This window comes from Mustelus asterias, chromosome 2 (genome assembly GCF_964213995.1).
Source record: "Mustelus asterias chromosome 2, sMusAst1.hap1.1, whole genome shotgun sequence".
Classification (NCBI taxonomy): Eukaryota; Metazoa; Chordata; class Chondrichthyes; order Carcharhiniformes; family Triakidae; genus Mustelus; species Mustelus asterias.
This window is the reverse complement of record NC_135802.1, coordinates 152,870,426-153,129,532: the sequence shown is the minus strand read 5'-3', so window position 1 is coordinate 153,129,532 and position 259,107 is coordinate 152,870,426. Positions and strand designations below refer to the sequence as shown.

At 45.7% G+C, this 259,107-nt stretch overlaps 5 protein-coding genes and 1 long non-coding RNA gene across 12 annotated transcripts; 3 read left to right on the top strand and 3 right to left on the bottom strand.

Annotated features, from left to right (window-relative positions):
• The first annotated feature begins 8,155 nt into the window (after positions 1-8,155).
• Positions 8,156-57,905, top strand: slc6a18 (solute carrier family 6 member 18). Its single transcript, XM_078200736.1, has 12 exons — positions 8,156-8,382; positions 16,841-16,981; positions 21,157-21,294; positions 32,297-32,481; positions 33,445-33,555; positions 34,343-34,455; positions 36,091-36,219; positions 38,957-39,113; positions 46,065-46,269; positions 50,355-50,514; positions 56,116-56,278; positions 57,720-57,905. Exons 1-12 carry the CDS (start codon positions 8,211-8,213, stop codon positions 57,903-57,905), a joined length of 1,860 nt encoding a protein of 619 aa, XP_078056862.1. The 5' UTR covers positions 8,156-8,210.
• Positions 57,906-64,832: 6,927 nt separating this feature from the next.
• On the bottom strand, positions 64,833-113,945 carry tert (telomerase reverse transcriptase). The gene is made up of 18 exons (XM_078200734.1): positions 113,718-113,945; positions 105,152-106,060; positions 102,961-104,347; positions 102,226-102,421; positions 98,855-99,044; positions 97,831-98,019; positions 95,732-95,893; positions 93,690-93,785; positions 92,590-92,675; positions 90,541-90,654; positions 90,310-90,381; positions 88,291-88,479; positions 83,876-84,002; positions 80,079-80,140; positions 71,907-72,031; positions 71,111-71,248; positions 66,677-66,790; positions 64,833-65,342 (listed from the first exon to the last, which is right to left on the bottom strand). Exons 1-17 carry the CDS (start codon positions 113,934-113,936, stop codon positions 66,687-66,689), a joined length of 4,365 nt encoding a protein of 1,454 aa, XP_078056860.1. The 5' UTR covers positions 113,937-113,945; the 3' UTR covers positions 64,833-65,342; positions 66,677-66,686.
• A 4,000-nt stretch (positions 113,946-117,945) lies between these two features.
• Positions 117,946-150,747, bottom strand: clptm1l (CLPTM1 like). 3 transcript variants are annotated; one of them, XM_078198631.1, is made up of 18 exons: positions 150,667-150,747; positions 147,951-148,160; positions 143,098-143,198; positions 140,566-140,755; positions 138,866-139,005; positions 135,097-135,175; positions 133,866-133,983; positions 132,353-132,447; positions 130,652-130,736; positions 128,506-128,609; positions 128,279-128,344; positions 126,218-126,268; positions 125,802-125,884; positions 125,663-125,697; positions 125,495-125,550; positions 122,979-123,023; positions 120,255-120,370; positions 117,946-119,124 (listed from the first exon to the last, which is right to left on the bottom strand). In XM_078198631.1, exons 2-18 carry the CDS (start codon positions 148,119-148,121, stop codon positions 119,037-119,039), a joined length of 1,623 nt encoding a protein of 540 aa, XP_078054757.1. In that variant the 5' UTR covers positions 148,122-148,160; positions 150,667-150,747; the 3' UTR covers positions 117,946-119,036. The 3 variants fall into 3 exon arrangements, with proteins under 3 accessions (XP_078054757.1, XP_078054766.1, XP_078054775.1); XM_078198640.1 differs by having other exon boundaries at positions 150,671-150,734; XM_078198649.1 differs by lacking the exons at positions 147,951-148,160; positions 150,667-150,747 and adding an exon at positions 144,075-144,183.
• Positions 150,748-165,487: 14,740 nt separating this feature from the next.
• On the bottom strand, positions 165,488-205,195 carry LOC144479687 (MARVEL domain-containing protein 3-like). 3 transcript variants are annotated; one of them, XM_078198717.1, is made up of 4 exons: positions 205,042-205,195; positions 197,643-197,907; positions 195,150-195,325; positions 165,488-168,069 (listed from the first exon to the last, which is right to left on the bottom strand). In XM_078198717.1, the coding sequence occupies exons 2-4, from the start codon at positions 197,867-197,869 to the stop codon at positions 167,378-167,380; spliced, it is 1,095 nt and encodes a 364-aa protein (XP_078054843.1). In that variant the 5' UTR covers positions 197,870-197,907; positions 205,042-205,195; the 3' UTR covers positions 165,488-167,377. The 3 variants fall into 3 exon arrangements, with proteins under 3 accessions (XP_078054843.1, XP_078054851.1, XP_078054859.1); XM_078198725.1 differs by lacking the exon at positions 205,042-205,195 and adding an exon at positions 204,016-204,150; XM_078198733.1 differs by lacking the exon at positions 165,488-168,069 and adding an exon at positions 180,524-181,304.
• LOC144479753 (uncharacterized) lies at positions 178,731-258,620 on the top strand. Its single transcript, XR_013495560.1, has 2 exons — positions 178,731-178,777; positions 258,000-258,620. It is a non-coding gene; the product is annotated as an uncharacterized LOC144479753 (long non-coding RNA).
• LOC144479675 (leukocyte elastase inhibitor-like) lies at positions 217,085-258,620 on the top strand. 3 transcript variants are annotated; one of them, XM_078198695.1, is made up of 7 exons: positions 217,085-217,220; positions 224,061-224,239; positions 240,183-240,320; positions 242,522-242,633; positions 243,636-243,778; positions 253,306-253,470; positions 256,426-258,620. In XM_078198695.1, the coding sequence occupies exons 1-7, from the start codon at positions 217,187-217,189 to the stop codon at positions 256,828-256,830; spliced, it is 1,176 nt and encodes a 391-aa protein (XP_078054821.1). In that variant the 5' UTR covers positions 217,085-217,186; the 3' UTR covers positions 256,831-258,620. The 3 variants fall into 3 exon arrangements, with proteins under 3 accessions (XP_078054821.1, XP_078054814.1, XP_078054829.1); XM_078198688.1 differs by having other exon boundaries at positions 217,191-217,338; XM_078198703.1 differs by lacking the exon at positions 217,085-217,220 and adding an exon at positions 223,034-223,143.
• Positions 258,621-259,107: the final 487 nt, after the last annotated feature.

Here is a 259,107-nt window from a genome sequence, read left to right as displayed (position 1 = left end):
CCTAGGTTGGATTGTGGTTGGTACAGACTTGATGGGCCAAATGGCCTCCTTCTGCACTATGGTGATTCTATGATTAAATGTATTCCCCTCATTCCGGCCATTAGTCGGCCAACACATGCATCCTTGTGATGTCTTCTTACACCAATTGTAAAGCAAATAAATACCCAATTGGATGACGTGTGCCTCTCGGTCAAATGGCCTTTTCCCACTATTTTCAACATTTTTATATCTGGTAAAGAGAAATGTTCAAAGGAATTGTTTCTTGAAAAGTATTTTCTTTAAAGGCGCTATGATGGGGCGGCACACTGGCACAGTGGTTAGCACTGCTGCCTCACAGTGCCAGGGACCTGGGTTCGATTCCCGGCTTGGGTCACTGTCTGTGTGGAGTTTGCACGTTCTCCCCGTGTCTGCATGGGGTTTCCTCCGGGTGCTCCAGCTTCCTCCAACAGTCCGAAAGATGTGTTGGCAGGTGCATTGGCCATGCTAAATTCTACTTCAGTGTACCCGAATAGGCGCAGTGTGGCGACTAGGGGATTTTCACAGTAACCTCATTGCAGTGTTAATGTAAGCCTACTTGTGATGCTAGTAAAATTAAATAATTTTTCTCCAGGGTCGCATGCGGCAGTGTTCTGAAGATTGATCTTCAACTGCTACCTCACAGCTTCAAGGACCCGGGTTCGATTCCGGCCTTGGGTGACTGTGTGGAGTTTGCACATTCTCCCCATGTTTGTGTGGGTTTCCTCCAGGTGTTCCGGTTTCATAAGAACATAAGAACATGTGGGTTTCCTCCCAAAGGGTGTAGGTTAGGGGGATTATCCATGGCAAATGTGCTGGGTTACATGGAAAGGTAAGGATGGGGATGTTCCTGTGTAAGATGGTCTTTCGGAGAGTCGGTGCAGACTGAATGGGCCTAATGGCCTCCTTCTGCACTGTAGGGATTCTGTGGGATCTTTACTTCGATCGAGATTAAGGGAGGGAAAATTTGAGTGGTTTCTAATGAGCTTATGATCATCTCTGGCAGATTGTCCTCACTGAAATCTGCTTTTTAATATCCAAACAATAATGATGAACACCTAATCAAATGTTATAGCAGCATTGGTGCAATGTAAAATAATCAGAAATTCAATCTGAGGCTTTTGTCCTTAAATTCAATCTGTTCAGATGCCTCATGATGAGGTAATGATACAACAAATGAATCATTAGTTCTGGACTTAAGCCCTGAACCCTGACCATGATATTAGGTCTATGCATAAAGGTGGCTGAAGAATATGCAAAGATTAATTTGGAAGTCAAACAATTCTAGTTTGCATTAATTGTCCTCCACCAGAATCTTTGGAAGAGACCCGCTCCAGGGTAATTGTTTTGTGCTGGAAATGTGCCACCAATTGGATAATGATACGTAAATATTTTTTTCTGTGACTTGCTACTCTTTAGAATTTTGATTGTTGCCGGAATCACGAAGCGAACTTGCTCCAAAACATTAGTGAGACTGGCGCTGGGTGTTAAATTATCAACAGGCACTCTGGGTCAATGCTTACTGAAAGCTTATGAACTTTACAACAAGGGACTCAGTTATTCTCCCAAATTCAGTCGCCAGCATTCATTTAAATCAACAAAAATAAAAGTCAGGCCCCGGGGGCGTGTTTCTCTGGGGAAACCCATGGCGGGCGGTTGGCAGGACCAGAAGATCCCGCCGGTTAAACAACGGGAAAATTCCAGTCAATCAATCTTCTTTTGATTCTTCCCTCCAATGCGTTATTGGTCGATATATTGCTATGTGTAGTATTGCTCATAGAGATTCTCACTGAGGCTGTGGCATAGTGGTATTGTCACTGGACTAGTAATCCAGAGACCCAGGATAATTTTCTGGGGACCCGGGCTCGAATCCCACCACAGCATGGAGAAATTTGAATTCCATGAAAAAATAGTTCAAAATTCAAAGTCTAATGATGACTATTGAAACCATTGTTGTGAAAAACTGAACAGTGACAAAAAACATTGGAAAACCTCAGTCGGTCTGACAGCATCTGTGGAGAGAGTGAATAGGGCCAATGTTTTGAGTCTGGGTGACCCTTCGTCAGAGTGGGTTGTGAAAACCCATCTTGTTCACTGAAGCCATCCTTACCTGGTCTGGCCTACATGTGACCCCAGCCCCACAGCAATGTGGTTATCTCTTAAGTGCCCTCTGAAATGACTGAGCAAGCCACTCAGTTCAAGGGATTAGGGATGGTCCAGCCACCAATGTCCCTATCCCATGAACGAATAAAAGAAATAGTGACAATTGGTGTCAACACCCCTGGACTAAAGAGGAAAGAATCAGCCAATGGGTTTTCCAATTGCCCTAACGAATGGAGTCATGTAAGCGGGCATAAGGTAAAGGTGAATCCAGTCATAGCAGCAATCCTACCCTCTTGAATAAAAGTCTGTCTAATAACATTTGCTGTTCAGCTATGCAGGGCCAACATCTATGGGTGTACATTGTAACAAGACTCACTGATCGGGAATGTTACCATCCCACCCGCCACAGGAAATGGAGTGGGCGAGGGGCAGACCATGCAAAAGTCTGATTAACCTTGGGCAGGATTTTACGGTTTCAGAATGAGTGAGGCCATAAAACCCCGCTCACTAGCTGTAGGAAAAACCCAATATTGTGACAATATTGTGTTGCTTTATAGCCCTTTTTTTTTCAGGGAGAAAAAGACCCTGGGACCTGCTGGTAAAAGCCACATTTTAAGAAAGCAATGTGTGTGCAAGCATTTGAAGGAATCCACATGCAAGGGGAACAACTTAAAGTTTATTTATTAGTTACAAGTAGGCTTGCGTTCACACTGCAATGAAACCTTTACTGTTACTTTACTTTATTTTACTGTGAAAATCCCCTTGTTGCCACTGTGGTGAACCATCGTTGGTTCACCACTGGGGTTGTTATTGTGTTACTGTTGGGCTAGGGTGTTGTTGTTATGGGGGTTGTTCTATGTTGTTGGGATAGGGTGTTTACCTGTCCTAAGTGTTATCATGGCACACTCCAGTGGGGTCCCGCCTCCGGTGGCAGGGTATAAGACCCCCTGCTCCGGCAGGACCCCTTCAGTCTGAACGGGTGAATTTGTGTTAGTAGTTTCATTGTTAATGTATTAAAGCCTTCAGTACTAAAGCCTTGTTTCCGGGTGCTCATTGAGGTGCATCAATTTAATACATTAACTGAGAATATGGAGCAGATCCTAAAACCGGATCGTCTGACACTGGACCCACGTGCGGTCGGTGCAGCTAACACGTTCGAACATTGGTGGAAGTGCTTCGAGGACTACCTGGCAGCCTCGGTAGCTATCACTACGGACAGTGATAGACTCCAGGTCCTCCACGCAAGGTTAAGCGACACGATTTACCTAGCCATTCGTGCAGCTTCCACTTACCAGGGTGCCGTCGAGCTCCTAAAGAATAGGTACATTACGCCACCCAACGAGATTCACGCTCGTTATCTCCTCGCTACACGACGTCGGCAGTCGGGCGAGACCATAGAAGACTACGCCAATGAACTCCTGCAGCTTGCCAGGGCTTGTGACTGTAAGGACGTCTCCGCCGAGCAGTACATGCACGACCTCGCCCGAGACGCGTTCGTAGCAGGGGTAGGGTCCTCGTATATCAGACTTAAATTACTAGAAAAGGGGAAACTCAACTTGACCCAGGCAATGGGGATGGCCGTGAGGTTGGAGGCGGCGTCGAAGAGCTTGGCGCTGTACCCCGAGGACCACGTGCAGTCAACGTGGTTGGAGCAAGCTCTGCTCCCTCCTCGCCCCGCGAACCCGCGCTCCCAGATCGATTCGACGACGGCGGCAGCTCCAGGGCGCCAGCGATGCTATTTTTGCGGTGGGGCTAAGCATCCACGGCAGCAGTGTCCGGCAAGAACGGCAATCTGCAGCCAGTGCGGTAAAAAAGGCCACTACAGCAAAGTCTGCAGGTCCAAACCTAAAAACGGCAGTGCAGCTTGTAACCCTCCAGAACGGAGACCATCTCCTTCGGCGCTGCAGTACCCACGAGGTCCGACCACGTGCGACCTCAGGACGGCGCCATCGTGGCAAACAGAGGAGGAGGAAGACCACCAGGAGTCGCTGCGCTTGGCGCCCTCGCCCATGTGCGATTCATGGGGGCGGCCATCATGGTCCACGACGACTAGGAGCGACCAGCAGGGGTCCTCAGCATCCACATCGGCAGCATGCAGTGACGCCCAGGGGCCAACGGTGGCGTCGATCTCTCTGGATCAGACCAGGCATTTCAGACTGGAACATTCTATGATGGAGGTAAAGGTTAGTGGCAGAACTGTAAATTGTCTGTTTGACAGTGGGAGCACCGAAAGTTTCATACACCCTGAAACTTCTAAAAGGTGTGGACTCCGGGTTCTCCCTGCCAAGCAGACCATTTCCATGGCATCACAGTCCCGGTCTGTACCGATCCAAGGACGATGTATGGTAACTCTTGAGGTACAGGGCACAGTCTACGAGCAATACAGGCTCCTTGTGTTACCTCACCTTTGCGCGCCAATTCTCCTCGGACTAAATTTTATGGTCCACATGAAGAGTGTGATCCTACAGTACGGTGGGCCACTCCCTTCACTGGCCGTAGGGAACCAGCCGCAGCCTCCAAATTGCCCAAAACGCCCCGCGTGCAATCTATCCACCCTGAAGATCACGACACCATCCCTTTTTAAAAATCTGGTACCTGGCTGCAAGCCCATCGCTACTAAAAGTAGGCGTTACAGCGCTGAGGACCGGATCTTTATTAGATCTGAGGTTCAGCGGCTCCTCAAGGAAGGGATCATACAGGCCAGTGCTAGTCCGTGGAGAGCGCAGGTCGTGGTAGTCAAAAGCGGGAACAAACCTCGGATGGTCATCGACTATAGTCAGACCATTAATAGATACACGCAGCTGGATGCGTATCCTCTCCCGCGCATTTCTGATATGGTCAATCAGATTGCGCAGTACCGAGTGTTTTCTACCATAGACCTTAAGTCCGCCTACCATCAACTCCCCATCCGCCCAGAGGACCGACAATATACGGCCTTTGAGGCGGATGGTCGTCTATACCAATTCCTCAGGGTTCCATTTGGTGTCACCAATGGGGTCTCGGTCTTCCAGCGTGCTATGGACCGAATGGTGGACCAGAACGGGTTGCGGGCTACCTTCCCGTACCTGGATAACGTCACCATCTGCGGCCATGACCAGCAGGACCATGACACGAATCTCCAACACTTTCTGCGCACTGCATCTCGCCTGAATCTGACCTATAACAGGGAGAAGTGCGTATTCCGTACGCGTAAGTTAGCCATCCTCGGATACGTGGTGGAAAACGGGGTCATTGGCCCTGATCCAGACCGTATGCGACCACTCACTGAACTTCCCTTGCCCGCTAGCACGAAAGCACTCAGGAGATGCCTCGGGTTCTTTTCGTACTATGCACAGTGGGTCCCCAACTATGCGGACAAAGCTCGTCCGCTCATTAAGTCCACGACCTTCCCACTTACGCCGGAGGCCCAATTGGCCTTCAAGGTTTTGAAAAGCGACATTTCGAAAGCCACGATGCACGCGGTGGATGAATCCATCCCCTTCCAGGTGGAGAGTGATGCATCTGATTTCGCCCTAGCCGCCACACTAAACCAGGCAGGCAGGCCCGTCGCGTTTTTTTCCCGCACCCTTCAAGGCCCCGAAATTCGGCACTCAGCGGTGGAGAAGGAGGCTCAGGCCATTGTGGAGGCAGTCAGACACTGGCGCCATTACCTGGCAGGTAAGCGGTTCACCCTGATCACGGATCAACGATCCGTGGCGTTTATGTTTAGTAACACGCAGAGGGGCAAGATCAAGAACGATAAGATCTTGCGGTGGAGAATTGAGCTCTCCACCTATAATTACGATATTATGTATCGTCCAGGGAAGCTCAATGAGCCCTCGGATGCCCTCTCGCGCGGAACATGCGCCATCATGCAGGAGGACCGCTTGAAGGCTCTCCACAATGATCTGTGTCATCCTGGAGTCACCAGACTCTACCACTTCATAAAAGCCCGCAACCTACCCTACTCGGTGGAGGAGGTCAGGTCAGTTACTAGAAGTTGTCGGATTTGCGCAGAATGCAAACCACACTTTTATCGACCAGACCGGGCACATTTGGTCAAGGCTACTCGCCCTTTTGAGAGGCTGAGTGTAGATTTTAAGGGCCCCCTTCCCTCAACGGATCGGAATGTCTATTTTCTTAACATAATAGACGAATTTTCCCGGTTTCCGTTTGTTTTCCCCTGTGCGGACACGTCGACTGCCACCGTCATCAAGGCATTCAGTGAGCTTTTTACCCTGTTCGGGTACCCCTGCTATATTCATAGCGACAGGGGCTCGTCGTTCATGAGCAACGACTTGAGGCAATTCCTGCTCTCATTCGGGATTGCCTCTAGTAGAACCACGAGCTACAACCCTAGGGGTAACGGACAGGTGGAAAGGGAGAATGCTACAGTCTGGAAGGCTGTCCTACTGGCACTGAAATCCAAGGGCCTTCCAGTCTCCCGGTGGCAGGAGGTCCTTCCAAATGCGCTCCATTCTATCCGCTCCCTCCTGTGTACGGCAACCAATGCTACTCCCCACGAGAGGATGTTCTCATTCCCTCGGAAGTCGTCCTCGGGGACCTCATTGCCAGCCTGGTTGACGTACCCAGGACCCGTCCTTCTGCGGCGCCATGTGAGGGCTCGCAAGTCCGACCCCTTGGTCGAACCGGTCCAACTCCTCCACGCCAACCCTCAGTATGCCTATGTGGCATATCCTGACGGGCGAGAGGACACTGTCTCCATTAGAGACCTGGCGCCCGCAGGGGACGTAGCAACTCTTGTCGCTCCTATTCCCCCAGTCACAGATCCACTACTCCTCATTACTTCCCCAGACGTGGCGCGGTCAGCACCGGGACCAGTGCATAACACTTTTACTCCCATGTACAGCTTGCCTGAGACTCGGAGATCGGCGCCACCATCATCACCACCACCACCACCACCAAACGTTCCAGGATCCCCTGCACCATCGCCTCATCAGGGCCGGCCGGCCCGGGAGTCTTTGAGGGGACAGCCAGATGTTGCTTTGAGAGAGCCACCGCAAGCACCTGCTCCGGTTTCGCAACCGGTGTTGAGAAGATCGCAGCGTCGGTGTGGTCCTCCAGACCGTCTGGACTTGTGAATCCTGTTATTTTTTTTTGTCATTGTCTGTTTTCATCCACCCCGCCACCTTTGGTTCCTAAAAGAGGGGTGAATGTGGTGAACCATCGTTGGTTCACCACTGGGGTTGTTATTGTGTTACTGTTGGGCTAGGGTGTTGTTGTTATGGGGGTTGTTCTATGTTGTTGGGATAGGGTGTTTACCTGTCCTAAGTGTTATCATGGCACACTCCAGTGGGGTCCCGCCTCCGGTGGCAGGGTATAAGACCCCCTGCTCCGGCAGGACCCCTTCAGTCTGAACGGGTGAATTTGTGTTAGTAGTTTCATTGTTAATGTATTAAAGCCTTCAGTACTAAAGCCTTGTTTCCGGGTGCTCATTGAGGTGCATCAGCCACACTCCGGCACCTGTTGGGGTACACTGAGGGAGAATTTAACATGGCCAATTCACCTAACCCACACATCTTTGGACTGTGGGAGGAACCTGGAGGAAACCCACCAGGAGAACGTGCAAACTCCACACAGACAGTGACCCAAGCCGGGAATCGAACCTGGGTGCTGGGAGGTAGCAGTGCTCGCCGCTGTGCGACCCCGCCACTTGAGGGATTTGATTGGTGTCCACCTTTATTCAATATTCCCCAGGTCATATTTGTTTTACTATCAAACTTAGGCTTGCTTTAAATTTCTGTCACCTTGTTATTAATTAACAAATGTCACTTGGGCTTGACAGCCCGAATCGGCAGCAAGGCACGTTGATAGTGGCAGACTATTTTATTTCATTCAGCACCTATCCTCGCGATTCTCCAATTGTCAGTGCAGGACATCCGAGCAAATGGCGTTGCCCCTCTGTGAGATCTGGCTCCACCCAGCTTCCCTCCGGCTGAATATAACTTGTGGATTTTTCTCGGTGCCAGAATACCCAGTATGGTTTAAGAGATACATCACACATTAAAAAAAAAAGTGAAACAGGAAATCACAGGAAAGCTACAGAGCAGGATAACCGAGTGTTTCCGGCTGTATGATCTCAGTTGGATGAGATGGCAGTGGAAAGTGGGAACACTGGTGTTATGGATGAAACCAATGATGTTCTGAAGGAGGAGCGGCCAAAGTGGGACAATAAGATTCAGTATGTCCTAAGCTGTGTAGGATTTGCTGTGGGACTGGGGAATGTATGGAGGTTCCCTTACCTCTGTCAGACTTATGGAGGTGGTGAGTATGCAAGCCCAAAGATAGAAGAGAGACTTAGATATCAACAGCGGTGGGTAATTTCTCTCTGAATTTCTCTGTATTTTGGAATTTCTTAAGTTTGGATGCCACTTTGTACTTAAAGGATGAACACAGAGGACCACATTCCTTTGTTCACTGTTTTAGCAGAGGCAAACAATTTAAAATAAGTAGTTTAACACCTGGATGGAAAGGAATGTCAGTAAAATACAGTTAGTATCTGTCTACCAATACCGTAGTCACACACCAAATTTTTGTTGGCATTTACGCCAGCGGGATCTTACGTCCTACCGATGGCGCACCCCTGCCGTGGGTTTCCCAGCAGCAAGGGGTGCGTTCTCTCTCTGCAGAGAGATTTGGACAGGCTGAGTGAGTGGGCGAGGATCTGGCAGATGGAGTATAACGTTAACAAATGCGAGGTTATTCACTTTGGAAGAAATAATAGCAAATTGGATTACATGCTACTGTGCAAAGGGACCTGGGGGTCCTTGTGCATGAGACGCAAAAACCCAGTCTGTAGGTGCAACAGGTGATCAAGAAGGCAAATGGGATGTTGGCCTATATCGCAAGGGGGATAGAATATAAAAGCAGAGATGTCTTGCTGCATCTGTACAGGGCATTGGTGAGGCCGCAGCTGGAATACTGTGTACAGTATTGGTCCCCTTATTTGCGGAAGGATATATTGGCTTTGGAGGGAGTGCAGAGAAGGTTCACCAGGTTGATACCAGAGATGAGGGGTGTTGATTATGAGGAGAGACTGAGCAGATTGGGTTTGTATTCGTTGGAATTTAGAAGGCTGAGGGGGGATCTTATAGAGACCTATAAGATAATGAAGGGGCTGGATAGGGTAGAGATGGAGAGATTCTTTCCACTTAGAAAGGAAACTAGAACTAGAGGGCACAGCCTCAAAATAAAGGGGGGTCAGTTTAGGACAGAGTTGAGGAGGATCTTCTTCTCTCAGAGGGTGGTGAATCTCTGGAATTCTCTGCCCACTGAAGTGGTGGAGGCTACCTCATTGAATATGTTTAAATCACGGATAGATGGATTCCTGATCGGTAAGGGAATTAGGGGTAATAGGGATCAGGCGGGTAAGTGGAACTGATCCACTTCAGATCAGCCATGATCTTATTGAATGGCAGGGCAGGCTCGAGTGGCTAGATGGCTTACTCCTGCTCCTATTTCTTATGTTCTTATGTTCTTATGAAACCCCATTGACAACGGTGGGATCATAAGATCCCAACACCAGCGAGCGACGGGCCACCTCCTGCTGCTGTGAAACACACCGCAGAGGAGGAGGAAAATCCCATCCATAGAGTCATAAAGTCACAAAGATTTGCAGCACAGAAAAAGTAACTTCGGCCCATCATGTCTGTGTTGGCCATCGAGCACCTACAGTGATTCTAGGTTTAAGGACCATTAGTCATTTCTGTGTCACATTTCAAAATCAATGAAACACAAGGATAATTGAACTTCTTATTCCATCCAACAGCAACACCTATCATTATTTTGACAATAGCACATGATCTGATGATTTTAGACTATGGTTTTCAGCTTCCGTAATTAGCTTTCACTTTGCTCAGAACGTCACAAGACTCGTCAATGAGATTTGGCATGAATTCCTTTTGCAAGCATTGTTGCTACTGACAAGTTTGCCACCTGGTAGAATAACATCAGAAACTGCTGGAAAAGCTCAGCTTCTTTGGAGAGAGAAACAGGGTTAATTTCCAGTCCGATATGATTCATCTTCAGAAGTGAAGAAGCTCCGACATTAGCTGATTGATGTTCTTGTTACTAATGACCCCAGAGGATTTGTTGTTGCTTTGCCAACAAGTTGCTGTTCAATAAGCTTGAGACACGGTGACTGGTTATGTGATGGAATGGGGTGACTGAGTGAGCTGAGTGAATTGGTTTTAATCGCCTGTGTATTCCACTTCATCCCTTTCCACACTATCGCTCTCAGTACACGATCGACAATTTTACCATCATAAGGATTCAGAAGAAGAGTTATGTTTAAAGGTTGTGTTCTAAAGCAAAGTGTATTCTCACACATTATTGTTAGAGTCTCAAGATGGTTGTAATACTAATGAGCTGGCTTTTGATGACATTTCCTTACACAGTATAAAAATTACTCAATTGATTCACTTGTCTTGGTAAATGATAAATACCGCAGACTAACCCTGAATATTTGATCATGGTTGTTCGTCATTAACTTTCCTCTTAGGTTGTGAACATGGGGAGACAAAAGGTGGAGAGGCACAGGAAAAACCAGCCAGGGTTTGCTGCCATTACTAGGACAGGTTTAAAGATAAAAGTTTATTTATTAGTGTCACAAGTTAGGCTTACATTAACACTGCAATGGAGTTACGGTGAAAATCCCCTAGTCGCCATACTCCGGCGCCTGTTTGGGAACACTGAGGGAGAATTTAGCATGGCCAATGCACCTAACCAGCACGTCTTTCAGACTGTGGGAGGAAACCAGAGCACCCGGAGGAAACCCACACAAACATGGGGAGAACATGCAGGCTCCACACAGACAGTGACCCAAACTGGGAAACAAACCCAGGTCCCTGGCACTGTGAGGCAGCAGTGCTAACCGCTATGCCACCGTGCCAGTTTTGCAAAACCAAGGTTACGAAGGATAGTTACTGAGGTAATTCTGACCCTGCGTGAAAATATAAGTTTGGTAATAGCAAGTCAGTAACACTTATCACATCTCTCTCTGATGCTATTTCAAATAAGGTCAATATTGAGGTTACACCACGTAGAGTCAGATATTGCACAGAGGTTGAGCAGTAAATCCTGCCCTGTTTTGAATTTTATTGGGTGTCCCACATCGCCAGGTAGTTGTGCGTCATGGCAGAAGCTGCTGGAAATGAATTTTAAAAAGCCAAACACCAATTCTGATTCTGTCACTTGCTCTGTGGCAAACAACCCATATGAGAGGAGAATAGGACTTTCCCCTGCCAGGATCAGGCCCTACCAAATAAACCTGTTGGACTTTAACCTGGTGTTGTGAGACTTCTTACTGTGCTTACCCCAGTCCAACGCCGGCATCTCCACATCAGGATCAGGCCCTGGCATGGACATTGAGCTTGTTTCATTACATAGCACTGGACAAGGAGCCCAAGTGGAACAGGCAAGGAATTCCAATGGCTAACACTATCCTGCCAATTTATTTAGTTATAGGTTTAGTTATTTATTAGTAGGCTTACATTAACACCGCAATGAAGTTACTGTGAAAATCCCCTAGTTGCCACACTCCGGTGCCTGTTTGGGTACACTGAGGGAGAATTTCGCATGGCCAAGGTACCTAACCAGCACACCTTTTTTGGACTACGGGAGGATACCGGAGCACCCGGAGGAAACCCATTCTGACTTGGGGAGAATATGCAGACTCCGCACAGACAGTGACCCAAGCCGGGAATTGAACCCGGGTCCCTGGCGCTGTGAGGCAGCAGTGTTAACCACTGTGCCACCTGTCCTATACCTCCTAGCCGCGTTCCTATGGAAAGGGCATGAGAAGCTCCACTTACTTCTCTGTGTTACTCATACATGTCAGTGTTCCCTAACTCTTCATCCTCCTTTCTCAGCATTGTCTTTTTTTGAACCCTTCCAGGCTAGCTCTTGGCTCAACCACAACACCAAGATTATCCTGATAATATTCATCAATGGCATCATTCTGTGACTATGTTCATTCACCTCGTCCTCGTCGACCTCACTGCCATCATTGACACGGTCAGGGGAACATGACTAAGGTTTATAGGATGAGGGGGGGTTTGGACAGGGTGAGTAGGAAGGAGCTGTTCCCCTAAGTTGAGTGGTCAATCACGAGGGGGCACAGTTTTAGTGCCAGGGCAGGAGATTCTGAGGGGATTTGAGAAAAGGAAAATCACCCAGAGGGTGGTAAGAATCGGGAATGCACTGCCAGGGAAGGTAGTGGAGGCTGGAAACTTTACAACCTTTGAAAGATATTTAAATGAGCACTTGAAATATCATAACATTCAAGGATATGGGACAAGTGCTGGAAAATGGAATTGGCACAACTTGAGTGGTAGTTATTGTCAGTGCAGATTCGATGGGCCGAAGGGCCTTTTCTGCACTGTATGACTCTATGGCCGGAACTTTACCCACACACCTGCCCCGGAATCGGAGAGAGGGGGGGGGTGGCGGGGACTCACAGAACAGAATTCTCCATTGGCCCAAGCGAGGTTGTAAAATCCCGGCCGATGACTCTATTTGTCCACCTGCACCACTCTTTTTGAGTCACTGTCCATGCATTATACTCTCATGGTTCCCATTCCCTCAGGGATTTCTGGCTTAGGTTGGAGAATCCAAGGATGCAGAAGTCACCCAGCAGGAAAATGTGAATATGTTCCTCTGCCTCCTGTGAGTGCAGTTGTTTGTGGGCAGCTTAAATTAGGTTTCCAAATTGAATTTGATGGACAATCGCTAGTAATTTCTGCCAGAGATTCGATTGCCGTAACATCTTCGGAAAGCAGGTAGAATCTCCAGTCTTTGAAGAAATTCGACTCAGATAACGTCCTTCTCACTTTCTACTTTAATCAGTTATTCACTTTCAGTTAACTCTGGGGTCAAGGTGGATAAAGACAACATGGAGAGAAACATTCATTGTGTGAAGCTTGGGGATGATCATTAACAAATCTGAATGAATGATTCACTGGAGTAACAGCTCAGTCTTTGTATGTCTCTGCCAGAAAGTTGGCAACTCCATAGAGGGTACCTCCTTCTTCCTTCCTTCAAGAGTGTTCTGCCCATAGGCAGGTCTGTGGCCTGAATTGTTTTTTTGGCAGTTTTTGGGCATTGGTGGGCTGCCATTGCTTCCACTCTCCAAACCAGCAGGCAGCTCCAAGGGTATCGAATGTTGCTTGGCAATTTTTAAATATTCATTCATGGGACATGGGCATCGCTGGCTGGCCAGCATTTATTGCCCATCCCTACTTGCCCTTGGTGGTGAGCTGCCTTTTCAATACGTTGATACAACTGAGTGGCTTGCTCGGCCATTTCAGAGGGCAGTTGAGAGTCAACCATATTGCTGTGGCTCTGGAGTCACATATAGGCCAGGCCAGGTAAGGACGGCAGATTTCCTTCCCTAAAGGACACTAGTGAACCAGATGGGATTTTCTGACAATCGACAATGGTTTCATGGTCATCAGTAGATTCTTAACTCCAGATCTTTTTTTAATTATTGAATTCAAATTCCAGCATCTGTCGTGGCAGGATTTGAACCCCGGTCCCCAGAACTTCAGCTGGATTAATCGTCTAGCGATAATACCACTAGGCCACTTCCTCCCCCATATTAATTAGAACCACACAATAGCCAAGTGAGTGACCCAGCCCTCCTCCCCCCTCCCCCGTGAGGATACTGTTGCACCGAGATATTGAACAACAGCCCCCTCTGCCTGTCCCAGTAGTCATTGCAATGTTATCCTTAGAGCAGGGGGGTAGTGGCCTGCCCACGTTTCCTCATCCACGTGACCTCAATCAAAGCATTTACTGCACTCTGTGCAAAATGCCTACTGACCTGACACCTCCATTGGCCAAATAGGGAGTTCTGCCATTGGTGGAGTGATGAAGGGGAGCCATGAACTCCTCTTCACATCCACAATACAATGGAAGATCTTTAAAAGACATGACTGACTTAATAGATTGTAAGATGTTTAATGTAGTCACAAGTAAGGCTACATTAACACTGCAATGAAAGTACTGTGAAAATCCTCTAGTCACCACACTCTGGCACCTGTTCAGGTCAGTACACCTAACCAGCACGTCTTTCAGAATGTGGGAGGAAACTGGAGCACCCGGAAGAAACCCACACTGACACAGGGAGAATGTTCAAACTCCACACAGACAGTGACCCAAGCCAGGAATTGAACCCGGGTCCCTGGCGCTGTGAGGCAGCAGTGTTAACCACTGTGCCACCGTGCCACCCATACAAAGTTGTTGATTCTGATTCATTTCCAGCACATTTACTGTCTTGAAATGGAGGGAGAGGGGGAACACATCTTCCTTTTGTGCCCAACAGTGTAAAATATTAATTCAGTTCTACTCAGTGAGGCTAATTTTTAACCCACTTCGTTTTTTCTCTTTCACCGATGAAAAGAAACAAGGCATTTAGTGCCCTGCCTGACTTCACCAGCATTGCATCCATTACCTACCGCGTTTAGCCTGCTGTACTTTGCAGGCCAGTGCATGATGGGATTGCAGAGTCCATGTTGTTGTTAGTTTGGCTGCTGAAGTAAATAAACTGGAGCTGCAATGATAAATCACTTCATAGAAACATCGGGGCATAGGAATTAGAAGCAGAAGTAGCAAATTCAGCCCTTTGAGCCTGCTCCGCCATTCGATCAGATCATGGCGATCTCTCCCTGGTCTCAAATCCACCTCCCCACCTATTCCCCATATCCCCTCATCCCTTTTTTTATTAGAAATATATCTATCTCCTTCTTGAAACCATTCAACAATTCAGATTTCACCGCGCTATGGGGCAGCAAGTTCCACAGATTCACCACCCTCTGCGAGAACTAGTTCTTCCTCATCTCAGTTTTAAATGTACTGCCTCTCGACCTATACCTGTGACCTCTTGTTCGAGATTGCCCCATAAGAGGAAACATTTGGTCTACATTTACTTTATCAATCCCTTTAAAATTTTATACACCCCGATCAGATCCCATCCCATCCTTCTAAACTCCAGCGAGTATAAGTCCAAACTGTTTAATCTCTCCTCATACGTCAACCCTTTCATCCCCGGAATCAACCTGGTGAACCTTCTCTGAACTGTCTCCAATGCCGCAACACCCTTCCTCAAATAAGGAGACCAAAACTGGACACAATGTGGTCTCACCAACACCCTGTACAATTGCTGCAATACTTCTCCACCTTTATACTCCAGTCCCCTTGCAATAAATGCCAACATCCCATTTGCTTTTTTTATTACATGCTGCACCTGCATACTGACTTTCTACGATTCTTGAACACAGACACCCAGATATCTCTGCCAGGCACATTTTGAATCAGCTCTACATTTAGGTAATAATTTGCCTTTCTATTTCTTCTGCCAAAATGGATAAATCACACACTTATCCACATTAAATTCCATCTGATAATTTTTGGCCCAGTCTCCGAGCCTGTCTATGCCCGTCTGTAAAATCTTTATATCCTCTTTCCCACCTATTTTAGTATCACCCACAAATTTTACTATGTTGCATTTTTTCCATACCTACATGTTAATTGTTAATCTTTGGAAAATACCAGTGTTAAAACACAACAGGAGCCTGGCTTCTGGATCTGTGTCGGAGGTACCTATTAAGATGGATAATACGGACCCCATTAGGGTCCACTGCTACATTCCTCAAGTTGACCTTTGACATTCTACACCTTTGTCTGCCATTCACAAAGTTCAATTTCTTAATGGACGCTATTAGCACCATTCTCAGCCTTTATTATCACCATTTACATTCCCATTGTCCTATTGTCTATGGGCATTCCTATTAATCACAGCCCCCTCCAACTGCCCCCAACCCCCCTCACTCTCACAGTATAAATCCTGTCTAATTTTCCTTGTCTTCAGCTCTGATGAAGTGTCATCCAGGCTCGAAATGTTGGCTCTATTCTCTGTCCACAGATGCTGTCAGAACCTGCTGAGATTTTCCAGCGCTTTCTGTTTTTGATCTGGTTCTGAAAATGACAACCCTCACAGCATTCTATTTTAATACCCCTGACTGAATCTGTTTTGTGTAAATACCCCTCCAGCTGGGAGCCAGAGTGGATCCTAACAAATGGTCTGGGGAGTTCATCCACAATGAAGGCAGGCTAAGAAAATGCCCATCATTACTTACAGTCTCTTGGTAAACAGCGTCAACGCTGAGTTCATTAGCTTTATCATCACTTATTGTTTTTGAGCCTGACAGGCAGCACGGTGGCTCAGTGGTTAGCACTGCTGCCTCACAGCTCCAGGGACCCGGGTTCAATTCCCGGCCTCGGGTCACTGTCTGTGTGGAGTTTGCACTTTTTCCCCGTGTCTGCGTGGGTTTCCTCCGGGTGCTCCGGTTTCCTCCCGCAGTCCAAAGATGTGCGGGTTAGATTGATTGGCCATGCTAAATTGAACCTAATGTCAGGGGGATTAGCAGGATAAATGTGTGGGGTTGCGGGAATAGGGCTTGGGTGGGATAGTGGTCGGTACAGACTCAATGGGCTGAATGGCCTCCTTCTGTATTGTAGAGATTGTATGATTCTTTTTAACTTGTGGAAACACACTTTGCTTTCAAACACAGTTAAAAACTATTCTTCCCTCCAAATCCTTCCTGTGGCAAAAGTGGTCAATAAGAAATCTCAAAAAAGAAACAATGTCTGAAGGATTGCAGAGAGAAATGAAAGGTAAATTGAAAAGCTGACTGAAGTTCCTCCGTACTGTTTGTGATTACAGGAGCCTTTTTAATTCCGTACTTCATTGCGCTGATCTTTGAGGGTATCCCACTACTCCACCTGGAACTAGCCATTGGACAGCGTCTCCGGAGAGGTAGTGTTGGTGTCTGGAATTCCATTTCTCCCTACCTAGGAGGAGTCGGTAAGATCCTGCTTTTAACATTTAAAGAGAAACTAAGTATTGCTTTTATTTGATAAATGCCCCCAAAAAGGTTGCACTTGTAATTCCAAGATATTCAAATCTGATGAGTTCGCTGACTTAATAGTTGGTGCTGCAAATTTGAAGATGGCCCTTTGATTTCATAGAATCAACAATGCGGAAGGAGGCCATTTGGCCCATCGAGCCTGCACTAACAACAATCCCACCCAGGTCCCATCCCCATAACCCCACATATTTACCCTCCTAATTCCCCTGACACTAAGGGGCAATTTAGCATGGCCAATAAACCTAATCCGCACATCTTTGAGGAAACCGGAGCACCCGGAGGAAACCCACGCAGACATGGGGAGAATATGGGAACTCCATAAAGAAGGAATAATTTGAAGGAGTCCATTTTATACAAAGTTGTTTGTTGTGCTAGGGACCAGATCAGAAACTCCAAGATATATTACGAAGTTAGCCTAGGCCCGGTGGCACTGTGGTTAGCACTGCTGCCTCATAGCACCAGGGACCCGGGTTCAATTCCCGACTTGGGTCACTGTCTGTGCAGAGTTTGCACGTTCTCCCCATGTCTGTGTGGGTTTCCTCCGGGTGCTCTGGTTTCCTCCCACAGTCCAAAGATATGCAGATTAGGTTGATTGGCCGTGCTAAATTCTCCCTCAGTGTAGCCGAACAGGTGCCGGAGAGTGGTGACTAGGGGATTTTCATAGTAACTTCATTGCAGTGTTAATGTAAGCCTACTAGTGACACTAATAAATAAATTTAAACCCCAACTTTTCTGATTTTGCCATTAGTGTGAGATTAAAGTGTTTTGCTCCAGATATGATTCAATTGACCCACTAGGAAGCTTTTATCAAAACAAACTTTATTTAATAACACAATTAAAGTAGAACAAAAAGAATAAAGCATAACTTTTACTGATTGAAATACTTAAGCTTGACAAGGTCTAGTTCTTAACAACTAGCTATCTCTATAGTTCCAATTTAAGCAATATCCCTACAGACACAAACTGCTCTTCAAGATCAGTTCGCACAAAAAACAGACATGCTCACATGGGTGCTGAGTTTCCAGTCTTTTAACCCGTCTGGGCAGATATACAGAAAGACACCTGTCTTCTGACTCCCATACAACAGCCTCCAGAGAAAGATGTATCTTCAAACAGCAGAACTCCAGAGAAAAAGACCTATTTTCTTGCAGGTCCAAGACTACAATCTCTAGAGAGAGACAGAGAGCTACTTCTCATTCGAGATCCCAAGCAGCAACTGGGCTTGTTTCTCTCTATGAACCTAGGCCCACACAGTCATATGATTCTTCCATCAATCAACCTAATGAAACCCCACTCTGAAAAATCCCAGGGAAAAACACAAAAATAACAGAAACACATTAGCCCAGATAACAGACACTCTAGCAATTAAGATCAATTATGCTTCTGCAGTATCAAAAGGGTCAACCAGTTACAGACAAAGTGGCACTGGGTAAATAGGACTAACTTCTAAAAAAAATCCTGCACAAGAAACATGACACAAATACATTTCTTAAGGACCCATTCGTCACAGTTGACACCAATTGAAGTTGTATACCAATTAATGCAGGGGAGGCAATGGCCTGGTGGCATTATCACTAGAGTATTAATCCAGAAACTCAAGTAATGTTCTGGGGGCCTGTGTTTGAATCCCACCACGGCAGATGGTGAAATTTGAATTCACTTTTTAAAAACAATCTGGAGTTAAGAATCTACTGATGACCATGAAACCATTGTTGATTGTCGGAAAAACCCATCTGGTTCACTAATATCCATTGGAGAAGGAAATCAGCCGTCCTTACCTGGTCTGGCCTACAAGTGACTCCAGAGCCACAGCAATGTGGTTGACTGTCAACTGCCCTCTAAGCAACCAGGGATGGGCAATAAATGCTGGCCAGCCAGCGACGCCCATGTCCCACGAATGAATAAAAGAAAATCAGGGGGAGACGGCAGCATAGTGGCAATGTCATTAGAATAGCAATCCAGAGGCCTGGCTTCCATTGGTCGCTTGGATTCAAATCCCACAATGGCAATTGATGGAATTTAGATTAAATTCATAAAATCAGGAATTGAAAACTGGCCTCAATTATGATGATCATCAAATTGTCATTAAAAAATCCAATTGGTTCACTTGTGCCCTTTTGGGGAAGGAAATCTGCCATCCTTCCCGGGCCTGGCCTACTTTTAACTACCTAGTAAACCACTTAGTTCAAGAACAATGGGCACCAAATTCTGGCCTGGCCAGTGATGCCCACAAGATCACAAGGGAATAAAAAAAGATGTTGAGTGGGATTTTCCAGCGATCCACGCTCGGGGTCCGGCAGGATTTTCCAATCATGCCAATGTCTGCGGCATTTTGCATGGCCCGCGATCACGCCACCAGGTAACCCACCGCGGGGTGGGTCACCTTCAGTGGGAATGGGAAATCAGCATGGCTCAAAGGGCCATAAAATCCCGTCCATAGTTTAAAATATTAGCAAACATACACAATGGAGAACACTGCTGCCTCACAGCGTCAGGGACCCAGGTTCAATTCTGGTCTTGGGTCACTGTCTGTGCAGAGTCTGCACGTTCTCCCCGTGTCTGCATGGGTTTCCTCCAGGTGCTCCTATTCCCTCCCACAGTCTGAAAGACATGCAGGTTAGGTGAATTGGTACTAATATATAAATAAATACATAAAAATAATAAGTAGACATTAACTGACCACTAGTTGATACATTCTCTTAACAAAGCAGCCATGAGATTGAGGTGGAAGCCCAAATGGGGCGGGATTTTCCGATCTTGCCCTCCCCGAAACCACAATTTCCCACCTGAGGTCAACAGTTGGTCTTATTTTTCCGTCCTGCCTGTGACGATTCTCATGGCGGACAGGACCAGAGAATTTACCCCCATGTTTCTAAATTGCAGCCTATCTCACAATGTTAAGAGCAATAAATGCTCCTGGAAGTTTATGCTTGTACTTTAAGAGTCCGATTTTACCATTTTCATTCTGAGTGCTGAATCTGGGCACAATTCAGATCCGACTTGGAAACGTGTTCTCAGGCGACCCCATACGCACTTAGCCTGAAAAAAAGTCTCTAGCCTGAATCGTGCTGTGGGCGGGGCTTATCACACCCGAAACGCTGCTGCTCCGATCGGAACTTTGAACTGCGCATGCGCAGTGAAAAAAAATTTGTAAAACGCTCCCCTTGCACATCGCTTATGGGCCGCAAAAACTGGGAAAAGTGGCCCAGGAGCGAGAAACAGGAATGATGGCCCCCACAAACATCGCCCCACCCCCACAACATAATTGTCCCCCTTATTCACCCACCCCCCCGTTACCCAGACCAATCGCGACCCCCTGCCCCCCTTCCCCCGCACCGCTTGCCTGCAGAGTGGCAGTGGTCGCCCCCTTCCCCCGCACCGATCACCCGCAGAATGGCAGCGGTCCCCCTCTGCCCCTACGCCCTCCACCAGAGATACATCTGGCCTCCCTCCCCCCCCACCAGAGAATGATCGGGCCTCTCTCCTCCCCCCTCCCCCTCCCCCCACTACCAGGGATACATCTGACCCGCCTCCCTCTTCCCTCCCCCTCCACCAGAGAACAATCGGGTCTCCCTCCTCCCTCCACGTCCTCACTAACCAGAGAATGATCTGGCCCGCCTCCTTCTCCACCCACCCCCTCCCCCTCCCCCCCTCACCCTCCCCACCCCTCCACCACTGATCTGGGCTAGAGAGCCATTGGAAGTTCTGAACTTACCTCTTCAGAAGCTGGAGCACCCGAAACAGACCTTTGCCGAGCATGTCTGTTTTGTGCCGAATCTGGACGCGCGAATGCAATGGTAAAGGGGGAAATGCTGATAAAATTGGGCGGGCAGCCCATTAATTCAATTTAAATATATGCAAATGCATTTAAATTGACGTTGTGGCCGTTTTGGATCGCAGCCATTTTTGGGCCTTGGTAAAGTGGGTATCTGTGCGGATGTAAGCACAGATCACTCTAATCGCCTCACGCCCAAATGTACCAAGTTTTCGCGCCCGCATTGGGCCCTAAGTCTCCAATTCCAATGTTATGGTCGCTGCAGCTCAGTGCAAATCATTTCAGAAACGCGTGCAATTCTTTTGACCATTTTTCTGTGAATTTCATATGTTGCAGGTATTGCCTCCATGCTGGTTTCATTCGTGGTGGGGCTGTATTATAACATCATCCTGGCCTGGATTCTCTGGTACTTATTTCATTCATTCGAGGAACCATTGCCATGGAAAAACTGCCCTTTAAACAACAATAAAACAGGTTAAAATGGAGAAACATTTAATCAATTATCTAGTGATGTGGCATGTCGATATTTTGTAGCTATTCAGGGGAAAGACGTCTTTGACATTGATTTGATTTGATTTATTATTGTCACATGTATTGGGATACAGTGAAAAGTCTTGTTTTTTGTGCACTATACAAAACATACCGTTCATAGAGTACATAGGAAAGGAGAGGGTACAGAATACAATGTTACAGTCATAGCTAGGGTATGAGAAAGATCAACTTAATATAAGGTAGGTCCATTCAAAAGTCTGACGGCAGCAGGAAAGAAGCTGTTCTCGAGTTGGTTGGTACGTGTTTTCAGACTTATGTCTGTAAAGACTTGTTTATTTATTAGCGTCACAAGTAGGCTTACATTAACACTGCAATGAAGTTACTGTGAAAATCCCCCAGTCGCCACACTCTGGCGCCTGTTTGGGTACACTGAGGGAGAATTTAGCATGGCCAATGCACCTAACCAGCACCTAACCAGCCCACCAATGCCTCTACTTTCTCAGAAGACTAAGGAAATTTGGTATCTCAGCCACGACTCTCACCAACCTTTACAGATGCACCATAGAAAGCATTACTTCTGGTTGTATCACAGCTTGGTATGGCTCCTGCTCTGCCCAAGACCACAAGGAACTACAAAAGGTCGTGAATGTAGCCCAATCCATCACGTAAACCAGCCTCCCATCCATTGACTCTGTCTACACTTCCCGCTGTCTTGGCAAAGCAACCAGCATAATTAAGGACCCCACGCACCCCGGACATTCTCTCTTCTACCTTCTTCCGTCGGGAAAAAGATACAAAAGTCTGAGGTCACGTATCAACCGACTCAAGAACAGTTTCTTCCCTGCTGCTGTCAGACTTTTGAATGGACCTACCCTGCATTAAGTTGATCTTTCTCTACACCTTAGCTATGACTGTAACACTACATTCTGCACTCTCCCATTTCCTTCTCTATGTACGGTATGCTTTGTCTGTATGGCGCGCAAGAAACAATACTTTTCACAGTATGTTAATACATGTGACAATAATAAATCAAATCAAATCTTTCAGACCAAACAGAGCATTATTAGAATGTTTAGAAGAGTTGGAGTCCAATTTTAAGAGTATTTTAATTGGAGTTCAATTTTAAGAGCTTTTTTTGCCTGCTAATGGAGCTTTGTGTTTGATTTCATTGTCAACATTGTTCATTACTGGATCAAGAACACACAGGGGCTTTTAATGTCGTGTCCAACTTCAAGGATTAAATTATCAAGCTGGGTTGAATAAACGTGCTTTTTATTCCCCTGGATTCAGGAAGAATTTAATCAAATTCGTTCAAACGATGAAGGGATTTGATAGTCAAGATGGTTCTTCTCATAGGTCTAATAAATCCAAAACAAGGGGCGCAATCTTAAAATCAGGGCTGAGCCACTCAAGAGTGGAGTAAGAAGCATGTTTTCACACAAAATGTTGAGGGATCTGGAACTCCCTCCCAGTAAAATTGTTCCAAATGCTGTGTCAATTGAAATCGTCAAGCTTAGAGTGATTTGAATTTTGTTTAGGGAGAGTATCAAGGGGTGTGGTTTAATGTGGAATTCATGCGCTTGGGATACAGATCAGCCATTAATCTGATGGGATAATGTAGCAAATCCGTGGGGCTGAATGGCCTACCTCTATTTTTTTGTTCCGTCAGGGGCTGCAGGTTGTGAGTCTGCCGGCTCAGTGTGAAGACTGAACCATTTTCAAATGTGGGCCTCATTTGGCATGTAGTCCAGGAATTATGGGAGTGAGAGCGGGTGGAAGGGAGACCCGCTACCTCCTCAGTGGAACCAGGCCACAATTGAAGCCTCAACTGACGTCTTATTTCATTTATAATCAGGTTGCTCTTGATCTCTGGAACCAGCAGCTGGTGGAAAGACTTTTAGCTGTCCACAGCAAGGACAAGGAGGTCTTGTGGCGCAGTGCGTCGCGTCCCTGTCTCTGAGCCAGAAGTTCCGGGTTCGAGTCCCATCCCAGGACTTGATGGCCAAGGAAGGTGCATTCATAACGCGGCCAAACAGGTTGAGTGTCAACCTGCAAAATCCTTCCAAACACAATGGGAGGCACTAAGATTGAGAGAGATTCTTGGCCAGCCAGACGAAGGAAAGAACGTTGGAGCACCTACCCTCATTATCCATAGCTCCATACCACAAACTACGTGTAGAAGTGTACGTTGCCACAGCAACTTGGAATCCCTGAGTGGGTGTCCATGGAATGTTTGCAGGGTAAGCAGACCAAGGACAACAGGCTTGTCCTTGACTTTAGCACGGGGGAGGGGCATCCCCGGCCTAAATGTAACCCTGTACATTCTTCCATTTTAGATAATAGTCCAATTGTCCCGTGAATCGCCTCAGGGGGTCGGAGAGGAATTTCCCAGATTTTTTTTTCCCCATATTGGCCCTGGGGTTTTCACTCTGGGTTTTCGCCTCTCCCTGGAGATCACATGGTCTGGAATGGGGGGGTGGAGGTGAGTTAATAGGTTGTGATGAACAAAGCATCGTAGCTGTGAGGGACAGCTCGGTGGATAGGATATTAGGATGTAGATAGGCTGGAAAATTGGGCGGGGATCCTGGATTCAGGATTCAATCCTGGACCGGGGAGCGGCGCGGGCTTGGAGGGCCGAAGGGCCTGTTCCTGTGCTGTATTGTTCTTTGTTCTTTGTTCTTTGAATGCCTCAATTGAATAAACAGTGCCAAAATGTATGGCTTTATTAAATCACCTCCGACCTGCAGAATCTCCCAGTGTCATTTTCCTGACAAGTTCCTCTGGCAAAGTAATGACAGGGCATTGAATATATCCTTGAGACTGAAAATGAGATGTAGTCCATCGTAGAATCATAGAATCCCTACAGTGCAGAAGAGGCCATTTGGCCCATCGCGTCTGCACTGACTCTCTCTGACAGAGTATCTTACTCAGGCCTTCTCCCCACACATCTCCTATGGCTAATCCATCTAACCTACATAACACTAAGGGGCAATTTACTGTGGCCAATCCACTTAACTCGCACACCTTTGGCTGTGGGAGGAAACCGGAGCACCCGGAGGACACCCACACAGACATGGGGAGAACGTGCGAACTCCACTCAGACAGTGACCCGAGCCAGGATTTGAACCTGGGTCCCTGGAGCTGTGAGGCAGCAGTGCTAACCACTGTGCCACCGTGCCGCCTTATGTCTATCCATGTCTCCTTTTTAATACTTCGGAGGGTGGGTCGGAGCTTTAGATGCTCTCAGGGCTGACTTGAATATCAATTATGGAGCTAAGTGAGTGGGAATCCACTTGATTCTGTTGGATTGAAGCCTTTCTCTCAGGATATTACTACCACCTGCACTCCTGGCAGAAGCAGGACTTCTAATAAGAGTCCCTCCAATAAATCAATGGTGATTTATGATATCTTGTTTGGTGCTGACGTATTGATGTTTCAATGCTGTGCAAAGAACATTTACAAAGAATTGGGTGTGACGAACCAAAGTTACTTCACAAATAACCTCCTCAACCATCAAAGAGAAGCCTTTCCTGGCAAGAGTTCAAACTGAAATTAAAATCAGATCCCAAAGGTTAATGGAGAATGGCCTTAACCCCTGCTGTGCCTAAGCCTCCGCAGGAAGTGATTGTTTACAGCAGTGCCAGTCATCACACAGCTAACATTTTCATTGTGAAGTGACAGCTTGGCATAATTACCTGTCACTTTGTTCCCTGAAAGTTCAAATGTTCCCTAGCTATCCATCTGAGGCGTGGAGCAGAATGATTTAGAATCATAGAATCTACAGCACGGAGACAGATCCTTCGGCCCAAACTGGTCCATGCCAACCAAAAGGAGTGGCACGGTGGCACAGCGGTTAGAACTACTGCCTCACAGCGCCAGGAACCCGAGTTCAGTTCCCGGCTTGGGTCACTGTCTGTGTGGAGTTTGCACATTCTCCCCGTGTCTGTGTGGGTTTCTTCCGGGTGCTCCGGTTTCTTCCCACAGTCCAAAGATGTGCTGGTTAGGTGCATTGGCCATGATAAATTGCCCCTGAGTGTCAGGGGGACTAGCTAGGGTAAATGCATGGGGTTATGGGCCTAGGGCCTGGGTGGCGTTGTGGTCGGTGCAGACTCGATGGGCCAAATGGCCTCCTTCTGCATTGTAGGATTCTATGATTCTATGAAAAATCCCATCTAAGCTGACCCCATTTGCCTGCATTTGACCCATATCTTTCTAAACCTTTCCTATCCATGTATCTATCCAAATGACTTTTAAATGTTGTCAATGTCCCTGCCTCAATCACTTCCCCTGGCAGCTCATTCCACAGACGTACCACCCTCTGTGTAAAAACGTTGCTCCTCAGGTTCCCATTTATTCTTTCCCCTCTTAACTTAAACCTAGAAAATGGATTGGTTGTGCTAAGTTGTCCCTTAGTGTCTCATTTATGGAAAAGATCCAGGCTGGGATTTTCTGATCCCGCTTGTCGTTGGGAGCTTGGATCCCGCTGAAAGTCAATGGACCTCTGGCTGACTGCTGTAGCCTCCACAGCCTGTCCAGAACATTCCGGCTCTATAACATATCATCATGGCCCCTTATGCCCAAATTGTTTGGAAACCAATGCTGAACTTGGCCACTACAGCAACAATTCTGAGAGCTTTCTCTTTCTTTCATGGGTTGTGGGCATCGCTGACTGGGCCAGCATTTGTTGCCCCATCTCTAGATGCCCTTGAAATGAGTGGCTTGCTTGGCCATTTCAGAGGGTAGTTAAGAGACAACCACATTGCTGTGGCTCTGGAGTCACATGTGGACCAGACCAGGTAAGGATGGCAGATTTCCTTCCCTAAAGGGCATTAGCCAGGAATTGAACCCCGGTCCCTGGTGCTGTGAGGCAGCAGTGCTAACCACTGTGCCACTGTGCCACCCCTTTTGGCTGGCATGGACCAGTTTGGGACGAAGGGCCTGTCTCCGTGCCGTAGATTCTATGATTCTATGGGTAATTCAGATGGGTATTTCCGACAATTAATGAAAGTTAATTATTGAGAATAGCTTTTCCATTCCAGATTTACTAATCAAATTTAAATCCCACCAGCTACCATGGAGGGATTTGCACCCATGTCCTCCTGTGCTTCTAGATTACTAGTCCAGCGACGTTCCCACTACTCTACTGCTTCCCCCAGAAGCAACAGAATCAAGGCAGTCTTATATCTCAACTTATATTAACTAAGAGGTTTACTGCAGAACACAAGTGTTTTGTGTCACCCATAATTCTCCCGTTCCTGCTTTGGCCAGCTCTTCAAAGCTACATTCTGAATCATAGAATCCCTAAGGTCCAGAAGGAAGACATTCAGCCCATTGAGGCTGCAATGTCTCTCTGCCAGTGTTTCTTACCCAGGCCCTTTCCCAACCCTATCCCCGTAACCCCACACACTTACCATGGCTAATCCATCCAACCCACACATATTGGGACACTAAGGGGCAATTTAGCGTGGCCAATCCATCTAACCTGCACATCTCAGAGGGTGGAACGGTGGCACAGTGGTTAGCACTGCTGCCTCACAGCTCCAAGGAGCAGGGTTCGATTCCCGGCTTGGGTCACTGTCTGCGCGGAGTCTGCATGTTCTCCCCGTGTCTGCGTGGGTTTCCTCCGGGTGCTCCAGTTTCCTCCCACAGTGCGAAAGACGTGCTGGTTAGGTGCATTGGCCATGCTAAATTCTCCCTTAGTGTACCCGAACAGGCGCTGGAGTGTGGCGACTAGGGGATTTTCACAGTAACTTTATTGCAGTGTTAATGTAAGCCTAACCTGTAGCACTAATAAATAAACTTTAAATTTGGACTGTGGGAGGAAATTGGAACCCTCTGAAGAAACCCACACAGACATGGGTAGAACTTGGAAACTCCACACAGACAGTCACCCAAGCCAGGAATCGAACCCTGGTCCTTGGCTCTGTGAGGCAACAGTGCTAACCACTGTGCCACCATTCCACCCATCAAGATGTGCAGGTTAGGTGGATTGGCCATGCTAAATTGCCCCTTAGAGTGCCAAGATGTGTGGGTTAAATGGATTAGCACAGTAAGAAGTCTCACAACACCAGGTTAAAGTCCAACAGGTTTATTTGGTCGCACAAGCTTTCGGAACACTGCCCTTTCATCAGGTTAAATGGTAAGTGTGTGGGGTTATGGGGATAGGGTTGGGGAGAGAGCCTGGTTAGGATACACTGTCAGAGAGACAGTGCAGACTCAATGGGCCTAATGGCCTCCTTCTGCACTGTACGGATTCTATGATTCAGAATGTAGCTTTGGAGAGCTGGCCAAAGCAGGAGCGGAAGAATTGTGAGCGACATGATCTTCTGCTGGTGTTGGCCTGATGGCTACGTGGCTACCCGGTCACTGCTGCCGGTTACATGGCTGGCTATAGCTTGGCAGCTTGACTAACCTGAATGTGCGGATGCCTGCCAGAAGTTCCCTTCCAGATTGTTGGAATTTATCACATTCTGTTTTACTGATAACAGAATGCTGAGTAGACCCATTCTGATAATCTAAAACATTGGATAAACACAATCAAGTGGAAGTTCCTTATCTTAGCTCAGCTCCATAAATTCCACTTTAGTACTGGGACTTTATTCAGCTACAGCAGCACAGCTTGGCTGGTGATATTATGGGATGGTTTTGTGGTATATCCATTCAACAGGCAGAATCTTCCAGCCATTCATGCCAGTGGGTTTCTCTGGTCGCGCCGCAGTGAGTGGAGATTTGGCTGAGTGCCAAATTCTCCGTCCTTGCTTGCAGAGGCAGCGGGGTGTGAACGGCCGGTAAGAAGGCACCCATCATGGTAATCGGAATTTCTCCAGACTAAACACATTCTAATGTATATTCTGGGGCTCTCTCTCTGCATCATATCATGTTGCTGTTGCCCCCCAGTTTTACCTGGCCTTCTTTCGCTTGTCTCCAGCACCGAGGACAAGATTTTAACTCACACGAAACCCAATCACTCACACACAGTTAGAATGGGGCCTTGATGGGGTAAATTGCATTGACTCAAAGTGTATAGGCCAGAACTTTCCAGCTGTTCACGCTGGCGGGGTCTTCCGGTCCTGTAGATGGCGCACCCTGCAATGGATTTCCCAGTGGTGTGGGGTGGATTCAATGGGAAATCCCATTGACTGCGGCAGGACCAGAAGAACCCACCACAGCCGAATGGCATGCTGCCTCCTGCCAAGAGTAACGTGCTGTGGGGAAGCCAGAAAATAGTGGGACATGGGCATCGTTGGCTGGCCAGCATTTATTGCCCAAGCCCAGTTGCCCTCAACTGAATGGCTTGCTAGGCCATTTCTGAAGGCTGAAATGTCTGAGAGTCTACCACATTGCTGTGGCTCTGGGGTCACATGTAGGCCAGACCAGGTAAGGACGGCAGATTTCCTTCCCTGAAGGACATTAGTGAACCAGATGGGCTTTTCCAACAATAGTTTCATGGTCATCAATAGATTCTTAATTCCAGATATTTTTTACTGAATTCAAATTCCACCATCTGCCGTGGCAGGATTTGAACACAGGTCCCCAGAACATTAACTGAGTTTCTGGATTAATAGTCCAGTGATAATACCACTAGGCCATCGCCTCCCCACATGTTAGTGCTGCCGGTGTTGTTCCTATGAAGACATAGAACTGAACTCCACACAGCAAACCTCTTGGTATATCGCATGAACTAAAAGTTTACCTAAATATAGGTAAATGTAGCATATTTGGTTTATTATGTAAGATGTCCATGTGATGATTCTAGGGAGATATTAACCCATACCCGCTCCGTAGATTCTGGCTGGGCGTATTTTCCAAGATTGACAATGTCCATTCCCACCATTCCTCTTTTAACCTGCTCTCTTCTGAGTAGGTGGTAAGACCACCCACCTCAAACAGATTGGGGCCCTCCTTCAGATATGTAGGTAGGTGACTGATAACGACATGGGACACCGACAGCAATGGTGGTGGTATTATTGTGGTCATCCCGTCAGATGCAGATAGTGATAAGCATCAGCCGAGATCAGAAAAGGTCAAAAGATGTTCATTGTTTCATTGAGAGACAGGTTGCTGAAGCTTTTCACCTTGAACTCATCATGACAAGATTACCAAACTTCAGACAATCACTATGATTTATATTACAGGAATATACAACTCCTGGTGAGTATAAGATGAAAAGCTTTGGGTAGATGTCTCCCTTCTCGACCATATTCTAATTCTGTGCTATCTCGTGACCGTCAATCTTTAAAAAAAATTATCTTTCCTTCTTACAATACCGGAAGTTGCAGGAATGTTCCACACAAGGCGAGTTGAGCTTCTCCTGGCCCCAGGATCAACCCTCCCTCTTCCTGATCGTGAAATCCTCCGGATTCCCTGACCTGGAATAGGGGGTTTCAGAGGGTTCACGAGGGGGTTGCCGGATATTATTCCCAAAACTGCCCCATCGACAACTGCCATTTCCCGTCGATTTTGAGAGTTCAACTGGCAAGTGAGGCTGGAGGTGGTTGGGGACGGGGGATGGGGTGTGCGGGTTGGGGGAGTTAAAATCTGCCAGGTTTCATACTGACAAGATGAGAGAATTTCGGGGATCGCTGTGTCCTACCTGCTTGATGCCAACTCCCAGTTAGAATCTTAGAATCCTAGCCTGAAGCAAGGACACACAGAACTGAACATGTTTAAACAGGAGGAAGAAGGGGCCTGTCCAGGGCAACTGACAATAAATGACCAATGTAACGTAGACTTAAGCAGATTATTCAATTCAATCTGCGTTGGCAAACGTGGAGGTTGTAAAAGTCTGGCAAACCTTTAGAAATCTTAGAAATCTTAGAAACCCTACAGCACAGAGAAAGGCCATTCGGCCCATCGAGTCTGCACCGACCACAATCCCACCCAGACCCTACCCCCATATCCCTACATATTTACCCACTAATCCCTCTAACCTACGCATCCCAGGACACTAAGGGCAATTTTAGCATGGCCAATCAACCTAATCCGCACATCTTTGGACTGTGGGAGGAAACCGGAGCACCCGGAGGAAACCCACGCAGACACGAGGAGAATGTGCAAACTCCACACAGACAGTGACCCAAGCCGGGAATCGAACCCAGGTCCCTGGAGCTGTGAAGCAGCAGTGCTAACCACTGTGCTACCGTGCCGCCCTGAAGCTCTGGGTAACTACAGATTTTTCCCAGTATATGGATAATTTCCAAACACTACACCTATTTCCTTCTTGGAAGAATATATCTCCTGTAAACCAGGTGGGCTTTTCTGACAATCGACAATGGTTTCATGGTCATCAGTAGATTCTTAATTCCAGATTTTTTTATTGAATTCAAATTCTACCATCTGCTGTGGTGAGATTTGAACTCCAGCCCCCAGAGCATTAGCTGAGTTTCTGGATTAAAACTTGGTGATATAAGGGAAATCGATGATGTTTTGCACAGAATAACCCCATGCAGTTGGAACCAAGAAAATGTTAAGGTTGAACGGTGTGGCTTATGGGTTGAAATAATCAACGTGGGATTTGTTCATCACTTGATAGTTTGAGTGAGTCCGGCAGAGATTTCCACTGAAGGTCTGCTTTGACTAATCTCTTCACTCATGGGTTTAAGTGGGTTGGATAGAGGACACAATGGCAATGGAGCACGTCAGTGAGGGGAACGGGCTTCAGAGCGTGAGCATTCTTTCATTGTTTCATCCTTATCCCCTTATATGATTGAAATTTATGTTTATCTAACTTCATAAATTCATTTGAAGAGTGGGGCTTGAGTTCCAGGGTTATTCACAGAGGTGATTCTCTTGATTGCTGGTAGCCATTACGTCCAGTGTTTTTCTTTCTGGGATTTGGGCATCGCTGGCTAGGTCAGCATTTATTTCCCCGAGCCTAGTTGCCCTTGGAAGGTGGTGATGAGCTGCCATCTTGAATCGCTGCAGTCCATCACCGGGATTTACCTGCTGGGACCAATCTCGGACAGAATGTAAAATCTGGCGAGGCAGCCGAAAGACCATTGACTTTTGGCAGGAGTTTCTGGTCTCACCGGATAATCCCGGCCCACGTGTGTAGGTACGCCCACAGTACTGTTATAGGAGGGAGAGGGGGAGGGGTGGATTCCAGGATTGTGATCCAGCAACAGTGAAGGAACAGTGATATAATTCCAAGTCGAGATGGGATGCGACTTATGGGGGAACTTGCAGGTGGTTGTGTTCCCATGAGGCAGAGGTTGCAGGTTTGGGAAGTGCTGGTGAAAGTGCCTTGGTGAGTGCATCTTATAGATGGTACACACTGCTGCCACTGCATGCTGGTAGATGGGGGGTGGGGTGAATGTTTATGGTGGTGGATGAAGTGCCCAGCAATTGGATTGCTTTGTCCTGGATGGTGTTGAGCTTCTTGAGTGTTATTGGAGCTGCGCTCATCCAGGCAGGTCGAGAGCATTCCATTACACTCCTGACTTTTGCCTTGTTGATAGTGGACAGGCTTTGGGGGGGGGGGGGGCGGGTCAGAAGGTGAGTTACCTGCTACAGAATTCCCAGCCTCACCTGTAGTTGCAGCTACAATAGATTGACGTAAATTCCATATCACCCTTAACCTTATTCACCGAGCACTGTTTTTGACACAAAAAACACAGAAAACGCTAGAAAATTTCAGCAGATATGACAGCAGGGAGAGGACGGAACTAAGACTTGAGTCTGGATGACCCTCGCCAGAGCATCCACAGTAATTAGCTTTCATCTTAAAATGTTTTTGACACCTTGGGCAGAATTTTCCAGCTGCCCTCGCCCCCAAAGGCAGAAAATCCCACCCGAGGTCAGTGGTCCATGTCCTCCCTGCTATAATTCCCATGATGAGTGGGAACATAAAATTCCACCCCTCGGGGAATTTCACAGTAACTTCATTGCAGTGTTGATGTAAGCCTTACTTGTGACTAATAATTAAACTTTAAAACTTTTGGCTTTGGGCAATTCTATACAACTTATTTCATTTTTTTTTTTGCAGGGTTTATTAAAGAGTGTGAGCAGAGCACTCCAGTGGATTACTTCTGGTACAGAGAAACCTTAAATATCAGTCCTGAGATTACTGTATTTGAAGACGGCCAGCAATGGTGGCTGGTCATGTGCCTTGCTGCAGCTTGGCTAATTGTATACTGCGGTGTTTTAAGAGGAATCGAAAGCTTGGGAAAAGTGAGTTTTAACACCAAAATCATCCTGCATTCTAGCTTTAATAGTGATCAAAGAATATTTAGTTGGGTATTTCCTATTTAAATCTTAGCGGTAACTGAGCCAGAATCTTCCTCACTTTAGATATCGTCAGGGGTCGGGATCGTTTCTGGGTCTCGCCCACTCTCTGACTGGAGGCAGTCAATGAATAGGCTGCAGTCTATCCACTGTCCAATTAGCAATGGCTTCTGGGCTGAGGGCCCCTTTGATCAACGGCCCATTAGCGTGAGGTTGGGGACAGGGCCAGGGTAACCTCCCCCACTCCAAGTTTCTACTGGCATGGGAGAGTTGGGCACCCGAGGTGTGCCCAAAGTGGTACGTGCACCTGACTGCCCCATGCTGGTCAGGTGGTCACCCACTGACCCCTAAAATGGGCGTGGTTTCTGTCCACCATTTTGGCCTTAACTTCCAGACGCAATAACTGAGCATCTTTGGGTGGCACGGTGGCTAGCACTGCTGCCTCAAAGCACCAGGGACCAGGGTTCAATTCCGTCCTCGGGTCACTGTCTGTGTAGAGTCTGCCCGTTCTCCCCGTGTCTGTGTGGGTTTCCTCCGGGTGCTCCGGTTTCCTCCCACACTCCAAAGATGTGTGGGTTAGGTTGATTGGCCATGCTAAATTGCCCCTTCGTGTCAGGGGATTAGCGGGGTAAATATGTGGGGTTATGGGGATAGGGCCTGGGTGGGATTGTGGTCAGTGCAGACTCGATGGGCCAAACGGCCTCCTTCTACATTGTGGAGATTCTATGATCTTTGGGGCTCAACTAATGGAAACACAAAGCGCTGAGAAAACTCTGCAGGTCTGGCTGCATCTGCGGAGATAAAAACAGAGTTAACATTTCGAGCCCAATATGACTCTCCTTCGTAACCTCAGGGCTCGGATGTTGAGAAAACTTTATCAACTGTTTAAAATATAATTCTATACTGCAGGCTATCTATTTCACTGCGACTTTCCCTTACCTGGTACTACTCATCTTCCTTGTACGAGGACTAACGCTGCCCGGGGCCATTCATGGCTTGACCTACCTGTTTACTCCAGATGTAAGTATTTCTTTGTTCAGACATAGCATCGGGACTGCCCCGGCTTTATCTGTCATCAATTACTTCCTATCTCAATGAGGCCACAAAGCTAACCATGCGGAAAGGGATGACGTTGCGAAACTCCTCATGTGGTCAGCTGTGGGCACCAATGTGTTTGCTGATACGTTACAGCTTTGATGTGATTGGCTGCAATGCAGGGGTAATTTGCCTTGTTCATCATATTTTAAATACATATTTCACTTTTCTGGCTCTGAAGGCGAATCTCTCTGTTCCTGCACCTGCATTTCGAGTATATTACTTCTCATTCATCTTTTGGCAGCGCGGTGGTGCAGTGGTTAGCACTGCTGCCTCACAGCGCCAGGGACCCGGGTTCAATTCCGGCCTTGGGTCTGTGTGGAGTTTGTACGTTCTCCCCGTGTCTGCGTGGGTTTCCTCCAGGTGCTCCGGTTTCCGCCCACACTCCAAAGTTGTGCCGGTTAGGTGGTTTGGCCATACTAAATTGTCCCTTAGTATCAGGGGGATTGGCAGGGTAAATATGTGAGGTTATGGGGATAGTGCCTGGGTGAGATTGTTGTCAGTGCAGGCTCGATGGGCTGAATGGCCTCCTCTGCTCTGTAGGGATTTGATGATTATTTTCAAGTCAGGGTGATGTGTGAGTTGGAGGGGAACTTGTAGATGGTGGAGTTCCCATTCATCTGCTGCCCTGCAGATAATACCTGATATTAATAACTGATTATTATTTCTAGTAAGTACATTTGTGCCCTCATGTTATTCCTTTTAATTCCAGCTGAGTGTTTTGCGCCAGCCAAGAGTGTGGTTAGATGCTGCAACCCAGATCTTTTTCTCAATGTCTTTGGGCTTTGGAGGACTTATTGCGTACTCCAGCTACAACTCACTAAAGTAAGCATTATTGTAAGCATGTTACTCTCTGTAATAAACCTTTTCAAGTAAGGGAACTCCCAGGCCTGAGAGAGATGAAGAAGGTAGAGGAATGTACAAAGACTTCCTGGAGTTAACTTGGAGATCACATTACATCACATTAGCTTACCATGTACACACTAAACTACTTTACCTGCCACTTTTAAAGAATCATCAACCTCTCTGTCAAAATAGCATCAATTAAAATAGTGGGTGAAGTAATATCATACAAATGTGTTAACTATCCACATACTAATATCTCACAATGTACAAATTTGAAAAGCTTTCAATAAATTGCCACATGGGGCATTGTGTGTGAGAATTAGTGAGGAAGACAAAATGGCTGACGCACCATAAACAAAGGGTTATTTTAAATGAGATACGTTCCCCAGTGGGGTACATCCCATCACAGGAGCCATGGCCTAGCGGGGCCTTTCAGGTCCTCAACCTTCATAATATTCACCTAAGGAGAAACTAGGATTAATTAAAGGGGCAGATGACACCAAACTGTCTGGATCTTGGAAGATAGAATTAAATGGCAATAGAGTTGATGTTCTTCTCCTTCTGGTCCCATACCCGATGAGGGTGTTGGCGACCATTTGCTTCCATTGGATTGGTCAATGATTCTGATTAGCAAAAGGTCTGCAGTATGGCTGACCAGGAAACAGATGTGCTGGTTAGGTGCATTGACCCAAACAGGCGCTGGACTGTGGCGACCAGGGGATTTTCACAGTAACTTCATTGCAGTGTTAATGTAAGCCTTTCTTGTGACTAATAAATAAATTTTACTTTATAATGGCTGGGGATTTTCAGCCCTTCCCACCAGCGGGTCTGCCAGTCCTGCCGTAGATGAGCCCCCGTGATGGGTTCCCTGACAGCGAGGCTGGAGAGCAACATAAATGGCTATTGACTTCGGCAGGACTGGAAGATCCCGCTGCCAGCCAATGGCAAGCTACCTCCACCGGCGGCCAATGGCGAACCACCTCCACAGCTGGCCAATGGCGAGCCACCACTGCCAATGGCCAGCCACCACTGCCAATGGCCAATGGTGAGCTACCTCTGCCGCTGGCCAATGGTGAGCCACCACTGCCAATGGCCAATGGTAAGCCACCACTGCCAATGGCCAATGGTGAGCTACCTCTGCCGCTGGCCAATGGTAAGCCATCACTGCCAATGGCCAATGGTGAGCCAACTTTGCCTCTGGCCAATGGCGAGCTGCCAATGGCCAATGGCAAGCCACCACTACTGCCAATGGCCAATGGTGAGCCACCTCCGCCCCGGCCAATGGCGAGACACCTCCACCCCAGCCAATGGTGAGACACCTCCGCCCCAGCCAATGGCGAGCCACCTCCGCCCCGACCAATGTTGCTGTCAAAGACATCTTTGATAGCACTTCCTAAACCTGCGACCGCCACTGTTCAGAAGAGCATGGAGAGCAGGAGCAGAGGAATGCCAGCACCTGCAAGATCAGGTATTTAAATGGATAGAAAGGTCTCTGAATGCTGACATTCAGATTCCTAGGTCAGGCACGCACTTGAGCAAGGTAGAAAAGGAGAGAAAGCAGCTTACGGAAAAATGAGTTGTCATTTTGAATAAAAGACCTTGTTTGCTTTTCAGGAATGACTGCGAGGCGGATGCCGTGACTGTGGCTATTATCAACAGCATCACCTCTGTCTTTGCCTCTATTCCCATCTTCTCCATTCTTGGGTTTAAGGCAACTACTGCTTACTGGGATTGCTTAGACAAGTAAGTAGACTTCCACAACCTACTGTGTATGCTCACTAATTATCATCTATACCAGATCAATCAAAAATGTATTACTTCAGAACCTTGTATATTTACACCGAAAACATTTTCTCCCATGGCGGCATGGTGGCACAGTGGTTAGCACTGCTGCCTCACAGCGCTTCGATTCTGGCCTCGGGTCACTGTCTGTGTGGAGTTTGCACGTTCTCCCCATGTCTCCGTGGGTTTCCTCCGGATTCCTCCCACAGTCCAAAGCTGTATAGGTTAGGTGAATTGGCCATGCTAAATTGCCCCTTAGTGTCCCAAGATGTGTAGGTTGAGCTGATTAGCAGGGTAAATACATAGGGTTACGGGAATAGTTTTTATTTAGTTTACTTGTTAGTCACAAGTAGGCTTGTAAATTACTGTGAAAATCCCCTATTCACCACACTTCAGCGCCTGTTCGGCTACACTGAGAGAGAATTTAGCATAGCCAATGCATCTAATCAGCACGTCATTCGGACTGTGGGAGGAAACTGGAGCATCCGGAGGAAACACGCGCAGACACGGGGGAGAACGTGCAGATTCCACAGTGACCCAAGCTGGGAATTGAACCCGGGTCCTTGCCGCTGTGAGGCAGCGGTGCTAACCACTGTGCCACCGTGCTGCCCAGATAGGGTTTGGGTGGGATGCTGCTCCAGAGAGTCAGTGCAGACATGTTTGGCCAAATAGCCTCTTCTGCACTGTAGGGGTTCTATGATTCTATTCCACAATTCAAACAGCTCTTTCTGCAGTGTGGGGATTCAATGGTTCTGTGGTCCATGTTCATATTGATGGAATATACACCTGAAGTGCCTTAATCTAAATGGTTATGGACCAAGAGCTGGAAAGTAGACTGTGCCGCTCTATTTTGGCCATGGACAAACACCACAAGCTGAATGATGTTCACTTGTGTGTTAAAGTTCTATCTATCTATGTCAATAAATGTATTTTCTTTTGCTCTGCACTTAGCCCAGAAAAATGCTGGATGTCACAGCAAGATTTCCAGCACCCTCTAGGATCTTAGTTAATGACCTCTCGGCCTCTTAAACTCTCAGGGGTTGAATTTCTTTGGGCGTTTTTCAGATCACTAGCTGCACCTTTAGTGGAAGGTCAACAGAAAAGATGGAGTCATGGTGCAATTTTGGGGCAAAGACGGTGTGAGGGTATTAGAGCGGGACATTAAGTTATTACAGGAGAAGCCCTGGCCATTATAAGAAATGTGTTCAGACAGGAAAGGGTGGGTGTACATTGCAGGGAAGAGATGGTGGAAGAGTCAGTGCGGCCAGTGAGAGTGAGACAGATATGACACTGAGATCAGTTCACACAGAGTGTCTTTGACACTTGATGAAGACATTGTGAGCAAACTTCAAACCAAACTAAGGGGAATCGAAAATAAACAAGTGGAAGAGGTTTGCATTGAGCTGGGAGACAGCAACATAGAATCATAGAATCCCTACAGTGCAGAAGGAGGCCATTCAACCCATCGAGTCTGCACCGACCACAATCCCGACCACATCCCTGTAATCCCACATATTTATCCTTCTAATCCCCCTGACACTAAGAGTCAATTTAGTATGGCCAATGCACCTAATAGGCACATCTTTGGACTGTGGGAGGAAATTGGAGCAACCGGAGGAAACCCCTGCAGACATGGGGAGAATGTACAAACTCCACACAGGCAGTGATCCAAGGCCGGAATCAAACCCGGGTCCCTGGCGCTGTGTGGCAGCAGTGCTAACCACTGTGCCACTGTGCCACCCCAAATGCTGAAGGAGTTTAGAGGAATATAGGCGATGTTAAGGGAGGGATTTTGAGGGGAAGGGTTGCAACACTAACCTTGGCAGGTATTTGACAGAGGGGATGACAGAGGTCAGTGAGGTGGGTAGCAACTATTGTGTAATTGGATTTGTTGGTGGTGGATGGTGAGGGTTGGGGATGGAGGGGGCGTGCTAGAGTGGTGGGCGGAGGTGTATCAAGAATCTAGGTGATGGATCCTATGGAAGGAATGGGTTTGGAATGGATGGTGGCAATGCTGTGGAATAAGAGGTTCAGGAGGCAATGAAGTGGCGAGGACTGAAGGGCCATGTGGGATTGGGGACAAAGAGGCAACTAGAGATGGTTACAAACTCTCCACTGAAAAATCCATGAGTTCATCATTGACAAGTATTAGAGTCATAAAGGTTTACAGCATGGAAACAGGCCCTTCGGCCCAACTTGTCCATGCTGACCTTTTTTTTTAATGACTAAGCTAGTCCCAATTGCCCACATTTGGCCCATATCTCTCTAAACCCATTTTACCCATGTAACTGTCTAAATGCTTTTTAAAAGACAAAATTGTACCCGTCTCTATTACTACCTCTGGCAGCTCGTTCCAGACACTCGCCACCCTTTGAGTGAAAAAATTGCCCCTCTGGGGCCTTTTGTATCTCTCCCCTCTCACCTTAAACCTGTGCCCTGTAGTTTTGGACTCCCCAACCTTTAGGAAAATACACTATTCCTCTCTAAAATCGTAGCTACGTTAAGCCTTGCTGCTGACTGCCACGTTTTAAATACAAAGGTATCCCTTTGAACAAAGCAATGATGCAACTGGCTTGATTTTATTTCACCTTATTATTGATTCCTTCTGAATGGACAAAATAAAAGGTTTGCCAAATGATTTTTTTCATGAAGCCAGTGGCTGCCTAACCATTGTACTTCCGATAAATTCCCTCAACAGGAATATACTGCTCATTGCAAATGAATTCGAAATTCAGGATGGAAATGTCACAAGAGAGGATTACTCTCGTTGGGTAGATGATCTAAACGCTACATACCATGACCGAATCTCTGCGCTGAGTTTGAAGAATTGCGTCCTTAAGGACTTTCTTGACCAGGTATTGCTATTAATTTCCTACTGGTGACAAGCTTACCTATTTTTAAATTTGTTCCATAAGGTCAGAATCACTTGGACCAGAGGGTGGAGGATGCAGAGGAGAACAGAGGATCAGTATACCTTTCTATCATTTCAGAATGGGAGGTCTGTTCATATCATAGAATCCTAGAATGGTAGAAAGAAGGCATTTGATCCATCAACAGTGCGCTGGCATGTGGTAGTCCAACTCTCCTGCTCTTTCCCTATTCCACTGCAAACTTTCCCACTTATTTATTTGTCCATGGTGGCACAGTGGTTAGCACTGCTGCCTCACAGCGCCAGGGACCCGGGTTCGATTCCCAGCTTGGGTCACTGTCTCCCCGTGTCTGCGTGGGTTTCCTCCAGGTGCTCTGGTTTCCTCCCACAGTCCAACGTTGTGCGGGTTAGGTGGCTTGGCCATGCTAAATTGCCCCTTAGTGTTAGGAGGACTAGCTAGGGTAAATACATGGTGTTATGGGGTTAGTGTCCGGGAGGGATTGTGGTCCGTGCAGACTCAATGGGCCAAATGGCCTCCTTCTGCACTGTAGGGATTCTATGATTCTTCTATGATTCTATGAAACCGGAGCACCCGGAGGAAACCCACGCAGGCATGGGGAGAATGTGCAAACTCCACACAGACATTGTCCCAAGCTGGGAATCGAACCCGGGGCCCTGGCGCTGTGAGGCAGCAGTGCTAACCACTGTGCCACCATGCCATCCCATTCACACCATGCTCCCCTGTAGCGAGGTCAGAGAATTTGGCGGCCAGCCAAATCTCCATTCACTGCAGCGGGATGGGAAACTCCTGCCAGCGTGAATGGTGATAAGACTCCGGCTGCTGCGTTTTTCCAGCATTTTCTGTTTTTATTTAATATAACTCTCTTTATTTCGTACTCCATGTCTGTATTAATAAGTAGTTTAACAACACCAGGTTAAAGTCCAACAGGTTTATTTGGTAGCAAAAGCCACACAAGCTTTCGGAGCTCTAAGCCCCTTCTTCAGGTGAGTGGGAATTCTGTTCACAAACAGAGCTTATAAAGACACAGACTCAATTTACATGAATAATGGTTGGAATGCGAATACTTACAACTAATCAAGTCTTTAAGAAACAAAACAATGTGAGTGGAGAGAGTTTTCACTGGCTGTCTTGTTTGGAGACAATACATATCTTTTTAGCCTGTCTTGATGCTCTCTCCACTCACATTGTTTTGTTTCTTAAAGACTTGATTAGTTGTAAGTATTCGCATTCCAACCATTATTCATGTAAATTGAGTCTGTGTCTTTATAAGCTCTGTTTGTGAACAGAATTCCCACTCACCTGAAGAAGGGGCTTAGAGCTCCGAAAGCTTGTGTGGCTTTTGCTACCAAATAAACCTGTTGGACTTTAACCTGGTGTTGTTAAACTTCTTACTGTGTTTACCCCAGTCCAACGCCGGCATCTCCACATCATGTATTAATAAGGCCACGGGTCCATTTGCCCCTTTTTTTACAGTCTCTGCAACTTTCCCTGACACCTTCACAGAGCTGTGCACATATAGCCGAAGTTTCTCAGTCCCTTGAACCCCTTTATAATTGAACCATTTCTTTTATATTGTCTCTCTTCACTCTTTCCAAAATCAGTCAGGCAACTTACTGGGCACTCCCATTTAACCAGTAAGGGATTCAAGGGTTATGTGGATAAGGGGGGAAAGTGGAGTTGAGGATTATCATATCAGATCCATCATGATCTCATTGAATGTTGGAGCAGAATTGATGGGCCAAATGGCCGATTTCTGCTTTTCTGTCTTATTGTCTTAAATGGGATGCTTCTTTACAATAAACTGAATCTGCCTTGTGTCTGTCCATGTCACCAGTCTTTTCCTGAAGCCTGTTACTGTCACTCTCACTGTTTATGAGTTTTGTGTCATCTGCAAACTTTTAAATTATGCTCTGTAGACCCAGGTCCAGATCAATAATAGTTATCACAAAGAGCAGTGATCCTAATCCCAAACCCTGTGGAACAGTACTGCATAATCCTATACTGTCAGCAAAACAGCCACTCATCACTATTGGCTACTTCCTGTTCCTTAGCTAATTTCATGCAGCAATTCCCCCTTTAATCCCCGTGGCTTCCATTTTGCTAACAAGTCTATTGTGTGGTACTTTATAAAACAATTTTTGAAAGTCCACATACATAGCATCAACTGTGCCTCCCCCATCAACCCTCCTGGCAAATACTTTGCTCTGACTCAGATGGGATGGCATTTTGCTCACACCTTGCAGGTTATAATGAATCCATGTGAAACAGAGTGACTTCATCCCAATCCCAACCCACACCGATAAATGGTCAGGGGCTTCTCTGGCAGGTCATGTGAGATGGCAGTGATGCACCAACACTGATCTTTGGAGATAAGCTACATTGTTGGGCTGGAGTACAAAAGAAAATCGAGAAAATGCTCCTTTTGCAATAACGGGCAGCACGGTGGCACAGTGGTTAGCACTGCTGCCTCACAGCATCAGGGACCCGGGTTCGATTCCCGATTTTGGGTCACTGTCTGTGTGGAGTTTGCACGTTCTCCGCGTGTCTGCGTGGGTTTCCTCCGGGTGCTCTGGTTTCCTGCCACTGTCCGAAAGATATGCTGGTTAGGTGCATTGGCCATGCTAAATTCTCCCTCAGTGTGGCAACTCAGGGATTTTCACAGTAACTTCATTGCAGTGTGTTGTCCAAACCTGTGTGTTTTAATTTCTGTAGTGAATAAAAACACAAAATCGACTTTAAATACTTAAACACAATTTCCTTTAGTCTGTAGCGACTTAAACAACAATAAATGCTTGCAGTGCATCAACCAAATACTCACTATCCATTACTTTACTTAACTTAAGGTTGATTTCCACTTGCAAATAAAACCTGGCCAGGATTCTGTTGCTACATGGAATCAATCCTTTGTTTTCTTCTTCCAGATGTTGTCTCTCCTTGTAAGCTTGGCCCTCGGGTTCTTCACACTGCCTGTCTGAACAAGTTCTTTGTGTTGGCAGAGTTAAACACTAACAGTTCCTTGATAATCAGCCAAGGAATTGCTCAGGAACTCCAAGTGCATCGTTCGGTTAGGTCCATCAAACAGAGTCAGAGTAGTTTATTGGTCACTCCAGACCCCATAATATCAATTCCCCTTAAGTGCATATTGTTGACATTCCAATGCCCAGATAAGGAACACTGGTTCCAAAAGTGTGTATAGAACTCCTCTGTGCCAAGGACAGGCTATTACATCTGACATTCGTGTCCATTGACGAGCTCTAAACCACTGGCCACAAGAAATCCCAGCATAGTGAAAAAAACAACTTTAACCAAAAATCAGGTTTGTTTGATTGAAGATTTTCAGCATATTAAAAGGTAAACCTCTGCAGACCATTCAGCCACAAGTATTAATGCAAGCCTGCTTGTGACACTAAAAAACAAACTTTAAAATTTAACAGCTCCGCTGTGAAGACTTAACTGAAATAACTTCCTAAATTAGATATTTTACCTCAGTAAAAGGAACATTATGCTGATATTAGAAATAGACAGAGCAAGACAGAGTAGATAGGGAGAGACTACTCCCACTCGTAAAGGGTTTGCAAATGAGTGGGCACAGATATCACACATTTGGACAGTTTGCACAATATTTATCGAGCTAATATTTATCCTTCAGTCATTATCACAAAATCAGATTATCCGGTCATTATCACATTGCTGTTTGTGGGAGTTTGCTGTGTGCAAATTGGCTGCTGTGTTTCCTACATTACAAGAGTGGTCACACCTCAGAAAGTCTCTGAGGTGTCCCGCCATTGTAAAAAGTGCTTTTTAAATGTAAGTCTTTCTTTTCTTTTTAAAAAAGGAATTATGAATAATAAGGAGCAAGAAGTCAGATTGTAATTTAGTCAAAGGTTCAGGTAACACCATAAAACACAAGAGCAAAGATCGAGCAATATAAATTATCAGAACCTGCCAATTAGGTTCCAACCTTATTTGCTTTATATCTCTAGGACTTTTACCCTGTATATTTTACCTCAGTAAAATGAACATTATGCTGATATTAGAAAGAGACACACAGCAAAACAGAGTAGATAGGGAGAGACTACTCCCACTTGTAAAGGGTTTGCAAATGACAAGGCACAGATTTAAAGTGACTTGCAAAAGAATCCAATGTGATGTGATGTGAGAAAAAGCTTTTTCACACAGCGAGTGGTTGGGGCCTGGAATGCACTGCCTGGAGGTGTGGTGGAGACAAGTTCAATTGGGACATTCAAGGAGGGCATTACTTGAACAGAAACAATGTGCAGGGGTTTACGACACTAAGGCAGGGGAATGACACTAAGTCATGATGCTTGTTTGGAGAGCCGGTACAGACATGATAGGCCAAATGGCCTCCTTCTGTGTTATAACAGTTCTGTGAATCTGCTGTTACGATGCCAATCTTTCCAAGATATAAGTGTGTTCAAAGTAGGAGTTGGAGATTCACCAAGACAGTCTGTGAGGTCGAGAAAGCAGAGGCAAAAGATTTGCAACAGATGTCCCCTCTAATCCTTCTACCAATCTACGCCCCCGGTAATGGGGCGGCACGGTTGCACAGTGGTTAGCACTGCTGCCTCACAGAGCCAGGGATCCGGGTTCAATCCCAACCTCGGGTGACTGTCTGTGTGGAGTTTGCACATTCTCCCTGTGTCTGCGTGGGATTCCTCCGGGTGCTCCGGTTTCCTCCCACAGTCCAAAGATGTGCAGGTTAGGTTGATTCGCCATGCTTAAATTGTCCCTTAGTGTCAGGGAGATTAGCAGGGTAAATATGTGGGGTTACGGGAATAGGGCCTGGATGGGATTGTGGTCGGTGCAGACTCGATGGGCCAAATGGCCTCCTCCTGCGCTGTAGGGATTCTACGATTCTAGATACTCTATGTAAGTCCCTTATAATTTTGTAATCTTCAATTCGGTCACCCCTCAGCTTCCTCTGTTCTAAGGAAAACAATTCTAGCCCATCAAATCTCTCCTTATAGCTGCAATTTGCAAGCACTGGCAACATTCTTGTAAATCTTCTCTGCACTCCCTCCAGAGCAATTATGTCCTTTGTGTAATGTGGTGACCAGAACCGTACACAATACTCCAGCTATGGCCTAAAAAGCATTTTATACAGTCTTACACTGATTTATACAGTCCTATCATTACATCCCTGCTTTTGTACTCAATACCTTGCCAATAAAGGAAAACATTCCATGTGCTTTCTTGACCACCTTGTCCACCTGTTGGGACATCCTGGGGTCACGAAAGGTGCAGACATCCCCTCCTGGAATTGAGAATCTGACACCCTTCCCCATGGAGAGCTGGCTCCCCCCCAGGACGAGGGATCAGACCCTCTCTCCAAGATCTGCAACCCTTTACCCACCCCTACTCTCCTTATCTCGCCTTCCTTATCAGCTGTTGTAGCCATGGCAAACACCAGAACACAGGGAGCCCAGCTTATCCGTCACTGTGGCTGTGGACAGGGAACCTATTGAAAGAAAAGTTGGGTGTGGTGGAGTCAAAACTCCACAGTCCAAACCTCCTCCTCCCCATTATGTAATAAGAATTAAGAAGACCTCTGTGAGAATACAGTGCAACACTGAGCTCCATGCAGTCAGAGTGATGTGGCGGCACGGTAGCACAGTGGTTAGCACTGCTGCTTCACAGCTCCAGGGTCCCGGGTTCGATTCCCGGCTCGGGTCACTGTCTGTGTGGAGTTTGCACATTCTCCTCGTGTCTGCGTGGGTTTCCTCCAGGTGCTCCGGTTTCCTCCCACAGTCCAAAGATGTGCGGGTTAGGTTGATTGGCCAGGTTAAAAATTTCCCCTTAGAGTCCTGAGATGCGTAGGTTAGAGGGATTAGCAGGTAAATATGTGGGGGTAGGGCCTGGGTGGGATTGTGGTCGGTGCAGACTCGATGGGCCGAATGGCCTCCTTCTGCACTGTAGGGTTTCTATGATGGATACAACCCAGACTTAGGAGGATGCTGTCTGCTCACAGGAAATACAAAAATAAACAAAACCTTTGGTTTTTGTCCATTGTAATGAAAGCAGATTCTGGCAATCCTTTCAAAGGTGGAACACTCCATGTCTTAGGGCCAGGAGGAAGCAGTGTAGTGGTCATGTCACTGGGCTGACAGTCCGCAAGTTCAGGCTAACGCTCTGGGGACATGGGTTCGAATGGCAGTTGGTGGAAATCAAAGTCAACAAATAAATCTGAAATATAAAACTAGTTTCAGTAATCATAGAATCCCTACAGTGCAGAAGGAGGCCATTCGACCCATCGAGTCTGCACCAACTCTCCGAAAGAGCATCTTACCCAGGCCCATAAGCCCATGTAATTACCCCGCTAATTCCCCTAACATACACGTCTTGGAATACTAAAGGGCAAATTAGCATTGTCAATCCACCTAACCTGCACATATTTGGATTGTGAGAGGGAACCGGAGCACCTGGATGAAACCCACGCAGACACGGGGAGAATGTGCAAACTCCACACAGACAGTGACCCAAGCCAGAAATTGAACCTGGGTCGCTGGTGCTGTGAGGCAGCAGTGCCAACCACTGTGCCATCGTGTCATGATCATCGATCATCAATTTATAACAACCATCGATTGTTGTAAAAACCCATCTGGTTCACTGATGTCCTTTAGGGAAGGAAATCTGCCATCCTTACCTGGTCTGGCCTACATGTGACTCCAGAGCCACAGAAATGTGGTTGACTCTCAACTACCCTCTGAAATGGCCGAGCGAGCCACTCATTTCAAGGGCAATTAGGGATGGGCAACAGGTGCTGGCATTGCCAGCGATACCCATGAAATAATTACCAAAAAAAACCAACCAAAGTTTATGTTAATGTTTCTCTTGATTTGCTGGTTTAGAAAACAAAATGTTTGAGGACATCCTTTTTCTTCTTTTCTTGTTCAGAGCACATCGGGCACTGGCCTGGCCTTCATAGCTTTTACTGAATCTATTGTCCGAATGCCTGTTTCTCAACTCTGGGCCATCCTCTTCTTCATCATGCTCTTCAATCTGGGCCTGTCATCCATGTTTGGCAACATCGAGGGAATTCTCACTCCTGTGTTGGACCTAAAGCTGTTTCCAAAATGTGTTCCCAAAGAAATTATTACAGGTAAATGGTCAATCTCATTGCACCATTTGTCAAATCTTAGAAACTAGAATCCCTACCATGCAGAAGGAGGCCATTCAGCCCATCAAATCTGCACTGACTCTCTGATGCAGCATCTTACCCAGCCCCTATCCCCATATCTGCATGTATTTACCCTGCTGACCTCCCTAACCTACACATCTTTGGACTCTTAAGGGGCAACTTTGCATGGCTAATCCACCTAACCTGCATATCGTTGGACTGTGGGAGGAAACCCATGCAGAACGGGGGAGAACGTGCAAACTCCACACAGACAATCACCCAAGGCTGGAATTGTACCTGGGTCCCTGGTGCTGTGAGGCAGCAGTCCTAACCAACGGGAAAGTTTTACAACAAGAAAGTTTGGTTCTGCATTGGATAAAGTCATCCTAATAAGCCCAATTCTGCAAGATATTCTCGATTTTAGCATTACTCCAATGGTCTTGTAAAGCCTATAGTCTAAAATATACGTCACTTTCAAGAAGTGATCAAACTGTAAATCTTTTCCCAATAATAGCAGAGTTAAGATTCTTTCCACTGCATTGCTGGGAAGAAGCACTTCCTACGGGAAAGTGATCTGGTGGGAAATTTCTAAAATAAAAATGGACACTTGGACTTAAGGTAAATAAAAATAATAAAACTGAGGTAGGTTTGCGGGGGAGGGGGGAGTTAGAAAGGTTGCTGACGGATGGGTATCTCAAAGTGTTAATGGGGACTCCTAAGGAGCTGATTAAGAGAGATTTTCCCAGTGTAGTTCCTTTTTCCCAACAGTTTCACGCTGTTGATCAGAAAAGCATTGAGGAAATTCCTACAGTCCATAACAATTCACAGCAGGTTTCCTCTCTCAAAATACATCTCAGTCTGCCTGCTCGTACATTGGAGGAGGGCCATCAGAGGCAATAAGCCTGTCCAATACTCATCATGGCTCCAACATCAGGACCAGACACTTCCCGGCATTCCTCAATCTCCTGGGAGATGGAGAAAATGGGCCAATAAGAGAAAATGTACCTGGTTAATTTCTCTTGGACTCTCTGTTGTTAGAGTATCAGATCAGACACCCCAAGGTATATTATGAAGCCAGATTAGACCCCAACTATTTGCTATTTTTGGCATTAATGTGAGGTTAAGATATTTCAATCCAGGTACAAACTGGAAGCTTTCATCAAAACAAACTTTATTTAAATGCACAGTTTAATGATAACAAATGAATTAGCTTAACCTTTAACAATTTAACAATACTTAAACAAGACAAGATACAATTCTTAACTACTAACCTATCTCTATTAGTTCCAATCCAGCAACTCTTATAGACTTAAACCTCTCTTTAAAATTAGTAGCAAAACACAGGCATAATTGCTTTTACTTGGGTTACTTAGGCTTGGAGCTTTCAGAAAGCCTTTGGAGGGAGGGAGGGAGAGAGGGAGAGAGAGAAAGAGGGAGAGAGAGAGAGAGAGAGATAATGCATTCTTCTGGTAGCCCCAGGCAGCAACTGCTTGGTTTTAAAATGAAAATGAAACTGTTTTGTTACTGAAAGCTTATCTCCTCCCATTAATCACATGATTCTGTCTCTGTCAATCAAACTAATCAAAACCTCACATGACTCTGCGTACCTAGTCTAAAATCCCAGGAGAACCTAAATAAACAAAACTCTACAAAGTAGTGCACCCCTAGCTAAAATCAGTTATTAACCTACATTCTTAGCATCTGTTGAATGCTTAGCAGACAATTCAATTCTTGTAACAAAACAATTTCTCTTAAAGCAACCCCACCATAAACATAAATTATATCAAAATAGCATAGTATCAACACACTATGACCATCTAATCAAACTGGAGATCACGTGGACAATCTTACCTGTAAAACCACATTTCTTCTTTCTGATGCAATTAATAACCCAGTCAAGTACTGATCCTTCTTTAAGACACTTTTTTTTAGACCTTCCAAAGGCTCATTATCCTCCTGAAAAGAAGAAGCATTTATGATCCAGTCTATTCTGACTTCAGTCCTCCCCTATCTGTTAAACTGGAATAATCTATCAATAAGTATGAACTCCAGCCCTTTCTATATAATATAGAGCTCTTTCAGGTCGCCTTTACATAACGTTCTTTAAGCTAAGAATAATGGGGAGGTGGTGGTGTAGTACTATTGCCACCAGACCAGAATCCAGAGACCCAGGGTATTGTTCTGGGGACCCGGGTTCAAATCCCACCACGGCAGATGGTGAAATTTGAATTCAGTAAAAAAAGTCTGGAATTAAAAGTCTAATGATGATCATGAAACCATTGTCAATTGTTGGGAAAACCCATCTGATTCACTAATGCCCTTTAGGGAAGGAAATCTGCTGTCCTTACGCGGTCTGGCCTACATGTGACTCCAGATGCACAGCAATGGGGTTGACTCTCAAATGCCCTCTGGAATGGAGGGCAAATAGGGATGGGCAATAAATGCTGGCCCAGCCAGCGACACCCATACCCCATAAAATAAACAAATACATAACAATTCTCATAGTTCTCCTTTGAACCTTTTCCAAGTCTTTTAGCGGACGCAGAGACCAAAATAATGTGCAATCTAACCAATGACAGAATGGTTTTCTTTGATTTATTGAACGGTTTTATGAATACATCCCTGCTAGCTTTAACTGCAGCGTCCCTATATTGCTCATGAAATTTAGGGTATTTCTAAAGGCCTCTGCCCAGTGATTATAAAGTGGATCTCTTAGTGTCCCATCAAACATTTCCCCAGTGATGGAGAGGAGACCAAAGGGCCTGTTGTTCCCCAACTTTGATTTGACCTCTTTGCTGAATAAAGGAACAAGGTGGACATGCTTCCAGTCAATGGGAGTTATCCCAGGCTCTTGTGAAGATACAGGCAGAGGATTCACAAAGCATTCAGCAGCTCTGCGTCAACATCAGTGTGAATCTATCCCCCCAGTATCTTCCTGAGACCCTGTACCATCCTTCACACTCTTCTGACTTACCACAGAGCTGAAATGTTTTTACGATCACCACGCGCACCGTCTGCTATTCCAGAAGTCTTGTGCTTAACCTTATGCTTGACTTTTCCCCCCTCAATTGCTCCCAATTATCACTTGCGGTAAAATAAGTCAGAGCCAACTCACTCAAAATGCCACACTCCACATTAGAATTCACAAATTCCACCCATCTCTTGTGCTGAAAGCTGGAAGGGGAGGTGGTCCTGTTCAGCGCAATCTCACACATCAGAGCATGTGACTGAGAAGCACTTGCTGGAACTGGGAGATGTAGATTGCCTTCATAAACATCCATGTCCAAAGATGTGTGGGTTAGGTGGATTGGCAATGCTAAATTGGCCCTTAGTGACAGGGGGATTAGCAGAGCAAATACGTGGGGTTACAGGGATAGGGCCTGGCTGGGTTGCAGTTGGTACAGGCTCAATGGGCTGAATGGCCTCCTTCTGGACTGTAGTATGATTCTACGTGGTCTCTTTCTCTCTGTCCCTTTTCCTGACCTATCCCCTTTCTCCGCAGCTCTGGAGATTTAACTTCAGGCCACTGTTAGTGAGGTAAAACGCTTTGACTTTCATTGCACAAACTCCCTGTGGAGGTGTGACAAGGTGGTAGAACCTAACGTTAATGAGGCCTGAGGCCCAGTTTCAGGCCAATCCTAGGCCTTCAGCTCAACGTGAGAAGCAACTTCCTTCCCTTTATATTTTATCAATAAAATTACAATCCTTTTCACCATATGGTCAGTGCACCATTTTCACAATCCAAAATTCCACACCCAACGTTACCCTTACCCAGCTTCAGGGACCTGACGAGGCTGCCCTGCTCTACAGAGCGAAAACAGTTCAAATTCAACCACGATAACGGCGAATTTCCGCAGAATTTCCTTTTCCCAATCCGCCACGGTAAGAAATTTGTCCTGTTTTGCCTGGGTTTCCACTGAGGTTAGCAGCATCGAGAAACACTGACAGAAATTCAGCTGATACGGTTCCGTGTGGTTTCGGTTGCTCTCATACTCTCAGTGCATTAATAAGAAAACTGTTTTGCCAAAGTATGTTCTAATCAACTTTTCTTTTTATTCCTTCTTTAGCCATAATATGTCTGGTGTCCTTTTCGATAGCACTTATTTTCACTACTTCGTCTGGGAGCTACTGGCTGACAATTTTTGACAATTATGGAACTGCCTTACCTCTTCTGATCATTGCATTCTTCGAGTTGATTGGGGTTATTTATGTGTATGGGATCAATAAGTAAGCAGCAAACTCTAGAATAGCTATTTTTAAAAATTATTGTTTGTTGCCCATCCCTAGTTTTTGATTTTATTTATTATTGTCACAAGTATTGGGATACAGTGAAAAGTATTGTTTCTTGCGCATTATACAGACAAAGCATACCGTTCATCGAGTACGGAGGGGGAAGGAAAGGCGAGAGTGCAGAATATAGAGTTACAGTCATAACTAGGGTGTAGCGAAAGATCAACTTATTATAAGGTAGGTCCATCCAAAATTCTGATGGCAGCAGGGAAGAAGCTGTTCTTGAGTTGGTTGGTACGTGATCACAGTCTTTTGTATCTTTTTCCCAATGGAAGAAGGTGGAAGACAGTATGTGTGGGGCACTTGGGGTCCTTGGTTATGCTGGCTGCCTTTCCGAGGCAGTGGGAAGTGTAGACGGAATCACTGGATGCATGATCATAGAATCAAAGAATCCCTGCAGTACAGAAAGAGGCCATTCGGCCCATCGAGCCTGCACCGACCACGATCCCACTTTATCCCCGTAACCCCACACAATTATCCCGCTAATCGCCCTGAAACTAGGGTCAATTTAGCATGGCCAATCAACCTAACCCGCGCATCTTTGGACTGTGGGAGGAAACCGGAGCACCCGGGGGAAACCCACGCAGACACAGGGAGAACGTACAAACTCCACACTGACATTGGCCCAAGCTGGGAATCGAACCCGGGTCCCTGATGCTGTGAGGCAGTAGTGCTAACCACTGTGCCACCATGCCGCCCCTGGGCTATGTTCACAACCCTTTGTAGTTTCCTGTGGCCTTGAGAAGATGGTGGTGAGCTGCCTTCTTGGACCACTGCGGTCCATGTGCTGTGGGTACACACACATTGCTGGTAGGGAGGGGGTTCCAGGATTTTAACCCAGTGACAGTGAAGGAAAGATGATTATAGTCCCAAGTCAGAATGGTGTGCAGTAGAGAGGGAAGCTTGCAGGTGCTGGTGGGCCCATCAATCCACTAATTGTCCTTTTCAGTGGTCGGAGTTGTGGGTTTGGAAAGTGCTGTCAAAGGACAGTTCCATTGGATGGTGCCCCTGAACCAAGATCTTTCTCCTTTGATTAGAAATGTCCATTCCATTCTGTTCCTCGGAAACTTCCTTTGCCAAAATATATCATAGAATCCCTACAGTGCAGAAGGAGGCCATTTGGCCCATCGAATCTGCACCAACCACAATCCCATCCAGTCCCTATCCCCATAGGGATCCCCATAACCTCATGCATTTACCCTCATCCTGACACTAAGGGCAATTTTTAGCATGACCAATCCAGCTAACCCACACATCTTTGGACTGCTGGAGGAAACCGGAGCACCCGGAGGAAACCTACATGGGGAAAACGCGCAGACATGGGAAGAACGTGGGCGGCACGGTAGCACAGTGGTTAGCACTGCTGCTTCACAGCTTCAGGGACCTGGGTTCGATTCCCGGCTTGAGTCACTGTCTGTGTGGAGTTTGCACATTCTTCTCGTGTCTGCGTGGGTTTCCGCCGGGTGCTCCGCTTTCCTCCCACAGTCCAAAGATGTGTGGGTTAGGTTGATTGGCCATGCTAAAATTGCCCTTAGTGTCCTGGGATGCGTAGGTTAGAGGGATTAGTGGGTAAATATGTAGGGATATGGGAGTAGGGCCTGGGTGGGATTGTGGTCGGTGCAGACTCGATGGGCTGAATGGCCTCTTTCTGTGCTGTAGGATTTCTAAGATTTCTAAGAACGTGCAAACTCCACACAGACAGTGACCCAAGCCAGGAATCGAACCCGGGTCGCTGCCGCTCTGAGGCAGCAGTGCTAACCACTGTGCTACCGAGCCACCCCATTTCACCATTAGTTGCTTAAACCTTATTCATTCCAGATTGCCTTTGATCTATCAGTGAGCAGGTAATTAGGAATGTCCCACTGTGTAACCTACCCTACATTAACACTTTTCCCTAACAGAAATAGCAATATCTGAACTCACCTTCTCAAAGCCATGCATACTGGAGATCTAAAATAAAGACTGAAAACGCCCAACTAAAAAGAGGACAAGTTAACATCTCATGTTGTAGATCCTTATCAAGCCTTGAATTAGAGGTGAAAGACTTACACAGGAATAACAGGGGCTGATGAATGTCTGCAGCAAGTAAAGGCCTTTCATTTCCTTTTATGGTTGCCCTATCCAATCTTGGAATCATAGAATGGTACAGCACTGAGTAAATTGTCCCAGATGACCTTTGAGGGGGAGAGCTGACAAGTGGAGATTTAACTTGAGGGTCACTATACTTTAGGCAAGGTTGAGAAGGCAGAACTGTCATGAATTACTTCAGCCTGTATAGGAATTGAACCCATGCTCTCTCTGCATCACCAACCAACTGTCCAGCCAAATGAGCTAAACTGACCCCCAAAGACGTCTGTTCAGCCCATCAAAAGTCTGTGCTGGCTTTTTCAAAGAACAAACCAGTTAGCCCCACTTCTTGTTCTCTTATGGAATCATAGGCCAAAACTTTACCGTCCCGCCCGCCACGGGAATTGTAGTGGGCGGGGCTGCACCATGCAGAGGACTGTTGACCTCAGGTGGGATTTTCTGGCTTTGGGGCGAGCACGGCCGGAAGATCTCACCCATAGAATCCCAACAGTGCAGAAGGAGGCCATTTGGCCCATCGGCTCTGCACCGACTCTCTGACGGAGTATCTTACCCAGGCCCTCTCCCCCACCCTATCCCTGTAACCCTACACATTCACTATGGGTAATCCCTCTAACCTACAAATCCCTGGACACTAAGGGGCAATTTAGCATGGCCAATCCCCCAAAATTGCACATCTTTGGACTGCACCTTGTACCCCTGCTGTGTTTTCTGCTTCAAGTGTTTACCAGCTCCATTTTGAGAGTTACTATTGGGTCTTATCCACCACTCTTTCAGACAGTGTATTACAAAAACCTAATCACTCGTACTTAAAACAATTTTCCTTTATGCCGTCTGCTGTTCTTTGATCATAAATCTGTCCTTTCTGGTTATTTATCCTTCAGTCTTTAGAAAGAGTTTCTCTTTATTTAGTCTGCCTAAACGCTTGACAGATGTGCTTACAATCATGAAATCTCTTCATGGTCCTCTTGGCTCCAAGGAAAACAACACCAGTTTCTCTAGCCTATCCATGTAACTGTCACTGCTCATTGCTGGAACCATTCCAGTAAATACCTTTTCCAAAGCCTTCACGACCTTCCTAAAGTAAGGTGCCCAGAATTGTACATGGCGCTACGTCTGGGGCTGAATGAGTGTTTAATAAAGCATAACCCCCTGACGTGTGTATTCTCTGCCTCTATATAGAAAGCCCAAGATCCCATAGGTTTCATTAACTGCTTTGTTAACCTGTTTTATCATCTTCAGCAATATGTCCACAAATACCCTCACGGTCTCTCTGTTCTTCACAGAACAGAATCATAGAATCCCTACAGTACAGCCATTCGGCCCATCGAGTCTGTATCGACCACAATCTCACCCAGGCCCTATTCCTTTAACCCCACACATTTGCCCTGCTAATCCCCCTGACATTAGGGTCAATTTAGCATGGCCAATCAACCTAACCCGCACATCTTTGGACTGTGGGAGGAAACCGGAACACCTGGAGGAAACCCACGCAGACACGGGGAGAATGTGCATACTCCACACAGGCAGTGACCCGAGGCCGGAATTGAACCTTGGGTCCCTGGCACTATGAGGCAGCAGTGTTAACCACTGTACCACCGCACCTTCTTTAATATCATCCCATTCAGAGTATATTGTCTCCCTCATGCATCCTAATGGTACAGATATGGGCGGCACGGTAGCACAGTGGTTAGCACTGCTGCTTCACAGCTCCAGGGACCTGGGTTCGATTCCCGGCTTGGGTCACTGTCTGTGTGGAGTTTGCACATTCTCCTCGTGCCTGCGTGGGTCTCCTCCGGGTGCTCCGGTTTCCTCCCACAGTCCAAAGATGTGCGGGTTAGGTTGATTGGCCATGCTAAAATTGCTCCTTAGTGTCCTGAGATGCATAGGTTATAGGGATTAGTGGGTAAATATGTAGGGATATGGGAGTAGGGTCTGGGTGGGATTGTGGTAGGTGCAGACTCGATGGGCCGAATGGCCTCTTTCTGCACTGTAGCGTTTCTATGATATCCTCACGTTTTGCTGCACTTAATTACATCAGCCACATGTCCACCCATTCTACCGGCCAGTCTATGTTCTCTTGCAGTCTATTTCTGTCTTCCTCAGTGCCCGCTACACTTTCAAATGGCGTCTCATCTCCAGACTGCACATGGGCACCCTCTGCTCCCAAGACCAACTCATTAATGGGTGCTAGAAACTGCCACAGTCCTAGAACTGAACCTCAGCGGATTGGACTATATAGTCCCGCCCAGTCGCTAAACAGGAATTCACCCTGTTGCCAAATCCTTAGCCAATATTTTTTGATGCTGCTATTGTCCATTTTCTTGCTTTGACCTCAGTTTTGCTAACAAGCTAAATAATTGATATTCAATGCCTTTCCAAAATCCATTGACACATCAACTGTGCCGCCTCCATCAACTCACCCATCCTGTTCCCTCATCAAAAAACACAATCACGTTAGTCAAACACAAATTTCCCCACGACTAATCCACAGTGACTCTCCTTCATTAATCAATGTTTGCTCTCTCGGCTATTCATTTTCACCAGTATTATCATCTTCAACAGCTTCCCGACCCCTGACGTGAAACTAACTGGGCCTGAAGTTACTAGCTTTATCCTTCCCTTTTATGAACTTTTTCTGAACAAGGCGGCAATGTTTACAATCACCCCAGAAGGATTGAAAGACTATAGCCAGCAGTCCCAGCCCTTTGGCCCTTATCTCCCTCAGAAACTGAGGATGCACCCCCCAAAATTAAGGGGCAACAGAGCGGGATCTACCCAGGGTCTCCAGGCATATTTATTTAATTGTGGATAAACTGCTGGTCCTTTAGTGTAAGAGTCACGGAATCAGACAGCACAAAAACAGGCCCTTCGGCCCACCATGTCTGTGCTGTCCATCAAATACCCAATCTATACTAATCCCATTTACCAGCACTTGGTCCTCAGCCCAGTCTACCTCGTCGATTTAAGTTCTCGTCCAGATGCTTCTTAAATGTTGCGAGAATACCTGCCACCACCACCACCCTCTCAGGCAGCGCCTTCCGTATTTCCACCACCCTCTGGGTGAGAACGTTTTGCACTAAGTTTGTTTTCTCCCTTTTTTCTCCCCAAAGCAAATGAAGAAATCAGGGTGGGATGTTCCGGCCGCGCTCGCCCCGAAACAGGAAAATCCCGCCTGAGGTCACTAGTCCTTCCCATGGTCCGCCCCTCGCTGGCTCCGATTCCCGTGGGAAAATTTGCCCCATTGGCAAATTTAGATTTTTTCTGACTATGTAGGGAATCGTGGTTACAGACAAGCATCCTACCTCGTGCTGACTTTCATCCGATGTATAACAATGCTTTAATGAGAAGATGATTGAATGGGCCTATTTAATTTGATGTGTTTTAATAATTGAGCTTTAATTTGAACTTGGACTAAACGTGTCCAGAAAATTAAATTCTTCTTCCTCTCAGATTCTGCGATGACTTGGAATTCATGACTGGTCGACGTCCCAACTTTTACTGGCGCGTGACCTGGAGATTTATCAGCCCTTTGCTGCTGTTTACAGTCTTTGTGGCATTTGTTGCGATTGAAGTTCAGCATCACTCATCGTATGAGACCTGGAATCCCAACTACGTAAGTGGCTATGATATTGAAACACCTCCGGCACTATCTCAGTTTTCCTGCGAATGAGTTCATATGGAGGTTACGATTAAACAAACATCTTCCAGGAAGCAAACCGATGATGGCGCAATGGCAATTGGCTTCATCAGAAGAACTAGGAGCAGGAGTAGGCCATCTGGCCCCTCGAGCCTGCTCCGCCATTCAATAAGATCATGGCTGATCTTTTCGTGGACTCAGCTCCACTTACCCGCCCCCTCACCCCTTAATTCCTTTACTGTTCAAAAATGTAGCTGCCCTTGCCTTAAAAACATTCAATGAGGTAGCCTCAACTGCTTCACTGGGCAGGGAATTCGACAGATTCACAACCCTTTGGGTGAAAAAGTTCCTCCTCAACTCAGTCCTAAATCTGCTCCCCCTTATTTTGAAGCCATACCCCCCTAGTTCCAGTTTCACCTGCCAGTGGAAACAATCTCCCTGCTTCTATGGACATCATGAACAGAAAACCTGTGTAATTCGTGTTGGGGTAATACTTGGCTCAGGAAGAAGTCCAGCTTTGGTTCAGTAGGCTAATATAGGGAAGATATGGCTATGGTGAACTTGGGTTCTATTCCCCTGATCTGGGTAGGCTTAGATTGTGGTGTTTAGAATAATGGAGGTGATCGGCTCTGCAGAAAGTTAATAATTCTTCCTTTCTTCAGGGGATTGCAGAAGCTAGGGAACATAATGTTAGAATTTAAACTAAGCCAGTGAAAAAAAACAAACCCTGAAGAAAAAACATCTTCACACAAAGAATAGAAACAGAAATGGAAAAGTTGCGGGGAAAAGGTGGGGAGTGGGGCTAGGTGATCTGCGCTTGCACAGAGGCCTGAATGGCCTCCTTCTGTGAGAGGGTGGCACTGTGGTTAGCACTGTTGCCTCACAGCGCCAGGGACCCGGGTTCGATTCGTGGGCTTGGGTCAGTGTGTGTGTGGAGTTTGCATGTTCTCCCCGTGTCTGGATGGGTTTCCTCCGGGTGCTCCGGTTTCTCCAACTGTGCTGGTTAGGTGCATTGGCCATGCTAAATTCTCCCTCGGTGCACCCGAACAAGCGCTGGAATGTGGCGACGAGGGGATTTTCACAGTAACTTCATTGCAGTGTTAATGTAAGCCTACTTAGGACACTAATAAATAAATATAAGACTCAGTCAATCTATAATAGTGAGAACTCACAATCTTCGTCACAGATGCAAACTACTGAGGATGGAATTTACTCTTCCCGCCCACTACGGGAATCGAAGCGGGGGGGAGGGGGGGGGGGGGGGTGGGGGGGGGGGGTGCGGAGCGGACCATGCAAAAGTCTGTTGACTTTGGGCGGAATTTTCCGGCTTTGGGGCGAGCGCAGCTGGAAAATCCCGCCCGTAACTACTTTAAATACACAACAGAAATGTTTCTAATGATTTGTTTTAAACCAACAGGTAGCGTTCCCTAAGAAAGAAGAGAGGGAATATACAAGTTGGATGGTATTTATCTGCGTGTTCCTGGCCACACTATCCTCTATATTTATTCCACTTACTGCACTTTATCACCTCATCAGATCTAAACTCAGGAAACGCAGCCAAAGTGCAGAGAACACCTTCAACAACCTCGCTTTTCACCTATAAAGAATTCCGTGCAGTAGAAACTCCAATTTGCATTTATCCTCCATTGTATTATTGTGAAGCTACTTTTTAGAAAATCATTCATAAACATCACTCTCTCGGTAGTTAGCTATTATTCAATTAACTTATACTGAACATCTGTGTAGTGGAGATGGGTCTGTTCCGATCTGGGTGCCGCATTCACCACTCCAATCCCACCAGTTGCCACTTTGTTCAGGGTCACAAGTAGCTCAGGCCTCAGTTAGGTTGTGATAACAATAGCACCTCTCCCATTTTCACTGGAATAAGTGGAGGCAGCGCCTAGAGTTGAACCTGTTTCTACAGCATCAACCCCACATTGCGAGAGCATTTTGAATTCAACATAGGGGCAGAAGTAGGCCATTCGGTCCATCGAGTCTGCTCTGCCGTTAATGAGATCATGACTGGTCTGATCTAATAAACCGGCTTTCAAAATGCTGGGGATCATCACCACACTGATCCAGGCAAGTGGAACCACCCTTGCCACTTTGGGACCAATGGGAAGTAACATCCAGCAGGTTGAGTGGATCATGGTAGAATCATTGAATCCTCCAGTGCAGAAAGAGGCCATTCGACCCATCGAGTCTGCACCGATCACAATCCCACCCAGGCCCTATCCCCATAACCTCATGCATTTACCCTGTTAGTCCCCCTGACACTAAGGGGCAATTTAGCACGGCCAATCCACCTAACCCGTACATCTTTCGACTGTTGGAGGAAACCGGAGCACCCGGAGGAAACCCACGCAGACACGAGGAGAATGTGCAAACTCCACACAGACAGTGACCCAAACCTGGAATTGAACTCGGGTCTCTGGTGCTGTGAGGCAGCAGTGCTAACCACTGTGCCACCGTGCTGCCCAGTTTCCTACCTGGTAGTTTCATAGAAATCATAGATCATAGAAACCCTACAGTACAGAAAGAGGCCATTCGGCCCATCGAGTCTGCACCGACCACAATCCCACCCAGTCCCTACCCCCATATCCCTACATATTTTACCCACTAATCCCTCTAATCTACGCATCCCAGGACACTAAGGGGCAATTTTAACATGGCCAATCAACCTAACCCGCACATCTTTGGACTGTGGGAGGAAACCGGAGCACCCGGAGGAAACCCACGCAGACACGAGGAGAATGTGCAGACTCCACACAGACAGTGACCCAAGCCGGGAATCGAACCCAGGTCCCTGGAGCTGTGAAGCAGCAGTGCTAACCACTGTGCTACCGTGCCGCCCACCTGGTGGGTTCGATTAAAATTACCCTCAATGTGTCCATCCACTGGACACAATCATCATTAGATGTTGTTTCCTTGGCTTAAACCTATCATTCTGAATGGTACAAAGGAACGCAAGGCGGCCATTTGGCCCCTCGAGCCTATTCTGCTGCTATTCTATGAGATTGTGGTTGATCTGTCATCCGACTCCATTTGCCCATCTTGGCCTCACATCCCTTAATATCTTTGCTCAACAAAAGTCAATCAATCTCAGTGGGACGGCACGGTGGCACAGTGGTTAGCACTGCTGCCTCACAGCACCAGGGACCATGGTTCAACTCTGGCCTCGGCTCATTGTCTGCGTGGAATTTGCATATTCTCCCTGTGTCTGTGTGTGTTTCCTCCGGGTGCTCCGGTTTCCTCCCACAGTCTAAAGATGTGCAGGTTAGGTTGATTGGCCGTGCTAAATTGACCCTAGTGTCAGAGGGATTAGGAGGGTAAATATGTGGGATTATGGGGATAGGACCTGGGTGGAATTGTAGTCAGTGCAGGTTCGATGGGCCAAATGGGGGCAGCACGGTGGCACAGTGGTTAGCACTGCTGCCTCACAGCGCCACGGATCCAGGTTCAATTCCCAGCTTGGGTCACTGTCTGTGTGGAGTTTGCACATTCTCCCTGTGTTTGCGTAGGTTCCCTCCGGGTGCTCCAGTTTCCTTCCACAGTCTGAAAGGCATGCTGGTCAGGCGCACTGACCCAAACAGGCGCCGGAGTGTGGTGACTGGGGGAATTTCACAGTAACTTCATTGCAATGTTAATGTAAGCCTTACTTGTGGCTAATAAATCAACTTTACTTTAAGGATGGCCTCCTTCTGCGCTGTAGGGATTCTATGATTCAGTTCTAAGTTCAATAATTCCTCTGGCATTTATAGCCAGTTGGGGAAAGACCGTTCCAAACTCCTACCACCCTTTTGTACGTGGAACTGTTCTTTAACTTCATTCCTGAAAGGTTTGGCTCAAATTTTTAGACAATGGCCGGAATTCTGCCGGCACGCCTGCCCCGGGATCGCAGAACGGAATTCTCCGCTGGCCTCAGTCGGAATTTTATGAGCCTCGCGCGAGCGAGATCGTAAAATCCTGGCCAATGTCCCCCAGTCTTAGACTCCCAAATCAGCAGGAATAGTTTTGCACTATCTACCGTAGCTGCTCCCATCAATATCTTGAAAAGTTAGCTCAAAGTCATCCCTTGATGGTCTAAATTCCAGCAAATATACCCGTGTATAATCAATCCCTTCTTGTGATCTACCCCTTGACTTTCAGATGCGCGAGTGATCATTTCAAATGTTTCAACTTCTTCTTTTTAGCAATAGCATTTTGTATTGTAAATAAGAATTAACTCATCGAAATATATCTTATTGGCTGAGGCACTCAAAAGGGATCATAACGATTAATTTACAATTTGTGTTCATCTTCATTTCATTGCATTGTTTTTAAAAAATATATTTTTTAAAGAAAGCAGTATCCAGATTCCTCTGATTTTGATGTTAAAGAATAAATTGTACTCTTCTGGCTAAAATGGGAAATGTTGGAATATTTCCACATTTTGCGATATGGAAATGATAACATTGTTATTTACACTAATGATAAAGCTGAAGTAAGTATTGACAGTTTTCCGATTAATTATTTGCAAAGAATTCCTGTTGCCACTCTCAGTAACACCGTTAATTTTTAGGAGTCTGAGTATTAACTATGAATGAATGTGGGAGGTATTTGCTGGCTGGAGCCCAAGTGGAAACATTCCTGAAATCGAGTTTCCATCTATGTTAAAAAAAAGGACACAAATGGGGTGACACGGTGGCACAGTGGTTAGCACTGCTGCCTCACAGCGCCAGGGGCCTGGGTTCAATTCTGGCCTAGGGTGACTGTGTGGAGTCTGCACATTCTCCCCGTGTCTGCGTGGGTTTCCTCCGGGTGCTCCGGTTCCTCCCACAGTCTGAAAGATGTGCTGGTCAGGTGCATTTTCTATGCTAAATTCTCCCTAAATAGGTGGCGGAGTGTGATGACTAGGGAATTTTCACACTAACTTCATTGCAGCGCTAATATAAACCTACTTGTGACGCTAATAAATAAACTTTAACTTTAAATTCCTCAGTGCCTGTCTTGAACATGAAGGCGATGACATGTACCCACATTGAGAGACCCAGGTGGACCTTAGATTAGAATAAAATCATTAAAGGGCAGGAGGCCATTCAGCCCATTGAGACTCACCGACTCTCTCTGACAGAGTAACGTACCCAGGCCCTCTTCCCCCATCCTATCCCCGTAACCTCAAACATTTACCATGGCTAATCCACCTAACCCGCACATCTTTGGAGTATGGGAGGAAACCGGAGCACCTGGAGGAAACCCACGCAGACACCCAAGGCCAGAATTGAACTATAAAGTTTAGTTCATTAAAATTTATTAGTGTCACAAGTAGGCTTACATTAACACTGCAATGAAATTACTGTGAAAACCCGGGTCGCTGGCGCTGAGAGGCAGCAGTGCCACCATTGAGCCTCATTAATATTAATCAGGTTCCTGTCACACCTCTACGGGGAGCTCACCCACCTGAAGAGACGGAAAAATCCTTTTTGGTTGCTGTCACTCAGTGACCACTTACAAAGAGAGAGGTCAAAACAAGATAGGCGGCCATTCTGCTCTATTTGCAGAATGCTCTCACTCTGTGGCACCAAATTTCTTTGGGAGGGCACGGCGACACAGTGGTTAGCACTGCTGCCTCACAGTGCCAGGGACCCGGGTTCAATTCTGGTCTCGGGTCACTGTCTGTGCGGGGTCCCCACGTTGTCCCCGAGGGTTTCCTCCCACACTCCAAGGATGTGCAAATTAGTTGGATTGATCAATGCATGGGGTTACGGGATTAGGGTGGGGGATTAGGCCCAGGTAGGGTGCTCTTTTGGAGGGTCAGTGCAGATCCGATGGGCCATCTATGGGGACTCTATGATAAGCTGCTGTTCGCAACACAGCTGCTGTTTCATCCCACAGTCTAAAGATGTGCAGGTTAGGTTGATTGGCCATGCTAAATTGCCCCTCAGAGGAATTAGCAGGGCAAATATGTGGGGTTACGGGAATAGGGCCTGGGTGGGATTGTGGTCGGTGCAGACTCGATGGGCCGAATGGCTGCACTGTAGGGATTCTATTCTTTTTTAAAAAAAACAGGCAAAGACAATTTTAGGCACTTACCAGAGAGAAGGAGCCTGTAAAATGTTGCAATGGGTGCTGGGTCCAAAGAATTTCCAATGCCCTTCCCAAAATACCACACAGGTGCGTCCACTTTTATACAGCTGTGGTGATAATGCTGTCTTTCAAATTGTATTTCCCAGCCATGACCCTGGCCTAACCATGTCCTGTTGGTAGGTGCAGTGGGTTAGGTCCCACTCAGTGTAATGTTCCTCCATTACTCCTCCAAGCCAAGGACAGGGAAGCTCCCTCCTCAGGCCCCACACTCCCTGATGTGAGCATCAATAGTCCCGTCCCTGGCGAAGGCCCCTGTAGAAACTACTCGAGTAGGTCAGGGACTGAGGGAGGTCACACTCCAACCAGACCCGTGACCGAAGTGCCGTGAATTCTGGGGCACAAGTTATTCACCTCACATCAGTTTGATTACAGAGTCAGCTCCAAGCAGAGCGAGCCACGCCCTGCGACAGATTTCACAACTGCAAGAGGGCAATGCAATGAAGGCCAGCTGGCAGGAAACTGAGGGCCTGAAAGACACTCAACGTAGGCTAATCCGGTAACACAAATGTGGAGGCCTCGAGGCCAAGTTATTGAAAAAAGCTCATTAAACTCCTGCTTAGGGCAAGGAGAAGGCACCAGCCCCAGGACAGAGCTACAGGATCCGCGCAATGAAGCATTAAGAGGCCCGTGACATTCTATTATTTGGAAAGAAAAATTAGCCCACCTCTCTACCTATCTCTCGCTGAACTTCACAAAACCTTCTACTCATTGGTACCCTCTCATAGAAACTAGAAGCAGTAGGAGGCTATTCAGCCCATTCGAGCCTGCTCTGCCATTCATTTTGATCATGGCTGATCATCAATTTCAATATCCTGATCCCCCTTCCCCCCATATCCCTTGATCCCTTTAGCCCCAAGAGCTATGTCTGACTTCAAGGAGAAATTAGATAACATTTTGGCCTCAACTTCTTTCTGTGGTAGTGAATTCCACATTCACCACCCTCTGGGTGAAGAAATTTCTCCTCACCTCAGTCCTAAAAGGTTTACCTCTTATCCTCAAACTATGACCCATAGTTCTGGACTCCCCACTAATTATGTTCCCAATGAGATGTGTTGGAGGTTAAGCCTAATCTTCAGAGATGCTGCGAAGCTCTTTGGGACGTCCTGTGGTCACGAAGGGCGCTAGACAAATGCAAAGTCTTTTCATTAAGAAATTGCTGCAAGTGCTTGGAGTGCTGCATGATCTTGATGTGAGGACCAAATACAGTTAAAGATTACCTTTATTTACAATGCCATTCTGGGACAGCAAACACGACACTCACACCCATATATAGTAAGAAGTCTCACAACACCAGGGTAAAGTCCAACAGGTTTATTTGGAATCAAGAGCTTTCGGAGTGCTGCTCCTACATTATTGCTCACCTGATAAAGGATTAGCCCTCCAAAAGCTCGTGATTTCAAATAAATCTGTTGGGCTTTAACCTGGTGCTGAGAGACTTCTTACTGTGCCCACCCCAGTCCAACGCCGACATCTACACATCATGGTTACCCATTTACAGAACAGTCCAAAGGTGTCAGAAATTCCCATCACCACATTCTGCAGAATAGAAGCATTGACTGACTTTCTCTCATACTTGAAGCATAATCAAAACCTTCAAAACAGATCATCAACCCATTACAGTTCACACCTGTGACTGTTTTACTCTCACCCTCCAGTATCGCCAGCTGTTATTGCTGTTCAGTAATAAACGCCAAGGCAATGGGTGACTTCAAAATAGTGACACACTTGGAAAGTCGCCCAGAAAACCCCTTATTGAGGTAACTTGCATTATCACGAACAGTAACTACTCTCCCAAAAGACTGGCCAATATCCCGGGTGAATTTCAAAGTTTAGGTTGACTATTAGTGTCACAAGTAGGCTTACATTAACACTGTAATGAAGTTACTGTGAAAATCCCCTAGTCGCCACACTCCGGCGCCTGTTCGGGTACACTGAGGGAGAATTTAGCGTGGCCAATGCACCTAACCAGCACGTCTTTCAGACTGTGGGAGGAAACCGGAGCACTCAGAGGAAACCCATGCAGACACGGGGAGAAGGTGCAGACTCTGCACAGATAGTGGCCCAAACCAGGAATCGAACCCAAGTCCTTGGCGCTGTGAAGCAGCAGTGCTAACCACTGTGCCACCGTGCCGCCCATTTGTACATAGGTGCTCTCACTCGCCTGCTGAACTTAGGGGGAGGGTTTGGGATACCATCAGTAAATGATAAATATAGGTTACACCAGTTTACTGGGGTCTTTGTAACTTGTCCATTCCATGGTGGCCAACTCCCACCCCCACCCCCATGTAAATCCACCCCACATACTTTCGAAACAAAAGAATACATGGAAACTACCGTATAACTGATAGATAAAGCCTGGTGTAGGTGAGGCTAGTTCTCTGTACATGGCATCGATAAACCAGGCAACTAGCACTTTACCAAGCATCATAAATATGTGGTGGAAGATTCACCGTAATGCTGATTGATGTTCCAAAGGGCACTGCCTTAGTATTTATGCTTCTTCTGCAATGACACAAGATGTGAGGAAACGCACAAGATATATTTCCTCCCTCACCCACCCAAAGTAGCATTATTGAAATCCACCCATTCGCCCACCTCAACCGGAGATAAGTGGCAGCCGATCTTAATGCTTGTAAGTGTCAGCGTGGCACGGACTAACCTGGGAAATCACACTGCAAGATTCTTTTTATGATCAACTTAAATCATTGATTTTGTTCTACAAACATTACCCGTTATCGGGGGCAACAAGCTCAATAATGGCAACGAACACAATGCAAGTTTTGGAATTCTGTAGATGGCAGGGAAGTCTCTCCTGGTGATCCCAGTTAATATACTGCGAAAGGTATTGCCAAGATATGGATAATATCGGCTCAGTCTCTTGGTTAAACTCTTCTCGGTGTCAGTTCTGTATTTCCTATTACCAAAAATAAAAAACAGGGGTGTGAATTATTCAAATAACGTGTAGAATTGTTACTCCCTTCTTCAAAAAATAAAGAGAATAAACCCCAATAACTACAGCCCAATCAGGCTAACGTCAACTCTTAGATTAAAATTAACTGACACATGGAATTGAAAATGACAGCTGGCTCAGATTCGTTGAAGGCAAATTGTGTTTGATTAACCCAGTTGAGTTCTTTGACAAAGTAACGGACAGGATTGATGAAGGTAGTGCAGTTAATATGGATTTCTGAAGGTGTTTGATAAAATACTGCTGACAGTCAAGTGGTGGTATGGAACCCGAGTGTTGGTAGAGGTGTTGCCATTGAGAATGCACCAGTTGATTGTGATTGACAGTTAACTGCCAAGCATGGTTTGAAATTTTAAGCCAGGCAGCGTGATTCTGATTGGTCAAGGCATTGCCTTGAGGAATGAACCAACAAATGTTTGTAAATTATTTTGTTTAGCTGAAACAATGTGTGTATGCGTTCTTTCTGCCTGCAAAAAACAGGATCTTGTGTTAATACATAAATAATCCTCAGCATGCTGAAAATTATGCTGATAAGCAATTTAAGATTGTCAGTCAGGCTCGCATTGTGGCACATTTGCATGTACTGGAAGCCCCATGGTGGCACGGTGGTTCACACTGCTGCCACACAACACCAAGGCCCTGGGTTCAATTCCAGCCTTGGGTGATTGCCTGTGTGTAGTTTGCACGTTTGCGTGGGTTTTCTCTGGATGCTCCAGTTTCCTCCCACTCTCCAAAGATTTGTAGGTTAGGTGGATTGGCCATGCTAAGTTGCTCCTTAGTGTCAGTGGGACTAGCAAGGGTAAATGCATGGGGTTGTAAGGACAGGGCTTGGGTGGGATTGTGGTCAGTGCAGACTCGATGGGCCGAATGGCCTCCTTTTACACTGTAGGGATTATACGATCTATGAAATAGTCACAGCAGCAAATCTTCCAAGATGGCGCTGGAGGGTGGCGACTTCTTGCAAGCTGTGCCCAGCATACCCTCGAATTCTATCCTTTATTCTCGCTCTATGATTTTAAAACTTTACTCTAACTCTGTAACAACGATTTCAAACTTTTGAATGGACCTACCATACATTAAGTTGATCTTTCTCTACGCCCTAGCTATGACTGTAACACTACATTCTGCACCCTTTCCTTTCCATCTCTATGAACGGTATGCTTTGTCTGTATAGAACGCAAGAAACAATACTTTTCACTGTATATTAATACATGTGACAATAATAAATCAAAATTATACAATTCAGACCACAAACAAATGGACATTTTGGCTTCACTTACCAGTTTCATTTCAATCCAGGATGACAGTAAAATCTCGATGAAGCGCAGGTTCTGTTATAGATTGCAACAGCCGGACTGTGGAGCCTGGTAGAATCCTCTGCAATTTGGCCCTGCCTTAAATGAAAGCAGGACGATTAGGACGTAATGCCTCTCCTATCAAACCGCGTCACTTTGTAACGTTGTGCGTTCATCCCTCAGTCAACATCACAAAAAATACAATGTTCAATCATTATTACATTGTGGGAGCTTGCTGTGCGCCAACTGCCCTACATGACAACATTGACTACCCCTCAAAAGTACTCTGTTGGCCATGAAGCACGTTGACACATCCAGGGGTCATAAAAAGCGCAAAATAAATGCAACTCTTCCTTTTCCTTAAAATGTAAAAACCCAAAGAATTGCCGACTCTTAGACTTCCCAGCTTCCGGTGATTTTATAAACTTTTAAAAGCCAGGTTTAGGGGTTCCGTATTCACCACTTTCTAATTCAGTTTGTCCTCTTTCCTAACCTTTCCATCTTGTTTGTGTTCCAAACTACAGGTCCCCTTCTATTTCCCCAAGTTCTTATGAGTCACACTAAGTTTTACCCACCTTTCTTTGGTATGCAAGGTGCCAAAACATTAATAAAATCAGTTAAAAGGCAATTCAGAAAAACGCAGTAAAGTGCGATTGAATTTAAAATAAGCAGAACAGAACCTCACACAAGGAAAGAACAGATGTGCTGACAGATGTGTTTCACATTTTATAAGCATGCCAGGTTTGGCCACACACAAGTATCTCTAGTGCTTATTAGTTTTATTATAGAGCCTCTCGCAATTGCTCTCAGTATCTATTCAATCAGTTTTAAACAAGAAAGTCGACAGTAGATAATGGATTTCCGCTGTTGGGCAGATATTTTGAAAATAATACTGAACACGTGTGCACACGGACGGACACACACACACGGACGGACACACACCACACACGGACGGACACATACCACACACGGACGGACACACACCACACACTGACGGACACACACCACACACTGACGGACACACACCACACACTGACGGACACACACGGACGGACGGACACACACGGATGGACGGACACACACACACGGACGGACGGACACACACGGACGGACGGACACACACGGACGGACGGACACACACGGACGGACACACACACGGACGGACACACACACGGACGGACACACACACGGACAGACACACACACGGACGGACACACACACGGACGGACAGACACACACACGGACGGACAGACAGACACACGGACGGACACACACACGGACGGACGGACACACACACGGACGGACGGACACACACACGGACGGACGGAAACACACACGGACGGACGGAAACACACGGACGGACACACACAGACGGACACACACACACACAGACGGACACACACACACACAGACGGACACACACAGACGGACACACACAGACGGACACACACACACACAGACGGACACACACACACACAGACGGACACACACACACACAGACGGACACACACACACACAGACGGACACACACAGACGGACACACACAGACGGACACACACACACACAGACGGACACACACACACACAGACGGACACACACACACACAGACGGACACACACACACACACAGACGGACACACACACACACACAGACGGACACACACACACACACACAGACGGGGACACACACACACAGACGGACACACACACACACACACAAACGGACACACACACAGACGGACACACACACACACAGACGGACACACACACACACAGACGGACACACACACACACAGACGGACACACACACACACAGACGGACACACACACACACAGACGGACACACACACAGACGGACACACACACACACACACAAACGGACACGGACACACACACAGACGGACACACACACACACAGACGGACACACACACAGACGGACACACACACACACAGACGGACACACACACACACAGACGGACACACACACAGACGGACACACACACACACACACAGACGGACACACACACACAGACGGACACACACACACACACAGACGGACGCACACACACACACACAGACGGACACACACACACACAGACGGACACACACACACACACACAAACGGACACGGACACACACACAGACGGACACACACACACACAGACGGACACACACACACACAGACGGACACACACACACAGACGGACACACACACACAGACGGACACACACACACACAGACGGACACACACACACACAGACGGACACACACACACACAGACGGACACACACACAGACGGACACACACACAGACGGACACACACACACAGACGGACACACACACACAGACGGACACACACACACAGACGGACACACACACACAGACGGACACACACACACACAGACGGACACACACACACACAGACGGACACACACACACACAGACGGACACACACACACAGACGGACACACACACACACAGACGGACACACACACACACAGACGGACACACACACACACAGACGGACACACACACAGACGGACACACACACAGACGGACACACACACAGACGGACACACACACAGACGGACGGATGGACACACACACACAGACGGACACACACAGACGGACACACACACACAGACGGACACACACACAGAGACGGACACACACACACAGACGGACACACACACACAGACGGACACACACACACAGACGGACACACACACACAGACGGACACACACACACAGACGGACACACACACACAGACGGACACACACACACAGACGGACACACACACACACAGACGGACACACACGCACAGACGGACACACACGCACAGACGGACACACACGCACAGACGGACACACACGCACAGACGGACACACACGCACAGACGGACACACACACACACACAGGCGGACACACACACACAGGCGGACACACACACACACAGGCGGACGCGCACACACACAGGCGGACGCACACACACACAGGCGGACACACACAGGCGGACACACACACACACAGGCGGACACACACACACAGGCGGACACACACACACAGGCGGACACACACACACACACAGGCGGACACACACACACACAGGCGGACACACACACACAGACGGACACACACACACACAGACGGACACACACACACACAGACGGACACACACACACACAGACGGACACACACACACACAGACGGACACACACACACACAGACGGGGACACACACACACAGACGGGGACACACACACACAGACGGGGACACACTCACACAGACGGGGACACACACACACAGACGGGGACACACACACACAGACGGGGACACACACACACAGACGGGGACACACACACACAGACGGGGACACACACACACAGACGGGGACACACACACACAGACGGGGACACACACACACAGACGGGGACACACACACACAGACGGGGACACACACACACAGACGGGGACACACACACAGACGGGGACACACACACAGACGGGGACACACACACAGACGGACACACACACAGACGGACACACACAGACGGACACACACACAGACGGACACACACACAGACGGACACACACACAGACGGACACACACACAGACGGACACACACACAGACGGACACACACACAGACGGACACACACACAGACGGACACACACACACAGACGGACACACACACACAGACGGACACACACACACAGACGGACACACACACACAGACGGACACACACACACAGACGGACACACACACACAGACGGACACACACACAGACGGACACACACACAGACGGACACACACACAGACGGACACACACACAGACGGACACACACACAGACGGACACACACACAGACGGACACACACACAGGCGGACACACACACAGGCGGACACACACACACAGACGGACACACACACACAGACGGACACACACACACAGACGGACACACACACACAGACGGACACACACACACAGACGGACACACACACACAGACGGACACACACACACAGACGGACACACACACACAGACGGACACACACACACAGACGGACACACACACACAGGCGGACACACACCCACAGACGGACACACACGGATGGACGGACACACACACACGGACGGACGGACACACACGGATGGACGGACACACACGGACGGACGGACAGACACGGACGGACGGACACACACGGACGGACGGACACACACGGACGGACACACACGGACGGACGGACACACACGGACGGACGGACACACACGGACGGACGGACACACATGGACGGACGGACACACAGACACAGACAGACACACACACACAGACATACACACACACACACACACACACACACACACACACACACAAGTGCCCTCAGGGGTCCGTGTGATGTTTCATCAATAGATACTTACAGGTTCGTAGAGGTGCCAGCAGACACTTGTAAATAGCCCTGTGATTGGACAGTTTGACAGTGAAAGCACAGCAGCACAGCCAATGGGCAGCTTCATAAGGAAAAGGACCAGAAGCATCTTTGGATCCTAGAGAAATCCCTAAAAAAAAAGAACTGATGCCATGTAAATTCTAATAAATTAAAAACAATTTTTCAGGACTTTTCCAATGAAATGTAAAATAAATAATAGGATCACAGAAAATGCTTCATTATTGTTGTGGCACGTGAGGCTGGCAGTGAAAGATTACTTCATAAAGTGTCACAATTGATATTCTGACCTATATTTAAGATCTATAAATTTAATAAAACCAGCTAAAAATGAAAACAAACATTGCTTATTCTCGAATCGGCAACTTTCTTTCAAGTCAGGCAAAGCATTCATTCTTTGTGCTGCTGAATGTCATTTCTAAGACAAGACGAGATGAAAATCGCAAAGTGGATCGGCCTCCATGACTGTTACAATTCCTTGTGACAATCCTTCTGCTCCTAAGAACAAAATGGTGATTCAACAAAAGGGTCAGTGCCATGAGCTATGTTTTCATACAATTCTTTGAGCCAAACTATCCCCGATGTGATAAAAATACATCCCATCCCACCCACAAGTGTGCATCTAAGATCAAGACATCTTTACATGGCACAGCCCTCCACACAGCAACATATATTCTTCCCACATTAGGTGGGAGGCCAAGGGTTCTGTGGTAACCTGATTAGCCAAACCCGTCCCACCTACACCCATCGACCGAAGATAAAAGCCTTACCTCGGTTTTTGGCTTTGAGGATGGAGTAGCAACAAGCAACCATGTCAGAGACCACCTCAAGGAAGAATGAAGGGTTGTCCTTTACTCCTCGGCCAAATGGGAGTCGTAGAACGCATGCATGGAATCTAAAAGCAAAATTATCAATGATGGTGACATGCTTCCTATTCTCAATTCGCACTAATGAAAGAAAAAGACTTGGATTTATTCAGCATGCCACTAAGAGGCCTGTTCCTGTGCTGTAATTTTCTTTGTTCTTTGGGGTTTTAGTTCAGTCAGGCAGCATGGTCGGTGCAGGCTTGGAGGGCCGAAGGGCCTGTCCCTGTGCTGTAAAATTCTTTGTATCTCAAAGATGCTGACACGCAATGAATTACTTTGAACAGTAACATCTACCTTAGATGCCAATGTGACAGTGGAAAATTACAAACTGTATTCGATTAGTCGCAGCTTGATTGTTTTGCAAAACCAGTTAAAGAAAGACTTGGGTTTTCACAGAACTTTAGTGTGCTCAGGACGTTACAAAGCACTTCATAAACCATTAATTACTTTTTGCAGCAATAGTTCAGAAAATGATTTTCTCTCCCATTTAGATAACAGGAGATGAACGTCAAGAAATCGCTTCACAAAACGCTGGAGATTGACCACCAACCAATAACCTCTTCCCAATAAAAGGGAATTGTCTGTGAGTGAAAGGTTGTCAATTATTCTTTGAGCAACAGAAGAGTCACTATTGATCCCACCAATTCACAGGGTACATGTCAACATCCAGAAGGTTAATGGGTTTAATTGCAAAGAACCATGTAAAACCATAGGATAAGATTGTAAAGAGGAGCTACGACTGCATTGGCTGAGGTCGGGGGGGGGGGGGGGGGGGGGGGGGGGGGGTTAAGGGGGCGGACGGACATTGCATCAGGTACAAACAGGGATGGCATGATAGCACAGTGGTTAGCACTGCTGCTTCACAGCGCCAGGGACCCGGATTCGATTCCCAGCTTGGGTCACTGTCTGTGTGGAGTTTGCACGTTCTCCCCATGTCTGCATGGAATTCCTCCGGGTGCTCCGGTTTCCTCCCACATTCTAAAAGACGTGCTGGCTAGGTGCATTAACCCGAACAGGTGCCGGACTGTGGCGACTAGAAGAATTTCACAGTAACTTCATTGCAGTGTTAATGTAAGCCTTACTTGTGACTAACAAATTAGGCAGACATCATGATCGGCGCAGGCTTGGAGAGCCGAAGAACCTATTCCTGTGTTACACTGTTCTTTGAACAGCCTTGGAACAGCTTACACTGAAAATTCAGATTAAAACCTTCTGCATCAACCTCCAGAGCAAGTATATGCTCCAGCGCTGGGACCTGGGTACTAAATGGAGATGTTCTCATTCAGAGGAAACATCCCCCTCAAGTGGACATAAAAGCTCCCATGGCACTATTCAAAGAGTGGGGATGCGGAGGGAGTGTGTACAGGGAGGGGGGGGGGGGGTGGGGGTTGGGGGGGGGGGGGGCGGTCCTCGTCAACATTAATCCCTCAATCAACATTTATTTCATTGTAATCGTAGGGTCCTGGATGCTGAGAATTGGCAGCCATTTTTTATAACATTTCAGTCCATCACCATCTTCCTGGAAAGGCCTGAGGTCCTGAAAGGTGCAACAAGTGTGAGCGCTGATGGCGGCGCTATTAGCGAACACATTTACCGCGCTATACACAGCACACAAGAAAGAAAACAGGCAAGTGTTATTAACGGTCTCTCCCAACTGTTAACATAAAGAATTTCACCACTAAGATGGTTTGAGTTTGAGGTCTGAACTGCTTTAAGATCCCACTCTGCCCAAAATCAGCCCAGCTGTTTAAATGTGAGAGCGCAAAGTACTTACTGACCTGTCCAAAATCAGCAGTATGTTTAATTTGTTGTGTCTTTGGAATTGACGCCGATGGCAATGGAAACGACTAGCATCGTGTGCCCAATATCTGCAGCTGCTCATGGTACGTGTCAATGGTGTATGTGGCACACTGTGCATAAATGAAGCAACATTCGTGCCAACGAGACAGAATCTAACCATCTGCGCTTGACAGCATTACCTAATACTGAATTCCCCCTCCCTCATCAACATCCTGGGAATGGGGTTTAACCATTGACCAGGAACTGAGCTGGACCAGTCAGACAAATACTGTGGCTGTAAGAGATCAGAGCCGGGAATCCTGTGGTGAGAAACTCACCTCCTGTCTCCCCAAAGCCTGACCACCGTCTGGAAGGTGCAAGTCAGGAGTGTGATGGGATTCTCTCCATTCACCTGGGTGAGTGCAGCTCCAACAACACTCAAACGTTTCAGATCAATGCAGCCTGTCCGCTCGACACCTTATCCGCCACCTTAAACATTCACTTCTTCCATCTTCGATAGAGTGGCAGCAGTTTGTACTATCTACAAGATGTACTGTAAAAACTCACCAAGCCTTCTTTGAAAAAACCTTCCCAACTCATGACCACCCAGAAGGGTGAAGAAGGAAACAAGCTCTTCTCCAAGCCACACACCATCCTGACCCTTGGACCACACTGTTGCTGGGTTATAAACCTGGAGCTCCCTTGCTAACAGCACTATGGGTGTACCTACACCACACTGACTGCGGCTGTTCAAGGTGGCGGCTCACAACTACCTTCTCGAAGCCAGTTAGGAATGGGCAACAAACACTGGCCTAGCCAGTGACACTCACATCCCAGGAGATATTTTTTAAAAGTTACTTCTTCCTGGAAGTTAAAAGCATCAGAAAGAATTCTTAGAGCAGTGTGCAAAGTTTGGAACTAATGCTCATGTTTGTATCATGGCCTTTATGGACTTTCTACCCGGTGCATTATAATTCATATTTAGGCATTTCAGAATTGCGCAATGAGATACAAGATTGAACTGGAATATGATTTGAATGTCCAACAATGGTTTTACAATCCTCTCAGAAGAAATACAATTAGGTTTGTCTTTGATACAGCTTTTCAAAGTGGAATAGGTTCTTTGGCACGGGAGCATAACAAGAACAGTATATTTGCTTTGCTATCATTTTGATTTTGATTTGATTTATTATTGTCACATGTATTAACGTACAGTGAAAAGCATTGTTTCTTGCGCGCTATACAGACAAAGCATACCGTTCATAGAGAAGGAAAGGAGAGAGTGCAGAATGTAGTGTTACAGTCATAGTGAGGGTGTAGAGAAAGATCAACTTAATGCAAGGTAAGTCCATTCAAAAGTCTGACAGCAGCAGAGAAGAAGCTGTTCTCGAGTCGGTTGGCACGTGACCTCAGACTTTTGTTTCCCGATGGGAAGAGAGAATGTCCGGGGTGCCTGGGGTCCTTAATTTTGCTGGCTGTTTTTCCGAGGCAGCGAGAAGTGTTACCATACAGACATACAGGCTGGATTCTCCGACATCGCCCGCGGCTGGGATTCTCCAGTCCCGCTGCAGTGAACAGAGATTCAGCTGAGCACCAAACTCTCCTTTCTCGCTGGCAGCGGCGGCAGGGCGAACGCGATCGGAGAATCCCGGCCATAGACAGAGGCTCAGTTCCAGCAAATCCTACAAGCGGCCTAGCCGGTGACACCGTAGCTTGGCCATTAGCGGGTAAGAAAGCATTTATACTTCCTGAAACGGGCAAGGGCGCAAAGAAACATTGTTAACTGCTACTCTGTTAAGCTGCATTTTTAACCAAACTCCTGCCCCGCCAACTCGCAGGTAGTCTAACCAACATGCAGAGTTTTGTGAAATCTCAGTCTGGAAAATGTTGTAAGTCAATCTCTGTACAACAGAACGCCACTGAAGACTAGAAGATTAAGGAAAAACTCGAGTGATGATTACCGAGTTAAATGAGGCTGCTTGAGCAATGTACTGTTCCTGGCATAGCTCTAAACATTAACAAAGTTCAAGTGAATTGTTAACCTTTTTTTAAAAAAGGGTTATAAAATGCCAATCAATAACACACTTATTAGAGTAGATCGAAATGTTAACTAACTTCTTCAAACACCAGGATCAAGGTCCACTTCATTCCCATTGATTCAAGCCAAACATTTTGAAGGGGGACAAATGGTTAAGTATATTTTTGTCTGTCACACAAAGGGACGTACATACTTCAGCTGAGGCCTAACCAGGAATAACAGGGTGACATGGCAGTTAGCACTGCTACATCACAGCGCCAGGGACCTGGAAGTTAACCAAGACATTAGAATTCCTTGTACTCTTAGCGGGATTCCTGTTGGATTTCATTCACCCAACAAGGAGGACCAGGTCCCAGTTTAACGCGCTCTGAATGTTTACATTCCACGCAACGTAGCACTTTCTCAATGCTGCAATGTGGAATTCTTTACATGTAACCAATCTGGAAACTCTTCACACATCCCACTTAATCCCAGAGCAACGGGATCAAATCGAGTCAGATGTGCTGGATTCCGGTGTCTAGAACATTGGGTTTGAGTATCGCTATCATCAGGACTCATTCGACAAAAAGGATATTGAAATACGCGACATTCAGGAACTAAAACATGTAGCCTCCACTGCCTAACACAACTACCCAAGGTTGCAAATCAAGAAGACAGTGTTCCAACAGCTCAAGGCAGATGTCCTAAGAGGAAGTCTGAGAGATCCAATGGTATGCTGACCACTTATTGAAGCAAAGCGTTGTTGAAGTCACCGGGGTCACCTATAGACCAAGACCAAATGGACAAAATCTCCTCGCTCTCAGGATGGTGTCCGTCTTCTTGAGGATGACAATATCATCAAACAACACTTAAAAGGACATTTCCAGCAACTCATAGAATCCCTACAGTGCAGAAGACGGCCATTCGGCCCATTGAGTCTGCACCAACCACAATCCCACCCAGGCCCTATTCCTGTAACCCTACGTATTTATCCTGCTAGTCTCCCTGATACTAAATGGCAATCTAGCATTGCCAATCAACCTGAGCCACACATCTTTAGATTGTGGGAGGAAACCCGAGCAACCGGAAGAAGCCCACGCAGACATGAGGAGAACGTACAAACTCCACACAGACAGTGACCCAAGCCGGGAATCGAACCCAGGTCCTTGGCATTGTGAGGCAGCAGTGCTAACCACTGTGCCACCGTGCCGCCCCTCAGCCAATATTCTCCAGGCCATACCCCCTCACAATGCTAGAATCCATGGGTGAAGCAACATCGACGGGTGAGCTGTAACAAGCAATCAAACGGATGAGAAACAATAAAGTCAGCTGAGTTTACAAAGCTGGGAGCTTTTCCTCAGATCAAGACTCCATGCACTCATCCCACAGATCTGGAAGGAAGTGCACTCCCTCTACCAATGGCCTAGACCATGGTGTACAGAGCAGGTGATCCGGAACTTGGAAGCATTGTGAATGGCAGGGAGGGCAGTGAAGAACTTCAAAGGGATATGGACAAGTTGGTGGAATGGAGGGGGACAGTTGACAGATGAAGTTCAATGCAGAGAAATACAAAGTGATTCATTTTGATCGGAAGCCCATGGAGAGACAATATAAAACAAAGAGTACAACTGTAAAGGGAATGCAGAGGTATTATCCACCTAAAACGTTAACTCTGTTTCTCCCTCCACAGATGCCACCTGACCAGCTGAGTATTCCCAGCATTCTCTGCTTTTAGTCAGGTTTGCAGCATCTTCAGTATTTTGCTTTTGTATTTCTGAAGACATTGACCTTTCAAACTGGAGAATTTACAGTGCAAAAGTTCACATGCAATCCTTTCATTCCACTTCTTACCCGAGGTAAAGGTCTTTATTGTCCAGTGAGACTGTGATGAATAGGATACTCAGCGAGGGCTGGCTTCCTGCACCCTAGCGTAAACTTCCCGGAGGGGGGGGTGAGCCTGCCTCCCACTTAGCCACTTCACCTCGTTAATTAATATAATGGCTCATTAATGAGTTTGAGGCTAGGACAATGTCCATCTCCAAGAGGGAGCCTCAGAGAGCTGCTGGCCAATCAGAGACAACTGTGCACCAACAGCACCAAATGGAAGCAGTGGTCACTGCTGGTACTGCAGGGTCAGTCAAGCAACTGGCAGGACCCAGACACTCAGGTAAGTCGGAGGCCTCGCTGCGGCCAGGCTGATAACCCTACTCAAGAAGTGGGAAGCTAGTTGGACAGGGCGGGAAAGGGAAGGGAAGGGAAGGGAAGGGGGGGGGGGGGGGGGCACGTGCTTTGGGAGGACAGCAAGAGGCAAAACTGTGGGTGGGGAACTTTTAATGGCACAGAGAGCGTGGCATGGGTGCACACCCCCACCCACTTTCACTGACCAACAACCAACTGGGTTAAATCTGCTGGGCTATACATTGGACGCCCATTATCATAGAATCCCTACAATACAGAAGGAGGCCATTTGGCCCAGAGTCTGTACCAACCACAATCCCACCCAGGCCCTATCCATGTAACCACACATATTTACCCTGATAATCCCCCTGACACTAGGGTCAATTTAGCATGACCAATTAACTTAACCCGCACATCTTTGGTCTGTGGCAGGAAACTGGAGCACCAGAAATCATAGAAATCACAGAAACCCTACAGTGCAGAAAGAGGCCATTTGGCTCATCGAGTCTGCACCGACCATAATCCCACCCAGGCCCTACCCCCATATCCCTACATATTTTACCCACTAATCCACGCATCTCAGGACACTAAGGGACAATTTTTAGCATGGTCAATCAGCCTAACCCACATATCTTTGGACTGTGGGAGGAAAACGGAGCACCTGGAGGATACCCACGCAGACACGGGGAGAATGTGCAAACTCCACACAGACAGTGACCCAAGCCGGGAATCGAACCCAGATCCCTGGAGCTGTGAAGCAGCAGTGCTAACCACTGTGCTACCGTGCCGCCCTCTACACAGACAGTGACCCGAGGCCGGAATTGAACCCAGGTCCCTGGCACTGTGAGGCAGCAGTGCTAACCACTGTGACACCATGTCACAGTGCTGATGGGACAAAACCCTTAACCGGCATTAGTTCCACAATTAAAAGCCACTTGACACCTCTCTGTCACCCGTAAAATTGTGGCGAGGTGGATGGACCGACGGGCATGGCACCAATTAGGGCACAGTGCCCTAATTTACAGGTTCACCCATTCTGTTGCTCCACCTGTGACTAGTCTGTTATATTCAGCCCTGTATGACACATTTTCAGCTTGATGTTTATAACCAGGCCTCCACGCCAACATTATCTGTTAGCCAGGTTCAGAAAACTAACCAATCAGGATTATTCACCAGATCAACCTTACCATCTGTCAAAAAGCAACTCCTTTCACTTCACCAAATGGTGTGTTTAAAAATAATTCCCTGCGTGACCTTAACAAAGTGCCATTGACAGGAATGCTGACAATTTTCACACAGCAGCTTGTTGGTATAAAGCAGGAACGGACCGTATAGTTTAGAACGAGTTAGAAGGATGAGGGGGGGACTTTATTGAAACTTACAGGATACTGTGAGGCCTAGATAGAGTGGACATGGAGAGGATGTTTCCATTCGTAGGAAAAACTAGAACCAGAGGGCACAACCTCAGGCTAAAGGGACGATCCTTTAAAACAGAGATGAGGAGGAATTTCTTCAGCCAGAGAGTGGTGAATCTGTGGAACTCTTTGCCGCAGAAGGCTGTGGAGGCCGGGTCATTGAGTGTCTTTAAGACAGAGATAGATAGGTTCTTGATTAATAAGGGGATCAGGGGTTATGGGGAAAGGCAGGAGAATGGGGATGAGAACAAAATCAGCCATGATTGAATGGCGGTGCAGACTAGAAGGGCCGAGTGGCCTAATTCTGTTCCTATGTCTTATGGTCTTATGGTACAGGGCGTCTGAAACGGGAAAGCGAAGAGGCTGCGGAGAGAAGGGGCAGAGTTCTCCTGTCCCGCCCACCATGGGAATCGTGGCGTGCGGGACACGGACCATGCAAATTCCCGTTGACCTCAGGTGGGATTTTCCAGTCTTGGGGCGAGCGCAGCTGGAAAATCCTGCCCAAGGACTGGATGAGCATGCCTGAAATTTGGGACCACACAAAAACACGACACACAGTAAACAAACCCCAGATTAGAATAAACTCAGGTGGTCTCCTGTCTATTTATAATCTAACATTCCAAATCAAATGTACTGTCCTAGAGAGAGTGAAAATAACTAACAGATAGACAGTTGTTTGGATGGTACCTGTAGGCCTGGAGGAGGAATATCTTGTAGACGTTGATGGTAACCGTCCTGAGAGTATTAACCTGCAGAAATTAGAACCATGCTGTGAGATAGATCGAACTGATCATCAAATTCATACTCACCTACACACAACATACATACAGACATACAATGCACACAATGCATGCACACACGCACAGACAATGCACGCACGTGCACACACAGACAATGCGCACGTGCACACACAGACAATGCGCACGTGCACACACAGACAATGCGCACGTGCACACACAGACAATGCGTGAACTTGAAGGGGAAATAGTCATTGAGGTGGATGATCAGCCATGATCACATTGAATCGTGAAGCTAGCTCGATGGGCTGAATGGCCTCCTTCTGCTCCCACGTCCCTATATTTGTTTGCTTTTCCATGAAACTCGATCAATTAAAGGTTCCACTTTGGGCATTTTTGGCACTGCAACTTCACAGATAAGTCTGTGTGACAGTGGAGATAACAGGAACTGTTACTTGTTGTTGTGCCATCACGTTTGGACAAGTGAGTGTTTCAGCATTTAACTTGGACAAACAAGATAAGCAAACAGAGGGACTGGTGTCAAACAGTCCACCACGATCATCACTTCCAATCATAAACTCTTATTATTCATCTCTTGACCATTATTAACTCTTAGAACAATGTGAGGAAAAACCTTTTGACCCAGAAGGTGGTGACGGTCTGGATTGCGCTGCCTGGGAGGGTGGTGGAGGTGGGTTGCCTCACATTCTTTAAAAAGTATCTAGATGAGCACTTGGTACGTCATAACATTCAAGGCTAACATTCAAGTGTCGGTAAATGGGATTAGGTCAATATGTTTCTCATGTGTCAGTGCAGACTCGATGGGCCGAAGGGCCTCTCCTGCACTCTATGATTCAATATAATTGATTCACATATACTACCACATGAGGCTGAATCATTTTGTAAAAACAGCAAGCACTTAGTCAAAAGAAGTGATCGTCCAACAAGCAAGAGTCTGACTGAATCTATTAGATTGAACAATTCTGACTCAGAGATTGCAAGGCCATCTAATTAGCCAGTGAACAGTCACCCCTGAAGCCAGTGGCATGAACTACGTACAATTTTGATGTGATTGTCACAGGAAGACCAAACCTACCAGGAAGCCTCTGCACTCGTGGTGGGCAGTGCCCAACCTGTTTGGAGTCATCATGGATGGCATCAAGGCAATGCGTTTGCATAGGAAAGCAGTCAGCTGTACGCTCCTACAACGGAGTCCTCAGTTAGAGCTCTGTTAGAAGACCAGTCATCCGCCACTGAGTCTCTGACCTCCAAGGCTTCCAAAGTTTATATGAAGTTCTGGATTGGGGCTACCACACCATCATACCCCGCTCCTCCCCTGCAGATCAGTGAGAGTGGTGAGGGGCAGACCCACATGAGTAGCAATGGGGGAAATATGACTCTCAGGAGAACAGCATGGTTGCTGCCCCTAACAGCCCTTCGACCAACACCCGTCCTGGTGCCAGGAGGCCAGTTGGCGAGACTACGTTAGCAGTAGCCATTGTGTACAGTCAGGCTCCCTCCCTCTGGTGACCTAGTTTAGGCAATAGTTGTGATTGTGGATATATTGTAGAAATGGTGAATACCACACTGCAGCAATCGGATCCCGAAACAGATGGAGGATCCCAATTTCCTTAAATAAACCTGAACATCCGACTGCACCGGGTGCAAAACGGTGTCGGACACACTTCCCGGGATGAATAGGCAGCAAAGCTGCCACCCAACTTTCAGAGCTGAACATCCATAGGGTGGGACACTCTGGTCTCGTCTGTGGCGGGACCCGTCGTGAATGCGAACGGAAAAATGTGGTGCTCCAGCTAAAACTCCAGCGGCACTGGAAAATCCCAGCCACGAACAAGGACACAAGATTTTGGCCAATGTCTCATGTTCAAAATTGACCACTGTCTAAATCGCACAGCACTCCACTGAAGTTATTGGATGGCAAGAAGTTTAATTTTGTAGAAACTTGATGTCTGTGTCAATATGCGCGATCTTCTTGGAGATCCTCTGTGTTTACCCCAGTCCAACGCCGGCATCTCCACATCGTTACTGGATGGAGCAGGGACTGAATGAATTTAATATAAAATTCACCGAGTCATCATGGATTGACACAGTGCAGAAGGAGGCCATTCAGCCCATCGTACCTGTGCTGGGTCTTGGAAAGAGATTTCCAATTTGTCTTCCTGTTCTGCTCTTTTCCCATAGTCCTGCAAATGTCTCCCCTTTGTCGTGGCTCAGTTGGTCGGCCTCTTGCCTCTGAGCCATGAGATTCTGGGCTCAAGTCCCACTCCAGGGCTTGAGCACAAAAATCAGAGAGACGTAGAGGTTTACAGCATGGAAACAGGCCCTTCGGCCCAACATGACCATGTCACCCTCTTTCTATTAACCACTAAGCTAGTCCCCATTGCCCGTGTTTGGCCCATATCCCCCTATACCCATCTTACCCATGTAACTGTCTAAATGCTTTTTAAAAGGCAAAATTGTGCCCGCTTCTACTACTACCGCTGGCAACTCGTTCCAGCCACTCACCATCCTCCGAGTGAAATAATTGCCACTTTGGGCCCTTTTGTTTCCCTCCCCGCTCATCTTAAACCTATGCTCTCTAGTTTTAGATTCCCCTACCTTTGGGAAAAGATGTTGACTATCTACAAGACCGATCCCCCAGTGCAGCAACTGAGGGAGTGCTGCACAGTTGGAGGTGCTGTTTTCTGGATGAAGCGTTAAACCCAAGGCCCCATTTGCTTGTTTGGATGGATGCTAAAGATCCCATGGTGCTATGTGAAGAAGAGGGTTAACCCTGTTGCCCTGTCCAACCTTTACCCCTTCATCAATACTGCACAAAATCCCCGCAGATTATTTGGTCATTAAAACACTGCTGTTCAGGGGAGCATGCTGGGTGCAAATTGGCTGCTGCGCTTACACTCTGCTAAATACTTCACTGGCTGAAAGCACTTTGAGGTGTCTGGTAGTCAGGAAAACACTATATAAATGCAAGCCTTGCCTGATGTGTTTACCTCATTCCTGTTGGATATTTAGTGTTGAACCTGCTTCCAGCACCCTCTCTATCAGTGCGATGCCGCACCATAAAATTTTCTTTTCCTCATGTCATCTCTGGCTGTTTTACCAATGAACACGGACGTAGGGAAGATGTTTCCATTAGTGAAAGAGACCAGGATCCAAGGACACAGCCTCGGAGTAAAGGGACGAACCTTTAGAACCGAGATGAGGAGGAATTTCCTCAGCCAGAGGGTGGTGAATCTGTGGAGTGCATCGCTACAGAAGGCTATGGAGGACAGGTCATTGAGTGTATTTAAGACACAGTAAGAAGTCTCACAACACCAGGTTAAAGTCCAACAGGTTTATTTGGAATCACGAGCTTCAGGTGAGTGATGAAGGAGTGGCGCTACAAAACCTCGTGATTCCAAATAAACCTGTTGGATTTTAACCTGGTCTTGTGAGACTTCTTACTGTGCCCACCCCAGTCCAACGCCGGCATCTCCACATAGTATTTAAGACAAAGATAGATAGGTTCTTGATTGGTAAGGGGATCAAAGGTTACGGGGAAAGGGCAGGAGAATGGAGTTAAGAAACTTCTCAGCCATGATTGAATGGCAGAGCAGACTCGATGGGCCAAATGGCCTAACTCTGCTCCTATATCTTACAGTCTTATATATCCTCTGTCGAACATTGCTCACGGAGATGAGGGGTAAGAAGTTAGCAAATATCTTTCTGGCGCATGTCACAGCTCACCTCCAGATCCAAGAAGATGTGGTGGCATTTCAGCTTTAAGACGGCCAGTAACTTCCTCCTCAGATTCTCTCCAGCTTCTGAACAGCAATTGAAAGTCAGGCTCGATCTGATGGAGGTGTTTGCGTAGCTAAATTTTAAAGAGATGGGGAGTTAGAAACACAGAAAAACTACAGCACAAAACAGGCCCTTCAGCCCCACAAGTTGTGCCGAACATATCCCTACCTTTTAGGCCTACCTATAACCCCCCATCCTATTAAGTCCCATGTACTCATCCAGCAGTCTCTTAAAAGACCCTATTGAGTTTGCCTCCACCACCACTGACGGCAGCCGATTCCACTCGCCCACCACCCTCTGTGTGAAAAACTTCCCCCTAACATCTCGCCTGTACCTAACCCCCAGCACCTTAAACCTGTGTCCTCTCGTGGCAGCCATTTCCACCCTGGGAAAAAGCCTCTGAGAGTCCACCCGATCTATGCCTCTCAACATCTTATATGATGTTATATGATGATATAGGGGCGGCACGGTAGCACAGTGGTTAGCACTGCTGCTTCACAGTTCCAGGGACCTGGGTTCGATTCCTGGCTTGGGTCACTGTCTTGTGTGGAGTTTGCACATTCTCCCCGTGTCTGCGTGGGTTTCCTCCGGGTGCTCTGGTTTCCTCCCACAGTCCAAAGATGTGCAGGTTAGGTTGATTGGCCATGCTAAAAAATTGCCCCTTAGTGTCCTAGGATGCATAGATTAGAGGGATTAGTGGGTAAAAAATGAAGGGATATGGGGGTAGGGCCTGGGTGGGATTGTGGTCGGTGCAGACTCGATGGGCTGAATAGCCTCTTTCTGTACTGTAGGGTTTCTATGATACCTCTATTAGGTCTCGTGTCATCCTACGTCTCTCCAAGGAGAAAAGACCGAGCTCCCTCAGCCTATCCTCATAAGGCATGCCACTCAGTCCAGGCAACATCCCCTTGTAAATCTCCTCTGCACCCTTTCAATCTTTTCCACATCCTTCCTGTAATGAGGCGACCAGAACTGAGCACAGTACTCCAAGTGGGGTCTGACGAGGGTCTTATATAGCTGCATCATTATCCCCGGACTCCTAAACTCAATCCCTCGATTGATAAAGGCCAGCACACCATACGCCTTCTTAACCACCTCCTCCACCTGCGGGGCCGATTTTAGAGTCCTATGGACCCGGACCCCAAGGTCCTTCTGATCCTCTACAGTACTAAGAGTCTTTCCTTTTATATTGTACTCCTTCATCCCATTTGACCTGCCAAAATGGACCACTATGCATTTATCTGGGTTGAAGTCCATCTGCCACTTCTCCGCCCAGTCCTGCATCCTATCTATGTCCCTCTGTAACTTCTGACACCCCTCCAGACTATCCACAACCCCACCAACCTTCGTGTCGTCGGCAAACTTAACAACCCATCCCTCCACTTCCTCATCCAGGTCATTAATGAAAATGACAAACAGCAAGAGTCCCAGAACAGATCTCTGGGGCAACCACTGGTGACCGACCTCCATTTAGAAAAAGACCCATCTATACCCACTCTCTGCCTCCTTTGGGCAAGCCAGTTCTCGATCCACAGGGCAGCAGCCCCTTGGATCGCATGCCCTCTCACTTTTTCTAGAAGCCTTGCATGGGGGACCCAATGGGGGTTACTCAAATAGAATACCGGGCACAAAGTTTCAGAGCCTACTACTGATTTGAAATTCTTGGAATCTCCCCACTATCTGGTGATCAAGTTATTATTGTTGCGAGCTTAGAAGCTTTAATAGCAAATGTGGATTTTTAAAATAATAGCAAAATACTGCGACGCTGGAAATCTGAAATCAAAATAGAAAATGCTGGACAAACTCAGAGGGTCCAGCAGAAGTGTTCTGCAGAAGGGTCACTTAGACTCGAGACTCTGCCAGACCTGCTGAGTTTATCCAGTATTTTCATGGATCATAGAATCCCAACAGTGCAGAAGGAGGCCATTCAGCCCATCAGGTCTGCATTGACTCACCAACACAGGCCCTTTCCTGTGTGACCCCACGTATTTACACCACTAATCCCCAACCACACATTTCGGGACACTAATGGGCAATTTAGCACGTCCAATCAATCGAACCTGCACACCTTGGGACACCAAGATGTAATTTAGGATGTCCAACTAACCTGCACATCTTTGGACTGTGGGACCTGGAGTTGTGATTCAGACATCATCCTCACTAACTATAAAAAGTTAGGAAATAATCTGACAGTCGAAGGACATTTCAGGGAAGGTGAGATGGGCTTGTTCATTAGTACACGCACTGAGGGGGGAGTTCAATCGGATAGTTTTAATAGAGTTTTTAACCCAGTTTGTGCGGAAATATATCATGACCAACAGTGATAAACACGGTGAGCGGCACAGTGGTTAGCACTGCGGCCTCACAGCATCAGCGACCCGGTTTCAATTCCCGGCTTGGGTCACTGTCTGTGCGGAGTCTGAACATTTGCCCGTGTCTGCGTGGGTTTCCTCCGGGTGCTCCGGTTTCCTCCCACAGTCCGAAAGACGTATTGTTAGATGCATTGGCCATGCTAAATTCTCCCTCAGTGTACCCGAACAGGCGCCGGAGTGTGGCCACTAGGGGAGTTTCACAGTAACTTCATTGCAGTGTTAATGTAAGCCTACTTGTGACTAATTAATAAATAAACTTACTTAAGATGACAACTTTGATAATGATATTGCACGATCTGTTTTGGTGTTCTGTTATGCCACAATATGAATCAACGTGCACTGTCGTGAAGTGAACTGGTGCAGTATTTTTTGTCTGAAGTATGTGACTGTCGTAATTCAGCCAGATGCCACTTTCTCGTCACCAAAGACCCTTCATTGTACCAGAGAGAAAGGCCGCACCCACAGCTCGACAGTCTACACTGGGAGTTACCACGCTGGCCCGGGGTAAGCAGCTGGTTTAGAAACCCCCGCAGCCCGCTTCTCATTGGGTGAGACTAGGCTCGCTAAATAAGGAAGCTCATATTCCACGAAGCCCATGGAGAGATCTATCGATGACAGAGCCACAGAGATTTACAGCACGGAAACAGGCCCTTCAGCCCAACTCGTCCATACCGACCAGGTTTCCTAAACTGAACTAGTCCCATTTTGCCTGCATTTGGCCCATATCCCTCTAAACCTTTCCCATCCATGTACCTGTCCAAATGTACTTTAAATATTGTAATTGTACCCGCCTCTACCACCTCCTTGTGGGGATGATCCCCCATGTCCTTCGCATGCATCATAACACCGACAAATTGGGAATGCTGACTATACTTCACCTTTACGATACTGGTATGTGTTCTGAAATACAAACTAGACTACAACAGTTATTGACACTACAGACTGGGACATTTTGAAAGATAGCCACATGGCTAACTAGTGATTGCTTGGAAGTATCTGATTTTCATTGGGACTTCTTAATTGAGGATATATGGTACATACAGCTTCCAATTACATAATCACTTGTATGTTAGAGATTGGTATATATACAATGTCTTCCATACATTCTAACACAATAGCCCTCCACCGTAACAGCAGAAAGATCACATCCATTTGAATATGTCAATTGACTTTGCCATTCATTCAAACCCTGCAATTATATATTAAAATTTAACTTGTGAAACCAGTTTGAATGAGAGTACCATTCAATAAAAGACTTTTGATGGGAACAACCTGTAGACAAGAAACAAGTGCCTCAGTTCCTCAACTTTTTTTTCTTATTTGTTCATGGGATGTGGGCATCGCTGCCAAGGCCTGCATCTGTTGCCCATCCCTAATTGCCCTTGAACTGAATGTCTTGTTCGGCCATTTCAGAGAGCAGTTAAGAGTCAACCACATTGCTGTGGATCTGGAGTCACATGTTGGCCAGGACCAGGTAAGGACGGCAGATTTCCTTCCCTAAAAGGGCATTAGTGAACCAGATGGGTTTTTATGACAATGGTTTCATGGCCATCATTAGACATTTAATTCCAGATTTTTATTGAATTCAAATTTCAACATCTACTGTGGTGGGATTCGAACCTGGGTCCCCAGAGTATTACCCTGGGTCTCTGGATGAGTTATCCAGTGATAATAGCACCAGGCCACTGCCTCCAGGTGATGAGGGGAAGAAATTGCTGCTCAGTATCTGACTACCTCACTCTCCCTCTAAATGGAGTTCCTTCATTTCCTACCCCAGTTAAGACATCAGATAACCTTCTCTCAACTTCACTTTTAATAACTGCTGACAAGGAAGAACTCCAACAGTCTAAGATCACTGCCCTGCCTCCCATATACCCAACTTTCTGAGCCACTGATCAATCCTTGCCCCAAATGGATGGCCAAGATTGTCAACTTGCTGCTTGAGGAGCTGTGCCAACATGAGCAGGCCCGATACAGTACGGCTCCTACCTGGAATAGTCGCAGTAGACCTCCAGCGTCTGTGTATCGAATAGAAGGCCACACCAAGGGAAGAGAGAATGTTCCGGCAATGACTTGGCCTGACTGCCACCCGGGAGGTTCTCGTCGAGAGCAAAGTTGACCACCGTTTTGAGGGGGCTTATGAAGCAGCCGTACTCCGGGATTCCTGCAGCCAGAATTCTTGATCATTAAGAAACAGAAATAGTTGTTCAGAGTGACCCCTTCAGAACATTAACGCACAGCAATGGAGAACAGCAGCATCATCCCTCCACTGAGGGTCAGCTGTGGCTCACTGGCAGCACTCTTGTCTCTGAGTCACAAGGTTCCAGGTTCAAATCCTACCCCAGGATTTGAGCACAGAAATCAAGGCTGATACTCCAGTGCAGTACCGAGGGAGTGCTGCACAGTCAGAGATCTCACTGCTCAGATGAGACATGAAGCCAAGGCCTAGTCTATCCCCTCAGATTGATATAAATGATCTCCCGGAACTATTTCAAAGATGAGGAAGGGAGTTATCCCCTTGGCGACATTTATCCCTCAATCCAACAATCACAAGATCACGTTATCTAGTCATTATGACATTGCCGTATGTGGGAGCTTGCTGTGCGCTAATTGGCTGCATTGTTTCTTAACTCAGAGCACTGATTCAACATCAAAACTACTTGATTGGCTGTAAAGCACCTGCACTTGAAGACCTTCAATGGTCGTGAAAGGCGCTATATAAATGCGGGTCTTTCGTTTTCCTACTTTATATCTGCGAAACCTAATTGCAGGATAAGGTTCTCTGGCGCTATACAACACTGCGTGCCAATGTGAACAGCTATCCACAATGCATTCCCTGATGGGGGTAGCACAGTGGTTAGCACTGCTGCCTCACAGCACCAGGGACCCGGGTTCAATTCCAGCCTTGAGGATAAAGTGGAAAACAAGAGAAGGAAAGATTTTGGATTTCCATTGCATTTTCCATGGCTTCAGGTCGCCTGGAAGTGCTTTACACTTTTGGAAGTGCAGTCACTGTTAGAATGTCGGAAACACAGCTGCCACCCTGGACACAGCAAGATCCCACAAACACAAATGTGATAAATCATAGAATCCCTACATTGCAGAAGGAGACCATTTGGCCCATCGAGCCTGCGCCGACCACAGTCCCACTCAGGCCCTATCCCTGTAACCCCACATGGACAGCACAGTGGCTAGCACTGTTGCCTCACCGCGCTCGGGACTCGAGTTTGATTCCAGCCTTGGGTCACTGTCTGTGCGGAGTCTGCATGTTTTCCCCGTGTCTGCGTGGGTTTCCTCCGGGTGCTCCGGTTTCCTCCCACAGTCTGAAAGACGTGCTGGTTAGGTGCATTGGCCATGCTAAATTCTCCCTCAGTGTTCCCGAACAGGCGCCGGAGTGTGGCGACTAGGGGATTTTCACAGTAACTTCATTGCAGTGTTAATGCAAGTCTACTTGTGACACTAATAAATTTTAAAACTTAAACCTTCCCAACAACAAGAGAGATAAAGACCCCCACGAGGATAATCTGACACTGAGCCCAGCGGAGAGGTACAAGGTCAAGTTACCAAGAGCTTGGTCGGAGGAGTAGGTTTTATAGAGCGACTTAAAATGAGCCGAGAGGTGGGGGAGACGGGGAGATTTAGAGAGGGAATTCCTGATCTTAGGAACTGAAAGCATGGCTGCTGATAGCAGAGGGGTGGAAATCAGGGAAGGTCATGAGGTCAGGATTGGAGGGGATCTCAGAGGGCAGAGGTCACAGAGATAGGGGCAGGACCATGGGACGATTCAAAAACAAAGATTAAATTTGTTCTAGTTAGAGATGTCGGAAATAAATGGGAGGAAATGATGTCCCAACGCAACGTGTCCTCTGTTGAACAGAGAACGCTGAGTGACATTTATGTGGGATAGTCGTCAGTGCAGGCTCGATGGGCTGAATGGCCTCCTGCAGGAATTCGATGATTTCAGCTCGCGGGTCGATGGGTCGTTACGTCTTGCTCCGTCTGACGTACCCGAGAAACCTCTTCGCATGCGCCAGGTGTGGAGTAACCAGCAAAAAGTCATCAACCAATCGCAGCATCAACCTGAGGAAAAACAAGGATACCCACCAATCATTGGGATATGGAGGAAAAATTGCAAACTAAGACCAACATATAGAACCATAAAAAAAAGATTCAACATTCTTAGTAATGCAGTTCAATATTCTGGAATTAACGTCTAAATATAAAGGTGCTATCACTTACCCATCCTCCTGAATTCCACCAAAGAACCTGTTCTCCATGTCACCATAACACAAACTGCACAGCAATGTTGAGAGGAGGGAGCCTTGTGGTATTCCACAACACTGGACATAGTACCTAAAAAAACAGGGAGAATTGGCTACATTATTTTCCCTATATATACACATTATAATTTTATACAAATAGGATCTCCGGATATTAAGAGGGCGGGTGCGCAATTAGCCAGGGTGGTGTGGGTGGTCAGATTCCCAGTGCATTGTGTACATGTCCATTGGGAGATCATGCGCAAGGGCGCCCTCTAGCAGTCGGCAGCTAGCTTCCCGGAGTGGATAGACTCTGTCCACTCCCCCCTACTGGCGCGAATCACACTTTGCCTCTTTTCTTTCTCTAAGTGGCATAAGATTGGTACTCCCCCTCCCCCCCCCCCCCCGAAAAAATGGGCACGATTCTCTCCCGTTTTCACGCTCGTTCGGCACTTAGAATTTTTTTGGTAAGATTGCCCCCCAGCCCCCACACCACAAAGACTCTAAATTTAACTCAAATACCCTGCAGTATTTGGAAACACATCTCAGAAATGTGAATGAGGCACAACAGGCAACACATCCGCTGTGCGTTGGAAAAGCCCAAGCACAGCTTCCAGACATTAAGCTCACAATGTTTATTAGCCAAAACAGATTAAGCATTAAGCTATCCTCAAAGTGCATTTACTAGTCCAAGATAATTGTGAGTAACTAGGGGGTCGCTTACCACAGTTGGCCAGATGGCTAGTGTAAAGCATAAAAGTTTATTTATTAGTCACAAGTAAGGCTTACAATGAAGTTACTGTGAAATTGCCACGGGCGCAGTTTTGATCCTTGTGCGAGCTGTGATCGTTGTTTGAGGCCTGCATCCTTACCTTGGCCAATGAGCCTTCTCGGCCTTTTGGCTAAGATCAAGTGTAGTATGGTCGGCAGCCCATGGTCGGCCGCACTTGGTCGAGGTCATTAGGTTACACTGAAGCTTCATATGTTTCATATGAAGCAATTTTTTAAAGCGGCATCTCGGCCTTTTGGCTAAGATGCAAATGAGCTCAAGTCTTGGAGGAGGAACCTCCCCCTTCTCCAATCAGCTTGGCTCATGTAGATCAGGCCCAGGACAGGGTGGTTTGGTCGCTCGCCCTGTCTTGTCAGCCTGGATCTGAAATGTCTCAACTTGTTGAGACTCTGAATTGGATTTGATTTGATTGAATTGGAAAAGTATAATAAATAAAAAAATGCTTGTGGAGCCTTTTGGCTAAGATTGGGTGTAGCATGGATAGGATGCTGCGCTTGGTTGAGGTCACTAGGTTACATTTAAGCTTCATTTGAAGCAATTTTTAAAAGCAGCATCTCAGCCTTTTGGCTAAGATGCAAATGAGACCAAGCCTTGGAGGAGGTGAGTCTGCACCTACTCCAATCAGCTTGGCTCATGTAGATCAGGCCCAAGAGTGGAGGCCCTGTCTTGTCAGCTTGGGTCGGAAATGTCTCAACTTGTTGAGACTCTGAATTGGGCTTGATTTGATTGAATTGGAAAAGTATTAAAAAAAGGCTCGTGGAGTGGAAAGATGCCCACACTCTCCCACGGAGAAAAGTGCCCACTAACCTCTCATGGAGAAAGGTGCCCATTAACCTCTCACGGAGAACGGTCTCACTCCCTCCCACAGAGAAAGGTGCCCACTCCCTCTCATGGAGAATGCTGCCTATGGTCCTCCCTGGACTATGGGTGATTACAGACTAAACAGGCTGAGGTTCCTTCAATCGATTTGAAACAATAATTTGACCCCGAATGCATTGGTAGATATGGCAATACTGTACACAGAGCGACTCTGCAATGCAGCCTCGAACAATGGCGCACCGGCTTTACAGGTCACACATTTAAGATTAGCCAACCTTCGTGCAGCATGACACAGATGCCCCCTGCTGGTGACTATAAAACATTCACTGAAAATGGATCCTGCTGCAGATTTATATTGCCCGTGATGGTAAAATAGGCTTGGCGGCTCTGGATGGAATACTGGAATAATGTACTGCTTACTTATCCCCAATCCTGATCGTGCTGTTCTCAATCATTTGCTTGAAGTAACCAAACACCTGTCCAGAAGTTTCATTCAATGTCAGACCCTGAAAAAAGTCACAATTGAAAAGGCTAATGTACCTCAGCACTGCATCGATACTATCATATTAGCCCATAACTCAAGAAACTTCAATAGGGGTGATCAGATATGAAGTTTCATTGGATTTGTGGAGTAACAGTGGTTAGCACTGCTGCCTTTCAGTGCCTGGGATCCGGGTACAATTCCAGCCTCAGGTGACTGTGGAGTTTGATGTGGAGATGCCAGCGTTGGACTGGGGTGGGCACAGTAAGAAGTCTCACAACACCAGATTAAAGCAACAGGTTTATTTGGAATCACGAGCTTTCGGAGCGCTGCTCCTTCATCATTACTCCCTGATCAAGGGGTAGCGCTCCGAAAGCTCGTGATTCCAAATAAACCTGCTGGACTTTAATCTGGTGTTGTGAGAGTTCTTACTGTGTGGAGTTTGCACATTCTCCCCGTGTCTGCATGGGTTTCTTCCAGGTGCTCTGGTTTCCTCCCACACTCCAAAGATGTGAGGTTAGGTGGATTGGCCATGATAAACTGTCCCTTAGTGTTCCAAGATATATAGGCTAGGGGGATTAGTGGGGTAATGGGCCATGGGCCAAGTGCTGGCAAGTGGGATTGGGTGGGCAGGTCAGGGCATTTCATGCATTGGTGCAGACTTGATGGGCCAAAGGGCCTCTTCTGCACTGTAGTATTCTGTGATTCTGTAAATACATGGGGTTACGGGGTAAGCCTGGGTAAGAGGCGGTGTAGACTTGATGGGCCGAATAGCCTCATTTTGCACTGTAGGGATTCTATGATTGTCAAAGTGAATAGATCGATAGAAATATAGAGTCACTGATTAATTATAGACAATGCCCTTGCATTGAAAAGAATTAGTTTGATTCGCTTAAGCACTCTCTTGAGCTCAACCAATAATCCAAATATTGGACCAACTGAATCAGGAGCAAAGACAGGAATATCACATCCATCTCTTCCTTCTGAGGCAGGGAAAATAATGTGAAGGATGGGACATAACCATAACAGACTCACTCACCTGCTCAACCAGTACGGTGTTTTGCAGGGAGGTTTCCCGCTGGAGATGTGACACAAATTCCTTCATGTTTGGCATGAGATCCATCATCGTGGAAACCTGAGTACGTGACAGAAGGAAAAATAAAACAGCTCGGTTACTGTCGGCGGGATCGAATGAACTGAGTCTCCGAGACCCAATAGAACTTCAGCAAGATGGTTTATCCAAGCTTGTTCAATATGAGGAAGAGCACTCAGGGCGATAAGTCAAGACTGCTCTTGAGCGACTCCTCTCCCTGTGGGTTCTTACAGCTTTCCTGTATCTTTTCGTGTTACAACCTTTACATTCGGGATTCCGATTAAGTCATCATCTAGTTACTCTAAATTCTGCTTTTGTCACATTGTGCCATCTCAATTGTCCTGTTTGCTTTCATCTTTATCCGATCTCTTGTTCGCACCCTGTGTTGATGACATCTACCTCGCTGTAATATCGAATCACGACAAGAACCTCCTAACATGTAAATTCAACTGTGTGTATCGATGACTACATTTACCCCGATGCTTGGTTAGTTCCCCGGAGGCACGATGGATCCTATGCTTTATCTCCAGACACTGTGGGGTCTAGAGACTTGGTTGAGATATTTAAAATGGGATTCAGGGTGAATTAACCCTTCTGTGAGAGTGAGAATACAAATGCATTGGAAATCGCTTCTGAAAACAGGACAGAACCAATGACTAAAGATACGCAAAAAGTTGAGAAATTATGATTTTGTTATTAGAGCTGAGGTGATCTGAATATTAACAAAAATGTAAATAAGAGACAAAAACAAAAATCAAGCGGTGGGGGGGCGGGGGAAGAGTTGTTAGGAAAAAAATCTTTACACAGTGGAACTCTGTCATAAACTTGTTGAAAAGGGTTCATCAATTATTTTCTGAGAGAATTAGACATCCACTTGGATATTCGTAATATTTTAATGGGTCTAAGATACAAACAGTGGTGGCACAGTGGTTAGCACTGCTGCCTCACAGCGCCAGGGATCCAGGTTCAATTCCGGCCTTGGGTCACTGTCTTGTGTGGAGTCTGCACATTCTCCCCATGTCTGTGTGGGTTTCCTCTGGGTGCTCCGGTTTCTTCCCACAGTCCAAAAATGTGCAGATTAGGTTGATTTGCCATGATATATTGCCCTTAGTGTCCCAAGGTGTGCTGGTTAGGGGGATTAGCAGGGTAAATATATGGGGTTACGGGAATAGGGCCTGGGTAAGATGGCGGCACGGTGGCACAGTGGTTAGCACTGCTGCCTCACAGCGCCAGGGACCCGGGTTCGATTCCCGGTTTGGGTCACTGTGTGTGGAGTTAGCACATTCTCCCCGTGTCTGCTTGGGTTTCATCTGGGTAAGATGCTCTGTCGGAGAATCAGTGCAGACTCGGTGGGCTGAATGGCCTCCTTCTGCACTGCAGGGATTCGATGACTCTGTAAATACATGGGCTTACGGGGATAGGGGCTGGGGAAGATGCTCTGTCAATACATTGGGTTACGGGGATAGGGCCTGTCGGAGAATTGGTGCAGACTCGATGGGCCGAATGGCCTCCTTCTGCACTAGGATTCTAGGATTCTCAGAACAGAAGTTTGTGATAAACTAAGTGATTCACTGGGCGAAAAGCATGAACATAGACTTGGTGGGCCAAATGGCCTGTTGTCGTGTGTAAGATTAGACATTCACCTTTCCTATTAGTATCCTCCCAAGAGTGTGGAAACCAGCCAGGCCAGCCTGACAAGCCACTAAGTAAAGTCTCCACCCGCTAGCAATTGCTAAGTCTTTCACTGCGAACTCTACAAGCACCCTGTAAAAAGTTTGCAAACAATGAGAAAGAAACTGATGCTTTTATGCTCAAAGTTTATACAGAGCCCGGTTTTAGGTACAGCACACTGAAGATGAAACAGAATTCAAACTTAGGCGATTTAACAATATTTCCTATTATTTTCAAGCCACGATTATCTGTCTTCGGACCACTGACCCTCCGCTAATGCTCTCACACACACGCACACACACACCACGAGTCTGTACCTGACTTTTGAATGACTTTCTGAGTTGTCCAACAGAATCCATCCAGACCTTGGTGTAACGGCGGATGCAGTAACTCTCTTGCATCGAGGGCTCCAGTATTCCCGAAATCACCCCCATTAACTTGGCATGAGGAATGGTGTCATAGGCACCAGTAACATCCGCCTGCAACAAGGACAGTTTCATGTTTAACTCTCCGATACATTTACTCCATCCCCACCAAAGTAAAGTTAAAGTTTATTTATTAGTGTCACAAGTAGGCTTACGTTAACACTGCAATGAAGCTACTGTGAAAATCCCCTAGTCGCCACACTCTGGTACTTGTTCGGATACACTGAGGGAGAATTTATCATGGCCAATGCACCCTAACCAGCACATCTTTGGAGTGTGGAAGGAAACTGGAGCACCCGGAGGAAACCCACGCAGACACAGGGAGAATGTGCAAACTCCACACAGATAGTGATCCAAACCAGGAATCGAGCCCAGGTCTGTGCTCTGTGAGGCAATAGTGCTAACCACTGTGCCACTGTGCCGCCCAAAGTGGGAAGAAGTGGGGAGACCACACACCGTATTTTACCAGCCCACCCCCCGCCTTCAGTTACACCAGCAAGGAGCTGCAAAATCCAACCCATTGTGAAGATAAAGACAAAGACAGGTATTTACTTTTCCTCCTTTCCTGTAACTGTCCATACATCTTCGAGCATGATTCACAGACACTCTCCCGTGTCTCTTCCAAGTACGAGACTAGATAATGAATTCTGGTAGTAGAAAGAATCGCTTGGGGGTCCAATTCATAAAATCAGAGAATCTCTACAGTGCAGAAAGAGGCCATTCGACCCATCGAGCCTGTACCAACCACAATCCCACCCAGGCTCTACCCCCGTAACCTCACGCAATTACCCTGCTAATCCCCCTGACACCAAGGGACAATTGCGCATTGCCAATCAACCTAACCCGCACATCTTTGGACTGTGGGCAGAAACCGGAGCAGCCGGAGGAAACCCACGCAGACATGGGGAGAACGTGCAGACTCCAATTCTGTACTCCTTCACCAGAATCAGCAGCCCTTATTGACTTGTCCCCTCTTTAGCCCATAAAGAAAGAGACCAGGGGCCGGATTCTCCAGTTTCGCCTGTGGCTGGGATTCTCCAGTCCCGCTGCAGTGAATGGAGATTGGGCTGAGTGCCAGATTCTCCGTTCTCGCTGACAACAGCGGTGGGACATGAACGGCTGGAGAACTCCTGTCTCATTTTAACTTGGCACAGATCAGGGATTGAACTCAGAACCTTTCTGATGTATGCGCACAGTTTGCTATGGGCAATGTGTGCCAATCTTCAGAGATATTCCCAGCTCCTTGTTTCCTGAGCAAGTTACCTGAAGTTCCAGGCACTATCAGGAATGTCCCACTAATAGATCAATTTTAACAGGGTGGTACAGCGGCACAGTGGTTAGTACTTCTGCCTCACAGTGCCAGGGACCCGGGTTCAATTCCGGCCTTGGGTGGAGTTTGCACGTTCTCCCAGTGTCTGTGTGAGTTGGATGCTCCGGTTTCCACCCATAGTTCAAAGATGTGCAGGTTAGGTGGATTGGCTATGCTAAATTCTCCTTAGTTTCCCAAGATAATTTGATTTGATTTATTATTGTCACATGTATTAACATACAGTGAGAAATATTGTTTCTTGCGTGCTATACAGACAAAACATACCGTTCATAGAGAAGAAAAGGAGAGAGTGCAGAATGTAGTGTTACAGTCATAGCTAGAGTGTAGAGAAAGATCAATTTAATGCAAGGTAAGTCCATTCAAAAGTCTGATGTGTAGGTGAGGGGGATTAGCCATGGAAAATGTGCGGGGTTATGGGGATAAGGTGGGGAGAGGGCTTGGGTAAGATATTCTTTCAGAGGGTCAATGCAGACTCGATGGGCCAAATGGCCTCCTTCAGCACTGCAGGGATGCTATGAGTTAGTGGCGATGATTTTTCATCGAGTATTTCAGGAACACACTACAGTGGATCAATACCAGCCAGGATGTCACGTCACTCTTGTGGCAATTTGTTCAAAAATTTAGAAATAATCTGGTGGAGCATCAGGACTTTAAAACACACCTTCACAAAGTAATACGGACGGCTCTCTCTCACTTTCCCAGCTTTCAAACTCTGTAACACAAACTCCCTCCATGCTTTGTAAATATCGTCAAGTCCAAATACTGAGGAGCCCATTAAGGCTGGTTTCTGTTGACACTCGTAGTTCAACACACCAAACAGGACCTTCATCTGGGAATCAGAGAGCTGTGCCTGTTGGAATATTTTATTTTTTAGAAAAACAGTTAAATGTCTAAAAGTACAAGTAATAACTACTCATGCTGCAGTATTCCATTCCTTCATTGTCGCTGGGTCAAAATTCTAGGATAATAGAATCCCTACAGTGCAGGAGGAGGCCATTTGGCCCATCGAGTCTGCACCAACCACAATCCCACCCAGGCCCTACCCCCATAACCCCATGCATTTACCCTAGCTAGTCCCCCGAACACAAAGGGGCAATTTAGCGTGGCCAGTCCACCTAATCCCCACATCTTTAGACTGTGGGAGGAAACCGGAGCACCCGGACGAAACCCACGCAGACACGGGGAGAACATGCAGATGCCACACAGACAGGAATCGAACCTGGGACCCTGGCACTGTGAGTCAGCAGGGCTAACCACTGTGCCACCCATAGAACTCCCTCTCTAAAGGCACATTTGCAGGGGCAATTAGGGATGGCGCAACAAATGCTGGTTTTGCCAGGGATGTTGGCCAAGGGGTAAATTACAACCAGTGCACTGGTGAGAATTCCCCCGCTCTTCCTCAAAATAGGATCTTTAGCGCCCAGCTTAGAGGGCAGACAAGGCCTCGAGTTAATGTCTCATCTGAAAGACAGCACCATCAACAATGCAGCACTCCCTCAGCACTGCAGTGAAGAGCCAGCTACGTTATGCATCTTTGGAGAGGGGGCTTGAACCCAAACCTGCTGACTCAAGATCACCAGCACTGAGCAAAGGTTCAGCACCTTCGAGACACATCTGTCTGGGATGAGGCATTCTGGACTCACCTGTTGTACAGCACACACACAAAGCCGAGAGTGGGCACGAACCTTTCTGAAGCTGATCCCTCGGGCAGAGGGTTTAGGTGCTGCTTTTCTCCGCATTTTCACGATGGGTCGCAAACCGTTTTTCTTTGGGATAAACCGCAGTTTGGAAGGGGGAGGGAGGTTTCTCTGCCTTTGTTTCTGCTCCACCTCCTGGTGTGAGATCAGTCGCAGCTGCACTTTCGCGAGATGCTTCCTGCGGCAGTTTGCAAATAAAAAACATCCTTTCGCATCTTTCATTTAGAGCGCAACATCATTAAAACAGTCCGCAGCTCATAAAGGAAAGAACGGACAAGAGATTCCAAACCTGAAACAGTGGCTTTGATTCTCTGCCTCACACCCACTCCCCCTCCCCCCTCCCCCTCACTCCCCGCTCCCCCTCACTCCCCCCTCCCCCTCCCTCCCCCCTCCCCCCACTCCCCCTCCCTCCCCCCTCCCCCCACTCCCCCTCCCTCCCCCCTCCCTCCCCCCCTCACTCCCCCCCCTCACTCCCCCCCCTCACTCCCCCCCTCCTCCTCACTCTCCCCCCTCCTCCTCACTCTCCCCCCTCCTCCTCACTCTCCCTCCTCCTCACTCCCTCCCCCTCACTCCCCCCTTGCACGCACTCCCTTCCCCACCTCGCACTCCAATGCTGTCTGACCTGCTGAGTATTCTGTGTTTAGATAGCGCCCTGACGAATTTATAAATAGAGTTTAAAGTTGCACTGGTTTATCCTCTTTGCAGGTATATGTCTGAAGAGTGTGAGGGATCTCACTGAAGTCTGGTGGGGCATCCGGGCTCTGATTTTTACAGCAAAACTAAACTAAGTTTATATACAATTAATAAACACAACTAAGCAAACCTCTAATTTTGTTTTGTGCATTTTGCCTCTCCCCAGTTCCCCACAGGCCTGCTACTGGTTTCAGGGAATCCCGTCATCCTTCTGCCCCTTCTGGGACAAGAAGAGTTTCAGTGACTATCCTCTCATCTTCCTTTGCCATCTCCCCTCTGATTTTTTTCAACAATCTAGGGTGCATCCCATCAGTGTCGAGTAACTCAAGTTTTTTTTTCCTCCTCAGAGTGAATGAATTTTCCAGTTTTTAAGAACATGTTTTCCACACCCTCCTCTGGTACACTCACTTTCACCATCATTTGTAAGTACTGATGCTCCGGTTTCCTCCCACAGTCTGAAAGACGTGCTGGTTAGGTGCATTGGCCATGCTAAATTCTCCCTCAGTGTACCCGAACAGGCACTGGAGTGTGGCGACTAGGGGATTTTCACAGTAACTTCATTGCAGAGTTAATGTAAGCTTACTTGTGACACTAATAAATAAACCTCAAATAAATCTTCTTCCTTCACAGGCTCTTCAGCTCTGAGCAATGTTATTGTTAATCATTCTTTCACTGACAATTCGCAGAGAAAGGTTACATCATTTTTCAGTCTCTTCCAGCTGATATTCCCTTTTCATTTTCATAGGGGTGTCAGGGTGGCACAGTGGTTAGCACTGCTGCCTCACAGTGCCAGGGTCCAGGGTTCAATACCCAGCTTGGGTCACTGTATATGCGGAGTCTGCACCTTCTCCCCGTGTCTGCGTGGGTTTCCTCCAGGTGCTCCGGTTTCCTCCCACAGTCTGAAAGACGTGCTGGTTAGGTGCATTGACCAGAACAGGCACCGGAGTGTGGCGACTAGGGGAATTTCATAGTAACTTCATTGCAGTGTTAATTACTTGTGACTAATAAATAAACTTTAACTTTTTACATTTCCATTTCCCCACTAACAGATAAATTTATTTTGTCGCGTTAAGAATCATTTTATTTTAACCCTTTTGAGTTTTAGTTTGTTTCAAACTCTCTTCATTAACAAACTAAGTTTTAATGCACCATCTTTTGCCTAAACGAAATATATCAAAACCCAAAAGATATTTGGCCTATTAGGACCGTCCTTCAATATACAAGGTACAATTTATTCAATCAAAGCCTTTAGTTAATTTATTAAGATTCTGAAGTGCTGATTAGCTGCAGAGAAATAATTACTTTCAGCAGATCTCCCTGTGTCTCATATTTTCATTAAACATTTGCCTGTAATGATTTTCTTTCTTATTTCTTAACATACCCATCTACAACGCCACCAAAAGCAATCATCCATCTACATGGATTCTGTCTTAGAATCATAGAATCCCTACAGGCCCATTGGGCCCATCGAGTCTGCACTGACTCTCCAAAAGAGCATTGTACCCAGGCCATATCCCCGTAACCCCCACATATTTATTCCACTCATCCATCTAACCCACACATCTTGGGACAACTAGAGTCAATTTAGCACAGTCAGTCCACCTAGTCTGCACATCTCTGGGAGGAAACTGGAGCGTCTGGAGGAAACCCACGCAGACACGGGGAGAACATGCAAACTCCACACAGATGGGCGGCACAGAGTCATAGAAATATAGAATCCCTACAGTGCAGAAGGAGGCCATTCGGCCCATCGAGTCTGCACTGACCACAAACTCCACACCCGAGGCCGGAATTGAACCTGGGTCCCTGACGCTGTGAGGCAGCAGTGCTGACCACCGTGCCACCGTGCCACCCGTTAATGTGACTTGCCAGACTAACTTTACACTTTGGCACTTCTGTCCTGTAGCCATACAACTTGAATCACATCTTCAGCTTGTCTATCACAGAAAGCCATTTGGATCAGATATACAGAGAAAACTTCAATCTAAATAAGTCTTATCCCTTAAATGGATGGGACTCTCTGCCAGTTGGTGAGGTTAAAATTAAGACATGGCATCTTTCTTTGCCAGCAAAAGTTTATTTATTTAGTTCAGAGACAACACTTCAACACATCAGTGTCCAAGCCATCCACATTTATAAGTGCACAAATACCCATTAGCTGTTGAATACTGAAGTTGCAATTAAACCTTAACAATGTGATTAACTGAACATTGACATCATCTTCACAGCTAACAGGGAATCCAAATCGAGAGAGGCTCTTAAATTCAGAGTCATGGAGTTATAGAATCCCTACAGTGCAGAAAGAGGCCATTCAGCCCATCGAGTCTACACTGACCACAATCCCATCCTGGCCCTATTCCTGTAACCCCACATATTTACCCTGCTAATCCCCTAACACTGAGGACAATTTAGCATGGCCAATGCACCTAACCTGCATATCTTTGGACTGTGGGAAGAAACCGGAGCACCCGGAGGAAACCCACGCAGCCACGGGGAGAACGTGCAAACTCCACACAGACAGTGACCCAAGGCTGGAATTGAACCTGGGTCCCTGATGCTGTGAGGCAGCAGTGCTAACCACTGTGCCACCGTGCCGCCCCCAACTGTGAGAGGGCTGAAAGCCAGATTAACTCAAGTTATCGCGATTCAATTCGTTTAACCCTTACCGAACACCAATCCTCTGCACTTCATTCCAGACACATTTTCTGTAGTAGAAAAGCATGTTTTTCATGAACGTCGTCTCCGTAATGTAGAAGAAGGACTTGAGCAGCTGCACCACAAATGTGTCCATTAACCAGAAGAGGAACTTGGACAGGATTGCTTCACGTAACTGATGCTCTGATGCAGGAACAAAGTGCTGGCCTGGGAGATAAAAACATTCCTTTGTATTTAAAAGGAACTTGCGATAAACAAATGCTATAGGAGCTGGACTTACAACCACAATCCCAAGCATAGTCAGTCTGCAAGTCTGGATCACACAAATATAGTTGAGTTAAATGAGGTTTTGTTCGGCAGCCGACAGTTCGGAGATCACAGAATCCCTACAGTGCAGAAGAGGCCATTCAGCCCATTGTGTCTGCTCCGACTCTCTTACCCAGGCCCATTCCTCTGCCCTATCCCCATAACCCCACATATTTACCCCTCTAATCCCCCTAACCTACACATCTTGGGTCACTAATTTAGCATGGCCAATCCACCTAACCTGCACATCGCTGGACTGTGGGAGGAAACCGGAGCACCCGGAGGGAACCCACGCAGACACGGGGAGAATGTGCAAACTCCACACAGACAGTGACCCAAGTCAGGAATTGAACCCGGGTCCCTGGCGCTGTGAGGCAGCAGTGCTAACCCACTGTGTCGGTTCATTCTAAAAGAAAGTTAATGGATTAATGATGGATTACCTTTGGTCAGCTGGAGCCAGGTACAATCGGTCACTCTCATCTTCCACATTAGCTCATTGCAAGAGAATCTGTCAAACTTCCCCAAGGAAATAAACTTCTTTGTGTCCTTCAGGAACCGGCACTTATTGTGGTGGGAGCCCCACAGCTCGGGCGGCACAACTTTGAGCAGGCACTCTCTCACAAAGCGGTGAACCTGCAGCGGGCTGCTGTACTGCTTAAGCAAATGCAGCAAGTCCTTGTCCGAGCTGGATGAACCTTTGAGACAGTCGGGGTCTCCGGGCTTTTCATTTGTTTTGTGATTCACCAGTGCAGCTTCAGGTAGGTGACTGGGCTGAGGACACAGGTCAGGACCTTCTGAAGGCCTCAAAGCATCTGTCTGCTCCTCCGAGTCTCTCTCCATGGGAGAAGGGTGTCCAGGAAGATCGGTTCTCATTGAGTTATGGTCCTTTAAGTTATCGCTCAATAATTGACCCTGTTCTGCAGTCAAAGGAACAGTTTCACCGACAGGATAATTCATTTTTAACCCTGTATTGGAACTGCCAAAAGACCTGCAGACCACCTGCACAACAGGCAAAGAATTGGATTCTGTATTTCCCACAACATTGGAAGCACCGAGGACCTTCCTTCCTTTCTGCGTGTCCACAAGGCAATTTCGACTCAACAACTGCACATATGGGCATCGTTTATGATTCCTCAGGAGTCGAGAGAAAATATTTCTCATTTGCCAGTAACGCTTTGGAAGCCGCTTCTTTCTCCAGCCATTCCCAGGCTGCATTTGCTTCTTCCCAGACGAAAGATTCTTCGTGAAGATGGTTTCTACCAGCCTTTGACCGCCTGTACTCAAGTCCTGCAAGCGATTTAGTATGAACGTGTCAGGCAAACGTTCCCTGGTGTTACTACAGTACATAATATTTCCTCTCTCGATATAAATTGGAGCCCATTTACCTTTATTCTTCACTGGCGCGGCATCTGCAGAGGTTTTCGGGAGTGTCCCAGCAAATATAGGGTGTGCGGACACGCCAACCATTCCCTGGCGCTGTCCACTTGCATCAGTGTTGGTTCCAATGGCACATTTCACCCCTTGTATATTGCTTGCTCTTCTAGCTGTGAATCTGCCACCTTGGTTACAGTTTCTGCTTCCTGCCTGCTCTATTTCCTGATATCTTTGCTGTTCTGCGGTCCCTACAACAGTGGAATTATCGCCACACTTCGCGGACCCAAACTCTGCCACTGGATTTTTAGCCCGTTCTGAATTTTCACCCACAAGTCCAGAGGAGCGAACATCTTTGCCTGGAGAAATCATTTCCTCGCCACGTATAAAGTGTCCACTCCGAGTGTTTTTATCTTCTCTCCCTTCAGTCAGTTCAGGCACTTTGGCATCAGAATCCTGGTTTGAACAATGAACAAAGAAAATTACAGCACAGGAACAGGCCCTTCGGCCCTCCAAGCCTGCACCGACCATGCTGCCCATCTTAACTAAAACCCCTTACGCTTCCGGGGACCATATCCCTCTATTCCCATCTCATTCATGTACTTGTCAAGACACCCCTTAAAAGTCACTACCATATCCGCTTCCACTACCTCCCCCGGCAACGAGTTCCAGGCACCCACCACTCTCTGTGTAAAAAATCTGCCTCGTACATCTCTTTTAAAACTTGCCCCTCGCACCTTAAACCTATGCCCCCTAGTAATTGACTCTTCCACCCTAGGAAAAAGCTTCTGACTATCCACTCTGTCCGTGCCTCTCAATCTTGTAGACTTCTATCAGGTCTCCCCTCAACCTCCATCGCTCCAGTGAGAACAAACCAAATTTCTCCAACCTCTCCTCATAGCTAATGCCCTCCATACCAGTGACATCCGGGTAAATCTTTTCTGTACCCTCTCCAAAGCCTCCACATCCTTCTGGTAGTGTGGCGACCAGAATTGGACACTATATTCCAAGTGCGGCCTAACTAAGGTTCTATAAAGCTGCAACATGACCTGCCAATTTTTAAACTCAATACCCCGGCCGATGAAGGCAAGCATGCCGTATGCCTTCTTGACTACCTTCTCCACCTGCATTGCCACTTTCAGTGACCTGTGTACCTGTACACCCAGATCCCTTTGCCTATCAATACTCCTAAGGGTTCTGCCATTTACTGTATATTTCCTATCTGTATTAGACCTTCCAAAATGCATTACCTCACCTTACCTTTGTGTTATCTGCATTGGCGCTTTGCTTCTCTGGGCTCACACGTGCACTGAATTTGAGATATTTTGGTTCCTGCTCTTCACTGATACTAACCTCTTTCCATTGGAAGGCTGCTTCATTCGCTTGATCAATAGCTATACCAAATTGCTCAGTTATCTCAGGATCGAATGAGCCTCCTTTCTCCACATGGAGTGTGTCCTGTTGTATGGAATGGGGGGCTTTGTCCTCCACCACGACTGGCAACTGGTTTCCCTTCGACCTCTTTGTGGGAGACTCCACCTTATCATCATCCAGACATCTCTTTAGTGCCTGTGTGCTGACCACATCCTTTGATGCCCATCTGCCAACATCAAGCTTGGCCCGCTTTGCCAATCTGGTCACTAGGCTTATTCCATGTTTCCGCCTGTTGGATTCAGCAACTTGTACTTCATTGGTAACCCCATCTGCTGGCAATCTCTCCTTCCGTTTCCTGTTCTTTGACCGGAACCCCTTACAAAACCTGTCCTTCTTGTGGACGCTCTTTAGTGAAATGTGGCACCAATACTTGGCTGGGCTGTGCCTGAGCCACGTGGATGGGGGACGAGCGCCACTTGTAATGAGGCTGTAGACGGGAACTCCACATAACTGAAAGCAGCAGCTTGGTGGAACCAGCATGAAGAGGGAGCAGTGTTCCAACAGATACATCATCACATCGTCCCCAATGCGACTGAGCAGGGTTTTCCACAGCACGCTGTTCTTGATGGTCACAGTCGTGGGGTTCGGCTGGTAACTGCATATGTCGGGGGCTGACCTGATGCGGATGAAACTCGTTTCGTTAACGCACGCATAACCGAAGCTCAGCACGTTCCGCTTGCCCTTGGCACAAATTCTCTGAATGACCCGCAGAACCACATCGCTCTGTGAGGATAGCTGAAAGGGAATGGAAAGTAAATCTGTGGACCAAACAAACACAGGAGTCGCTTCTCGGCCTTTTGGCTAAGCTGGGGGAGGCGATGGCCTAGTGGTATTATCGCTAGACTATTAATCCAGACACTCAGCTAATGTTCTGGGGACCGGGGTTCGAATCCCACCACGGAAGATGGTGGAATTTGAATTCAATAAAATACATCAAGAATTACTTCAGATGGGCAGCATGGTCGGTGCAGGTTTGGAGGGCCCAAGGCCTGTGCTGTAATTTGCTTTGTTCTACTGATGACCATGAAACCATTGTCGGGAAAACCCAACTGGTTCACTTTAGGGAAGAAAATCTGCCGTCCTCACCTGGTCTGGCCTACAGAGCCACAGCAATTTGGTTGACTGAACTGCCCTTTGAAATGGCCTAGCAAGCCACCCAGTTTCAAGGGAACTAGGGATGGGCAACAAATGCTGGCCAGGCAGCGGCGCCCATGTCCCGCGAATGAATAAAGGAAAGATCAAGCCCAAAATGGATGCAATGCCTTATCTTGTCAGCTTGGATTTTGTTTGTCTCTCTTGTGGGGGCCGTGAATTGGATTCAATTGGAAGGGGGGTGGGAAGGGGGGGGGGGAGAGGAGGGGGGGGGGGAGGAGGGGGGGGGGGGAGAGGAGGGGGGGGGGAGGAGGGGGGGGGGGGAGAGGAGGGGGGGGGGAGGAGGGGGGGGTGGGGAGGAGGGGGGGGGGAGGGGGGGGGAGGGGGAGGGGAGGGGGGAGGGGGGGGGAGGGGGGAGGGGGGAGGGGGGGGGAGGGGGGAGGGGGGAGGGGGGGGGAGGGGGGAGGGGGGAGGGGGGGGGAGGGGGGAGGGGGGGAGGGGGGAGGGGGGGGAGGGGGGAGGGGGGGGAGGGGGGAGGGGGGGAGGCGGGGAGGGGGGAGGGGGGGAGGGGGGGGAGGGGGGGGAGGGGGGGGAGGGGGGGAGGGGGGGGGAGGGGGGAGAGGGGGGGGAGGGGGGGAGGGGGGAGGGGGGGGAGGGGGGAGGGGGGGGAGGGGGGAGGGGGGAGGTGGGGGGAGGGGGGAGGGGGGGAGGGGGAGGGGGGGAGGGGGGGAGAGGGGAGGGGGGGAGGGGGAGGGGGGGAGGGGGGGAGGGGGGGAGGGGGGGAGGGGGGAGGGGGAGGGGGGGAGGGGGGGGAGGGGGGAGGGGGGGAGGGGGGAGGGGGGGAAGGTGGGGGAAGCGGGGGGGGGAAGGTGGGGGAAGCGGGGGGGGGAAGGTGGGGGAAGCGGGGTGGGGGAAGCGGGGGGGGAAGGTGGGGGGGGAAGCGGCGGGGGGGGAAGCGGCGGGGGGGGAAGCGGCGGGGGGGGAAGCGAGGGGGGGGAAGCGGAAGGGGGAAGCGGAAGGGGGGAAGCGGAGGGGGGGAAGCGGAGGGGGGGAAGCGGAGGGGGGGAAGCGGAGGGGGGGAAGCGGAGGGGGGGAAGCGGAGGGGGGGAAGCGGAGGGGGGGAAGCGGAGGGGGGGAAGCGGAGGGGGGGAAGCGGAGGGGGGGAAGCGGAGGGGGGGAAGCGGAGGGGGGGAAGCGGAGGGGGGGAAGCGGAGGGGGGGAAGCGGAGGGGGGGAAGCGGAGGGGGGGAAGCGGAGGGGGGGAAGCGGAGGGGGGGAAGCGGAGGGGGGGAAGCGGAGGGGGGGAAGCGGAGGGGGGGAAGCGGAGGGGGGGAAGCGGAGGGGGGGAAGCGGAGGGGGGGAAGCGGAGGGGGGGAAGCGGAGGGGGGGAAGCGGAGGGGGGGAAGCGGAGGGGGGGAAGCGGAGGGGGGGAAGCGGAGGGGGGGAAGCGGAGGGGGGGAAGCGGAGGGGGGGAAGCGGAGGGGGGGAAGCGGAGGGGGGGAAGCGGAGGGGGGGAAGCGGAGGGGGGGAAGCGGAGGGGGGGAAGCGGAGGGGGGGAAGCGGAGGGGGGGAAGCGGAGGGGGGGAAGCGGAAGGGGGGAAGAATCAGAAATGTAAGGGAAAGCCATTTCCCTGTAACTTCCTGAAATACCTGAGCAACCTGAATCTGGTGCAAAATATGTCAGGAAAATCCAATCCAGGAATATCATTCAGAGAAGAGTGTAACACTGCTGGGAGTGAGAGTGTTAACACTGTATAGAATCATAGAACCATAAAGTGCAGAAGAGGCCCTTCAGCCCATCGAGTCTGCACCAACACTTAGAAACACCTGAATTCCCACCTAATTCCATCAGCCAGCACTTGGCCCATAGCCCTGAATGTTATGATGTGCCAAGTGCTCATCCAGATGCTTTCTAAAAGGATGTGAGGCAACCCGCCCCCACCACCCTCCCAGGCAGCGCATTCCAGACCGTCACCACCCTCTGGGTAAAAAGGTTTTTCCTCACATCCCCCCTAAATCTCCTGCCTCTCACCTTGAAACTATGTCCCCTTGTGACTGATCCTTCAACTGAGAGCAGCTACTTCTTATCCACTCTGTCCATGTCCCTCATAATCTTGTACACCTTGATCAGATCATCTCTCAGTCTTCTCTGCTCCAATGAAAACAACACAAGCCTATCCAACCTCTCTTCGTAACTTAAATTTTCCATCTCAGGCAGCATCCTGGTGAATGTAAGTGAGTAAGTTGTTAGAAGGTATTCTGAGATCTACAGGCATTTAGAGATGCAAGGACTGATTAGGGACAGTCAGCATGGCTTTGTGAGTGGAAAATCATGTCTCACAATTTGATTGACTTTTTTGAAGGGGTAACCAAGAAGGTAGATGAGGGCAGTGCAGTTGATGTTGTCTACATGGACTTTAGCAAGGCCTTTGACAAGGTACCGCATGGTAGGTTGTTGCACAAGGTTAAATCTCACTGAATTCAGGGTGAGGTAGCTAAATGGATACAAAATTGGCTTGATGACTGAAGACAGATGGTGGTTGTAGAGGGCTGTTTTTCAAACTGGAGGCCTGTGAGCAGCGGTGTGCTTCAGGGATCGGTGTTGGGTACATTGTTATTTGTCATTTATATGAATGATTTGGATGAGAATATAGGAGGCATGGTTAGTAAGTTTGCAGATTGGTGGCATAGTGGACAGTGAAGAAGGTTATCTCGGATTGCAACGGGATCTTGATCAATTGGGCCAGTGGGCTGACGAATGGCAGATGGAGTTTAATTTAGATAAATGTGAGGTGATGCATTTTGGTAGATTGAACAGGGCAGGAGTTACTCAGTTAATAGTAGGGCATTGGGGACAAAGAGATCTGGGGTACATGTCCATAGCTCCTTGAAAGTAGAGTCACAGGTGGACAGAGTGGTGAAGAAGGCATTCAACATGCTTGGTTTGATTGGTCAGAACATTGAATACAGGAGTTGGAACGTCTTGTTGAAGTTGTACAGGACATTAGTAAGTCCACACTTGGAATACTGTGTACAGTTCTGGTTCACCCTATTATAGAAAGGATATTATTAAACTAGAAAGAGTGCAGAAAAGATTTACTAGGATGCTACTGGGACTTGGTGGTTTGAGTTATAAGGAGAGGCTGGATAGACTGGGACTTTTTTCTCTGCAACGTAGCAGGCTTAGGGGTGATCTCATAGAGGTCTATAAAATAATGAGGGGCATAGGTCAGCTAGATAGTCAATATCTTTTCCCAAAGGTAGGGGAGTCTAAAACAGAGGGCATAGGTTTATGGTGAGAGGGGAGAGATACAAAAGGGTCCAGAGGGGCAATTTTTTCACTCAGAGGGTGGTGAGTATCTGGAACGAGCTGCCAGAGGCAGTAGTAGAAGTGGGTACAATTTTGTCTTTTCAAAAGCGTTTAGACAGTTACGTGGGTAAGATGGATATAGAGGGATATGGGCCAAATGCGGGCAATTGGGACTAGCTTATGAATTAATAAAAAGGGCGGCATGGACAAGTTAGGCCGAAGGGCCTGTTTCCATGCTATAAACCTCTATGACTCTCCTCTGCACCCCCTCCAGTGCAATCACATCCCTCTGGTAATGTGGTGCCCAGAACTGCACACACTACTCTACCTGTGGCTTCACCAACTCCAATATGACTTCCCTGCTTTTGTAATCTATGCCTCGATTGATAAAGGCAAATGTCACATATGCCTTTTTCACCACCCTACTCACATGCCCTTCCGCTTTCAGAGATCTGTAGACAAACACGCCAAGGTCCTTTTGTTCCACAGAACTTCCTAGTATTCACTGAGTACTTTCTTGCCAAATTACTCCTTCCAAAGTATATCACCTCACACTTTTCAGGGTTACATTCCATCTGCCACTTATCTGCCCATTTGACCATTCCGTCTATATCTTCTTGTAGCCCATGACACCCCACCTCACTGTAACCATCTGTCCAATCTTTGTGTCATCCACAAACTTACTAATCCTATCTCCCACACAGTCATCAATGTCATTTATATAAATTACGAATAATAGGGGGCCCAACACAGATCCCTGTGGTACGCCACTGGACACTGGCTTCCAGTCACCCTCCATCTCCTACAACTGAGCCAATTTTGAATTCACTTTATCAAATTACCCTGTAGACGATATGAATTTACCTTCTTTACAGGTCTCCCATGTGGGACCTTGTCAAAGGCTTTGCTGAAATCCATATAAGCTACATCGACTGCACTACCCTCGTCTATACACCTGGTCACCTCCTCAAAAACTTCAATCAAATTTGTTAGGCATGATCTCCCTCTGACGAAGCTATGTTAACTATCTCTGATCAAGCTTTGCCTCTCCAAGGGGAGATAGATGCTCTCCTTCAGAAATTTATTTAATAGTTTCCCTACTGACGTGAGACTCACTGGTCTGTAGTTCCCTGGTTTAGCTCTACAACCCTTCTTAAATAGCAGAACCACATAAGCTCCTCTCCAGTCATCTGGCACCTCCCCCGTGGCCAGAAAGAAACTGAAAATTTGGGTAAGGGCCCCTGTAATCTCTTCCCTTGCCTCCCACAGCAGCCTAGGGCACAATTCATCTGGACCTGGAGATTTACCCACTTTTAAGGTTACCAACACCTCCAATACCTTGTCCTTCCCTATGGCAATTTGCTCAAGAACCTCACAGTCCTTCTCACCGAATCCCATACCATTGTCCTCATTCTCTTGGATGAAGATGAATGTGAAGTATTCATTCAACACTCTACCAATGTCCACTGGTTCCACCCACAGATTGCCCCCTTGGTTCCTAATGGGTCCGACTCTTTCCCTGGTTATCCTTTTCCCATTGATATTCTTATAGAATATCTTGGGATTTTCCCTACTTCTACCAGCCAGAGCTTTCTCATATCCCCTCTGTGCATTCCGAATTACTTTCTTAAGCTCCACCCTGCACTTTCTATACCTCACTAATGCTGCCACTGATTTGCTCCCCTTGTACTTTGCCTTTCTTTTCCTTCTCATTGTATCCTGAATATATCGGGTCATTCATGGTCTCTGGGCTTGTTATTCCTACCTATCACCCTGGAGGGAACATGCTGGGCTTGCACCCTCCCCATTCCCTTTTTGAATGCCCCCTCCACTGCTCTTCTGTAGATTTTCCCATGAGTAGCTTTCCAAGTCTACCTTGGCCAGACCCTGTCTAATTTTACTAAAATCCACTCTCCCCAAGCCAAAACTGTTTTTTTGTAGCTTGTCTATTTCTTTGTCCATAACAAGCTTAAATTGCACCATGTTGTGGTCACAGGGATTGTGAGCGTAAACGCCATCGGGATTGCGAGCGTAAACGCTATCGGGATTCAGAGCATAAGCGTAACGCTATAGGTAGTGTGAGTGTGACACTGTATGGAGTGAGAGTGTAACACTGTAGGGAGTGAGAGTGTAACACTGTAGGGAGTGAGAGTGTAACACTGTATGGAGTGAGAGTGTAACACTATGGAGTGAGAGTGTGACACTGTATGGAGTGAGAGTGTGACACTAGGGAGTGAGAGTGTAACACTGTAGGGAGTGTGAGTGTAACACTGTATGGAGTGAGAGTGTGACACTGTATGGAGTGAGAGTGTGACACTATGGAGTGAGAGTGTGACACTGTATGGAGTGAGAGTGTGACACTAGGGAGTGAGAGTGTAACACTGTAGGGAGTGAGAGTGTGACACTAGGGAGTGAGAGTGTAACACTGTAGGGAGTGTGAGTGTAACACTGTAGGGAGTGAGAGTGTAACACTGTAGGGAGTGAGAGTGTAACACTGTAGGGAGTGAGAGTGTGACACTGTATGGAGTGAGAGTGTGACACTGTAGGGAGTGAGAGTGTGACACTGTATGGAGTGTGAGTGTGACACTGTAGGGAGTGTGACACTGTAGGGAGTGTGAGTGTGACACTATGGAGTGTGAGTGTAACACTATAGGGAGTGAGTGTAACACTGTAGGGAGTGAGTGTAACACTGTAGGGAGTGAGTGTAACACTGTAGGGAGTGAGAGTGTAATACTGTAGGGAGTGAGAGTGTAACACTGTATGGAGTGAGAGTGTAATACTGTAGGGAGTGAGAGTGTAACACTATGGAGTGAGAGTGTAACACTATGGTGTGAGAGTGTAACACTGTATGGAGTGAGAGTGTGACACTGTAGGGAGTGAGAGTGTAACACTGTATGGAGTGAGTGTAACACTGTAGGGAGTGAGAGTGTAATACTGTAGGGAGTGAGAGTGTAACACTGTATGGAGTGAGAGTGTAATACTGTAGGGAGTGAGAGTGTAACACTATGGAGTGAGAGTGTAACACTATGGCGTGAGAGTGTAACACTGTATGGAGTGAGAGTGTGACACTGTAGGGAGTGAGAGTGTAACACTGTAGGGAGTGAGTGTAACACTGTAGGGAGTGAGAGTGTAATACTGTAGGGAGTGAGAGTGTAACACTGTATGGAGTGAGAGTGTAATACTGTAGGGAGTGAGAGTGTAACACTATGGAGAGAGAGTGTAACACTATGGCGTGAGAGTGTAACACTGTATGGAGTGAGAGTGTGACACTGTAGGGAGTGAGAGTGTAACACTATGGAGTGAGAGTGTAACACTGTATGGAGTGAGAGTGTGACACTGTAGGGAGTGAGAGTGTAACACTGTATGGAGTGAGAGTGTGACACTGTAGGGAGTGAGAGTGTAACACTGTATGGAGTGAGAGTGTGACACTGTAGGGAGTGAGAGTGTAACACTATGGAGTGAGAGTGTAACACTGTATGGAGTGAGAGTGTGACACTGTAGGGAGTGAGAGTGTAACACTGTATGGAGTGAGAGTGTGACACTGTAGGGAGTGAGAGTGTAACACTGTATGGAGTGAGAGTGTGACACTGTAGGGAGTGAGAGTGTAACACTGTATGGAGTGAGAGTGTGACACTGTAGGGAGTGAGAGTGTAACACTGTATGGAGTGAGAGTGTGACACTGTAGGGAGTGAGAGTGTAACACTGTATGGAGTGAGAGTGTGACACTGTAGGGAGTGAGACACTGTAGGGAGTGCGAGTGTAACACTGTAGGGAATGTGAGTGTGACACCATAGGGACTGTGAGCGTGTGTCACTAAGTGTAGCAGTTTTGAAGTTTGTGTTTCTGGTTATGGTTTTAAACTTTCCCGCGGGACACAAAGCGAAGCGGAAATGCAGAAGGCGCCACGTTTGTATTTTTACCGGGGTTGTGTTTCCTGGACCGGGACAAGTTCCCCTCCCTCTCTCCCCCGCTCTCCCCTCTCCCCCGGTACCTGCTGGAATGTGAGCGGCCGGCACACAGCCCTCGCCTCCCCGGGGACACAGACGGTGAGGTGGGAGATGAAGCGCTGGTAGCTGTCGGGGTCACTGGTTTGGAGCAGCGCTGGCGGAGCGGCGGCAGCAGCAGCGCTGATCGCCGCAATGAACTGCTGCAGGGTACACACTGTGGGATAGACAGAGAGCAGCAGCTCACACAGCCTGCTGTCTGACATGGTGGACAGCTCACAGACACTGTGCTCACGGACAGTCAGCTTTCTCTGGCAAAGGACAGGGGGAAGGAATCCCCCTTTATTCTAACATCATCCCTCCCCCCAGCAATCAATCACATTCGCATTTCCTCCTGCCCAGCTAACACCACAGCACACAATCTCCTCCCACTCAATCTACACTTCAACCCCATCTCCTCCCCCCAAATCCCATCTCCTCCCACCCACTCTACACCTCACCCCCCACCACCTCCTACCCATTCTATGATGTGGAGATGCCGGTGTTGGACTACGGTGGGCACAGTAAGAAGTCTCACAACATCAGGTTAAAGTCCAACAGGATTATTTGGTAGCACAATGAGGAGGATCACAACAGATACCGACAGACGCTGAAAGACACCCTCGTAAAAACAGGATATGGCGCTCGACTCATCGATCAACAATTCCAACGCGCCACAGTGAAAAACCACACCGACCTCCTCAGAAGACAAACACGGGACACGGCGGACAGAGTACCCTTCGTCGTCCAGTACTTCCCCGGAGTGGAGAAGCTACGACATCTCCTCCGGAGCCTTCAACATGTCATCGATGAAGACGAACATCTCGCCAAGGCCATCCCCACACCCCCATTACGTGCCTTCAAACAACCGCACAACCTCAAACAGACCATTGTACGCAGCAAACTACCCAGCCTTCAGGAGAACAGTGACCACGACACCACACAACCCTGCCACAGCAACCTCTGCAAGACGTGCCGGATCACCGACACGGATGCCATCATCTCACGTGAGAACACCATCCACCAGGTACACGGTACCTACTCTTGCAACTCGGCCAATGTTGGCTACCTGATACATTGCAGGAAAGGATGTCCCGAGGCATGGTACATTGGGGAGACCATGCAGACACTACAACAACAGATGAATGGACACCGTTCGACAATCACCAGGCAGGAGTGTTCCCTTCCTGTCGGGGAACACTTCAGCAGTCACGGGCATTAAGCCTCTGATCTATGCGTAAGCGTTCTCCAAGGCGGCCTTCACGACACACGACAACGCAGAATCGCTGAGCAGAAACTGATAGCCAAGTTCCGGACACGTGAGGATGACCTCAACCGGGATCTTGGGTTCATGTCACACTATCTGCAACCCCCATGACTTGCCTGGGCTTTCAAAATCTTACTGACTGTCCTGGCTTGAGACAATTCACATCTTTAACCTGTGCTTAACCCTCTCTCCACTCGCATTGTCTGTACCTGTAAAGACTTGATTACCTGTTAAGACTCACATTCCAACCATTATCTTGTAATTGAGTTTGTGTCTATATATGCCCTGTTTGTGAACCCAACTCTTCACTCACCTGATGAAGGAGCAGCGTTCCGAAAGCTCATGTTACCAAATAAATCTGTTGGACTTTAAGCTGATATTGTGAGACTTTTTACTGCACCCATTCTACACCTCACCCCCTCTCCTCCCACCCACCTGACACCTCACCCTATCAGCATTGCCCTTCCTCTCCCATGCATTTATTCTTGGAGAGTGGTGTAGTCCTTGTGTTTCCTGGATTAATAATCTGTCTTGATGCTCCCAATTGGTTTATGAAGGCCAGATTATTAATCCAGGAAACACAAGGACTACACCACTCTCTCCAAGAATGTCACCAGGACCGATGTGTTAACCATTGAATGGCTGTAGCATGGGAGCAAGTCAAGTAATGAAACCCCCAGAAAAAGTTAATCACAGTTAGCAATCCTTTGTGCAGTGTATGTAATGGATGGCAATACATTCATTAACTAACCTCTTTAACTCAAGTCTGTGTACAGGGAATAAGGATTTTCCTGGACTACAGCATTAGACAGATTGGATTTGGCCTGTCTTTCGTGGACAAGACGTACCTGGACTTTTTCCCACATTTATCAGGTAGTATTCTAGCTGTATAGCTGGGCTTGTTCTGGATTACAGGTCCTCAGTACAGTGGGAAGGTCATTAGGATCTGTAGCCTTTACTGTGTCCAGTGTACTTGACCATTAGAGCGGGATGCTTCTGATTATTAATAATGAATATTATTCAACCCGTTACGTGCAGTGCTAATGAGATCAGCATCACTTGTGATGACTGCACTTCCCATGTCCTGTAAGCAACGTCCCACTGAATGTTCAAGCTAGATCTATACATGGTGTTTCGTCGCATTATGTATGATGAATTGTATTGACTGAAGACTGACAACTGTGATGTGGAGGACTCCAGAAGACCCAGAATAATCACTGCTGAGCAACTCCAGCTGATCACAAGTGCAAATACTTCTGCACTGTTTTTTGCACTCGCATTGGGCTCTACCAGAGTTGAAAATGGGATTTTCATGAGGACTCATCCTGTTTGATGCATTTTTGTCCTCCACTATCTACAAGAGATGGGCAATAAATGCTGTCCAGCCAGCGACACCCATGTCCCACGAATGAACGAAAAGAAAGCAGAGCTTTGATGTGATACAGGATTTTAAACTCTGTCCGTAGCATTGTTTCATATGCACGCACTTATGCTGTAGCTTTACCAGGTTAGCACTTCATTGTCAGGTACCCCAAGTGTGTCTTCCCACATTTTTCATTGAACCAAGGTTGGCTGCCTGGCTTGATGAGGAAGGAGGAGTGAAGAATAGGTCAGGGTATGTGGTTTGCGATTACATAATTCTATTGCAGCTGATGGTCCACTACACCAAATGAATGTCTAGTTGAGCCATTCTGTACTGATTAAGGCCCCTAACCAGGCACATTCACTGCCCTTACTACTGTTATATTTAAGCATGGATTACTGATCCGTCAACTGAGAGATCTGCAATGGTAATCAGCAGGAGGTTTCCTTGCTCACATTTGACTTGAACCCACGGGACTTCATGGGTACCCAGAGTCAAGGCTGAGGACTCTGTGCCCCTTCCCTGTCAAATAAAATTGAAAACCCAGACTGCTGAGCCCCCACCACTGTTAGGACAGGACACACCCAGGGAATAGAAGAGCCCGTCACTGTGCCTAATGAGCATGAAGAATGGCGTCTGAGGGAACTGAGCTCAAATTGGGCTACATCCTTGAAAGAGCCAGCCCCAGACTAGATTTATAGTGGCTTTGGCCGAAGTTTAAGTTTATTTATTAGTGTCACAAGTAGACTTGCATTAACACTGCAATGAAGTTACTGTGAAAAGCCCCTAGTTGCCACACTCTGGCTCCTGTTCAGGTACACGGAGGGAGAATTTAGCATAGCCAATGCACCTAACCAGCATGTCTTTTGGACTGTGGGAGGAAACTGGAGCACCCGGAGGAAACCCATGCAGACACGCTGAAGTCTGTAACCTCTCAATTTTGTGGAAGAGAAAGAAACTCTCATTTTAAATCGGTGTGTAGTGTCACAATATGTGCATGTATTTTTAAATGTACTTTCATAGAAAATTAAGCCAGATAATATACAGCAATTTATTTATCACTCCGGTCTAGTGCAAGTTTTGTTTTTAGCTTTTACAGTTGCCTAGTGCTCGCAATTTTGTGTTGGATGCTGGTTTCGGACTGATTTGGAATTCTTATGCATTCACCATTTACACCACATCTCGGAAGCCAATCTCTGTTAAAGAAGTGACAGTTTAGCTGGTATTAGCATTATCCAATTTTAATTCTGCTACCAAACCGGATTAAGAAAACGCACAGCCGCAGCCAAACTTTAAGGGCACGAGTGAGCGGATTATATCTGTCACTCCAGCCGGTCTAGGATTGACACCAGCCTGGCTGAAGGGTTGTAAAGGTGCGATTTTATCAGTAAAAAAAAAACATCCAGAGCCTAAGTGTCTATCACTAAAAATAAGTTAAAAGATATCCAACAACATTCAGCACTTAGGCTCTGGGACTTACTCCTTAGAAAAGATCAGACATCACCGCAAATAGTTTAACGTTTAGTACCTATGTGTTTTAAATTTGGAAAAAAGTTGCGTTCACCATCACAGCTATATAAAAACTGCAGAAAACACTTTTGGTGAGTATTATTAAAAAATAACTTTATAACCAAATCACCAGAAAAAAAGAATGCATATTCAACAGAGAGATCATTACATCTGTTCGGCAAATCAAAGCAAATTTTACCAATCGGCAGAAAAACCTAGACAGAGCACTACGGAGCAGATTAGTGAGCGATGTCAATTATTAAATCAACAGAGACCAGAGCCATTTTCAACTTCGAACCAACGTTTACTGTCATTAACCTGAAATGGTGAACCCTCAGTCAAAAATAAATCAGAATTTCTAAACAGCTAAATGTTCCCACAGATTAGCTCAAGATTATTTTCTCTACCATATTCCTTTAAAAAACTGAATCAAAGTGATACTGCTGAATAAATTAAAAGTGTTGCAAAGGTTTGATTTCAGTGTTTGAGAATCGAGTCTAACAAATTATTATCCTTTTATTTAACTTGAAAAATACTTATTGTCTGTTACCCTCAACAAATCAATGATGTGGTCAAGTTTAATGTCCGAATTGAATTTTTTTTTTGAAAGGTCCACTCCATGCTAACCTGGATTAGTTTCAAATGTTTCGATCATTCGTTTGGCTGAATCATGGTTTACTAATACAATAAATAAATGGAATGCAGAACTACAGTTCCAGTAATAACCAGTCACACAGAAACAATGACATCAAGTCAGATTATAAATGTTGTAATGACCTCACTCAAAACAAAACCATTTGCAAACCAGTAAAGTAAAAGCAAGCCAGTAAGAGTAGTGTAAGATAATGCTCAAGTACTCTGGTCATTAGGTGAAGTTGTCCTTGGCTAACTTTATCTACCATTCTGATCAATTAACACCACATCGGCTTGGACCCTTGAAGGAAATCACATTAAAGATACAAATTTGAGCTGTTGCTGTCAAACAACGTTATAGTTTACACTTTTATCTTCTTTATAAGAGTAATACTGTTTAACTCTCAGACCCAGAGTTATAAATCCAGAAAGGCAGGCGCTGCTGGAGATATATTCATCCTGAGTCATAAGCAGGAAAGGATCAACGGTGAAGTGGCTGTGCTGCAGGTAGCAGAGCTTTCAAAAGATGGTTAGCAGCGAAAACCCAGTCTAAAATCACTCTTTGTGCAGCTTTTTCGCAGTCTCTTTCTCATCATATGATTCACCGTATTCATTAATTCTGCTTTTATCCACTGGGTAAAGCCTGCAATGAAAGATAACACAATGTCAGAATTACACAGGGGGTGTGACTAAAAAGGTAAATCTATCCAGTTATTCTGATTTAGTTTATTTAGAAGTAGGCTTACATTCACACTGCAATGAAGCTACTGTGAAAATCCCCGAGTCGCCACACTCCGGCACCTGTTCGGGTACACTGGGGGAGAATTTAGCACGGCCAATCCACCTAACCAGCACGTCTTTTGGACTGTGGGAGGAAACCCACGCAGACATGGGGAGAAAGTGCAGTCTCTGCACAGATAGTGACCCAAGCCGGGAATTGAACCCAGATTCCTGGTGCTGTGAGGCAGCACTTAAAGACAACAATGCATTGATAAAAGAAATTCCGAGGCAATGTTTTCCTTTTGTTGGAAGTTTTGTGCTCATCGTGGTTTACTGTGATATTTTTAAAAATTCATTTTTGAGATGTGTCACTGATTATAACAGCGATATGAAAAATATGAAACATTCTTCCACTGTGTTTGCCACGACAGTATTACCAGGATATGTATTGGCTGTGTGATTTTATAATAACATATTTGTAGAGCAAAGTGGCATTGTCATCTCTTATAGCAGCCGCTGCATATTTTGTATCAAGATATGGGGCAGCACGATGGCACAGTGGCACTGCTGCCTCACAGCACCAGGGACCCCAGTTCAATTCTTGGTTTGGGTCACTGTCTGTGCAGAGTTTGCACATTCTCCCCGTGTCTGCGTGGGTTTCCTCCAAGTGCTCTGGCTTCCTCCAAGTCCAAAGATGTGCAGCTCAGGTGCATTGGCCAAGCTAAATTCTCCCTCAGTGTACCCGAACAGGTGCCGGAGTGTGGTGACTGTGGGATTTTCATAGTAACTTCATTGTAGTGTTAATGAAAGCCTACTTGTGACACTAATAAATAAACTTTTAAAAAAAGGATACATTTTGCAGGGAAGAAAACTTAAATCCATTTTAGTCAAGAATTTTGGACCCAGAAACTGTTGTTTGGGTTCAATTCAAATTCAGCAAATTGAAGCACTTTACTCATTTCCTCATCTTTCTAATGAAACCTCGGCTTGAAAGGTAAAATACAGCAGTTTAAAAGTTTCATTTTCTCACACTGCAACATTAGCAAGTCTTACCATCTCTGGTAGAGATAAACAAGAAACACTACATCATCTCGGAAGCAAGCTAGTCTGTGTGACGTTGGCATGGTGATGATGAACGCAAAGACATCATCAATAAAGGTGTTAAACGCCTGCAACGAGAGACAGGTTGTGACAATTAAAGAGGTGCATTGTTTTCAGTCAGAAGGTGGAAAACATTAGATAATGCATATAAAATTGCTAAATGAACGGGATTAACACAATAGAATACAAACCTACACTTACAATTGGCCATAATTAATTAATATTTCTGCTCGGCCATCACAAGGAAGTGATCAGATTTGATCCATTGAGTCCGGCTACACTTCCCACTGCCTTGGAAAAGCAGCCAGCATAATCAAAGACCCCACGCACACTGGGCATACTCTCTTCCACCTTCTTCCATTGGGAAAACGATACAAAGGTCTGAAATCACGTACCAACAGACTCGAGAACAACTTCTTCCCTGCTGCCATCAGACTTTTGAATGGACCTACCATATATTAAGTTGATCTTTCTCTTCACCCTATCTGTAACTGCAATACTATATTCTGCACCCTCTCTTTTCCTTCAACCCCTATGTAATCTATGAATGGTATGTTTTTGTCTGTATCGCGCGCAAGAAACAATACTTTTCACTGCATACTAATACATGTGACAATAATAAATCAAAAAGATTTGTGTTCCATTTACACTGGAGGCAGCAGTGGTTGAAAAAAAGGAACTAGTATTCTGTCCTTCATACATAAAATTGGCTACAAAATAAAACATCTGCTTGCTCGTTTGTCAAAAGATGGTACATTTAAAACATTCTGATATTATACTTCTCTAGTATTCACATAACCTTTTCTTTACAATTGGCCCAGGGATATCTCTCAATCTACTGTACATCTCGGCATTTGAACCTACTTTCTCTATAGTGATAATACCAGCCTAGGACAAACTCAATGGAAGTATAAACTATAAAACAGCAATTCCAGGGTAGAAGTTTGTGCTTAGTGGCTCATGAATCCACATTTATATTAATGAACAAATTGGAGCCCACCTTTGGGTTGAGAAAACAAGTTAAACTAAAAGTAGTAACAGTGTCGCAGATATTTTTGCCATTGTCACTGTGCAGAGTTTTTGAATAATCTTTTGGGGGAGGTAATGTCAGCTCCATTTAAAACACGTGCCAATCTTAAACAATAATGACAAGCTGTGGCCAGGCTCTGAGGAAGAATGCAGATGGATTGTTAGAGCTGTTTGGTTGCAATCAAGTTAGAGACCTGAATGTAACTCACTAATAGGTTGTACTGATTTCTCTCTTTTTTTCATTTGCTTGGAAATAAAGCAGTTTAACAATCTATATATGACACAAAAACAGAAAATGCTTGAAAATCTTAGCAGGTTTGACAGCATCTGCGGAGAGAGAACAGAGCTAATGTCTCGAGTCTGGATAACCCTTCATCAGCTCTGACAGAGTCATCTAGACTCAAAAAATTAGCTCTATTCTCTCTCCGCAGATGCCATCTGAAACTGCTGAGATTTTCCAGCATTTTCTGTTTTTGTTTCAGATTCCAGCATCTGCAGAAATTTGCTTTTAATCCGTATATAACCTCATTTTACCATCTCATGGTCCACCATTGAGAAGATGAGAGAGGTACATGTATGAAGCGTATGAATATCCAGTTCAGATAAAGGCGCACTATTGCTACACCCATAATTTGATCACAAATGCAGTGGTTAATATAAACCCAGATGCTCAAAAATGGTAGAATATGGAGTACACAGCCATCATTACACCAACAGCATGCTCCAATTCCACAACTCAGCTATATTTTCAATTAGTGCCATCTGTCTGCAAAAGGCCACCATAGCACATTCAGATACAAGAGCGCAAAGTGCCTGGAATCATAGAATCATAGAATCCTACAGTGCAGAAAGAGGCCATTCGGCCCATCGAGTCTGCACCGACCGCAATCCCACCCAGGCCCTATCCACATATCCCTAGATATTTACCCACTAACCCCTCGAACCTATGCATCCCAGGACACTAAGGGGCAATTTAGAATGGCCAATCAACCTAACCCGCACATCTTTGGACTGTGGGAGGAAACCGGAGCACCCGGAGGAAACCCACGCAGACACGAGGAGAATGTGCAAACTCCACACAGACAGTGACCCGAGCTGGGAATCGAACCCAGGTCCCTGGAGCTGTGAAGCAGCAGTGCTAACCACTGTGCTACCGTGCCGCTCTACCGTGCCACCTAGGACAGCCATCATCTCAACCAAGGCAATGGAGCACAATTATTTATATTTTTTTAAACTACAAAGCTTAAAGATTAAATTAGCTAAGTTAATGTTGTAAAATCATTTGGACTAAATTATTTACATTATTGACATTCTCTGAACTCTCAAAACAAAATTCAAATCTGGGGAGTGAGTCAACCTGCTATTGACAAGCGCACACTGACACTGTTCTAAGCTGCAGGCAGAAGTGGACAGGAATAAAGTCAATATCTTACATTCTACTGTGCTCAGTATGTACAATGAGACGTCCCAATGTGATTTACAAGGTGGCCGATAGCAAAAAGGCACAGCCAAGAATGTGGAATTCTCCATGCAATAGGCAACAGATCGCAACCACCACATGCGAGGAACTGGGTTTTGCTCTAATTCATTTGAGCATCATGTGACATTTGAGTAAATTTTGAGATGCAAATAAAATTAATAGCTTACTTTGTACATAAAAGCCTTCCATGGTAAATGTGCCACAGATTTCAGCTGCAAGTAAACAGAAAATATTAATTGGCGGATGTCTTGAGTTTTTTTCCCCCTCCAAAACAAATATTTTGCATCAAGCAAGCTTCATTCCCATTAGAGACAATAGTTATTGGCTCCCCTGATGGGACAGTGGTTAAAGATGTCATCTGGTATAGTATTAAGCCACAGAGATAAAGAAGCCCCAACACCTCAGCTGGGAAGCTGCTGTTGGGTACTCTGCGGGAAGAGGGGTTGAGGAAGAGGGGAAGAAAACACACAGGTTGGCCAGGATCCAATGCTCAAGTGTAGCTTGTGGATTTTCACTGCAAAAAGAACTGGGCTCAGTAACATTCACATCACACAAGTACCGGGCAATGACCATCTCCAACAAGTGATAATCTAATCAACTCCCCTTGATATTCAATGGCATTATCTCTACCAACACCACAGGTTACTATTGACCAGAATTAGACTAGCCATTTAATACTATGGCTGCAAGAACAGGTCAGAGGCTTGAAATCCTGCGGCAAGTAATTAACCTCATGACTCCCCAAAGTCTGTTCGCCATCCGCAAGACACAAGTCAGGAGAGTAATGGAATACTCTCCACTTGCCTGGATGAGTGCAAACCTTTCCACAGTCAATCCCTCCACCACCACCAGACAGTGGCAGTCGTGTGTACCATCTACAAGATGCACTGCAGGAACTCACCAAGATTCCTTAGACAGCATCTTCCAAACCCATGACTGCTACCATTGAGAAGGATAAAGGCAGCAGACATTTGGGAACAACGCCACCCGGAAGTTCCCTTCCGAGTCACTCACTGTTCTGACTTGGAAATATATCGCCATTCCCTCACTGTCACTGGGTCAAAACCCTGGAACTCCCTCCCTAACAGCCCTGTGGGCGTACCTACACCACATGGACTGCAGCAGTTCAAGAAGGCCGCTTGCCACCACCTGCTCAGGGCAATTAGGGATGGGCAATAAATGCTGCCTACCCAGTGACGGCCACATATTGAAAATGAATATTTTTTAAAAAGCTACAATTGAGTGCCCATGTATGACAGGCAGCAGATGAACTTGCCATACAAGTCATTCAAATTTGCCCATCTAAAAGAGTCAGCGTAGCATGCCTTCATAAATCTAACAGAATCTGAGCAAGAGAGGAGATGTTTTCTTAGAAAACTGCTGACAGTATTTCTTTTCCCTCAAATTAGAATTGCTCATCTTTAAGGGTCAAATGGGTAAAAACAGTAACAATACCTTTCAAAACGCAAACAGAACGAGCTTAAACTGTCCATTAGAATGTTGAATTGGAACCATCCATGTCTCTAATTTAACAATGCTGCATACAATGATCACTACATAGAACTCTAATGTTTTGTGGTTCCAAGTCTAACACAAGACCGGTTACTTTTATTGTATTAAAAATGTCTCAATTTTAACATGCTCCATATTTATTACAAATTTCACTGAGGGATCTATGGACTAATGTAGCAATGTCCCAGCATCAAATTCAAAACCAATGCATATTTTTAAAGTTCTGATCATAGAATCCCTAAAGTGCAGAAAGAAGCCATTTGGCCCATCGAGCCTGCACCGACAACAATCCCACCCTGGCCCTGTCCCCATAACCCAAGCATTCACCCTGCTATTCCCCCTGACATTAAGGGACAATTCAGCATGGCCGACCAACCTAACCCGCACATCTTTCTGATGTGAAGGGAACTTTTTTTTGGATATATTGCATGTGCTAAAAGTTTCCTATAGTCGCTTTTTAGACTCTCATCAATCTGCAATAGTGCTGATAGCCCTCCTGTACAGTGGTTGCCCTCACCATTTCTAATGTGTGGACCAATACTCTGACCCATACCCTGGAGCTATAGTTAGCTAGACATACCTTTTGAGCATTGAGAATGAGGCAAGTTCAATCGATTCCAGAACTCATTAGACTGTGATCTTGAACAAATGCCCCCTCCCCCTGCACACTGTCTACCCAAAATCCCCTCCAGCCAAAGACACAGAGCTGTGGGGAACGTAGAGAGGCGCTGCCGATCGTCTTTCTCCACACTACCCTACCAAAATTGTACATTTACCCACTGAGTCTTCGGGGAGACTTCACCGGATGTTCCAATTTTGGATGCCAGATGCATTTGTGGTTCCTTAATCTCTGCGACAGCTTTCTCACAGAATGAAATACAAAACTGGCAAGGGTGTGGGGGGGGGGGGGGGGGGTGGAGATGGAGGAAGGTGGGGGAGATGGAGGAAGAGAAAGGCGTCAATGGTAACTCAAGGCATCCAAGGCCACCGTCTCACACTTCTGGTAACCAGGCCGCCTTCTCAGAAAGGAACAGCAGATATCTGAATCCACCAAAAGAGCCAAGGAGAATACTACAACATAGCATCTGGATCATTTCATTTCCAAGCGAGATGGGTTAATTGCTCCTAAAATAGCTGCAACAAGAGCTGGATAAACTGTCTGATCACCAACCTTATAATTAACGAACAGTTGAGGCAGCATAAACAGGAATCCAAAAGCATAAACACCTGCAACAACCACAGCGACATTTTAATGGCCATGCAAGAATAAATAAAGAGTCATTTAGATATTTGCTGTATCGAAAAAAACTCAAAAAAGGAATGTGAGAGAGACACTTACCGTTAACTAAACTATTTATCAACCATGAGTACCAACTGAAAAGATATGAAATATGGCAAATCCAATGCGTTAGATCATTTATTTATTTTTGAATCTTCATGGAAAGGTTAAGCTTAAATCAAGGGCCATTAATAGTTACCTTTTGTACTTTATATTTAATAAGGAGTACACTGCTCCACCAAAGCAGAGGGGATAAAGCACATAGGACAAGTATTTCATTGCCTAAACAGAGAGGGAGGAAAATCCACAACTATCAGGACATGTTTAAAATGGAGAGAGATAATCATACCCACTACAAATTATAAAAATGACCGTACATTTCTAATAAATTGCATCAAACGCTTAAATATGTCACCGTTTTATTTAGAATCAGCTCGCACTCTTTCTAATAGGAGTAAACGTAAGCTCAAATTGGGATAACACAGATTATCTTTACTCAAGTATAGACTGAGGCACAAGCTTCAAAGCCAATAATGTTTCAACAAGATATTATTTTTATTTTCTCTTTAAAAATCAGGCTAAGCCCAAGTAGAATAGCATGAATAAGCCAAATACCTGAGTATCATATTTTTCAGTCTTTCTTTCAGATTCATCAAATGTTCCAAACTGCAAAAAGAAAATACCCACAGTAATCCATTTCATTGCTCACCTAAATTTAGATGTGTCACAGACAACTTGTAGGTTGTAAAATGGAATGCCCTGACACTGATGGTTATATTCCTTCGGTTAAGTGGTGTCTGATAAAATCTGGCCCAGCTTCCTCGGGCTTGGGAGGAGAAAAGTCAGATACCAATACCTCCGATCCAGCAGGCTTCCAAAGGTCCATGTGGAGAAATAATGAGGAATAGACCACTCCACCCTAACCTAGCTCTAATCCAATATCTATCTAGTTTCTCCCGTCTCCCTAGGACGCCAATCTCCTGCTGCCTCGACAACATTTCCATTAATCTTCCAACTAATTAGATAACCTTTTCTTGAAGATTCATCAACTCCATGTCCTCGCCACCAAATGCAACACCAATTGGTTCAAATCCTTGATAGGCACAGAGTCAAACATCAAACCTCATCTGTTCCATTGTAAAGACTGCCTTCTTCCACCTCCGTAATATTACCCAGCTCCAACCCTGCCTCGGCATGTCAAAACAATTACTCAGGCCTTTGTCACCTCCAGGCTATTCCAGTGATGCTCTGGACGATGTTCCGTCCTTAGAAAACTTCAGCTGATCCAAAACTCTGCTGTACCAATCCGTTCACCTATGTCTTTACTAATTGAAGTTCATTCCGTGTGCCCCCACTCCACCCCCCCAACACTTCTGGTTTATCATCCATGTGCTGCAATCCATTCGTGGTATTGCCCTCTCCACATCTCGAGCCTCCATTAGGCCTACTAACTGCTTCCATAGTCCCCACTTCTTTACCTCTGGCACCTCACTTGTTCCCCCTTCCTGTACCCCTTCATTGACGGCCAAGCCTTAACCACCAAGGCCCTAGCTCTAGAACAACCTCTTGCTCAAACATCTCTGCCTCTCTTCCTACATTTTCTCTTGAAAGACTTCCCCTAAAAGTCTCCTCTTCAACCAAGTTTCTTGTCACCTCATCTAAAATCTCCTTTGATTCGAGGCGTATCTTTTATCGATTATGCCTCTGTGAAGGGCCGTAGGGCACCTTTTCTGCATTAAAAATGATTTTTGTAGTGCATATCATCATGTCAGGATATTCCAAAGTGCTTCGCAGCCAATGAAGTAGATTCCATGTTCTAATGTAGGAAAATGCAGCAGCCACAGAACAAATAAGTGGAGGGGATGGTTGAGGGATACATTTTGAAGGGATGTAATTGTGTTCTTGACAACCCACAGTATTTCAGAGATGTCGAGATTTTCTCAGTTTGTCTCAAATACCAAATATTAGTGCACACCCCACAATGGAGGATGATTTTGTGGTGAAAGTGTTTTTTTCTCCCCCTTTTACAATGATGGGGTAGTGGCCACGTCTACCAATTCTATCGTGGACATTCGTCCGTGACTCCGAGGTTGACAAGGATGTTAATTTGCAAATTTTTGTGTTTATTTCACAACTTTCCATGGACAGGTGGACATGGAACTCATTAACTTTGGGTTTCTAACCCAGTTCCAAACCTAGTCTGCCAGAGTCTGGTGGTAAGAATCTACAGCAGCAAGTTGTAGCGATTGCTTCAAAATAAACATCATATGGAATTTAAAAGAAATAGGCCAACATAACCAATTACTTCCTACATACATGATGTGGAGATGCCGGCGTTGGACTGGGGTGGGCACGGTAAGAAGTCTCACAATACCAGGTTAAAGTCCAACAGGTTTATTTGGTATCACAAGCTTTTGGAGCGCTGCTCCTTCATCAGGTGACTCACCTGATAAAGGAGCGGCGCTCCGAATGCCCGTAATGCCAAATAAACCTGTTGGACTTTAACCTGATGTTGTGAGACTTCTTACTGTTCCTACAAACAACCCTTGACTGTCTAATGCTTAAAGAGCTTAGCTGAGTCCACAACCTAAAAACTAGCTCAAACAAGTACTTTAGTATATGCAAAATCATCGCCGTGCATTTGTGAAATAAAACCCAGCTTTTTTCATACTTCACCTGAAATATTGGTCTTAGGCCATGCCATTTAACGGTCATCTTAAAGGCTTTCTTAACTTTCCAGACCTACAGTACAAAGGAACACACAAGTTACTCTTTATTTACACAAGCGAAAAATAAATACTGATAGTAGTTCCAAAGTAAAAAGTTTTTAAGCGTCTTAAAGGTTGCTCCAATGCCCAAGAGTAAATATTGATCTCGTGTGTAATTTCAGATTTTTACTCTACCTCGATGATTGCACCAACGCCAGCTGGAATAAGGACTAGTAAACTGGTCTGCTCATCCAGTAGGAAAAGAAACACCACAATAGTACTGAAGCATCGCCAAAGCACTGCAAGAGGGAACCAGAGGGAGAAAAAAATGTTACATTCAACTAATCATTTTCCTATCCGTTTTAAATGATTGGCTATTGTCAAAAGGTCAAATGTTTAACAGACATGTGCGGTTCTGTTCAAAATATAAACAAGTTAACAGTCAAGGACGCTTACTCCTTCAGTTTTTCTCTCCTTAAAAAGATCTTATGGTTCAGAACATAACCAGTCCATAGTCTAAAAAGTGAGTAGACATTTTCTTTCTTTATTCTTTCATGGGATGTGGACATCACTGGCCAGGCCAGCATTTGTTGCCCATCCCTAATTGTCCTTGAAATGAGTGGCTGCCAGGCCATTGCAGCGGGTAGTTAAGAGTCAACCACATTGTTGTGGGTCTGCATGTGGACCAAACCAGATAAGGATGGCAGATTTCCTTCCCTACAGCACATTAGTATCTTGTAGACACTAGTCAACTAGGTAGGGGTTTAATGACAATTGATGATAGTCTAATGGTCACCATTACCGAGACTAACTTTCAATACCAGATTTTATTATTTGAATTTAAATTTCACCAGCTGCCGTAGTGGAATTTGAACCCAGATTACTAGCTCAGCGATATCACTACACCACCGTATCTCTCAGAATGTGGACTTGTAAGGTCCATATTCACATATATGACTATCTATGACTCCATGACATATGCACTTCCAATCATCAAGAACAGGAACTTTGACCATTTGCTCCAGCCATCCTTAGGCCGGGATCACAAATACCAATTCTTGACTCTGTTCCATCTGAGATTCATTAACTCAGTGGAGATCAGGAATTGAATCTCATTTCAGTACTCAGAACAACAATTCTATCAATATTGTTACAGTCCCCACTGCTTTCAAAAGGGCAATCACGTGAATGCGATTTGTCCGCTATGTGCCGACATGACGCGGTAGAGCTAAGAAAATTTAAAATAATTCTAATTAGTTGGCTTTGAGTGTCTACTGAGCAAAACTTTAATATTGAAAAGTAGTATTTTAATTTACATGTGAAAAAATATACATCCCACCAAGTCTGGCAGTACGTTATATCATTGGCCAAAGGTATATCATGTCCCAAGTGAAGGTGTATCATTGCTCAGTGTTACTGGTAAATAAATACCAACCGAAATTCAGGAGGCGTTTCATATGCAACATCAGACAGTACTGCTTGAAGCACAGTGTATTAAGGGCAGTGTTCTGATCTGACAGTGAAAGTATCAACAAATAGCCGGATTTCCACCCAGGTTTACAGTACAACCACTCTTGCTGTCACCGTTGACTTGCTCCAGCCACCTTTCGCCTCTGTTGTGAACTGAGGCTGTGGAACAATCTTCAGTAATATTGAATCTGCACTGTAAACCGTAGGAGAAACAGAAGCCCAAGCGAATGCACAATGCTGTCTCTTCCAGATGTGGAGCACTGACAACCCTGTGGCCACCAACTTTGAAACGGACAGGGATGCAAATGTGAACAGCTGCTGCTTTTTACCAGAGGTTGCCAGTTTTAAATGTGGATGCTTTAAATGGGACTGTACTTCAACAATGGTTAAGTAAAAAGGATCTATACACCTATTAATGCACATTATATTCACATTTACACACACACAGACACACGTACAGACAGACACGCACACAGACAGTTTCAACAAACTTGTAACTGGGCATCCATACAGCACATTTTATAAATACACAGAGAATAAACAGAGCAGGGAGGTGGGGTAATTTTGTTTTAAAAGTAAAAATTTTAACATTTTAACATCTTGCTTATTAAAGGAACTCGATTAGTTCACTTCAGTAGCCCGTTGTTAAGATAGATTTCGGGAACCTCAAGATTATCAGTAAACCAGCCTGTCATCAACACCGCAAGCCAAAATGGGACGTCCAAGGGCAAAAAAGTAAAACAAAAGGGTACAGTACAAAGTAAGCCGATAGTCATTGCTGAGGCTGCAATGTTTCTGGGATGTCGGCACAGCATTTGTTGCCTGTCCATACAAACAGGGTTGCTGTTCATTAGCTGCATTGAACTCTTACCTGCTTTTGTAGACATGCCAACCATGCTTTTCTTTCGCCTCCAAAATGTAATGTCATTCTTAAAAGCTAAGAAATCAAACAGGAGCTGCACAAAAAAGACAAGTAAAATATTTAATGCAGGACTGTAACAATAAATTGTTTTCAAATAACACCTTAAAATGTAGAAAAAAATACCCCAAATTGCGAAAAGAAACAAAGCACTACAGAAACCCAAGATGAAATTGAACGGTCAGATAATAGATGTTTCAAAGCAATAAAATAACCCATATCCGTGGATTCTTCTTTTTTTTTTGGTCACATTAGGTGTTGGGTATTCCAGAGAGTTATAGAGTCACAGCGCAGAAGGCAGCCATTTGGCCCATCCAGCCTGCATCGACAACAATCCCACCCAAGCCCAATCCCCATAACCCCTTGTATTTACCCCCCTAGTCTCCTGATACTAAGGGGCAATTTAGCATGGCCAATCCACCGAACCTGCACATCTTTGGACTGTGGGAGGAAACCGGACCAACCAGTGGAAACCCACGCAGACACAGGGAGAATGTGCAAACTCCACACAGACAGTGACCCGAGGCCGGAACTGAACCCGGGTCCCTGGCGCTGTGAGGCAGCAGTGCTAGCCACTGTACCACCGTGCCGATCATGTTACTGCACTGTCCCAGGTGTAATTTTACCAATCTGTTGAATGCAGTAAACTCGAGCTTCACACACAGAACTATGCCTGGGACGTGCAGTGATTAGAAATCTCAATCTAAACCAGACCCTTTCACTGTTGCACTTTTCATTGAAAAGGCTGGAAAAATCAGCAAGCAAGGCACAGTGGCCCACCCTTTAGTAGCTGGATACACAACAGCAGTGGCAAGGGTGTGCTGAATGGACTATGCTTGCCCTTAAACCGGGAATGGACATAGTACCACGGGAAATACTTTAAAAAGTTTAAGCACACTCATATGCACCGGTAAGTACACATGAATTGATGCTTTAATGGATTTTTGCTGCGAAAATATCAAATTGGGTTTGTATTATTTTTGATACTACCCAATAAGCATTCTATAGCTCTTGCAAACAAAATTAGTAAAGTAAAAAGTGGGTAGAATTAGTGGCTGATTGCTTTCAATATCTGACCTACAGAATTACTGGAGAGCAGCATTAAAACTATTTGCCTCCCCCAGTGGTATTATTGCTAGACTCTTAATCCAGAAACTCAGCTAACGTTCTGGGGACCCAGGTTCGAATCCTGCCATGGCAGATGGTGGAACTTTAATTCAATAAAAATAAAATCTGGAATTAAGAGTCTACTGATGACCATGAAACCATTGTCAAATTGCCGGAAAAACCCATCTGGTTCACTTATGTCCTAAAGGGAAGGAAATCTGCCATCCTTACCTCGTCTGGCCTACATGTGACTCCAGAGCCACAGCAATGTGGTTGACTCGACTGCCCTTAGGCAACAAAGGATGGCAATAGATGCTGGCCAGCCAGCGACGCCCGTTTCTCATGAATGAATAAAAAACAGTTCTCTTACACACACTGGTTTCTTGAATTAGACAGGTAACACTACAATCTACCAAACACCCAATAAAACAATCTTTAACTATATATTTGGATCTCTCACTGGGAAGTGCCCCCAAGTCCGAGTATGTTAAACAACAGATAGAATGGTTCCAAGGGAACAAAGCTCCCAATTTAAATGCAACTTACATGGAATGCTGCGACAAAGAATGTTAAAGCTAAGAAGTAGAGATTGGTGTCTACAAAGATCCCTTTTACTTCATCAACATCTTTTTCAGTGAAACCTAAAATGTGCATTGGGAAAAGAAGGGGGGGAAAAAAACAGCTGATTTTTTTTTGGTTTAAGTAAACGTCATTTCTTCCTATAAAGCAGCTTCTGGGATTAAGTAAAATTAATCCTGGCAATGAAACAAAATTTCAATATAATTAATACCATTACAACTCATGCAAAATAGTCCAACAGCTGGGTCTTCTGTAAATGAGATGGTGAAGCTGCGGACAGGGATTTCCTACACTGAAGGAGGAATTGCTTCCAGCAGAAATTACAATTAGAATCACTACATCCAAAGTCAATGGTGTGATTTGTAATTTTCAACATTGAGTGTGGATTTCAATGTCATTCACAAAACAACTAAGCACAGCATCGAGTGGGGCAGCACAGCGGTTAGCACTGCTGCCTCAAAGCACCAGGGATCAAGGTTCAACTCCGGGCTTGGGTAACTGTGTGCGTGGAGTCTGCAATGTTCTCCTCGCTTCTGTGTGGGTTTCCTCCAGGTGCTCCGGTTTTCTCCCACAGTCCGAAAGACATGCTGGTTAGGTGCGTTGGCCTTGCTAAGTGTTCAGTGTTCCCAAACAGGTGCTGGAGTGTGGTGACATGGGGATTTTCACAGTAATTTCATTGCAGTGTTAATGTAAGCATACTTGTGCGCTAATAAATAAACTTTTTAAACAATTTCCTCATCAGCCAAAAAATACATTTAAAACATCTCGGGAGACGTCTTTGCTCAAAATGCCAAGCATGTTGATGAAGCGCTTAAGCAGAATGTGCAAAAGGCTCTCATTGGACGTATTTGAGAGATGATGAATTGCAATAACGAGAGCTTTCGTGACTAAATTGCCCTTTCTTATTCCAGTCCTAATTTATTTTCTTAACCCACTGTGAATTAAGGGGGAAGTGATGCAATTAATGCAGCAACGATCAAATGGAGAGTGATAGGTTAAAGTATAACTGAAACAGTTCATATGGATTCCACTGGCCACAGAAACACCTGCAACATTCTTCCAAAAAAAAGCAAAATTACTGATAAGTGTTCATAACACACTACTGTATGGTTGAGTCATAACATTCTCCAAGACTGAAATATTGGGTAGCTCTAACTCAGGGAAACAGCAGTAGGGCATACAATGTAGCAAGGCCCATAATACAGTTCCAAATCAGCAAGTGGTGAAGGTTGTGGCACAGGACTGTTGAGATGAGAAATGGAAAATAATGCTCTTCTGAGGTTGCTGCAACATATGTCTTGATATCAGTGGTGAAGAACGTTTGCTCACTGAGATGTTATGCCAGTTTAACCAATATTTACATGGTTGCACAAATGGGGAAAACTCCCACTCCTCTGTACTGACATCACTCAATTTGATAACAAAAATTACACTTAAAAAAAAAATAGTAGCTGGCCATTTGAAGGGACAAAGGGCTTACCAAAGCGTTGTAACGAATAGACAGCCTCTTGCATGTGGGTCCAAAATCTTAGTTTCCCAAGTGATATGGCATCATAAGAGATCGTAAGAGGTAACCTAATGGATGTAGCATTTATAATCTGCAATATAAAGTTTCAGAATATTAGACAACAGAAAGCACATTGTTCTGGAATTGGAGCATTGAAAAAGCTTAATTCAAGGAAAGCACACATACAATGCTGCTCTAAAATATCCAATTTACAACCTTTTTTTGATGGGATTTGCAATCTAGCAGAACATCAAAAAATACATTAAGATACAAGTACTCAAACATCAAGTATAATCCAATCATTACTTCCCTCTGTTGATTAGTAAATTACTGGGTAAGTTGCTATACTATTCTGGTGATGAATGCTCCTTTATTTTGAGGATTGCCAAACAACTACATAGTGAGTGTAGAGTTTACCATCCAGATCAAAGTACATTATTTCTTGGAAATACCTTGGGCGACAGATGGTAACGCTGGTGCTTCATACCACAGATGGGTAAACTGGGAATTTACAGCCATAATCACAGAATCCCTACTGTGCAGAAGAGGCCATTTGGCCCATCGAGTCTGCACCAACTCTCTGACAGAGTATCTTCCCGCCCTTTCTCTGTAACCCCACACATTTCCCATGGCTAATCCATCTAATCTGCACATCTTGGGACACTAAGGGGCAATTTGCCATGGCCAATGCACCTAACCTGCACATCTTTGGACTGTGGGAGGAAACCGGAGCACCTGGAGGAAACCCACACTGACGTGGGGAGAATGTGTAAACTCTGCAACAGCAACCCAAGGCCGGAATCGAAGCCAGGTCCCTGGAGCTATGAGGCAGCAAAGCTAGCTACTGTGTCGCCCTTGAACTCCCACATGAAGAGTTACAGAATTCAAATACATCAGCATGGGGATGCCAGATGTTCCTACATTGGATTGGAAAGCCTAAGGATCTTTGGTATCTCCCAGTGGGTATTTTGAGAGGAGTGAGCAGAAGAGCAGGCTGCCTGGCGAGGGTCAGGAAGAAAGAGGATAGTGAAAGAAAATACGTAAAGAAAATCTTTCCAACTTTTCTCATTAGATAAAATTTGACAGTGATTGAACATGGAATGAAGCACATCTGTACATTTAAGTGTGATAACAAGGTTTTCTCCAATTAATGGGGCGGGGGGGGGGGGGGGAAGAGGCAGAGAGAGGAATAAAAGGAACTCACCTTCAAATCTCTTACTCGGTTGCTTAATTCATCAACAAACAGTATAGGAAGATACTGCACAGCCTTTCCATGCTGAATCCTAGGATACCAAACATCACAACTGAAGTGTTAACAAAGAAGTGGTTCTTGGTCAAATAAACCTTTTTGAAAGATCAGAAAGATTCTTCTCATTTAAAGCATATATTTGTGCTTCTAAGTATAATTGACTAGAAAAAGAATTCAATGGAGGGAAAAAGAATTCGAGCACACATAAGCACCAAGTATTTACTTGGCTAAACGTTTCAGCATTTTAAAGATTTCATTCAAATCTTGCAGCCTCCTCTGCTCCAAGGAGAACAACCCCATCTTCTCTAGTCTATCCACACAACTGTAATCTCTCATCCCTGGAACCTTTATTTTAAATCTCTTCTGTATCCTCTAAAAAGCTTTCATGTCCTGAATGATGCGGTTCCCAGAATTAGACAATACTCCCTCTGGGCTGAGCTAGTGTTTTCTAGAGTTTCAGCATTATATCTCGCTTTGTACTTCATTCCTCCATTTAGAGAGCCTGGGATTTCACATATTTTATTCAGGGTTTTATTATTTTGTCCTGCCACCTTCAAAACTTTGTGCACAAGTACCCCCGGGTGTCTCTCTCTCTCTTCGCACACTCTCTTTAAAGATTGTACTATTTAGTATCATTTCTCCTCATTCTTCCTACTAAAGTTGTATCGCCTCAGGTTATAGAATCCTAGAATCCCTACAGCGTCAAGGAGGCCATTCAGCCCATCGGCCTGCACCGACTCTCTCTCAGAATATATTACCCAGGCCCTCTTCCCCCATCCCCAGCCCTATTCCTGTAACCCCACACATTTCCCATAGCTAATCCATCTAACCTACACAGCTTGGGACAGTAAGGGGCAATTTAGCACGGCCAATCCACCTAACCTACACATCTTTGGAGTGTGGGAGGAAACCAAAGCATCCAGAGGAAACCCACGTAGACACCGGGAGAACGTGCAAACTCCACACAGACTGCCACCCAAGGCTGGAATCGAACCCAGGTCCCTGGCACTGAGAGGCAGCAGTGCTAACCACTCTGCCACCGTGCCGTCCGTTGTACGGAATTCCACCTGCCGCATCTTTAACCATTCCACCAGCCTGACTTTGCCCTCTTGACGTTCGCTACCATCTTCCTCATTGTTTAATAATCTCCCAACTTGGAAATGTTTTTGAAATTGTGCCCTATACCTACTCATTAACATATGTCACAGTAATGGTCCTAGCTCTAAAACTTGGGAAACTTCATCTTACACCTCCTTCCAGTCCAAAAAGCAGCCGTTCACAACGGATTTCTATCCCTGGGCCAATTTTGCATCCATGATGCTGCTGTCCCTTTTATTTTTCCAACAAGCCCAACATTTGATATTTGGTCAAAGGCCTCATGAAAGTCCATCAATTACACAGCCCTCATCCACCCTGTTACCTCATCAAAAAAAATCAAGTTCATTTGTCCTTAACGTGTGTGCGCTAACTTTCAGTTATTAGTCTACATTTGTCCTGGTGGCTGATAATTTTCAGCAACTTCATTGTTTCTAAACTTTCCCCACCATGAACATTAAACTCACTAGTGTGGAATTGACAGGTTTATCAATCGTTCCATCTTTGAACAACATTTTTACAATCCTACAATCCTTTGACACCACCTTGTATCCAAGGAGGTTAAGAAGACTGTGATAACTTTTTCAATTTATTTTGTTACTTCTCTCAGCAATCTAGGATGCATCCCATCTGGACCAGGTGTCTTATCCGGTACTGCCAGCCATACTACTTTTTTAAATTCTTTCATAAGAACATAAGAAATAGGAGCAGGAGTAGGCCATCTAGCCCCTCGGGCCTGCCCCACCATTCAACAAGATCATGGCTGATCTGAGGCGAATCAGTTCCACTTACCCGTCTGCTCCCCATATCCCTTAATTCCCTTATCGATCAGAAATCTATCTACCCGTGATTTAAACATATTCAACGAGGTAGCCTCCAGCACTTCAATGGGCAGAGAATTCCAGAGATTCACTATCCTCTGAGAGAAAAAGTTCCCCCTCAACTCTGTTCTGAAACGGCCCCCACTTATTTTGAGGCTGTGCCCTCTAGTTCTGGTTTCCCTTCTAAGTGGAAAGAATCTCTCTACCTCTACCAGCCCCTTCATTATCTTATATGTCTCTATAAGATCACCCCTCAGCCTTCTAAACTCCAATGAGTACAGACCCAATCTGTTCAATCTCTCCTCATAAGCTACACCCCTCATCTCCGGTATCAACCTGGTGAACCTTCTCTGCACTCCCTCCAAGGCCAATATATCCTTTCACAAATAAGGGGACCAAAACTGCACACAGTACTCTAGTTGCGGCCTCACCAGTGCCTTGTATAGTTGCAGCAAGACCTCCCTGCTTTTATATTCTATCCCCCTCATGATAAAAGCCAACATTCCATTCGCCTTCTTGATCACCTGCTGCACCTGCAGACTGAGTTTTTGCGATTCGTGCACAAGGACCCCCAGGTCCCTCTGCACAGTCGCATGATGTAATTTTTCTCTATTTAAATAATATTCCATTTTACTATTATTTCTTCCAAAGTGGATAACCTCACATGTGCCAACATTATATTCCATCTGCCAGATCCTCGCCCACTCGCTCAGCCTATCCAAATCTCTCTGCAGACTTTCCGCATCCTCACTCATCTTCGTGTCATCAGCAAACTTTGATACCCTAAACTCAGTCCCCTCCTCCAGATCATCTATGTAAATGGTAAACAGTTGAGGCCCCAGCACCGATCCCTGCAGCACACCATGGCACAAGGGCATCGCTGGCTAGTTGCCCGAGATGTGGAGATGCCGGCGTTGGACTGGGGTAAACACAGTAAGAGTTTTAACAACACCAGGTTAAAGTCCTTTAACCTGGTGTTGTTAAAACTCTTACTGTAGTTGCCCGAGAGCAGTTGAGAGTCAACTACATTGCTGTGGCTCTGGAGTTACATGTAGACCAGACCAGGTAAAGGTGGCAGATTTCCTTCCCTAAAGGGCATTAGTGAACCAGATGAGTTTTTCCCGCAATCGACAATGGTTTCATGGTCATCAGTGGATTCTTAATTATTTATTGAATTCAAATTCCACCATGGCAGGATTTGAACACGGGTCCCCAGAACATTAGCTGAGTTTCTGGATTAATAATCTAGCGATAATACCACTAGGCCATCGCCTTCCTCTGTACTACTACCTCCTCTATGTATTTTTATTTCATCCAGCATCCCAGCAACCACCTCATGTATTGTAACTTTGGGAAAGCCTTTTTTCTTTATAAACACCAATGCAAAGTGCTCAATTAGTACCTCAGCCGTGCCTTCTGCCTCCAACAGAGGTTGGTCCATAATCAGCCTCTCTACTTGCCTGAAACCCCTTTTTAGAGTTAGTATGAATACTAACTGGTAAGTAGAAGACTAGAAGACTTTTAGATGTCTTTTTGTGTTTGTCGTCAGTGTGTTTGCATACTCGTCTTTAATGTTATTTTCTTTTTATACTTTGTACTTTTTATATTCAACCTGAATCTCCTTGGTGCTGTCGCCTGTCACATGCACCCTTAAAAGAAACTCTCTAACATAAAACATCCAAGTTGTTACAACTTGCAGTAATTCTAATCGTTTTTATCAAATTTTACATAATTTGAGGAATTCAAATGTCTTAGCAATGCCGGTATTAAGATTTGCTTAAAATATCTGCAGCTAGTCATAAACTTACAGTTTCAAATATCTGTGTACATCAGCGGGAAGTGCAGATCCGTCAAAAGTGAAGTTGTCAGACATGATATTGACGGTGAGTTTGGAACGCCAGTGGGCAACAGGCTGATCTGCAGCTTTAGTTTCAGCATTAGCTGCTTCCTGGTTTTGTGGGAAAAAAATAAAGGTTAAATTGATTCTGGAAAAAGTAATTAACCTTGCGCAATGAGAAACTCAACAGCAACCAGAAAATGCATTGTAAAACTCCTAAAAAGGTAAAACGCATAAAATAACCCTGGGTGAGCACTGGGAATTGATTAATGAATAACGTCCATATGCTTTGGCGATAAATACCCAGGTATATGATATCATTGGCAGCTTTACAATGCATCAACAATTATAGCAGATCCGATACCTTGCAAGTTCATTCTTGTGGGTTAACTGGCATGCAATTATTCTACTTTCAATCTGTTGAACTTTACTGTCTGTGCAACAAAACAGAGTATTGCTTACTCATGACTCTTAATAAGACTCTTAAAGAGGTAGCAAGTTTGTCAGGTCGCTGAAGAAAATGACCTGAATAACACAACAGTAATTAAACTGGACCTCCAGGCCACCACGTGGAATCTTAATGTTGTACTATATATGCTCTTCAGGAATAGAAAATCCTCCCCAAGTGTTGTAACCTAGGATTCAATCTTTCATGTGCAAAAAATTGAATATGGAACATACAGTCACCCACTGAACCAAGATCGCTATAACAACTTTATTTATACAGTGCCTTTAACACAGCAAAGGCTCTCAAGGTGAGTCATACATCCAAGCAAGAGGAGGCGGTGAGTAAAAGTGCAGCCAAAGACGGGGCACGATATGAAAGTTTGGCCAGAGATGAGGAGCAGGGGGTGGTAGAGCACACCAGAGGGAGAGGAGGAAAGCAGAGAGCGAGATCTTAGATGTTATAGTAGAAGACAGGCCATAGAAACATTTGATGACAAGGATGAGAATTTTAGAGATGCTGAGAAGGGAGTGGCAAAAGAGAGAAAGAAGCTGGTGACAGGTAAAGAGGAATTTGTGCAGGGAGGAGAGAAGTTACAATTTGTACAAAGCAGAGGTTGAGGAGTGGAGAGCACAGAACCAAGCCACGAACTGGGAATTGCAGCTACAATGGGGCTGAGTTAGGGACAGTCAAATGAAGCTTCAAAGTTGGAGGTGGGCAGTACTGGTTGATGGACTGGATATAGGGCTCAAAGCTCAGTTCAAGGTTGAACAAGATACAAAGGCTGTGTTCCACTGGGTTGAAGTGTTCAAGCAGCCAGTCAGGAAATAATTAAGGGGAGAACGAACCCATTAATAATTAAAAGAAAAATGACCACTTTTGCTGAAATTGCCTCTCATTTCCAAATGCAATATCAGTTTGCTCCTAACCTTGGAGCAAACCACCAACAGTGGCCCTATGTTTACAATCTGTTAAAATTAATAATATTCGAAATAAAGTTGAAACTTAGTTTAGTTAGAGCATCACGATCGGCACAGGCTTGGAGGGCTGATTATTCTTTGTTCATGCGCCTTCCTTCGTGTTCAGGTAATGCCAGGAGGCTGTGCTTGTCTAGGAGGGCTGAGTTGGACTGTCACCAGCTCATAACACCTCCCCGCTCACTGCACTCTCTGTCAGGCCACTTTAATTTTAACGATAACTCCATTTGTTGCTTTCCAAATACGTACTTGGACCTCAGTCTCTCCTGTAATTAAGTTGATTTCCTCAGGTTTAGGAATCATGTATGTTGTAAGGTGCCCACTGGCATATACGTGATTATTGTCTTGCCAAGGTAGCATGCCAACATGGTGGAGAAATAAATGCGTGTACAGCGTCCCATTGTTACGGGCTTTCTTTGGTAATGAAACATTGACGACCCTTTAAAAAGATAAATAAATGTATGTTTGATAGAATAATCCATAGAGCAATGGCACAGTACATTAATTAAAAAATAACATTCATGGTAAACCACATTTGAATGTTAAAGAACATAGAAATCAAAATAGATTCAGGTGATTATTAGAGTGAAACTATATTCAAATGAAAACGCAATCTCTCTAATTATCTCTAATGATATTTGACAGTTATTGCTCAGATTCAAAGAACATAGTATTTAACAGACTACGTTGTTATTAGACAAAATCATCACTTATTTTAAAAAGCAAACAAATTGTATACTAAAATCTCAAGCAAGTCTTTGAGTTCTTTGTTGGCGTTTAATCTGGAGATGTGTTTCTCTTTTTTTCCCCCCCCTTTAAAAAAAGATAAATCGTTTAGACTGTTTCATTAACTTTGCCAAAATTCTCCATATTAAGAGTGAACAGCACAATGAAGATTATGCAGTTCTTGCACAACATGCCTTTTCCCTCGCAGCACTACTTTAATGTGAATGGTATTGTGCAATGAAGACTAGTTTAAAAAATGCATTTACATAGAAATTGAGCAAACTTGCCAACTGACGCAAGAAGTCTGTGTTGGGTATTTATCCTCTGTATCCATAATTAAAATGAGAAAAGGACTATTTTAGCAACAACGAACAACCTAAATCGACGGACACATTTTCAACAAGGGAGCAGGAGACAAATCTTGTTTCCCATACAGTATTAACGATTTTTGCACTGTTTAAGGACAGTTTTGTATTACAGACTCACAATTGTCAAAATGGAGATGAGCCCTCACTACATTTCACTTAACACCATTACAATTTGGGGCGGCACAGTGACACAGTCATTAGCACTGCTGTCTCACAGCGCCAGGGACCCGGGTTCAATTCCCAGCTTGGGTCACTGTCTGTGTGGAGTTTGCACATTCTCCCCGTGTCTGCGTGGGTTTCCTACGGGTGCTCCAGTTTCCTCCCACAGTCCAAAGATAGGCAGGTTAAGTCCATTGGCCATGTTAAATTCTCCCTCAGTGTACCCGAACAGGCGCCGGAGTGTGGCGACTAGGGGATTTTCACAGTAACTTCATTGCAGTGGTAATGCAAGTCTACTTGTGACTAATACATAAACTTTAACTTTAAGCTGTGGTTGCAGTCAGGGAGCACACAACTGTGATTTTGACCAGACCTTGAGACTCAATTAATAGTATGCACTTGGGTACATGTATGAGGAGTTTGGATAGGGAGATAAACCTTTGTAACATTTCTAAAGCTCTAATAAGCTTTAAAATATATGGAAACAGTGCCGGAAGAGTAAGTGAGGTTGAGCCTGTCAGCTTGTATGAAGCTGAGAAAGAGAAGCTATTTGAAAAACCAAACCATGGGCATCTTGGGAAAAATAAATCTGATGAGTGCCGCAGTAGCGATTCAGAAGGAGCTACAGAACATAGGAGTGAGGTTAGGAAAATGGGAGCTATTGAAGTCACAACTATGTAGAGGCCTTGATTTTGGAATTCAAAAGCTCCTCACAGCATGGGCTCCCCAGAAAGACAAGGATTTAGTTGTTAATATTCAATGTTAGAAGGATGTTCTACAAATGAAAGCCGAGAATAATCATTTTATGAGCCGACTGCCAATTATTCCACATTATAATTCCTGCCTCCATGGGTAAGCAACTAATCGACCCCTGATCAAAGTCACTTTTACATGAAGAACAAGAATTACCCAGAAACTCAAATTAAACAAGTAACACAGAAGGAGCATTCTATACTCAAAAACATCCAAATTGAATTAAACAACTTCCAATTAAGCGTAGATTGTATCTTGGAGCAAACACAGCTGTTTTTTTGAAACAAGAATAGTGGATGCAGGAAAAACTCAGCTGGTTATTTAACACAAGGTTTAAATGGTTCAAACAACACTCAAAGCTACAAGAGCGCTGAGCATTCACAAAACATGAATCCTGGTGCTGAACTTCTTTGGGATTATTTATCCCTCCTTCTCAATCTGCTCCCCCTCTCCCACTACTACTCTGGAACCCACCATAGTCAATGGTCATATTTTGTAGATAAGTATGGTACGTAGGTCTTTTTGGCACATTTAAAAGAAATGGTTTTTCAAATCTAGGAATTAATTGGCAATAAAGTGGCACTAATTCATTTTCCCGCTTACTTCTTTTTTCTGGAATGACTGAAGTGAAGTAGAGATCAGTGTCTTTCAGACTATTGGTATACCCTTCTACCCGCATATAAGTGTGGAAGACGCACCGTAATTCATGTGTGACTTATAGGTTGCCCACACGACAAATAAACAAATAAAATGTATAAAACTCAGAAGTAGTTACCTCTCAAATTTAGAGTTCACATCAAAGTTTTCTATCTTCAACATGAGGTTAATATTGGCTTCTTCAGTAACACTGCTTTTTGTTGAAGTATAGATGCTCAGCTGAAATACAAATTCAAAACAATAAGCAAACATTAAAGAAACATCATTTGTTCTATTATTCTTTCAAGGCTGTGTTCCTGAAAGAAACATTTACTAAAATGCCAATGTTATCATCCATATAAGCAAACAATAGCTCATCAAGTAACATCTGGGAGTGCAAACAATGAACACCACAACACTAAGTGGCAGAAAACTGAAAATAACTGTTTAAAAGAATGTCAATGAATGTCAGCAAAATCAAAAACACTTTAATCCTACCTCTAACAATCTGAGAATTCAAAATTATAAAGTCTCATTGCTTTTCCCACTTGGCAACACATCTTTCTGAAAACCAACATACGGCACAAAGATGGCTATTTGAAAGAGGAACGGAAGATGCTGGAAAAACTCAGCTGATTATTAAACATTTTAAGTTCCAATGGTTCAGACAATACTTAGAGCTACAGGGGCTTGTATTTAGCGTTCACAAGTCGAAACACCTCATGCCACAAACTTGGTCATGTCCATACTAGGGGGGAAAATCATTGTTACGAGGGAATTCTCCTAGAAATTGGTTTGGAGTAGGAACGGACAGTGCATGAGAGGAAGCCACATCCATCATTTGCAAGGAAACCACAGGGATGCTAGCCTCCGATTAAAAAGTGCACACCCTATAGATGATTTGATCAGGGTGCAGCTGCATCTTTGCCAATCGGCAGCCTGACAATTGTCACAAGAAGCAAATGATGCCGTGTTAGACTCACTGTCATACCGGTTGCTCTGCGAAGAGTTTTGGAATAAATGTCATGTCAGGATTGTCCAACCTGTCTCTGAATCCTGGCACTTCAACCTTTCCTGTCCAGGAAACTTTGTCCTATCTGCAATTATATTCCTTACCTGCTGGATTGTGATGATTGAATCATATTGTGCTAAGCTTGGAAAGGTTATTTTTTAAGCATTATTGCTTGGGAATAATGGTTTGCAATGTTGTTGCTTGGCACATTCCTGCTCTAGTGAAACTGGGTACTGTTTCCCAGCACAATGCTTTAACTGACCTCAATGTAATGTGATACGCCACACTACAAAGTTGATCTTTAACAAGGAAGTGAAAAATGAAGCTGCCATTCATTGTTTGAGCTGTGTACTTACGTAAGAAGCGCAGGAACTGCTCAAGCACATTATGCCAAACAATTAAAAGAGTTTGGCGTTATCTTCAAAGGCTAGGGAGCCTGTGATGAGTAACTCGCCTCCTGACCTCCCAAAAAGCCTGTCCTCCATCTGTAAGCCGCAAGTCAGGTGTGTAACAGAATACCGTCCACTTGCCTAGATGAGTGCAGCTTCAACAATACTCAAGAAGCTTGACACTATCCAGGACAAAGCAGTCCGTTTGGTTGCTACCCCTTCCACAAACATTCAATCCCTTCACCACCAATGAACAGCGGCAGCTGTGTGAACCATATACAAGATGCACTACAGGAACTCGCCAAGGTCCTTTAGGCAGCAACTTCCAAACCCACAACAATAATCATCTAGGACAAGAGCAACAGATACCCAACATCACCACCACCTGGAGGTTCTCCTCCAAGTCACTCACCACCCTGACTTGGAAATATATCGCTGCCGATCCTTCACTATCGCTGGGTCAAAATTCTGGAATTCTCTCCCTCACAGCACTGTGGGTGTACCTACACCTCAGGAACAGCAGCATTTCAAGAAGGCAGCTTACCACCACCTCTGAAGGGCAATCAGGATGGGCAATAAATACTGGCCTAGCCAGTGACGTCCACATCCTGTACAATGATTTTTTTAAATGTAAAAATCAACTTTATAATGTTGTGTCAAAACTATTTCAAGGTCAGCTACAGCATTTTGCTGTTATGGACACAGTTCCCTGATTCACAGCAACCAATTTTAACCCAGTTAGATTATTATATTACACCCACAGTGCAGTCAGGCAGGGAGTTCCAATGGCAGTGAAAGAACAGGGATATAGCTGCAAGTCAAGTTGTGGCTTGAAAAATGGGTCTAAGGCATTCAGATCTACTGTATGTTAAGGACATAAGAATGGGAGTGCAATCTACATAGAATCGCTATAGTGAAGAAGGAGGCCATTTGGACCATCAAGTCCGCACCGACTATCCGAAGAGGATATTACCCAGGACCAGCCCCTCCCACCTCCTTGTTCCCATCTGTGCAACTTCCTATATCTAACTGAATCTCATCTGAAAATGTGCATAAAAATTCTATTCCTTCATCCAAGTTATCAGGATATATGGTTAAAAGACGAGGCTCCAGTACAAATCCTTGGGGACATCTCCAGTCATGTTCCACTCAAGCTCTCTTTAGCTCTACTCGGTTTTATACTACCCAACTAATTAGGAACTATGTCACAAGTTGCTCTTGCTAAAAAAAAAAATCCCTTGTCCAGAATGTTTAATAAGCCTCCCGAAAGCTCTCACAAACCAACCATAGGCATGCCTCCATCCACCATGCTAACTATCATGTCAACAATTTGGTTAGAGAGCTAGAACTAATGTGCAAAAGTAAGCATGCATGTAGAGCTGTTTAACATCACAAGATAGTGCCATTTGACCACCTTTTCAATGATTATGACAAATGAAAACCATGTAGCAGTTTCTGGTGGAACGTCCAACTTACTGCATAATGAAAACAAACTCCACCTGAAGATGCTTGTTATTTTTTGCTTTCAGAGAATACTGATCCTTATTCTGCTATTCTCACATTCTGTTATCATTGTTGGCACCTTCTTTAGTCTTTAACACTACCATTAACACTCCCTTTGTCTTGTATCCATGACAACTGTGTCACATCTCTCCTGAACTTCCACCTATCCCTCACCACTTATTTTGTTGCAACCCCTCACTTCAACATTATAAAATCCATCACATTTCTACCTCCCCTCAGCTCAGTTTTACCAATTCGAAACATTACCTCTGTTTCTCATTCCACTGCTGAGCTTTCCAGCATTTTCTGTTTTTATTTTGCTTTTATCCACCTGAAAATAAGTGTCACAGCATGTTTCTGTGCAAGGGATCCATCCCTGCAAATACTGACCCCTTTGTGACCACATTCCCCTGCACTACCACCGCCTCTCTCCCCCCCCCCCCATCTATTCGCGGGAATACTGGTTCCCGTTTCCTAAAGAGTGCCAGTTACCCAAAGAGAAAGAAGGCCAGCATCACAGGCCTCTCACTATCACACAGCAACACAAACAACTCGTCAGTAAGTCATCATATCTAAAAATAAATGAAGAAATCCAATGACAAAAGGAATCTGGTGGCTTCAGGGATTCACTGGTGAACCTCGACTTGATGCCTTATGGTTTTCAGCAACAAGACCGCCTCTATTGACAAGTTGTCAAAATCAATAGAATGGCATCCTGGTCACCAGGTGCAGTCGACAGGACCAAAAAGGTTTATAAAGTTTAATAAAGTTTATTTATTAGTCACAAGTAAGGCTTACATTAACACTGCAATGAAGTTACTGTGAAATTCCCCTAGTCGCCACATTCCTGCGCTTGTTTGGGTCAACGCACCTCACCAGCATGTCTTTCAGACAGAGAGGAAACCGGAGCACCCGAAGGAAACCCACGCAGACATGGGTAGAACGTGCAAACTCCACACAGACAGTGACCCAAGCCAGGAATCGAATCCAAGTCCCTGGTGTTGTGAGGCAGCAGTGCTAACCACTGTGCCACCGTGACTTTCAGCTCAATCTGAAGCATATGTGCCAAAATAAGTGACTGCCAGCACGAGTCCATTTTCTCATCCTCTCTAAAAATCATTTCATCAATCATGGCATAGTTCAGATTTTGCCTGAGCTTTGAGGGTGCTACTGGCTGCAGCAAAATTATCGCTGTGGTTTAAAGCAACTGCACTCATTCTGTGCAGTTTTAGTGATGTTGGCTGCAGCAAAATGATTGACTGTGGAATGCATGTACAGTATAACATTGCTTAGTATAAGGATGCCCCTCATTGCATCCCTGAGGAGCTCACACATCCCACTGACCCATGGCAGATCCTGGATTGTGACTGACCAGAATGGACAAGGTTCATTCATGATGTGGACATGCCGGCGTTGGATTGGGGTAGGCACAGTAAGAAGTCTCACAACACCAGGTTAAAGTCCAACAGGTTTACTTGGAATCACGAGCTTTTGGAGCACTACTCCTTCATCAGGTGAGTCACTCCATCACTCACCTGATGAAGTAGCAATGTTCCGAAAGCTGGTGATTCCAAATAAACCTCTTGGGCTTTAACCTGGTACTGAGCGACTTCTTACAAGGTTCATTCAGGAAGACACCGAACAAATTGCAACCTTTTGTCCGGAACACGCAGAGGCAAAAGTCAAGGCATTGGAGAGGGGACACAAACCCTCCCAACAACCCATCGACCTGACCCTCCAAACACTGCAAGTGGCAGAAGCCACAGGTCAAATATTTGACTCATCAGCCATTTCAGGTCCCTTCAAACCAGAGTGGAAGCAACGCAGTCTCAATCCAGACAGACATTGCCGAAGACGACAGTGTATAACATTGTAAAACTGCCCATTTCTAAAGTTGATGGACTGTCTCAGTGTCACAAACTCAATGCAATTTCTAAACCAAAGGCAAAACAAAAACTTTCCAACCACATTACGTTGACATCCAGACATAAAATGCACAACTTAGAGGAAAGGCATCAACTCAGCTAACACCTGATCCATTGAGTATTGAAGAATCAACTGTAGTGTGTAAATGCAATTGACACTGACCTGAATTTTAGGGTTATGAGCGAGGTAAGGCTTGATGCAGTTCTTGTTCTTGGGGTTAGTGCAGGGCTTGGTGTAAACGATGCCATACATCACCCAGCAAGTGTGTAAGACATAGGCAATAAATACCCCCACAATCAGGGTGGTGAAAGAGGTTGTCTTCAACCCAAACATATTGGGAACAGTTTGAAACTACAGCAACATCACTGAATTCTAAAAAAAAGTGAGAGAGTTAAAAACAAGAATATGTCCCTGTCAGTGAGACCCCGCCACTCTCACATACTCCCTGTCAGTGAGACCGCGCCACTCTAACACACACACTGTGTCAGTGAGACCCCGCCACTCACACACACACTGTGTCAGTGAGACCCCGCCACTCTCACACACTCACTGTGTCAGTGAGACCCCGCCACTCTCACTCACTGTGTCAGTGAGACCCCGCCACTCTCACTCACTGTGTCAGTGAGACCCCGCCACTCTCACTCACTGTGTCAGTGAGACCCCGCCACTCTCACTCACTGTGTCAGTGAGACCCCGCCACTCTCACTCACTGTGTCAGTGAGACCCCGCCACTCTCACTCACTGTGTCAGTGAGACCCCGCCACTCTCACTCACTGTGTCAGTGAGACCCCGCCACTCTCACTCACTGTGTCAGTGAGACCCCGCCACTCTCACTCACTGTGTCAGTGAGACCCCGCCACTCTCACTCACTGTGTCAGTGAGACCCCGCCACTCCCACTCACTGTGTCAGTGAGACCCCGCCACTCTCACTCACTGTGTCAGTGAGACCCCGCCACTCTCACTCACTGTGTCAGTGAGACCCCGCCACTCTCACTCACTGTGTCAGTGAGACCCCGCCACTCTCACTCACTGTGTCAGTGAGACCCCGCCACTCTCACTCACTGTGTCAGTGAGACCCCGCCACTCTCACTCACTGTGTCAGTGAGACCCCGCCACTCTCACTCACTGTGTCAGTGAGACCCCGCCACTCTCACTCACTGTGTCAGTGAGACCCCGCCACTCTCACTCACTGTGTCAGTGAGACCCCGCCACTCTCTCTCACTGTGTCAGTGAGACCCCGCCACTCTCTCTCACTGTGTCAGTGAGACCCCGCCACTCTCACTCACTGTGTCAGTGAGACCCCGCCACTCTCACTCACTGTGTCAGTGAGACCCCGCCACTCTCTCTCACTGTGTCAGTGAGACCCCGCCACTCTCTCTCACTGTGTCAGTGAGACCCCGCCACTCTCTCTCACTGTGTCAGTGAGACCCCGCCATTCTCACTCACTGTGTCAGTGAGACCCCGCCACTCTAACACACACTGTGTCAGTGAGAGCCCGCCACTCTAACACACACTGTGTCAGTGAGAGCCCGCCACTCTAACACACACTGTGTCAGTGAGAGCCCGCCACTCTAACACACTCACTGTGTCAGTGAGACCCCGCCACTCTAACACACACACTGTGTCAGTGAGACCCCGCCACTCTAACACACTCACTGTGTCAGTGAGACCCCGCCACTCTAACACACTCACTGTGTCAGTGAGACCCCGCCACTCTAACACACTCACTGTGTCAGTGAGACCCCGCCACTCTAACACACTCACTGTGTCAGTGAGACCCCGCCACTCTAACACACTCACACTGTGTCAGTGAGACCCCGCCACTCTAACACACTCACTGTGTCAGTGAGACCCCGCCACTCTAACACACATACTGTGTCAGTGAGACCCCGCCACTCTAACACACTCACTGTGTCAGTGAGACCCCGCCACTCTAACACACTCACACTGTGTCAGTGAGACCCCGCCACTCTAACACACTCACTGTGTCAGTGAGACCCCGCCACTCTAACACACATACTGTGTCAGTGAGAGCCCGCCACTCTAACACACACTGTGTCAGTGAGAGCCCGCCACTCTAACACACACTGTGTCAGTGAGAGCCCGCCACTCTAACACACTCACTGTGTCAGTGAGACCCCGCCACTCTAACACACACACTGTGTCAGTGAGACCCCGCCACTCTAACACACTCACTGTGTCAGTGAGACCCCGCCACTCTAACACACTCACTGTGTCAGTGAGACCCCGCCACTCTAACACACTCACTGTGTCAGTGAGACCCCGCCACTCTAACACACTCACACTGTGTCAGTGAGACCCCGCCACTCTAACACACTCACTGTGTCAGTGAGACCCCGCCACTCTAACACACACTGTGTCAGTGAGACCCCGCCACTCTCACTCACAGTGTCAGTGAGACCCCACCACTCTCACTCACACTGTCAGTGAGACCCCGCCACTCTCACTCACACTGTGTCAGTGAGACCCCGCCACTCTCACTCACACTGTGTCAGTGAGACCCCGCCACTCTAACACACTCACTGTGTCAGTGAGACCCCGCCACTCTAACACACTCACTGTGTCAGTGAGACCCCGCCACTCTAACACACACTGTGTCAGTGAGACCCCGCCACTCTCACTCACACTGTGTCAGTGAGACCCCGCCACTCTCACTCACACTGTGTCAGTGAGACCCCGCCACTCTCACTCACACTGTGTCAGTGAGACCCCGCCACTCTAACCCACACTGTGTCAGTGAGACCCCGCCACTCTAACCCACACTGTGTCAGTGAGACCCCGCCACTCTAACCCACACTGTGTCAGTGAGACCCCGCCAGTCTAACACTCACAGTCAGTGAGACCCCGCCACTCTCACTCACACTGTCAGTGACTCTGTCACTCTTTCAGCTTCTCCATTGCTGCCTTCCGCCCGGAACTGACGTCACCGGCACGCGCCGCCGGAAGTGGAGAAGCGCGCGGACATCGCGAACGACGGTTCGGATTCAAACCGGAGCGCGCGGGCCCCGCCCCCAACCCCAACCCCAACCCCCCCCCCCCCCCCAACCCCAACCCCCCCCCCCCCCCCAACCCCAACCCCCCCCCCCCCCCATCACCCAAAAGCGTCCTCTCCCCAACCCCTCCCCCCACCCCCAAATTCTTCCCCCTCCCCCAAATTCCTCCCCCCACCCCTCCCCCAAAATCCCCCCCCACCCCTACCCCCAAAATCCCCCCCTCACAAAATCCTCCCCCCACCCCTCCCCCAAAATCCCCCCTCCCACCCCCACAATCCTCCCCCCCACCCTCCCCCCAAAATCCCCCCCCCACCCCTACCCCCAAAATCCCCCCCTCACAAAATCCTCCCCCACCCCTCCCCCAAAATCCCCCCCACCCCTCCCCCAAAATCCCCCCTCCCACCCCCACAATCCTCCCCCCCACCCCTACCCCCAAAATCCCCCCCCTCACAAATTCCTCCCCCCACCGCTCCCCCAAAATCCCCCCTCCCACCCCCACAATCCTCCCCCCCACCCCTACCCCCAAAATCCCCCCCTCACAAATTCCTCCCCCCACCCCTCCCCCAAAATCCCCCCTCCCACCCCCACAATCCTCCCCCCCCACCCCTACCCCCAAAATCCCCCCCCTCACAAATCCCCCCTCCCACCCCCACAATCCTCCCCCCCTCACAAAATCCTCCCCCACCCCTCCCCCAAAATCCCCCCTCACAAATTCCTCCTCCCACCCCCACAATCCTCCCTCCCACCCCCACAATCCTCCCTCCCACCCCCACAATCCTCCCCCCCACCCCTACAATCCTCCCCCCCACCCCTACCCCCACAATACTCCCCCCCACCCCTACCCCCACAATACTCCCTCCCACCCCCACAATCCTCCCTCCCACCCCCACAATCCTCCCTCCCACCCCCACAATCCTCCCCCCCCACCCCTACAATCCTCCCCCCCCACCCCTACAATCCTCCCCCCCCCCACCCCTACAATCCTCCCCCCCCCCACCCCTACAATCCTCCCCCCCCCACCCCTACAATCCTCCCCCCCCCACCCCTACAATCCTCCCCCCCCCACCCCTACAATCCTCCCCCCCCACCCCTACAATCCTCCCCCCCCCACCCCTACCCCCAAAATCCCCCCCCTCACAAATTCCTCCCCCCACCGCTCCCCCAAAATCTTCCCCCCCACCCCTACCCCCAAAATCCTCCCCCCCACCCCTACCCCCAAAATCCTCCCCCCCACCCCTACCCCCAAAATCCTCCCCCCCACCCCTACCCCCAAAATCCTCCCCCTCACCCCCTCACAAAATCCTCCCCTCACCGCTCTGCCAAAATCCTGCCTCCACCACTTCCCCAACATCTTCCCCTCACCTCGCTCTCCCCCCAAATTCTCCCTTCACACCTCCCCCCACTCCTCCCAGAGGTCCTGCAGGAAAAGAAAATGGTGAATGGTTCCGAGCAGACTGTCCAATGCATTTGGCAGAATGCCTCACTGTGGGAACTTGCAGTCGAGCACAATATGTAGCTTGGCTGATGGTGGGAAGAGCCCTCCCCATCAGATTGTAAGTGTAGTGAGGCACCTCAGGGGGTCACGCACTGTTTAACATGCCTCAAATTTGAACTCTTGTTTAATATACATTGATAAATTTTATAAATTAAGTATATTTTAGAAGAAAAGAGTGCAAGGTGTGATGACGGTGATGAGAAGGGTGCTCCCCATCAGATATTCCTCTATGCCTGAGGTCTCACGCCTTCTGCATGTTGCCCTCAGTGTGTCTGCAGAAGGGAAGGGACGATTGCCCACCTCCTGGATTGTTGCTTTGCAAAGCAAAGAGATGCAGAGATTTTTGTCAAGATTCATTCCCCAGCAGCTCCATAACGCAGAACTCTACTGTCTGGGCTCATCAACTGCTGCTGGATGACCATCAACTTGCCAAAAGACACTTTGGTTGCCCAAAACTTCCAGTACAAAGAGCTCTCCATGCCCAAATGTTGCAGACTGATAGATTTCCAAGATCCAGGACTCCGTGCTGAGGGACATGCATCCGGCAAACCCACTGACTGCCAAATAGTTTAATTAAAAATAAATTCAGAGAAGTTCACACATTGAACTATTTTGGCAGTTTAACCTCCACCAGCTCTTAGCTAGCTATAGCTAAGTTTAAGTTGATTTACTAATGGCACAAATAGGCTTACATTAACAGTGTACGGAAGTTACTGTGAAAATCCCCGAGTCACCCCACTCCGGCGCTTGTTCGGGTACACTGAGAGAGAATTCAGCATGGCCGATGCACCTAACCAGCATGTCATTCGGACTGTGAGAAGAAACCGGAGCACCTGGTGAAAAGACATGTAGACACGGGGAGAACATGCAGACGCTGCACAGACGGTGACCCAAGCCAGGAATTGAACCGGGTCCCTGGTGCTGTGAGGCAGCAGTGTTAACCACCGTGCCGCACATAGCTCATTGGTAGCACTCTTGTCTCTGAGTCACTAGGTTCTGTGCTCAAGCCTATGAGTGGGACTTAAATCCAAGAAGCAAGACTGACACTAAAGTACTGCGAGGGTGCTTAGTGGAGGTAATGTCTTTTGAATGAGACATAAAATCAAGGACCCATCTGCCTGCCCCCCATCGGCTGAATGTAAAAGATCCCATGGCACTGTTTGAAAATGTTCCTGTAGAAAGTGAGTAAAGTTTAAGCACAGGGACTATGCATCACACACATGACATCTTTCAGTGAAAAATCAAATATTACAACAGATATGTGAAAATCATTTTATCACTGCAAGGTTAACTTTAAAAATGTTATTTTTTTTCAAATATTTCTTCTCTACTTTTTTTTGGTCCCTGGTCTTTCTCCTATATTCTTTATTTTGTATTTATTTTAAATTCTAAATGCACCTATTTTTAAAAATCCCCAGTGACTCACTGTCAATTTTGGACACTCTTAAATTGGCAGCCAACTAAATCTGGAGGCTGATTTTTTTCAGCTAGTGGTGAGGTAGAACGATGAGGTCAGGTCGAATGCATGATTCATGACATTTTAGAGATTGTATCAAGAGCTCTGAGCTCATGATAACTTCTAAGCTGTTTACACTGGAACGGTTACTGCATTAGTGACAATATGAAGGGTAACTTTCCAATGTACAGTGAAATATGCTTATAAACAAAGAAAACAATCTTTAAGACAACATTTTCCACCAAATGATTTATTGTTACACAAAGAATGATTATAATACCTCATCAAAAGGGGCTTCACATTATCCATCTCTAACAAAATCAGTAATTATTCTGAATGTTTATTAGTGAAGTTCTAAAGTTTTAATACTGAAATAAAGTATAAATGCTTTTTTGCAAATAGGAAATATTCTCTGAACCGTTGTAAATGTCACCAGGGATGTAATGTAACGACCAGAAGTTAACAAACTTGCATGTGGTAGCATACCAATTGCTGAACTTACAGTAAGCAAGATCATAGCACATCGAGTCCAAAACATCAAACCAGTCTGTTCTCCCAACATTAACAATGGTAGGAGTCACAACACATTTGACTGGTACATATTGGCAGATTGTTGATTCGATAACCTGCATTGTAAAATTTGGGCCATAATTTGCTCCATGTCGAGTTTTAAGAACTGAAATTGTGGGCGACTAATCCATAGACAAGCAGTCATTACCACATGCCATTAGGAAGTAAAGGGGCAATTTGCACTAACGTATTTTTTAAATATTAGAAAGTGAATTATATACACTCTGAATCAAATTATATCATAAAATAAAATAGCAGATTATCATGTTTTTTGTTGTTTTTAAAGTTCAACACCTAACAAGCAAAATTAACTAAACATCACGTGGAGTAAAAATAAAAATGACTCTAAAACATAACACATTTCAATGTATGAAGGCTTGTGCAAGTTGCTACATGACTACCTACTAATGGTATTATATCAACCCCTTGCTTTCTCTTCTAATTATTATTTTTGTGCTAAATATAGCAGGTGGGATTTTCCAGCTGCGCTTGCCCCAAGGCCGAAAAATCCCACCCAAGGTCAATGGACCTTTGCATGATCTGTATTCCACTCGCTACGATTCCTGTGGCAGGTGGGACAGGAAAATTCAGCCCCGCATTTCTGAAACTAGAGTTGTAATGGGCCAATTGTGTGTTGTTTTTTAACTTTCCAACTGTCATGCTGACTGGTTTGATTTCAAAATAGTACAAGCAAGATTAAGTCAAACTATCATTGCTGCATCTCTGAAAATTAAAGCAAAACCTACCTGAGACTAGAACTTCAAGATCAGTAAAACTTTCTGTAACACTTCTAACAATTCTGATTCTCACAGTCATTAAGCCAACACAAATACAAAGTGGCAATCATATACTGCAGAACAGTTCACAGCAAAAACATCTACCAATAAATACAATTTAGGAGAGTAAAATTTAGCTCCCACATAAACCAGAGCTTACAAATTCTACATAGTACATGTATGCTTTCTAAATAATTGAAAGGTTGCATCTGCAGCGAGCTAAGAAACACTGAGAAACAAGGCAAAAGTTTGTACCCCAAATTTCCAAACTAACACTCAAAATGTAGCCTACAACTGACTTGGTACTGCAATTTTGATTCTTATTCCCAATGTATTTCAAACCTGATGCTCATCCACTCCATTAATAACTACTTTCTGCCTCTCCCAGGATTAATCAAAAAGCTGACTTTCACAGGCCATTTTTTTCTCTAACAACTTATTTCAAAAAATAATGCAAGTAGCCCTGGTTGAAACAAAAGGAGAAAATGCTGGAAAATCTCAGTAGGTCTGACAGCATCTGTGGAGAGGGAATAGAGCCAACATTTTGAGTCTGGCATCCAGGCTTGAAACATTGGCTCTATTTTCTCTCCACAGATGCTGTCAGACCTGCTGAGATTTTCCAGCATTTTCTGTTTTCGTTCCAGATTCTAGCATCCACAGTATTTTGCATTTAGCACTGGTTGAAAATTGGTTGGTATTAAGAAATGCAAAAGCAAAGCCTCACCAAGTCATTCAAAGGAATCTACTTCTGTCTTGGCACAACTAAACTTTCGAGTAGAACACTTTGCTTGTTTCACTTTTTCAAAAAAAAACCCTACTGTTGCCTTGATGCTTACTTTTATCTCTTTGCTCAAGATGCAATATTTCTCTGGTCCTGCTTATTATGTTATATTCAAAAATAATTATCTGCGCAAAGCATTCTACAACTTGTTGCATTTTAAGTGTCAATCTCCATTCTATAATACTTGTTCAAGTTTCATTTTCCAAATCACCTGCACAGCTGTTTTAGTACAAATACAATGATTAAATCTCAAAATAAGTATATAAAAAAGAAAATAATTATTTTCTCACTAACACTTCGGTTTGCTTAAAAAGCTGTTTGTGTTAGCTCTTTGAGAAATATATATCACAAATATTGTTACTATCCTTTCATTTAAATTATTGTTCAAATAGTGAGTACTAATTGTATTCTAAAACAAAAACAGGCTGGCAAAAGCAAGTGTCTAATACCATGTGCACTTAGAACAGGTTAATGACTTGCACCTAAGTTGCTTGATCTAATTTTCTCTCAGTTTCAGCCATAAATTATTTTCTGCAGCATGTCCCCTCTCTTAAGTCATCAGTACTTAACATTCAAACAGAAATATTCCACAAAATATATCAGCAAACAGGCAAAACTAATGTTAATCATGACTCCTGAAACAGCACGAGTACCAAGGACAAAAGCAGCTCAAAAATTCAGCCATCAAAATGTCATAAATATATAAGACTCAGGTTTGGCAAACTTAACAAAATACAATCCTTCTAACCAAAATACTGGCAAAATGCTGTGTAAAATGGAGACTTAAATAATCAAAATATTATCCCTTCATGAAAAGAATGTGCTGCATATAAAATAAATATTATTAGTTTGGTCAAAAATAATGGTTGGAGCACCATAAAGCAGAATTTCCATTCTGAAAGGATGTATCTGTGTACAACTAAAGCAGAATGGGTGCCAAACTAAATAGTTCCGTTCCTACCAAACTTGTAGTGACTGTTGACTAAGTCTTTTCAGTTATAGTACAGGAAAACAGCGCATTGATAATTCTGACAAGCAGCTAACACAAGGATCAGACATTATCTCGCAGTTTGGCTTTGAACATTCTAATATCTACTGGCATTCCTGCACCGTAACATTGTCAACAATTGAGTGGAACCCAGGTACATGCAATAAGGCGATTTCTGCTACAGTTCCACCAATGTTATGTTCTGCAGCATGAGGAGTCTTTGATTTCGTTATTTTATGATGTTTTCTCATACATTAAAGTGAAAATTCCCCATTTCTTAAATGCAAATTTTGTCAAAAACAAGATGGAAACTATACTTTTAAGATTCTACAGAAGTTAAGTAAAATAAAAAAGTTATCCTGTGCAATTTTAGTCCAGGCTTTGTTCATTCTAATGTTTAAAAAATTCTTAAGCTATCAATCCAACATGCCTGCCAGATTTTTATTCTCTGTCACACTGACAGATTTAACCATATTTTCATCTACTATCGACACATTAGATTCCACCACTTCAAAGAAAAAAGATTCACATTTTTCAGAGGGCATGATCAAAGTTATAGGGCCACTAACATTCTGCATTACTTGACTCTCTTCATCTTGTCTTTTGATTGCATCCTCAGCATACTCATATTCCTTATCAGTCTTCATTGTATCGTTTATGGACTTCTCAAAAGTCTCTGCAGACTGTCCAGAGTTTTCCCTTTCAATTGTTTCCTTTGTGGGTTTTTGTTGATCAGTATGTTCACAGATGTTTGAATCAACTCCTCCAGAGATAATATGTAATTCTACAGTGCATACTTTCTCTTCAGCCACACCCACTGTAGTAGCACATGCAGTATCTTTCTCCATAATCTTAAATATGTTTTCTACTTCAGATGATGCGCTGCTCTGGACACAAGCAGTGGAGCCTAGTGAAGATGGACATTTCTTCACAGGCTCACCGATCTCTTTTCCAACATCTATACTTTCCTCTTCAGTCTGCTGAAGCTGCGATGAGCCCTCTTGGTTAGAATTCTTTTCCTCAACATATTCAGTCTCCCAGTCTTCATGGATTGATGTGTTCTCATTTTTAGCATGTATAGATGATTTTTCTTTAAGGTCAACTGATTTTGATAGCTCTGTGTCATATTCTGCGTCCCAATCTTCTTCAGTGGTAGTTCTTCCAGCAAAGATTGATGTCTTCTCTTTATCTGTAGACTCAATTATTTTGGATCTGCAATTTTCTCCCAAACGTTGATTTGCCTCTTGTTTTGCAGAGCCAGTTTGTCCCCTTCTTTGATGCCAGCTGCCTTCTCCAATTCCTGACCAACGCATTTGTTTGGGTGTTGAGAATTTATCCTGACTAGAGCACCAAGAGTTTTCTTCTTCACTTCTCTTCCTGCTTCTGAAATCTGACCCAAATGTTCTTTCCCTGCTAAAACCACTAATTTTATAGCGATCTCCTGTATCTCCAATCTTATAATTGCTGCTTGAATCATCATTAAACTTTCTTGCAGATCTACCAAAACTCTTGCTTTGCCATTCATGATCATCATTCCGACTACTTTTCCAGTTCCCAGAGGTTCCTTGAAATGAAGTACTTCTGAAATCATTTCCTTTGAAAGTATTCCTTGTTTGATTAAAACCACTTTTGCATCTTTCAGTCCCAGAAGCTTCATCCAAGGTTTGCATTGGTCTGGAAGTATCATCCCATTTCTTTGTGCTTGTTGCAGAGAGTGAAGAGTTAATTTGTTCCCATCTTCTGTCTGAATGAAGAGCCATTTCTCTATTAGCAGTATGCTGATCAGCATAGCTATAATTTTGACTTGGCACCAAGTTTACTGGTCCAGGCTGGTATCCTGTGTTAATGCTTGCTTGATTGGAATAAAATGCATTTGTAGAGTTTTGTTGCTGGGTCAAGTATATGGGTACTGAATTACAGTCAGCTACAATAGGAGTTCCCCCATGACAGGGACAGTAAGTCACAGGGATAGTATTTCTATATGCAGCCATACTACATTGGTTTGCAAAGCATGGTCCCTGGGGCATTATATTGTAAGGGTTCATAAAAGCATGATTTAGCAAATAGGCAAGAGCATCCAAACGCATGGGTATAGTGTTTGAAGATAAACTCCCCATTGTCTGAAGAGATTTTCCGAGTACTGAAGGCTGCAAATCGATTTGATTTGATCCTGCAGGGCTTTGGCTGACTGCTGTATGGTTCTTGATTCCATCAGAGCTCTTCACAGCCTTAGTGTGACTTGTGACTGAGGATATTGGTTTTCTGGTGGTGCTCAACTCCCTGCTGTTCCTTTGACGTTCCTCTTTCTTGCGAAGGTCCATCACTGCAGTTTTGTGATGCGACACAGATTTTGATGTAACAGTTGTCTCAGCAGATGCACTGCTCATAACTGCTTCCCCAGATTTTGTACTAATCAATTCTGCTTCCATTTCACCTTGCACCTTTTGTAAATCTTGAATAGAATCAGGTGGACTGAAATTTTAAAAAAATTACGTTAGGCAGCTATTTGGCATTAATCAACTCCATTCAGAACAGAATTTCATTACCTGAAGGGTTAAAGTTTATTTATTAGTCACAAGTAAGGCTTACATTAACATTGCAATGAAGTTGCCGTGAAACTCCCCGAGTCGCTACATTCCGGCACCTGTTCAGGTCAATGCACCTAATCCAGCACGTCTTTCAGACAGTGGGAGGAAATCGGAGCACCCAGAGGAAATCCACGCAGTCACGGGGAGAACGTGGAAACTCCACACAGACAGTGACCCAAGCCGGGAATTGAACCCGGGTCTCTGGCACTGTGAGACAACAGTGCTAACCACCGTGCTGCCCCAACATTGAGTTACCTTTCTCATAGCTTACATGCAATATGGTTCATTTGATGGAAGTTCATTGCACTATCCATACATTTAAGAGTTTTGTGTGATCACAAGTGGAACACTGAGTATAAACTGCAGAATGAAACTGGACCATGCAGTGAAAAACTAATGTTCTTTTACTTCTGGACACTGGATTCAAAGACAGATTGAATGAAACTCCACTTGCTCAATGAAGCAAAACCTACATATAAAAGTTCGGAGAATTTTAACCCAATTTAAAGCCATTGAAGTCTTCATGAAATAAAATCCCAGTTAAGCAAAATTCGATGCAATATTTATCGGGAATTGCCAAAGGATACTCGATATGAGAAATGCGAAAAAAAAGTTATTATCAAAGCAGTAAGATCTGCCTCTCAAGATGGGAATTAAGCTCCGCTGCCACTACGGACGTGAAATGAAGAGATCCCTATTCCACAATAGCCATGTATTTCACATGTTATTGTCTCATACTTACCTGCGTATCCCACATTTTAAACTGCAAACAGACTTGGTGCATTGAGGGTTGTTTGTAGTTAGTAACTTGCAAGTGTCCATAGTTTCAAGGTGCAACTTGTATATATTACAATACAAAGTTAGTTGAGACTGTCAATCTTTTTTTGCAATGGTCGGTTTCTTGGGGATGTCTCTATTATTAATATCTCAAATGCTCACATTCACATTTAAATCTCTCCATGTTCTCACCCCTCTCTATCTCTATAGCTTCCTCCAGCCTACAACAGTCTGAGGACTTGTGGTCCTTCAACTCCAGCTTTGATTTTGTTTGAAATCATAGAAACCCTACAGTACAGAAAGAAGCCATTAGGCCCATCGAGTCTGCACCGACCACAATCCCACTCAGGCCCTACTCCCATATCCCTACATATTTACCCACTAATCCCTCTAACCTATGCATCTCAGGACACTAAGGGCAATTTTTAGCATAGCCGATCAACCTAACCCGCACATCTTTGGACTGAGAGAGGAAACCGGAGCACCCGGAGGAAACCCATGCAGACACGAGGAGAATGTGCAAACTCCACACAGACAGTGACCCAAGCCGGGAATCGAACCCAGGTCCCTGGAGCTGTGAAGCAGCAGTGCTAACCATTGTGCTACCGTGCCGCCCCACCATTAGTAAATGGCTTCAAAGATATAGACCCTAACTTCTGAACTTACCACCTAACATTTTTGCTACCTCCGCCCCTCTCTTCCTCTCCAAGATCCTCTTTAAAATTTACCTTGATGTCCAAGCTCTTAGTCACATATCCTAATATCTTATTTGGCTTGGTATCAATTTTTGTCAAATAGGCTCCTGTGATACATCTTAGGATGTCAAGGGTATCTACTTCGACTTAGTGGTAACATCTTTATCTCTGAGTCAGTAGGCTGTGGAATCAAGAAACCTGGGCACATAATTTAGGCTGCCATTTTACTGTTAAACTGAGATCATCTGTGCATTCAGATAACCTAACCAACGAAGAATGAAAAACTGATTCCTCATCTGCATCATCAGGTGGTCATCAAAAATCTCATGGCACTAATTGAAGAAGAGCAGGGGAATTATCCTGGCTAATATTTGTTCCTCAACCAAAAGCAAATGATCTCTTCAATGTTGCTTGTGGGAGCTTGTTGTGCACATATTGGCTGCCATGTTTCCTATATTACAACAGTGGCTAAATTTCAACATTCTTAATCGACTCTGAAGCCCTTGGGAAGTCCTGTTGTTTACAAAGTGTGCTAAATAAATGCAAGTCTTTCCTTAAAATAGATTGAGTGATCATTTCTGTCATTGTTTGGGAACCTTGCTGAGTGCAAATTGACTGCTAGTGACACAAAGCTTGGAAATGTAGTAAACAATGAAGAGGGTAGCAGCAGAATACAGGAGGTCGAGGAACGACTGATAAAATGGGAAGACACATGACAATTGAAAATGAATGCAGGGAAATGTGACAGGATGCATTTTGGAAGGAAACAAGGACAATTTGAGCTAAATGGTACAATTTTAAAAGGGGAAGCAGGAACATAGTATATGAACCTGGGGTTTCATATATAAAAATCTTTGAAAGTGGCAGGACAAATTAATAAGATTGTTATAAATAGAGGCACAGAGTACAAAAGAAGGAAAGTTATGCTAAACAATTCAAATCACTGATTGGTTTGGCCTTGAAAGTAGACATTAAAGGTTTAACTTTATTTATTATTGTCACAAGTAGGCTTACATTAACACTGCAATGACGTTACTGTGAAAATCCCCTAGTCGCCACACTCCGGCGCCTGTTCGGGTACACTCAGGGAGAATTTAGCATGGCCAATGCACCAAAACCAGCACGTCTTTTGGATTGTGGGAGGAAACCAGAGCACCCGGAGGAATCCCACGCAGACACAGGGCGAACTTTCACACAGTGACCCAAGCTGGGAATTGAACCTGGGTCCCTGGCAATGCTAACCACTGTGTACCCTAAAAAACAGAAATAGTGGCTATTTTAACTTCGCATTTTGTTTTGGAAGAGGATAAACCAGATCAAACACAGCTTGAAATAGTAAAAATACAAATCCAGATGAAACAGCTTGATTTGGAGAAGGATAGAGAAAAATATAAACTGGAATTGGAAAAAGAAGTTAGTACCTTGAATTAGAGGCTCAAAGTGAAAAGGAAAAGATAGTTTGACTTAAAAAGGGAACGCCTTTGTTCACATTCCTTAAATAGCAGGCATTATTACATTCCTGTTTGTGGGAGTTTGCTATGCATGTTTCCTACATCACAACACTGACTACACTTCAAAAGCACTTCATTGGTTGTGAAGCATTTTGAGTCTTAAATGAAAGATGGGCAAAATTCTGCAGCCTCCCAGCTGTATATTTTCCACCGGTGGGAGGTGGCACATTGTTTGCTAGCGACGGGATTCTCTGGTCCCGCTGCTGTCAATGGGAATTCCCATTGATGTCACCTCATACCAGCAGGAAACCTGCTGGCAGAGATTCCCGTTGCCGTGAATGGCCAGAGAATTCCAGCCATTATGTAAATGCTTCTTTGCTCTCATAGGTGAATTCTCACTCCCTCGGATGTACTGCCTCTCCAGCTAAGTTGTTTGTTCAATGTCAAATGTTTGATAGCTTACAATTTCCTGGATGTTGAGCATGGGAAGACTGAAACTAGCATCTTGTGCCATTCATTTTCTCCCTAGCCACTGTTTCAGGTTGAAATCGGGGGTTTGCTATCTTGGTTTCAAATTCGACTCCAAGCTCAGTTTCCAAATCCATATTCTCTTCATAACAAAGAACTCCAATCTTCCACCTCCTTAATGTCATCTACCTTTCCTCCCTCTTCTTGGTCCATCTGATGCTGAAACCTTCAATCAAGTCTGTTATCTCCAGACTAAACTATTCTGAATGCATACCTGGGCAGCCTCCCTATCTCCAACTCTAATCTTCAACTCACCTAGAACTCTCTTGCCTGCATTCTATCCTCCCCATATCCACCATTCCAGTCCTAGCTGACTCACAGCAACTCCCAATTCACCATATTTAAAGCTCAGATTTTAATCTCTTCATGGTCTTGCGTTTTTCAAACTTTTTAACCTTTGGTAATCCCTCCTAATACTTGCTGCTTTGGCCCAGCACCCATATTTCATGTGACTATGCTTTTGAGAAACACTTTGGAACATATTTAAAGACACCAACCAATTGAAAGTTGTACGTTTTGGACAATAGATTTGCTTTTGTTGGAGACAGAAATATTTCAGTTTTAAAAATCCTGTAGTGTACTTTCTCCATCTTTTCCTTTTTAACACTACCAGCGACATACTTTGTGGATCAAACCTTACTGCTAAAGCCTTGCTATGATGATTTGCATAATTTCTTCTCTTCCCAACTCCATCCAAACATTGCCACCACCATCCAACCAACTCCCAAACCCGGCTAACCTCACGTTTTATCTCATGTGAGGTAAAGACAATCAATTCTCACTTTATGTTTGAAAATAAGAGTCTGAAAATGGGGAATGTGCGTCACATATTTACAGCTTCAGGCCACATTTTAGTGCAAAATCATTCTCCCTCTTTCTACTTGAAGAACCTTTAACAAAAAATCCTCGTTTTTCACAAATTTTGCAATTTTGAGACTGGCAAGCATTCTAGGTAAATCTGATTAAGACAGTGTGTGCTGTGTTTCTAATCCATCCAGCTTTCTTTTGGAGACGATTGTTGCATTTAAACACTAGAAGAATCTTATCGTCGTCACTTTTTTCTGAAAATGTCATCACTTTATAATCGACCAAGATCCCCCGCCCCGCCCAAAACTCAGCGCCTCGTCCACGCCTCAATATAACTTCAATTGAAAGCTACTTCTAGGTCCGAATGTTAGGATTTCCTCTCCCCATTTTCTGCGATTCGTTTAGTTTTTTTTGTTTCAGAATAATTATTACCCTTCTTTAAAGTTTGCAATCTCTCCATCTTCCAGTTCCATCTTCTCCTGCGACTCTCTTGCTCGCTCACCACCTCACCTTCGTTTTCCCACCTGCTCCTCAAAACCCGGGGGCTGAACAAAAAGATAGATGGTCGCATTTGTTTGGCTAAAACCAGGCGAGAAAGTAGTCCCCCAATCGACTGTCCACTTGTATAAAATCAGCTACACCTCTGAACAAGTGTTTCAGGTTTTAAAGGATCCCACTTTCAGAGTATATTCGCGTTTGTTTGTGCCTACAAGGCTTACCTGTGTTGGAAAACACATTTTAATTGGTGTTCCTGCAGCATTTACCGCTCCTGTATCGACCCACAGTTTAGCTCTCCGCCAAATAAGATCTGTTAACTTATTTTTGGTTCCATCAGTTTTTCAGTCCATCATTTTTCCAGAATACTCCGATTTTCCTTCCATCACAGGATCTGGCTATTGAACACATGGGGACCTCGTCTCAAACCCTAACAGATACCCATTCCTCTTGTAAAGAAATACTTTGGCATCCATTCTGAAATTCCTGAATCTGTACCCTCCTGAATTTCTGCCCTGGTTTGGCTGTAAGTAGAGGTACAAATTCACATTTCGGTCCCATTTCAATATGGATAAAGTGCTTACTCACTCCAAGATGGGTCTAGTCAGGTCATCATGCATTGGTTTTTGACCAGACAGTTGTCACCCCTGTAAAGTGTTTTTTTCCCAATTGCATTCCAATCCAAATGGACAAGCCCTGCCACTATAAAATGTGTTTGTAATATTCTTTTTGATTAAATGTTCTTTTCCACACGGTGGTTAGCACTACTGCCTCACAGCACCAGGGACCCAGGTTTGACTCCGGCTTTGGTCACTGTCTGTGTGGAGTTTGCAGTTTCTGTGTGTGCGTTTCCTCCAGGTGCTCTGGTTTCTTCCCACAGTCCAAAGATTTGCAGGTTAGGTTGATTGGCCATGCTAAAATTGACCCTAGTGTCAGGGGGATTAGCAGGGTAAATGTGTGGGGTTATGGGAATAGGGCCTGGGTGGGATTATGGTTGGTACAAAATTGATGGGCCAAATGGCCTCCTTCTGTACCGTCGGGATTCTATAATTCTATTCTATTATTCATTCAATTCCTCAATTCAGCATGTTGACTCTCAACAAAATTGATGCATTGAAAGTGTGGATGGCCACATGCTCAAGATGGCATCTCAGGCAACAACATTCTTTTGGATAATTTACACACAGAGGTTGAAAAAAATGAGAAAACCGATACTTTCTCTCATCAGATTCTCAGTTTGATCCACTCAATTGCCAGGAACACAAATGAAACGCATACTTCAGAAATTCAGTTTATTTAAAAATATTCTCAAGACAATCTTAAGAAATTTAAGCCTCATGCAAATGAAGATAGGATATAAAACCAAGTATTTTACTGTACATGTGATGTATTAGGTTCCATTTCATTTACAGCCAGAGTTCCTCACAAAGCAATTTCCATTGATCTCAATCTGTAAATTTGCTGTATCATGATTATTCCTTCCAGTAGCAAGCACACTACATACCTTCAGAAAATGTACCACTTCGGTATTGGATTAATGTGATCTTTGCAGCTCTTGCAATATAATTTGCTTAATATATTTTTGAAAATCTTTAATGATGAGGGTAGGAACTGACTGAAAAACCTACAACACTGGACAGAAGAGAATGAGTGAAGCTTGAGCTATTCAACACTAACCCAAATTCACAATGCATAGGCATGAACACTGGACATCGTACCATCCCATTGCCACCACTCAGTGATGGACAGCAGATTAATTGAACCACGTGACTTGATGAGCAACATTCAGCTTTGATTTTCTCGATTTGTGTAAAGGAGTATCATGCCATCAATAGCATGTAAAATTTTCAAAACTTTGCAAAACTATCATCTTCCAATTAGCTTGGATTGGTATTAAACACATGGGGACAAATTTTACTGTCCCATCCGTTAGGGAATTGGAGCAGGCAAGGAGTGGACCATGGAAAGGTCTGTTGACTTTGGGCGGGATTTTCCAGTTTCAGGGCAAGCAAGACTGGAAAATCCCACCCATGGTTGCAGTCATTGCCTTGATGTTAATATGGAAAGAAATTGTAACTGTTTTAAAATAATATTTAGATTATAAATCTTCAGTTTTACAATTTACTTTTTAAAAATACATTTTTCCAGCATGTTAAATGGAACTATTTAAAATATTTTTGTTTCAGCTTGGTAGCATTTAGTTCCGCGAGTTACCTTCCAGTATCTCAGCCAGGTCATTATTCACACATGAGCTTTAACTTGTGCCAGCTAACCAAGCCTGATGGTGTTCTTGCTTAACATCCACATGCGCACACCTCTGCGAATGTTACTGGAGGGCTACCTTCAGAAGTGGAAACTCTAATGGAATTTCTTTTTCCTAACCCTGGGATGCTGGCCAGTTTTAGTTTTCTTTCTCTCAAATCAATTCCTGTAACAAAAGGCTTGTCTTATGAAAAAAGGTTGAACAGGTTGGGCCTATACACATTGGAGTTTAGAAGAATGAACAGGTTGGGCCTATACTCACTGGAGTTTAGAAGAATGAGAGGTAATCTTCCTAGGGTATAGTTTTAAGTTTATTTATTTGTGTCACAAGTAGGCTTACATTAACACTGCAGTGAAGTTACTGTGAAAATCCCCTAGTGAAACTCCGGTGCCTGTTTGGGCACACTAAGGGAGAATTTAGTATGGCCAATGCACCTAACCAGCACATCTTTTGGACGGGTATAGGGTATATAGGGTTGATAGGATAGATACTGAGAGGATGTTTCCAGTCATGAGGGGACTGGAACTAGGAGACACACATTTTAAGAATAAGGAGGTCTCCCCTTTAAGACAGAGATGAGGTGAATTTCTTTCTCTCAGAGAGTCGTTGGAGGCTGGGTCATTTAATTTATTTGAGGCAGAGCTAGACAGATTTTTCATAGGCATAGGCGACGTGGATTACTGGGGGAAGACAGGAAAGTAGAACTGGGACCACCAAGATGGTGGAGCAGGCTGGAGGGGCCGAATTACTTCTGCTCCTTGTGTTATGTCTGATGTCCACTACCACAGATGATATCAAGTAACACAACACTGATCAGTGATTGAGTATGGCACCTTCATGGCTGATTGGATCACTAGCTAAACCTTGAGACACTGGGGAAACAAAATATACTTGAGTTAACTATTTTACATAAGAGTCGTAAGCTGTTGTTCACCGTTATTCCCCCGATGGTTTGTAGGCTCTTTATATTCAACATCCTCAAAGTCGTGGTGGATTGCATTGTCCCCATACATATCTTTCATAATTTCCTTCAGCGTTCTCAGTGTCAGAAAACTGAAAACGGCACTTGCGCAATACAAGCAAGCAGAAATCAAGCCAAATAAAGCAACGGCAGCATCTCCCCCCTGAACATCACAATTCATAAAGGTGTAACCACGGCCGGCATACAAACGGTTTCTTAATCTACAGACTTCTGTACTGTTTACGGTAATAATAAGATGCAAGTACAGTCCAACGCCCACTATGTACCCGACACAGGCAAGAATATTGAACACAAATTCGGCTATGAGAATTTTTGGGGAAAGGCGGTGAAGAGGTTTAGCACCGGCCACTAAAAAGAGAATGGTGAGAGAACCTGCAACGATGCTAAAAACTACCCCCGCGTAGACTCCAGGGGTTCTCATTTGGCTAAATTGCATGTCGAGGTCCCGGACCTGCTGAAGCTCCGTGCCTTGGAAAGGGCTGTACGCTGAGTCAATGCTAAAAGCACCCGCCCCAAGTCCTCCCATGGAGGTGTAGCCAGATATCGCTGCTTGCGATGCTGCCACGCAGATCAGGACCATGAGATTGGTTGTTATCTCAGTGAACTGCAAGACACCTGTAAACAAAACACAAAGATTTTAAAACCATGCAATCACACAATAACTATGCATTTTGTGAAAGTTAAATTATTTCCTCACAATCCACTGGGTGTTGTGGAGGGATGGGGGGGGGGGGGAACTATGGTGAAGGCTGATTTCACTTGCCACTTGTAGTGTAGTTTGGATTTTGGGGTCGGACAGAGAGAGCATATGTCCCCTTTTCTTCGTGCTCTGCCCCCGTCCAACCCTTGTTGCCCCCTGTGATGCCTAGGAGTTTGTAGCCAGGGTGAGAGTCAGCATTAGGATTTGTGCCTATTGTGGCTACAACACATGGGGTTAGGGCCTCAATCCTATTTTCACTGATGGGAGGAGAAGGAAAACTTTCATCCCAAATATCCCAGCTAAAGTTTAAGTTTATTTATTAGTGTCACAAGAAGGCTTACATTAACGCTGCAATGAAGTTACTGTGAAAATCCCCTAGTCGTCACACTCTGGTGCCTGTTCGGGCACACTGAGGGAGAATTTAGCATGGCCAATGCGTCTAACCAGCATGTCTTTTGGACTGAGAGAGGAAACCGGAGCACCCGGAGGAAACCCAAGCAGACATGGGGGGGAGAACGTGCGGATTCCGCACACAGTGACCCAAGCTGGGAATCAAACCCGTGTCCTTGACACTGTGAGGCCTCAGTGCTAACCACTGTGCCAGCCATGGATCAGATTACCATCCCACTGGGACAAAAACAAGAATGACCTATGAATGGTTCTGGGGTAACTGATGTCAAGAGGCAGCAGCTCATGTGATATTGGGTGAGACTTGAAGTTGGACTCGTTTACACCTGAAAGCAACTTTACAATGTTATTTAAAGTTTTTATTCACAAATAAAATATTCCAAATTTAAATAATGATTATAACAAGTAAGGGACATTTCGCATATCTGGAAAGTAAAAAAAACTTGTATAAACAGTCTTGAATTGGCAGTACATTTTACTGACTCTCGTCATAAGAAATCCTCAATTCTTCAAAACAGAAATTCTGAAGCACAATAAATATGAATGAAAGGATACAGACAAAGAAAAGCCTAACAGGAAACAAAATCCAGAGGCAGAAGTACAAAAATTTAGCTTTGACAATATTATTTCGAAGCTAATTTTATTGTTATTTCCTTAAAAAGAAAGTGGAAGGCAATTAATAGTTTCTTTCTATGATCGGCCATTTGGTCATGTTTAATGAATCAATAATCTTTTTGGATGGTGTGTAAGCATGCATGGGGAGCCTGAAAATGTGATTCAAATTACACATAGCTCATTACTTTTGTATTTCTTAACATCTATTAAACAGTTTGATGAATGCAAGCAAAATATGTCCATTTGTAGACCCCACTGATCATAGAATCACAGAAGCCCTACAATGCAGAAGGCGGCCAGTTGGCCCATCGAGTCCGCACAGACCACAATCCCACCCAGGCCCCATCCCCATAATCCCACTGATCCACCCCGTTAGTCCCCCGACACTTGGGTGAATTTAGCATGGCCAATCAACCTAACCCACACATCTTTGGACTGTGGGGGGAAACCGGAGCATCTGGAGGAAACCCTCGCAGACATGGGGAGAATGTGCAAACTCCACACAGACAGTCATCCGAGGCTGGATTTGAACCCCGATCCCTGGTGCTGTGAGGCAGCAATGGTAACCACCGTGCCGCCCATAAAAACTGATGTTTTTACGTGATTGTTTAAACATCAACCTCCTGGAACTGGTTAATATTTGCCAATGAAGTCTCCCAAACGGTTGACTAGATGATTGATGATGTGTTTACATGGTTTAGTAGCTCATTCAAGCCAGTGGATAAACAGATTCAAAAATTTAGTTTGATAAAACGTATTTGTTGACAATAGCTTTCAATAGAGTTTCAAAGTTAGTCAACTTTTCGGTAAATTGTTCATGTATGAAATGAGTGCCACTAAGCTGAGAACTTGGGTGACAAAAAAAAGACCCACATTATAAATGTTGTTGTGATTGATCACACATGCAAGGCCAGCATGAGAACAAATTCAACACTAAGAGTGACAGATTTTCATCATAGAAAAAATATCATTGCCCACTGATGCTAGAACAAATTATGTGGACGCTGGATTAGATCATCAACCTGAAATGATAACCTTTTTTACAAATAACAGCAAGCTGTAGATTGTTGAGCTGATAAAGTCAGCATGGTTCTTCAGAGATTAAAAGTAACCTGTTATTTAATTCCAACCACTCACTTTTGGGAGGTCTTATTGGGCAGTGGATAGTATCCCTGAACTTATGAGCCTGAGGTTCTCGGTTCAAATCCCAGCCCAAGACATGATGGTCCAGGAAGATGTGGTCCACAATGTGGCCAATATGTGGAGTACGGACCTGCAAATCCATCCAACACATGCCCACGGCAAGTGCTAAGAGTGAGAGAGATACCTGGTCAGCTATGTGACGGCAGCACAGTGGCTAGCACTGCTGCCTCACAGCGCCTAGCACTGCTGCCTTACAGCACCAGGGACCCGGGTTCAATTCCAGCCTCGGGTCTGTTTGGAGTTTGCAGGTTCTCCCAGTGTCTGCGTGGGTTTCCTCCGGATGCTCCGGTTTCTTCCCACAGTCCAAAGATGTGCAGGTTATGTGGATTGGCTATGCTAAATTACCCCTTAATGTCCCAAGATGTGTAGGGTAGGGGATTAGCAGGGTAAATACGTGGGGCTACAAGGATAGGGCCTGGTTGGGATGTTCTGATGGAGAGTCGGTGCAGACTCGATGGGCCAAATGGCCTCCTTTGGTACTGTGGGGATTCTATGGAAGAACGTTGAAGCATTTACCATCATGATCCAGGTCACAACATGCAATGTGCAGGTCACCACAGCAACCCAGACTTCCTGAGTGAACTGTAATTCACCACCATTCACACTTTTGGACTTGTGATTTTGGCTTTATGTAAATATTCCGGGGTTATTCCATTTCATGTTATTAGTAAAAATATATTTCAATTCCATTTTTTGAATTCAGTCACTATTTTCAATACTTTTGTTGTATTGGCAACAAGATATTTGGAGGAATTAGTACCCAGCAGGTTGAATACGACTACTTTCACTCTTCTTAGCTCTTGCAATAATGTCTAAACATAAGGCAACAATGTGCATTCTTCGTCCAGTTTTTAATAATAGATGCAGTAAAGAATGCTTTTAAAAAAGGGAAAATAAACAATTTATTTTCTTAAATGAATTACAGCGTGAAGTTAAAGTACAAAATTTCACCCAAAAATATTCATTTATGATTTGTTCTGAAATGAACTTTAAAACATGTCTATCCCCTCTGTCCCAATCAACATTGTTATTGCAAAAAATAAATGCATCTTTGAAGTCAAACTAATTTTCATGCCATATTTTACAGTTTACATTAAACGTTGGATTTGTTATTCTATTTGTAGAGTGCAGACACATTTTTCTTTGTGGCATATAATAACCTTTTTAACATTTTATTTTGTACTACTGCACCTCATAGTGGTATGCATTGTTCCATCTGGAACATAGAACATAGAACATTACAGCGCAGAACAGGCCCTTCGGCCCACGATGTTGCACCGACCAGTTAAAAAAAAAAACTGTGACCCTCCAACCTAAACCAATTTCTTTTCGTCCATGAACCTATCTACGGATCTCTTAAACGCCCCCAAACTAGGCGCATTTACTACTGATGCTGGCAGGGCATTCCAATCCCTCACCACCCTCTGGGTAAAGAACCTACCCCTGACATCGGTTCTATAACTACCCCCCCTCAATTTAAAGCCATGCCCCCTCGTGCTGGATTTCTCCATCAGAGGAAAAAGGCTATCACTATCCACCCTATCTAAACCTCTAATCATCTTATATGTTTCAATAAGATCCCCTCTTAGCCGCCGCCTTTCCAGCGAAAACAATCCCAAATCCCTCAGCCTCTCCTCATAGGATCTCCCCTCCATACCAGGCAACATCCTGGTAAACCTCCTCTGCACCCTCTCCAAAGCCTCCACATCCTTCCTGTAATGTGGGGACCAGAACTGCACACAGTACTCCAAGTGCGGCCGCACCAGAGTTGTGTACAGTTGCAACATAACGCTACGACTCCTAAATTCAATCCCCCTACCAATAAACGCCAAGACACCATATGCCTTCTTAACAACCTTATCTACTTGATTCCCAACTTTCAGGGATCTATGCACACATACACCTAGATCCCTCTGCTCCTCCACACTATTCAAAGTCCTCCCGTTAGCCCTATACTCAACACATCTGTTATTCCTACCAAAGTGAATTACCTCACACTTCTCCGCATTAAACTCCATCCGCCACCTCTCGGCCCAACTTTGCAACCTGTCTAAGTCTTCCTGCAAACTACGACACCCTTCCTCACTGTCTACCACACCACCGACTTTGGTGTCATCAGCAAATTTGCTAATCCACCCAACTATACCCTCATCCAGATCATTAATAAATATTACAAACAGCAGTGGCCCCAAAACAGATCCCTGAGGTACACCACTTGTAACCGCACTCCATGATGAATATTTACTATCAACCACCACCCTCTGTTTCCTATCCGCTAGCCAATTCCTGATCCAATTTCCTAGATCACCCCCAATCCCATACATCTGCATTTTCTGCAGAAGCCTACCATGGTGAACCTTATCAAACGCCTTACTAAAATCCATATATACCACGTCCACTGCCTTGCCCCCATCCACCTCCTTGGTCACTTTCTCAAAAAACTCAATAAGGTTAGTAAGGCACGACCTACCTGCCACAAAACCATGCTGACTATCACCTATCAATTCATTACTCTCCAAATAACTATAAATCCTATCCCTTATAATTTTTTCCAACATCTTGCCGACAACAGAAGTGAGACTCACCGGTCTATAATTCCCGGGGAAGTCTCTGTTCCCCTTCTTAAACAATGGGACAACATTCGCTAACCTCCAATCTTCTGGTACTATACCAGAGGCCAACGACGACCTGAAGATCAGAGCCAGAGGCTCTGCAATCACTTCTCTTGCCTCCCAGAGAATCCTTGGATAAATCCCATCCGGACCAGGGGATTTATCTATTTTCAGACCCTCCAGAATATCCTGCACATCCTCCTTATCAACTGTAATACTGTCTATTCTACTCCCTTGCAACCCAGTGTCCTCCTCAGCTATATTCATGTCCCCTTGCGTGAACACCGAAGAGAAATATTGGTTCAATGCTTCACCAATCTCCTCCGGTTCCACACATAACTTCCCTCTGCCATCTATAACTGGCCCTAAACTTGCTCTAACCAACCTTCTGTTCTTGACATACCTATAGAACGCCTTAGGATTCTCTTTAACCCTATCCGCCAAAGTCTTCTCATGTCCCCTTTTAGCCCTTCTAAGCTCGCTCTTCAACTCCCTCTTAGCCAATCTAAAGCTTTCTAGTGCACTACCCGAGTGCTCACGTCTCATCCGAACATAAGCCTCCTTTTTCTTTTTAACCAACAAAGAAACTTTTTTGGTGCACCACGGTTCCCTAGCCTGTACAAAGGAACTCTGTACAAATCTGTACAAAATGTTAATGCAAAGATGTGAAAATAGGTAGTTAGGTGGGAAAAGCCAAGATGTTAAACTGAGCACTTTAAGAACCAAAATGCCAGTCAACAAAACGTAGATGCCATGTGGTCTTCACCATGACCATCTGAAAAGCAGCAAAGTCTCTTAAGAAAGTCTACAGACTAACGGGTTGGAATCTTCTATTCTGGAATCCAAGTTCGGTGGTGGGTGCGGAAATGGGAGTGATGTCTGCTGGGGAACGGGATAGCTGACTACACGCAATGCTGCACTGTTCCAACTCATTACATATGGGAAGTTTTCCGATTCTTGCAGAGAGGACTGGCAAGAAGTCACCATCCTGCCACCTCCTCATGGGATCAAAGGTCCCGACAAAGGGCATCCAGATCAGCCTTTCCACCTCTGCCCGGCCAGTGCCCCACCCTTCCCCGCTAACTCTTCTTTGGTCATCCTCCACGTAACCTGCACTGTCACCACTTAGTATCAAGCAGAGTCTCCCATTTACAGACACTCCCCAAAGAGGGCAATGCAACAGCAACTCACCACTAACCATGGGAGGAGCCGACCATGACAAGTGCACGCCACTTATGTGCAGTGGTGAATGTTCTAATATCTCGCTGGTAGGGAACTGGAGCTGGCCTTTTAATGAGCTTCCATGACATGCTAATGCATGCAAAATGGCTTCCCAATATTGTTCGTTGGGAAGCTGGAAAGTCCCGAGGACGTAATTGCTAAAGTTCATCCCGCCGTAGTGAAACTGACTCTTGGCCTCCAACAAATTAAGTTCCCTCATCTGCCCATAAATCTTTCAAAACCATACCGTAACCTAATGCCATTGTTACAATTCACCATGATACTGTACACAACAGTTTGGCTTCAGAAAACATCGAGCTGTGTTTGGAGTATATATAGGTAGAGCCACTTGCACCCAGTATATTTCCTTGTTTATTCATTGCTAAATGAGTCATAAAGAAACTCAAATTGTGGCAACAGAGCTGAAGTCATAGAGGTTTACAGCATGGAAACAGGCTCTTTGGCCCAACTTGTCCATGCCGCCCAGTTTTTAACCACTAAGCTAGTCCCAACTGCCCGCATTTGGCCCATATCCCTCTCTACCCATTGTACCCTTGCAACTGTCTAAACGCTTTTTAAAAGACAAAATTGTACCCACCTCTACTACTACCTCTGACAGCTCATTCCAGACACTCACCACCCTCTGTGTGAAATAATTGCCCCTCTGGACCCTTTTGTATCTCTCCCCTCTCATCTTAAACCTATGCCCTTTAGTTTTAGATTCCCCTACCTTTGGAAAAAGATGTTGACTATCTCCCTTACCTATGCTCCTCATTATGTTATCGACCTGTAATGAAGATAATGTTGTACTGATTTTAGACCATACAATCATATCACCGCACCCAGTAGACTCATTAACCCAGCATTGTAATGCCTTCACCTGCAGATTGTAAAAGTTCATTACAAAACAAAATACATTTCATCATAGCTTCACCAGCAGATTGCCAAATCCAGGACAGTTTCTGTTGCCCCTTAGGAACTCAGCAGCCCCAGATCAGGAGGGGTGGGGGTTGGGAGAAGAAATATCCCCACTCCCGATTTGCTGGAAGTATACCAAAGATTTGAGTAATGTGCAAGGAGGATTGAGCTGAGCTGTGATGCCTTTCCCAGTCTCACAGCTTACATACGAAGAGTAGCTGATTCAGGAAGCAAGCATTTGCAGAATTGTACTTCAATGGTTTAAAAATACCAGAGGAAAAAACCTCAACACAGCAGTGTAAATACATTTAGAGATATTATGGTGGCACAGTGGTTAGCATTGCTGCCTCATATCACCAAGGAACCAGGTTCGATTCCCGGCTTGGGTCACTATCTGTGCGGAGTCTGTATGGGTTTCCTCTGGGTACTCTGGTTTCCTCCTACAGTCCAAAGATGTGCGGGTTAGGTGGATTGGCCATATTAAATGCGTGGGACAGGGGAGGGGAGGGTGCCTGGTAAGATGCTCTTTCAGTGAGCCTTTGCAGACCCAATGGGCCGGATGGTCTCCTTCTGCAATGTCGAAGGATTCTATTGATTCAGCTAGTTGCATTTTCTCTTCTTCCTGATCAGGAAGATAGGCATTCCCAGTGCGTACAAAAGGATCTCAATCCATTTCATCAAATGACCTAATCCATGGCGCCAATACTCCCATTTCAGCACAAAGTCAAAACCAGTGGACTGCTTGTTTTACAAATAAAAAACAATGAACCGTTTACAAAAAAGGTCTTTTGTAAACCAATGAATCAAACGAGTTCCTGGACAGGTAGTACGATTTCCATATCCTCTGGCACACCATTTCAAATCACATAGGTAATGTGTTACAATTACTAAACTACAAACGAGGAAGGTAAATATTTTCATTACAGCAACAGTAAGTTTTCTTTGTTTAAATGTACGGCAAAACCCAAAATGAACAAACAATATTTAAGAGAACATAGAACATAGAACAGTACAGCACAGAACAGGCCCTTCGGCCCACGATGTTGTGCCGAGCTTTATCTGAAACCAAGATCAAGCTATCCCACTCCCTATCATCCTGGTGTGCTCCATGTGCCTATCCAATAACCGCTTCAATGTTCCTAAAGTGTCTGACTCCACTATCACTGCAGGCAGTCCATTCCACACCCCAACCACTCTCTGCGTAAAGAACCTACCTCTGATATCCTTCCTGTAACTCCCACCACGAACCCGATAGTTATGCCCCCTTGTAATAGCTCCATCCACCCGAGGAAATAGTCTTTGAACGTTCACTCTATCTATCCCCTTCATCATTTTATAAACCTCTATTAAGTCTCCCCTCAGCCTCCTCCGCTCCAGAGAGAACAGCCCTAGCTCCCGCAACCTTTCCTCATAAGACCTACCCTCCAAACCAGGCAGCATCCTGGTAAATCTCATCTGCACTCTTTCCAGCGCTTCCACATCCTTCTTATAGTGAGGTGACCAGAACTGCACACAATATTCCAAATGTGGTCTCACCAAGGTCCTGTACAGTTGCAGCATAACCCCACGGCTCTTAAACTCCAACCCCCTGTTAATAAAAGCTAACACACTATAGGCCTTCTTCACAGCTCTATCCACTTGAGTGGCAACCTTTAGAGATCTGTGGATATGGACCCCAAGGTCTCGCTGTTCCTCCACAGTCTTCAGAACCCTACCTTTGACCCTGTAATCCACATTTAAATTAGTCCTACCAAAATGAATCACCTCACATTTGTCAGGGTTAAACTCCATTTGCCATTTTTCAGCCCAGCTTTGCATCCTATCTATGTCTCTTTGCAGCCTACAACAGCCCTCCACCTCATCCACTACTCCACCAATCTTGGTGTCATCAGCAAATTTACTGATCCACCCTTCAGCCCCCTCCTCTACGTCATTAATAAAAATCACAAAGAGCAGAGGACCAAGCACTGATCCCTGCGGCACTCCGCTAGCAACCTGCCTCCAATCCGAAAATTTTCCATCGACCACCACCCTCTGTCTTCGATCAGACAGCCAGTTACCTATCCAATCGGCCAACTTTCCCTCTATCCCACACCTCCTCAGTTTCATCATAAGCCGACCATGGGGGACCTTATCAAACGCCTTACTAAAATCCATGTATATGACATCAACTGCCCTACCTTCATCAACACACTTAGTTACCTCCTCAAAAAATTCTATCAAATTTGTGAGAACAAAACAACAATCACAAATACAATATTTCCAAATATCTTTTGTCCCCGACTTATATGTTGCTCACCTACACACCACACCGCCAAAAGAAACTAAAAGAATGTAAACAGAATAGTTGGCATCAACTTTAACGTAGTAACTGATCTTAAGATTTTGATAATATTTCATTGAATCCCTACAGTGCAGAAGGAGGTCATTCGGCCCATCGAGTCTGCTTCGATCCAGGCCCTTTCCCCCACCCTATCCCCATAACCCCACACATTTCCCATGGCTAATTCTTCTAACTACACATCTTTGGACACTAAGGGGCAATTTAGCATGGCCAATCCACCTAACCTGCACATCCACCACACCTGCACAAGGGGCGGCACGGTAGCACAGTGGTTAGCACTGCTGCTTCACAGCTCCAGGGACCTGGGTTCGATTCCCGGCCTGGGTCACTGTCTGTCGGGAGTTTGCACATTCTCCTCGTGTCTGCGTGGGTTTCCTCCGGGTGCTCCATTTTCCTCCCACAGTCCAAAGATGTGCGGGTTAGGTTGATTGGCCATGCTAAAATTGCCCCTTAGTGTCCTGAGATGCGTAGGTTAGAGGGATTAGCGGATAAATGTGTAGGGATATGGGAGTAGGGCCTGGGTGGGATTGTGGTCGGTGCAGACTCGATCGGCCGAATGGCCTCTTTCTGCACTGTAGGGATTCTATGATTCTATGATTCTTTGGACTGCGGAAGGAAACCAGAGCACCTGGAAGAAACCAACACAGACATGGGGAGAACATGCAAACTCCACACAGACAGACAGTTACCTGAGGCCAGAGTTGAACCCGGGACCCTCATGCTATGAGGCAGCAGTGCTAGTCACTATGCTACCATGCCGCCCCTGTTACTGACAGTTTATTCTTGTGGTCAACCCAAATAAATGCATATCTGAATTATCACCTTAGTTCATTGCTAAACACACTTTTCAAATGCCAGGGAACATTCTTTTTAATTATCCAGGCATCAACCCAGTAAGGTTAACATTTGGTGCCCATCCCTAATTAAACGGAGTGGCTTATTTGGTCTTTTCAGAGAGAGCAGTTCAGAGTCAATCACATTGCTGTGGGGGATCTGGAGTTACATGTAAGACCAGACTGAGTAAGGATGGCAGATTTCCTTCCCTAAACGAACATTATTGAATCAATGGAATTTTTAAATAACAATCAATTATCATTTATGGTCACCATTACTAAGACTAGCTTGGTGTTCCAGAAACCAGGGCAATATGTTGGCACAGTGGCTAACACTGCTGCCTCACAGCACCAGCGACCTGGGTTCAATTCCGGCCTCGGGTCACTGTGTGTGTGGAGTTTGCACATTCTCCCCATGTCTGTGTGGGTTTCCTCCAGGTGCTCCGGTTTCCTCCCACAATCCAAAGATGTGCGGGTTAGGTTGATTGGCCATGCTATATTGCCCCTTAGTGTCAGGGGGATTAGGAGGGTAAGTATGTGGGGTTATGGAATAGGACCTGGGTGGGATTGTTGTCAGTGCAGGCTCGATGGGCCAAATGGCCTCCTGCACTGTAGATTCTATGATGTTATAAATTGAATTTAAATTCCATCAGCTGCCCTGGTGAGTTTTGAACCCATGCCCCCCAGAGTATTAGCTTGGGCCTCCAGATTACTAGCCCAGCAATGTTACCACCACACCACCATTCACATCCCTCCTTCCCATTGAATAAGCCTGTTAAAAGAAGCTTGTGTGACTTTCAGTCTGAAAGGGTCGATGCCCAAATCAAGTTACTTTGTCCTTTTTATTTTCAAATTTATCATGATGTGTTCTCATTTTCTTTGTTTAACCATCATTATCATTGTTTTTTAACAATTGTGCGACACAAGAAAGCAATTTGAAATTGCTTGGGATATAAAGTAAAATATCAGACGTCATGAAAGACATGATGGCAATAAAAGATTCCATGATACAAAGCCATTGGAAATTATTTAGCATTTTGTCCAGTTTCTAAAATATATTTGCCATCCCATGATGAGTCAGGCTAAAGGGGTAGCTTGCTGCAATGGTGAAGTATGGTAAAATGAGAACACAAAGATATGTGATAGAGGGATATGGGCCAAATGCGGGCAATTGGGACCAGCTTAGGGGTTTAAAAAAAAAGGGCGGCATGGACAAGTTGGGCCGAAGGGCCTGTTTCCATGCTGTAAACCTCTAAGACTCTATGATATTAGTATCACTTATATCTAGGATGATATAATAGCTAATAGCTTATATATGAATTTGATCAATTCTTCTCAATCATTTCCACAAAGAAATTGCTGCCATACAGGAGGCTACTGGCAAATATGTAAACATTAAAATTTGTAACAGAGACAATGGTCTAAAATATGTATATCACAATTTTTAGCTTAGCTCTAGAGTAAAGCACCCGCCCTCCTTGTAGTGTCTGGCACAATGTCTGCAGAGGAACTGTCAAAGGCAAGTTACTTTACATATAGAATTTTCTGCAACTCCGAGCAGTTACAACGGGACTGGGAGTCAAAACACATTTCCGTTTATACTTCAGAAGCATCAAAGGACCGGTGGTCAGGTTAATGTGCCCCTTCAGTGGGTTAATGACAGTTGGAGCTACACACACAAGGAGGAATTTCAGTTGTCTGCACTCTGAAACAGGAATTTCACTGGAGTACAAATCCATAACATTAACTGCATCAACTCAGATAAAACGTACAAAGACAACATCAGTTTTTGATATCTAATCTATTCAAATTGTTAACTTAGCTCCTTCACTGATCCAGACTTTAATTGTTTAGCAGAAATGCATAAAACTGAGTGATTAACTAATAGCTTATATATGAATTTGATCAACTCTTCACAATCATTTCTACAAAAAATTGCTGCCATACAGGAGGCTACTGGCAAATATGTAAACATTAAAATTTGTAACAGAGACAATGGTCTAAAATATACATATCACAAAACTAACATCCATTACATCCTTTATTGAATCAAAAGAATATGTCTAATTTAACTTAACTAAAGTGTTATGATGAATTCAAATTGACTATTTTGTGGTCTGTCACCCGATTATATTTAACTGATTTGCACAAATATTACACTTTTCTATATTAATGTGCCAAATATCATTGGTGTTAACAGTACTCTCAAATCCCAAAACTGGCTGTAGGCTGGTAAAGACTGCTGGTAAAAAATCAGACAAATCCATCTTCTGATTTGTAATTTCATCTTCACTTTCGGAACCATGTTTATATGTACAAAAGGTCAGGTTTCATTGGCACCATCTCGGGAGATCCCTGCACAGTGGAGGTCCCGGGGGACTTTGTGTATTCTGCCTGCGTAGCTTGCATTTCTCGGTAAGCCAGGGCACCAAATACCACTCCGGCAACGTAAACAACGATCAGCATCACAGCAAAGATAGAAACTGCAACCTCCGTGCCGAGAATGGCGCATTTCACTGAGCTGTAGCCGTGCCGGTTGTAGAGCGACTCCCTCTGCTGGCACGTGTCAGTGGCATTAATTTTATGAATGAAGTGAAGGTACAAGGCCACTCCAATGATGTAAGCCAGAGCCGCAAGAGCCTTCGCCACACATTCCAGCAGCAGGAAGTTTGAGAGTGTACCGTGCTGCATGGAGGACCTGTTGTGCTGCATCACCCATCCGCCAATAAAAAAGGCCACGGCGAAAGCAAAGAGGACAACACTCAGCCCCACCGCGCAGTACACAGTGGCCGATTTCATCCTGTTGTACTGCACGTCTAGTTCACCGATCTGCTGCACTTCGTGGTTTAGAAATCCACTGTTGGCATAACCCATGTTGTAATAATAGGCACTCCCGAAGCCTCCAATACTCGCAAAGCCAGCAGAGGCGCTCTGGGTTGCCGCTGCACAGATCAGCACCACCAGGTTCAGAATGATCTCAACCATCTGCAGCAGCCCTGCAACAAGCAGATCGAGGAAGTTGGTTAATGGAAAAGCGCAGTACACTCAGTCCAACACCTCAACACAGCAGACCAAAAGCGGATATAATGGGAGGACCACCGAGGGCAGAAGAGAATCGATCCATAACTAGACTACACTGTAGTTAAAATATCTCGTTAGACAAGCGGAAACGCACAGTAATTTCTTCTTTATTCGTTCCTGGTAAATGGGCGTCGCTGGCTGGCCAGCATTTATTGCCCATCCCCAGTTGCCCTGGAGAAGGTGGTGGTGAGCTGCTTTCTCGAATCGCTGATACAACTGAGTGGCTTGCTCAGCCATTTCAGAGGGCAGTTGAGAGTCAACCACATTGCTGTGGCTCTGGAGTCACATGTAGACCAGACCAGGTAGGGACGGCAGATTTCCTTCCCTGAAGGACATTAGTGAGCCAGATGAGTTTTTCCGACAATCGACAATGGTGTCATGGACATCAGTAGATTCTTAATTCTAGATTTTTTTGTTGAATTCAAATTCCACCAGCTGCCGTGGTGGGATTCGAACCTGGGTCCCCAGAACATTAGCTGAATTTCTGGATTAATAATCTAGTGATAATACCACCAGGCCATCGCTTCCCCTAATTAGAAATTAGAAATGACTCAAATTTAATTGAGAGTCTAATCTTTATAAAGGTACATTTATGGTTCAAGAAACAATGCCATTGCTTAAATGTCTCACATCATTGCAAATGCACGATTTTCTTCGCGTGTTTTTGATATTCATAGAATCATAGAATCCTACAGTGCAGAAGGATTCGGCCCATCGAGTCTGCATCGACCACAATCCCACTCAGGCCCTATCCCCACAACCCCATGCATTTACCCCAGCCAGTCCCCCTGACACTAAGGGGCAATTTAGCATGGCCAATCCATCTAACCCGCACATCTTTTGACTGCGGGAGGAAACCGGAGCACCCGGAGGAAACCCACACAGACACGGGGAGAATGTGTAAACTCCACACAGACAGTGACCCAAGACCGGGAATCGAACCCGGGTTCCCAAGGCGGTGAGGCACTGCTGCCACCTATTCTGAGATGATACGAAGGAATTGTAATACCTTGATTGCCTTTAATCATGTAAATTAGTGCAGTTTAATTGAACCGCAGGAAGTTTTAATTTACCTGATCTGCAGGCTCGCTTTCTTTGTTTGAGACAATTCTATTCAGAATTCGGAGAAGCAAAAGCTTCAGATGTTAGAAATCCAAAACAATAATGAATTAAAAAATGCTGAAAACTCTCAGCAGGACAGGAAGCATCCATGGAGAGAATGGACAAACAAGGGTAATAGTTTAGGTACAGACCGTCACAAAAAAAAGAGTCCTGGCAAACGGTCTACATTAGCAATTAACTCATCTTTCCTCTCCTCGTGTGCTGCCCAACTTCCTGCACATTTCCAGCATTTCAGTTTTTCAAAAGCTGTATACATTGGTACATTCTAGTTCAAGAGACTAGTTTAGATTACACTAGAAAAATGCAAAGCGTTGCTATTTTGGAATTGCAGTTCCATTCTTCGAGCGGCATAGTGGAACCGCTGCTAGACTCGCAATCCAGAGACCCTGGATAATGCTCTGGGGACCAGGGCAGAAATTTGAATTCAATAGAAATCTGGAATTAAAAGCCTAATAATGTCCATGAAACCATTGTCGATTCTTGTAAAAGCCATTTGGTTCCCTCATGTCCTTTAGAGAAGGAAATCTGTCGTCCTTACCCAGCCTGGCCTACATGTGACTCCAGACCCACAGCAAAGTGGTTGACTTTTAAATGCCCTCAGAGATGGGGCAACAAATACTGGCCCAGCCAGCGATGCACACATCCCATGAAAGAGTAAGAATCAAAAAAAGTCTCGGCTTGCCTTGTTATTTTTATGAAGGTCCATAGTGGCTTCTAATTTGCCTTTCAGCTCCCATCACACTGCAGTAATATACATAAGAACATAAGAAATAGGAGCAGGAGTAGGCCATCTAGCCCCTCAAGCCTGCTCCGCCATTCAATAAGATCATGGCTGATCTGATAGTGGGTTCAGTTCCACTTACCGCCCGCTCCCCATAACCCTTAATTCCCTTAATGATTAAAAATCTATCTATCTGTGACTTAAACACATTTAACAAGGTAGCCTCTACTGCTTCATTGGGCAGAGAATTCCAAAGATTCACTATCCTCTGGGACAAGAAGTTCCTCTAAATTGACTCCCCCGTATTTTGAGGCTATGCCCCCTAGTTCTTGTTTCCATTGTAAGTGGAAATAACCTCACTGCTTCTACCCTGTCTAGCGCCTTCATTATCTTATATGTCTCTATAAGATCTCCCCTCAACCTTCTAAACTCCAATGAGTACAGGCCCAGTCTACTCAATCTCTCCTCATAAGCTAACCCCCTTATCTCTGGAATGAACCTGGTGAACCTTCTCTGTACTCCCTCCAAAGCTAATATATCCTTTCTTAAATAAGGGGACCAAAATTATACACAGTACTCTAGGTGTGGCCTCACCAGTACCCTGTACAGTTGCAGCATGACCTCCCTGCTTTTATACTCCATCCCTCTCGCGATAAAGGCCAACATTCCATTTGCCTTCTTGATTACCTGCTGCACCTGCAAACTGAGTTTTTGTGATTCAAGCACAAGGACCCCCAGGTCCCTCTGCACAGTAGCATGTTGTAATTTTTCACCGTTTAAATAATAGTCCACAAACAGTGCTTAAAGAGAGTCCAGAGTGTGATGGCTGTAATTAATGTGGCTTCTGTAGAGAATCCTGTGTAATCCACAATTGACACAAAATGCAAGTTAACTCTTTCCTTGATAGGCAGGTCTAAATCTACTTTTGTTGACCATTATCATTTTTACCCAAGACAGAAAGGCTTTGTGCGGGAGATGTATGAAATACTGCACATTATCATCTTCCTCATCATGACATTTGTCTTCAATATGATTGCTACTTTCCTGACTGAGACTTGCCTTGTTTGGCTCTCCATTTGATGGAGGAACGAGGTGCTTCCCACAACAGATCTTAAGTGGGCAGATTGATGGGATGTGTTCCTTGGTCTGGGGATCATGGCCTTAATCACACTTTGGGTCATCCCTCACCTTCCACTTGTGGAGCAGGTGGCTGTTTTATCCAGGTCCAATACGGATTCTGTTGAACACTGTCCACTGTCCTCAAGAGGTCAAAGTCAGGAACATCTAGAGTCACCCGAGGTGTTGGTTCTTTATGCTGCACGTGTCTCGGTGTGATTACTGAGCTCATGTTTTCAAGGACTTGAGGATACAACGATTCTCGTTGTCTATCCAGCATTTCCCTCCAGGCCTTGAAACAACTTGAGACAGGAAGCAAGGGAAGTCACAGTGCAGAAACAGATCATCAGCTCAACCAGAGTCAGTGTTTACCCTTCACACCGCGCGTAAGAACTAGGAACAGGAGGAGGCCATTCAGCTCTTTGAGCCTGCTCCACCATTCAATAAGAAGTCTCAGAATACCAGGTTAAAGTCCAATAGGTCCAACGCCGGCATCTCCACATCATGGCTACCACTCAATAACATCATGGGTAAAACTCCACTCACTTGTCTTCCCCTCATAACCCTCAACTCCTTTCTTGATTAGAAGATCTAACTCCATCGTGAATGTATTCAGTGACCCAGCCTCTGCTGGTCTCTGAGGAAGGGAACTCCACAGCCTACTGACTCTGAGAAAAATCACTTCTCCTCATTTTGGTCTTAAATAGGAGACCCCTATTTTCTTTATATTTAGTGTACCCTAGTTCTATTCTCCCCCTCAGGGGGAAACATCCTCTCAGCACCCACCCTGCCAAGTCCCCTCAGAATCTTACACGTTTGAATAAGATTCTTCTGAGCGCCCAAGTCTGATTACAGGCCCAAGCCTGCACAACCTTTCCTCATAAACTAAACCCTTCATCAAAGGAATCATTTGAGTGAACCTTGGCTGAACCGTTCCAGAGGCCAAAACTAACCATATTACTTCAAATGCGCTCTCAGAGGCCCTGTACAGCTGTAGCATAGACTCCCTACAGTGTCGAGGGAGGTCATTTCGCCCATCGAGTCTGCACCGACTCTGACAGAGTACCTTCCCCAGGCCCTAACCCCCGCCATATCCCCATACATTTACCATGGCCAACCCACCAAACCTACACATCTTTGGAGTGTGGGAGGAAACCGGAGCACCCGGAGGAAATCCATGCAGACATGGGGAGAATGTGCAAACTCCACACAGACAGTCACCCAAGGCCGAAATCGCTGTGAGGCAGCAGTGCTAACCACTGTGCCAGTGTATTGCATAGCAACAGTTCCCTACTTTTATACTCTATTCCCCTTGCAATGAATACCAATATATCATTTGCTTTCTAATCACTTGCTGTACCTGTGTACTAATCTTGTGATTCATGTATCAGGACACCCTGTAGCATTTAAATGATAGACTGTTTTTCTGTTCTTCCTGCCAAAGTGGACATGTTCACATTTTCACTCATTATACTCCATCCGTCAAACTTTTTCTCCATATCCAAATCCCTCCATAGACTGCATGACTCCATGTCCCCTTCAGAACTTACTGTCCTGTCCATCTCTGTGTTCAGCAAACTTAGCTACCGTACATGACTTCATCCAAGTCATTGATGTAGATTGTAAATAGTTGAGGCCCCTTCAATGATCCCTGTGGTACTTACTCCACTAGTTACAATTTGCCAACCTGAAAAAGATCCATTTACCCCTACTCTCTGTTTCCTGTCAGCTAACTTACCCCCTATACCATGAATTCTTACTATCTGTAGTAAGCTTTGATGTGCCACCTTATCAAATGCCTTTTGGAAATCCAAATGCACCACATTTATCCACATTGATTTTTTTTCCTTCTTCAAAGGACACTAATAAATTAGTCAAACATGATTTACTTTTCACAAAGCCATGTTGACTCTACCCAATTGCATTATGATTTTCTAAATGTACTGCTATTCCCACCCCAATAGTGGATTCTAGCATTTTCCTTAAGTCAGATGTTAGGCTAATTGACATATAATTTCCTGCTTTCTGTCTCCCTCTTTTTTTGAACAGTTTCATTTGTGATTTTCCAATCCGTTGGTTTTCAAGTTCCTGTTTCATTTAATCAATGACCTTTATAGGATATAGAATCAGTACATCGTAGAAAGGTTATAGCAGAGGAGGACAACATGTTCACCTGTTCTCAGGAAAAGAATCACTTTTTGCCCCATTCCCTTGCCTTTTACCAACAGCCCAACAGTTTTTTGAGTTTGAGATAACTATCTAATTATCTTTTGCAGACCATGATTCCAGGGATGAGGGGTTTCTTGTCTTATGGAGAGAGATTGAGCAGTTTAGGCCTATACTTTCTAGAATTTAGACGAATGAGGGGAGATCTAATGGAGGTATATAACGTTGACAGGGTAGATTTAGAGAGGATGTTTCCCCTTGTTGGGCAATCTAGAACGAGAGGTCGTAGTTTTAGGATAGGAAGTGACAGATTTAAAACAGAGATGAGGAAAAATTTCTTCTCTGAAAGAGTCATGAGTCTGTGGAATTCACTAGCCCAGAGTGCAGTGGATGCCGGGACTTTGAGTAAATTTGGGGAGATAAACAAATTTTTAATAGCAATGGCTATGGAGAACGGGCAGGAAAGTGGAATTGAGGCCCAGAAAAGATCGTATTGAATAGCAGAGCAAGCTTGAGGGGCTGAATTGCCTACTCCTAATTCTTAGAATTATAGATAGAATTACACAATGCAGAAGGAAGACATTTAGCCCATCGAGTCTGCACCGACCACAATCCCACCCAGGTCCTATCCTCATAACCCCATGCATTTATCCCAGCTAGTCCCCCTCATACTAAGGGGCAATTTAGCATGGCCAATCTACCTAACTCACACATCTTTGGACTGTGGGAGGAAACCGGAGCACCCGGAGGAAACCCACGTAGACACGGGGAGAATGTGCAAATTCCACACAGACGGCGACCCAAGCTGAGAATCGAACTGGGTCCCTGGCACTGTGAGGCAGCAGTGCTAACCACTGTGCTGCCTCATTATGCAACATTCAGGAAAATGAACTCAAACTTTGATGCCTCTCCATTACTGTATATGGACATTTAGTTTAGGAAAATCAGAAAGCACTATTAAAAGTCTTCAAAAACCAAAACTAGTGTGAAAAACCTACTTTTAGCGATGACTTATTAAGCAGAAGAACTTTTCATTTGCCTAACAAACAACACAACTAAAAATTGGTCATATTCTGTGCCGTTGGTAACTTAAGGTGTGCCCGTAAGCTCTCTCACATTACACTCCAATAGGTTAAGCAAGTTTAATTCTTAACAATTAATTACTTAAGATGCAAATTATATTTGAGCATACAGCGGTCAACAGCAATAATCAGCATGGATATCTAAGAATGAGCAAACAGGGTTCTGTCCTTTTCTCACCTCATAACATGTCTCAAACTTTTTAAATTACTATCTGCTGCAGTTCCTGTCATTTCATGATTTCTTACTTATTTTGAGTGAGAATGAAGGAGTCAGATTGGAAAAACCATAACATTGTACGTAACCAATCCTTCCAGCATTACGGAGTTTTGTACTACTGCATGAGATCTGGCAACAACGAGTGAAATCAAAGGCTGGAAGTCATAGAATCCCTGTAGTGCAGAAGGAGGCCATTCAGCCCATCAAGTCTGCACCAACTCTCCAACAGGGCATCTTACCCAGCCTACCCCCCCCGCATCCCCATGCATCCCACTTTGCCAATCTAGCATGGCCGATCCACCTAACCGGCACATCTTTGGATTGTGGGAGGAAACCGGAGCACCCTGAAGAAACCCACCCAGACACAGGGAGAATGTGCAAACTTCACACACAGTCACCCGAGGCTGGAATTGAACCCGGGTCCCTGGCGCTGAGAGGCAGCAGTGCTAACCACTGTGTCATCGTGCTGCCCCTAATGTAATGGTAGCAATTCAAACAAAAGCAAAATCACCTCTTCTAGCACCACACATTGGCAGTTAATCCACTTGTGCTACCAGGAGGCTGGAACAAAGCTACGACTTGTACAAATACAACAAACATAATCGCTGAATCCAAATGGAAAAGAAGTTCAGGCTTCATTATGAAGAGCCACAAAGCTACATTTTCCAAATTGCAAGCTGCAGAGATTTAAAAGATTGAACTACAGGGAATCTTAATAAGCTTACTCACCGGCACACAATTCCCAAATGTATTTCAAAGGTGGAGAGCTAATTATAAGATCATTTGCATTAGGATTAAAAATAGTGATACTCAAGTAACACACAGCGCTGGTTAAATGTTACTAAGTAGTCTGTCACTTTTCTTTTCAAAAAAAGTTTGGGGCAGCACGGTGGCACAGTGGTTAGCACTGCTGCCTCACAGCGCCAAGGACCCGGGTTCAATTCTGGCCTCGGGTCACTGTCTGTGTGGAATTTGCACGTTCTCGCCATGTCTGTGTGGGTTTCCTCCGGGTGCTCCGGCTTCCTCCCACAGTCTAAAGATGTGCGGGCTAGGCTGACTGGCCATGATAAATTGACCCTAGTGTCAGCAGAGTAAATATGTGGGGTTATGGGGATAGGGCCTGGGTGGGATTGTGGTCGGTGCAGACTCGATGGGCCAAATGGCCTCCTTCTGCACTGTAAGGATTCTAAAAAAAATGATTTAAATGTTGGTGCAGTACGGTTAACCATCTGTTCTCCAGTTCTGATAAGGACAGCAGTTATCATGAGTTAGTGAAATAGACAGCAGCTTGGTACTCCGAGCTCTCTCTGCCATTGTAGAAGCTGCATGCACCCAATGGCAAAAGCAAATTTCCGCACAGGCTGGAAATCTGAAACAGAAAATGCTGGAAAATCTCAGCCGGTCTGACAGCATCTGTGGAGAGGGAGTGGGGCTGATGAAGCGTCATCCAGACTCAAAACATTAGCTCTATTCTCTCTTCACAGATGCTGTCAGACCTGCTGAGATTTTCCAGCATTTTCTGTTTTTGTTGCTGCCTCCACAATGTTGAGCAAGGAAAGAGCATTCCATTAATAGTCTGGAATGCAGTTGGGATTGTACAACTACTGATGTATTCGGAGTCCAAAATAATCTCATAAAATCACTACAAGAGGCTATTCGGCCCATTGACTGACTCTCAGAAAGGGCATCTTGCACAGACCCTCTTCCCATTCCTATAACTCCACACATTTACCCCGCAAATCCCTATAGCTTCACACATTTGCCCCGCTAATTCCATAACCTACACATCTTGGGACACTAAGAAGAAATTTAGCATAGCCAATCAACCTAACCCGCATATCTTTGGACTGTGGGAGGAAACCGGAGCACCCGGAGGAAACCCAGGCAGACATAGGGAGAACGTGCAAAATCCACACAGATAATCACCCAAGGCCAGAATCAAACCCAGGTCCCTGGTGCTGAGAGGCAGCAGTGCTAACCACTGTGCCGCCCCACAGTCTGTCAAGTTAGAGCATCTTGTTACATAACAAACAGAGTATTTAGTCTCTAATTAGACCTTTCAGCCTAAATTTCCAAAATTATAGAAAGCTAGACCTCAAGAATTGTGTGGAAAATAGTAAGAATGCCTCAATTTAAGGTATCGAACTCAAAGGTCCCATCATGACTCCATCTTGGGGCCCTTTAGCAACACATCTGACACAATTCCTGTGGGTTTGGGTGCAGGAAATGCCCTTTGTATGCCACTCCCCATGAGAATTTTCAATTCTTTTACAATTCATCGTTTTTCCGAAAAAGAGAAAGAATAAGTCTTCCACATTCCTCCGGGATGTCAGCCAGTGACTAGTGGTGTGCCTCAGGGGTCAGTGATGGGAGCACAACTTTTCACAATATACGTTAACAATTTGGAGGAAGGAGCTGAAGGCACTGTTGCTAAGTTTGCAGATGATACAAAGATATGTAGAGGGACGGGTAGTATTGAGGAAGCAGGGGGGCTGCAGAAGGACTTGGACAGGTTAGGAGGGTGGGCAAAGAAGTTGCAGATGGATTACAATGTGTGGTTATGCACTTTGGAAGGAGGAATGGAGGCATAGACTATTTTCTAAATGGGGAAATGCTTAGGAAGTCAGAAACACAAAGGGACTTGGGAGTCATCATTCAAGATTCTCTTAAGATTAACGTGCAGGTTCAGTTGGCAGTTAGGAAGGCAAATGCAATGTTAGCATTCATGTCGAGAGATATAGAATACAAGAGCAGGGATGTACTTCTGAGGCTGTATAAGGCTCTGGTCAGACCCCATTTGGAGTATTGTGAGCAGTTTCGGGCCCCGTATCTAAGGAAGGGTGTGCTGGCCTTGGAAAGGGTTCAGAGGAGGTTCACAAGAATGATGCCTGGAATGAAGAGCTTGTCGTATGAGGAACGGTTGAGGACTATGGGTCTGTACTCGTTGCAGTTTAGAAGGATGAGGGCGGATCTTATTGAAACATACAGGATACGGCGAGGCCTGGATAGAGTGGACGTGGAGAGGATGTTTCCACTAGTAGGAAAAACTAGAACCAGAGGGCACAACCCCTGATTAAAGGGACGATCCTTTAAAACAGAGATGGGGAGGAATTTCTTCAGCCAGAGAGTGGTGAATTTGTGGAACTCTTTGCCGTAGAAGGCTGTGGAGGCCGGGTCATTGAGTGTCTTTAAGTCAGAGATAGATCGGTTCTTGATTAATAAGGGGATTGGGGGTTATGGGGAAAAGGCAGGAGAATGGGGATTGAGAAAAAAAATCAGCCATGATTGAATGGCGGAGCAGACTCGATGGGCCGAATGGCCTAATTCTGCTCCTATGTTTTACGATCTTATAGATTTTGCTTTGCCTGGGAGAAAAAAAAACTTGAAGTGAACAGACATCTACTATTTGTTGCTACAGAGCTCAGGCTGATGCATTGCATGCATACGCTGTGACGTAATGGCTGCGGGTTCAATAGTCGAAACTTACAACACCTGGTTACAGTAAAGCCACAGCTCAGAACCTACTAGGCATGAAAAAAAATGTTCAAATGGGAGCGACTCCTGAAACTGGGCCGGTTAAAACCGGTTTGGTTACTATAGTTTCTCGAGGGCAGATATGGAAACAGTCCAATAGAAACTCCAAAGTCAGTTACTGTGCAGCAACAACAATAACAAGAAAGGAACTGTATTCTTCCTTGCTTTACACACAGTTTATCTGCACTACTTTACTGGTAGTTAATACTTTTTGAACTTTTCCTAAATCCAGGGGTGGGGTCTTCCGCAGCTCACGGGGTTTCGTGGTGGAGGCAGCCCACCATTGGTCGGCTGAATCTTCTAGTCCTACTGCTGTCAACAGGGCTTCCTGATTTACGAAACACCCACCCTTCCCCAACAGGAAACATGCAGTGGGGGGTTTGGCCATCGGTGGGAACGCAAGGACAGCGCGTGGCACAGTGGTTAACACTGCTGCCTCACCGTGCCAGGGACCCGGGTTCGATTCCCAGCCTCGGGACACTGTCTGTGTGGAGTCTGCACGTTCTCCCCGTGTCTGCGTGGGTTTCCTCCGGGTGTTCCGGTTTCCTCCCACAGTCCAAAGATGTGCGGGTTAGGTTGATTGGCCATGCTAAATTGCCACTTAGTGTCAGGGGGATTAGCAGGGTAAATACGTGGGGTTAAGGGGATAGGGGCTGGGGTGGGATTGTAGTCAGTGCAGACTCGATGGGCTGAATGGCCTCCTTCCGCACTGCAGGGATTCTATGATCTATTTCACCAGCGGGAACGGCTGGAAAATTCCAGCCCACGACTACAATAATGCTACAGTACAGGATATACAAGGTCCTTTGATGGTTATCATAGAATCCCTTCAGTGGGGATCCTAGTCTCTTCCACTCATGGAAACATCTTCCCCATATCCACTCTACCCAGGCCTCGCAGTATCCTGTAAGTGTCAATGAGATCCTCCCCCCTCATCCTTCTAAACTCCACAGAGTACAGAAGTGAGGCTGACCAGATAATCTTAACTGATGTTGACGGAGGACAAAATATTGACCAGGACCAACTCCCCTGAAGTTAATCGAAATAGTGATGTGGGATATTTTACATCCAGCTGAGGGCAGATAGGACCTCGGGTTAACTTCTCATCTGAAAAACAGCACCTTTGACAGCACAGCACTATCTCGGTTTAGATTTTGAGATATCACCTTTGACAGCACAGCACTATCTCGGTTTAGATTATGTTGTTCAGGCCCAGAAGCGGGACTTGAACTTTTGGACTCGAGAGGCGAGACTACCAACTGAGTCATGGCTGACGTGCTATCCTGAGATTCTGTTGCAATCTTCAAAGTGCAATACTTTGGGAAAAAAAATTTCCAGGCTCTGACAGGGGAGTGAGACTAATTAGAGAACTCTTTCAAAAAAGCCATCGCATACACAGTGGGCTAAATAACCTCCTTCCGTTCTGCAAGATTCTATGGGTTGGAATTTTCTGGCCATTTCTGCCATGGTTCCAGAAAAGGACTGCCATCTTTCGAATAACTCTATCTCTACTTGTTACCTCCTCCTCCTTGTCTCCCTGCATAACCACACACTCATCAGTACTACGGTATTGCTTAGTATCCCTGTATCTCCAGTTTCAGATATGCAGGGGTTGGGTTTCCTGCACCTCTCTGCGTTTCCTCCTGACAGGTTGCTTATTTTTCTATGCTTTTGATTTTTCTCAGCCTGCAGAGTGAGTGCTTTCCTGTGGCACATCTTCCGTGAACCTTCTGTGTGCCGATCAACTTGTGCTCCAGCTAACACTGTTCTGCTCCAGCAACAAAATCTTCCGACACTTCATCCGGGTGTACCTCTCCTGGGATAGCGTGTAGGGCCAGGAAAACCCACATCATGCATGCCAACAACAACCATTCCCCTCTGCCCATAATTGCATGCACAATGTTCCTAAAGCTAACTACTGTTGGTTTCTAAAAGTAAGTGGGGTTGGTTTTTCCATGTGTGTGGGTAGAACTAACCTATTCATGGGAATGATCCATGAAAACTGTGGCAGATATACCCAGAGAGCATTTCCATCGTATCCGAATACTGTATACAAATTCCTGTCCTACAACTTGTGCAATCACTGCATAGGCAAATCCAAGTATTGGCATTCATTCAATCTGAAATTCGCCTAGCTTCGACTACTTTTATTTTGGAAGCTACTAATGGCAATACAACGGCAGCATCTCAGAACACCAAATTCTTGCAGATGAGAAACCCAACATCCTACAGAGTCAAAGTTTGGGGTCAGACAGAGAGAGGACATGTTCCCTTTTCTTCGTGCTCTGCCACTTTTCTTTCGGCTCACGTCCAGAGTCAAAGTTTAGAGTCAGAGTTTAGGGGTGGCACGGTGGCACAGTGGTTAGCACTGCTGCCTCACAGCATCAGGGACCCGGGTTCGATTCCCGGCTTGGGTCACTGTCTGTGTGGAGTCTGCACGTCCTCCCCGTCTCTGTGTGGGTTTCCTTCGGGTGCTCCGGTTTCCTCCCACAGTCCAAAGATGTGCGGGTTAGGTTGACTGGCCATGATAAATTGATCCTAGTGTCAGGGGATTAGCAGGATAAATGTGTGGGATTACTGGAATTGTGGTCGGTGCAGACTCAATGGGCCGAATGGCTTCCTTCTGCACTGTAGGGATTCTATGATTCAAATCAGTGTCCAAAACAGTCCAGGCTTACCAGCCCTCTAGGATTGGCCTGGAGTCTCCAGGAATTGAAGGTCAATCTTCAGGACACTGCCGTGGAGAAAGATCATCGGGACATTTGAAAGAAAATGTTTTCTTTTTAATTTAAGTTTCCCTTTACATATCATAGAATCCTACAGTGCAGAAGGAGGCCATTTGGCCCATCAAGTCTGCACCAACCACAATCCCACCCGGACCCTATCCCCATAACCCCATGCATTTACCCTAGCTGCTCCCCCTGACACTAAGGGGCAATTTACCATGGCCAATCAACCCAGCCTGCACATCTTTGGAGTGTGGGAGGAAACCAGAGCACCTGGAGGAAACCCATGCAGACACGGGGAGAACGTGCAAACTCCACACAGGCAGTCACCCAAGCTGGGAATCAAACTCGGGTCCCTGGCGCTGTGAGGCAGCAGTGCTAATCACTGTGCCACCGTGCCACCCCAAATACCAGGTATAAAAGTATCAAAAGTGGGGTGGGGGGGTGGGTGGAGGCTGTTTGGCTGACAGGTAAGCAGCATCCAATTGGGTAAGGAGTTTTTTTGCTTTCCGATTGGCGTAAGAAGGTCGTACGTCACAAGGATGGATGTGTTGGCCGACTAATGGCTGGAAGGTGGTGGCAAGCCATGTGATGAAACCTCCTAAGAATACATTTGGCAATCCCTACCGCAGTCAGAGACAGAGAGGACAGTGATAAGGACAGCAAAGCAATGAGAGAGTAAGGAGATTTCAATAAGCAATGAGGAACAGTGGCCATGCGATGACCCAGGTATGAAATCACCTTGAATTGGAACATTTGGGTTTTACTCAGTTTATGCTTCCCTACATTTCTTGTCAAAAGACGGATAATGATCCTTCTATATTGTCAGAATATGTAGCTCTGAATATGAAATCCAATTGGACTGCGGTGTTACAAATATCCACATGCTAACATATTAATATAAAATGCAACTGAATATTTAACCAACAGGAAGTACTATTTTCAGCAAACCAGATTCACAGAAAACTTGGCCATTAACAAACTGTGCTACATCATCCCAAGGTAAAAGCATTCTGCTTATCAATTTAAAAATTACATCACAATTTCTAATTTAAGGTCAGTAAGGTTATACATGCCTCTTCTTGAGCACAAATACGAGCACTTTGTCCCAAAGGATTCTTTTGGAGAGGTGTTAGTCGGTGATGCTGAGCTGTAATAAGGTGGGGATGAGGAAGATGGCCGACTGTTCGGATGAGGTGGCGGCGATCTAGCACCAGGTGGTCTGGAGTAAGATTCTCCTCGCGGATCATATCTACAGAAACAGGACATTTTAAACCCAAATCAGATTTTCAACAACTTTCAAAGATTCATAACAAATCCAAAATTGACAACTGGACTTAAAAGGGCGGGAGTTTACGGCCTCGCTCGGGCGAGACTGGAAATTCCTGCCCGCGGTCAACGGAGATTTCCGCTGAAGGACCCTCGCCCGCTCCAATTCCGTGGTGGGCAAGAGTTCTGGCCAAAGCCACCTACTGTGACTACGCTTGTGGAAGAGTCTGATTGCTGAAGAACTCGATTTGGCAAATCTTTCCGGATTATTCCATACAATATTGCGGTTCGTCAGTATTGTGTGTGTGTGGTTGTTGCTTTATCATTTGCTTTTACAAACCGTTTCAATAAATACTTTACAATTGTTTTCCCCTGATCATTTTGTTATTCACTCCTACTTTTTCTTTATAAAGAAACGTCTCCTGGGTTGGACCAATTCCTTCCAAGATATTTTAATCCTATCTCAATTTGGAATGCTACTGGAATGTCTTTTTTTTGTGGGTTAGATTTGCCTGGCTGATCACAAATTAGATCATTGCCCAGGTGTTGTAGTCAGCATGTGCGCAGGTCCATAGGAACATGGGAATTAGGAGCAGAAGTAGGCAAATTCAGCCCTTTGAGCCTGCTCCGCCATTCAATCAGATCATGGCTGATCTCTCCCTGATCTCAAATCCACCTCCCCACCTGTTCCCCATATCCCTTTTTTTATTAGAAATCTATCTCCTTCTTGAAACCATTCAACGATTCAGACTCCACCGTGCTATGGGGCAGCGAGTTCTACAAATTCACCACCCTCTGTGAGAAGTCGTTCCTCCTCATCTCAGTATTAAATCTACCGCTTCTCAACCTATACTTGTACAGTTTTTTAAAAAAATAGACGAAACCCAACTATGAAAAAAATTGCTGTCAATCTTTGAAACGGCCCCAGAATCATTTTGATCATACAATGTTCTTTCCAAAAGGCTAAGCAGTGGGGAGACAGCCAGTGTGATGAATCCGCAGAGGGTCTTCACACATTACAGTGCAAAAAACTAGGGGATTTTCACAGTAACTTCATTGCAGTGTGAATGCAAGCCTACTTGTGACACAAATAATAAAACTTTAAAACTTTAACACTTATAAAAAACTTTTAAAAAGTCATGGCTTGCATCGCTTCTGAACTCTTCAATTACCAAGATTCAATTTGCTTTAATAAATCAAAACATGTTCTATGTACAGCTTGACAATCGTTACTTTGAGCAAATCATCTCTGAAACTTGGAGGACATAATTGACTTGGTTGATAATGAGGAAAAATATCGAGATCAGATGGACCGCATAGGGATCATTCCTCAATTAAGTTTAACAGAAATTCTAGTGCTCTCCTGAGAAAAAAAAAGCTTCTATTCATAAAGTAACGTCCACATCTTCTGAACAATTCGCAGGCTTTACAAACAGTGGATCATTTTTGAAAATTTTATCAAAGCAAAATTGACAACCAATTTGCACAGAACAAGATCCCACAAATGGCTAATGATCAGGCACTCTGCAATTGGTGGTGTTGACAAGAGGAATCAATCTTAGGCAAGCCGCCAAACATTTTTTTTCTTTTTACATCTACCTTAACAGGCAGATAGAGCCGAGATTTCAACTCATCAGGAAGATAGTCCCTCCAACAATGTAGCTCTCCCTTAGGCCTGCACTGAAATGACATGGCTAAAGCCACACTGGAGCTCGAACCTACAACCTTTTGACTCAGGGACAAGGGGTGGGATGTTCGCCCCAGAAAATCCCGCCCGATGTCAACGGACCTTTGCATGGTCCGTGTCCTGCCTGCTATGATTCGCATGGAGGGCGAGACAGGAAAATTCTGCCTCAGGGCTACTTACTGAGTAAAGCTGATACAACATTCCATGAAAACCAAAATCAGAAGCCACAGATTATGTCCTTCAAATTCACAATGTCATAAACCTTTAAGTCGTTGCCAGAGATCATCTGTATTCGCATTTTGTACAACTTGCATCTTGGACTTATTTTGTTTAATTCCAAAATATCTACAAACCACACAGGCAAATGTTCTTTATTAAACAAGAAAGTACTTTATATAAAAATGCACAACTGCATCGAATCTGAATCTAATAGCTCAATTATTTCAGCTGATCTGAAAAATTGGCTTTCAATTCTTGTGCACGAAAGATGTAAAGTACTTAATGTTTATAAAATAAAGAAGATATGACATTATGGAAAGGAAAATAGTTATATAATGGAACATACCTCTCACTGGGTGGGTACAATTGCCTCTCACTGGGCGGGTACAATTGCCTCTCACTGGGCGGGTACGATTGCCTCTCACTGGGAGGGTGTGATTGCCTCGAAGGATATGGTTTGCTTTGGTGAGAATCCCTTGGATCTCGGCGATCGTCTCTGTTACGTCTACCCGAATGATTACTCTCAGCACTGGAACGGTCTTGAGGTCTTCGTTCTCGATGAGGTCGATTAGAGGGTCGATTTCTGTCAGAACTCTTTGGAACTTTATTTGCATCAGACATTTTTCAGCCTCATTTGTTCCCAGGTCGCCACGTCAAATCTGAAGATTAGAGTATATTTGTGTAAGAGAATCATAGAGGGACAGCCCGGTGGCACGGTGGTTGCACTGCTGCCTCACAGCGCCAGGAACCCAGGTTCAATTCCAGCCTTGGGTGACTTGTCTGTGTGGAGTTTGTACGTTCTCCCTGTGTCTGCATTGGTTTCCCCCGGGTGCTCCCGTTTCCTCCCACACTACAAAGATGTGCAGGTTGGGTGGATTGGCCATGCTAAATTGCCTCTTAATGTCCCAAGATGTGTAGGTTAGGTAGATTAGTGGGGAAAATGAGTGGGGCTATGGGGATCGGGCAGGAGCTGGATCTGGGTAAGATGCTCTGTCAGAGACTCAGTGCAGATGCGATGGGTCAAATGGCCTCCTTCTGCACTGTAGGATTCTACGAACGGTTACAGCATAGGAGATAGCGATTCGGCCAGTTATGAACATACTGGCTCTCTGCAAGAGCAATTTAGCCAATCCCACTATCCCTTCCTCACTCTGCATCCCGACAAATATCTGTTCTATAGGTGCTTAACCAACTACTTTTTATTGAAAGCTGCAGTTAAATCTGCCTCCCCCACACTCCCAGGCAGAACATTCCAGATCCTAACCACTTGCTATGTAAAAACAATCTTTCTCCTGTCACCATTGTTTCTTTTGTTAATCATCTTTAGATACATGGGAGGTGATGGCCTAGTGGTATTATCACTCTACTATTAATCCAGAAACTTAGCTAATGTTCTGGGGGACCCGGGTTCGAATCCCACCACGGCAGATGGTGGAATTTGAATTCAGTTGTTAAAAAAAATCTGGAATTAAGAATTTACCGATGACCATGAAACCATTGTTGATTGTCAGAAAAACCCATCTGGTTCACTAATGTCCTTTAGGGAAGAAGATCTGCCATCCTTACCCGGTCTGGCCTACATGTGACACCAGAGCCACAGCAATGACTCTCGGGCAACTAGGGATGAGCCCATGTCCCATGAACGAATGAAAAAAAGTTCTCCTCCTCCTAACCCTTCCACTCTTGGGTACCATTTCTCCCCATCGACTCTGTCCAGACTCCTCATGGTTTTGAACACTTCTATTACATCTCCTCTGCTCCAAGGAGAACAGCCCCAAATCTATCCACCTAACAGAGTTCTTTGTACCTGAACTTTTCTCATGAATCTTTTTACTCCCTCTCAAATACTGTGTTAACAGAAGTAAACATATTTTGAAATAGGATCCTAAACCTTTCAATAATTGGCACCAAAAGATGAGCACAAAATATTATTGGTAAAACTGGTTCCAAAAATTGTTGTGTTCTACAACTGGACTATTTACAATATGTTAAATACATCTCCATATTCTACATATGCCAAAGGAACTTTGCACAGTCTGCCATAAAAATATCTTCATTCCCATTGCATCGATAAAATGTTTGCTTTTTGTTAAATAGGTCACTGAACATGGTGACAAATTTAATACCAACAAATAGGGCAGCACGGTGGCACAGTGGTTAGCACTGCTGCCTCACAGCGCCAGGGACCCGGGTTCGATTCCAGCCTTGGGTGACTGTCTCTGTGGAGTTTGCACATTCTCCCTGTGTCTGCGTAGGTTTCCTTCCACAGTCCAAAGTTGTGCAGGTTAGGGGGATTGGTCATGTTAAATTGCTCCTTAGTGCCCCAAGATGTGTAAATTAGGGGGATTAGCCGGGTTAAATGTGTGGTGTTAGGGGATTGGGTGGGCCTGTGTGAGATGCTCTGTTGGAGAGTCGGCGAAGATGTGATGGGCCGAATGGCCTCCTTCTGCACTGTAGGGATTCTATGATTCTAAACCCCTATTCACAAGATTGTAATCTATACAGAAATCTCCATTCACAAAGAGTGACCAACGTTCAACTGATAAACTATCAAGGATAAGAAACAATGTTCAGTAGTTTAACAGGAGTAAATATGCAGGCTACACAATAAAAGATGAAGTACAGCAAAAAAAGAAGATTTCATTTTCCATAGTTGCACTGCCTAACTGAACAGAACTGGAAATAACATTGGATTACAGGTGGAATGTTAAAAGATTTCAATGACATGGTAGTTAATGGGTACTGGACTGAGACATGGCTGACTACTCTGACAAGATACTGAGAATGGGAAAAGGATGTTAATCCCACCAACACAACAGAGACACTGTCAGTTACACAGCACTCCAGCAACTACCAGATAGGAAATGTCATCATTCCTGTGGAAAAGAGTCAAAAGCAGGATTCCTTCCATTTAAAATGCAGGGAAAATAACTTTTTAACAACAGATCACAACAACAACATACATTTATATGGCACCATTAAAAATAAAGTCTGATACTGAGGAGATATTAGGTCAGATGACCAAAAGTATGGTCAAAGAAGTCTCACAACACCATGTTAAAGTCCAACAGGTTTATTTGGAATCATGAGCTTTCGGAGCATGAGTGGATAAGGAAAGATTATTAGTTGGTGGAGTTGTAGACAGTGAAGAGGGAAGTGGCAGGTTACAGAGGGACATAGATAAGCTGCAGAGCTGGGCTGAGAGGTGGCAAATGGAGTTCAATGCGGAAAAGTGTGAGGTGATTCACTTTGGAAGGAGTAACAGGAATACAGAGTACTGGGCTAATGGTAAGATACTTAGTAGTGTGGATGAACAGAGGGATCTGGGTGTCCATGTGCATAGATCCCTGAAAGTTGGCACCCAGGTTGATAGGGTTGTTAAGAAGGCGTACAGTGTGTTAGCTTTTATTGGTAGAGGAATTGAGTTTCGGAGCCAGGAGATCATGCTGCAACTGTACAAAACTCTGGTGCGGCCGCACTTGGAGTATTGTGTACAGTTCTGGTCGCCGCATTATAGGAAAGATGTGGAAGTGTTGGAAAGGGTGCAGAGGAGATTTACCAGGATGTTACCTGGTAACTTTGGATTGGACCAGGGAGCGGCACGGGCTTGGAGGGCCGAAGGGCCTGTTCTTGTGCTGTATTGTTCTTTGTTCTTTGTTGTTCTTTGTTACCTGGTATGGTGAGAAAATCGTATGAGGAAAGGCTGAGGGACATGAGGTTGTTTTCGTTAGAGACAAGAAGGTGACTTAATAGGGGCATACAAGATAATCAGAGGATTAGATAGGGTGGATAGTGAGAGCCTTTTTCCTCGGATGGTGATGGCTAGCACGAGGGGACATAGCTTTAAATTGAGGGATGAGAGATATAGGACAGATGTTAGAGGTAGGTTCTTTACTCAGAGTAGTAAGGGCGTGGAATGCCCTGCCTGCAGCAGTAGTGGAATCGTCAACATTGAGAGCATTCAAATGGTTATTGGATAAACATATGGATGATATTGGAATAGTGTAGATTAGAGGGGCTTTAGGTTGGTTTCACTGGTCGGCGCAACATCGAGGGCTGAAGGGCCTGTACTGCACTATGTTCTATGTTCTATGTTCTAGATAATCGTCAGTTAATTGGGAGAAGGAGCAGCGCTCCAAAAGCTCGTGATTCCAAATAACCCTGTTGAACTTTAACTGGTGTTGTGAGAGGAACTTCCTTCTTGAGGAGGGAGTTCAAGAAGGCAGTTCCTCAGTCCAACGCTGGCATCTCCACATTGTGGTCAAAGAGATAGATTTTAAGGAGGATGTAACAGGAGAATGTGAGGTAGAGAGGCAGAGAGCGGTAGGGAAGGAATTCCAGAACTTAGGGCCCAGGTAACTGAAGGCAGGGCCATCAACGTTCGGGTGATTAAAAGCAGGATGATAAATGGAGCACAGGTACCTCGGAAGATTGTGGGATTGGAGATTTCAGTTACCTGGAAGGGCAAGTCCATGGGAGGGTAGGAGAATTAGGAACCAAGGATAAGAATTTTAAAATCATTTAAATAAGCACGTTACCAAATGGTTTGCATTTTAAAAAAAATACTCCTTAAGCAGCATCTTCTAAGCCCACACCTACTGCCATCTAAAAGGACAAGGGTGGCAGACATATGGCAACACCATCACCTACAACAAAAACAGAAAATGCTGGAAAATCTCAGCAGGCTTGATAGCATCTGTGGAGAGAATAGAGTTAATGTTTCGAGTCTGGATGACTCTTTGTCAGAGCCTTTGTTAACTCTGATGAAGGGTCATCCAGACTCAAAATGTTGGCTCGATTCTCTCTCCATAGATGCTATTAGACTTGCTGAGATTTTCCAGTATTTTCTGTTTTTGTTTCAGATTCCAGCATCCACAGTATTTTTCTTTTACTATCACCAACAAGTTCCCCTCCGAGCCCCTCACCATCCTGACATGGAAATACATCAATGGAAATATAAAGGGGCGTCTGGACAAATACATGAATAGGATAGAAATAGAAGGATATGGTCTCCGGAAGGGTAGGGGTTTTAGTTCAGCATGGGCAGCATGGTCAGAGGGGGCTTGGAGGGCTGAAGGGCCTGTTCCTGTACTGTAATTGTCTTTGTTCTTTGGGGAGGTAGTGGAAGTAGATATGATAATGACTTTTAAGGGGCGTCTGGACAAATACACCTTTTCTTCATTGTCACTGGGTCAAAATCCTGGAACTCCCTCCTCAACAGTGTGTGGGAATTGTTAACAGGTACTGTGGATGTAGATACACCACGTGGACTGCAGCGGTTCAAGAAGGCAGTTCCTCACCACCTTCTAAGGGCATTTAGAGATGGGCAATAAATGCTGGCTTAGCCAGTGACACAAATATCCCATAAATGAATTAAAAAATATCCATAACTATAACCTACAGAAGTACAAACAAGAAACTGGACAGTGGGATCAGACTGGATCGCAGACACAATCAGCCGAATCTTTCTGTGCCACAAGTGTTCTGCTAAAGCAACAATTCCCTTTAAATTCCACGACAAATTCTTGTTGAAAGATTCCAGACGATCACAAACAGCACTCTTTATGAATTGTGGCACAGTGGTTAGCACTGGTTAGGGCGGCACGGTAGCACAGTGGTTAGCACTGCTGCTTCACAGCTCCAGGGACCTGGGTTCGATTCCCAGCTTGGGTCACTGTCTGTGTGGAGTTTGCACATTCCCCTCGTGTCTGCGTGGGTTTCCTCCGGGTGCTCCGGTTTCCTCCCACAGTCCAAAGATGTGCAGGTTAGGTTGATTGGCCAAGCTCAAAATGCCCCTTAGTGCTCTGAGATGCGTAGATTAGTGGGTAAATATGTGGGGATAAGGGGGTAGGGCCTGGGTGGGATTGTGGTCGGTGCAGACTCGATGGGCCGAATGGCCTCTTTGTGCACTGTAGGGTTTCTATGATTCTATGATTCTATGACTGCTGCCTTACGGTGCGGGGGACCCGGGTTCAATTCCAGCTTTGGGTCACTGTCTCTGTGGAGTCTGCACGTTCTCCCATGTCTGTGTGAGGTTGACTCCGGGTGCTCCGGTTTCCTCCCACACTCCAAAGATGTGTGGGTTAGGTTGATTGGCCATGCTAAATTGCCCCTTAATGTCCAAAGATGTGCAGGTAGGGGGATTAGTGGACTAAATACACAAGGTTACGGGGATGGGGCGTAGATAAGAGTTGGTGCAGACTCAATGGGGCGAATGGTCTCCTGCTGCACTGTAGGGATTCTAGGGGCGGCATGGTGGCACAATGGTTAGCACTACTGCCTCACGGTACCAGGGACCTGGGTTCGATTCCTGGCTTGGGTCACTGTCTGTGTGGAATTTGCACATTCTGCCTGTGTCTGCGTGGGTTTCCTCCGGGTGCTCCGCTTTCCTCCCACAGTCCGAGGGGTGTGTTGGTTAGGTGCATTGGCTATGCTAAATTCTCCCTCAGTGTACCCGAACAGGTGCCGGGGTGTGGCGACTCGGGGATTTTCACAGTAACTTCATTACAGTGTTAATGTAAGCCTATTTGTGACACTAATAAATAAACTATGATTCACACAGAATAATTTGCATTTGAGTGGTTGTTGGAAAAATGTGGGCGCTTCAAATACTGGGATTCAGAAAGTACTCTCCCTTTCATATGAAATTAGACTTGTTATTTATAGTTCCTTATTTCAATTTGCAAGTCTAGCAGCTGCAGGACAAGTCGAAACTTGCCAAAACAAAACATGCAATATATAAACAATTAAATAGTTTTGCAAAATACCCTGATTTCTTTTGCCACAATTGATATTCAATTATACTTTTTTTCAGCAAGTAAGAGAGGTACGAGGTAGAAGTTAATTCCAGTACAGGCAATGCTACTACTGTATTAACATCTGTGGCTGTTGCCTCTTTTCAAGGGCTCTAAGGCAGCACGGTGGCACAATGGTTAGCACTGCTGCCTCACAGCACCAGAGCGGTTAGCACTGCTGCCTCACAGCACCAGGGACATGGGTTCGATTCCCGGCTTGGGTCACCGTCTGTGTGGAGTTTGCACGTTCTCCCCGTGTCTGCATGGGTTTCCTCCGGGTGCTCCGGTTTCCTCCTACAGTCTGAAAGACCTGTGGTTCGGTGCATTGGCCATGCTAAATTCTCCCTCAGTGTACCCAAACAGGCACCAGAGTGTGGCGACTAGGGGATTTTCACAGTAACTTCATTACAGCGTTAATGTAAGCCTACTTTATTTCTTAACAAAGGACAACAGAGATAGGTGGTGGCAGGTGTCAACAGTACCTGAGGCTGAAACAAAAGAGGTTTTCACAGGGGCAGATCCAATCGCTTCCCATTCACCCAGAATCCAGTCGAGAGGAAAATAACCAGATTCTGATGCAGGCTCGGTTAAGGGAGAGGTGCTAAATAAGGAGGGTAGGGAATGGTGGAGAAGACCTAAGTTGGCCACCCCAATCTTCAGTTTAAGACTGTGTGACCAAACAGGTAAAGAGTAAATAAATCAGACCCAACACAGGGGAGAAGCAGTGGGCTCACATTTGGGGCATTGGATGGTGTTCTGTGCCGTTTGAAGGTGATAAGATAGCAGCAAGTGACCACTCTGCCCTCCCTACCTGTGCTGGGTGGGTGAGAAAGAGTCACAAAACAACCTCAAGGCCACATCATCCAACTTGTTTACCTCAAATGAAATCTCAAAAGATTTATCGATGTCTATTATATACCTATCTGTATATCAACAACATATATATAAGATAGATAAACAGGAGGAAAAGACAAATAAGCAAATGAAAGGGTATCCAACCTCTGCTGAAACCGAGATAAAGTCCGTCCTGTTCTCGAGCAGCCTCTTGTTTGTAAATCGAAACCAGGCAGGTGAAGAGAGAGAGAGAGAGAGTGTGTAACTGGTTATTCAGGTTGTGCCAGCTTCTGGGTTACAGCAAACCACTGGAGGAGGGAGTTCCTACAGAGGAGGAAAGAATCTCTGATTCAAATGAAGAGAAACTCACCGAAACACCCCCAAAACCCGACTTCACAAAGAACAAAAGCTGCTGGGCAGAGTTTAGCATCAAGGTTAATGATTAAACCTGCCAAACCAAAGTCAATTTCTGTTCCTCTTGGTCCCTCGCTCACGTTTGTGGGGGGGGAGTTGCTCACCTGAATCTCTCAGGCTGTGAATAAACCTGGAGAGGAGAGAGGGAGGGGGGGATCAGGAGGGCGGACTTTGTAATTGGAACCTGCTTCATGTTCCCCAGATTAATAAGGCTTGTAAAGGTGCAATGCTTTACACTTCAAATATGGTAGTTCATATAGTGCAGTGCAGCTCAATTCAGTTAAATACTCCAGTCAATCTTTTTTGACCAAACCAATAAACTAAATCAAATTAACTGAGTTAAATACTCTAGTCTAGGGCAACTGGGATTTTCAAAACGTTTTTGGTTGAATTAAGGACCCTTCCCCCCCTTCTCATTTTAAGTTTATTTTTCAGTATCACAAGTAAGGCTTACATTAACACTGCAATGAAGTTACTGTGAAAATCCCCTAGTTGCCACACTCCGGCGTCTGTTCAGGTACACTGAGGGAGAATTTAGCATGGCTAGTGCACCTAACCAGCACATCTTTCGGACTGAGGGAGGAAACCGGAGCACCCGGAGGAAACCCATGCAGACACAGGGGGAACAGACTCCACACAGGCAAAGAGCCAAGGCAGAAATTGAACCCGGGTCTTTGGTGCTGTGAGGCAGCAGTGCTAACCACTGTGCCACCATGTTCCCGAATGTATTACTGATCATAACTGCCCCCTCCCATCAAAATGATATTGCTCATTCAGTCCCTCGAGCCTCCTCCACCATTACTGTGGCCTCGACTCCACCTCACAGTCTCCCATCAAAATTGGCTGTCTTATCAATCAAAGATCCGCCAAACACAAGCCTTTAATATATTCAATCTGCTTCACGGGAAAGAGAATTCCAAAGACTGTAATAAAAGCTAAATTACTGCGGATGCTGGAAATCTGAAACAAGAACAGAAAATGCTGGAAAACCTCAGCGGGTCTGGCAGCATCTGTGGAGAGAGAAACAGGGTGAAAGTTTTGAGGCTGCGTGACTTCTTCAGTGCTATAAGACTATAAACTCTGAGAGAAGAAATTCATCTTCATCTCCCTCTTAAATTGGAGACCCCGTATTTGTAAAGTAAAAGGTTTAAAGTTTATTTATTAGTGTCTCAAGTAGGCTTACATTAACATTGCAATGAAGTTACTGTCAAAACCCCGCAGTCGCCACACTCCAGTGCCTTTTTGGGTACACTGAGGGAAAACTTAGCATGGCCAATTCACCTAACCCGCACACCTTTTGGAGCGTGGGAGGAAACCGGAGCACCCGGAAGAAACCCACGGGGAGACTGTGCAAACTCCGCACAGACAGTGACCCAAACCGGGAATTGAACCCGGGTCCCTGACGCTGTGAGGCAGCAGTGCTAACCACTGTGTCACTGTGCCACCCTCAGCACTAGGGTGTTTGCTCCCTAGTTCTACATCTCCACCCACCCCCATTCCCATCATCAGGGGAAACATCCTCTCAACTTCTACCCTGCCAAGCACCCTCTGAATTTTGAAGTAAGATCTTAAACCTTTTAAAACTTGGCACCAAAAGATGAGCACAAAACATTATCGGTAAAACTAGTTCCGAATATTGTTAACATTTAGGCCTACAGCTGGAATATTTACAGTATGTTAAATACATCTCCATATTCTACATGTGGTAAAGGAACTTTGCACAGTCTGCCATAAAAATACCTTCATTCCCATTTCACTAATAAAATGTTTGCTTTTTATTAAATAGGTCACTTGACATGGGAAGAAATTTAATACCCTCAAATAGGGTGGCACAGTGGCACGGTGGTTAGTACTGCTGCCTCACAGCTCCAGGGACCCGGGTTCGATTCCCGGCTTGGGTCACTGTCTGTGCGGAGTTTGCACGTTGTCTGCGTGGGTTTCCTTCGGGTGCTCCGGTTAACTCCCACACTCCAAGGATTAGGTTAGATGGATTGGCCATGCTAAATTGCCCCTAGGTGCCCCAAGACATGTAAATTAGGGAAATTATCAGGGTAAATGCATGCGGTTAAGGGAATGGGGCAGGGGACGGGGAGAGCAGGGACACAGGGAGAGCAGGGACATGGAGGGGAGAAGAGGGGCACGGGGAGAACAGGAGCACGGGAATACAGGGGCAGGGGGGGACAGGAGCACGGGAATACAGGGGCATGGGGAGAGCAGGAGCACAGAGGCAGCGGAACACGGAGAGAATCCAGAACCCTATCCTGGTTCTGGAAGGGAGGGGAGGGTGGTGAGGGGAGTGGCAGGGGGGAAGGGGTGGATGCGGTTGAGAGCCCTGTCAACCACAGTGGGTGGAAAACCACGAGTGAGCAAGAAGGAAGACATATCGGCAGCGCTGTTTTGGAAAGTGGCATCATCAGAACAGATGCAGTGGAGGCGAAGGAACTGAGAGAGTGGGATGGAGTCCTTGCAGGATGTGGGGTGAAGAGCTGTAGTGAAGGTAGTTGTGGGAGTTGGTGGGCTTGGAATGGGTACTAGTGGACAGTTTATCACCAGAAATGGAGACAGAAATAGTTTCCCAGGTCAAAAAGGAAATAATCTTTGACAGATTCTGGTGCAGTAAGTATTGGGGCTTGATTAAGGTGAGGAGTGTTAAAAGGACAGAGTTTAGTGCAGGATCCCAGTCCTCAGATTAGACTATAGGGACAAACAGGTAAAGAGCAAATTTACTCTTATCGGGTCTAACACATGGATTCAGATTTGGGGCATCGGAAAGTGATCGCTGCCACTTCCAGATGATAGATAGCAGCACAGCAGGAGGCCATTCGGCCCTTCCTACCCATACTGGGGCAGATTCACAGAACACTGAAACTCCAAGTCAGAGCACTCAACTGTTCACCCTGAAATAGTGAAGGTAAATGCAGAGGTAGCCTAATTATCATGCCCCAACAATTTTTCATTTAAGGCATTAGTGTGAGGATGAGATGTTTCAATCCAGGTGTGACTCTACTGGGAAGCTTTTATCAAAACAAACTTTATTTAACAACACAGTTTAACTATAACAAATGAATTAGCCTAACATTTAACCATTTAATGTGCCCGGATTGAAACATCTGGCAGAGATTCTCTTCGGCGAGGGAATGCTTCCCATAAATGCGGAACAGTTGTGTTGGCCTCATCGGTGGAACCGGTGGCCATTGAGGTCCCCCGGGGAGGCTGAGGGCAAGGGGGGTGCCCCTTGGGTGCTGCCAGCCTGGCAGTGTCAGCCTGGCACCTTGGCACTGCCAGTCTGGTACCTGGGTAATGCCAACCAGGCATCTGGGCAATGCCCACCGGGCAGTGCCAGGGGGTGGGGCCTATGGGGCGGGGCATGGAGAAGGTAGGACCTATGGGGGCAGGGCATGAAGGTAGTGGGGCATGAATGGGGTGGCCTGATCGGGGGGGAGGAGGGGTTTGCTGCCACTCTGCAACGGGATCGGATCGGGGGGCACGTTCGGTCTGTGCGTCGTGCAGCTCACAATCAGCCGTAGGCCCCTGCGATAGCTGGGGGGGGGAAGGGGGGACTGTTGGTTCAGGCTGGCTCCAGCAGCAGGGGCCTGACAGCTCTCTCTGTCTGTCAGACCCCTACTGCTGAAATTGCACATGTGCAGCATCAGAGGTATGTGCATGTGCAGTAGCTCCCTCTGCAGGCTGGCTGGTGAATTAAGGCCCAGCCCACTGCCTGAAGCAGCTAGAAGTAGGCTACCCCATTTTTTCAATGAATAAGCGCGTAGGATTGGGCGTGAAAGCTCATCCAGAAAACGGATCAGGAACTCTCCCATTTTCACGCGAGCTGAACACAGAATCAATCTCATAAAATTCCGCTCATCATATCCTCACACTAATACCAAAGATGAAAAGGTGTTGGGGTCTTGTTTGGCTTCACAATATACCTTGGGGTTTCTCAGCTGGGACCCTCACACCAAAAGGCATGATAATTAGGCTACATTTGCACTTGGCGCTCTCTCTCCAATGTTTAACTCCGCTCAGAGCCACAGATATTGGGGCTCTGTGGAAAGTAAACAGAAAAGGTGACCAGAAGAATTCTGAACCGAAGGGCTCTTAGTAACGAGAATGGGTTATGTCAAATCTCTTCTCAATCTTCTTTTCTCCAAGGAAACGAGGCCCAACTTCTCCAATGTATCTTCCTAACTGAAGTTTCTCATCCCTGGACCCATCTTGTAAACCTCTTCCGCACTATCTCCAATGCATTCACGTTTTTGCTAAAGGGTGGTGCTAAAATGCACCTTGGAGATCTTTCTTGATGTATGAATGCCAGTTTTGTTGCTATGCCTAGTTGCCCTGAGGGGTAGTTGTCAAACTTTGCCCTGAGCACTTGGTTTTGCAGATGAATGACTCGCTGGACCAGTTGAGAAGGAACTAGGCATTCGCTTACTGGCTGTAGACGCACCCATGTGTTTTCTGCACAAGACACAACAGCATCAGCTAGGTGGTGAGGTAGAGCCACACACACGGTGCTGATTTTCAGTGCTCACCCAGCCAAAAGTGCTGAGTGTTCCACACGAAATATGGACACGGCCAGAATGTATGCCAATCCCCACTGCGCACAAGCTAACATTAGGAGTGAGAAGGGAAGGCTATCAGTAGCTTTTTATAAGCCCGAATAGAGCATCATACTTTTTGCTATGTGAAAACACACTATTCACAAAACATCTGAAAGAACATGAACAAAAATCAAAAGAGAATACAATGATGTTCACATTTCAATTGCGCTGCATTCAGAGTTGCTTCAGTACAAGTAAAAAAACATTACAAAATGGTAATTACATGAAATACAATGGTGTTTCTATCATCTATATTGTGGTGAACCATCGTTGGTTCACCACTGGGGTTGTTATTGTGTTACTGTTGGGCTAGGGTGTTGTTGTTATGGGGGTTGTACTATGTTGTTGGGTTAGGGTGTTTACCTGTCCTAAGTGTATCATGGCACACTCCAGTGGGGTCCCGCCTCCGGTGGCAGGGTATAAGACCCCCTGCTCCGGCAGGACCCCTTCAGTCTGAACGGGTGAATTTGTGTTAGTAGTTTCATTGTTAATGTATTAAAGCCTTCAGTTCTAAAGCCTTGTTTCCGGGTGCTCATTGAGGTGCATCAATTTAATACATTAACTGAGAATATGGAACAGATCCTAAAACCGGATCGTCTGACACTGGACCCACGTGCGGTCGGTGCAGCTAACACGTTCGAACATTGGTGGAAGTGCTTCGAGGACTACCTGGCAGCCTCGGTAGCTATCACTACAGACAGTGATAGACTCCAGGTCCTCCACGCAAGGGTAAGCGACACGATTTACCTAGCCATTCGTGCAGCTTCCACTTACCAGGGTGCCGTCGAGCTCCTAAAGAATAGGTACATTACGCCACCCAACGAGATTCACGCTCGTTATCTCCTCGCTACACGACGTCGGCAGTCGGGCGAGACCATAGAAGACTACGCCAATGAACTCCTGCAGCTTGCCAGGGGTTGTGACTGTAAGGATGTCTCCGCCGAGCAGTACATGCAAGACCTCGCCCGAGACGCGTTCGTAGCAGGGGTAGGGTCCTCGTACATCAGACTTAAATTATTAGAAAAGGGGAAACTCAACTTGACCCAGGCAATGGGGATGGCCGTGAGGTTGGAGGCGGCGTCGAAGAGCTTGGCGCTGTACCCCGAGGACCACGTGCAGTCAACGTGGTTGGAGCAAGCTCTGCTCCCTCCTCGCCCCGCGAACCCGCGCTCCCAGATCGATTCGACGACGGCGGCAGCTTCAGGTGGCCAGCGATGCTATTTTTGCGGTGGGGCCAAGCATCCACGGCAGCAGTGTCCGGCAAGAACGGCAATCTGCAGCCAGTGCGGTAAAAAAGGCCACTACAGCAAAGTCTGCAGGTCCAAACCTAAAAACGGCAGTGCAGCTTGTAACCCTCCAGAACGGAGACCATCTCTTTCGGCGCTGCAGTACCCACGAGGTCCGACCACGTGCGACCTCAGGACGGCGCCATCGTGGCAGACAGAGGAGGAGGAAGACCACCAGGAGTCGCTGCGCTTGGAGCCCTCGGCCACATGCGATTCATGGGGGCGGCCATCATGGTCCACGACGACTAGGAGCGACCAGCAGGGGTCCTCAGCATCCACATCGGCAGCATGCAGCAGCGACCAGCAGGGGTCCTCAGCATCCACATCGGCAGCATGCAGTGACGCCCAGGGGCCAACGGTGGCGTCGATCTCTCTGGATCAGACCAGGCATTTCAGACTGGAACATTCTATGATGGAGGTAAAGGTTAGTGGCAGAACTGTGAATTGTCTGTTTGACAGTGGGAGCACCGAAAGTTTCATACACCCTGAAACTGCTAAAAGGTGTGGACTCCGGGTTCTCCCTGCCAAACAGACAATTTCCATGGCATCACAGTCCCGGTCTGTACCGATCCAAGGACGATGTATGGTAACTCTTGAGGTACAGGGCACAGTTTACGAGCAATACAGGCTCCTTGTGCTACCTCACCTTTGCGCGCCAATTCTCCTCGGACTAAACTTTATGGTCCACATGAAGAGTGTGATCCTACAGTACGGTGGGCCACTCCCTTCACTGGCAGTAGGGAACCAGCCGCAGCCTCCAAATTGCCCAAAGCGCCCCGCGTGCAATCTATCCACCCTGAAGATCACGACACCATCCCTTTTTAAAAATCTGGTACCTGGCTGCAAGCCCATCGCTACTAAAAGTAGGCGTTACAGCGCTGAGGACCGGATCTTTATTAGATCTGAGGTTCAGCGGCTCCTCAAGGAAGGGATCATACAGGCCAGTGCTAGTCCGTGGAGAGCGCAGGTCGTGGTAGTCAAAAGCGGGAACAAACCTCGGATGGTCATCGACTATAGTCAGACCATTAATAGATACACGCAGCTGGATGCGTATCCTCTCCCGCGCATTTCTGATATGGTCAATCAGATTGCGCAGTACCGAGTGTTTTCTACCATAGACCTTAAGTCCGCCTACCATCAACTCCCCATCCGCCCAGAGGACCGACAATATACGGCTTTTGAGGCGGATGGTCGTCTATACCAATTCCTCAGGGTTCCATTTGGTGTCACCAATGGGGTCTCGGTCTTCCAGCGTGCTATGGACCGAATGGTGGACCAGAACGGGTTGCGGGCTACCTTCCCGTACCTGGATAACGTCACCATCTGCGGCCATGACCAGCAGGACCACGACACGAATCTCCAACACTTTCTACGCACTGCATCTCGCCTGAATCTGACCTATAACAGGGAGAAGTGCGTATTCCGTACGCGTAGGTTAGCCATCCTCGGATACGTGGTGGAAAACGGGGTCATTGGCCCTGATCCAGACCGTATGCGCCCACTCACTGAACTTCCCTTGCCCGCTAGCACGAAAGCACTGAGGAGATGCCTCGGGTTCTTTTCGTATTATGCACAGTGGGTCCCCAACTACGCGGACAAAGCTCGTCCGCTCATTAAGTCCACGACCTTCCCACTTACGCCGGAGGCCCAATTGGCCTTCAAGGTTTTGAAAAGCGACATCTCGAAAGCCACGATGCACGCGGTGGATGAATCCATCCCTTTCCAGGTGGAGAGTGATGCATCGGACTTCGCCCTAGCCGCCACACTAAACCAGGCAGGCAGGCCCGTCGCGTTTTTTTCCCGCACCCTTCAAGGCCCAGAGATTCGGCACTCAGCGGTGGAAAAGGAGGCTCAGGCCATTGTGGAGGCAGTCAGACACTGGCGCCATTACCTGGCAGGTAAGCGGTTCACCCTGATCACGGATCAACGATCCGTGGCGTTTATGTTCAGTAACACGCAGAGGGGCAAGATCAAGAACGATAAGATCTTGCGGTGGAGAATTGAGCTCTCCACCTATAATTACGATATTATGTATCGTCCAGGGAAGCTCAATGAGCCCTCGGATGCCCTCTCGCGCGGAACATGCGCCATCATGCAGGAGGACCGCTTGAAGGCTCTCCACAATGATCTGTGTCATCCTGGAGTCACCAGACTCTACCACTTTATAAAAGCCCGCAACCTACCCTACTCGGTGGAGGAGGTCAGGTCAGTTACTAGAAGTTGTCGGATTTGCGCAGAATGCAAACCACACTTTTATCGACCAGACCGGGCACATTTGGTCAAGGCCACTCGCCCTTTTGAGAGGCTGAGTGTAGATTTTAAGGGCCCCCTTCCCTCAACGGATCGGAATGTCTATTTTCTTAACATAATAGACGAATTTTCCCGGTTTCCGTTTGTTTTCCCCTGTGCGGACACGTCGACTGCCACCGTCATCAAGGCATTCAGTGAGCTTTTTACCCTGTTCGGGTACCCCTGCTATATTCATAGCGACAGGGGCTCGTCGTTCATGAGCAACGACTTGAGGCAATTCCTGCTCTCATTCGGGATTGCCTCTAGTAGAACCACGAGCTACAACCCTAGGGGTAACGGACAGGTGGAAAGGGAGAATGCTACAGTCTGGAAGGCTGTCCTACTGGCACTGAAATCCAAGGGCCTTCCAGTCTCCCAGTGGCAGGAGGTCCTTCCAACTGCGCTCCATTCTATCCGCTCCCTCCTGTGTACGGCAACCAATGCTACTCCCCACGAGAGGATGTTCTCATTCCCTCGGAAGTCGTCCTCGGGGACCTCATTGCCAGCCTGGTTGACGTACCCAGGACCCGTCCTTCTGCGGCGCCATGTGAGGGCTCGCAAGTCCGACCCCTTGGTCGAACCGGTCCAACTCCTCCACGCCAACCCTCAGTATGCCTATGTGGCATATCCTGACGGGCGAGAGGACACTGTCTCCATTAGAGACCTGGCGCCCGCAGGGGACGTAGCAACTCCTGTCGCTCCTATTCCCCCAGTCACAGATCCACTACTCCTCATTACTTCCCCAGACGTGGCGCGGTCAGCACCGGGACCAGTGCATAACACTTCTACTCCCATGTACAGCTTGCCTGAGACTCGGAGATCGGCGCCACCATCATCACCACCACCACCACCACCAAACGTTCCAGGATCCCCTACACCATCGCCTCATCAGGGCCGGCCGGCCCGGGAGTCTTTGAGGGGACAGCCAGATGTTGCTTTGAGAGAGCCACCGCAAGCACCTGCTCCGGTTTCGCAACCGGTGTTGAGAAGATCGCAGCGTCGGTGTGGTCCTCCAGACCGTCTGGACTTGTGAATCCTGTTATTTTTTTTGTCATTGTCTGTTTTCATCCACCCCGCCACCTTTGGTTCCTAAAGGAGGGGTGAATGTGGTGAACCATCGTTGGTTCACCACTGGGGTTGTTATTGTGTTACTGTTGGGCTAGGGTGTTGTTGTTATGGGGGTTGTACTATGTTGTTGGGTTAGGGTGTTTACCTGTCCTAAGTGTATCATGGCACACTCCAGTGGGGTCCCGCCTCCGGTGGCAGGGTATAAGACCCCCTGCTCCGGCAGGACCCCTTCAGTCTGAACGGGTGAATTTGTGTTAGTAGTTTCATTGTTAATGTATTAAAGCCTTCAGAACTAAAGCCTTGTTTCCGGGTGCTCATTGAGGTGCATCATATATCCATGATGTTGCACAGTGAGGTGCTTCAGCGCAGTTGAACCGCATATGAAATTGACTATTGTATCCATTGAGATGTTAGTTTGATACAGTTAGGTTTCTTGTCCCAGACCTTTCAGCCACACAGGCACCAGGGCTGTGTTGCAGGGTTCAGTTCACACAGGGTTTTCTTTCCCCAAAAATATACTGTATTCATAAATCTGTGAGAACATTACAATCATTCCAGAATGGCCATCACACAAAAAGCAATCATATTCAGCTTCTTTACATATATCAAGTAACACTCTGAGACACAGTGGTTAGCACTGCTGCCTCACAGTGCCAGGGACCCGGGTTCGATTCCCGGCTTGGGTCACCGTCTGTGCGGAGTCTGCACGTTCTCCTCGTGTCTGCGTGGGTTTCCTCCCACAGTCTGAAAGACGTGCTGGTTAGGGTGCATTGGCCATGCTAAATTCTCCCTCAGTGTACCCGAACAGGTGCTGGAGTGTGGTGACTAGGGGATTTTCACAGTAACTTAATTGCAGTGTGAATGTAAGCCTACTTGTGACACGAATAAATACACTTCAAATATTCAGTGGGGAGAGATTAGTGCCAACTGCTGGAATTTTATCAACTCGCACGCCCGAGGCTTGCAAGATCCTGCCAGAGGCCAACGGAGAATACTGTTCTGCGAGCCCCGGAATCGGGGTGGGCGTGCCGGTAAAATTCTGGCCAATGTTGCCAGTCTGGGGCTCTGACGAAGGGTCATCCAGACTCGAAACGTTGGCTCTATTCTCTCTCCACAGATGCTGTCAGACCTGCTGAGATTTCCAGCATTTTCTGTTTTTGTTTCAGATCCCAGCATTGATGCATGATCAATTATGAGGCGACTAGTGAGTGCGCAAAAACAGACTTTTATTCACAAAAGACTTGGTACACACCCATGCTGATGAACTGGTTCGGTGACTGAGGGGGGGGGGGTGGGGGGGGGAGGTGGGGGAGCAGTCACCTTTATACCCGGGGGGGGGAGGAGTCTCAGGCAGGGCCGGCAGGGGCGTGTCCAAGCACGTCACACACACACAGGCAATAACTTAACAGTGGTTTACCACATTCACCCCCTGCTTTTAAAAAGAGTCCGGCGGGGGTGAGGTGGGTGGAACAATATTTACAAATTCAGTCTCTCTGGGGGCTTGATCTGCCGCTGCGACCGCCGTAGTGCCGGTTGTGGTATCGGTTCCGGTGGCCGCGGTGTTGGTTCAGGCGCCAGGCCGTAGCCGCTCGAGTCGTTTGTGGTCCCTTCCAGTTGTCAGGTGCGTGGTGGCTGGGGCTCAGGCGTGCTGTATACGGGGGTTGGGGGTGTGAGGCTGTGGGTCATCGTGATCCCTGGGGCACCTGTGGGTGCCAGGTCTCGAATGGAGACCATGTCCTCCCGCCCGTCGGGGTACGCCACATAGGCGTATTGGGGGTTGGCGTGGAGGGGCTGGACCCTTTCGACCAGGGGGTCCAACTTATGGGTCCTCACGTGCTTCCGGAGCAGGACAGGGCCTGGGGACATCAGCCACGTCGGTAGTGAGGTCTCTGAGGAGGACTTCCTGGAGAAAACAAACATTCTTTCGTGAGGGGTAGCATTGGTAGCTGTGCAAAGGAATGATCTAATCGTGTAGTGCATCAGTGAGGACCTCTTGCCAGCGGGTGACTGGAAGACCTTTAGACCTCAGAGCTAATAAAACGGCTTTCCAGACTGTCGCGTTCTCCCTCTCTACCTGTCCGTTCCCCCCTGGGGTTGTAGCTGGTGGTCCTACTCGAGGCCAAGCCTTTGGAGAGCAGGTACTGTCGCAGCTCAACACTCATAAAGGAGGATCCCGGTCGCTATGGATATGGGCAGGGGCGTGTCCAAGCGTGTCACACACACACAGGCAATAACCTAACAGTGGTTTACCACAAGCATCCACAGTATTTTGCTTTTATTCAAATACTCAGGTTCTTTACATGCATCAGATAACATTCTAAGACTCTTCGATACCGTTACAGGAAACGTTGCAGAAATTTTGGTCCCACAAATGTTGCAAAGTTATTTTAAAGGTTGCCCACATAGAAAAAAAGTTGCACTCTTGAGGTGCTGCAGGACAACTTGAGATACATGTTCTCCCCGTGTCCGCATTTGGCTTCAGTCTCCAGCATCCGCAGTAATTTGCTTTTGTACATCAGTTCACACAGGGTTACAGGAAGAACTTTGTGGACAAGAGCTCAACTTCCATCTGTCCCACCCACACAGTCCCAGCACCCTCCCCCCTCATCAGCTGATTGGAGTCAATAAAGTAAAGGAGAAGCGGGCGGGGTTATGCCTTGCTCCTTGTGTTGTCAGTCACTTCGCAGTGAGTATGCCTGCTGTCTGTCTCTACCTGTGCTGTTGCTGCTGTGCGAGCGCTGTGCTTGTTATCAGTGCGACAGTTTATACTGAGCCGGAGCGCTGCGCTCAGCCTTACTACTCGGGTGGGTCTGCCTGTCGGTCTCCAGCACCAGTTAACCTGGCTGTGGCTGTATTTAACAACACACAGGGAGGGAGCCTTGCTCAGCCATTCATTGCCTGACTCCATCGCCATGTTAGTTAAGTTCCTGTTTTGGAAAATGTGACTTGGGAGTCCAAAAATAATTAAGCGGCTGCTTGTATCTTTCTCTCTCTTTCTTTCTTAAAGTCTGACGTGTCAGTTTATCTGTTAGAATTTGATGCGTTGAAAGATTGAGTTAGATTAATCTGCGTTGTTTGTGGATCATGTGGGGAATTACAGTTTTGCAGTTTTAAAAAAACAATACTGAATTCGTGTTGTCATTTTGAGGGGGGAGGGGTCTCAGAATTAGTATCCTGGATCACTGGACAGGAACTCACACCTCCCCAACAAGTTTTTAAAAACTGATCATTCTACAGAATGGGCTTTAGGTTATTAATTTTCTAATTTCCTGCATGTCAGCACTGCTGCCTCACAGCGCCAGGGACGAATTCTGGCCTTGGGTCACTGTCTGTGTGGAGTTTGCACATTCTCCTCGTGTCTGCGTGGGTTTCCTCTGGGTGCTCTGGTTTCCTCCCACAGTTCAAAGATGTGCGGGTTACATTGATTGGCTATGTTCAATTAACCCTAGTGTCAGGGGGCTTAGCAGGGTAAATATGAGGGTTACGGGAATAGAGCCTGGGTGGGACTGTGGCTGCTGCAGACACGATGGGCTGAATGGCCTCCTTCTGCACTAGGGATTCTATGATCTCTTTTGACCTGAGGGTAAAGCCCAGTCTGGGTCATCTTGTAATTGTATTCAATCATTCTGTGCAGGGATCTAACTACTTAGGGTGGCACAGTGGTTAGTACTGCATCAGGGAACTGGGTTCAATTCTGGCCTTGGGTGACTGTGTGGAGTTTGCATGTTCTCCCTCTGTGTGGGTTTCCTCCCACAGTCCAAAGAGGTGCAGGTTAGGTTGATTGGCCATGCTAAATTGCCCCTTAGTATCAGGGGGATTAGCAGGGTAAATATGTGGGGTTACAGGGATAGAGCCTGGGTGGGATTATTGTCGGTGCAGGCTCGATGGGCCAAATGGCTGCCTCCTGCACTAGGGATTCTATGATGCATCATGTGGTGATTGATTTAAAATCAATCCCTGAACACTTATGGAAACGATGCCTCCCAATGTAAATAAAATTTGAAATTTTCCCCACCTGACCTGTTAACCTGCCCAGCCCTGGAATACCGGGGGGGGAGGCGATGGCCTAGTGGTATTATTGCTAGACTATTAATTCAGAAACTCCGCTAATGTTCTGGGGACCCAGGTTCGAATCCTGCCACGGCAGACGGTGAAATTTGAATTCAATAAAAATATCTGGAATCCACTGATGACCATGAAACCATTTTCGATTGTCGTAAAGACCCATCTGGTTCACTAATGTCCTTTTTAGGGAAGGAAATCGTGACTCCAGAGCCACAACAATGTGGTTAACACTCAACTACCTTTTGAACAAGGGCAGCTAGGGATGGGCAATAATTGCTGGCTACCCAGCGATGCCCATGTCCCACAAATGAATAAAAAGAAACCTGATTTGGCCTGATGGCTTCCAGTATGTTTGTCCTCTTTTTTTCTATGTAGAATTACATGAGCACCCGAGTTATCTTTTAACTGCTTGTGAGTATGAGTAACAATGACCTTTTTGTATTTTATGATTTGTGTAGTCTTTTACACAGGGATACATGGGCGGTGTGACCTTAATGACAGCCAATAAAACCACTGTGGGTGTGTGTGGTATTTGTACATTTAGAACATAAAATTCCTGCAACCGTTCCCCAAAGCAGCGTAGATTGAACTTAACAGTTCTAATTCTCGATCCACCCAAAAAAATTCCAAACTAACAGTCCCAGGCTACATTCGAAATGGGCCTGGCAGGAATGAGAGAAGAGGGTGTGTCATCGGAATGGTTGAGCTTTTCTTTGGGTGTGACAATAATTGTATAAATATTACAATAATACCATACACTATTCCGTTGATTGGAAGTGCTGGCATTAGCATGCCCTTGTTGACTTTGTCTTGCAGCATATCGCCGAATCGGGGGTGGCACAGTGGTTAGCGCTGCTGCCTCACAGCACCAGGGACCTGGGTTCAATTTCCGGCTTGGGTCACTGTCTGTGTGGAGTTTGCATGTTCTCCCCCTGTCTGCGTGGGTTTCCTCCGGGTGCTCCGGTTTCTTCCCACAGTCCAAAGATGTGCTAAATTGACCCTAGTGTCAGGGGGATTAGTGGGGTAAATGTTGGCCAGCCAGCCATGTCCCACGAATGAATAAAAAAACAGACAGAAAACAGTAAGAATAAATAGGTCATTCTCACGTTGGCAGGCTGGGCTGTGACTAGTGGGGTACCGCAAGGATCAGTACTTGGGGCCCCAACTGTTCACAATATATATTAATGAATTGGTTGTGGAGACCAAATGTAGAACATAGAACAGTACAGCACAGAGCAGGCCCTTCGGCCCACGATGTTGTGCTGAGCTTTAACTGAAACCAAGATCAAGCTATCCCACTCCCTATCATCCTGGTGTGCTCCATGTGCCTATCCAATAACCGCTTAAATGTTCCTAAAGTGTCTGACTCCACTATCACTGCAGGCAGTCCATTCCACACCCCAACCACTCTGAGTAAAGAACCTACCTCGGACATCCTTCCTATATCTCCCACCGTGAACCCTACAGTTATGCCCCCTTGTAATAGCTCCATCCACCTGAGGAAATAGTCTTTGAACGTTCACTCTATCTATCCCCTTCATCATTTTATAAACCTCTATTAAGTCTCCCCTCCGTCTCCTCCGCTCCAGAGAGAACAGCCCTAGCTCCCTCAACCTTTCCTCATAAGACCTACCCTCCAAACCAGGCAGCAGCCTGGTAAATCTCCTCTGCACTCTTTCAAGCGCTTCCACATCCTTCTTATAGTGAGGTGACCAGAACTGCACACAATATTCCAAATGTGGTCTCACCAAGGTCCTGTACAGTTGCAGCATAACCCCACGGCTCTTAAACTCCAACCCCCCTGTTAATAAAAGCTAAGATGTGGAGATGCCGGCGTTGGACTGGGGTAAACACAGTAAGAAGTTTAACAACACCAGGTTAAAGTCCAACAGGTTTATTTGGTAGCAAAAGCCACACAAGCTTTCGGAGCTGCAAGCCCCTTCTTCAGGTGAGTCACCTGAAGAAGGGGCTTGCAGCTCCGAAAGCTTGTGTGGCTTTTGCTACCAAATAAACCTGTTGGACTTTAACCTGGTGTTGTTAAACTTCTTACAATAAAAGCTAACACACTATAGGCCTTCTTCAGAGCTCTATCCACTTGAGTGGCAACCTTTAGAGATCTGTGGATATGGACCCCAAGATCTCTGTTCCTCCACAGTCTTCAGAACCCTACCTTTGACCCTGTAATCCACATTTAAATTTGTCCTACCAAAATGAATCACCTCACATTTATCAGGGTTAAACTCTATCTGCCATTTTTCAGCACTGCTGCCTCACAGCGCCAGGGACCGGGGTTCGATTCCTGGCCTGGGTGACTGTGTGGATCATAGAATCATAGAAACCCTACAGTGCAGAAGGAGGCCATTCGGCCCATCGCGTCTGCACCGACCACAATCCCACCCAGGCCCTACCCCCATATCCCTCCATATTTACCCGCTAATCCCTCTAACCTACACATCTCCGGACACTAAGGGGCAATTTTAGCATGGCCAATCAACCTAACCCGCACACCTTTGGACTGTGGGAGGAAACCGGAGCACCTGGAGGAAACCCACGCAGACACGAGGAGAATGTGCAAACTCCACACAGACAGTGACCCAAGCCGGGAATCGAACCCAGGTCCCTGGAGCTGTGAAGCAGCAGTGCTAACCACTGTGCTACCGTGCCGCCCCTAGAGTTTGCACATTCTCCCTAAGTCTGTGTGGGTTTCCTCCGGGTGCTCTGGTTTCCTCCCACAGTCCAAAGATGTGCGGGTTAGCTTGATTGGCCGTGCTAAATTGACCCTAGTGTCGGGAGATTAGCAGGGTAAATATATGGGGTTATGGGAATAGGGCCTGGGTGGGATTATGGTTGGTGCAGACTCGGTGGGCTGAAAGAATCCCTACAGTGTAAAAGGAGCCATTGATTCAATGATGTACAGAGAACCATCAAAGATGCCAGGAGGCTGTACTGAATCAAGCTAGAGTCCCAGGCCAGCCACACGAAAACCACCGATTTATGGCAAGGTCTGCACAATATAACAGGCTACAAGATGAATTCATGTAGAATCGCCGGTAACAATTCACTTCTCCCCGATGAGCTCAATGCATTTTAAGTCCGTTTTGAGTAAGAGGTCAGTGAGAGGACATTTCCCTCCCCGGAGGTCTCACCCGAATTGATATCCGAGGTCACCATCGCAATATTTCAAAGTTCATGGATGACACACAGTTGGGTGGGAATGTGTACTATGAGTAAGATGCAAAGAGGATTTCGACAGACTTACTGAGCAAGAACATGACTGATGGAATATAATATGGAAAAATGTGAGGTTATCCATTTTGTTAGGATGAATGGTTATGCAGAGTATTCCTTAAATGGTGAGCGATTAGAAAGTGTAGATGTACAAAGGGAGTCCTTGTTGATAAGCCACTGAAGGCTAACATGCAGGTACAGCAAGCAATTGGCAAGGCTACTTGTACGTTAACCTTTTTGTTGTAAGAGGATTTGAAGTACAGGATTTGGAGATGCCGGCGTTGGACTGGGATGGGTGCAGTAAGATGTCTCAACACCAGGTTAAAGTCCAACAGGTTTATTTGGTATCACGAGCTTTCGGAGCGCTGCCCCTTCATCAGGTGAGTGGCCCCATTCACCTGGCGAAGGAGCAGTGCTCCAAAAGCTTGTGATACCAAATAAACCTGTTGGACTTTAACCTGGTGTTGTGAGACTTCTTATTTGAAGTACAGGAATGGTGAAGAATTGCTTTAATTGTATATAACCTTGATTTTGAGAGCACCTCGAGTACAGTGTGCAGGTTTAATCTCCTTACCATAGGAAGGATATTATTGCCATAGAGACAGCGCAACAAATATTCACCGGACTTGTTCTGGGATAAGGAGACAGTCCTGTGAAGAGAGATTGGGAAAACTGGGCCTGTCCTCTCCAGAGTTTTGCAGAATGAGAGGCGATTTGCATTGAAACGTACAAAATACTCAACAGGGTAGATGCAGACTCCCCTAGCTGGGGAGTCTAAAACTCCCCAGGGGGCATGATTTCAAAATAAAGGAAGCCATTGAGGAGTGAGATGAAGAGAAATGATTTTACTCAGGGTTGTGAACCTTTGGAATTCTCTACCCCAGAGGAATGCAGAAGCTCATTCATTGAGTATGCTTGAAACCGAGATTGGCATTTAGAAATCGATCAATGACATAAAGGGATTTGGGGAAAGTGTGGGGGGAAAAGGACGTTGAGGTGGATGATCAGCCATGATCATATTGAATGACGGGACAGGATTGATGGGCTGAATGGGTTCCTCCTTTGTTCCTGTGTTCCTATCCTCTCAGCATGTACTCTCCGAACCTTACACTTCAATAAGATCACCTCTTATTCTTCTAAACTTTAATGAGTATAGGCCCTATCTGCTCAACCTTTCCTCCTAAGATAACACTTCGTACCAACATAGGTCTGTGAAGTTTGGGTGAGCTCAACTTTGCGGAGGACATTGGCTGGGACAGCATTGGAATAGTGGAGTCTGAGCCAACCCAGAACCGTTTTTATTTAACAGCTTTCCTGTAAGTGTTTTCACTAAGGACATTGGAGTTTGTGTAACCAACCTTTTTCAGGTTTTTTTTCACTGCTTTAAGTTTCAGAAAACTGTGACCTTGTGAAAGCAGTGACAACGTTAATGCCACAGACTAATGTAATGATGGCACGCATCGCGATTTTCGTAGGACCATAGGAAAAGTTAAAGTTTATTTATTAGTCACAAGTGCATTCACACTGTAATGAAGTTACTGTGAAAATCCTGTAGTTGCTAAACTCCGGCGCCTGTTTGGCCAATTCTCCCTCAGTGTACCCAATGTACCTAACCAGCACATCTTTGGACTTGTGGGAGGAAACCAGACCACCCAGAGGAAACCCATGCAGACATGGGGACACAGACAGTGACCCGAGCTGGGAATCAAACCCGGGTCCCTGGCACTGTGAGGCAGCACAGAAGTAGGCAATTCAGCCCTGTGAGCCTGCTCCGCCATTCAATCAGATCATGGCAGATCTCCTCCCGGTCTCAAATCCACCTCCCCACCTGTGCCCCTTATCCCTTCAACCCGTTTTTTAAAATCAGAAATGTATCTATCTCCTCCTTGAAACCATTTAATTGCTAGACTCCACCGTGCTATGATGCTACAGTCTGGGAAATTTGTGGTCAATCTCTAGTCCTGGAATCTGATGTTATTCCATTGGAATACTATTCCTGCTTAGCAGACCAACATTCACAACCTTGCTGTTCTCCCTCCCTGATCCTCAATGAAAACTAGTGTTTGCTAGCCTTTTGTCAGCTTGCCTGCTCAGTAAGGGATGTAACTGTCCCCACCCCATACAACCCACGCCAATAACTCTAGAATTTCAACAACACAGCTTTTGTGTGAATTGACTGGGAGAAGAATAAAAAAAATTTACAATTCAAATGTTTTGTTTTCTCCTGTTCCAGACAGATTAGGAATGGATCACTTGGGTGTTTCGAATGTCAAGTTTGCTATTGATCTCTTCAAACAGTTGAACAAAGAGGATAGAAATGGCAATATCTTTGTATCGCCACTAAGTATATCAGCTGCTCTGGCAATGGTATATCTCGGTGCCAAAGGAAACACTGCAACTCAGATGGCAAAGGTAGGTGTGTCATGAATGTTGCCTTATGAACAGCACATTTGTATTTACATTGGATAAATATGGCCAGTTGATTCAATGAGCGCATGGTAATGTTTTTAAAGTTTATTTATTTGTGTCACAAGTAGGCTTACATTAACATTGCAATGAAGTTACTGTGAAAATCCCCTCATCGCCACACTCCGGTGCTTGCTCAGATATACTGAGCCAATGCACTTGACCAGCTCTAGTGCCTTTCGGACTGTTGGAGGTGGAGCACCCGGAGGAAAAACACGCAGACATTGGGAGAACGTGCAGACTCCACACAGTTACCCAAACCGAGAATTAAACCCGGGTCCCGGATGCTGTGAGACAGCGGTGCTAACCACTGCCCTGCAAACTTTTCACTGGTTAAGTTTCATAAAACTGTGACCTCGTGAAAGCAGTGACAATGTTAATGCCACAGACTAATGTAATGATGGCCAGCACCGCAAATTTCATAGGAACATAGGGATTAGGAGCAGAGGTAGGCAATTCAGCCCTTCGAGCCTGCTCCGCCATTCAATCAGATCATGGTTGCTCTCTCCCTGGTCTCAAATCCACCTCCCCACCTGTTTATGGCTCATTTAAGCCTCCTCCCATCTTTCCTCATTTAAATCCATCGCTCTGACCCTATTTCCCCATTTGCCTTGAATTATTGACTCGCTTCCCCTTTAAATGCAGTGATATTATTCTCTGCAGCCAAGCCACACATTCTACACTCTTACCACTGAGTATTGAATTTTTTTTCTGTGTTCTCCATTTTTTTTGTTGTTGGATGTTTTATATTGATGGCATCTAGTTGTTCTAAAGATGTGCGGGTTAGGTGGATTGGCCATGCTAAATTGCCCCTTACTGTCCAGGGGACTAGCTAGGGTTATAGGGATAGGGCCTGAGTGGGATTGTGGTTGGTGCAGACTTGATGGGCCGAATGACCTCTTTCTGCACTGTAGGGATTCTATGATTCTCTTCACACACACACCACCTACTCCCCCACCACCCCCAAGATGTGACATTCTCTGTCCACTCTTATCCAAACATTTCATAATGCTAACTATCTCCCTCCCGTTGTTTTGTTTTCGAAGAGCAAAGTGTCCCAGCCTGCTCATCCTTTGCTGATACCTATACCCTCACATTTCTGGTATTGTCCTTTTGTAAATCTTCTCTGGATCTCCTCCATTTTCCTGCGGACTTCTAAACTCAGCAAGCGAAATGTTTAACTATATATAGCCTGTGAGTAAGAGAAGCTTGCTGTGGCAAGTGGTCTAACTTGATCACACTGCTGCAATTCAAACCTGTTCTCATTGTCTCCTGAGAATTTGGCAGCAGTCATAGAATCGCACTGCATAAATGGAGGCCCTTAGAACATATGGCTGATCTTTTTGTGGACTCGGCTCCACTTACCCGCCTGCTCACCATAACCCTTAATTCCTTTACTGTTCAAAAATTTATCTATCCTTGCCTTAAAAACATTCAATGAGGTAGCCTCAACTGCTTCACTGGGCAGGGAATTCCACAGATTCACAACCCTTTGGGTGAAGAAGTTCCTCCTCAACTCAGTCCTAAATCTGCTTCCCCTTATTTTGAGGCCATACCCCCTAGTTCTAGTTTCACCTCCCAGTGGAAACAACGACCCTGCTTCTATCTTATCTATTCCCTTCATAATCTTGTGTTTCTATAAGATCTCCCCTCATTCTTCTGAATTCCAGTAAGTATGGTCCTAGTCTACTCAGTCTCTCCTCATAAACCAACCCTCAACTCTGGAATCAGTGAATCTCCTCTGCGCCCCCTCCAGTGCCAGTATATTCTTTCTCAAGTAAGGAGACCAAAACTGTACGCAGTACTCCAGGTGTGGCTTCACCAGCACCTTATATAGCTACAACATAACCTTGCTGTTTTTAAACTCCATCCCTCTAGCAATGAAGGACAAAATTCCATTTGCCTTCTTAATAACCTGCTGCACCTGCAAACCAACTCCTTGTGCTTCTTGCACAAGAACATCCAGGTCCCACTGCACAAGTACACCCAGGTCCCTCCTAGAGTGCAGAAGGAGGCTATTCAGCCCATCGAGCCTGCACCGACAACAATCCCACCTAGGCCCTCTTTACATAACCCCCTGCTAATCCCCCTAACACTACGGGTCAATTTAGCCAATCCACCTAACCTGCACATCTTTGGAGTGTGGGAGGAAACCCATGCAGACACGGGAAAATGTGTAGACTCCACACACAGTGACCCAAGCCAGGAATCGAACCCTGGTCCCTAGCGCTGTGAAGCAGCTGTGCTAACCACTGTGCTGCCCACATCATTGTGCCACCATGCAAACTAATTCTGGGGTCGATGATAATCGTATCAAAAGGCTTCTCTGAAGATGACTGATTTGTCAACATTAGTTCACTGTTATATTTTTAGCCAATAAATTAGCATAAAAACAACAAGGGAGGGGGTTGAAGGTTATTTAATTTCCAAGAAATGTTGCCTTTATAGAATCTTTGCCAAGTTAAATCCTTAACAGATGATAATCTTCGTCAAAAACAATTCAACACAATATCATCAGTTAAACAACAGTACACTGGAACCTAATGAGGGGAAAGGAGTGTAACTTGCCGATCGTTGCAATGATGAATAACTGCCCCTCGTTATGCAATAGGACAGGCTTGTGTGCCTTGTTTCTAAAAGCCAATTTTGTGCAGATTTTAAAAAATTGTTTCTTCTTGATCCTCCAGCTTGACTCGCGTTGTAACAAAAAGGTTACTATAATGTTCTGTTCCGTGATGTGCCGCTCTTGACTCCTGGCAGTAGTAGTGATGCCCCTTATTTAAAATCAGCATTTTGGGGCTTTGTCCATTTGAATCAGTAGTGAGGGGTGTTCTTGGTGATGCTGAGCATCTCTCTATAACTTGTGGGACTGGGTTGAATGAATGAAAGCTGAGTTTCTGTAGCCTCAGCTTCTGCAGTCATTTGGCAACAACAGTGGTTTTTGACACATGATCTAATCTGGGCCTGGCACATTGGATGTTTTGTTATACTGAATGCTAGCACTAGATTCCTATCTCAGCTGGACCTAAACGTGTGGTCAGCATTATAAATCCATTGCATTGTGCGGCACTGCAATTAAGGCACAAGTTGTCTCCTTTTTTCTGTTAGTTGAAGGATACACTACATTTACATCCTTCTTAGCCTTTTAAGAAGTCCCACAACGCCAGGTTAAAATCCAACAGGTTTATTTGGAATCACGAGCTTTCGGAGCGCTGCTCCTTCCTCGGGTGAGGAAAGGAGTAGTGAGACTTCTTACTGTGCCCACCCCAGTCCAACACCGGCATCTCCACATCTTAACCTTTTGGCTAAGATCAAGTGTGGTTTTTGATCCTGTAGTTTTTGGTCTTGGCCAATGAGGTTACAATGAGGCTTCACCTGAAGCAATTTTTAAAAGCCATTTGGGCCTTTTGGCTACGATGAAGCGTCAGATCGAGCCCAGGAGGGGGTGTAATACCTCATCCTATCAGCTTGGGTCTTGTTTGATGATGGGAGGAATGGCCCCTCTCTTGTCAGTAAGGAGTCTAACAACACCAGGTTAAAGTCCAACAGGTTTATTTGGTAGCAAACGCCACTAGTTTTCAGAGCACTGCTCCTTCGTCAGGTGAGTGGGAGATCTGCTCATAAACAGCAAACGGGGCATATAAAGACACAGACTCAATTTACAGAATAATGATTGGAATGCGTGTCTTTACAGCTAATCAAGTCTTAAAGATACAGACAATGTGAGTGGAGAGAGCATTAAGCACAGGTTAAAGAGATGTGTATTGTCTCCAGACAGGACAGCCAGTGAGATTTTGCAAGTCCAGGCAAGTTGTGGGGGTTACAGACAGTGTGACATGAACCCAAGATCCCAGTTTAGGCCGTCCTCATGTGTGCGGAACCTGGCTATCAGTCTCTGCTCAGCGACTCTGCGCTGGCGTGAAGGCTGCCTTGGAGAATGCTCCCCAACAGGAAGAGAACAGTCTTGCCTCATGATTGTTGAGCGGTGCAATCACCAGGCAAGACTGTTCTCTTCCTGTTGGGGAGCACTTTAGCGGTCACGGGCATTCGGCCTCTGATATTCGGTTAGTGTTCTCCAAGGCAGCCTTCACTTCTCTAGCCCTAGCGCACACCCTCCCCCCCCCCCCCCCCCCCCCCCACCGTCCCCCCAAAACCTGTTTTGGTCTCAATATACCTTTCCCTCAAGCCTATGAAACGGAAACTAGAACACAGCTGCATGGAGGAGATGATGGAGCGATAATGTCACGTAGAATCATAGAATTCCCTACAGTGCAGAAGGAGGCCATTGAATCTGCACCGACTCTCTGACAGAGCATCTTACCCAAGCCCTATTCCAGTAACCCCACACATTTATCTTGCTAATCCCCCTAACTTATACATCTTGTGACACCTAAGGGGCAATTTAGCAAGGCCAATCCACCTAACCTGCACATCTTTGCAGTGTGGGAGAAGGTTCAAACTCCACACAGACAGACGGTCACCAGAGGCTGGAATCGAACCCAGGTCCCTGGTGCTGTGAAGCAGCAGAGCGAACCACTGCAATGGCTCAACATGGACCAGTTATCCAGAGGGCCAGGCAAATGGTCGAGGGGCGAGGGTTCAAATCACACCACGACAGCTGGGAAATTAATTCAATTAATACAAATCTGGAATATAAAGTTAGTTGGTAATGGTGACATCAGTTTCTATATTTTAAAAAAAAACCATCTGGATCAAAAATGCCCTTTTTTAGGTAAGGGAATATGCCATCCTTTTCTAGTTTGGCCTTCAGACCCACAATTGACTCAATTGTCCTTTATAGAATCATAGAATCCCTACGGTGCAGAAGAAGGCCATTCGGCCCATCGCGCCTACACCAACACTCTGACAGAGCATCTTACCCAGGCCTTATTCCCGTAACACCACACATTTACCCTGCTAATCCCCCTAACCCACATATATCTTTGGATTGTGGGAGGAAACCCACGCAGACACGGGGAGAACGTGCAGACTTCACACAGGCTGAAATCGAACCTGGGTCCCTGGTTCCACCGTGCTGCCCTGTTTGTAATGGATTAGCAAGCCATTCTGTTCCAAGAGCATTTGGGGTTGGGTAGCAAATGCTGGCCTCGCCAGTACCATATACCCTGGAAGAATAGGAGAAAATAAAACTGGTTTAAATTTTCATGTTGAACAGGAGTGGGCCAGTGGGCCCCTCAGCCATTCAATATAATCATGGCTGATCTGATTGTGATTTCAATTCCACTTTCCTTCCTACCTTTTAAGATTGACTCTCTATCAATCAACAATCTATCTCTGGGGAAGAGTGTTCCACAGACACCTGATCATCCGAGGAAATAGATACTCCTTGTCTCTGCCCTCAACAACTCTCCTCGATCTGTCAATTAATTTGTTTTTTTTAGATTGCGATGCCCCTTCAGATACAGAGCCTTCCGATTCTGAATTGTTCTGCAATCTCTCACTGACATTTGTCCAGTCTTCCCTTCTTGCCACACTGATTATCACTTCACTTAATGCTACCATGTTGTTTTGCCTTGTCATTTTCCTTTTAATTGATTGCACTTCCTCCACTATTTTTATTTTAAAGCTCTCCTGTCCTTGTTCTATGACTTACCGGAACAAAGATCCCAGCGCGGCTCAATTAAACTCTATCCCAATGGTACACCTCCCACTTTCTCCAGTACTGGTGCCAGGCTCCCATGAATCAAACACCACTTCTCCCACACCAATCTTTCTGGCACACATTCAACTCCCTCATCTGACTTGCCCTACTCCAATCTGCTTGTGGCTTGGAGGTTATTTTGAGCTTTAGTTTTTTTTTAAATTCTTGCCCTGGCTGCTTGCACTCCCTAAGCACAATCTCTTTCCCAGTCCTATATATGTCATTGGTATCAGCCTAGTCCACAACCACTGGATTCTCCAAGTTTCTCTCCAGTGGAGAGTTGATGTCCTGAGTACTGGGCAGGCAACACCATCATCTGCACTGGCCCATGGCTGTTGAGAACTGTATCTATCCCCCGGCCTACTGCCGCTATATTCCTATTTATTGCCCACCCACCCCACATGTATGAATCTTGTTCATAGTGCCCTGGTCAGTTTGCTCATCCAGCTGGCACCCATCACTTTTGTCCATACAGCTTGCAAGCACTGCAGACCTGTTGGACAATTGTTGAGGCCCCTTCACTTCTACCGACTGGGTCCCCATACCTGCTACACTCGCGTTCTGCCCTTGATTACTCACCATCCTAAGGGGTGTGTTTGTCTCCTGGTAAGTGTTCCAGGTGACTCCCAAGTGTGTTTCTCCACTCTTTCTTTCTTTCTCTCTCCCCCCCCCCCCCCACCCCCCCGCCCCGCCCCGCCCCATGTGTTGCACTGTCTGCAGCTCCGCCTCCAGCTCTTGGATTTGGAGCTAAAGCCCCACCAGCTGTAGCCATGTCTCTGGGCCATAGTCAGCCACCTCCAGGCTTGGTTTTCCCCCACAAGAATCCACTCTGCTGCAGTTAGCCTGCAGTACAAAAATAAAACCCTTGCCCCTTGGCTTTAAGCACTGCCAGCTGTCTCCGAACTCCCTTTCTCCAGATCCTTTGCCCTCACTGCCAACAAGTGCCAGGAGCTAATGCACTTCTTTGGCACTAAGATTGGCATTGTTTCAGTTACTCTGCCCTAATCCACGACTTTCTCCAGTTTCTGGCCTTTTATCCCCTGACCATAACTTGTTCCCATGACATTTGTAAATGGGTTTTCGCATTGGAAAATGCAACAGGGGAGGGGGAGGGAAAGAGAACCGTCACTCCTGCCACCAATCTCCCTTTCCTCTTCAAAGACCAAAGAAAAGCACAGCATGGGAACAGACCCTTCGGCCCTCCAAGCCTGCGCTAATCATGATGCCTGCTTAAACTAAAACCTTACGGAGCCCGTATCCTTCCGTTCCCATCCTATTCATGTATTCATCTAGTTGCCCCTTAAATGCCACTATCGTACTTGCGCTCACCATCTCCCCAGGCAGTGCGTTCCAGACATTCACTACCTTCTGTGTAAAAAAAAAACTTACCTTGTACATCTCCTCTAAACTTTTCTCCACGCACCTTAAACTCATGTCCTCCAGTACTTGCTCTTTCCTAAGGTAGAAAAGTCATCTGACTATCGACTCTGTCCATGCCACTCGTAATCTTGTAAACCTCTATCAGGTCACCCCTCAACTTCCGTCACTCCAGTGAGAACAAACCAACTTTACCTCTCCTCAAAGCTGATATCCTCCAGATCAGGCAACATCCAACATCAGTTCTTGAACATCCTGCCATTGCTGAAATTTGTCTCCACTGTTGCTGCCCCAACCAATGCACTGCAGCTCTGCATCATCTTTGACTCTCCATGATGCAGAATCCTTATTCGGCCCTTCTCCTCATCCTGGGTTGACCACATCTTCTCCTCCGTTGTCCAGTTGAGTGGAAATGCCCTCGCCTGGTTCTATTCCAAACTATCCAATCCTACCCAGAGCATCTGTTCCATTTCCTTTGACCCTCCTTTTCTTCATCTTTGATTTGATTTATTATTGTCACAAGTATTGGGATACAGTGAAAAGTATTGTTTCTGGCCCTATACAGACAAACGTACAATTCATAGAGTACATAGGGGAGAGGGTGCGGAATGTAGTGTTACAGTTATAGCTAGGATGTAGAGAAAGATCAACTTAATGCAGGGTAGGTCCATTCAAAAATCTGACAGCAGCAGGGAAGAAGCTTTTCTTGAGTTGGTTGGTACGTGACCTCAGACTTTTGTATCTTTTTCCCAACGGAAGAAAGTGGAAGAGAGTATGTATTTTTTTATTCATTCATGGGATGTGGCATCGCTGGCTGGGCCAGCATTTATTGCCTATCCCTAGTTTCCCAAGGGCAGTTGAGAGTCAACTACATTGCTATGGCTCTGGAGTCACATGTAGACCAGACGAGGTAAGGATGGCAGATTTCCTTCCCTAAAGGACATTAGTGAACCAGATGGGTTTTTCCAACAATCAACAATGGTTTCATGGTCATCAGTAGATTCTTAATTCCAGATATTTTATTGAATTCAAATTCCACCATCTGCCATGGTGGGTTCGAACATGGATCCCCAGAACGGAGTTCTGGATTAATAGTCTAGTGATAATACCACTAGGCCATTGCCTCTGGGGTGTGTGGGGTCCTTGACTATGCTGGCTGCTTTTCCGAGGCAGCGGGAAGTGTAGATGGAATCAATGGATGGGAGGCTGGTTTGCGTGATGGACCGGGATACGTTCACGACCCTGTGTAGTTTCTTGCGGTTTTGGTCAGAGCAGGAGCCGTTCCAAGCTGTGATGCATCTGGTGACTGGCAGTGTGAAGGTATAATCCGACTCTGAGGCCTCAGTCCACTCGCTGCCTCCTTGTCATTAGCCTTGTCTGTTGCCCAATCCTGAATGAATGCCATAGTTTTTCTCAGTGTTACAAATGTGAAGTTTATAAGATTTGTTATATTTTAAAGTGTATCTTTTAATCTAAGGTAAAATAGGGTATTGAAAAGATTTGTTATGAGTTCTGTCTAGCAGCAGCCCAGGTGGTTTTGTTGGTTGGGTGCATTAGCCATGCAAAATTCTCCGTCCAGAGTACCTGAACAGGTGCCGGAGTGTGGTAACTGGATGGCCTCCTGCACTGTAGGGATTCTATGGTCTTGCTGTCCTGCAGCCCCAGAGATCCTGTGTTCCTCCAACCATAGTTTCTTGACTTTTCTTCGCTCTTTGCCCTACCATTAATGACAATTCCTTCAGCCATCTTGTCTCTTCTACTCGAGAATTCCCTTCCTAAACCTCCCCACTTTGTAACTTGTCTTCTCCTTCCTCAAATCCATCTTTGATCAAGCTTTTAATCACCTTTCTTTGTAAGATTGGCGTTTGTCTGATTATTATTCTGTGGTGGCAAGAACTTGCATTTGTATAGCACCCATCACATCCTGAAGAGATCCCAAGGAGCTTGGTGTGCCAAGTTAAAACACAAAATGTTTAGCAGACCTGGCTGGCAACGTCTGTGGAGAGAGAAATAACAGAATTAATGTTTCAGCTTGATGCTTTTTGCCAGAAGTTATTTATGCATGTATAAAATAAGGATCTAATTGAAGTTTTGGGGGAGGGGGGGGTGGTTTCCAGTTGGATGACTTCAGATCTGTTTAGGTTTCTTGTACCACTCACAATGCACTCTTGAGTGACAAAATGAAATGCAAATTAAACCGAGGCACGCAGAATTAGACCAAGACAGATGTGTTTTTTTTATATATACGTTCATGGGCATCGCTGGCTAGGCCAGCATTTATTGTCCATCTCTAGTTCACCTTGAGAAGGTGGTGGTGAGCTGCCTTCTTGAATCGCTGCAGTCCACATGCTGTGGGTTGACCCACAATGCCATGAGCGAGGGAATTCCAGGATTTTGACCCAGCAACTGAGAAGAAACGGCGACATATCTCCAAGTCAGGATGTTGAGTGGCTTAGAGGGGAACTTGCAGGTGGTGGTGTTCCCATGTATCTGCTGCTCTTGTCCTTTTCGATGGAAGTGGTCGCGGGCTTGGACGATGCTGCCTAAGGATCTTTGGTGAATTGTTGCAATGCATCTTGTAGATAGGACACACTGCTGCTACTGAGCATTGGTGGTTGAGGGAGTGGATGTTTGACACAATATATTTCACACAACAGCAGCAGAATTTTGGAAAAATAAATGTAGGATTCAATGACACAGCCTCGCTGTAAAACTGCACACAATGAGTGATTGTGTGAAGTAACAAAATTGGACACTGACCAGAGAGATGGAGAGCTAGGAATATGTACCATCCCAAGCTGTGATTTTGGTTTACCATAAAGTCTTGGATGTTTCGGGGGGGGTGGTTGGGAAACAGTTCAAATTGTTCAAATCCCAGTAAAAAATCAGTAACACTGGCACCAGTAATACTGGAATTTCATTTTTAAGATGAACAAGGCTAGTTTTACTGGTGACTTTCATTACTGGCTTTTATCTTTTTGGAGACAACATCTATTGTCAGGATGATTCTTTGGTTTTTAAGCAATTGAAAAGATAAAATCAAGAATTTAGTGGGTGGTGAAAGAATATTCTCCAACGGATTAGATTTCTGCTTTACGACCAAAATGAGTCAACACATAAATAACTGTTAACATGAGCCAATCCTTCCGTTTAATGTCAACTGCTGGAACAACTTGTTTTTTTAATATGTAATTGATGTTGCCATTTCAGTTGACTTTTTATTTTAAAGCTTATCTATTGGTCACAAAATAGGCTTACATTAACACTGCAATGAAGTTACTGTGAAAATCCCCTAGTTGCCACAGTCTGGTGCCTGCTCGGGTACCCTGAGGGAGAATTTAGCATGGCCAATGCACCTAACCAGCACGTCTTTCGGACTATGGGAGAAAACTGGAGCACACGGAGGAAACCCATGCAGACATGGGGAGAATGTGCAAACTCCACACAGACAGTGACCCAAGCCAGGAATCGAACCCAGGTCCCTGGCGCTGTGAGGCAGCAGTGCTAGCCACTGTGTCACCGTGCCGCCTTAATTCTTTTTGCAAAGTAACTCTTACCCCTTTTAAAACTATTTTACTATTAATGGGATGGGCGTCTTGTAGAGGGCTTGGGGGAGAAATGTTAAGGCATCAGTCTCAAAATCCAATTCGAGTATGCTCTCACTGTACCCCCCCCGCCCCACCTATCCCTATCTGTAACACTGTCTATTTCGCCTCTTGTCTCCCCAGTTTTCAAACCCTGCTTTCCATCTTGCTATTAGGGTTGCCAACCTTCCAAGATTGGCCTGGAACCTCCAGGAATTGAAGATCTGTCTCCAGTGTGTACGACCCTGGAGAACAATCACCAAACAAAAAGTTTTATTTTGTTGAACTTTTTCTTTTGAACATTTTTCTTTGCCAGATATAAAAATTATTGTAACTGAGGGAAGGGGAAAGGTTGTTTGGCTGACAGTTCCGAGGGCATTTTCACAGTAACTTCATTGCAGCGTTAATGTAAGCCTGTTTGTGACATAATAAATAAACTTCAAAAGCTTTTAGCCCAGTATTATCCAATCGGGCGATGGTCTTTGTGTTTTCCGATTTGGCGCAAGAGGGCAGTGCGTCACAAGGATGGATGTAAACGTGAAATACTATGGATGCTGGAATCTAACAAAAACAGAAAAATGCTGGAAAATCTCAGCAGGGCTGACAGCATCTGTGGAGAGAGAATAGAGCCCTTTGTCAGAGCCCTTCGTCAATTGACGAAAGGTCATCTAAACTCAATGTTGGCTCCGTGCTCTCTCTCCACAGATGCTGTCAGCCCTGCTGAGATTTTCCAGCATTTTTCTGTTTTTTGTGACCAGGATGGATGTGTTAGCCGACTTGTGTTAAAACCTCTCGGAATACATTTAATTGCAGTTGGAAACCCTACTTGCTATATTTACTGCTAACTTCAAACCTGGCTTTCAATTACCTGAGCAATTAAATCCCGATGTGGAGATGCCGGTGTTGGACTGGGGTAAACGCGGTAAGAAGTTTAACAACACCAAGTTAAAGTCCAACAGGTTTATTTGGTAGCAAAAGCCACACAAGCTTTCAGAGCTCCAAGCCCCTTCAGGTGCGTGGGAATTCTGTTCACAAACGGGGCATATAAAGACAGAGACTCAATTTACATGAATTATGGTTGGAATGCGAATACTTACAGCTAATCAAGTCTTTAAGATACAAAGAACGTGAGTGGAGAGAGCATCAAGACAGGCTAAAAAGATGTGTATTGTCTCCAGACAAGACAGCCAGTGAAACTTTGCAGGTGCAGGCAAGCTGTGGGGGTTACAAATAGTGTGACATGAACCCAATATCCCGGTTGAGGCCGTCCTCGTGTGTGCGGAACTTGGCTATCAGTTTCCGCTCAGCGACTCTGTGCTGTCGTGAAGGCCGCCTTGGAGAACGCTTACCCGAATATCAAAGGCCGAATGCCCGTGACCGCTGAAGTGCTCCCCAACAGGAAGGGAACAGTCTTGCCTGGTGATTGTCGAACGGTGTTCATTCATCCGTTGTCGCAGCGTCTGCATCCAATTAAATCCCCCCAGACTAGCACCCTTGTTTAGCAATTACTGGCTGGCTGACCTCTTGGTTTAACTGCTGATGACGTGAACTGTAGTTTCCTGCCTGATATTACAAAGGAACATGAGATGCCATCGGAGAAAATCGGATATGACTTTGCAGCTGGACCTTGTGTTGGTGAACTGGGTTCGAGCCGATCTGATATTAACATCTGACATGGGACGCCTTCCTGTTTAATCTGGGGTGATGCTGGTTCCTGCTTCCTCCATTGTTGCAACTAATCTCCAATGCTAGTTTATCTCAATCATTAGCAATGACCACATGGAGTGATTAGCTTCTGAGCTGCATCAGCAAGTTTGTGGTTTTAAAATGGTGCAAAAGCAGGATGGTTCGTTTTGTCTTGCAAACAAAGTTTGCTCCTTTAACCAATATTACCAACATTTTCTTTTGGTTTTAGATTCCAGCATCCGCAGTAATTTGCTTTTAACCAATATGACAAATCTTTATTTGTGTAGCACCTTTTTAAAGAATCTCCTAAAATGTTTTGACAGAGACCTTGTAAAGCAAAGTATCTGATGCAGAGCCGTGGAAAGAGGAATTGGGTCAAATGATGGAAAGCTTAGTCAAAGACACAGGCTTTAAGAATCACCTTTTAAGTGGGGAGGGACACTGAGTGTAGGAGTAGCCATGTTTCCATTGAACCCTGACGCTACTCATTTTAAAAATCCTTTCATTTATTCTGATGCGTGGCACATAATCACCTAATTCCTGGAGTGAAACCTCCGTGCTATGTCCTGGGAAGATTTTTGGTGGAGTTTTGATGACAAAATGCCAAGAGTGAGTGGAAAATCCTTGATTTTTTTAGAAAAGGAGCAGTCATAGAATCCCTACAGTGCCGAAGGAGGCCACTCGGCCCATCGAGTCTGCACCGACCACAATCCCACCCAGGCTCTAGTCCTGTAACCCCATAGATTTAACCCGCTAATCCCCTGATACTAGGGGCAATTTAGCACGGCCAATCAACCTAACCCACACATCATAGAATCATAGAATCCCTACAGTGCCGAAGGAGGCCACTCGGCCCATCGAGTCTGCACCGACCACAATCCCACCCAGGCCCTATCCCCATAACCCCACTTATTTACCCTGCTAACCCCCTGACACCGAGGGAGAATTTAGTATGGTCAATCAACTTAATCACACGTCTTTGGACTGTGGGAGTACCCGGAGGAAACCCATGCAGACACGGGGAGAACGTGCAAACATCTCACACAGCGACCCGAGGCTGGAATTGAACTCTGGGGGGGGTGTGTCCCTGGCGCTGTGGGGCAGCAGTGCATTGAAGGCTCAGGGCGGAGCTGGGCCTTCAATGTGGTGGGTGACCTGAGGAGCCTGATACTCTCCTGAAGGCATTGCAGGTGATGACTGCAAATATTATTGAAGTTGTAGATGACAAACTTGACTTTTTGATGCAGAGTATCAGTGCTCGCACCGGTGAACTGCAGAATACCGGTAAGCGGCTGAGTGACGAGGGAGATAGAATCCTTAATGTTAAGAGTGCTGCTTCCTTGGTCGAGTCCCGCTTGCAATGCTTAAGAGAATCAGCTACACGATGTGTCAGATATCCTGGTGGATCTGGAAAACCGAGACTGGAGGGAGATTATCGGTGATCGGTTTTCCAGAAGAAGCTGAGGGTAGGTTTCCAGTTAAATTAAGAGCTGGTTGCCATGTTTTTTCAACACATCAAGCTTGAAGGGGCATATTGAGGTCTCGAGGCCTAGGGATAACCAATGACCCCAGCCTATTTTCACACATTTTCATAACTTCAGAGAGTACTGGAAGCTGCCAGATGTGGTGAGACCTGGCTCTACGATGGAGCGAGGGTCTCATTCTTCAAGAGACTTTTTGGTGACCATACAAAGAAGCGTAGAGGGGTGGATGAGGTTAGAAAACATCTGGAGGTTTCCAGAACCCAGTTTACCCCGCCATTTTGAGGGTTGCCTTTGAAGGATCAATTTCTGCTGAGGCCCTGGTCTCTAGACTCTGGTTTGGAGCCATAATCCATAGCTCATCGTGAGAGTTTGTTTTTTAAGTGTGTGTTCTCTCTCTTTTATTTACTGAAATTTCTCATTATGTATTGAAACACGAGAGGGAATGTAATGATATAAGAACTTTATTTTGCCTGGACTGTGCCAATGTAGTCTTGATTGAAAGCGACTAAGTTTAGACTTTGCCTCTTTATCTGCTTTCTCCCGTGCTGCGTGAGCTGTCTGTTCCAGCTCAAAATACTATTTTTTTTAGACTTTGCCAGATCCTTCACAGTCGCCTGAAACTTTGTCAGCCGATCAATGCACTTTTTCAGCTGCTGCTCTTTAATACTCTTTTACAATCTGTTTTAGTAGGCTCCAAGCTCCAATAGCCGAGACTGCGGCTGTGCCTGTGCAGGAAGTGCTCCCCCTAGTGCTGTGGCACGAAATAAACACCCCCTTTTCACAATGTGTGCTTGTGGGAGCTTGCCACATGTCTCTCCTGGGAATGTGGCAGTCTACTTACAATAGTGACTGCGCTTCAACAATATTTAATTGACTGTAAGGCGGTTTAGGATGCCCTGAGATTATGAAAAGTACTTTATAAATGCAAGCCCTTTTTTTATTCCAACTGACATCCAAGTATTTCAAAACGGAGAATGGTACGGAGCACATGTTGATACAAGAGTTGTTGCCTGAGATGTTTTTAAAAGCTATTTATCCATTTGCGCTGAACGTCATGAAGGCCCCAATGGCTCAATAGAGTATTGAAGTAGGTTGTTTTCTTTTAAAATCCTCCTTTTAGAGAAGTCGAACTTCGGAAAAGATTCCAGTCCTTTAAGTTTTTATTTATTTATTAGTGTCACAAGCAGGCTTACATTCACAGTAACTTCATTACAGTGTTAAAAGTCCCCTAGTTATCACACTCTGGCCCCTGTTCGGGTAGAGTGAGGGACAATTTAGCAAGGCCAATGCACCTAACCAGCATGTCTTTCGGACTGTGGGAGGAAACCGGAGCACCCGGAGGAAACCCATGCAGACATGGGGAGAACGTACAAACTTCACAGTGACCAAAGCAGCGAGTGTAACCCGGTACTATGCCACCCTTTTTTGCTGTTTCCGGTTCAACTAAAGATTCAGAAGGTCTGTGCCCTATTTGACCCTGAGCTCAGCTGGCTCCCCCCCTGATCTTCATCACAAAGTCTACCTCCTCCATACTATTGTTCTTCCCCATCCTGCCACAACCCACCAGCTGCTGAAACCCATTCTCTCGTGACTTTTTTAACCAAATTTCATTTGATGTATGCCCTTGTAGTTTTTTTTTTACTTACAAGTTTAAAAGGTTGGGAGACAGGCCTACCTACCTGGTCAGCAACCACAGCATTCATCTTAAACAGGGGAGGCAGTGGCGTAGTGGTATTGTCGCTGGACTGGTAATCTGGAGACCCAGGGTAATCCTCTGGGGACCTGGGTTTGAATCCCACCTTGGCAGATGGTGAAAACTGAAGGAGAGTTGGTGCAGACTCGATGGGCTGAATAGCCGCCTCCTGCACTGTAGGGATTCTGTGGTTTAATAAAAACCTGGAATTAATTTAACCATTGATTTGTCATATTGTAAATTGAGATATGGTAAATTGTTTTTTCTGAACTTGTATGGTGAAGTGTTTTATTTGTTTGATCCAAACTTGTGGAATATTGTGTAAGCACCTTGAATTTTATCTGAGCAAGACTTTTTCTAATTGATGACTTGACTTGTCTCTCTTTCTCTCTTTCCCTTTCAGGTACTTGCTTTTGATAAAGTACAAGATATTCACTCTGAATTTCAGAAACTGCAAGCTACCATCAACCAGCCTACTGCCAACTATCTGCTGAAGCTGGCCAACCGCCTGTATGGGGCAAAGACCTACAGCTTTCTTCCGGTGAGTTACCAGCTGGTTAGACTGGAGACCCACCCTGTGTGTGGGGCTGATTTGCCTAGACTAGCACAATGGCAAGTTTGGTAATGGTTTTGTTTTTTTTAATAGGGCGATCAGGGAATGTATCATTAGCACATACCAACTCTCAATCGTTGAACTTTGCAAGGGAAAGTCAGTCAAATTCCCGATCATGCTTATTACCTTGGCTGCAAGAGTAGGTGTCTGAGAATAGGCTTGTCATTTCCGCTGTGAAATGGTCTGCTCTGCTGTCTGGGTGGATGGACACAGGCAAGGGTGACGTGCAGTACCTCAGAACCAGGAGTCCGAGCCGGCCATATGGTCCTGCTCATGGTCATGGCTCATCCTCCACCTTATTTCCATCTTTGGTACTATCCCAAAATCCTTTACATCCATTCATAGCCAAAAATCTCATTCTTGAATGCACTGAATGACGGAGCATCCTTGAGAGAATTCCAAGGATTAGTAATACTTTGAGTGGGCAGATTTCTCCTCATCTCTGTCCTAAACGACTGGCTTCTTGATCTCAGGCTGTGTTCTAGATTCCCCTGCCATGGGAAACATTTTTCTCAGCATCCACCCTGTCGAGTTATCTCAGTTTGAGATAATCTCTCAACTCCACGGAGTATAACTTGCCCTTCATGTCCTGAACCACTCTACTGAACCTTCCTCTAGAGGGAGTAGGCCTTTCCTTGGGCAAGAGGGCCAAAACTACACGCGCTAGTTGTAGTAAATGATGCATTAATTTACTAAATATGTAAATGCATTCATTTACATTGTAGTAAATGAATGCATCATTATTTGGAGTATTCCATGAGGGCTATTGAATCTCAAAAGGGCAGTGTTGTGGTAGCAAGGTCAAAGGCAACCCAATAAAGGTGTTCACGCTTGAACCACAGGTGCAATACCAATGTTTTTATTCATTCATGGGACATGGGGGTCACTGGCTGGCCAGCATTTATTGCCCATGGAGGGTAGCTGAGAATCAGCCACATTGCTGTGGCTCTGGAGTCGCATGTAGGCCAGACCAGATAAGGACGGCAGACTTCCTTCCGTAAAGGACATTTAGTGAACCAGACGGGTTTTTCTGACAATTGACAATGGTCATCAGTAGATTCTTAATTCCAGATATTTTTTATTGAATTCAAATTCGACCATCTGCTGTGGTGGGATTCGAACATGGGTCCCCAGAACAGAGTTTCTGGATTAATAGTCTGGTGATAATACCACTAGGCCATCGCCTACCCTAAATGTGTATTTAAAAAAAATAAATGCTAAGTGGCAGGTTGAATCTTTGAAAATAAACTAGAAGGATCATGAACCAGAGGATGCCAGTTTGAGGCGATTGGCAAAAGATGTGACGAAAACCATTTTTAAAAATAGTGTGTGATTAGGATATGAAATGTGCTGCCTGAGGGCATGGTGGAGGCGGATTGAATCATGGTGAGTTGGATAAGTTTCTGAAGAAAATTGTCATGGCTGCAAGGAAAGGGTGGGGGAGTGATACTAGCTGAGTTGCTCCTGCAGTGAGCCAGCATCGATATGATGGGCCAAATAGCCTCCCAGTGCTGTAACCATTCCATGATTCTATTCTATAAATGGTCTATTTTGGCTCAAAGCTTGACGTTCATGGAATCCCTACAATGTTAGAATGATTAAATGCCCATTGTGGCCACAACCAACAAATGCATCCAATTTTCCTGTTAAGTGAGGAGCCTGCAACAGTTTATTATGCTGCAAATGTTCTTGTAGGATGCCATTTTCATTTCAAAATGCTGGTGTCATTTTAATTTGCTGATGACTAAAAGTAAATGGGAGGCAAAATCTTTCTGCAGAAAATTCGCTTCCGTCCTCTTTGCAAATTTTGAGTGCGCAGAATTGCATCTGTGTGGGCGATTTTATTTCATCTAGAATCTGTACCTCCTGGGCTAATGTCTCCTTGTGTTTGAGTTGGCGAGCACTTGGAGACACTGAGCAAGTCACGGCCCACATAAACTTTTGCCACATACAAAAGGCAGTGTAAATCCACAGGGAGATTACTTGGGGACAAAGGGTTGAAGTGTAGTTGGACACCCGCTCCAAGCAACGCCACATTGTTACTTCATCCTAGTTGTGAAATGAATATTCAAAATGGCGGAGGTGAGAAAAGTGTATTTATCATTGACCCCTTGCCTGCAATCCTTCAGGATTTCCTTGGGTCTACTCTGAAATACTATCAGGCAGAGTTGGCTGCTGTTGATTTTGGCAAAGAAGAAGCTCGACAACTGATCAACTCCTGGACTGAAGGACAGACTGAAGGCAAGTCTTGGCGCGATTCTGCCCCTCCATTGTTGTCAAATTTATCTGACTGCTTCTCTGGAATCCAGCACTGGATCAGCAGAAATTCCCTCCCAATTAAATTCTGGGATTTCTCCAATGCAATCACATCCTTCCTATAGTGTGGCCACCAGAACTGTACACAATACTCCAGCACGAGCTTATCTAGTGTCTTGTATAATTTATACACAACCCCTTTGTTCTTGTATTCTATGCCCCTACTAATAAAGCCCAGAGTACTATATGCTTTATTAACTGCTCTCTCTACCTGTCCTGTTACCTTCAATAATCGATACACATATACACCCAGATCCCCCTACTCACGCACCTCGTTAAGAATCGTACCCCCTTATTTTATATTATCTGTCCATGTTCTTCCTACCAGAATGCAACACCTCACATTTTTCCGTATTAAACTCCATCTGCCCACGCCTCCAACTTGTCTGTTCTATATTGTCCTCCTCACACATCCACTCCATCTGACGAAGGAGCAGCACTCTGAAAGCTAATGGCATTTGCTACCAAATAAACCTGTTGGACTTTAACCTGGTGTTGTTAAAACTCTTACTCTAATTATTCAGCCAATTTTGTATCCATGTTGCTACTGTCCCTCTTATTCCATGAGCTCTCACTTGTTTCACACGTCTGTGTAGCATTGTATCAAGTGCCTTCTGATAGTCCATGTACACCACATCAACAGCATTACCCTCATCAACCCTTTCCGTGACCTCCTCAAAAAAAGTATTTCTCCTTTAGAAATCCATGTTGGTTCTTTCTAATCAATACATTTTTCCACGTAACTAATTCTAAATTATTTCTCGAAGCTTCACCACCACTGAGGTCAAACTGACTGGCCTGTAATTGCTTGGCGTTTAATTACTTTTTAGTTCATGACTTTGTGGCCTTTGTCATTCATTGGTTATGTTTTTTTTTCATTTATCTTTGACCTGTTAATGTAAACGGGTCTCTCTTCTTATCCTCCAGGCAAGATCAAGAATCTCCTTGCTGAAGGAACTGTTGACAGCCTCACCAAACTTGTCCTTGTGAATGCCATTTATTTCAAAGGAAACTGGGAGAGGAAATTCCAGGAAGGAAGTACCTACGATGGAGAATTTCTAATAAGCCAGGTGATGTTTCTCCCCAACCCCCCCCCCCCAATAAATTCCTGGCTTAACATATTTGTAATTGTCCTCTTCAGCTTTGTTGGTACATGGGACAATGCCACCAGTGCATTCTTAGATGATAAGAAATGGGATTAGACCATTCAGCCCCTCGAGCCTGCTCTGCCTTTCAATAAGATCATGACTGATCTGGTTGTGACCTTAATTCCACTTTCCCCTCTGATCCCTTGTATCCCTCATCGATGGAAAATCTCTCTAACTGAGCCTTGAGTACATTCAATGACCCAACCCCCACTGTTCGCTGGGAAAGAATTCCAAAGGACTTTCTGAAAAGAAACTCCTCATTTTTTTTAAGCTTTAGTGGGAGAGAGGATTAGAAAGTCCTACTCTCTCTTCCCCGAACGATTATGATCAAAATGGAGCATTTTAATGACCCATAAAAACATACCAAGAGTCACTTGTGACAACACCAACTTGCTGCTGAAGTGGGTGTGGCGATAATGCCAGATTTCAAACACTCTCAACAATTTGTACAGCTGCTGAAAAAAAGACACTTTTTTGTCGAAGCTTTTCCTCTTGTACTCATCAGGTCAAATGCCTGAATTCATACTCCTGCTTGGGAGGGAGGGGGAGGGGGGGGGGGGGGGAAATACACCAGCATCAAGTATGTGTGTAGCACCTTTCTGAAATAATTAAAGGTGGGTCATTGAATTAAGTTTGACACTCGGTCTTTCACAGCTTTTGCTAACTCTGCTGGTTTCACTAACCCAGCACAAGTCTCATTTTATCCTGTGCACGGAGTAGGAGGATCTAGTACCTAAAGGGTTAACATGGGACTGAGTACAGTACTGTCTATGCAAGGAGGCACATGACCTAGAGCTAGGAGCAGTCTAGAGATGAGTAGCAATGTGTTAGGACCTAGTATGGAGTTGAGATCTAGGGTAAATATGTACGTAGTGGGTGGCACAGTGGTTAGCACTGCTGCCTCACAGTGCCAGGGACCCGGGTTCAATTCTGGCCTCGGGTCACTGTCGGTCTGGAATTTGCACATTCTCCCAGTGTCTGCATGCGTTTCCTCTGGATGCTCCGGTTTCCTCCCACAGTCCAAAATATGGGTTAGGTTGATTGGCCATGATAAATTGACCCTAGTGTCAGGGGGGATTAGCAGGGTAAATGAGTGTGACGGGAATAGGGCCTGGGTGGGATTGTGGTTGGTGCAGACTCGATAGGCTGAATGACGACCTCCTGTACTGTTGGGATTCTACGAATAGTTGAGCACCGTTAATAAAATCTTCCTTGTAACTTGTACAAGACTGCTTTGTGATGACCAAACACTATCCTTCAAGAGTAGCAGCACCGGAACATATCACTGTGCTATCAGTGAGATCCATCAACACAGGCGTTGTGGGTGACCTCTGCTATCAAAAGTGATTTAAAAAATATATATATATTTTAGCTTCTCTGTGAAATCTAAAGCTAGGTTAGCTGTTGGCAGTGCAACAGAATTGTTTTTCAATCCACCAGTGTTCTACTGCTGAACTAGGCTAATTTTTCACATTTTAAAAAACATATTTAAAATGAGCTCTGGGTCTTAATAGTCGTCTCTGTTTAGCTGTGAGGTCAGGGGTCTGGCAGGGGTCAGGCAGGGGATGAGGCTAGTTCATTGTACTGGGGGTGTGCTGACCTTTGTGATGGTGGTTTGCCTGAGCTAGGGTAGAGTAAAAGATCAGGGTAGCCAACAAAGTTAAACCAAGGCTTTACCTGATGCAACTTTTCAAAGCCATCTCAGCCTTTTGGCTAAGGTGAAGTGTCAGATCAAGCCCAGCAGGGGGTGCAGTGCCTCAGCCTGTCAGCTTGGATCTTGTTTGTCCTTCATGTGTTGGATTCAGTTTGAATTGGGTTTATTGGCTGGGACAAAAGTACTGAAAGGTACCAATAAAAAAAGAGTAGTCTCTAAATCCTGAGCTAATCTAAACCCCTCCTATCCGGATCCTAAACTTGTCCCAGGTCTTTTTCACCCGTCGCTCCTGTTCTTGCTGATCTCCATTTGCTCCAGTTCAAGCCACGCCCCATTTAAAATTTCTAATGCTTGGGCTGGATTTTATCACTTGCCTCCACCACTTGCACTTTCCCAACGAGCAGCCTGACGATGTCGGGTTGGCAATGCAACATCACTCCAATCTCGGATTACTGCAGAAACCAAGCCACACATAGGAATTGGAAGCCCACCTTCCATTTTTAACCAGTTAGCAAGCTTTTTTTAAAAAACTCAATCATTGTGTAATGTTCCGTTGCCCACTCCTGTTTCTTGGGCATTGGACAGGAAAAAGTTCCGGGAGTGCTTTGAGGTGGCGGGCGGCACAGTGGTTAACAATGCTGCTTCACAGCGCCAGGGACCCGGGTTCAATTCCCGGCTTGGGGCACTGTCTGTGTGGAGTCTGCACATTCTCCCCGTGTCTGCGTGGGTTTCCTCCGAGTGCTCCGGTTTCCTTCCTCTGAAAGACATGCTGGTTAGGTGGATTGGCCATGCTAAATTCTCCCTCCGTGTACCCGAACAAGCGCCAGAGTGTGGCAGCTAGGGGATTTTCACAGTAACTTCATTGCAGTGTTAATGTAAGCCTAATTTGTGACACTAATACATGAACTTAAACTTGATGACAAGGCCTGCCAATGGGGCCAGGGCTGCAAGTGGCATCAGACTCTGTCAGTGACAGTGGCAATTTGTGTGTGTTTAGACTTTTATTCGGTATATTGAGGTGGACTTGGGAAATGAGGAGAGAGTGAGAAGGCAGAAGTCCTTTAAATTGGCCCTGGCTAACTTCTGACCATGGCACGTTGCCCCTCTCCCGCATGCCATCCTATCGGGCATGGCGCACTCCCCTTCACACTGCTTAATTGCTCTCCTTCCTGCCGGCCAGCCGCTAATCGGAAACTGATGGCTTCTGGATCCCAATGGGATAACAGGAAGAGGTAGATGATCAGCCATGATTTATTTGAATGGCGGAGCAGGCTTGATGGGCTGAATGGTCACTCCTGCTTCAATTTCTGGTGTTCTGAAACCAGGGTTACTTGCCATGTGATTTTTTTTTTTCCCCATGTGAATGATCTCCAATGGGAACCTTTGACATTTTTATGCTCCCTGCGGACCAAATTGAATTAGTTGTGCAATGGAAACCATGACAATGGCTAAACTTGGCGGCGAGCTTGGATCTTGGAGAGCTCTGCTAGTCTGTAACTTTCCACCAGTTTGCAAAACCCCATTAGTTGGGGGGGGGGGGACTGGATTTCCAGCCTGACTTTTTTTAAAATCCTGGATTCTCATCCTCAACAAAGGATCCCATTGGTCTCCAAAGCCTAGTTCACAAGATCAGGTTTTGGAAAACTTTTAAATTTAATTGTTCGTCGGGAAGTTTGATCCACCTTGGACCCAAGAACAAAATTCCCCTAGCGTCCTTTCCTCTGCCAGGAAAGGTGATTTTACATTCCCTGCCCACCATGCTTCCTGTTGCTGGCTGGACTGGAAGGTTCAAGATGATTAGTTTATTGTGTTTGTTGAGGAGCAGCACTGAATCCAAACCAAAGGTGAATTTAGTGCCAACTTAAGTTATTGAAAGTACCTGAAATAAGGGAAATCAAGGGAAAAATGAAAGACATCTCCAACAACAATTAAAACCTTAAGGAATGGGGCCCCGCAAAGTTGAGTTTGTGCCAGAGAGGTTGTTTGGTTGTAATTTGCACGATTATAAAGGGTACTTGTACTGGAATGCAAAAACTAACGGGGCATCTCTGATTGCAACTTTCACATTGCTGTGTTTAATGTGACCTGTCCAGTCACCAGAAGCACCCCTCTGAGTTGCACTTCAACTCAGTGCCATCTGATCTCTCCCATTTATCTCTAGCAGTACATGCTCAAATTGAAAGGAACCGGTAAGTGATACCACTCCAGGATCTGTGCTGTGGCATCAATAGTTCAGTATATATTGATTAATGACTGGGATAACACAATGAGAATGCTATATCTGAATTTGCTAATGACATAATTGTACATTAGTGTTATTAAGGAGCATAAAATTGCAAAGAGATATCAATAAATGGGCAAGACTATGGTGGATAGATTTCAATCCATACAAGTGCGAGGTCATTGACCTTGGAGCAAAAAAAGATAAAACCTAATACTCAAGATGAAAAGCTCGGAGGGGTATGAAGAGATTTGGGAGATAATGTACGTGAATCTCTGAAATATCGCAGACGAGTACAAATATATCTAAGACTATTGGAACATTGACCTTATTCTGGCTCGCCAGACACACAAATGTTGCTACACCTATACAAAGCCCTGTTTATAACACATCTGGGGAGCTATGTGCAATTCTGGGCACTACACCATTTAGAAGGGATATATTGACCTTGGAAGAGCAAAGTAGATTCAGCAGAGTTACCAGGGCTCCAAAGGTTGGGCTGTATGAACCAGACTATTATATGCAGTGAATGCTTTGCTAAAATACTTAATAGGCTGCAAGATGTTCTGGGGCATAGAGTCAGAGGTTTACAGCATGGAAACAGGCCCTTCGGCCCAACTTGTCCATGCCGCCCTTACTTTTTTTTTAAAACCCTAAGCTAATCCCAATTGCCCGTATTTAGCCCACATCCCTCTATACCCATGTAACTAAATGCTTTCTGAAAGATAAAATTGTACCTGCCTCTACTCCTACCTCTGGCAGCTTGTTCCAGACACTCACCACCCTCTGTGAAAAAATTGCCCCTCTGGACACTTTTGTATCTCTCCCCTTTCACCTTAAACCTATGCCCTCTAGTTTTAGACTCCCCTACCTTTGGGAAAAGATATTGACTATCTACCTTGTCTATGCCCCCCATTATTCTATAGACCTCTGTAAGGTCACCCCTCAGCCTCCTACGCTCCAGAGAAAAAAGTCCCAGTCTATTCAGCCTCTCCTTATAACTCAATCCATCAAGTCCCGGTAGCATCCTAGTAAATCTTTTCTGCACTTTCTAGTTTAATAATATCCTTTCTATAATATGGTGACCAGAATTGCACACAGTATTCCAAAGTGTGGCCTGACCAATGTTTTGTACAACTTCAAGACGCCCCAACTCCTGTATTCAATGCTCTGACCGATGAAACCAAGCATGCCGAATTCCTCCTTCACCACTCTGTCCACCTGTGACTCCACTTTTCAAGGAGCTATGAACATGTACCCCTAGATTTCTTTGTTCTGTAACTCTCCCCAGTGCCCTACCATTAACTGAGTAAGTCCTGCCCTGGTTCAATCTCCCAAAATGCATTACCTCGCATTTTGTCTAAATTAAATTCCATCTGCCATTCGTCAGCCCACTGGCCCAATTGATCAAGATCCCGCTGCAATTGGAGATAGCCTTCCTCACTGTCCACAATGCCATCAATCTTCGTGTCATCTGCAAACTTACTAACCATGCCCCCTATATTCTCCTCCAAATCATTAATATAAATGACAAATAACAGTGGGCCCAGCACTGATCCCTGAGGCACACCGCTGGTCACAGGCCTCCAGTTTGAAAAACAACTCTCTACAACCACCCTCTGGCTTCTGTTAAGAAGCCAATTTTGTATCCATTTAGATACCTCACCCTGGATCCCGTGAGATTTAACTTTATGCAACAAACCTACCATGCGGTACCTTGTCAAAGGCCTTGCTAAAGTCCATGTAGACAACATCAACTGCACTGCCCTCATCTACCTTCTTGGTTACCCCTTCAAGAAACTCAATCAAATTGTGAGACATGATTTTCCACTCACAAAGCCATGCTGACTGTTCCTAATCAGTCCTTGTGTCTCTAAATGCCTGTAGATCCTGTCTCTCAAAATACCTTCCAACAAATTACCCACCACAGATGTGAGGCTCACTGGCCTGTAGTTTCCAGGCTTTTCCCTGCAGCCCTTTTAAACAAAGGCACAACATTTGCCACTCTCCAATCTTCAGGCACCTCACCCGTGACAATTGATGATTCAAATATCTCGGCTCGGGGACCCGCAATTTCCTCCCGAGCCTCCCACAACGTCCTGGGATATACCTCATCAGGTCCTGCAGATTTATCTACCTTGATGCGCTTTAAGATTTCCAGCACCACCTCCTCTGTAATATGTACACTCCTCAAGACATCAATATTTAATTCCCCAAGTTCCCTAACATCCATGATTTCCTCAACAGTAAACACTGATGAGAAATATTCATTTAGGATCTCACCCAACTCTTGTGGATCCGCACATAGATGACCTTGTTGATCCTTAAGAGGTCCTACTCTCTCCCTTGTTACTCTTTTGCCCTTTATGTATTTGTAAAAGCTCTTTGGATTCTCCTTTGCCTTATCTGCCAAAACAATGTCATGTCCCCTTTTTGCCCTCCTGATTTCTCTCTTAACTCTACTCCTACACCCCCTATACTCCAGCTGCCTATGCACGTCATGTGCCTCTTTCTTCTTGACCGGGGCCTCAATATCCCGAGTCATCCAGGGTTCCTGACTTCTGCCAGCCTTGCCCTTCACTCTAAGAGGAATGTGTTTACTCTGAACCCTGGTTAACACACTTTTGAAAGCCTGCCACTTACCAGATGTCCCTTTGGCTTTCCACAGACTCCCCCCAATTAACTTTTGAAAGTTCCTGCCTGATACCATCAAAATTGGCCTTGCCCCAATTTAGAATATTAACTTTTGGGACAGACCTATCATTCTCCATAGCTATCTTAAAACTAATAGAATTATGGTCACTGGTCCCAAAGTGATCCCTCACTAACACTTCTGTCACCTGCCCTTCCTTATTTACCAAGAGGAGGTCAGGTTTTGCCCCCTCTCTAGTCGGGCCATCCACATACTGAATGAGAAATTCCTCCTGAATACACTCAACAAATTTCTCTCCATCCAACCCTCTAATACTATGGCTGTCCCAGTCAATGTTGGGAAAATTAAAATCTCCAACTATTACCACCCTATTTTTCTTGGAGCTATCTGTAATCTCCTTACATATTTGCTCCTCAATTTCCCGCTGACTATTTGGGGGCCTATAGTACAACCCGATCAAAGTGATTTCCCCCTTCTTATTTCTCAGTTCTACCCATATAGACTTGGTGGCCGAACCCTCGGATATATCCCCCCTCAGTACGGCCGTGATGCTTTCCCTAATCAAAAGTGCAACTCCCCCTCCTCTCTTACCCCCTGTTCTATCTTTCCTATAGCATCTGTACTCTGGAACATTAAGCTGCCAGTCCTGTCCCTCCCTTAGCCATGTTTCAGTAATTGCTATAATATCCCAGTCCCACGTACCCATCAATGCCCTGAGTTCATCTGCCTTGCCTGTCAGGCCTCTTTCATTGAAATAAATGTAGTTTAATCTGGACTTCCCTTGCTCTCTGTCTTGCTTCTGTCTGATCTGTCTGGTACTAGGATTACTGACACTGCCTTTAGTAATTAATGTGCTCTCTTTAACTCCCGTGCTGTCCTCAAACTTCTCTTCTGTCTCCCTACTGCTTTGGATCCCACCCCCCTGCCAAACTAGTTTAAACCCTCCCGAGTGGCTCTAGCAAATCTCCCCGCCAGGATGTTAGTACCCCTCCAGTTCAAATGTAATCCATCCCTCTTGAACAGATCAGCCCTTCCCCAGAAAATATCCCAATGATCCAAAAATCTAAATCCCTGCCCCCTGCACCAGCTCTCGAGCCAGGCATTCATCTGCCTAATCCTCCTATTCCTACTCTCTATAGCATGTAGTACCGGTAGTAGTCCTGAAATTACTACCTTCGAGGTCCTGCACATTAGCCTTCTCCCTAACTCTCTATATTCACATTTCAGGACCTCATCCCTTTTCCCACCTATGTTGAGGTTATGAAAGGTGATACATTTTTTAAGGCTTATTTTTCTTTGAATACAGAAGGTTTGGAAGTGATTTGATTTGAAGGTTCTTTGTTGAATTTTTGAAAATGGGTTGGTAGGGGAGATATTGAGGGAAACATTTTCTGCCGGTGGATTTCAGCCAGGACAAGGGGACGTGACCCTAAAGTCAATTGGGCTGTTCAGTAGCAAACCTCTAAAGCAAGCCCTTTCCACACAGCAGTAGGTGTGTACTCAATGAATCATTTTAAAATGTGACTGATAGATTTTTGTAGTTCAGTCAGGGGTATGAATGGATATGGAGTCAGAGTGGGTGGATGGGATGAGGATACAGATCAACGAGAATCCCATTGAATAAATAGTGGAATGCACTAGGTCTGGATAGCTACTGTTTTTTCCTATGTTACTAATTTGGGACTTAATTGTCCTCGTTGCTGCATTCAAAATCTTGAGCTGCTTTGCCAACCCATAGGGACCTGAATTTGCTCGGCATCTCCTGGTATCTGCTGTTAGGCTTGCCCTTGCACACTTCATCTCAAGTATAATTGGCCATGAAGTTTCTGATGAGGGCAGATGAGTGGGAAATGGGGCATCTGTGGCACACTGGTTAGCACTGCTGTCTCTCAGCGCCAAGGACCCGGATTTGATTCTGGCCTTGGGTGCCTGTCTGTATGGAGTTCTCCTCGTGTCTGCGTAGGTTTTCTCCCAAAGTCCAAAGACGTGCAGGTTAGGTGGATTGGCCAAGCTAAATTGAGCTTTTGGGAGAGAGTTTCCCGTCCTGCTAGCAATGGGAATTGTCGTGGCTGGGGGGGGGGCAGGCCATGCAAAGGTCCATTAACCTCTGGTGAGACTTTACAGTTTTGGGGCGAGTCCTAGGTTTTAGGGTGATTAGTGGGGTAAATACATGGGGTTATGGGGATGGGGCCTGGGTGGGATTGTTGTCGGTGCAGGCTCGATGGGCTGAATGGCCTCCTGTAGGGATTCTATGATCCGGACCCTGAATGAAAAGGGCAACCAACAGTATTATCCCCTTAACCAATGAAATTTAAGGATTAGAAAATAAACGCAGGACAGTGAAGGGTGAATGACTGGTCAGATTCAGGAAGAAATCAAGTCATTTTTCTTCACGGCAGAATTGTAGGAAACCTCAAAAATAACACCCTTTTTTTTCCTAAATGACATAACTACACTGATTAGATGTTTATATGATAAAAGTAAAATATGTCTAGTTGGCTACATAATGCACGTGGAATTTAGTCCATTAAATTCATTGTTTGAATTTTGACAACTTCATCTAATTCTGGGGGCAACTTTCCCTCTAATTTCTCTTTAGCGAGCATGGCTGGCTTGATGCACTGCAAGGTCCCTTTAAGATTGGCTTATGGTCATACCTCTTTAAGGAACATTGCTTGAGCCTGGTCCATTTGTTCCCTGAGCTGCACGTTCCCTATCCTTGCATGCTGCAGCTTCCGAGGAAGCATGGATTCAGATACCATGTACAGCCGCCAACATTGAGAAGTGACAAAGCTGCCAGAGCAGTTCGACAATTGGTGGTACAAAGTGAAAAGGAAGCTTTACTTGGTAACCACATCCTCTGGGAATGTTTGGGTGAATGGTGCACTCTCGCATTGCTAATAGTCTTTGTTTGCTTGCAGAATGAAATTAGACCTGTGAAAATGATGCGCCAAAAAGCCAAGTTCAATATGACTTACATTCATGAAGTTAAGACCAAGGTACTTGAGCTCCCCTACGTCCAGAATGAGCTGAGTATGATCATCCTCTTGCCAGATATGGATGAGAACGCTAATGGGCTGGAAAATGTAAGTTGGAAACTTGAACATGAAATATTACCTCCAGATCTTAAGTGGAACAAATCAGTTGAGGGGATGGGTGGGGGAAATGGTTGATTAATTCGCCTCACTTCACCCAAAAATAAATCCACGTGATGGATGCCAATTGCATGATCACATGATTAGGCCTCTCCCAAAAAGTCCAAAACTGCTGAATTAGTTGAAAATTTCAAGACTTGAGAGATTACTATCTTGTTGGAGAAAAGGCTGGTAAATAAAGTTGGGGTATCGATTAATCAGAAAATGGTAAAATATTTTACAGATCCATCAATGAAAAGGAAGGCTCTGATAGAAATTGGACCACTTGAGGGACAGACAGGATACCACACAGTTGATGAGAAATGGCAGCAAATAATTATTTAATATTTCTTCAATATTCACCAGTGAAATAGAACAAGTGAACATGACATTAAATTATGAGATAAACACATTTAAAATGGGAGATGTATTAAACTTGAGAATAATGCATCGGCTGGCTTGAATCCATATTTTGAAATAATTTGGTTTTAAAGTTTATTTATTAGTGTCACAAGTAGGCTTACATTCACACTGCAATGAAGTTACTATGAACCCCCCCCCCCCCCCCCCTTCCGTCGCCACACTCTGGCGCCTGTTCAGTACACTGAGGGAGAATTTAGCATGGCCAATGCACCCAACCAGCACATCTTTTGGACTGTGGGAGGAAGCTAACTGAGGCATTATTGCACATATTTAATAAGTCATTAGTGCCAGAGGACTGGTGGAGAACTAATGTAATTACTATATTTAAGAAAAGGATGGAACATGGCCTCAATTATAGGTCAATCAGCTAAAATTGGTGGTCAGAAAAATAATAGAAACCCTAATGAATGAAATTTCAGTATGGATTTCGAGAGAAAATCTTGCTTGTACAACTGAAATTATTTTTGAGGTAAAAGAGTAAGCACAGGTAATCGTAGAATCATTACAGTGTGGAAGAGGCCATTCAGCCCATTGAGTCTGCATCGACTCTCTGACAGAGTACCTTAGCCAGGCCCTCTCCACTACACTTACCATGGCTAATTCACCTAACCTACACATCTTTGGACACTAGGGGGCAATTTATCATGGCCAATCCACCTAACCTGCATATCTTTGGAGTGTGGGAGGAAACCCATGCAGACATGAGGAGAATGTGCAAACTCCACCCAGACAGTCATCCAAGGCTAGACTTGAACCCGGGTCCCCGGTGCTGTGAGGCAGTAGTGCTAACCACTGTGTCACCCCAAATCGGAGTGGAGAACATGAGCAATGATCCCACCACTACCTCTCTCAACAGATCTGATTTACCTGGATTTTTCAAGTGCCCCGAAGGTTTAGAAACCCTACAGCACAGAAAGAGGCCATTTAGCCCATCGAGTCTGCACCGACCACCATCCCACCCAGGACCTACTCCCATATGCCTACATATTTACCCACTAATCCCTCTAACCTACGCATCTCAGGACACTAAGGGCAATTTTTAGCATGGCCAATCAACCTAACCCGCACATCTTTTGGACTGTGGGAGGAAACCGGAGCACCCGGAGGAAACCCACGCAGACACGAGGAGAATGTGCAAACTCCACACAGACAGTGACCCAAGCCGGGAATCGAACCCAGGTCCCTGGAGCTGTGAAGCAGCAGTGCTAACCACTGTGCTACCGTGCTGCGTTTAATGAATAATATCAGAGAATGTGGAGTTGGGGACAAGTGACAGAATGATTGCTTGTTGGTTTCAAGACACAGTGGAAAGTGGGGAAATACAGGCGAGTTATTCAGATTGGCAGAAGGTGGGAAGTAGTGTTTCAAATGGATGAATGCTGGAACCACAGCTGGCCACAGTTTTTTTATATGAATGATTTGTTCTAAATTGGGAGGAGTGGTCAGTACTGAAGAGGACTGCAACAAATTGCAGGAGGACATTTAATAATTTTCCAATTATTTGCTCATTCTGCCAGTTTAGGTTCAACACACAAATGAGTGATAGCAATAGGGAATTCGCATTACTTGGACATCCTGGGTTTAGGTTGGTAGATGTAAAAAGGAATGAGTGCAGATACATCAATCACTAGTTAGCAAGGCCATTAAAAAAACACAAGCACTAGCCTATATTTCTGGAGGTACAGAATTGGAAAGTAGGGAATTAATGCTAAGCATGTATCAGCCTTTGTTAAACCATCTGTGAAGTGGTCTGAACTGGTCTTGTATACTTTTAAAAATGGAACACCAGTAAAATGGGGAAATAAGAATACTGGTTGGAACTGTTTTCCTTCTGGGTGTCATAAAAGGATATGGAGGCACAGAAGATTAGGTGAAGTTTTATAGAATTCCTACAGTACAGAAGGAGGCCATTTGTCCCATCGAGTCTGTACCGACCACAGTTCCACCCAGACCCAGTTCCTGTAACCCCACACACTTATCCTGCTAATCCCCCGACACTAGGGTCAATTTAGCATGGCCAATCCACCTAACCTGCGCATCTTTGGTGTGTGGGAGGAAACCGGAGCACCCGGAGGAAACCCACGCAGACGCACAGAATGTGCAAACTCCACACAGTGATCCGAGGCTGGAATTGAACCCGGGTCCCTGGCACTGAGGGGCAGCAGTGCTTAACCACTGTGCCACCATATTGTTTACAGGGGTGAAACCAAAAATACCATGGTATACAAATCAGGAAAGGATTGATGGGCTGGGTTTCTTCCTCGGGGCGGGCGGGCGGGGGGCGGGGGGGGGGGGGTAACCCAATAGAAGCCTTTAAAATTATGGAAGGTTCTGGACTGACTGCCACAAAACAAATAAGGTAACAGACTGGCAGCAAAGACATGCATAGAAAGTAATTCCGATTCAGTGTTACTGTTTTAAATGCGTTGTATAAAGGTTGGTATCCGGATCGTTTCAACGTTTGGGTTCATTTTTATTTTTAAGCTTCAAAATCAACTCACTTTTGACAGCCTCATGGATTGGACCAACCCAGACAAGATGGAAAATGTGGAGGTGAAAGTGGTACTGCCCAAATTCAAGCTGGAGGAGAAATATAACCTTGAATCCACCCTGACCCTAATGGGGATGGAGGACGCTTTCAGTTCCTCACAAGCTAACTTCTCGGGGATGACCAAGAACAATGACCTGTACCTGTCGAAGGTTGTTCACAAAACCTTTGTGGAAGTCAATGAAGAAGGCACTGAAGCAGCTGGAGCCACGGCAGCTATCATCATGTTGCGATGTGCGATGATTACGCCAGATTTTGTGGCTGATCACCCATTCCTGTTCTTCATCAGGCATAACAAAACACGCAACATTTTGTTTTTTGGCAGGCTGTCCTCCCCTTAAATCGTGGCACCCCCGTAGCTATTGCCACCCAACCCTGCTCGAATCAATTGGGTAATGTCCAAACAAGTGGTTTTCCAAGTGAGCTCAGTAGAACCGTTGACAATTCAGTGGATCTATAGGGTACTTACTGGATAGGACTTCAATAGTAGTTGAGAGAGATGGGCTAAAATGCTAAATGATTTTTAATTAAGTCATAAAATTACTAATTTAATTTAATACTCATCGCTGAATAAAAATTTACTCAGAGGGTCATGTTGAAAATCACATTGTTTGGTAAGGCAAAGGATCTATATTCGGGAATACAGATGTTTGAAAAATCAGTTGTCGAGACATTTTAATTGTTTTAAAAAGCTAATGGCTATTTCCATTATGCAGTGTAATAAGAGGACCAAAGTCATATGATCTGGGATAGTCTGATTTTTTTTTTGACATCCTATCTGGTTTAATGGTGCTTTATTCCAAAATGAAATACAGTACTGTATCTTAATTCATCCAGGCAAACAATACCATGCCCTCAAACCCCATTGCAACATTTTAACAGTTGCATCAATGATCTTAATTTGGTACTGTATCAGAAGCTTCCTTCAAGTTTTGCTCAGTTTTTGAATAAGTACCTAAATTTACGTGTGTAATCCCATATCCTGTTGTATTCTATGATGTGGATATGTCAGTGTTGGATTGGGGGGGGAACACAATGAGAGGTCACATGACACCAGGTTATAGTCTAACGGGTTTATTTGAAATCATAAGCTTTCGGAGCGCTGCTCCTACCGCGGGTGAAGTGGAGAGAGGTGTGCAGGCACAGAATATATAGACAGAATGACTATAGCCCGACACTAACAGGTAATCAAGAGTGTCAAAGGATAAATACAGACAGTGTAAGCCGGGTGAAGAACAAGTCTTTACAAGTAAACACGAGTACTAACAGATAAATGCAAGCAGTTAAGTATAATTATCTATTAGCATTCAGCTGGCCTACACTGTCTGTACTTACTCTTTGTCATTCTTGATTACCTAGGCAGCACAGTGGTTAACACTGCTGCCTCACAGCGCCAGGGACCCGGGTTCAATTCCTAGCTTGGGTCACTGTCTGTGTGGAGTTTGCACATTCTCCCTGTGTCTGCGCGGGTTTCCTCCGGGTGCTCCGGTTTCCTCCCACAGTCTGGAAGACGTGCTGGTTAGGTGCATTGACACGAACAGGCGTCGAAGTGTGGTGACTAGGGGAATTTCACAGTAACTTCATTGCCGTGTTAATGTAAGCCTTACTTGCGACTAATAAATTAGCCCGACACTAACAGTTAAAGTTATCCTCACTCCGTCTATATATTCTGTGCCTGCGCACCTCTCTCCACTTCACCTGAGAAAGGAGCAGTGCTCCGAAAGCTTGTTGTTTCAAATAAACCTGTCAAACTGTGACTGGTGTCGTGTGACCTCCTGTATTGCATTCTAGATTAACCTTTTCTATTCTCTTAACTGTCTTGTGCAACTTCTACAGATTACTTTGCCTTCTGTCCAGAAGAAAAACTCCAATAATCGGAGTGTTTCATGTTCCGAACTATTTTTGAGGTGCAGTGAGTGTGGCTATGGATATTAAAGTTTTACAGCAAGGAGTGTTCAAACCTCTGGAGAAAAGAATTTAATTAAGAATACCAAAATGGGTATCAGGTTTTTTGCTGTGTACAATGCCTTCATTTAGCCTTAACCTATATTATGGAGGTTGCAAGTTTTCAAAACTTATCATTGAAGCGCTATTGCAATTGATGCCAGAATAAAAGAAACTTTGCATTTGCCTCATGTTTACTCCATTTGTTCATGACTGTGGGTGGTGCAGTAGTTTGGCACTGCTGCCTCACAGCGCCAGGGACCTGGGTTCGATTTCCAGCTTGGGTCACTGTCTCTGTGGAGTTTGCACGTTCTCCCCATGTCTGCTTTGGTTTCCTCCGGGTGCTCCGGTTTCCTCCCACAGTCCGAAAGACTTACCGGTTAGGTGCATTGGTCATGCTAAATTCTCCCTCCCGTGTACCCAAACAGGCGCCAGAGTGTGGCAACTAGAGGACTTTTGATATCCGTGGAAAAAAGCATCCAGGAATATCCCCAGCCAGAGCTGGCAAGCCTAGTCAGGTATCGATGAGGGTTTATGATTGACAAGTTCTGTGCAGAACTCAAGGTTCCATATTGTCTGCTTTCAATCTGACTGAGCAGCCGGGGGAGTGCTGGAGTCAGGGGAACAAAGTGTTTCTCCAGCTCAAATGCAGTAGCTTTGGAGACCCCAAGAAA

Bases quoted from the DNA above. Each gene is read 5' to 3' on its own strand.
- LOC144479675 (XM_078198688.1), top strand. From the start codon at position 217,227: ATGCCTGCTGTCTGTCTCTACCTGTGCTGTTGCTGCTGTGCGAGCGCT. The intron at 224,240-240,182 runs GTAGGTGTGTCA...TTTCCCTTTCAG, and splicing joins CTGCAACTCAGATGGCAAAG to GTACTTGCTTTTGATAAAGT. The intron at 242,634-243,635 runs GCAAGTCTTGGC...CTTATCCTCCAG, and splicing joins GACTGAAGGACAGACTGAAG to GCAAGATCAAGAATCTCCTT.
- tert (XM_078200734.1), bottom strand. From the start codon at position 113,936: ATGTCAGACAGCAGGCTGTGTGAGCTGCTGCTCTCTGTCTATCCCACA. The intron at 84,003-88,290 runs GTAGGAGCCGTA...TTTAAAATTTAG, and splicing joins GTCTACTGCGACTATTCCAG to CTACGCAAACACCTCCATCA. The intron at 80,141-83,875 runs GTGAGCTGTGAC...TAATTTCTGCAG, and splicing joins ACATCTTCTTGGATCTGGAG to GTTAATACTCTCAGGACGGT.
- clptm1l (XM_078198631.1), bottom strand. From the start codon at position 148,121: ATGTTTGGGTTGAAGACAACCTCTTTCACCACCCTGATTGTGGGGGTA. The intron at 133,984-135,096 runs GTGAGTTCCTTT...TTTATATTGCAG, and splicing joins ACCGAGTAAGAGATTTGAAG to ATTATAAATGCTACATCCAT. The intron at 126,269-128,278 runs GTGAAGTATGAA...TTCTTTTTGCAG, and splicing joins GCCTAAGACCAATATTTCAG to TTTGGAACATTTGATGAATC.
- LOC144479687 (XM_078198717.1), bottom strand. From the start codon at position 197,869: ATGTCTGATGCAAATAAAGTTCCAAAGAGTTCTGACAGAAATCGACCC. The intron at 195,326-197,642 runs GCAATTGTACCC...CTGTTTCTGTAG, and splicing joins TCGTACCCGCCCAGTGAGAG to ATATGATCCGCGAGGAGAAT. The intron at 168,070-195,149 runs GCATGTATAACC...TTTTGTTTACAG, and splicing joins GTATTTGTGCTCAAGAAGAG to GTGTCTTGCAGTTCACTGAG.
- slc6a18 (XM_078200736.1), top strand. From the start codon at position 8,211: ATGGCAGTGGAAAGTGGGAACACTGGTGTTATGGATGAAACCAATGAT. The intron at 16,982-21,156 runs GTAAGATCCTGC...CATATGTTGCAG, and splicing joins TCCCTACCTAGGAGGAGTCG to GTATTGCCTCCATGCTGGTT. The intron at 56,279-57,719 runs GTAAGTGGCTAT...TTAAACCAACAG, and splicing joins AGACCTGGAATCCCAACTAC to GTAGCGTTCCCTAAGAAAGA.